The 271,022-nt window shown below is 44.8% G+C and overlaps 21 protein-coding genes and 1 long non-coding RNA gene across 40 annotated transcripts; 12 read left to right on the plus strand and 10 right to left on the minus strand.

The window, feature by feature from the left end:
- Positions 1-3,391: 3,391 nt before the first annotated feature.
- Positions 3,392-12,607, minus strand: LOC108157328. Of its 3 annotated transcripts, none has more exons than XR_004471900.1 (7): positions 12,241-12,581; positions 12,098-12,179; positions 10,547-12,038; positions 9,236-10,488; positions 9,087-9,157; positions 4,146-9,025; positions 3,404-4,090 (listed from the first exon to the last, which is right to left on the minus strand). It is a non-coding gene; the product is annotated as an uncharacterized LOC108157328 (long non-coding RNA). The 3 variants fall into 3 exon arrangements; XR_001775173.2 differs by having other exon boundaries at positions 10,551-12,038; positions 12,241-12,579; XR_004471901.1 differs by lacking the exon at positions 10,547-12,038 and having other exon boundaries at positions 3,392-4,090; positions 9,236-9,452; positions 12,241-12,607.
- Positions 12,608-14,415: 1,808 nt separating this feature from the next.
- On the plus strand, positions 14,416-17,288 carry LOC108157319. The gene is made up of 3 exons (XM_017289334.2): positions 14,416-15,299; positions 15,514-15,802; positions 16,072-17,288. The coding sequence occupies exon 3, from the start codon at positions 16,329-16,331 to the stop codon at positions 16,878-16,880; it is 552 nt and encodes a 183-aa protein (XP_017144823.1). The 5' UTR covers positions 14,416-15,299; positions 15,514-15,802; positions 16,072-16,328; the 3' UTR covers positions 16,881-17,288.
- A 2,249-nt stretch (positions 17,289-19,537) lies between these two features.
- On the plus strand, positions 19,538-20,314 carry LOC108153935. The gene has a single exon (XM_017284032.1). It carries the CDS (start codon positions 19,538-19,540, stop codon positions 20,312-20,314), a length of 777 nt encoding a protein of 258 aa, XP_017139521.1.
- A 2,951-nt stretch (positions 20,315-23,265) lies between these two features.
- On the minus strand, positions 23,266-28,523 carry LOC108156702 (beta-arrestin-1). Its single transcript, XM_017288350.2, has 2 exons — positions 27,560-28,523; positions 23,266-25,556 (listed from the first exon to the last, which is right to left on the minus strand). The coding sequence occupies exons 1-2, from the start codon at positions 28,185-28,187 to the stop codon at positions 24,706-24,708; spliced, it is 1,479 nt and encodes a 492-aa protein (XP_017143839.1). The 5' UTR covers positions 28,188-28,523; the 3' UTR covers positions 23,266-24,705.
- A 416-nt stretch (positions 28,524-28,939) lies between these two features.
- Positions 28,940-31,254, plus strand: LOC108156963 (DNA-binding protein modulo). Its single transcript, XM_017288742.1, has 4 exons — positions 28,940-29,312; positions 29,388-29,730; positions 29,830-30,567; positions 30,639-31,254. Exons 1-4 carry the CDS (start codon positions 29,067-29,069, stop codon positions 31,001-31,003), a joined length of 1,692 nt encoding a protein of 563 aa, XP_017144231.1. The 5' UTR covers positions 28,940-29,066; the 3' UTR covers positions 31,004-31,254.
- Positions 31,255-33,028: 1,774 nt separating this feature from the next.
- LOC108156276 (205 kDa microtubule-associated protein) lies at positions 33,029-54,278 on the minus strand. Its single transcript, XM_033388651.1, has 3 exons — positions 53,820-54,278; positions 51,820-53,730; positions 33,029-36,332 (listed from the first exon to the last, which is right to left on the minus strand). Exons 2-3 carry the CDS (start codon positions 53,704-53,706, stop codon positions 34,338-34,340), a joined length of 3,882 nt encoding a protein of 1,293 aa, XP_033244542.1. The 5' UTR covers positions 53,707-53,730; positions 53,820-54,278; the 3' UTR covers positions 33,029-34,337.
- A 1,462-nt stretch (positions 54,279-55,740) lies between these two features.
- On the plus strand, positions 55,741-57,275 carry LOC108155388 (thioredoxin domain-containing protein 9). Its single transcript, XM_017286168.2, has 3 exons — positions 55,741-55,849; positions 56,048-56,297; positions 56,370-57,275. The coding sequence occupies exons 2-3, from the start codon at positions 56,121-56,123 to the stop codon at positions 56,841-56,843; spliced, it is 651 nt and encodes a 216-aa protein (XP_017141657.1). The 5' UTR covers positions 55,741-55,849; positions 56,048-56,120; the 3' UTR covers positions 56,844-57,275.
- A 369-nt stretch (positions 57,276-57,644) lies between these two features.
- LOC108155387 lies at positions 57,645-58,636 on the plus strand. Its single transcript, XM_017286167.2, has one exon. It carries the CDS (start codon positions 57,818-57,820, stop codon positions 58,559-58,561), a length of 744 nt encoding a protein of 247 aa, XP_017141656.1. The 5' UTR covers positions 57,645-57,817; the 3' UTR covers positions 58,562-58,636.
- Positions 58,637-58,732: 96 nt separating this feature from the next.
- On the plus strand, positions 58,733-71,139 carry LOC108155386 (oxysterol-binding protein-related protein 8). 9 transcript variants are annotated; one of them, XM_033388653.1, is made up of 10 exons: positions 58,733-58,825; positions 59,327-60,056; positions 63,519-63,620; positions 67,048-67,097; positions 67,618-67,996; positions 68,062-68,745; positions 69,089-69,252; positions 69,308-69,486; positions 69,556-70,731; positions 70,799-71,139. In XM_033388653.1, the coding sequence occupies exons 2-10, from the start codon at positions 59,627-59,629 to the stop codon at positions 71,028-71,030; spliced, it is 3,396 nt and encodes a 1,131-aa protein (XP_033244544.1). In that variant the 5' UTR covers positions 58,733-58,825; positions 59,327-59,626; the 3' UTR covers positions 71,031-71,139. The 9 variants fall into 9 exon arrangements, with proteins under 9 accessions (XP_033244544.1, XP_033244543.1, XP_033244545.1 ...); XM_033388652.1 differs by lacking the exon at positions 58,733-58,825 and adding an exon at positions 58,859-59,188; XM_017286161.2 differs by lacking the exon at positions 58,733-58,825 and having other exon boundaries at positions 58,863-60,056; positions 68,062-68,298.
- A 1,423-nt stretch (positions 71,140-72,562) lies between these two features.
- On the minus strand, positions 72,563-76,063 carry LOC108155383 (zinc finger protein 501). Of its 2 annotated transcripts, none has more exons than XM_017286158.2 (3): positions 74,975-76,061; positions 74,383-74,883; positions 72,563-74,177 (listed from the first exon to the last, which is right to left on the minus strand). In XM_017286158.2, exons 1-3 carry the CDS (start codon positions 75,612-75,614, stop codon positions 73,624-73,626), a joined length of 1,695 nt encoding a protein of 564 aa, XP_017141647.1. In that variant the 5' UTR covers positions 75,615-76,061; the 3' UTR covers positions 72,563-73,623. The 2 variants fall into 2 exon arrangements, with proteins under 2 accessions (XP_017141647.1, XP_017141648.1); XM_017286159.2 differs by lacking the exon at positions 72,563-74,177 and adding an exon at positions 74,203-74,295 and having other exon boundaries at positions 74,975-76,063.
- A 148-nt stretch (positions 76,064-76,211) lies between these two features.
- LOC108155385 (NAD-dependent protein deacetylase Sirt2) lies at positions 76,212-77,765 on the plus strand. The gene is made up of 4 exons (XM_017286160.2): positions 76,212-76,415; positions 76,483-76,565; positions 76,623-76,719; positions 76,778-77,765. The coding sequence occupies exons 1-4, from the start codon at positions 76,331-76,333 to the stop codon at positions 77,641-77,643; spliced, it is 1,131 nt and encodes a 376-aa protein (XP_017141649.1). The 5' UTR covers positions 76,212-76,330; the 3' UTR covers positions 77,644-77,765.
- A 10,903-nt stretch (positions 77,766-88,668) lies between these two features.
- On the plus strand, positions 88,669-95,110 carry LOC108153934. Its single transcript, XM_017284031.2, has 11 exons — positions 88,669-88,720; positions 88,778-88,995; positions 89,055-89,208; positions 90,430-90,567; positions 90,619-90,857; positions 92,482-92,614; positions 92,678-92,858; positions 92,919-93,146; positions 93,214-93,586; positions 93,645-93,776; positions 93,828-95,110. The coding sequence occupies exons 1-11, from the start codon at positions 88,669-88,671 to the stop codon at positions 94,026-94,028; spliced, it is 2,049 nt and encodes a 682-aa protein (XP_017139520.1). The 3' UTR covers positions 94,029-95,110.
- A 14,729-nt stretch (positions 95,111-109,839) lies between these two features.
- Positions 109,840-110,182, plus strand: LOC108154502 (metallothionein-3). The gene is made up of 2 exons (XM_017284801.2): positions 109,840-109,949; positions 110,009-110,182. Exons 1-2 carry the CDS (start codon positions 109,925-109,927, stop codon positions 110,119-110,121), a joined length of 138 nt encoding a protein of 45 aa, XP_017140290.1. The 5' UTR covers positions 109,840-109,924; the 3' UTR covers positions 110,122-110,182.
- An 8,237-nt stretch (positions 110,183-118,419) lies between these two features.
- On the plus strand, positions 118,420-118,999 carry LOC108154533 (endothelial differentiation-related factor 1 homolog). Its single transcript, XM_033389621.1, has 2 exons — positions 118,420-118,533; positions 118,607-118,999. Exon 2 carries the CDS (start codon positions 118,640-118,642, stop codon positions 118,922-118,924), a length of 285 nt encoding a protein of 94 aa, XP_033245512.1. The 5' UTR covers positions 118,420-118,533; positions 118,607-118,639; the 3' UTR covers positions 118,925-118,999.
- A 10,839-nt stretch (positions 119,000-129,838) lies between these two features.
- On the minus strand, positions 129,839-200,532 carry LOC108157065. Of its 7 annotated transcripts, XM_033389188.1 has the most exons (20): positions 200,362-200,532; positions 188,734-189,282; positions 161,735-161,857; positions 153,108-153,278; positions 152,902-153,049; positions 151,609-151,736; positions 149,480-150,131; positions 148,452-148,552; positions 143,780-144,151; positions 140,712-140,767; positions 140,388-140,572; positions 140,095-140,286; positions 137,498-137,703; positions 137,068-137,294; positions 135,908-136,289; positions 134,012-134,076; positions 133,260-133,482; positions 132,707-132,834; positions 132,496-132,606; positions 129,839-132,379 (listed from the first exon to the last, which is right to left on the minus strand). In XM_033389188.1, the coding sequence occupies exons 2-20, from the start codon at positions 188,978-188,980 to the stop codon at positions 132,104-132,106; spliced, it is 3,993 nt and encodes a 1,330-aa protein (XP_033245079.1). In that variant the 5' UTR covers positions 188,981-189,282; positions 200,362-200,532; the 3' UTR covers positions 129,839-132,103. The 7 variants fall into 7 exon arrangements, with proteins under 7 accessions (XP_033245079.1, XP_033245073.1, XP_033245072.1 ...); XM_033389182.1 differs by lacking the exon at positions 143,780-144,151 and having other exon boundaries at positions 200,362-200,531; XM_033389181.1 differs by lacking the exon at positions 143,780-144,151 and having other exon boundaries at positions 135,908-136,292; positions 200,362-200,531.
- On the minus strand, positions 156,540-157,836 carry LOC108157067 (trimethyllysine dioxygenase, mitochondrial). Its single transcript, XM_017288902.2, has 2 exons — positions 157,594-157,836; positions 156,540-157,541 (listed from the first exon to the last, which is right to left on the minus strand). The coding sequence occupies exons 1-2, from the start codon at positions 157,826-157,828 to the stop codon at positions 156,634-156,636; spliced, it is 1,143 nt and encodes a 380-aa protein (XP_017144391.1). The 5' UTR covers positions 157,829-157,836; the 3' UTR covers positions 156,540-156,633.
- On the plus strand, positions 158,621-159,876 carry LOC108157069 (eukaryotic translation initiation factor 3 subunit G-2). Its single transcript, XM_017288904.2, has 2 exons — positions 158,621-158,721; positions 158,892-159,876. The coding sequence occupies exon 2, from the start codon at positions 158,900-158,902 to the stop codon at positions 159,722-159,724; it is 825 nt and encodes a 274-aa protein (XP_017144393.1). The 5' UTR covers positions 158,621-158,721; positions 158,892-158,899; the 3' UTR covers positions 159,725-159,876.
- LOC108157066 (serine/threonine-protein phosphatase 2A regulatory subunit B'' subunit gamma-like) lies at positions 161,908-163,698 on the plus strand. The gene is made up of 3 exons (XM_017288901.2): positions 161,908-162,983; positions 163,040-163,257; positions 163,325-163,698. The coding sequence occupies exons 1-3, from the start codon at positions 161,973-161,975 to the stop codon at positions 163,404-163,406; spliced, it is 1,311 nt and encodes a 436-aa protein (XP_017144390.1). The 5' UTR covers positions 161,908-161,972; the 3' UTR covers positions 163,407-163,698.
- A 29,274-nt stretch (positions 200,533-229,806) lies between the features above and the next one.
- On the minus strand, positions 229,807-249,081 carry LOC108157801. 2 transcript variants are annotated; one of them, XM_033389868.1, is made up of 3 exons: positions 248,939-249,081; positions 248,665-248,876; positions 229,807-229,900 (listed from the first exon to the last, which is right to left on the minus strand). In XM_033389868.1, exons 1-3 carry the CDS (start codon positions 248,991-248,993, stop codon positions 229,892-229,894), a joined length of 276 nt encoding a protein of 91 aa, XP_033245759.1. In that variant the 5' UTR covers positions 248,994-249,081; the 3' UTR covers positions 229,807-229,891. The 2 variants fall into 2 exon arrangements, with proteins under 2 accessions (XP_033245759.1, XP_017145482.1); XM_017289993.2 differs by lacking the exon at positions 229,807-229,900 and adding an exon at positions 248,207-248,601 and having other exon boundaries at positions 248,939-249,077.
- On the minus strand, positions 247,023-248,112 carry LOC108157799 (mitochondrial dicarboxylate carrier). The gene is made up of 2 exons (XM_017289992.2): positions 247,641-248,112; positions 247,023-247,580 (listed from the first exon to the last, which is right to left on the minus strand). Exons 1-2 carry the CDS (start codon positions 248,066-248,068, stop codon positions 247,109-247,111), a joined length of 900 nt encoding a protein of 299 aa, XP_017145481.1. The 5' UTR covers positions 248,069-248,112; the 3' UTR covers positions 247,023-247,108.
- A 1,094-nt stretch (positions 249,082-250,175) lies between the features above and the next one.
- On the minus strand, positions 250,176-250,526 carry LOC108154577 (metallothionein-2). The gene is made up of 2 exons (XM_017284879.2): positions 250,415-250,526; positions 250,176-250,356 (listed from the first exon to the last, which is right to left on the minus strand). The coding sequence occupies exons 1-2, from the start codon at positions 250,437-250,439 to the stop codon at positions 250,250-250,252; spliced, it is 132 nt and encodes a 43-aa protein (XP_017140368.1). The 5' UTR covers positions 250,440-250,526; the 3' UTR covers positions 250,176-250,249.
- A 1,352-nt stretch (positions 250,527-251,878) lies between these two features.
- Positions 251,879-256,201, minus strand: LOC108157632 (vesicular glutamate transporter 1). The gene is made up of 6 exons (XM_017289772.2): positions 256,055-256,201; positions 254,124-254,204; positions 253,452-253,755; positions 252,849-253,389; positions 252,513-252,789; positions 251,879-252,452 (listed from the first exon to the last, which is right to left on the minus strand). Exons 2-6 carry the CDS (start codon positions 254,180-254,182, stop codon positions 252,122-252,124), a joined length of 1,512 nt encoding a protein of 503 aa, XP_017145261.1. The 5' UTR covers positions 254,183-254,204; positions 256,055-256,201; the 3' UTR covers positions 251,879-252,121.
- Between the last annotated feature and the right edge of the window lie 14,821 nt (positions 256,202-271,022).

The raw sequence follows: 271,022 nt of genomic DNA on the forward strand, positions 1-271,022 counted from the left end.
GGCACCGCCGCCAACAATTCGGCAACCAAAATGATAAAGTCAATTTGCAATTAGCTAATGCACGGCAAGGGCGGCGCTGCATCAAACATTTTTGGCATGTAAATTAATTTAGCCGCCTCTAATTAATTTGTGAAAACATTTTAGTCAATTATGTTTACGGTGGCGAGTGGCACGACGGCTTTTCAGGTCCCAGTCTCTTTCCAAACTCAATTTCTCTGATAATGTAATTTGGTGTCACACGCGGAATGAGAGGACTGAGAGGCAATGGCGAAAGGAAAACTCCATCAAGTTTTCCTCACAACGATTCGCATGCCCTGCACAATTTATCAGGTCATCAAAAAGTCCCAATTAAGCGATGAAATATGATTTATTTGTTTGCAAAGATATGTCTTATAGTTAATGCATTTGTCATATATTGAATATTCCTTATGGCTAATTTTATATATATTGCTGAATTCTATATATTTTTATTTTATTTTGTACTTTCTTCTAAACACAATATTTGAATCAAAAATAATTTATATTATTTTAATTTTGATTTTAATTATGGTTTTTAAGAGGTAGCATTAGTTCCGTTTTAGATTTTAATGCATCTGAGTCTGAATTTGGTTGGGTTGATAACCGATTTTATCTAAACTTGGAAAAGATATGATAAGATATTAACCAACGCTGGAGTATGTATTTTTATAAGGGAGCTGATATATTTCTTATCTTACCCATTGAAAGATAATGGAATATTAATGTGTCCGATTTTCCCCACTAAAAAATATTGGATATTTTATTTAAAAGTCAAAAGAGACTCATTCAAGCTTTTGGTGACACAGTTCTTATGCTGCGATAATAGTTTTGAATATTAAGACTGAGGGACTGATGAGCACAACTATAGCTTTATCGAATAAAGTGATCTGAAATGTTTGTACGGATCAAAGGAATGGCTGCTTGCTCCCTTGAAAACAGCAGAGTCCTATAGACTCCGATTTGACAGCCACCCGAAATTGGCTAGCAAAAACAATGCAACGCTAACTGTCAGCTAGCAGCCCAGTCTCAACTCCATTCCGTTTGTGGGCCGGCCTGGGGCCAAAATCCTGCTCTGCGCCCTTTTTTCTGTCATGGTTTCATTTTTGGCTTTTGGTTTGCATTATGTTTTTGTGTGGAATACTGCTCTTGGCAGCTGGACAAATTGCCTGTCCATGTAACGAAAATAATCAGCTTTGTGTTATTTTTTGGAAATTTTATAATCGAAATCGTTGACGCTGACGCTGACTGGCCGCCGACCGACATGTTGCAAATTGTTTGGGGGCTAATGCATAATGCATGTGATTTGGAATCAATATTCTGTTATCTTTTGCTGAGGTTTTCATGCCGGGATTTTTTAATAATGCCGGAACCCCACACCCACATCCCCACCCACTTCACGATCCGTTCGGCTACTTAGATTTAATAATGCGCACTCAGGCGTGCAGACATATGTGTGTGTGTGTGGGGGGGACTGTGTGTCCTCCCTGCCACCCTATTACTTGTGCTTCACTGACCCACAGGCCAAATCAAAGGCCCTGGGGTCGCTCTTTTTTTCGTAATGTTGCCCTACACACACACAAGGAGTGGGGGGGGGGGGAAGCTTAAAAATTAATAATTCAAAGGTTTATGGTCCAAGGGCTGAGGCTGACCGGAGCTGCTTGACCCGTGGGGTTTTTGTCCTTTAAACTGGAAATCAAATTTCATTGATTTCCTTGCTTGACTTGAATTTCAAAATTCCTGGCTATATCTGGGAAATGAATTTAATTAGTTTGTTGCATTCAATTAAATTCAATTTGCACAAAGGTATCCACACATCCACACCCATGGAGGCATCTGCCTAACAGTCATGAAAACTTTGACGTTTTGTCGAAACTTTCGACAAAGTCATTATTCATAAGTGTCAGAGAAGTGTGGGCTGGGAGTTGTGGGCTGCTTCTGATTCGGGGGCGGGTCTGTGTCTATCATCAACAAGCACGAAACATGTTAACTGCAATCATTACAAGGTAATTAGAAGTTTTCGACAGAAACTAACAAAAGCCGAGCCAGAGACCAGATTCCGATATGGAGCCTGGCAATTTTACAGCTTCTCTCGTGTATTTAGACGGAGCTTTAATTTAGTTATGCAACCGAGGCACATCAATCTTCTGGAGGCTTGGAAGGAGTATCAGCTCTCTCTTTCTTTTTTGGGATTATCTGTGTGTGCCGCCAGGTATTGGTGGGTGGTCTGTGTATGTGTGTGCTGCCGTAACATACGCTGCCATGGTTTGTTGAATTTGAGTTTAATGACGTGTAAAAATGTTTTCACGGCTTTTGATTATATTTTACCTTATGCGCCGCTAAAGTTTGGGGCAACCCACGACCACCCCCCACCCGGCATATGCTCCCTTCCGACACACACACACAGGCCAATGTATATATGAATATCCCTTCCGTTTGCCATTTGCAATGAATAATGTCAACGTCGCGCAACGTCTCTGTTTTGCATATGAATACCTTGTGGCATCATCGCTGATTAGCAACGGCGACTGACAATGGATGCTGGATGCTGTTTTTTGGGAGGCAGCGGAAACATTTTAATGACAATCATTGGCTCACACCCACCGCCTCGCAATAACATCCATTACCCTTCCCCTTTTAAGTGTCAGTTATCGTTTTCAGTCTACATATATGTATTGTATTTTTTGTTTTTGGGGAGGCCACGCAAGGTTTAGCAGACATAATGGCTGTGTATGACTTAATTAAAGTTTTGAGATTCGCGTTTTACATTAATTTTGATTGCTGCACATTGCAAAGTTATGCTGATGACAAACCAAACTTATTCAAGTTTTCCCAAGCGTAACGAAAGGGTCCCAAAATATGCAGGAAAACTTCTCTGGCACACAACCAGGTGAGGAATACTTAAGGAACCATCTTTTGCTTTATTTAGCATTAGATTTATATGAAATACTGATTCTCTATAAATAGAGAAAATCTATATTTTCCACTCAGAATTGTTCCATTTAAAGAATCTCCACTGTAGCATACTTTGCAACGTCCCATAGATCTGTGTACATTTCGTATTTACTCTTTTCAATTGCCATATCTTTTCCCCGCTCGAGTGGCATTGGCTAGGCGCCTCATCTAACGGGAATGGAAAGCACACAATGCTGGTTGTTGCGCCGAAATACCCTCCGCCATTCACATTGCTCAGCTGGCTAAGAAAATTATTTTTAATGCTTGTTGGCAGTGCCAAAGTTAAGCACAAAAGTTTCCATGTTGTAAACAAAACAATGCGCTCTGTTGACAATTGTTCCCAGGCAGCGAGCCATCCAGCAAGCCATCCAGCGGCAGGCCAGCAGCTGCTCATGCTCCTGGCCCCCCACTCCTCCATTCGCTCCTTCCCCGTATTTGTGTGAGTGTTTTGACTTATTTAATGCTCGAGTAAACCTCTAAAAGAATACAAATCAAAAAGAAAAGCCGAAGCTGTTGATACACTGGCAGATATCCATCATATCAAAGTCAGTTGACCAGCCGACAGATCGTTATAGTCCTTATAGTGTTCTAGGCGGTGTTCCGAATGTGCACTGTAGCATCCACATAGCTGCCTGCCGAAAATCCTAACACCCTGTGGAAGGGTGTGGAAAAAAACGCAAGCTACTGGAAAAAAATAAAAAATAAAAACAATGGCACAAAGTCATAGAAAATACTTAGTAGATGGTAAATACGTGCAGCTTTGTACTTGTTGCATTACCCTTGCTACTTGCTACTTGCCACTTGGCGCATGGCGCATGGCGCCCGGCGCCCGGCAGCTCCTGCAACCTCTTTCTTCCCCCGCAACAGACGCCGCATTGTTTCTGATGCTAAATGCAGTTTAGTGTTGTTGTGGGTTGTGGACAGGCGCAGGTGATATTATTGACCAAAGTTTAACAATTGCAAACAGTTACAAGTCACAAAACAATTGCTGCGACACTTTTTAGTTTTCCAACTCGCTGGCACTGGGGCCTGCCTTGTTGGGGCTTCTTGTTCTGCGTGTTTCTGCTTCTGTTTCTGTGTGCTTCTGTGGTGCTGTTTGCTGTGTCTGTGTGGCGTGTTCCTGTAATACCTTATCAAATATAAATAAAGACACTTTGTGCGGGCTTAGGGCTTACCTTTTTGGGGTTTTCCCTGTTGCTTATTCGGTGGCAAAAAGTTAATCAAACAAAGTTTATCCCAGGGAGCAAGTGCTCAGAGGACCATTGTGCACTTCTAATGCAGATGTGCACTGAAAATATACTACTATGTACTACTATACATGTTTTAAATTGTTTTCAAATGTATATTTAATAGTATAATGCAATAAAATCTCACTCTCTCTCTCTGTCTCTTCGCTTGCAGTTCAGAGTAGGTATATTAAAAAAAAGGGTAAAGCAATCCCCATCTCTGGTCTGTTTTTATTATGCATTGCTACAGTTGGTGCAATGTTCGTTACCAAATATCTTTCTTGTGGGTTCCACCCACTCAGTCATACACAGACAATGGCAGATTCCAAAACGTATTTGATGCACACAGAGAATGCAGTAGACAATGGAAGGCAGCTTAGGTGTGTTGGTTCATTAATTTCCACAAATGAAGCAACTGCAAATCCATTCGCCAGCTTCGGTAATAATCAACAAGCCATTCAACAGATAAAGGTAGCTTAAAATTTCCAATTTCCAGTTGCCATTCAGCACAGAAACACACAACACTCAGAGCCATGAGCGAGTGGACAGAACAGAACAGAACAGAACAGAACAACCTCATGGCCATGTGGGAGTGGACAGTCGTCTATACATGCTCGTAGTCTCATAGGTAATGGACGGTCGGTCCTTTTTTGCCGCTCCAACTGTGACCAACAACAACTTATTGCGGTTACGAATTGTGGCAAAAGCTATCAATGATATTATCAACGGACAGACAGACAAACAGACTGGCAGAACAGGAAAGAGTAGAGCAGAAACCTAAGCGGAACGGAGCCCAAACCAAATCGAAACGAACGTATGCAAGCCCAATTACATCCGGTTGCAGTTTCAATTTCAATTTGCCGTGGCCGACGAACAATGGCCAATGGGTTGGCTGTTGGCTGTTGGCTCTGCTGTCCTGTCTGGCGGCCCCAAAAAGGGCCAAAGGATATAAAGGCCGAAATGCCTCTGGCATGCACTGCCGCCACTGCTGATGCTTGGCATAATATTAATTTAAATTAGACAAAATACCATAGGCCCCAGGTATGACAGGCCCTCTGATGTGGTGAGGTGCGTATTTCAATAGCAGTGCGTGGTGCCTTCTGGCGTGACGTGACGTGGCGTGGCGTGGGTGTGGTGTGTGTAGTCTCCAAATGCAATTTTGGCATTTTGGTTGAGTGGCCTGGGTTGGACAGCAGCTAATAACGATGTGCCCTGCACTCAATGTGACCTGTGGGAGCATCAATTATCATTTACTAGTACTTTTACTTTGCTGCTTTCCATGGCATTCATTCACTGAGAGGAGGATTAATAATAATTCAGTATTTCAGAGAATGGGTACCATTTTAGTCGATTCATTAAAAGGCACAACTATTTGGCGTTTTGCCTGGCGTAGCGTGAAATTTGTAATTTGCCAATGCGATTCGAAACTTTGAATAAGGGCAACAACGCAACCGGAAATTCCGATTGCGACTGACCTGCCTAATTATCCAGAAAATGCAGTTAATACTTTTCGACCGAGAGGAAAATGAAACCTCGGGGACGGAGGGGAGTTGCGAGGAGAAAACTGCTTTTTGCGCATTTGTTTATTTGAAAATTTTGGATGCATCACTTAATTGCATTAATATACATCGATCTGGTATATGCAAATATATTTTTGGGAATTGTCACAGCTGCCCCACCCCCTCCCCCGATACCAGTGTTTGAATATTTTCCTGTGTTCTCCTCTATATTTGCCTGGATTTCCACGGTTTTTTTGACCGCCATGAAAATTAGCAAGGCAAATTGCTGCCATTGACGGGTCAGCATATTTTTCTTCTAATAATAGAGTTGTTGCCAATTAACACGCCGGCACGGCACAAACTCATACACAATCGGGCAAGTAGGGGGGTACGTCCACGCATGCAGAAGACCGAAACAGATTTCCGCTTCCGTTTTGCATTAGTCGCTTCATGGATCTACATATACATATACATATGTACATACATATATTCGTACATATTCGGGGTGACGCTGCTGCTGCTGTTGCTGCCGCACATAATTTATGGAAAATTGTTTGCATTTAATTGCATGGTTTAGCTTTAGCCCCATGTTGTTCTTGTTGCCCACATTGTTATGCATAATTCATTTGGGTGGTACAGACGGTCGTGTGAGGGGCGGGGATTGGGGAGTGGAGAGTGGGGAGTGGGTGTTGCAAGTGAGTGATGAATTCGCTCTAATTAACTGCAACTCATCAGCTCATTTATCCAATGGCCTGTCTGGTCGTCCAACGAGATATATGCATATGCATATATTTGTACCGTTAATGTCGCCTGGCTAGTGTGCACAGACTTTGGTTTGGTAAATAATGCAGTATTTGACTGACGGCTTTATTAAGATTGAAATGCGAATGCATTTTTCAATGTGAGTTTGTTCAAAGAAAACTCAAATACTCCAGGCATACCATAACGATATAAATTACTTATAGCCTGATGAAATTGGACTTTGGACAGCCTTATGGGAAAAGCTTGCAGTGAGAGCAAGAAAGTTATATGCGCCAGCTGCGGCAGAAATATTCGATAGCCACACTTTTAAGATTCAATTTCTGTCTCTCATAGTATCTCTCTCTAAAGTCTAGTGTCATACGGCTTTATTTAATTCCGCAATTTCGAGGACTTTAGTGCATTAATTAATATTCTTTTTATAACATTGTCACCCTCTGGTGTTTGAAACTAAATTACATTCATAACTTTTCCAACACTAGTAGTGACATCTCTCAATTAGTGAAAACAAAAATAGTCTGGCTTATAAAGCAATGCAATTTGATGTGGCTATAGAATCTGTTTACTCTCATTGTTTTAGTATGAGGCCAGTCTCCAATTTCTGTCTGGGCTAAACGCAACATCTGCTTGAAAGGTGCAAGATTTCTCGGCTTATAACCCAAACAAAGTGGTCAACAAAAATTGCACTGCACCGCAGAGAAAACAGACAGAAGGCCGACTTTCATATTGACAGAAAACAATTACCATTCTGCCACCGAAGAGACAGGTGACAGCCGCAGGGAAAATTAAAAGGAAAATTAAACAATTAAAGCAAACAAGATGAGCGATTCAGAAGTTGATATCGGGGAATTGGCCGAGGCCGAGTACATCTGTGGATGGATTTTGGACCTGTGCAACAAGGAGAACCGTCCTTTGGCCATGCTAGAGCTTTGCGAGCGTCGCCAAATAATCGTAAATCTCGGTCCCATGCTGTGGCAGTCGTTTGGCACTGTGGCCGGGCTATTGCAGGAGGTGACTGACGTCTATCCGGCGGTGTCGGCCAACAGTTTGGATGAACAGCAGTCGCAGCGCGTTTTCGCGGCCCTCAGCCTCTTCTTGTCCATGGCCAAGCATCCGGATACTGGAGTGCTGCTGATGCGCACCCACGTGTTCTACTATCTGATGCCACTGCTGAAGCTGACCCAGAAAACGCTTCCCATCGAGAAAGTGCGACTCTCGGTCCTGATCATCATCTGTGGCCTGCTGAAAAAGAACACAACGGAGATCATCTGCTACACAATAGCCGCCGAGATGATTCCTCAACTCCTGCGCCAGCTGGAGCACGGCTCGAGCATGAGCAAAACACTCTCTTCGTTTATTCTCTACCGCATCCTGGACAATGCGGTGGGCCTGAAGTTTGTCACCCGTCGTCTGTCCCGTCGAACCCATCTTATCAACACTCTGGGCCGCGTCATCCATCAACAGACGCTGGAGCCGGATCCTCGTATCCTGCAACATGTCTTGCACATCTACACGCGTCTGGCGGACAATCCCAAGTCCCTCGAGATGATCCAGGAACACTTGCCGATGCAGCTGCGCAATGGATTCTTTTGCATGGATAATGTGCTCAGTAATGACACCGTCAAGTCCGACCTGCTGACACTCAACGAGAAGGTGGCCCGTAAGCCCATTAAGTGTAAGTATTGGATGGCATTTGTTTCGGAATTCAAGCAGTTCATTCTTGATCTATTGCAGCGCATGCAGGGAAATCCATCTGTTCAATTAATTGACGCACACGGGCAGCTTACACCTCGACAAGTTTCCTTTTTCGTTTAACCTTTATGTAATTTTTCTTGAGAATATATATGTATGTAGCCTTGCAACCACTCGGGGGAGCCCTGGCATCAGCATGTAAATTGCGTTACCTTTTCTCATTTTTAGTTCGGGCTGGGGATTGAATTGGTTTGCCTGGAGGGGGCATCAAATTTGCGTAATGCAATAAACAGCTCGTAAATATTTTGATACCAATTTTCCAGCGTAATTGACTCAACGGTACTTTGAATGTCAAACAATAAATTCAATTACCAATCCATAGCCCCAAATGCAGACCCCACTCTGTACCACACACTCTCCAGACATGTCAGGGATGGAATGGGAATGGGAATGGGTAGCAGCAACGCTTAACCCTACCGTGCACGTGCTACGGCTCCGTTCTGACATGGATATGCCGAAAAATCCTCGAAGGATGAAAATGGGACCGGAACTGGGGCTGGGGCTGCTGTAAAACCAAAGCAAGCGGAAAATCAACGCACAAGTCGATAAACATTTGTATGAACAGCCAAAGAAAGCAGAGAGCAAACAGCCCGGCAAAAAGGAAACCAAAGAATCAGTTTTGTAGTTGTAATCAGAGAGCGGGGCAGACGCCGGGTTGATCGCTGCCACAGCGTAAAACAATTTCATATAAAAACAAATGATTCTTGGGTCGCACATAAACAAAGCGCATCACAATGCTGGGGTGAGTCAAGCCATATAGAAGAAGAGGGGAGTACAATTCGAGGCAGATCAAAGCTCTGGGGAAACGTCTGGCAAGACCTGAAAGGAAAAATAATATGTTAATCCTTTCATGAAATGGTGGGGATAGGAATATCTTTACCTTGGATCTCCGTAAGGCTCCGAGAATATCAGAAAAGCATAAGCCGTTTGGATAATTGACGTGTCCAAGGCCTGAGAAGAAAAAGAACAATACATTTCAATTGAAACCTATGAAGGTGACAAGGTATTCATATATGTTTGTAGCTTTACCTTGAATTTATAGATCCGCTATCCATGGCTGCAGGAGGAGTGTATGCAGACCTACCTACAACACCTAAAAATCCCAGTGCAGTCAAGCCTCTCAACCCGGAAAATACGAACAGAGAGCAAGTCCGAGCCAAGACTGAATATTTCCAATAAAATCCGGCATGACAACAATAGTCAGCCCACTTAATCTCCATTCTGTTATTTAGGCTGCGTATTTTACCTGTAATCGTATGGTGATACCTCTTGGTATGAAAGATCATCCCAAAAGGCAACAGTACTGTCCAGCTAGCCAACAAAGAGAATCGGGTGAGGGAATCCCGAAACCAATTCGGTGTTACGTTTATGATGCACAAATTGAAATTTATAATAATTTTCCACCCATGTAGAACCAGAGCTGCTTCGCTTTTATCGAGAACCACCATATACAAAAACAACAAAAAACAGAAAAACAACAGCCAACAGCCCGGCGATGAGGGCAACAACAATGACAGTCAAACAATGCAAAATCAATTTAAATTTTCATCTCTCACACACACTCTGGCTGGCAGGCGGGCCGGCAGGCCGGCAGCAGGAAGAGGGAGGAAACGAACGGTCGGGTAAAATGGGGCGAAAGCGCACACAAAATGGGTGAGAAAATCAGTAAAGCAACCGCAATCTCTTACCAAATTGTTTCGAGGGTGGCGTGCCCTCGATGTTTCCTCTTCTGCCGCCACGCAACTCAATCATAAGTAAATATCTCAGGCACACAGACGCACGTGGAAATAAATAAAAAAAAGAAAGGGAAAAAGAAAAGCAGAGGGACAGAGAGGCGGAGAGGTTTTCCTCTTCGAAAAAGTGGCAGGCAGAGGCAAGCTTATTATGCCCTCGGGTGAAATATAAGCGGGAAAATGGAGCAGAGGCTGGGCGAATGGGTAACGAAGTATCGGGTTGGCAGGCAAGACACGTTCTAATAGATTTTTCCAGCCTCTCGCCTTTTGACGCTGCCAGGCCATACAAGTTACACATGTTGCTTTTGTTTGGCTTCCTGTCACACACACACACACGCGCGGAGATCCTTGGTGGAGTCACAACACGCACACTCTGAGACACTGGCATTTGACGTGGCAAGTCGGCGGCTGTACCTCCAATTTAAGGCCCTAAATCCTTTATTCAATTTTTAGCCCGACGAGCATGCAGCGTGATAAGCGCGTCACTGGCAAAGCCAAACGGATTTCGAACATAAATAGGCATTGATTAGGGACCGGGATAAGCCATATCTAAAAGTAGAGTGGGAGGATTACATATAAATCACATATACCTACTATTCATACATACTTACATACATACATGCATACATCAAACTATGCAAATTGTTGGCAATTGACTGGCAAGCAAATATGAAAATTATGCCATTGGCGTCCAACCGGCAACAATGACGGGCGGGGCGGTGCGGGGCGAGGCTGTGCGTCGCCTGGCCTCCAACTGGCAATCGACTTGGCTCGACTCCGAATGGAAGCTGCTGCAATTGACAGGCTCAGACCGGGCGAAGATGAGCTGGATGTGCACAGGAAGAGCTGGAGCCGGAAGCTGGCACACAACTAATTGGACATCCGTTTTCCTTTGCGATTATCGGCTCGGAATAAGGGCAAGGGCAAGGTAAAGGTAACTCAAGTATTCTTTCCATCTGCACTTCCCTTGTAAATTTTGTGCCACGTTATTAACGCCAGATTGAGTGAATGGCCAGGACGGGGGAAGCGGCAGGAAGCGCTGCTAAAAGGTCGCCATGACTCCAACTCCAACTCCGACATTGGCTGGATTCTATTTAGCTGCAAGCTCCTTGTCCGTGCCCGTGGGGAGCACAAAAGCGAACGTTCAAATTGCCGGTGTCGTTTGGCTTGATTTAATTGAAGCCGATTACACAGCTGGATATGGCAGACCCGGCCAATCCCAGACACTGCCGCCAGCTGGCAGCCTCATTAGATCGATCCCTGTCCGTGTTCATGTCCATGTCAGCGTCCATCTCCGAGTCTAGTTAATAAACGCAGTCCCGCTGTGATGACAGCCAAGCAGTTGATGTTATTTCTTTTAGCGCTTAAGTCGCATGTGCTAAACTTTTAAGTTCCACGAGCGCAGAGTGCCCTAAGCCGCTTAGTCGGGGACTTACCAGAGTCCACAACAAAGACATGACAAGATCAATGGCCACAGCGTCCCCGACCAGGTCGGAGTCCCCTCTTTCAAGTCAAAAGTTTTCTCAATGGCAACCACTTCAAAAGCCGCCTTTCAAGTGCTGCAGTCACTGATTGTTTGTCACCTGTTCCTGAACTCGGGCGGTATTCATTAGCAGCCCGCATGCCACGTCCCGCCCGCTTGCCCTGCCCCCTTTACATTGAGCACTCTTAAGCTAAATTAAGTTTTGATAATTCCTAATAATCTATTCAAGTAAGTTTTCAGAAATGTTTGTTCACTTTGCCGTCGCATCGCATCGGGTGGTGTGGTTGCGGAAATGGCTGCTGATGATGAGAAGGGACAAAACCGAGGGAGTTTCTAGATGAGGTGGTCTTTTGTTGTTCACTCCCCCATCAACACAGCGACACAGCAACACCGCACCACAGTGCAAATTGAATTTTGAAATTTTCTTAGATTTGAATTGTTAGATAGCTGGCGACTTATTAGAATGGAATACACAAAACCACACGGAAAAGTTTTGCGGTGTGTCCGCCTAGGCTGCACTGAACGAAATGGGCTTTAGCCAAGATTATTCAAAGGGAAACGCTGTGTTGAGAATGCTGGCAGTGACTCATTTGACGGGCTGAAGCTTTTCATATGACTAATTTCACAAAAAAAGAAACAATTATGATTGGAAGTTCATTAAAAACATTTACTTACATGGGTAGTGTGTACCTGATATCTTAAGTTCAGCATTACTTGAAGCCAATGATTGATTACAGAATTCTTCATCCTATGTATTCTGAAATTTATGTACAAACACACATAAGAACTTGGTGATATAGTGAAAGTAAATCCAATACTCAAGTATTCCTCGCGGAACGCCAACTCCAGAAATTCACTCCGCCACGCGGGCCGTCATCTCGGGGCAGTGACGCGTTGGAAGTATCTCGATCGCTTTCGCACGCCCGTGCTTTGGCACCCGTGGACACACGAATAACATAGTCAGCAACGTGGCTTATTTCCGAAGAGTAATTCACTTTCACTGATACTATTCTCTTACAACTTATCCGCATATGACGCCAATAACATAAACAAAGGCAAACAAAAGCTGGAATATCGATAAACACAATCTGATCAGCTGACAATAATCGAATATCATTAAAGGCTCCAGGGCTGCCAGCTCGTTTGTTAACGAGCATGTTACAACATAATAAATTTTATTGTTTTGCATTTGTTTGATCCCGCGTGTGATTTCTCTCCGTGTAATGGCTTTGAAAAACTTTGCAGCAACTATTGTTGAAAAGTTTTCAATTGAGAATATTAATTTAGTCAATACATGTGGGTGCAGGGAAATCCGGGCACTGGCGGAGGCCAAACCAAAACAAACGGTAAAAGTTTTGTGGTTTCACAATGCCCAAAAGAGAGGCCAAAGCAGCTGAGCTCCGGTTCAGGCTGATGCTCAGGGGTCGGGCCGGCCCCACCTGAGGTAGGAATAAGAAGAACTTGAGGGCGACAACGCGCCGGCATAATGTGGTTTTGTGGCGCAATTCCTATTAAGCAAGCGGAAGTATAATCAAGAACACTCTTACTCCATCCACGCAAAACACAGGCATGGCACACTCTCGTACACCACCATCACCCAAGGTACACCGTCAGCTAGCAGCAGGAGGAGGAATAGTAGCAGGCGGAGGATGGGATGGCACACGCACTTTGGTCCAATTAGCCGTGTGTCCAACCAAATTGGCTGTGGGCCATGCTTTGTTGTGGCCGACAGCGTTGGGCCGCCGTCGTCGTGTGCCACAAATGAAGTGGAGCCCCATCATCGGCTCAGTTTTCGGCGAATATTCTGCATAGCCTTAATGCCTTAATGCGGTCAGTTGTCACTTTGATCTGCTCGAAACAGGAAAATAATGTGTACCAATCTTGTGTATATATAACAGAAATGGAATACAGATCTTGTTCAGCCGCCGGGCACGGTCCGTCTCCGGCTCGACCCGGCTATCCGCACATGTGCACCTGGAGGGAATTAGCATACAACCAGCCCATCCACCCGGACACAGTGGGAGGAGGGGGCAGGTTATGAACATTGCGCTCATCATCAATGGCTGCAGGGCAAACTGAAGCAGCGGCAAGCGGCAGACGGCAGCTGTTCGGCCAGGTCGCCCCTCCCCATCCACAGCACTGGCGAAATATGGCCAACGGTGGATCTGTGTCCAAAAAATGTTTTCACCGGCATTTGCATGGTAAAACGGCAACATGGACGTGGTCATCGTCAGCTCCGAGTGTTGTACTACACTCCAAGTCCATTCAATCACACACACATACTCCGCACCTCCGTCGCGGGGTGGGAGAATCAAAGGATGGAAGCAAAGCCGGAGTAGCAGAACCTAAAACCCAGTCCCTGGCCCTCGCCCTGGGTCGCTGCGGACATCTTTGCCCAGCGGTAACAAATGTCCAATGCAGAGGCTACTCAGCTCACATTTGCTTTGTTTCACTATCCATCCCGTTTGTCCAGGCGCATGCAGGGAGCATACCTACATATGTACCATTGTGCATGTCTGTGCGTGTCGCTCTCCATGTGGGAGCGGATGTTGGATAGGTGGATAGGAGTGGACCGAGCGTAGCTTGTTTCCGGTACGGCACGCAGTGCAATACAACACGAGAAAAGAAAGCAAACTGGCGCCTGCAGTAAATTGAAGTTTTGCATTTCAAGTGAATCGCTCCAACAAAGCTTCAATGGTCCCAGTCATCATCCCAAACAGCTAGCGCCAGAGCCAGAGCCATTTCCATCTCCCTGCGCGCTGGACCCTGCCAAACCAAATCAAAATGTTGAAACAAAGGCATCCCAATGTAATACGCACGAAAAACACAAGTTGGAACAGGAATCCGACTACCCAAATACCAAGGGAATGAACAAAAATGGAATCCTTTTCAAATTGAAGGTTCATTTGTTTGCCATAGCTAAAGTCAAATATCTCTGAAAAGAGATTCTTTGTGTGCACTTTTGCCATCTCAAATAATAGCTCAGAGAACACAAATGTTCTCCGTTCATCGGGTGTACCTTGAATATTAAGTCACTTTTTGCTCTATAAGAAAATGCTGCCACAATAATACCAACCATTCCAAATTGTAGTCCAACAAATATGATTAGATGAAGCAGGCCTCATAGATCCGCTCCTCTTCCGGTTTGCCGAGCTGCCATCAATCCGAGCATATTGTCAGCAAGTAACCCCAACATCAAGATGCATCCTCAGGGGCCAAGAATTCCCAAATTAAAAGGCTATCGTGAGGGTCCCAGCAGCAGACGATTCGCCGGCAATTCTGACAACAGCGATTCCTCAGTGTGTACATCTATTGCACCACTGAATAGTCAGCGCTTTATGTATTTGTCTGAGGCGAACGTGAACAAAATCCGCGACGATATAATTCGGCTCCAGACGATCATCGTGAGCCAAGAGATCCGCATTTGCGACTTGGAGAAGAAGTACAAGGCAATTAGTAATGGGAATAACACCGTACTTGTACGGGGTTCCTCGGCTGTAGCTGATCCCACTAGCAATACGAGATTTAGGACCAATGCTTCTCCGTCTAGTTCTCGTGCAGCAAAACATCGGCAAAGTAATGAGAATGACACCGTACTTGTACGTGGCCCGTCGGCAGTAGCTGATCCCACTAGCAATACGAGGTTTAGGACCAATGATTCTCCGTCTAGATCTCGTGCAATAAAACATCGCCAAAGTAATGAGAATGACTCCGTACTTGAACGTGGCTCCTCGGCTGTGGCTGATCCCACTAGCAAAACGAGATTTAGGATCAATGCTTCTCCGTCTAGTTCGCGTGTAGCAAAACATCGCTCAAGCCGACATATCTAGTAACGCAAAAAAAAAGGAAGAAAGTGGAGAAAAATATCTAAACTAATGTAAGTTGAGAAAAGCTAAAGCATGAAGCATAAAGCGTTCCAATCTAAAGTAAAAATAAACCTAAAAGGGACTAATCCATATTATTATTTTACTTCATATCGAAATGAAGTTCATGCCTTGGCTAATTCACCAATTCAAATCAATATTGACTTAAATTATTTGAATACATTACAAAACCCAGTTCAAACAAAAAGCTAATTTTTATTTCCACAGATTCCCATTCACCATCTAAAGAAAGTCGATTGTCGGCTGTTAATATTGCCAATAAGTCGCATAAAAGTCTACCACCAAAGGTTGAAGGCTTTTTAATGTCCTGCTCATTCGATCGATAGACACTACACGGATTGTGCGCTTGAGGCCACGAGAGGGAAGGAACATTTGCCAAAAACTAAAATGCAGCATCCACTAATATTTCAGACAGAAAGAGCAGCAGGAGCTGGAAGAGGAGAGGCACCATAGTCAGATTAAGTCTGTAGCCACGCAGCCACCGTCAATAGTGCAGGTAATGTTTCTCCAACGACCATGAAGCGGTTCAAAAAGCACTTACAACCGCCAAAATTAAAGCCTAATGGGTCCGTAAGAACAGCAGCGAATACCAATGTAATTCCGAGAAATGCTCAAATTTCGCGCACTGAAAAGAGGATGTATTTTGATGCATCCTGATGTTACCTTAATCAAGCAAACTAGAACTAAAATGGAGATTTCTACCGAATTCAGTATTCAACTGAATTTTAAATGTTTGCCAAACATGCTAATTGACTGTTTTTTCAGATAAGGCCATGGGAACCAGTCGCCTCGCCTCATCAGTATGAATATCAATACCGGGAATTCATTCCTTTATTGGAAACAAATTTACGCGGCTATTGGCATTATGCAGCCACTAACCAGACGATCGATCGTTTTGGGGAAAACGCGTGCTGAACTGTCAGGAAAACCCCCACAGGCACCCGAACCATTGAGTCTTGTGGAAAATTAAAATTAATGCGGCTTAGTGGCGATAAGGCAACTCAGTAAGCGATTCCATCGATATGCAATCAATCATAAGATTTGGAATCTCCCAACGAAAATATAACCAAGAGATACAAAATCGAGCTATAAAAGACACCCGGCGCGATCATAAACCATTCACAGTTCATTCACCAACCGAGTCAGCAATCGAAATGGCTTCCCAACTCTTCCTTGTTGCCCTCCTGGGCATCGCCCTGGTCAGCGCTACACCAGTCCCCCAGCAGGCTGCCAGTGCTAACTTCAGCTCGGCCATGACCCGGTACATACAGGCCTTCAAGAGTATCATGCCCTGCGGCTACGCCCCCGACATTCCCGTGCTTGCTCCCATTGTCAATCCCTTCTACGCCTTCGACTGCTCCAGCGACGACTACAATCTGAAGGGCAATGTGAGCCACATCCGGATCGAGGGCCTCAACAACTTCCAGATACTGAGCGCCAGCGATTATGGCACCACTGGCAGCTTACGACGTTATCTTCCCCAAGATCCAGATTCTGGGCTCTTCCGAGGTCGAGGGTTTCATCAACATTGCCGGAGTCCCTCTGCCCATCCGTCAGCGCGATCTGATCAATGAGGCCTTTGTGGATCTGCGCTTAGTGGGAAGCTACTCTTTACCAACAGCCTGACCAATTCCTCGGGTCTGCGCATCGTCGACTTCAGACTGGCCATCTACTTGGCCGACATTAAGCTGGACAACTGGAACACTCTGTGGAACATCTCCACCAACAACTTAGCGAACAGCTGGGGTAAGAAGCTCCTGTACTTCGGCCTGCAGGAGATCCAGCCAAAAATCACCGACTCCTTGTACCAGAACCTGCTCGTCCCGAAAATCAATAAGATGCTCGCCAACGTCAGTATGGAGGAATTGGTTAACTACTTCCAGTCGCAGGCACAGCTCTGGGAGAATGCCCATTGCCAGGCCTAGTGCTAGATGACTCTCCATGTTTCAATCATTAAAATATAGATAATAGCAAAGCAGCAATCCAACTGTGTTTCGGCTTTCAACACCAGTCCAACTACAACTGGTATTCTATATCCGTCATTTTGCGATAATTACACTAATGGGGCGACTGAAGGCCGTGTTTGGGCTTGGCTAACAATGCTTTGGTGGATGCAGGGGCCATAAATCTCAATTAATCGTCAACACCTTTGGTGTATTAAATCAGAAGTAGGTCACCCGACCAAATATCTTCCTATTCAAGAAAGAAGCCTTTAGAAACCATTTTTTCGAATTTACTATCTGGACGTTGCGTGGCCATCAAGTGGCCCGTGTGACACCAGCAAAAGGCTGTTACGAGCGGATCCCAACAAAAACACAGAACCGAGGGGCGATGCCGCATGATGCGCGGCGCGTTAACCGAACCGAACGCAGGAAAGATAGCTGCTAGACTAGTTTTCGAGGAAAATCAGAACTGAGTTGGTGACAGTTGCAGGTGCAGAGATAAAATGTTCTCAAACATTTTAGGGATAGCGGATGACTTAGATATACCTCTATTATTTGTTGCATACCTTTTTTTATGGAGAAGAATTATAAACAATTCCTTCCAGATCGTAAGGAAGCAAGAGTTATTAATGGACAGGGTGAATAGTTTAAGCAAGAGTCCACGTCAGAACCTCGGGGCAGTACCTGAGTACACAGCCTGGAGCCCCGGCCACCGGCTTATGAAGTAAAAAGCGTTTATTAAACAAATTAAAAGAAACAGAGCCAGGGAACAGGTTATAGAAAGAACTGAACAGGGTCTACTCTTCCACAATAACATTACACCATTTGCATCGGCAGCTTGGATATATTCACACGGATTCTTTTGAGTTTAAAGTTCAAAGTGAAAAGTATTTTTTATAATTATCATTCCCGCATTTCATCCAGACTACCTCATTATTTTCTCATAACAGATTAAACGAGTAAGTTTATGTGTTTACTCAGAAATCGTTGATAAGAAGGAACAGCTTTAGTATATTTCTCTTACGGAGAGAAAAACAAGTTTTCTTTCCATTTCTCGAGCAGTTGAACATCTGGAAGCACTTTAAGAAGTTGATTTTTTTTATTCTATTGCTTTTGGTACAACATTCAACATTAAAAAAAGTTCCATAGACCCAATAAAGGATTGCAAGACAAGAACACTCAAAAATCTTTTGAATATGTAATAGAAATTTAAGATCTGCTGAGCTATTAGAGTAACTCAATAAGGGAAAGCTAATAGAAGTTTGCCATCAGGGAGAAGGAATTCCAAGAAAACCACGATATGTGCAACTCGAAGAGGAGTAGGTCTGGAATCAAAGGCATACATTTAAAGCGGAATTCTTAGCAATTAAAGATGTTTGTTTTTTCAAAACAAACAAGAACAAAAGTTGCATATAATAGAAAACAAGATCTATTAATTTGAAAAGAAAATTGGGAATCCCAACTATCTGGTGGCACTGAAGGTCCACTAGATTGAAGATAGTACCTTTTATGTAAAGTTAAAGATGAAATCAATAATCCACTATTGATTACGATTATATCGATCTGAAAAGTATTGATGGCATTGAAAGAAGCTTTCAATCTCAAGAGCCTGGGTCGATATTCTGGAAATGCCGGGGTCCCATAAAAGACTGGGAGATTTTCCACCGCGGACTTAGACAAGAGTTCTAAACGCGACCGGAATTGTGGAAAGAGTTACGATACCATTTACAGTCTGCTTGCAGTTCTATAAATCTGAAAATATTTCAGAGGTTTAACACCTCAACACCTGCATATGCTGAGAACATGAATGTTTTTCTGATGTTCTGTTCAGCTCATCTATCATCTCCAGTAGTAGAAAAATTCAGTGGAACTGAATTAAAAAGTATTTAATAAAGCTGCTAGTTGGTTGCTTGTGGCTTCGGAAAAGGCCACTCTAACCAAGGCTCTCATCAATAAGAATATTCCGGGAACTCATTCCGATATCGAAACCAAATGAACACGGCTCTCGGTATTTGCAGACAATAAGTAGTCGATGGATCGTTTGACATCGTGTGAAACCCCTCGACAGGCGCACGAGCCAGTGAGTCATGTGGGAGCTGAAGATACGTAATGCGCCTTAGTGGCGATATGGGCACCCAATAAGCGATTCCATCGATCTTCAATCCATCATAAGACTTGAAAGCTTCCATTTAACATCGACTGAATAGATAAGAATCCCAACTATAAAAGACACACGGTGCCATCGTAAACCATTCACAGTTCATTCACCAACCGAGTCAGCAATCGAAATGGCTTCCCAACTCGTCATTGTGGCCCTCCTGGGCATCGCCCTGGTCAGCGCTACACCAGTCCCCCAGCAGGCTGCCAGTGCTAACTTCAGCTCGGCCATGACCCGGTACATCCAGGCCTTCAAGAGTATCATGCCCTGCGGCTACGCCCCCGACATTCCCGTGCTTGCTCCCATTGTCAATCCCTTCTACGCCTTCGACTGCTCCAGCGACGACTACAATCTGAAGGGCAATGTGAGCAACATCCGGATCGAGGGCCTCAACAACTTCCAGATACTGAGCGCCAGCGATTATGGCACCACTGGCAAGGCAGCTTACGACGTTATCTTCCCCAAGATCCAGATTCTGGGCTCTTCCGAGGTCGAGGGTTTCATCAACATTGCCGGAGTCCCTCTGCCCATCCGTCAGCGCGATCTGATCAATGAGGCCTTTGTGGATCTGCGCTTAGTGGGAAGCTACTCTTTTGCCAACAGCCTGACCAATTCCTCGGGTCTGCGCATCGTCGACTTCAAACTGGCCATCTACTTGGCCGACATTCAGCTGGACAACTGGAACACTCTGTGGAACATCTCCACCAACAACTTCTGGAACCGCTGGAGCAAGACTCTCATTTCTCTTGGTCTTCAGGAGATCCAGCCAAAGATCACCGACTCCTTGTACCAGAACCTGCTCGTCCCGAAAATCAATGAGATGCTCGCCAACGTCACTATGGAGGAATTGGTTAACTACTTCCAGTCGCAGGCACAGCTCTGGGAGAATGCCCATTGCCAGGCCTAGTGCTAGATGCCTCTCCCTGTTTCAATCATTCAAATATAAGTAATAGCAAAGCAGCAATACAACTGTGTTTCAGCTTTTAATGAAGTAGAGTTCGCCATAGGCAAGGTCCATCTACAACTGGTATTCTATATCCGTCATTTTGGCATAATTACGATAATGGGTTTGCCTAACAATGCACGGGTGGGTGGGTTAGGAAGGCCCAGTGGAGGTGCAGTGGCCATAAATCTCAATTAATATTCAACATATTTGGTAAATCAAAACAGGACCAGGACTGGAATCGGTCCTGTCGTCTACTTCATCATTTGCAGCAAGCCCCTGCTCCAACTGACTTCGTCATTCGCTGTTGCTCTTGTAATCCGCTTAAGTAACTCGAACAGCAGCGGAAACCGGAAATGAAAACCATACAGTACAAAGCGCGAGTAGAGGGCAAGGCAGGACAAGGTAAGGAACACGTAGAAGACTGAAGGCGACCCCGGAACGAGTTTTGGCTTGAGTGGTGTGGGTCTGTGTCTGGGTCTGGGTCAGGCAAGCAACTTCCGCTGCCATTGCCGTTGCCGTTGCTCGCTTTTTCCACAGCGCACAAAAAGAAAGGCTTTCCTCACACAGAGGGGAACCAGGAAGGAAGGAGTCGGGAAGGAATCATGGCTCTTAAGCTGCACCGGAAATGAAGAATTGCTGCTCGACTCCCAGCGACAGATTCGGTGGTCGTCACAGGTTGACTGACACATACCCAAGACACAACCGCACTGAATGGCCGTCCCCCGAAATGTTACAACATTCTGCTCTATGACCTGACTTCTCTGCTGCTCCTCGTCTGTTTTAAGTGCGCTAGTAATGTTGGGTGTGTGGGTGAGTGGAAATTTAGGAGGGGGAAGGCCAAACAGCAAATGGCTTTTTCACATTGCGGTTTTCCGCTCGTTGCTCGGGTTCGTTGGCCATCAGCCAGCGCCAGCGCCCGACATCTGTCTGTACATCCGTTCCACAGCGCAGCCTCTAAACCGCAGCGGCGCTGCCAAGTCCATTGTGCCATTATCAATTATTCAGTTTGCGCAAAATGTATAAATTATAATCCCAAGAAGTTCTGATGATCCCACAAGCAGGCTAACGCCCGCTCGCTGTCCATTCAGCTCCTGATTGTGGGTCAGCGCTGTGTTTCAGCAGCTTAATGTGCACGGATTATAAATGGGATCCCAGGGAACACTCAGGACGAATATAATACCCCTTTAATGTAATACAATTCACGCTAATTGTTGTGGAATAAAGGAACCTTCGACAAACGTATGACAACAGTTTCCACTTGTGTATTTTAATTACCCTCTGATTTTGATTATTCATATGGTACATTCATACTCGTATTATTCCACTGAGTTCTATCGTTTTATTGCATAATTATTCAGGAGTTTACATTATTAAACTGTTCAGGCAAACACAAAGCGAATATATTTCCCATTTTTTGCTGTTCAATCATCGCTGGACATCAAAAATATATCATAATTCATGAATTAATTATTCTCTAAATGGTGCAACAATAATGACAGCTTAAATCAAATGACAAAAAAATTTCGTTTACATTTAAAAATCTGTTGTTTTTCTTTGCCCTTCCAGTTCAGTATTTAATAGATTGTTTTATTTAGTTTTCGTTTTGTTTTTTTTTTTGCGTCGAGTAGATAGAACATTAATTATTTGATGGACACGTTGGATGATATTGAGAGACATAGCAGGGGGAATGGGATTCGGTATCGATATAACAAACTCAAATAAATGGTATATTTTTGTAATGCTCTCTCTATATATTTTTGTATATATTTGTTTAAAGCTTTTCGGACATTGTCTTTCACAGACACACACACACACTCTTTCGCTCATCCACACACACGCGCACACACACAACTCCAACGTGCCCCTTCCACTCTTCCAATAATTATGCTTTCCTTTATCGGTTCGGTACTCTATAACATTTAAACAAACAACATTCAATCTTTCCGTTATCCGTTTTAGGTTTTAGGTTTTCGTGTTTTTGGGTTCGATTAGTCATACGAGTACGAGTAGTAGGTAGGTTGTCTTGGATTTCGTGTTCCATTCGAATAGCTTTGCGCGAGGGCTAGGGTGGATAGATTATCAATCAATGTTCGATTTCGATTTCACATATTATATGTACACATATACTCGTATATATATATTTATATCGGTGTATAGTATATACTATGGGACTATGATACTATGTTAGTTCTGGTAGGTACTTGTAATACATACATTTCATATCTTATAGCATTTCAACTATCGTGGGTTCCTTCTCTGTGCGTGGGCTAGGCAAACAGCACATAATGCTCGGTATTTATTATACATATGTATATAATATATATAAATAACTATATATCCTATACCAATACCTATATCTGTATAATTAATTATTACACATTAAACATTTATCAAATTGAATGCATTTTGGTACTAGATAAAAAATGTACTTTAAAAAATAAAATTAATTTAATTTTCTCATCTGTTTTTTGCTTTTGTGCAGGCTACAAAAGGGTTCTCCTCCGCCTTATATGTGTATGTATGAAATATATAAAAAGGTATTATAAAAACTTTACAAATAATGTTGAAAATTTGATATATTCATCCGAGACTAATTTCTTAAGCAGATCTGCAGGATATTCATATTCATATTCATATTCGTGGGCACATGCTGAGGCTATGACTTAAATGCTTTACACTCGGTTCTGTTCTGTTTTGTTCGGCTCTGATGTATATTTACTATATTCACATATAAATATTTATTTTAATATTCCTTCTACATATACATTTAAATTGCTCTATATATTTTTGTTAAATTACTTGTTGTCATACGAGTATTGTATCCATTTTAACCAGTATTTGCTCCAGTTTCCATCATTCCCGTCGCGTTCTAAAAACATTCTAACAAACCCATACGATCGTACAGATATACGCGTTATAAAAATGCACTTTAAAATATGTTCATATGATATCTACATAGTATATCATGGTTTGTTTTGCTTCTGCTGTTTCTTTCGGTCTAAAAACAAATTCGAGCTAATGTTCGCATTTAAAAGCCTTAAATTAGGTTATTTTCATATTTTTTTTATCAATTTTGTTTGTCCTAAGCGTATCTAGAATTTTAATTATTTTTTAATATCATATAACTCATTCGTAGCAGGCGCCGCCCATAAATGAAAGGAACCAAATTCATACATTTCTCGCTTTCACAGCTTCTAAACTTATGCGTTTTTTACTTTTCATTGAAAAGGTCGTCATAAAAATATATATAGTGGAACCAATTCCAATTTGTGTGTGTTTCTAAAGTAATTTGCGTTACGTTTTCGTTTACTCAATTTCGATTCCGGACATAGCCAATTAGGAGCAGAACTCGTGCCAAAGGATTCAGTGCATACGATCCGTCTGAACGCTATAAAAATATTTCTGATGATTGATCTCATGTGAGTTATTTTGAATTAATTTTCAGCTACCAAGTTCCAAATTCGATTCGCAAATTTCGAAAATCATACATAACCTTTTGCTATTTTTAACAAAGTACATTTAACAAGTTTCCTTGCATTTTATTCCTTTTGCATTCCTTTTTACATTAAATTATTCTTTACACTTAGGCATTGATTGTAAGTATAATGCTCGGGCGTTTCATTCTGCTGCTGCTGCTGTTCTTTTTAAGGAAAAACATAGTTCGAATTAGCTGCATTTAAAGCTTTTAAAATATTGCCGTGCTCCGATGGGGCCACAATTACGACAAGTCCAACAACGTGGTGGGGTCATGCGGGGGTTTGTGTGCGCGTTTTTCAATCGTCAATCGTTGGGCATAAGTGAACAGATTTCGTGGTTCGAAGATAAATAAATATAATTTTTGTGCATTCTTTCAACTGTTGCAGGCGTGGGTGTTGGGTTGTAAATTACATGGCGTATCTGGTTCGCGTGTGTGGTTTGCTGTGCTGTGCTACGTTGCGTTGTGTGGGAGTGGGTGTGGGTGTGTCTGTGTATGGTTTGTGTATTTGTTAAACAATTTCACATTTTAAAATTCGTACACTGTCAGCTTAACTCTATAGATACTAGAACGTATGGCCTACACATATCAAATACTTTAGCTTACACCAAACTATTTACCGTGGCTATTGGCTACTGTATAAAACTTTACATTTAGGCGGCTGCGCGAATTTCTCATATATGATACAAAATGCCGAAAGGTGACCGTATTCAATAAGTTGGACAATCGAAGTGTGTTGTTGTGCGTGCACAATGTCATAACATATATCATCATATATCTAAAGACCGATCGAGACCGATCAAGAACTGCAAGAGCTCTGGGCTCGACAACAATGCGACCGAAAATCTAGGGGGACGGGAGACCAGCCATCAGCGACTTAGGCCTCCGTTTCGGCGCCCTTCAGACGCAGGCGGGCAAAGTCCTCGAAGATGATGTCATCGTCCTGCGCCTCTTCATCGTCCAGCTGGATCAGATTGGTGGTGGTGGGCACATCCTGTTGTCCCTGGTCGCCACCTGAACCCGATGCCCCGTCCTCATTCGCGTCGCCCAAGGTGAGCAGCGGCGCCGCCAGGCTGGCCCGCGGCGATCTCTCGCCCAGCAGCGGGGGCTCCTCCTCCTCGGGCTTGGGGTGCATTAGCGTGAACGGCAGCTCGGCAACCAAGTCGCCGTTCAGCAGCGGCGAGCTGATTAGCAGCTTAACCTTGACCTTGTAGTGCACCATTATGCCGAGACTCTCGCGCTGGGCGGGATTGGTGATCAGCGTACTGGACGCCAAATTTGTGTCCTCGTGCTTCAGCTGTCCGTCCAGGGCCAGTCCCCATTTGTCCTTGTTGTTGGCCAGCATAGGGCACAGCTCAAAGACCTTGGACAGGGTGAAGCCCGGTGCCACCTGGCAACCATCCTCCGACTCGATCTCGGCCACAACAGACTTGTACTGGGCCGTCGAGAAGAGGCAAATGTCCGCGAATTGCCGCACACAGACCTTGATCTTCTTGACCGTTCGATTGGAGTTGTTGGCCACATGCACATTGATCGATATCTTCTCGCCATGATGGTACAGCTCCTTGTCCAGGCTGGCCTCCAGATGGATCTTATTCGGCTTCATCATGAACTCCTTGCTCACCTCAATCGATGGCTGCTCCCCGACCTTGGACGGGGCATACATGACCTTCCGTATGGTTAGCCGCACCGAGTTCCGTTTGTGTGGCTTGTCCTCGACGTGCTCACCTAATGTAGGATACACATAATTAGTAAGGGCCTGGCTATCCACTTGACTGGAATAATATCATGTGACGTTTGCATATTTGGCTTAGAGGTGTGTCATATCTATCCCTAATGCGTGTGTGCTTCTCTTTGTGTGACTGGATGAATGAACGCTTAGTTATGTGCGTCATAGATGGTAGGCGGCGGGCATCGGCATCGGCACCGGCATTGTAACCAGATGAATCAGTTATCCCCTTCCCAACCATTGTATGTAGATCCCCACCAAATTCTGGGAATTCACATACAAGGGCATAGCGACAAGAGATGGTTTAGAGCCAGATACAGACAGCTCAATGCCAAGATTTTCTTGGTTGGTTTTCTGTATTGCCCCAATTGAACGAAATGCTTTCCAAATTGAAGATCGTAAATCGTGCCGCGTCAAGAGGGGCTGAGTTAATTGTTTATGCCAAAAACATGGAGGCAAAGCACATTAAATAAACAAATCAACATACGCCAAGTAAATAACAAGAAAGAGAGTCTATCGTTCAGACCCCGAAGCGTTTAATACTCTAGCAGATAGATGGGACTCCAAAGCGATCTTTTGTGGTCTAAATTAGACGAAATAATCAGATGAAAGTGATTTTTCTAAAGGATGTGGAGTGTGGTTGGTAGAGTGGTTTTGGGAACAAGGTGTTCATGCTGCTGGCAGCAAAGAGAAGGGTATGTACGAAGCTACAGCTTGGAGACCAGCTTTAATGCCGATCAGCAATGTGAGAGTAGGAAATACTCGGTCATCATTGATAGTCATAACACCCTCTGATCGGGTATAGGAAGCTGCCAGAGATCCAGAGTGGGTGTGACGTGCTGTGGAACGCTTCTGTGAATAATTATTTTGAAAATCTCACATTTTATTTAGGTATCATCTAGTGCAGTGCAACAGTAGGCTGTCTATCTATATGTACATATGGCAAGGCCCACCCAAATGCCAATTGGGGTGCCGCTGCCGCTGCCGCCGCCGCCGCTCCGCTCTTTCATTAATCTCTTTATGGCCGCACACAAATTGGCAGAGCCTCCGCAACCAGATAAGAATGAGCGCCAGAAGCGGACAAAAGGCAAGAGCGCGCCGCACACAAAACAGATAGCAATGTGTGCCAAGTGCAAGCGAGATGGCCTGCCGCACTGTCCCGTCCCGTTCCAGGATGGGGCTTGGGAGCGAGGAGCGTAGAAGATGTGCGACTGCCAGTGCGCGTGCGAAACGCAAATATGCGCGCGTAACTTCCATAAATCGCAGCTAATTTTTTCGCTGAACAAGCGGCGATCGTATATTGTTGTTAACCTATTATTATTACAAATAAGGAAAGGGGAGAACCGCTCTGCGCTTTAAGCTTTTGCAAGCAGAAAACAAAACCCCTGCCCCCCACCACTCTTCCAAAAATCAATTGAGTGTTTTTTGGGAGGAGCAGTGTGGAAAACGTCAGCAAAGTCAACGGGAGCGGCAGCGGCAGGGGCAGCGGCGCCTAATTAAAGCCAACAACAATACATATCTCGACTGTGATACAACCAGAGTCGAGAGCAGCGTTGGATTCCAATTAGAAGCGTCGAATTCCAATTAGGTGGGACGCTGCGTCATCAAACCTCCAATGACATTTTTGCGCAGTCCCCGCTGTCGCTCCATGTAGACGTAGCTGGATTAATTAACCCCGCGTGTCCGCGTGACACATGCGCCACATTATACACATCTATACTCCACTCCACATATAGTATGTATGTACATGGGTACGTACTGCGGAATGTGGAATGTGGAAATGTACATATTTATGCATGTATTGACAATGCCTGACTGCTGCCGCCACTGTTGCAGTCGCTGCTCATCAATGATTTTGACTTTGCCTGACCGGAGCAGAACTCTCATACACACGCACGCACACACGCACAGATGTAGACACATACATTAATAATGGCCAACGAGGCAGGCAAGCCCTCGGCTGCCTGCCTGCCTGACTGCCAGCCATATGCCAAAGACTCACCCACAAATGCTTTCAGCTCGTAATCCACACCACAAGACTTGCCCACATCTCCGGGGGCCGGCTGCAAGGACACCGAGGCGGGGCAGTAGGGTGGCACTTCAAAGTAGAACGGATGTGCATTGGGGCCCAGCTTTTTAATCAGCCGCTCCTGAAGACGGGTCATCGGGCGTTCCAGTTGCATGGGTGGGAAGATTTGCTCATGCGCTAAATACAGGTCCTTGCGGAATGTCAGACCCAGTACGTCCAGGTCCTCGCGACCATAGCGAAAGGCGGCCAGCACCTGGCCAAACACCTTGCGATCCTTGACATACTCGGGATCGATGAAGACCACCCCATCTATGGGATCTACGTGCGTCACATGGTCGACAAAGTCCCGTTTGCCCAGATACACGGTGATTTTGCCATTGGACGAACTCTTCTTGAAAACACGAGTCGCCTGCCGCCGTGAGCTGGCATCGCCGCCAGCCTCGTCGAGGCCACCGCCCCCGCCGCCATCGACGGCAGTGCCGGCCGCTGTGACATTTGTGCTGGAGCCGCTGCCATTGCCGTTGCCGTTGCCTGTCGTGGATATGGCCGTTGTGGAGCCACCGCTGGCTGCTCCGTTTGTGCTGGGGGTCAGTGTGTTCATTGTGTAGTCGTCGACGTTGTTCTAGCTGCTGCTGCTGCTCAGTTCCTTGCCCTGTGCTGCTGCTGCTGCGACTCCCTTGTTGCTGCGGCCCGTGGCTGGCTCTGGTTCCGGTCTGTCTGTATCTGCTCCAAAGTGTTTAGTCGCACTCACGCTCGTCGCTTCGCTCTTTGTTTTTGGCACTCCTCGCACTTCGAACAATAAATATGTGCGTTGGTGCTGGTGCTGCAATTTAATTTTTTATGTGTATACTTTATCGCTTATCGATAAGCATTGTACGAAATTTCTAGGGATGAGCGATACATCCGTGTCTGTTGCTGGTCACGACTACTCTCAGAAACAACCATTCGCAATAGGTAGTCCTACGGTGATAAGCGCTCGCCGCCAGTTTTTATGTTTCAACGACCTTTCGAACTAATAAATAATAGCTGGAGGTAATGACCCTCGTCCTTCAAGCTTATCGCTCATAGAATGGCAGATGAATATCGATATGGCGCCATCTATGGTAGTGCTGTAAGTGTCTGAAACTAATTTCACGACGTTGCCATATCATGTTGGGCTGTTGCATTTGTTTAAATTTCAAAATATATATTTTTGTGTGTTTTAATATTTGAAGGAATATCAAAAACGAAGAATATGTATAGAAATAGAAATTGAATTCGTCAGTATATTTGCGGTATATTTTTAAAATGAGACGGTATATTTTGGTATATTTCTGAGAGTCGGACGGTATATTTCCCCGATAAATCTGTTTCCCATCCCTATTACCACGTGCGTTTTATTCCGCTTAAACCACGCGTTGTTCACATTTCGGCGACAAATTTGCCCGAAAGTAATCTATTTTAAATAGCCTGACTGACTGAAAACATTTTAACTAGCAAAATGGCTCAAAAGAAACACGCTGTAGCCGCTGTAAAGAAGTCCGAGAATGGTGTTAAGAAGCCAGTCGGCAACAAGCGCGGGGCAAAGCCAAAGGCGGCGCAGATCGACGAGGAGGTTGTGGCCACCCAAACGCAGACAAGGCAGTCCAAAAGAAAGCTAGAGCAACAAGTGCAGCAAAGCGAGGATGAGTCCGATTCCGAGCAGGATCAGAGTGCCGTCAAATCTGAGGAAGGCAGCGAGTCCGAGGTAAGTTTCACAGACAGCACGCTTCACGAAGAGCCGTAAGAAAAACCGCGTGTTTTGTGTTTTTTGTATTTGTAGGAAGAACAAAAAGGTTCAGATTTAATTGATGGTGAAGCTGTTGAAGACGATGGCGATGAGGAGGATGATGATGATGACGATGAAGATGATGACGATGACGATGACGATTCTAGCGACGAACCTGGCCAGATTTCAAATGCAGGAAAACAACTGAGCGATTCCGAAGACGATGAACCTGTTGAGGCTCCCATAGCCAAGAAAAGCAAGGAAGCTGCCCCAGCAGCAGCAGCAGCTGCACCTGCGGCGTCACCCAAAAAGGGCGGCATTCCAAAAATAACTGTTGGCAAGATTCCAGCGGATGTTCCCAAGGATCAGGTTATTCACGTCTCCAACATACCAAATGGTAAGTTATTTAACGCCTTCTTCTTTAAAGTTAAATGATTTCTGGTGGTCGTTTTGCATTTGAGCTCACATTTGGATTTGGTTTAAACGTTTTTTCCAGAGTACAAACATCTCGATTTGGTTGCTCAGTTCACCAAATTCGGGCCCCTCATTGCAGTGAATCGTATTAAGGGAAAGAATGACGGCAACACTGTCTTCATTGCCTTCGAGACATCTGCAGCGGCCGAGGCCGCTCTGGAAGCCAAGGAGAAGGCCTTGACCTTCTACGGCAATGTTTTGGTCGTGGGTCGGCCATTCAACAAGGATGATCTGAATAATCGCACTGTTGCCGTGGGACTAGTTGGCCGCGATACCACCAAAGAGCAGTTGTCGACATTCTTCTCGAAGGTCGGTGATGTGGAGGCGGTCAACCTGTCCAACAACCGCAGCAACCCTACGGCTTTCGTGCGCTTCAAGTCTGTCGATTCCATGCCCAAGGCTCTCAAGCTGCACGGCACCGAGTTGAACTCTCGCTTCATTACCGTTCGCGAGCCCTCGTACAAGCTCAACTCGAAGAAGTCGCCCGAGCGTACGCTGATCGTCCAGAATGGTGCCAAGCACGAGTCCTTCAAGTCCGACGTTATTGAGAAGATCTTCAAGAAGTACGGCGACATTGTGGACATTGATGTTGTGTGCACCAACTATGTCCTAGCCTTTGTCACATTCAAGGAGCCAGAGCAGGCCGCCAAGGCGCTGCTGCAGCTCAATGGCAAGACTGTCAGCGACTTGGAGCTCAAGTTGGAGCAATACACCTTCAACACATCGCCACGAACCGTTCTGGTGACAAATCTTGCTGCAGGTGGGTTTTCCCCCCTCCCCATTTCCAGCACCTTTTCCATACTAATATTTTTGTTCTTTTACTATTTGTAGATGTGACTGAGAGCGACCTACAGGAATTGCTTGGTGAGAGCGGTCAGATCGATTCCGTCACACTGCTGACACACAAGGCTCTGGTCAAGTTCGCCACCAACGATGGCTTCTGCAAGTCCTTCCTGTGCAATGAGCGCGTCGTGAAGAACCAGCCCGTATTCCTAGAGCCCAACTCGATGCTGAAGCACAAGCTGCTCAAAAAGAAGTCGACCTTGCACCGCAACGGCGGCGGCAACCGCAAGCCAGCCCCAGGTGCCGCCGGCCCACCAAAGTTCAACAAATTCGGCAAGAAGCCCTTCAACAAACGGCCAGCCCAGGACAACGGTGCAAAGCCTGCTTGGAAGAAGGTCAAGCAGGAGGTCTAAACAGATTTTAGACTGGCTTAGTCTTAAGTTAATCCGTAATCCATAAACGCAAAACGCCCCTCCCTGCAACCCAATGCGAAATAGTGCGTTGAATTTAGTCATTAAGTCTGGCGGCGTCATCGGTGTTGGCGTCGCTTTTTCTTCTCCCCCCGTAAAAGATTTGTATATTACCCGATGTAAGGGCTGCTCTGCCGCCATTCACACCACCGAGCCGAAAGCTAAATAAAAAGAGTCGAGTAAATGCAAACAAACGCAAAACGTCTTTTGTCGTCTTGTCTGCCTACAAAGGCTGTGGGCCAATTTCATACAAAAAAACTGGTAAAAGTTGGTGCGAGAACAAATTGCAAATTACCAGCACGTACACACACACTCCGCGTATGGGTGTACCCTCTCTGCCCCCGAGACAAATGATTCATTACACTTTGCACACGATGTCGCCGGTCGAGTGATTCATGCAAGCCAGCCAGCCTGCACTCCACACGCAAACTTTTTGATGGCCCTGCTCTGCGGTGGCGCTCCCATTGGCCGGCAGACCACTCGTAAGTCTCGTCTTTGTTCATGTCTTCTTGGCCACAATGCAAATGAGCAGAGGCGGCCGGCAGGCGGGGGGCCCAAGCCCAGGTCAGTTGCATTAAGTGGAAGTGGGGGCTTGGCTAGGTCACTGGCCATAATGAGCCCGATTCACGACGCCCCCTTGGAGGACTCTGACTGATTGGGGAGCTCCTTGATGGCATCGACCATCAGCAACAGTTGGTAACGCAAGTAATTGCTCAGCGGTGGTGGTGTTTTCTTTTTTGTATATTTAACATTTATTAGTAATAAATTTTCTGTATTTTTGTGTAATATTTGTTAATTTCAGTTTTGTCACTACACAAATATGTTTGTTCTTGTTGACTGATATATATACTCGTATGTATTTATGTATGTATGCATGTATATGGTTTAGATAGATGTATATCGGCATATAGTATGTCTTGTATATTTTCCATTTGTTGTATATGTATATTTGATAAATTATGTGTAGGTATTAGTTAGTTTTTGTTGATCTCATTTAGTTGTGGTTTAGTTTTAGTATCTTCTGCCTTTCTCTTTAAATATATTTTGTTGTTTAAGTACTTGTTTAGGGTTCTTCCATGCATGCATGTGTAATATATGTATATGTGTATAAAAAAGGAAATAATCCCTGGTCCGAGAGCCAAGGTCTAAATGCAACGGAGAATAAATTTCCAGCCATCCAGCAACAGCAGGCCCCTGCTGAATCCGTACCGTTCCGAACCCCACGGGCATTATTGGTTATGAATCACTTAATCAGTCTCTCTTCGAACTAGACGATAATAGGCTGTTGGGTTGAGGGGTTGAAGGGGGGCTGGGCCCGGGGCCGGGTCCGTCTGGTTAATTCAAGCACAACTAATTGGAGCCGTGAAGGTCTTTGACTGGTCTGGATATCAGGGTTGGAAGGGGCCCGAGTCTCGTGCTTTCGACTCTTAAACTCTTTCAATAGATGTAATATAATAATTATCATAATTTAGCTTATGCTTTAGTTAGCAAATTACTAGTAATAAGGCAAATGAAAGTGAAGGGCACTGGGGGCGGGGCGGGGCTGGGCAAACCGAATAACGCAAATCAACCAACCAACTCTCTAAAAACATGGATAGGATCGATCGATCGTCGCATAGGCTTATCTAGGTAATACATACTTGTGTATTGTATTATTGCATGCATTGTATATTTGATTTATGTGTGTAAATAGAGGCAAAACTTTCAACTCTAGCAACTTAATATCTAAAAACTTATCCACATTTCCCCCCCGACAGGGCAGGGGACAGGTGACAGGGGAGGTGTTTACTTTCACAAAAGCAGGCAAAATTGGTTTTCTCAATACAATAAATTCGAGTCGTTGACGCTTTGGTATCTCTCATTCTATATAAATATATTGAAACGGGATCTGTATATACTAAAACCAAAGGAATAAATTAAAAAATGAAATACAAATAAAATAAAACAAATCAAAAGTTGTAATGTTTCCTTTTTAAGTATTTTTTTGTTCGTTTTTGTTTAATTTTTAATTGGTAATATCGTTTTAAACATACAGTATATGTATAGAGAGTGTGTGTGATTCGGGGATGGTGCTGTAGAGTTACATTAAATGTTCGTTCTGCCGATTGCTTGCTGATGTTTGTCTTTAACGAATTAAAAAATAATAATACAATTCAACCAGTTTCCTGGTGGCATAAAAAACTACTTTTCTAATGTGTTAAAACAGAAAACATTTCAAGATTTTTTTTTTTTCTGAAGTTAAAATGATACACTGGGTTAAAATTTAGATTGCTCTTCGGGTTTTCAAGCAAATTAAATTTTTGTAACTCTTTTCTTTTAAGTAAACTTGGAGGAACGTATACAAAACATTTTTAAATCAATAAAATATATGCGTGCGTGCTTGGAGGACAGTTAAAACACATCGATTCTTGCTTGAATCATTTAGTAATATTATAAGTTCTTTTTGTTTTCGTTTTTAAATGGTTAGCAGTCTAACATTTCAGCTGCGCAAATTTTGTTTGCTTTTCCTTCTTGTTCGATTAGTTTTGATTTTTTTATGGTTTTTCTTCTTCTTCTTCATATTAACTTGTTAGAACGCCGACTAATAGCTACAGTTATACTTTTTTTTGTTCTTCCTACACGATATTTTTTCATAGTTTTATTTGATTTTTGTTTTTTTTTTTTGCGTTTTCCCTTTTTGACAATGTTTTTTGTGTTTTTTTTGGGGGCTTCTTTCTTTTGCAATTGGGTTTTCTTTGCCTTTAAAAATGTTGCAAAAATGACAATTATTTTTTGTGGTTTTTAGCGATGCGCTTGGGTGCCGTCGTGCCGTTCGGAGCAAAACAAAAATTTCGCTTAGCACATGGGCGAAAGAAATAACAGAGCGTGTGAGGAACAATTACTAAAAAACTTAAATAAATGAGCGAGAAAAAACAGAGCACACCATATAGTATAATCATTTGCCACAGCGGTACAAAAAACCTTCACAAAATAGCACAAAACGTTGCTTTCGCTCTGGGGCTTCGTTTTAATAACATACATTTAATATATATATAAATATCTATAAAGAAATCGAAATCGTAGTCGATGTATAAATAGATCGGTTCGGTTCGATTGCATTGGAGCATCGGTATCGGGGCCCACAATTCACAATTCGGGTTCGATTTTCTGTCTTAAAGTTTTCCGTTTCTTCTGTTTTCCCCATCTTATTTTCCTCTCTTGATGTCCGCGCGCGCACAAAGTACTTTAGCTTAATATGTTTATAATATTAGTAAAGTAATTCTCGTGTTTTTTTGCCCTAGAAATCCAGCAGGGACACCTCTGCGGGTGGAGCTGCAGCTGGAGCTACAGCTGGTGCCTGTTCCTGATCCTGGGACACTGGGAACTCCTCTGCGACGACCTCTGCCTCGTGTGATCCGTTGCCGTTCTGGGTAATGGGTGGCTGCTGCTCCTCCTCGCCGTTGGTGGCCGGAGGAGCCGGCTCAGCCGGCACTGGTTTCCTAATGGGGGCCCCAGGGGCTGCACCCTTCATCGGGGTGGGCACCTTGCGCGCCTTTATAGCGGCCGGCGAGGCTTTGGAAGCGGCTGCTGTTTCTTTGGCTTTCGGTTTCAGCGGCGTGGTGGAGGCGCTTCCAGCTGACTTCAGAGGCGACGCCCTGAGCGTGTTGTTGCTGGTCTTCAGGGGCGAGGTCTTGCGCTGGGCCGCAGTCGTGGTCGAGCTCGAGGCCAGCAGGGAGCGTCGCGTGGTGGTGCTGCTGCTGCCGGTGGTTCCGCTGGCCGTCGAGTGCGTGAACTTGGGTGCCGGGCGGGCTGTGAAAGTCTTTGTGGTCGATGTGGTAGTAGTGCCAGTGCCTGTGCCATTGGCCGCTGTGGCCGACTTGACGCGAGTAGTGGTGGTGGTAGTAGTGCTGCTGCCTGCGGTGCTCTTGCCCAGTCCATGGGTCGTTGGCTTTGTGGGGCTACGAGCGCCCTGCGAGGATGCACTCGTTGTGGAAGCAGCAGTCGCCGCCTTGCGGGCTGTGCTGGCGCCAGTAGGGGCGGCGCTGCGAGGCGACGGCACCTTCGGCTTGGGTGCGGCAGTGCTGGTGGTGGTCGCCAAACGTGGCTTGGCCAGGCTGCCAGCACCGCTGCTGGCACCAGCTCCATTGGCCGTGGCCGAAGAGAGCGGCTTGCGTGCCGCCAGGCTGGCAGAGGCAGCGCTGCGAGCGGCTGTCGTTGTGCTGGCTGTTGTCTTGGTCAAAGTGCTGCCCAGGGGCTTGCTGGCCAACGGCTTGCTGGCGGGAGCCGTACGGCCGGCCGGAGCTGTCGCTGGCCGTGCACTGGCTGTGGTGGTGGTCCTGGGTGCCGGCTTGGCGGCAACAGTTCCCACCGAGCTGGTCAGCGGCTTGCGGGCAGTGGTGGCCGGCTTGCCAGCTGTCGACGACGATGCAGTCGTGGTCCTGGGAGCCACTGGTGCCGTCCGAGGGCGTGCTGCTGTTGTTGTGGGGCCTGTTGCGGGCTTCTTTGCCGCAGAAGGAGCTGCTGGCTTGGGCTTGGCAGCAGCCGTAGTGGTTGCAGGCTTTGCAGCCGGCTTCTTGGCATCAGTGGGAGTTGGTTTTCCCTTGGCCTTGGCAGCTGCGGCTGCGGCCACGGCAGTGCCGGCGACAGCGGCTGCAGCTGCAGCCACCACAGCAGCAGCGGCGACCACGGGGGGCTCCTCGGCAACGGGTTCGCTGGCGGCCACAGGGATGGGCTCTGCTTCAGCCACCGGAGTGTCGTCCAGGTCAAATGCATAAGAAACGGGTTTTACTGCTTCGGAAGTTGCTTCAGAGCTCACAGGCAGCTCGGGCTCTTGAAGAGCCGGAGCTGGTGCCTCCACAGCTGGCTCAGAGTAGAGCAGCACCGATGGCTCCGTAATCTCCTCCTGCTGGTGCACCGGCTCTGGGGTGGTATTGCTCTCGAAGCCATTGAAAAAGGGTGCAGCAGCCTCAGCTGGAACTGGAGCTGGAGCCTCAGCAGCAGCAGCAAAGTCGGGGAACACGTTGACGGGGGCGGGAGCGGGGGCGGGGGCGGCGGCTTCAGGCTCAGGGCTAATCTGGTACTCCTCCTCGATGAGTTCCTCCTGCAATTGCAGCTGGTTGAAGTTTTCCTGTATTTCCGGTTGCAGCTCTTGGGCCACGATGACTTCCTCGGCCAAGTGTGCGGGCGTGAATGGCGCAGCAAATGGATTGATTCCCGGTGACGGGGCGAGCTGCTCGATGGAGCGTTGAGCCTCATAGCCGGAAGCTGCATTGAAGGCAGCGTACTCCTCCACCTGCGGAAAAGGAAAAACAAGTGGGTAGAAAAGATTATTAAGTGACGTGGAAAAGATTCGGGGGATTCGGGGGAATTGGAAATGCTAGACACCACACCCCGAAGATGACTAAACTAAAATACAATTATCAACAACATCATCATCATCGCCATCGCCATCGCCATCGCCATCGCCGAAAGACAACAAAAAGAAGCATTTGGTAAGTGTCTGGCCCTCCATTGTCGCTGTCTTCCAGTCTCCCGTTTGTCTGGAATCCCCCTTCTCGAAGTTTTCAGTGCTGTTAAATCGATAAATGCAATAAGCCCCCGTCCATTGAAAGACATCTCCGTTTGTCTGGGGGCACAACGCACACAGCAAAATGGTGGCACAACAGTTTTCCCTCTGCGCGTTACTTATGGCATTATTGCTCGTGGCTCGTAAAAATATCTGACAGATGCAGCAACCAAAGTATTTTGTGCTCCAACGAAAATAAATCACACCACGAAGACAGACAGACAAATTTCCAGCTAAATAAATACGGAGGGAAAACAGGAATGAATATCATCTGGGCTGGCCTGGACTGTGGACTATGCTGTGTGCATGCCCCACATGCCCCACATACGCGTATATAAAAGCAAGTGGATGGAATATTTTTTATATCGGGACAGCGACCGCGCCCCAAAGCAGGCATATATACATTTTCCAGGAAGGATTTTTGACGAAAAGAAATCAACTAAAGTGCTTTTAAATGGTGCATGTTTTATGGGACAATCTTGCCACCCACATCCCATATCCCACATCCGTAGGTAACACTGTAAAATTAATCCCAAAATGTGGTACAAAGTGGCAGCCCTTTCAGGACGATGCACTCAACCCCCGGGTAACTGTAGATTTCGGAGTAAACTAAGGGGAGTGTTGTCTGCGCATTTGCCAGGGAGGGTCCAGGGTTGACACGCAGACACATTACTAATGCATACAAATTATGATAATGATGACATCAGCCCAGAGAAGAGCCCAGAGAACTTGTGAAAGTGAGAAAGCAGCGGCAGCGGGAGCAACAGGAACAGGAACAGCCCCCCCCGACAATGTCATGACAGTTGCTGGACAGTATTCTAGCCCCATGTCTCACTGTATTACCAACAACCAGACCGCAGGCACAGAGCCAAACCAGCGATGACATGGCCAGGGCATACATACAGAGCAACAACAAAAACCAAAGATAGAGAAAGAAAGAAGGAAAAAAAAAAATAGACAGTCAGATGACAGGAAACGTGTCAGTGACTTAGTAGTGTGACTCGGCGTTAGTTTTGGCGCAGGGGAAAATGTAGCGTTAACATTTTTTCCGGCACTTTTCTTCTGTGGCACGCAAAGACCAGACCAGGCCAGGCCACACCGCACCACCGCATCGTCGACCCACACCGCAGCACATCGCAGCACAGAGAGCGATCTGAAACTCGAAAATGTCATTGACCAGTAAATGCCACCAGCCGGGGCCCCGTTCGTTGCCAGGTCCCGGGTTGCCAGGTTTCCCAGTTCGGTTGCCCACTTTTAGCCCACTCGCCTCGCGCAATTGCCGGCTGGTCTGGTCGGACTTTCTTTTGCCTTGCTCTCCTCTCTCTCCACTGCTTTACACTGCTTGGACTGTTGCTCAAGCGTAATGGGGTTAAAAGTGAGCTGAAGCGAATAAGTCAAAAAAAAAAAAAAAACAACAACAACAAAAAGAAAGAAAGAAGCATGAAAGACAAACTCCAGCTTAGTCGGAGCTCTCTCGAGACTTAGTTCCTTGCCCCATGACTCATCGTCGCTGCTATTTGCTAATCAATCATGACTAGAAATGATGTAATACGCGTTTTCAAATAACTCTGCAAGCCATTCCACTCCACTGCCCCACTCCCTGTGTGCATTTTAATCGCCGCGATAATTGCTCGGTATTTTATCAGTGTGGAAGCTGATAGCCGCACAAGTTGGCAGCGCTCTCTGTAGCGGCGATTGCCGGCCGGCCTGCCCGGTGTGTTAATTGAGTGTTTTGCTTTTTGTTTTTGCACAAATAATCTATTTGGCCAACCAATACTCGTACTTTTGCACACACAAATGTGTACAGTGGGCACACACAATATCTAACAATTTGCACATTCAATTTGTGGTCCACTCAATGAAAGAGATTTCACTGTGTGCTAGAGTACCGCAAACCCTCTCTCCCTCTCCCCCTCCCTCTCTCTCTGTCTATTTACAAATCATTTTGGCACTCGAAGAAGCCGGCAGAAAAAATACATGCACAGAAAAAGAAATGGGAGCGAAGCTTTTGATACCCTGGTTGCCATGTCCATAAACTCGTATAAAATTTCATATCTGATTTAAACCCAATTTGGTTAAGCCTTACGGCTGATGCTTATCAGAAATATATAAATAAATATATGTATAAGCTTCTTTGCACGTAGTAAATACTTGAGCAAAATCATAATACTCTCTCTCAAAGAGTACAACAATGGGTCTCACTCTCTCACACACTCATTGATTTGCTCAACGAGGCGTCAACGGTCGCCGTCACCGGCTCTGCCGCTGTTGGTGGGTGGTTTTGTTGGTGTTGGGATGGTGTGTGTTTGTCCGTGCTTTTTGCCTCTTGCCAAAAGGCAAACAAAGAACGCAACGATGACATCAACAATTTCTAGCTGCGGCTCGGCTGGCTCTCATGTGAATTTTTGGCTTTGGATAATTGCAAAAAAGTGCGCAGCAAATGAAGAAATTGCACGAAAGTTGACGTCAACTTGTGCGATTCAGAGAGAAAGAGACAGCGAGTGAGAGAGTGCGACTGAGGGCAGGTAAAAGAGAGCAAAAGAAATCGAATTAAACACAAAAATCAAGTTCAACAGATGGCGTTGTATGTGGGCATTTGCATGAGCAGCAGGAGGAGTAGGAGGAGGAGAATGATCGCATAAGCAGGAGCGTAGCTGACTGTACGGTTGTTTTAGTATGAACAAATGGCCGGCTATAATTTTATACAGAGATCCGCACACAAGCGTACAAGACAATTTATAGAGTCGCAAATTTGTGCGCAAATACAACAAATCACTGGTATTGAGTCGTCCATGTCTTTGCCGGGCCTTCCTCCGCCTCTCCCCAACTGCTGCCGAGGCCGCTGCTGCTATGCGACATTCGACATTCAATGTTCGACGTTCGATGTACGCGACGTCCGACCGACCCAACGGTTGCCGTTTGCTGCCACACATGGCTCGTTAGACAGCCAAAACTGGGCACCGCGAGGCACACGGGGGAAATGAGGCACACTCTCTAAGGAGGACGGAGGACGGAGGAGAGGCGACCACAGTGGCCATTAGGTTTGTACAAAAATGGAATGCAATTGACAGTCGCTGCGCAGGGTCTCTATCGGTCCGAACTGTCAACCGTTTTTGGCCATGCACACGCATACACAAACTCATTCACTAACCATAAAAGTGTGTATATGTATGCACAAAATGATTATAATAATCAACCACAATAAAACAGCTTAATGTTCCACTGTCTTGGGCCGTTCCCTTTTCATACGCACAATTCGCATTCGCCGCCGGCTGTCGGATGATCCATGATGTTCCATGACGACGCTCTTGATGATCTGATCATGGCATGGGGGAGGGGGCATACGCATTCTCATCAAAGGAGAGAGAGAGAGAGAGAGAGAGAGGCACAAACTCTCCAAATACAATGCCAAATAAAGCGAAAAAGTTTGCTCTTTGCATTTTTATTTGACTTTTGCATGTGTTCCCTCCCTTATGCGAGTGTGTGTGTGTGTGTGCGTGCGTAATGAAGTGTGGCTGCTGCTGCTGTTTTTGCTTTTGCTTCTATTGGCTATGTAATTTCTATTTTTAAATATGCGAAAGAAAAATTAGTGACAATTCAAAAGGAAAAGGAGAACATCAAGAGTGCGGGCAGCAGCGACCCAACCGATGCCCTGTAAACTGTGACTCATCCAGAAATTGCCAAATCCTCTCATCTCTATTTCATTCTTGTTTGCCAGCGAGTGGGAGAGAGATCGAGGGAGACACTAATATGCCCTGCAGGCTGCAGCGCTTCACTCACTCTTCCTCTACCTCTACCTCTCTCTCTCTTTCGTTTTCTCTGCCTATACTGCTTGGTTAACTGTGCCGCGGCAATTATGATGAGCAATAAATGTTGAAACCGTGTGGCAAGCCAGCAAGCAGGCAACATGCAGTATGCCGCATGCAACTGGAGAGGAACACGCAACATGCAGCCAGCGCTGGGCGCATGAGCATATATTCTATTGTTTCCACCTTATTATTTTTTGTTTCTTTTTTGGTAGATGCAGCCGCGGCTCATGTGCTGCTGCTGCTGCTGCTGCTGCTGCACATCATTAATCTCCCAATGGTGATTAATGGAAAATGTTATATGTATGTATTTTCATCATTCTTACACATAAAGTTACTGCCGCTGCTGCTGTGACTGCGCTGCAGTTGCACTGAGGCATGAAGCAAATCCACCTTTTGTGAATTTTAATTAAGTTTTTTTGTGCTTTTTTACCCGTATTTGTGTACCCTTCTAATCAGAAGATCTGTTAGGAGCAAAGACAAACCCAGGGAACCCTGGACTTGCTTTGGGCGTTGGTCACTCTATTATTTCTATTTCTATTATCTTTGGTGGGGAGCGCCTTCCTCGCTCTCTCCTTCTGCACTCTCTACTCTCATATCAGTGCGGAAATGACTTAGGTCAAGAAAATGCACTGCGACATTTTCTCTTTTTGTGCTCTCATGTGTTTTCTTGTTGCTTTTCGTTTTCAGTTCACGGTTCATTATGGGTTTTGCGCTTAGTCAGCCACTCGCTCGAAAAATCTCAATGAGTCGGCGGCCTTGTGGGGCGTGGTCATTCTCTTAATATAATTTTGGGCAATTAACGATACACCGACTCAACGCCAACTCAGCCCCGGCTCGGACTCAATGAATTATGGCGGCGCTCTGGCATAAATAATACAAAAAATTAATAAACTACAATAAAAGAAAAAAGAACTAGATACAGCGCAAATTGTGTAGGAAAACCGGCAAACGGCCATGGCAACATTTTCGCAAGCCAGACGAAAAAAAAAAAGCACCAAAGATCTCAAGAAAAGAAATAAAGCAGGGCACAAACTGGCAAGAGTTGGACACAGACACAGACACAGCCATAGATACGGATACGGATACGTGAAGGGGGAGGGGGGGAGAGAAGAGGGATGGAGTCAAGACAACCGCCAACAAAAATTTGCGAAACCATGTTGCCACATGATAATCATAATGACGATGATGATGAGGTCGGTCTAGCTGGCTGGAGCGCTGTCTGAAGTGTTTTGCGGCTAGAGAGAAAGAGAAACAACAAAACGAATCATATCCAAAAGAATAGAAAGTTAATTATGTTTTATAATTTTTGCCTTTTGCTTTTGTACTTTGGAGAGTTCCCAAGTTCCAAAAGAAAAGCCCAACGCGATGCCGCCAAGAGGATGATGATGATGTTGGGGCATGTTCTCTCCTCCTCTGCGGTTGCTCTGTTGCCGATGGCATTTTCGCTCGGTTAAATATATTTTCGCTCCAAAATAAATATGAGAAAATCTGCCAATTTTTCCCCCCATTTTGTTTGTAATTTGTTTAGGAAACCACAAAAATGAAAATAACATAAAAATGTTCATGCAGAAAATTTATTAGATGGAACTTTTCTTTTTTTTCTTTCTTTGGATTTATGCAGAAAGTTTCGAGACTCGGCATTGGATTAGAAGGGAAAATGCGGAGGACCCCGAACCAGACCCAGACACAGGGCCCAAGATAAAATGAAACTTTGAAGAGGCAAAAGTTTCGTTCACGGGAAACAGGACTTAGAGAAATAGGGAGATTATTATCTGGTGGCTCGAAAACCCAGGCTCTCATAGGGGAAGCATTTCTGCACTTCTTGTAATTCCATTGATGTATCTATCGGATCCATAAAAAAAAAAATACCAAGTGCATTTTATTATTTCAATTAATTTTCTGTGAAGTTCGATGATAAATCAGTTCTCCCTCCAAATGGGATTGGGATTGGTAATGGGTTCTTGGCCAAGTGAAAGGCCAGATTGGTTTGCCCCAAAGACAGAGCCAGTGCACACTCCCCTCTCCATAAATCCATTCGGTAATGTGATAAAGATGCACAGCTAAAGATACAGCTACATTTGCCAGTACGAAACAAAAAGGAAAAACAAGACAAGAAAATGCAATGTGGAAAAGCGACGGACATGAAATAGATTTAACTGCGGCTTGTTTTTGTTTTTGTGTTGTTTTTGGTTCTTTTGTGAAAGTATTCAACGGATACAGAATGTACCGAAAAGATACAATTACAAGAAGAAAGAAAGAAACGAAACCACATTGCAGTCATCCGATAGATACATTAGAATGGAGCAGCAGCCGCAGCCGCAGCCGCAGCCATGAAATTGACTGGCTTTGTTGGCCAACAGTTGGACTCTCGGCCTGGCCATAAACCGAAAACGTTCCAAAGGAGGGTCCCTCTCCCCACCAATCAAAACGGTCTGCAGAGAGGAAGGGGGGGGAGGGTAGAGAGGGTATCTAGCAAATTCATAATAGTGCAAAATATGAGATACAAAAAGAGCATGAAACATGGGCCAAAAGAAATTGTTAATAGCACAAATGGTAATAAAACACCTGGCCAACAAACTTGGCTAGCACGAACATTGGTTTGGGGCTTCTGGGGCTCTTCTGCCATAGATACCCGTCGTACTTCTGCCACTTTTTATTTTATGAGTTCTTTAGCATTGGGGGCCCCCGAAGCTCTAGACAAAGGCAAGGCGAGGCAAGGCAAAAAGCCTTGTGGCTAATGGCCAATGCCTTGGCGTTGGCTTTGGCTTTGGATTCACACTCTCTTCGGCGAAGATGTGGCTGTGGCTGGGGCTGTGGCCGGGGGGAAGTGCAATCATCTCTGGACAATTTGAAAGTTGGAGCTCCACTAAACCATCCATAGAAGCAGGCCGAGGCGACTCCCCACCCATTCCATCCATTCCATCCAGACCGTTCCGTTCCGTTCTGTTCTGTCAATTCCTATAGATAGATGTTGGCGAGGGCCCCCCAAAGCAAATGGAAGTCTCTTCTGTTATTAAATTTGACGTTTTGTTTGTGTCTTGGCTGGTTTCTGTTTCTGTATCTGTTTTTATGATTAATTAAAGTAAATTGACCCGCAGGTTGAGCCGCAGACCGGTCGAAACATTTTCCTCTATTCTCGGAATTTATTTTGCGCAATTTTCTTTTATGACAAACATGATCCATGACTCCAGGGCTCAAACCCAGTCTAGAACTCCACATTTACTTTTATTTACGATCCATTTATCCACCCATATACCCGCCTCTCTCTCTATCTCTGCACGACTTGTGTGGCATTAGAAATGGAATCCAGGCAGAGATAACTCGAACTATAAATAGCAGTTGGCCTTTCCTTCTAGAAGAAGTTATTATCAGGGAATGTTCATGGGATTTGGAGTGTGATTAATTGCGGGGCAAGTGCTCTGCGATAACTGCGATAGGCGAAGGCCTGGCAGCGGCTAAAGGCAAAGGAACCAAAGCGATATCTAAACATTGCCAGCAGATGACCAAATATTTTATTATACAAATTATGCGGAACCACTCTAAAAGAAAAGGTCAGGCACCCTACTCTGCTAAGCTGCTCTGTGAGAGAGCGCGCCAGGGGGGTTCATATATGTATTTAGCAGTATTCGTAGGAATTATAAATTGTTGAAATACAAATTAAATTATGATTTTTAATGTTAAATAATTACAAAATATTTAAAACATAATTTGAATTATTTTTTCATTCTTTTGGTTTTCTTTCGACTTTGGAAAACAAAATACATGTCATGTGCATGACGGCCACAGACTAAATCTCAGTCATCGGCTACATCGGCCGAGCTGGAATGGCTTTTGAGTGAAGCCCATGCTAAAAATATCGTCTACCATAGAAAAGTATGGGCGTTACGCATCTTAATAAGACAGTCGAACTTCTCTATAACGAGCTTCAGTAGAACAAAGTTTTCTATATAGCGAATTTATTTCCAGAACACGGCAATTTTGTTAAATTTTCGAAGTTCGAAATCAGCGATGTTTCCCTATAGAGAGTATTTCTTTACTACGATTTTTTTTCTATGCCCGTAACTCGATCGCTTTCGATCTCCTTATAAAGAAATTATTTTTAAAATTTTTTTTGCGGTTTTCTACCAAAACAAGAGTGCAAATTTGTTTGGGAAAATCCCGAATTATTAAGGTGACATTAAAAATTGATCACCAACAGCTACGTTTCCATCAGTTCTCAGTTTTTAGGGGTAGAGGTTGGTATGGAGATTTAGTAGAGAGGGAGAGAGGATTATAGAGAGGCTTTCATGTCCGATTATATTGCAAATAGTCAGTCTTATAGATAGAGATAGAGAAGGCAAAAGAATTCGCTGTAGCATTGGGCTACTTGGAGTTTTGAGTATTTGCTTGACGCAAACAAATATTACGATATATTTTAAAGCAAAATAGGCTTACAAATATTTATTGTTACGGATATGATGAATTTTCCGTATAACGATTTGCTTTTTTTGTCCCCTTAAGATTCGCTATATGGATGTTCGACTCACGGTTCGCCTCCGATTCTATTCACGTCACGCCGATAAGGTTTGTTTTTGTCCTACGAATGACCTAATATTAGAGTACCGGTCAATAAATGCGTATATTTTCAATGATATTAGATAGTGATAGTGATTAGTCATAGTAGGAATGTAATTTGTAGGATTTGTGGCTCTAAAAAACCACATCCCCTAAATCACATCCAAATCAAGCAAATGAATGCTTTTATAAACAACATTTGATCTTTCAGATCTTTATGTGAGTTTCCTTTCCATGTTTTCAGGTTTTTTTTATAGCACTAAATGTGACAAAATTATTTTAATTTCCAACTAAATTTAACCAGTTTAATGGCTCTACCAAGACACGAGGCCACAGCAGACTTGGTTCTCAGGTTTTACTATCCCAATCCTCTCTCCCTCCGTCTCTCTCTCTCTCTCTCTCTCTGTTCCATCAAGATGTTATTGTCGCCGAAAGAAACTGTTATGTCTTGTTAGACATGCATTAAATCTCCATTCGAGAGCGGATGGGCAGCACTTGGAAGACAAATAGGTTCAGTTTAAGGCGGGTACCCAGCTCTGGCATGAAAACATCAATCTTGCGGATAGTTTTCCTCACCGAAAACATACGGAAGGGGCAGGGGCAGGGGCAGGGGCAGGTGCAGGTGCAGGGGCTGAGGCGGAAGACAGATGAATGCAGTGAGTGGATCGTCGTTGGGATGGCCTCTTTCTGGAATGTCTTTCAATTAACAGCACACACACAACACTCTTTCTTTTTCGCAACTGGATGGATGACACACCCCACTGGATACCAGCCCACTGCTTCAGCCTCGAAGCGATTAAATTCTATTTTTGTGCCGAGGGGAGACCTCTCTGGAGTTGGGGTCTGCCAGCTTGCCATCCTTGCCAGCCCAGCCAACCATCCGTCCATCCATCCATCCAATCCATCGCTGCAGGGGCCAAAAAACCAGGAACACAACTGAACAGAAACATGCACCCAGCGACATTTTGTCTCCCGTTTTGAATAATGATTTTTTCGTGTAAGTATCTCCTCTTACCCAGCTCCCTGCCCCCCCCTCCCTGTCCCCCTTCCTGTCTCTCTCTCTCGATCTTTGGGGTGTATGAAAAGCTATTGAACTTGGCACTTGGCAGAGGATTTTGCATTTTTATAAATACACTGACCAAGAAGAGGCAGGGGCAGCAGCAGCACCATCAGGAAGCACTGGCACTGAGTTCTATCTCAAAAGATGCAGCCAGCGAAAGTGCAGGGCGCTCATAAGTGTCGCCTCTCTCCGCGGAACGGGCAAAAGTACAGATATATATGAAATATATACATGTACATCGTGGATGGTGGATGGTACATGGGGAAAATGTAAATTTAGATAACACATACAAATGCAGCGGCAAAAAGGCCGCACGAGATACTGTATCTGCCAGATACAAGCAAAGACTCTGCCTCTGACTCTGGCTGCCCCTGCCGTCTCTGCTGCTGCAAGCATTTTCTTTTGAACTCGAAATGTAAAATGCTGCAATTAATCGTCAAGTCGTCTCCGTCTGCCTGAGTTGGCCTGGGCCTCCTGGCCTGGAGGATTGGCAGCGTCGTCAAGTGCTCCTCCAGCCGTGTGTGCCTGCTTTTTGGCAATCAACTCCACAGTCAACCCACACAGCAGTCGCAGTGGCAGTGGCAGCAGCAGCAATCATATTGCAGCAAGAGATTTCTTGTCTTGTCTTGCAATTGTTCTGCTTTTTGGCTTTTTGGGGACGAAACGAGTTTCGCACAGATACATGCAGACATCCCCAGACATGTGGAGTTTTGAGATACACACATCGGTATCTCTCTCTCTCTCTCTTTCTCTCCTTCTGGCTGTCACTTAAGCGGTGTATACTTTTTTTTGTCGTTTTCCTTTGGGCGTCTGTCGATAGGTGGGCAGCAGCAGCAGCAGTGGAGTCTGGGTCTATCTATCTATCTGTATCTCTAAGCACTTGTCCTGTGTGGGCAGACAAGGTTGGGTGCCATTGCGCCTTCTTCGCGTAGGTTTCAAAAGTACGAGAGAGCGAACAAAAATCAGACCAGACCAGACCAACCGTTGCTTGCCCCACCGTCAAGCGTCAGGCGTCACTCAATTGCAATCGCATTCCCATAGTCATGGAGTGGCGCCTCGGCAAAAGCCACGTTGCATGAGTATCTATCTATCTGTATGTGTGTGTGAACTAAATTACTATAGACAGAAAGAGAGTGAAGAAAGAAGCAAACTGCAATTTTAATTGAGCTAATAATCTTAATGGATTTTTCAATTTAATTACAGGCTAGGCTCTGTGGCTCTGTGGCTCCGGGGGCTGTTAAGCCGAAAATCATTTTGTAAGTCTGGGCCATAAATTGCTGCTAGGCCTCCCCCAAAAGCCCCCTCCCCCCTCAACCAGCCACGTGCTGGGGTCAGGCCTTGGACTGCACAAATAAAAAGTAGCAGGCATCAAAATCGTGTTAATGGTATTCCAGCATGTATCTACGATTGGACATGGCAACGGATCTATGCAAATTTTTAGTGAATTTTCTCCTTTCAAAGACAAGCAAAATGCCATATATCTGGCACCAGAGGCGCAGGCTCTACGGTTGCACTGTTATGTGATTGTTTGCTAACAAAAACAGTTAAATATTCAAATTTTTTGTATGAAAGCAAGCAGTATTCAATTATTTGTGGGTACTGTGGCGCTGGAGGACGACAAAGCACCGCAAAATTGGATATCTCCGTGCTTTCGGAACATTAAAATACAAATAAAATGTGAGCCGGGTATAAGATTAATAAAATGCATATGAGCGGCTTTCTAATGACTCTCTTAATTAGATCAAATTTTTGTCTTCATTATTGCATTTTTTCAGTCCGGCTATCCCTGGCTTGTCGTGTGTAAAACAATAAGGATACTTCTTGGCTATGCTTCGGCAAAAGCTAAGCTAAGCTAAAGGTACATCCTTCTTCTATAGACAGGGAACTTATCGTGGTGTCTTGGTATTTAAATTGCCAGATTAATTTTTTAGAAGGTTCATTAGATTAGACTTTCGTCTAGTGGTTGCCCTGTAGAAACGATTCAGTGTGGTTTACAAACCAAAAGCCAATCCAGGAATACCCCTAATCTAAGCAGCACTCCCCTTGCTCAATTTCTGGAATGTACCTACATTTTATTTGCTAAATAAATTCACTTTTGGAGGGTCACACATAAACACAATATATTGTACATATATATATGTTTTGCTCTGTTTTAAATTACGAGTGCGCTCAATTACAGTCGGGAAAAAAATAAAAATAATAATAATAATACTGTGTGGTGGCCTGACCAGACCAGAGCCGACCAGTTGTCATTCAAAGATTCAGTCTAAAACCCAATGATAATGCAGCAAATGGAAATGCAAATGTATGTAAATTGTATAAATTTTAATTGAACCGAAAAAAATGGTTCCAGACCAAATGTCATGCGAATTGTGTGAACTACAGCGTCGAAGCGATGCTCTAGGGAAAGTTTCTCTTCAAACAATACAAATTGTATTTTGTATTTTGTAATTGTAATTCTATGCGGCTTGCAATTGTAATTGTTTTTCTCCCATTGTGGGAATCGTAGACACCGACACAGACACCGGCGATAGGTCGGTAGGTAGACCTTTTTTCGAGCTGAGTCATAAGCCAGACGCGTGAACAATTTTGCGCATTTATCAGTTCGTTGTTTGTCTACTTTTTAAGTGCATCTTCTCTCTCTCTCTATCTCTCTATCTCTCCATCTTTCCATCTATCTATCTTTCTATGTGTACATATGTGTATCGCCTTTCTCAAGCTTTGATTTTATAAATAGATTTGCGTGATTAGAGCAGCAGGAGAGCAAAGTGCAATGAATGCTGTTTTGTATGTGCCTCAGATATTCAGTGCTCCCGAAAGCTCTAGCAATCGTATCGATTATTCTTTAAGTGTTAGATTAAGTTAGCCCGAACGGACCTCATAGGCCAGTAAGGCCGTTGGTTATCAGGATAGGGGGGTATGAACCGTCACGGGAGTGCTTATCAGGTTTTAAAGTCGTCGAGAATCGTGGTATTTTTAGCAAAGGCAAGTAGTTCCTTAGGCGTCCTCCTAGAGGCATCTTCTAGTGATGCCAGGACCAGGGCGACCAGGAAGTTTTCGGACAGTTGCAGATGAGATGTTCCCGGGTTTCGATTACCATTTCCTACAACTGTCTTGGTTGTAAGCATCACCATGCTTTGTTGCATGTGCCGCAGCCAGACAGTGACCTGCAGTCCTTCCGTGGTAGGGGCAGTAGGTAATGACTGAGTTTTTTCTTATTAAAGGTAACAGGTGGAATAGAAAGCTGAAAGCTTATTAACAATAAAAGAATATTCAAAATATTGAAAAATCTCAAAGATTTCCCATCGTTGGGGACAGCCCCCCGACCTTTTAATGTTAGATTAACACGATTGCCCCTGGCTGTTGGCCGCGGAGAGCACCTTCTGCTGCCAATTAACAGACAATCATCATGTTATCTGGCCATAAATCAATCAAAGAGCCCATTCACGAAACAACTTAATGACCACAAGTTGAAAACCACTTGAAAATTGTGTAGGGTCTCATTTTTCGTTGATTAAAAATCCCGCGCCCGGCGGCTAAATGGCTGCTGGTTTTTGTTTTGTTTTGTCTTTGTTTTTGTTTACAAGATCGGTGACAAACTGTCTGTTACGCTAATGTTGTTGTTATATGTGATTGCCGATAAATAAACAGTAATAATTGGCATGCGACACGGAACGGAATCGTATCAAAGCAAAGCAAAGCAGAAGGAAAGGGAAGACGTGGCGTGCGCCAAAGCAGAGTAATAATAAACAACAAATAGAAGGGCTGGCAAAGTGTCCGAAATTGTAGATACCCCTCGCTGCGTGTCAAACATCTGGTCAAAAACATCATGGCCCCTGCGCAGGACGAATTGGGTGGCAGGGAAAGGAGAAGAGCAGAATGGTAATAAATAACAAAAGAGAGACACAAAACGACACAAATCATTTTGATAAATATAGTAATATGCAAACAATGAAATGCATGCAGAAGGAGAATAAGAATAAGCAGAAGAGGGGGCAAAAGACAAGCGGCAGCCGCTTTCTTCAATCGTTTTGTCTGCAGGCGTAAGCTACACCCAAAGCACAACTCCCACAGGAAGTGGCCGATGCCGATAGCAGCAACAGCAACAACAACAACAACAACAACAATGCCCAAAGCAAGACAAAGAAGAAAACACACATAAAACAAATATAAAGAGAATCATAAAAATCGTATACACATGCAAGCGAAAACCGTATATGACCCAATTAAGTGAACCCAAAAGCTCGTCTCTCTCTCACTCCCCTTCTCGCTCTCTCGCGCCTACTCGTTGTCTAGCTATCTCTGTCCGTTTGTCTGTGTGCAGCTGTTTTTAGTGTTGTTGTAATTATGAAAGCGTGCATATGCATCGGTGCATGTGTGTGTGTGTGTGTGTGTGCATTGGAGCTGGAATTTGCAACGAAGCGAAAAGGTTGCCAGCTCTTGCAGAAGTTGGCAACGCCATTTACTGTTACGCTTTTTGTTGTTGCTGCTGGCCATGCAGATTGCAGCCAGCCAGCCAGCCAGTCTGAGAGCAGAGAGCAAACAGAGCAACGAAAGAGACAGAGAGAGAGAGAGCCAAAAGGTTCAGTGGAGTACATACAAGAATGCATTTGACCAAAATATTCCAATTGGAACGGAAATCCAACAAAAAGAGACATAAAAGGTGGAAGCCCCAAAAAATGGTGACAACAATATTTAAGTGCTTATTCGAGCCGGGTCAACAGCTTTAAGTGCTACACACACAGACACACAACAAAGGCAATAAAGAGAGGATGATGGCCAAAAGGCAAATGGCCAACAACCCCCTTGGGGCCTCCCTTAATTATTTCAAATCGGAATTTAAAGTATTAAAACACATTCGCACACATGCGCGCACTCAGAGACAAAGGGAAAACCCCACCCAAGAGCATGGCTCTAACCTTAACACCACCAAATATGTACTCGCTCCGCTCTCTGGCAGGGGCAGGGGGCAGGGGGAAGGGCGAAGGAAACACTTGCGTGTCCTGTTGAGTGTAAAAATTGAGTGGCAGTCGAGACCCGACCCGACCCGGGCCGGGCCGGGCCGGCGGCACGACTGCTGCAACCACTACAGGAGAGTGCAGAGCAATAGAAGGAGAGCGCATCAAGGAGAATGAGAACCAGAACGAGGGCGAGGACATGACCGAGCCAGCGGAAACATCGCAAGTGAGAGAGAGAGAGAGAGAGAGAGAGAGAGAGAGAAGGAGACGGAGACGTTGTTCGACGCGTGAGCGAGTTAACGGTACACACCCCAGGCTCGTAGAAGTGCAATAACGACAGTAAAGGCTCAATAAATGCAACCACTTTCTGTGAAAAATTTAATTATAAACAAATATTCGACAGCAAACACATTTCTATCACTCCCACTTTCCGCACCGCCACCCCCCCGACCGACAGCAATCTGCAACTGTTTCACTGTGCGACCAGACAAAGGGCAAATGGAGGGGTCACGGCACATGCACTGCCAGGAGCTGTACAGAGAGGACAAAGAAGTATACCAACAAATTTAATGATTTCTCTTTTAGGCGGGCCAGGTGAGGCGCGCAAAGGCAGGCAGGGCAGGAACGGAAGCAAGACAGGAAAAATTAACACACATACTGGTACTGGTACACACACACACACACACACACACACACACGCACAGATGTGTATATATATTTGTAAACAGGGTTGAGAAAACAAATGAAATGACAAACGAGTGCATAATAATGATGACTTTTTGGCACTTTTAATGAGTCATCTTCTTGTTTAAAGCCAGGTGCGGTCGGCTTACCTGTGGGGGAGCTCCGGCCTCGACAAGTGGCTCGAACAATAGAGTCTCCTGCTCGAATGTCTCCTTGGTGTCCTCGACGAGATGCTTCTCCTCGGTGGAGGAGAGCGGCGACGGCGTAATGTCCACAATATCGGCTTGCTGCGGCTCCAGCTCCAGCTTGGCCACGGGTGCATTTTCCTGGGGGCTGAACGGGGGGGCACTGGCGTCCAGTTTGGACACGGGCGCAATTTCCTCGGGGCTGAACGGGGGGGCACTGGCGTCCGGTTTGGACACGGGCGCAATTTCCTCGGGGCTGAACAGTGGGGCACTGGTGTCCAGCAGCAGGCTCTGGTCGTTGACGTTCTCGGCGAAGGGATCGGAAGAGTCGCCGGGCAGCTGGTCAAGATCCTCCTCTGGGCGCTGCTGCTCCTGCTGCTGCTGATGGGCCTCGCTGGAAGTGTGCTCCAGATAGAACGAGGCCTGCATTGGGTCCTCGGGGGCAGAGCCAAACAATTGCTGCTGATGCTGGATCTGCTGAATCTGAATCTGGTCTTGGTCGTCGTTGGCCTGGTACTGCAGCTCCTCCGTGGAGGGGGACTGCGAGACATGTTCCTTTTCCTCCACATTGAGCAGCTCCTTCTCGGCAGCTCCGAAATCCTCGCTCGACTGAGTCGGCAGCGGCTGCACCGAGTTGAGTATGTCCTCGATGGAGGTATTGAGCTCGCCGTAGAACGACTGCTTCATGATGTCGTTGCTGGCGGTGATCTGGTCCACGGTCAGATCCAAGTCAACGCTGGTTTCTGGGCCGTGGTCCAGGACATCCTCGAGGACCGGGGCAGCGCCCAGGACAAAGCCAGCGCCTGCTCCATTCAAGAGCTGTTGCTCCAGGTTGCCATCGGTAAAGACATCGTTTTCCTGCTCCAGTTCATGGGGTCGCTTGGCCGCCTCAATGTCAAACTCCCGCTCGTCGGGCACGGCAATGGCGTCCATGTTGTCCCTGGCCGAGCCCTTGCGGGGACTCTCCGCCACCATATCGTCGAGAGGACCACCAATTAGCTGGCGCGGATTCAGGCCCAGGACAGGCTCACCCTCCATGGGCAATGGGGATGACGGCTGGGAGCCAAAATTGGGCACAAATGCGACGGCATTGGGATTGAGTTGCGAGTGAGATTCTTCGGGGTCGACAACGGGATCGTTGTTCTCCTTGTTGTCAAAGGCTTCGAGCAGGTCCTGTGCCTGTTCCTGTTCCTCCTGCTGGCCACCCACCACCTCCTGATCCAGCGGCGTGGGATTGTTCTCGCTCAGGCTGCTGGTGCCATATGTGGTGGCCACCGAGCTGGCCTCATCCTCGTCCTCCTGCTGATGGAGCAGCTCCTGCTGCTGCTGCAGCAGATCTCGCTGTGGCTCCAGCAGCAGCTGCTGCTGATCGTGCCGCTCCAGGCCGGCCACCTCGCCGGTCGACGTTGTGGTGTTGGAGTTTGTCGAGAAGTCACCATCGTTCTTGATCACTTCAACGTCTTCGTCCTCGTAGACCAGGCTAAAGCCAGCGGCTGCACCGCCGCCATTGCCCAGCCCATTGCCGATCAGCAGCTCTGCCTCGTGGTGGCCAAACCCATTGCCGGTGCCGTTGCCGTTGCCATTTCCTGCCACGTTAGCGCCGAAGTCCTCCTCGCCGAAGCCGCCAAGATGCTGCTGTTGCTGCTGCTTTTCGCTCTGCTGCACTTCATGTCTGTACTTCCATTCCTCGTCGTCTTCGTGCTCGCCCGACTTGACGGAGGCGGCGCCGATGTTGGGCACCAGCTCGCCGGCAGCATCGACAGCATTGCCGGCACCGCCAGCGATTTGCTGAATATTCTCCGCGAAGCGGTTCATGTAATTATCGAACTGAGCGTTGTCCTCGTGCTCCATTTTGCTGTATCTCTCTATCTCTCTCTGGGGGATATCGGTGCTCCTTTAGCAATAAACAATTTCTTTTGGCTCTTGGGCTTGCCAAAAAAAATTATAATAATGATTCAGCTTACTCGTGATTCACACGCCACTGCGTTTTATTTCTCTTCTCGCTTCTTTTTCTGGCGTTTCTTTCTTGCTTCTTGCAAATTCTCCTTGTGCCCTCTCACATACACGCCGCACCACACAAACACACACACAGAGAGAGCGGCGAACGGGAGGGAGAAGCAAACAGAACAGCACAGCCGCCGAGTCACGAACAAATTTTTCGCTTGTCGTTTTCGCTGCTTCTTCACTCGGTCCTTCTTCCCTTTTTTCGCACTTTTGAGAAAATGTGAAAACGGAATAATAACGCACACGCTAGCACATTCAACTTTTAACAAACACCTGAACGTTTTGGTTTCGCCTTCTGTGCTTCTGTTTAACTCTCAAATAAGATTTTATTGGGCTCCTCAGTTACTTTTGAATTGTTCGCCTTCAAGCCGACCGACGCGCGCTGCAACCGCTCAGTTGAAATTAAAGTTTTGATATGAACAGTGTGGCTGCGGATATTCCGATGAAATATACCGTCTTGTCCCTTAGAAATATACCGAACACGTCACAAATTTCAAAATATACCGTAAATATACTGACGAATTATTTGTGTTAAATCTGGAACATATTCTATTCCTCGTTTTGGATATTCGGTTGAATATTACTAGCTAGCACAAACCCTCAGGTCTGACTTCATAATTTTAACCGATTATTAAGTCAATTTCCTACAATAATGGTCAGATTAATGTATTCTTTATTTCATTGCTTATAAAATAAGGTTTAAGTCAAAACGGTCAACAACAATTTCCACAAAATTAATTTCTTTACATGGTAACTACACGTTAACTCATTTGTGTGTGGCACATGGTCGCAAGAAAAATAACGAAATATACCGATAAGCGAAACGAACTTAGCCCACCTCTAATTAAGGCGGTGAACAACTTGAGTTAAGCCGCGAAAAAGAATACTGTTTGTAAATTGTTCTTGTAGATCCAACCTATCCTATCCCTTCTATTCTCGTTTACCAGAAAATCTTTTACCTGAGCATCGCTACATTCTTGAAGTTTCATAACATACCATACCAAACATATATGGGAAATGGAACAACAAGGTATGGACAACAGGAGAAAACGGCAAAAGGATATTACAAGGCTTGTACGACAATATGCTCTGAGGACTAGGACATTTTTTAACCCTCACAGCATATGATTTCGCAAAGGGGGCGAAAGATGATAAGATGATAGTTTTATATGAATTTGGAAGGATTGATTCGGATAATCATATCTAATGAATTAAACAAAACCATTTTTGTTCAATATACAGCGAAAATTAAATGCAAATTTTTGTTCTACTAATATGGATGCAGAAGGGGCAGCTGCCCCCCTGCCACACCCAGGGTACGCTATTGCCTCATACTTTGTTTTAATGATGTGATGAAATCTTTGCCATCGAGTCTCCAATGACTGCAATGACCGATTTTAAGAAATTTTTGTATTTTCAGTAGGTATGCAAAGAGAAATTTGTACTAAGCTGTTACAGACATTGAAAAAATGTATCGGGATGGAGATATATGCAGGAATATAATTAAATGCATGAATATGTGAAAAATATGTCAGCTCTGAAAACAGGATTTTAATATTAATGTATGGACTATAGGGTATACAAATGACCGTACTCCATAAGTACATATGTTGTTGACATGTAGCAAATGTGTAGTTACCATGTAAAAACTGGCACATTTTTGTTGACCTTTTTTGTTTAAACCTTATTTTATAAACATACAATAAAGATGAGTTCTTAAAATAAACCATTCTTATGTAAAATTGATTCGATTGTCAGATAAAAATATATGATCAGGGTTGAGGATCCAAGCTGACTAGTAATATCCAACCGAATCTCAAAATCGAGGAATATGATGGGACACACCGACAAATATTTTGTCGATGTATTTTAAAAATGAGACGGGACTGGACGGTGTATTTTGTAGATAAATCTACGGTCACACTGTCACAACACTACGCTAAAATAAACTTTAAACCATTAAAATCAATGAAATAGTCGAACTATCAATGTACGTACCATCTAAAAAGTTCATTTGTTGTTGCATTTGACGCAGCCCATTGCAAACTTCCACTAATATGGCCTACTTAACCGAATTTTCCACTAATCATGACGCATCTGCGGCTCCTATGGCTACGCCTTTCATTTGTGCCGGACACATACACAACCTCAACCTCGACCTCACCTCAACATGCCGCACCACACGCAGAGACCGAGCTAAACCAGAGGAAAATCTTCAGCGCAGGTTTGTTTGCTATCTGGACAGATAGAATACACCAGCCATGGCACACCTATTGGAAAATCAATTGTTCAATGCGGCCAAGACGATCGAGCAGCAGCTGGACCAGCAGCTCGACCGCCTGGATAACCTGGACTCTGACGACCTGAAGGTGTTGCGCGAGCAGCGCCTACGCGAACTGAAAGAGCTGAACAACAAGAAGCAAGAGTGGCTCAGAAATGTGAGTAATGCCCCCGTCGCTTTCGCACGGCTTCCGCCAAGAGCTGACCGATTTCTCGCCTCTTTCCCCCAGGGCCACGGCACCTACACGGAGCTGGCTGACGAGAAAGAGTTCTTCGAGGTGTCGAAAAAGTCACCCAACATCGTGTGCCACTTCTACAGAGACAGCGCCGAGCGGTGCCGCATCGTGGACATGCACCTGAAGACCCTGGCCGCTAAGCATGTGGAGGCCAAATTCTGCAAGGTGAACGCCGAGAAGTCCCCATTCCTGACGCAGCGTCTGCGTATCAAGGTGATACCCACGATTGCACTGGTGAAGGACAGCAAGACGAAGGACTTCATTGTAGGCTTCACCGACCTGGGCAATTGCGACGATTTCGCCACGGAGATGCTCGAGTGGCGCATCGCCCACTCGGGGGTGATTGAGTACAAGGGCGATCTCATGCAGCCGCCAGATGTGAAGCGCAAGCCGTACATGAACCGGGCGCAAAAGACAATACGTGGCGGCTATGATTCCGATGACTCTGACATCGAACTGGATGACTAACAACAGCCACCCATTCCGTAACCTTAAGCCCAAAAGTCCCAGCCACACACAAAACACACAACAAAACCCACACTCAAAGCTTGGCCTGAAACAAATCGAAAAAAACAAACAAACACACACACAAATCAAAAGCTAGCACATGGATCTAAACCAATTAGGCATACTTTTTAGAGTTATTTATTTAATATTACGTTTTCGAGCGTATTCCTGCTGCTGCGACCCTCCTCTCCCCCCTATCCACTCCGCACATTCAGTTCGTATAGCATTAGTATTCGGTTGCCTTTTACCCCCGTTTAAACACTCTAGCGAGCTTAAAAGTACCCTAATCTTAATTATATCTCATATGAAACGATGTTTATAAAGCCTCAATTATTATGCACGATTATGTAAACTCTTTAATACTGTTTTTTACAATAATTTCTAATATTTTTACCCACTTGCTTGTTATCCACTTGCTAGTAGTTTGCTCCCATCTTCGAGTCTGCCTCTGGGGCACAATCCGCACGTACTCAAGCTCGCTCTTAAATGGTGAATGTAAAAGAATGCACACAACAAACAAAAAAGACAAACAAAATATCATCTGGCATATATATATTTTCTAACAATTTGACAGAGATGTAATGCATTTCCTAATGTAGTGGTAACTAACACATATGTACAAGTTTTTTATATTTATTTTTGTAATTCTATAAAGCATCAGAAAGAAAACTATTAAATTGCATATTCTCAAAGAAAAACAGTGATTCGATTCGATTATTTGAAAAGTGCGCGCAACAGCAGGGCTGCATGCGATTAAGTTGGCAGCCAGGTTTGACAAACGGAAGCATCCGTCAAAAGCAAAAGGGACGCCTGTTCGCAAAAATTTACCTGACGCCAATTTAGCTTGTTCGCTATAAAACCTCGCAGTCTGCCCGGGACTATAAATCTCTTTTCCAAAACGTATCCATCAGAGACAGACAACAAGCTCTTCAATAATGGTTCTCGTACCTGCGGCGCGCGGCATAGTGCAGGTTCTGATGCGCACCAACACCTTCGAGGAAATAGCCCAGATTATGGATTGCGATGTGGAGAGTGTGGTCAGCTGCATCAAGGAGTGCCAGCTCGTCGAGGGAAACACCGCCACATTTAAACTCCCGACGAAGCCCGCGGCAGTGATCAAGACAGTGCGCCTCCCACACGAAATAGCGGATAATGTGGTTGTGCAGGTTCAAGATCATCCGATCGATGTGCAGCAGAAGCAGGTGCCCCAGCACGACATCGAGAGGAACTGTCGCACACTGCAGAGTGGCGTGGTCGATATCAAGGCAAAGCATATCCAAGTGGGGAACGTGGGGCTGAGTATGGACGTCAAGAAACGCCGCATGGCCTGGGCCACTGCACACCAGGACTGGACAGTGCGCGACTGGCGCAATGTCTTCAACATAGACGATCTCAAGTTGGTAGATGGCACGCCGCCGAAGGAGATATTCGTGGATACCCTGGTGGGTCCAGAGGGGACCAATCGCAGTGACCTGAGTCTCCTCGAACTGCTGATGGCTATCATCCAGCCCAAGATCCAGACGCAGGCTCCGAAAAATGCCCAAGAGCTCCGGGCCGTGCTCTACGACGCATGGCACAGCGACCAGGAAATGGTGGACAAGATCGAACAACTGTACGAGTCGATGCCGGTGCGTGTGCAGTTAGTTTTGCTCACCGGCGGTGGCGAAACCAACTTCTGACAGATCCCCGGTCCCCTGCAATTAATTCTCTTCCAAAGAGTGACGTAACGTAATAAAAAATCTGTTAAAATTAAATTCAAAATGTTGTGCCAGTGCAGCCCTGGCTGAGCTGTGTTGCGACTCTGCCCGAGCAGGGTTGCAGACTACGAGTGCATCAGCTGCTTGTAAGTCGTCCCCGAAAACAGCAAAAAGCTTGTTTAACTTTTGCAACGGGACGCTTTTGCACTTCCAGCGTCTTTGCCGCGTCATAAAATAATACCAGCCGTAAGTTCTATGATGGGGGGAGGGGGGTTTGCGTCTACCCATGCCTGGGCGGTGAGGTGATGTGGTGCGGCGGCATGGAATGGAATGGCTGCGGTGGATGAGCTCATACGAAAACGAAAAGAAACAAGTTTAGCTTTTTGGAATGATGATGGCTGGCTGGACGTTGGGGCAGCTTCATTCGAACGTGAATCGCGAACCACGCCGGATGAACGACAACGGCCCAACAATACAGATACGAAAAGCGTGTGACAAAGCCCGCATAAGTGTGTCCATTTCTCTCTCTGTGTGTGTGTGTGTGTGCGTGCGTAGAATTTTACTAGCAGCAGCAGCAGCAGCGTTTTTCTTTGCCATTGCTACTAATTGGTGGGTTTTAATGTTACGTGGCCATAACGCGGCATTAATCTGGATTAATTAACAATCGGCCTGCACTGAAATCAGCTGAGCTGGAGAAAACGTAGGCATCTCTCTCTCACACACTTTTAGCTTTTCGTTTGTTTTTAGGCAATGCTGCTTGTAAGCAATCGATAGAAGAAGAATCTAAATTCAAAACAAAACAGAACAAATTCAAAGTGCAAAAAAGAAGGGAAACTCTCTCTCGCGGCAACAACAAAAATCAATAATTGGCCCCGTGCCCGTGTGTTTGTGTGTCACTGTGTGTCAAGTTGTGTGTGTGTCCCTCTCTGTGAGTTGAGTGTGTATTGTGGCTGCCTGGACAACTGGAGCAATGCCTTATTGATCAGCCCCCTGGAACAGAACATTCAAGTGCAACCGAAAGAAATTGTATCCCAATCGAGAGTAACCATGCAGTCGCCCCAGCCAGCGCAACCGAGCGGCAGCGGCAGTCATACGCCCGTCAATTCCACGTCCAGCCTCTCCTTCGTAACAGGCACAGCAGCTGCCAGCACCAGTACGCCCATCAGGATCAACAGCGCTAAGCACTCTGGCGGCGGCGACTCCTTGCTGCCATCGCTGGGCCTGGCTGGCGGCAGTGGGACGGGTGCATCCACCTCCTCCCACTCGATGCCAGGCACCCCGCATCAGTCCAGTAGTGTACCGACGGGCAGCCATCTGCAGCTGCAGACTCCGAGCGCCACTGGCGGCGCCGTGACGCCATCCGGCCTCTCGATGGGGGCCTCGAATCAATCGCTGGGCGTGAGCGTCGGTGCGGCCAGCAGTGTCGGCGGCATCAGCATTACGCCACCGAACAGTGCTGGTCTCCGTCAGTCGACAGGTGAGTACAGCTGCCCCTCACCCCCTCCCCGTACCTGCTAGATGGCCTGGCCCCAATGGCTTTTTGATGTCTTTTTTTGCGTTTTTCTTTTCATTTCGTATTCTCTTTCTCCTCTTCCTTTGCCTCTGCCTCTTACGTCTTGTTTTCCTTTTTAATTCGATTCAATGTCAGCGGACCACATACTCCACCGCAACACTCTCTCTGTCTCTGTGTCTCTTTGCCTTTGTGTTCTCCATTTCGTTTAGTTTCGTTCCGTTATGTGTTCTTTCGATTCGATCATTCACAATCGAAACTAATCAAAATGATTAACATTGTAGGGGGGCACACACAAGCACACAAACACACACACAAACAGTTTTTGATATCAGTTTCGGTTTTGATTTGCTGTGGCTTCTCGCATTTCAAAATGCCCATCTAATGCCCATCCCGTTCGCTCATTCATTCATCCGTTGAGTGTCGGAGGCAAACCATCTCCCCGCCCCGCCACTGGCTCTCCCTGTGGCCCCGTTATCGCTTAACACTTTGCTTTGTTCGGCATTTAGCACACTTCCGCTGTGTCGGAACCATTCATCCAAGTCCCATGTCTGTCGTTCACTTTTCTTTTGATTGCTGTAGTTGTAGTTGTAGTTGTCGCTGTAGTTGTCGCTGTAGTCGTCGCTGTAGCTGGTGTTAATTGATTTACATACTAAGTAGTCGGGGGCTGTCTGACTGGTTGCCATGCTCTTGGCTCTCCACAAATTTCCCAAGGTTCGATTGTCATATCGGAATATTTTGCCATAGTCCGGTGTGGTTGTGTTTACAGTGTTGCCATGGCATCAGTGATACTAGGGATACGAGTCGAGTGTTCAAGGCAGATTCCTTGTGGAGATTTCCCCAGTAATTAATTGACTTATCCCCCCCCATCATGCGATTACCCTAAGCGGAAGAGATCTACTGTCTAAGTGGATTAGCTAAAGCAGTACAGCTGATGGAAATACAAAGTAGATTAGGAGGAAATGATTCGTTTCATATCAGAATATTCATCGCTAAGATCCTAGCCAAGAAGGACAGCCTCCTTTTGATAATATACGAGGATGAATATAGTTGTGTAAAGCCCATACATTTCTATGGTACTCTCGCCGCAGTCTTTGGAGCTTAATCGTATCCGATTTCTGTTCGCAAATCATGTGTCATTTTCGTTCTGTTTTCCCACAATTGTTTAGTACTTTTTATTTGCCCTAACGTATCACTTAACACCCGATAACGTATCTCGTTTCCACCCGCCGCCCAAGTTTTAGGTTCTACATTTCCATGCTCTCTCCCCCCCTCTTGCTTTTGTTCAGCTTACATTCTACACTGCAACATGGTTTCGCTTTTGTTTCTGTTTCTTGATTGTTTTTGCTTCTCGTTTTCCCCTTTTGTGCTGTTTATCGATTTGCATATGACTTTTGCTTTCCGCGGGACAGGTGGGTAACCAGGACAACATCACCAATCAATGCTCTGGCGGGAAAGGAATTTTGCACGCGCACCCTTTGACCCCAAAGTCCACAGAAATTTGTGTATATTTTTGCTGTTGCTCTTGATTATTATTGTGTGCTATTGTCGTTAAATTTTTTATTTCGCATGTTGTATTCTTTTATTGTTCAGATAGACACATACACATCCATCCATACACGTATGTATATCTATATGTATGTGTGTAGTGTACGTAATTAGCTGACACAAGCGCTCATACTCCAGGCTAAATGCGACTTTATAATTGCCCTTGTACGCCGTGCCTCGTCTTTTTTTTTTGCCCGCCCCTGGGCACAGTGGGCGCGAATAGAGCTCGCCGCCCGGTCCTGCATGAATGTGTGCAGAAACGCTTGGAAAGTTGTACACCTGTCAAAGAGATGCCCCCACTACCCACTACCCTTCCCCCCGACGGACCTGCTCGTAAATTTTGCAAAATGGGAAAATGCGTGAAAAATAAATACGAAAAAAATCGATGGATTGCGGCAGAGCCTCCCGAGGTCTTCCATGGTTGGGGTTTCTGGTAAAAGCTCTTGGGCTGCAATCCATAAATACTTCTAAATCAAGTCCTTGCTGCACAAGCGAATACTGTAAACTGCTTACATGTCGTGTACGCGTTTCGCTAAAGTCTTGAATTATCTTCCAAGGAAAGAGCATACATGTGTCGGCTATGGCTGCACTCTTTTTTCGCGAACATTTTAAGTGGAGCTTGTCGCGAACAGAGGCAGGCAGCAGAAGGGGCAGCAGAAGGGGCAGCAGAAGGGGCAATGGAGAGTGGGTCAACTGGTCACAGAATGTGGACTATAGACTTTGGGCCGGACCTCCTCTCGTGCTGATGAGCTCTATTTTTGCGTATGTTTCGGCTAAAAGATGGCTCCACGAAAAGGTCAACAGCGAGGGGGCGAGTGGGGGGGCACTGGGGCCGATTTGCATCTGCATTTGCATACTGAACGAGTTTTATCCTGCCCTGTGTGTGTGTCCCGATGAATATTTTATAGCATGCTTTTGGGCAAATTAAAGGAAAATAAATAAAACATGGCTAGAACGGGGTGGAGAGGGGGCTACCTGCCGTCCGTCCCCACGCCACATGTCACTCTTCATTGATCCCCGAAATGGAATTGTAATTGGATTACATCAAAAAAGAAGCACAACCAAGGACCCAGTGGGGGGTCATTTAGAGTGGCGCCATGTGACGTCACTGGGGAGGGAAATGGTGGGCGGTGGGCTGGTGTGAAAGTGCAGAGTGCACTTGCATCATTTGAGGGTCTGGGGAATGGCCAAACAGAGAGTGTGTGTCCATAATTCTCGCCGCATGACCGCATGCCTGAACTTTGAACTATTGCAGTATTTCAGTAGAGGCTTTGGGGCTGGTGAGGCGTGTTCTAATTGCGTAAATTGATTGCCTGCAAGGCGGGCGGGCACTCGGCCGCTCGAGCTCTTTATTTAAAATCAATCAAGGCATTGTATGCTATCTTCTGGTACGAGTCCTCTATCCCTATCGCCTATCTTAATTACCGCTAGGCAGGCAGGCAGGCAGGCGCCTCCTTGGCGCCCAACGTGACCATCTTAAGCGGGGGCGGTTGGGGGCTTGCAACGGGACTGCGTGCTGAGCTCCCATGTCTGATACGGAGACAATTGATGAGCTCACATAATTAAGCCCGTAATGGTAATGGATGGTCTCGGATGGTGCTGCCTTATGGCCTGACTGGATCAAGCTCCTCCTCCTCCTCCCACTCTAAACTGTATCCTTTTGTTCCTTCTGCGTGTAGTATGTGCTTTATTTTGTACTTAAAACGTGTCGATGTCGTCTATGTGTCGTGTGTGTACTATCTGTAACTAAAACTGTCTGTACCAGTGAACCTTCTCTATATATATCTATATATACCTATATATATCTATATCTATATACATATTGCTCGCTTTCTCTCTCTTTCTCCCTCCGCCCGTATATGTGTGTGCTGCTCTACTCAGTATTCGATTTCAAATTCAAACGGCGACCTTCGCTGAAAGTGCTCTTAACGAAACTGCCATCCAACGACAGTTTGAGCAACAGTCCGGCGCCATCATCGCCAGGTGAAGTTTCCTCCTAAAAACAAAACCACAAAAAACCACAACAACAACACTCTTTCGACTCAATCAATCAATCACCCAAAACATCACATTCGATTACATTTATTATCGATTAGCTATCACTGATCATCTCTGAAATTTCTTTGGTTGCTTTTGACTCGAAGGATCATCCACCATGGATCATGGTCTATAGAGAGGCTCTCTCGTGGTTGGGAGAACTTATGTTTCGTTTCCATCCATCACGATCATAATCAAGTGATCACCTGATCATCTGATCATCTCTGATCACCTGATTTTGCTGCCCAAAAACTACTTGGTGTCGCATTTGTATGCATCTCCCATCCGCCAGCTAATACTTATGTATATGCCCCACCCAACCTTAACCCAATCCCCCAACCGAAACCCCCCCCCCCTCCCCTTTCTCCCCCCTCCACCCCAAAAGTCAGCCAAGCATTCCATGACGCATTTCGATTGCCATTTTCGTGCCATTTCTGTGTAGAATTTCTGTGGAGCGACTGCGGCCGCTTTATCATCAAAAGATTTTGCGATTGTGTGCTGTGGAGAGTCGGGAATTATTATTAAATACTCGAGTGCTGTTCGGAATTTTCGCTTGGCAGAAAGAAACCTGGATAAATGCTTGTCCCTGCGGTCTGGTCGTACGATATCTTATCGTTATCGTTATCCCTTTGGCTGGGCGGTTATGGTTTTGATTTGAGTTTTACAACCTTAAAATGTTGCGAATCCGCGATAAGAAACCAATTAGGTGATAAATCTCCATGGAATCTATAGAGCGAAAGACTTTTACGATAGTTTCAGCCTAGGATTTCCCGCAAAAAGAGGTCCATTGAAAAGGTGAATCATCGTTTGAGGAATCGACAACAGCATTTTCCTTATCGCTGGCACTGATAAAGGTTCATGTTCTGATTTCTGTGATGAGTAATCCCCAGAAGCACACCTGTGCTTCGACAGGTGTCTGCGAGCTCCCTCCTTTCAGCCGTGACACACATAAAATGCTCAGGTGGTCTCCGATCGGGATTTTATCTTTGGGCAGACAATTATGCTACATTTCACAGGTGTTCCTTACCCATTTATCATGGACATTGGACTTGGGACACAATAATTGGAAGAAAAAATAGGTATTTTATGATTCAGTAGAGATACCAAGGAAGAAGCTGAGATTCTAGCTAATAAACCCATTGCTCAGGCCTAGGTCTGCAGTCGATTGTTCTGGATATCTGGCTATCTTTACAATGGCTTTGATTTCGATCTCTATTATGACACGAATAAATCCAGGCCGAGTACAACCCAACGTGCACGTGCACTGTAGTGCACAGATAACGATCCGCCCTGTCTCTAATCTTCCACTTGGGATAGGTTCGGGCTAAGGAGATCCCACCTGAGTCACAATCCACGAAAGCAGGCCATAATTGCGGGGTGTTGTGTTCTACAATATATAATTTCAGCACACACACTGTTCTGCTGTCCGGCCGGAGATATGGCAGCTCCTCTGCTGGGGCCCCATCGATAACGCCTCCCGAAAGGTTTGCGGCAGAGCAGCAGCCGCGAGGTCAGCGTTGTTATCGTTATCTGAACACCCCACACACATGTTGTCTATATCGTATATTCACGCGTTTGAACTGTCTGCTGGCTGCGGCAGAGCCAGCGGCGATCTTCTCTACTAGAAATATTGCCACACTACTCGTGCGCTACGAAATATACACTCTCCCGCTCGTGGCGATGAGTGTGTCAGGTGTCTGTTCGTGTCATTCGAAAGGTATGTGCCCGTTCGCTTATGGGACATTTTTGCATGTGCCCTAGGCTTAGGGGTACAGAATGTCCCCACTATTTAGTGGTTTCTGTCTGTGATGGCATTGGAGCTAGCTTTAGTTTAAATCCTTGCTGCCAACAGCTGCCCTTGCACAAGCGAGTGCAAAGAACAACATACATGTCGTGTGCATGACGCAAAAAATACTGCCCACCGCTGACCTAAATTAAGGCCAAAAGTGGACCGATTCTTGTTGATAATTTTCCAACCAAATATGGTCCAAATGCAGTGGAAAATCTTTGCCTAAAACTCAGGCAGGCTCAGTTTTTTTGATCATTGGCTTGTCATTCAATATCCGACACTGTAAAAGTATCAACACATTCGGCTCTTTCAAAAATAATGACGAGCGTGCTCCGAGTGCATAAACAGAGCGAGCCAGCGGGCAGCGACCAGACAGTTGTTGTGTCTGTGTTGGCCGACCGACGTTGTCGTCATCGCCGCTGGGCCCCAGCTCTCAGCGTGCTGACGGGTCTCTGCTCTGTTCTGCTGCTGCTGCTGCTCTACTCTGCTGTGCTGCTGCTTTCAGTTGTCATTTGCTGCTGCCGCCGCTTGTGCGCTTTTGGGCGGCATATATCTCAATCAGTCGGCGCGAGAGGCCGGCGGAACGGCAGAAAGCCAGAAAAAGAAGAAGAAACCAGAAAACAGAAAGAAGTCGAAAACACATTCAGCACGCAGTCGTCGGCGTCTTCGAAACGGTTCCCTCTCGCATAACGCATAACGCATACGCCATGTAGTGCCGTGCCGTGCTGTGTGCCGCCTTGTAAAACGTGTGAATGAGCAAAATAAAATGCAAATAAACTACTGCCTGTAAATATTGCACATACATACATATCTGTATGTGGATGTGCTCTTCGGAACGGAAACCAGTTGAGAGCCGGAGAACCGGAGTTATGTCCGATTGGTCATGAATCTTCTACAAAGCAAGTGGCAATTATTAATCCACCAACAAAAAGTCAACAAGAAATTATAAATTATGTGTGTCTGTGTGTGTTTGAACATTACGATTATATACTCTTTTTTGGTATCTATTTTTATACAAGCAATAAACGAAATTAATAATAATGTGGAATGAGCGCGAGGGCCGGACAGCAGTGCCGTAAAGTGCAAGTACGAGACACTTGACAATGCCACCCCACACGTGCCCCGCGCCCCGCGCCCCGCACCCCCAGGCCCCACGACAGACCTCCCATAAGACTCTCGCTCTCTCGGTGTACGGAATCTGTTTGTTTGTATATCTTGCGAAATAAATTAAAGCATATTCGTAAAATAAATAAAACGACTACCCCGGCAGCCCATCCGCGACCCATGGCCCCTCCCCTCCTCCGACCTGCGCTCACCTTTAGATATTGTTGATTTTTTATGCCGACCCAACCTGGTCCTAGTCTCTGGGCCTTTTCTTAGATTTTTTGTGTTTTTTTTTCGATCGTAAAACGTCGATGGAAAAGTTTTCCCCTTTTGCGATATATTTTTTGTTCATTTTTCGGATCGATTAAAACCATCTACGAAATCACACACCACACACGAATATCCCATCCAAGCTCCAAGCACCAAGCTCCTGATTAATGAAAAACAATCATTACGTAGAACATATTTTCCGTTTTACAGGAATCGCCAATTGGGCCTCAGATAATCGGGACGGCAATGTGACAGATAAGGCAAGTATTCCCGAACCGCGAATACCTACATAATTATTGTATAATTTTATTTAGTTTGAGTTTATCAAAAATTAGTTACCAGCAAACAGAAATGGGGTCATTATCTATATCTACAGGGAGGTGGGGCGGGCAAGAAGTTGCGATAAGAGTGGGGTCTGGTCTGGTCTGGTCTGATATTTATTGTAATCGATGGACTTGGAACATGCCACGTGCAACATGGAATGGATATGACACATTGTTCTTTCCACTTTCATTGGTATTATAAATGTTAATTAGATTAACACTTGAGTTTCGGGCTTCCTTGCTTCCAAAAAGAACTTTTGACAGCTCTGCCTTGAGTAATTTTCCGTAGACTCTTGACGTAAGAGCACCAAGCGCCTGAGACCCGCCTGAATCCATGAAAATATCCCAGTATTTGAACGTTTTCCATTGCAGTTTTGGGAAAAAGGTTTTAGTCTCACGAATTCCAGATGCCCGCATATGGTATGTCCTACTTATTTGATCTCTGTCATTCTTATAGTCCGCTGCCGATGCCGCCAAACTCAATCGCAAGGAGTCCTACAAGGCCCAGAGGAAGAACTACCGCAAAGAGAAGAAACGTGTGGCCAGCGAGCTGATGAATTCCCTGCAGGATCCAGCCGTGATTGTGCTGGCCGACTGGCTGAAGGTCCGCGGCACCCTCAAGTCCTGGACGAAGCTGTGGTGCGTGCTCAAGCCGGGACTGCTGTTGATCTACAAGAGCCAGAAGACCAAGAGCAGTCACTGGGTGGGCACCGTGATGCTGACCGCGTGCCAGGTGATCGAGCGGCCCAGCAAGAAGGATGGCTTCTGCTTCAAGCTCTTCCATCCCATGGAGCAGTCCATCTGGGCGCCACGCGGACCCGACAAGGAGACAATCGGTGAGTGGTGGCCAAGCGCCAAGCAACCTACGCCCGATGCGACCTCTAAACAATTGTTCTTGCAGGCGCCGTTGTCCAGCCATTACCAACCGCCTACCTGATCTTTCGAGCGCCCAGCCAGGCGGCTGGTAAATGCTGGATGGATGCCCTGGAACTGTCGCTGCGCTGCTCGGCTCTGTTGCTGCGCACCAACAGCAGCACAGCGCCGTCCAACACCTCCTACGTGGGGGAACCGCTGCTGCCCGTCTCCCACGAGACACAGTGGTCGGAGGCGGACTACGAGAAGCACTTCAACGATCACGGTAAGTGGGGCCAGTTCCTGGCACTGCCGCCCGACATGGAGTCCTCGCGCTCCGACACCAGCCTGCCCTCGCGGGCCCAGACTCCGCTGCTGCAGCAGCTCTACAGCAGCGCCGTCAGCAACTGGGAGCGCACCAAGCGGCTGCCACACTTTCGGCATCATTCGGAGCAACGAAAGAGCTCCCTCAGCGATGCCTCCAGCTGCGACTACGCCTTGGGTACCCAGCGCAAGCGTCGCCTCCTGAGCCCCGTCAGTAAGTCCCTGTCCCTGGGCGGAACAGGGGCCCTGGGCGGCAGCAGCTCCAGCGAAGAGAACGAGGATGACTATGGTGACACGAGCGCTGGCAGCCAGGCCCCGGCCCCGGCCCCGGCCCCTGGCCCTGATCCGCGGCCTGTGAGCGCTCCGCCCGATTGCCTGTTGCAGCCCCGGTTCCGCCTCAACGTGAAGGGTGATGCCGAACAAGTCGTTATAGCTAGATATTGTCGTGCTGTCGTTGTCGATGTCATTGTAGTTGTAGCTGGCTAGGATCAGGATCAGCGTAGACTTGGAAATTATTGTTCAAAATTATAGAGTATGTGCCGGGAAGGGCACCCTCTTTGACACCGTCAGAGCCCCTATTAATCATTAGTCTTTTCTGCTGTAAAACAAGAGCGCCTGCACCTGCCTTGTATTTCGCTAATGAGGCTGACAGCAGTCGAGAGCTTTGTTCTTAAGAGGCTGCTACAGCTAGAGAAACGTCTGTGGCAAATGCTAAACGTGTGTCTCATTTCAATGAATCTTAACCGTTTCAGATCTGGACGCGGACAGTCAGAATGAAGCACCCAACGCCGCCATGTCGGGCCTGGAGTCAGAATCGGAGTCGGATGCGGGCGAGGCAGTGCAAGATGATACCCTAGAACCAGCCGACTGCGTGGAGACCACCTATGTGCCCTTCACCGAAGAGGAATTTGGAGAGGTAACTAAACGGAAGTCATCTCCCTCCCGTAACATTTCACACGTTTCTTCTTCAGCAAGGGGAGCAGGTGGAGGAGTTGGCCGACGAGAACAAGAGCCTCATCTGGTGCATTATGAAGCAGGTGCGTCCTGGCATGGATCTGAGCAAGGTGGTGCTGCCCACGTTCATCCTGGAGCCACGTTCGTTTCTGGACAAGCTCTCGGACTCGTATTACCATGCGGATTTGCTCTCCAAGTAGGTCATCTCTTCCCCTAACGTGTGCTTCATTACTAACTAAGACTCTGACTCTGACTCTCTCTGTAGGGCCGTGCAGGAGGATGACGCATTTACGCGCATGAAGATCATCGTGCAATGGTACATGTCCAGCTTCTACAAGAAACCCAAGGGCCTCAAGAAGCCCTACAATCCGATATTGGGCGAGACGTTCCGTTGCTATTGGCAGCATCCCAGCGGCAGTCGGACATTCTATATTGCCGAGCAGGTCTCGCATCACCCGCCCGTGTCGGCCTTCTACGTGACGAATCGCGAGGATGGCTTCAGCATCACCTGCTCCATCTTGGCGAAATCGAAGTTCTACGGCAATAGCACCTCCGCCGTCCTTGAGGGGGCGGCCACGATGACGCTATTGCCGCGCGGTGAATGCTACATAGCGACCACGCCCTACGCCCACTGCAAAGGCATTCTGATGGGTACGCTGTCCATGGAGCTGGGCGGCAGGATAAACATCGAGTGCGAGAACACCGGTTACAGGACGGAGTTAGAGTTCAAGCTGAAGCCATTCCTCGGCGGATCAGAGTCCACCAATGTGGTTGTGGGCAAAATCAAGCTGGGCAAGGAGACGCTGGCCACCATCAATGGACACTGGGACAGAGAGTGCCGCATCAAGGACGCCAAGACGGGCGAGGAAACCCTTCTGTTCAAGGTGGATGCCGATCTGCGCGCTAAGCGGTTGCCTCGATACCTGGTCCCCGTCGAGGCGCAGGAGCCGCACGAGTCGCAGCGCCTGTGGGAGCGCGTCTCTGAGTCCATTGCACGCGAGGATCAGGTGGCTGCCACCGAGGAGAAGACCGTACTGGAGGAGAAGCAGCGGGCCGACGCCAAGGAGCGTTCGAGCATCGAGGCCCCATACGTGCCCAATCTCTTCGAGCTGGATAGCTACGGCCAGTGGATATACAAGTACGCCGACCTTCGGCCCTGGGACGTCCGGAACGATGTGCGGCAGTACGAGTGCCAGTACAAGGTGCTGACCCAGACGCGCCACAAGTCGGTGCCCATCGTCCACGGGGCCGAGCTTATGCATCCCCTGCGGAGCTCCCTCGAACCGGTGGCCCGCTCGCACAGACAATCGGGGGCTGCCTCCTCGAAGGCACCCAAGGCCAAGAACAAGAGCCTGGTTCTGGCGCCACGAGACACCAACTCGGACTCCAGCCAGTCGCCCCAGGGCGTGGTCAAGCGGAGCTCCTCCAGCTCGATTAGGCAGTAAGTGAAAGTGCATTGCCTCTCTCCTCGTGGAAAGTACTACAGTTTTGATTTTTCTACCTTTCAGAATTAACGCGGCCCTCGATCAGGTTAACCGGGTGCTGGAGGAGCACTCGAAGCAGCTGAACGACATAAGCCGGCGCCTAGAGCGTATGCAGTATGCTCCCCCGCCGCACCTGAGACATGGCGCACATAACATGCTGGGCGGCGGTGTGGCCCTGTCGACGGTGATCAAGTCGCTGATCTATGCTCTTATTGGGCTGACCTTTAGCGTGATCCTGCGCTGGCTGTTCAAGTAGATGCGGACGGGCAGGACAGGGCAGGGCAGTTGCGGGCGCAATTTGTTTATACTTAAGAATACATTTTGGTCAACCTTTAGATAACTTATAATACACCCTAGAAAACAGATTCAGACTGTACGACGCCTACTATTGTATTGTATACTGTATTGCCTTTGCCCGCTGCCAGAGATGTGCAGCTAGAAACTCTATTTGCGCGAGAATCCAATCACGAACTAAGTCATAAGTGTTTGCCGTATGTACTCGTAAGTCCCCTCCCCACCCTCCCACTATCCCGCAGTTGACGGCCAAGTGCAAGTCTCCTTCTAAACTCCGAAACACTTTTTGGGTAGGCTAGGATAGCGGATAGATAAATATATACACACACACACACATGCATATAGTATAGTTGCACCTGATTTCGTAAAAATTCCAATATCTTCGATACTACTGTTTGGCTAGTTCGCTTTTTCGTTTCGTTGTTGTCTCTCCCTTCTTTGAGTAATTATACGGATACGTACTCTTTTATTACCTTTTACCCAATTACCTTTTAGAGCGATTAACGAACGAACAATGCTCGAGAGGCTGTCTGCTCGACACCACCCGCACCCTAGAGATTTAATGCGAAAGTGCTTATAATATGTATCTAATTTTAGTACTACCTATATCTTATATACATGACCTCCTGTTTTCCCTTGTATTCCCCCAAGACCTGCAAGCATTTCACTTGAAGTGCATATTTAATAAACTATCTTTTTTTCAAATCAAATATAAAGAGGCTATTGCCCATCTTTAATTGACATTTAATGGGGATGCGAGTAGTCCCACAGGGATCCCAGCTGATGATAGTAATACTTGTGCGACGTACGTGGATGATACTTAAATACTATGGAAATTCCACTGGCTATCATCTTCAAGATTCAATGCTTTTGAATTTTTAAGTGAGTTAAATTCGTTCTTAAAGTTTCAGGGAATCCAAGAAAACTCAATGTTGTTTATCTCTGCTGGCGGCCACATTTGTGTATTCCTCTAGTATTCTAGTCAGTGGATATTCCTGTAAATGTCACCTGGTTTCATCCCATAGTTTCGATTGCAAATCTATACTTCGTTGGGATTAGACTATATCTAACCCTTTTCAAAGTGATCCTAAGCAACATGTATTTCCAATTGGATTTGTTTGTTTAATATTGTTCTGTTTGGAATTTCAGATACTGAATGATCGATTAAAGTATTATTGCAGTTTTCCTTTTCCAACTTGATCGTAAGCTCATCTTGCAGAAAGAGATCGCTATGACAATAAGTATTCCTTCACCTTAAATTAATAGGATTCTCCGTTTGACATATACAGGATTTATATTGAAACTCAAATCCTATTGGACTGAAATCAAATAATCTCAAATGAGCTCTATAATAGGTTGGGCAATCGTTCGGCAAATCTAACTAAATCGTTGAATGATTGGAAAATTTGATAGAATAGCACATCATATAAGATTCGTAGGAGACAACATCTCTGGGACTGCTGTTGATAAGGTCTGAATGTAAGATTAGTGGGGTACGTTGAATATGGGTAATATTTCTTGTTTTCCATGTTTTATTGTTGTTGTTTTTAGCTATTCGCTCGCTTACATTTACAAGTAGTTTATTTATATGTATATTTTGTATATATACTATATATTTTCTACAACATTTACGTTCATACTCTGTGTGTCTATGCAGTAAAAGCTGGTTTTACTTGGTTTTCGCTTAATATAGGGACTCTCGCGTCTCGTCTCTCCGTTTTCTAAGTTTTTGTTTGTTCTAGTATAAGCAACCCGGTTTGTTTTTAAACTTTTCTTTCATGAATAGTGTTATTATTTGATTATTTATGCGATCGCGCCGTCGTTCCGCTTGTAGTCATTTGAGTAAAAGATGCTGCTAAATATCCGCTAAGAGTACACTTATATAAATAGTTGCGTTTTTGTTTTGCGATGACAACTTATGTATGTATATGTTTAGAGCGGGCGGGGGGTTACACACAGTATAGCAATAACTAGTTTTACCATTATTTGTTTACTTTACTTTACTTTAGTTTGCTTTCGGGGCTTAACATTTAACACGACGAGAAAAGCTGGAGAGAAGCTAGACTTGACTCGGGGGGGGGAAACGGGAGAGGCTGGACCTGGGGCTGGGGCTGGGATTGGGTGACAACAGTTATGAGGCTAATAGTAGTAGTATTAGTAGTAGTGGGGGGATAGTATAGAGTTTTAGGCTTAAACACCCTGTATTATATGTGTACGTGTGTGCACGTCAGATGTACGACAGTACGATGTACGATGTACGGCTAGCCTTAATTTACAATTGGACATGCATGTGGATCAGCTCTCCTACTATATAGTTACATACAATTGCGCTCTGCACAGCAGGTAAATAACACTTTTGAGTATATCATTCAAATATAGTATTCATGTAATCATATTCTGTATACATATGCAACTCTATAACTGTATGCGGTTTATGTATGTGGCATGCATATTGCACTATTCCTCAATGGCTGGTTGACTGGCTCGCTGGCTGGGCTGGGCTGGGCTGCGCTGGCTGCGGACTGGTGGTTGGAGATTGGAGCGTCGCTTCTCGCCTAGCACGTGTGCACCCTTAGATGATTCTGCAGGGTGCTCTTCTGCCGGAACTGCTTGGGACAGTAGGAACAGTTGTAGGGCTTTTCACCAGTATGGATCTTCATGTGATTGTTGAGCGTGGCCACCTGTCGGAAGTTAACCTCACAGATCTTGCACTTGTACGGCTTCTCACCCGTATGCGTCTTGATGTGATTGACCAGGGTGCTCTGCTGGGAGAAGAACCGCTGGCAGACGCTGCACCCAAACGGGCGGTCCGGATTCTCGCCCTTCAGCATGTTGATGTTGCCCACCATGGTTATGCGACCGGGCGGCGAGGCGGCCTGGAAGTGTTCAGACTTGGTGTTGGTCTGGAAGTGCTCAGACTTGGCTGCCACAGCAGCCACATTACTGGCTACCACGGAGCTGACCGTGGTGCCGCTGTCCAGAAAATGCAGTAACGGATGATGCTCCAGCTGGATGATGTTGTGCGTTGCCCCGTGCAGATTGTTGGGCAGCAGTCCGCTCGTCAGTTGCTGCGTTCCCGGCGCAAGGGGCACTGGCATCGAGTGATCCACTGCAATTCGATGTGCGGATTGGTTCGGTTGATGTTGGAGGAGGGTTGATCGGTTGGTGGTTTGGTGGTCGGATCGTAACGAATCGGTGTTTGCATGCGTACAAAATTTAAATAAAAGCTTCGTTAGGGAAGAGCGTTAATGGTCAATGCACACAGTGATAACAGAAAGCGGCTCAGTTGTAGGGCGAACACACAAGCGGCTCACCTGTGGCTGTGACTGTGCCTCCTGGCTGCTGCTGTTGCTGTTGCTGCTGGGAGGCCAGATGCGTGTGCGTCTTCATGTGGTTGGTGAGGGTGCTCTGCTGTCGGAACTGCATGTGGCAGTAGGAACACGTGTATGGTTTATCTCCCGTATGGATCTTTTTGTGATTGGCCAGCGTGGCCAGTTGGCTGAAGGACTTGTCGCACGTCTCACACTTGTACGGCTTGGGATCGATGTGCGTCCGCTCGTGGTTGTGCAGCGTGCTCAGCTGCGGGAATCGCCGCTTGCACACGCTGCACTGGTACGGTTTCACCAGCTCCTCGGCCGCCGGCGAGCTGTAGCTGCCGGAGTATAGAGTCTTTGAGATTTGTACGCGCGGCATATGCTGCTGCTGCTGCTGGTAGGCGTTGTGCATCTGATTCGCCTGCGATTTCCTCATCTTCCCAGATGACTGCGGCTGGGGCTGATAGTTGAGTAGTGACGTCGGCGTGCTCGACTCTGCCGCTATGTGGGGGAGAGTGCGGAATGGGAAACAGTTGTTGGGATGTTCAGGGTCTGGCCGAAGGTGATTCCTCGGTCAAAGGCTTGCACTTACCCTTATGCGTCTTGATGTGATTGATCAGTGTGCTCTGCTGCCGGAAGTCCTTGGCGCAGATGTTGCAGGTGAACGGCTTCTCGCCAGTGTGGATCTTCACGTGGTTGGTCAGTGTCGAGATCTGGCGGAATGCCTTGTCGCAGTGCTTGCACTTGTAGGGCCGTTCATCGGTGTGTATTTTCATGTGGTTGCGTAACGTCGTGAGCTGCCGGAATTTGTTCTTACACACGTGGCACTGCTTCTTTTTGCGCGGGTCGTCCACCACGGACTCCTCCTCTTTGATGAAAGTCTGCACAATCTCCTGCTTCATGGGCGGTATGGGCGTGTGATTGCCCCCGCTATTCGTTGTGGTCGTCGATATATCTAGCAGGTGGACCAGTGGATGCTGCGGATGGAGCATGGTCTGGTGGGTGGGATGCTGGATGGCCTGCACAGCGGTCAGTTGGTGCAGCGCGAACTGACTCTGCTGCAGGCTGGCCAGGGTGGTCGACTGCTGCAAGGCGTTTCCTGCGCCACCGCCTCCTCCACCCCCGCCCCCACCACCACCGCCGCCGCCACCGTGCGTGGCCAGCTGGGCGGGCGCATAGTGCTGATAGTTGGCCATGGCAGCTGTCGCAGCAGTTGCATGATTCAGATGCATAGTAATGGGGTTTGCCTCACCGATCTGAGGTATTCGAAAAATCTTCAGCTCCAGCTAGTGACTTTTGGGTCGCTTATTGTCTGCACATGAAGGATGCGAGTGGGCGCGTTATACAATTTAATTGAAACCCCGCAGCCATTTGCCACCAGAGCCCCACCACACTGCGCCGTCGGTTTGTTATTTTAGCTGTCTGCTGCTGCTGCTGCTACCACGACCTGCCCTGGCACCTGGCACGTCGCTTCCACGTATGCGTTATCGCAAGCAATTTGACAAACACTCTGTCCTGCACAACATGCCACACAGTTTTCACAGTTTTCGCGAATCTGAAAGTTGCGTTTTATATGCTTAATGCAAAATTTTCAGGCCACGCTCTTTTTGTATCCGTATCCTTATCAAAACAAAAATGACTGGCGTGGTTTTCCAGGGCCTCGGCACGGGCAGAGCTGCATCGGCAGTGGTCGCTCGCCCACCGATAGTGCATATCGAATAGTCGTACCAGGGCTGCGCACCAAAAATGTGCCGAATTGCGCACTGCGCATATCGCGAATACTTTCGATAGCAACTATCGGCTGGAAAATATCGATTAGTCGAAAATTACGAAGGTAGCGTGCTTCGATAGTGGTTTATTAAAACCACAAAAACCAACGGCAGGTATTTTCCGAAAAATTCGAGACCCTCGATATTTCTACTATCAAAGGCTGAAAACCTGCTTAATTATGAGCCACAACGATCAGAATGACACTGCTGCAGTGGAGATCGCCCCGAAGGAAGAGGATTCCACCGAAAGTGACAATAGCGAAGGTCTGTTCGGACTGACAATAAACAATTGTCACGACTGTCATTTAGTAATATTTTGTGATAATTCCAGATAGTCTCGAAGTAGATGGTATGAGTCGGTTGCTCGCAAGCACCATGAATTTAGGTCCCTCATCGGCTAAGCAGAAGGAGAAGGTATGGTGGCCCACTCACTGATTGAATGAATGTTGATGCATTATTGATTTATTCCAGGTCATGGCGGACTTGACATTTAAGGGCCTTGGTGACCACTGGCGTGAAAATGGATTCAAGAAGATTATCACCATGGTTGGAGCCGGAATATCCACATGTAAGTCAACTGAGTTTACGGCTGGCCGCGCCTTTTACATTTGTTGTCGCTCGTTTAGCCGCTGGCATACCGGACTTTCGATCACCCGGCTCGGGACTGTACGACAACCTGGCTAAATACAAGCTACCCTACCCCACGGCCATATTTGAGTTGGCCTATTTTAAGAAGAAACCAGCTCCCTTCTTTGCCCTGGCCAAGGAGCTGTACCCCGGCTCGTTTAAGCCAACTATGGCACACTATTTTATTCGGCTACTGCATGAGAAGGGCCTGCTGCTGAGGCACTACACGCAGAACATTGACACGCTGGATCGCCTGGCAGGCATACCTGATGAAAAGTTAATCGAGGCACATGGCAGCTTCCATACAAACCATTGCATTGGCTGCAAGAAGGAGTACGACATGGCCTGGATGAAGAAGGAGATCTTCTCCGACCGTCTGCCTACCTGCACAAACTGCAAGAAAATCGTGAAGCCGGATATTGTCTTCTTTAGCGAAAATCTACCCGAAAAGTTCCACAAAAGTTTAGATGGAGACTTCAAGAAGTGTGACCTTCTGATCATCATGGGCACCACGCTGGAAGTGCATCCGTTTGCATCGCTGGCGCAGCTCCCTGGACCGCGCTGTGTGCGATTGCTGATTAATCGCGACGCCGTGGGACGTCCCAAATTCACCACCTGGATGGATGGGGACAACAACCATTTTCTGCTCTACAACAGGCCCAACAACACACGGGATGTGGCCTTCCTTGGTGACTGTGACGAGGGTGTGCTGGAACTGGCCAAACATCTGGGCTGGGAGGACGAGCTGCAGGAGCTCATCTCCACTGAGCGAAAACTGTTGACCAAGCAGAAATTGCAAAACATAAAACCGCACGCTGAGGAGGCTGCCTCTACCAGTAGCCCCGAGGAAACTGCACCGCAGTAAAGAACGGATTAGATAGTTAAATTAGTAGTTAAGTTTGGTTAAGAGTGCAATTTGTACACATGGCAGATGTATAAATGGACAAAGGAATGCGCAGCATTGCTTGTAAATCCAGTGCGTTTCAATTCATTTTGTTTCGGCTCGTTTGCGGCTTTCGATTTATCCTCTCTGTGTCCTCTCGAAGCCATGTAAAGGACGTGAACGAAGTCAGGATATCAGCTCTCGAGTTGTCGACTTTCGCGACCATAGACTATAGACCAATGAAAATATATAGGATTATAAGCTGATTTGTTATAAGCCACAAGATTGGTTATGCTGAAGTGCAGATCAGTCCGGAGCATCAGATCGGGGAGATCAAGTATTATACTTTATCGATTGCCAATGTGGAATTAGTTGGTTTTAACTCCGAGTTTGTTTAGAAGAGAACTTCAATTCTTTCAAAAAGAAAATCCCAAATAATCTTTAATTCCTCAATCCGGAATTACGTAACGATATAAAATATTTTAACTATCATTTACCTGCACACTGACTAATATTGGGTGACAATTCCATATTCCTTATCTTTTATGAAGAAGGTCTGCCTATGCGCTTCCTGAGCGGATTATCCACACACTTAACCAATCTAGAGCACTTCGACGTGGTGATGGAACAACAAGTCTGCCGTCGCTGGACATCGGAATACGTCAACGAACTACGGGCACGAAACAAGCAGGCTCGAGGCTCTCAGTGTAGGTCTCGGACTGCTGCTGCAGGAACAGGTTGAAGGTCCGCTAGATGAGCTGTCGAGAATTCCGCAGTGTGTTGATTATTTTGGCGTTCCGAGCCAACCAATAGAGAGTCCTTGATCACTCGAACAGACAATCTTGGAAGTCGGGCGATTGGAAAACCTTTGCGATCATAGTGTTCTCCTACTGAGAAGGCTGAAATGCATGTGGGACATCAGATGGAAGGCATACTTTAACTCCTCCTCCCACGCGTGCTTCAGACAGAGGAGGCAGGCGAAGTAGACTTCCTTCTTGCCATTCACGCATATCGTTTTCCAATGGTTTAATTAGGTATACCATCTCTTGGGCATCTAGCTCGAGGAGCTCCCGCAAGGCAGAAAGCACTTTTGGTCACGGAACAGCATCATGATCATCATTTCCTCGCATCGATGGACGCCTCGATTCCAGACGCCGCCGTCAGGGTTACTAAATACGGACCCGTACTGGTCGACCAGCCCAGGAATTGGCTGCCGGGCTGTGCCCCAGAATCAGATCAAGGTTCTGGTTCAGGCATGTGGCTGCAAGCCAACTACGGCGTTGTCGATACAATCAAATATAAGCCTTCAGGACCCTGGCCCAATGTACATGGAGCCGGAAGTCCCCTTTAGCGAAACATACCTACGGCATTTTCCATGCAGCGCGCCAGCACAGACTGCATCAGACTCATAAGCTCTGGACTCTGCTCCTATATTTGGGAGCAAACAAATTGCAGTTTTAAATAATAGCTTGAAATTAATAAATCAGACCTCGACAAACAATATTTTGTTGTACTTGCTGCTGACTGCACTGTCCACGTGTCTACATCTAAGGTAGAACGAGGGGGAACGTTGTGAGTTGCAGCGGACACCGCAACTCCACAGTTATACCCGATACTAAGTCAGTATGGGTCTCCTCCGGCAGACGCCGCTAATATTGAACGACACGACAAAGAGTGCGTGCGAGAGAGGCAGAAAATCAGTCTGAGCGTGACGTCGGGGGCTGCGTAGCCAGTGCAAATTGATTTGTTCCTATTGGCTATAAAAATGATCTTATCTGATCCAGATTCAGCAATCTGATAGATATGGTCATTATCTATGATTCTGCGTTTTTAGTTTTCTCGAATGTGCAATATTGTGGATGCAACAGATTTTCGTCTTTTGTGGGGGCGGAAGAGGGTGGGGCGAAATTTTGAGATATACGTTTTAAAGTGAGATCTAACAGGAGTGCGGATACTAAATTTGGTTACTCTAGCCTTAATAGTCTCTGAGATTTGTGAATATCCCCAGATTTTCATCCTTTGCGGGGGCGGAAGGGGGTGTGGCGAAATTTTGAAACAAACTCGTCTCGGTCCGATATATAAGGAGTGTGGATACCAAATTTGGTTGCTCTAGCTTTTATAGTCTCTGAGATCTAGGCGCTAATGTTTTACTCTAAGCAAAGTCGGCTATGCTACGTGTGTGTTAGAGAGAGACAGGGCGAGAAAAAATGAAATTGTTTTCTTGATGCTGGCTATAATAATAATACGATCCAATTCAGATTCCGCAGTCTTAAAGATATGGGCATTCTCTACAATTCTACGTTTTTGGTTTTCTCATATCTTTAAAATTGTGGATGCCACAGATTTTCGTCCTTTGTGGGGGCGGAAGTGGGCGGGGCGAAGTTTTGAAATATTTTTGTAGCAGTGACATATCACAGAAGTCTGGATCCAAAACATCGTTGCTCTAGCTCTTATAGTCTTTGAGCACTAGGCGCTGAAGGGGACGGACAGACGGACAGACAGACAAACAGACAGGGCCCAATCGACTCGGCTATTGATGCTGATCAAGAATATATATACTTTATGGGGTCGGAAACGATTCCTTCTGGACGTTACACACATCCACTTTTACCACAAATCTAATATACCCCAATACTCATTTTGAGTATCGGGTATAAAAAGGTCAATCAAGGGCACTAGAAATTTATCTCGTGCGTTGGAGTTGGATTGGCAATGAATACTGTAGAATATTCAATAAATTCAGAACACGAACCTGTCAAGACTGTATTGGCAGGTGCATGTGCACCATGCCCCCCATAAGAAAGTCATGATATTAGCCACATGCACAGAATTTCCACTACTAGAGATTGGTTACCTGTTGGGGATGGGCGGACAGTCTGCAGGAGCTCATCGCCATTGAGCGGAAACCGTTGTGGACTCGCATGAAGAGGAGACCAGCAGCTGCCGGAAGAGGGCTAGGCGGTATGGTAGGGTATCGTAGGGACTAGGGCTTGGTTTAGGGTGCAAATTGTACAGATGGGACATGTTTGAACGGACAAAGGAATGTGCATCATGGCTGGTAAATCCCGTGCGTTTCATTTCATTTGGCTCTGGCTCGTTTCCGGCTTTCAATTATTCAAGTGCCATTTGTGAGCCATTAGCGTTAGCCAGTGTCCGTCCAGCCGAAGTCGGGAGGCAGGGTGGCCGTGGACGAGGTCCCTTTTAGCCGTGCCACCGAAAACCGCAAAAACTGATTGAGTTGCTCTGCCGTTTCCGGCGCACAAAAAGCTGAAACCGCCAACAAAGGTTAACTCTCGACATGGTTCTGGTTCTGCTTCTGTTTCTGTTTCTGTGGCAGCATTTGCTGGCTCTGATCCTGCTTCTGGTTCTGATTCCGTTACAGCTGCCAACTGCCCCATTGCCGCGCCCCCAACGTCATCAACCGCCGTTGTGGGCGTTGTATGTGGCATCCTAACAGAATGTTTGTGTGGCATGCAGCTACATCCTGATGCTTGCTGCACCAACTTAATGACTCACAATCTGTCCCACAGATAAACACACACGCAAACAGATGGACAGAGAGAAAGAGAGATGGGGAGAGAGAGAGAGCGAGAGAGGGATCTGCCTCATACTCGTACGATTTGCTGGTAATGAAGCTTCTGCGGTGAATTGGCCAATAGAAAATACGTACGGGCTGCACTAATTAAAACCCAGCCCGAACCAGCACAGCGGGTAACCTCCTGTCGAAGGGGATGGGGGGAAGCAGAAACTGATATTGTTAATCGCTGGCAGGGAGGATGCGGATGCTGGAGGTGCACACTAGGAAATCAGATGCAGCAACGGAAATATTGATGGCCTCGCAATTTGTTGCAGTTGCCCCACAACTTGGGCAATTAAAGCTAATGGCCCCAAGAACTTGTCTATTTGCAATTTTCCAGAGTGTTTGGCTGTCTGTACTCTGTACTCTGTGTGTGTATCCTGTGTCTCACTCACTCAAAATTGACTCAAGTTGCCCCCAATATTAACTTGACTTGACTTGGGTGGAAGCCCTCTGCTCTCCGCTCCGCTCCTCCAATGTGGAAGGAACGCCATTAAGTGCACTCCATACACACGCACTTGATGATGCCGAAGGCGAAAGTGGTGCCGGAGGGAGGGACCAAAGGGCGGGGCCATATTTATGTGAACATGTTTCATATTTGTAATCAAAATGATGCCACCTCCGACCCTCGACCCCCGACCGCCGCCACCCGGGATCATCTAATCCCCACTCTGAGCCTGTTCATCAATGGCATTGAAACAAAAGACGAGTATTCCTTGTAGGGACATTCCTCGATGTCATCACCGACAGCTGTGCTCGCGCTCTGATATTGAATTCTTGACATGATTGTGCGGAGGAGCAGTACACAGCTTGCCATCGAATTGATTGCAAAGACACACCCCCCACCCCCCACCACACACCCACACCCACACCCACATGGAGAGGGTTTAAAAGCATTTGAAATCCCATAGCCGATACCCAAAACCACAAATAGCTCAAGCGGTCTCTAATAAAGCAAATCGAAGAGATCTTCATTGATTGTGTGGGCCCCAAAGAATAAAAAAAGACATCTTTGATGGGCGTTTATTCTAAAATATGCATTGTTATCGTAGCATAAACGGAATCTTTATGAATATTTTATTATGGCTTTAATAAAAAGAAAACCAGAAGGAGCCGCAGCACTCGGGCGACGGCTGCCAAATGCTGTTCTGAAAAAGCAATTTGTGTCAATAAATGTGCGGGAGTGTGTGTTTCTGTGTGTGGGGGGGGGGCATTGCATATGTGTGTGGGTGGGTACCCAATGTTCTTTTTCGCATAATATCCCATCCCTCCCAGCAGTCGACGGAGCAGCTCCAGCTCCGGCTCCAGCTCCCAGCATAATCGTCATAATCATTTTATGTGCATGTTGTATAGCTACTTTTGGGCGCATAAATTTTTATTTACGTCTTTGTCAACACAATGCTCCAAAAACGATTGAGTGTGCCGTGCCCCACCCGCATGCCACACTCTCTCCTACAAAATTAAAGTGCGATTTGAAATGATGCCCTGCCTGCCTGCCGCACTGATCCAAATTGGCGGTTTTCGTGGCACCAAATGAGCTGCGGTGGTATGTATAAAATATAGTACATTTCCGCTGTGGCTTTAGCCGTACACAGAGGAAAAAACCTGACCAAAATCATCACGACAGGTCAAAAATGCATTTATAACATATTTCATAGATTGTTTTCTCTATGACTCGTATGGTCTTTGAAATCAGGAAATATATGCCTTTTTTTCAGTGCACATAATACTGATGTGCATAAATATGATGGCCACTAACCAGAACATAACCAATTCGAATGGTGGCCAAATGAAATTATTCACAAGATCGGACATATCATATATTTCTTATAATCAAAATAAAATCAATAAACAACAAACAAAATTAAGGGATTGTCACTAGAGAAGTGTAACGAATTGAAAAACCAAATAATTCGCATTGATTTAGCTGGTTTCCTCCCCCTCGAAAGCGGAAACCCGTCCACTGGCAGTGGGGTGACCCCGACCGCATGCTGCATTGATTTGGACCAGGAAAAACCTCGTCAATGGCTGGGGTGCACGGTGCATGGTCAATTGATTGGGCCAAAGCCAATCTTCAATGAATAAATGAACGTCGGAGATGGGCATGGTCTGTGGGTATGGTGCTGTGTGCGTCCTGGGGTCCGTCAGGTGCATCATCGAGTGCATTTAATTGTGGCACAGGACGACCTGCGCACTCCAACAATCGGATTTTCGCTTTGTCCCCGGCTGCTGTCACTGCAGCAAAAACTCCTCAAAAATATAGAGAGAGAGAGGGGCACTCGTATGCGAGCAGTCGTCGTGGATGGGGGAGATGGGGAAATGATTTAGCCAAAATGGTTTGGCAGTGGACAACCTTTTTTTGGTTTTTGTTTCGTTTTCGTTTTGTTGTGTCCGGTTTTTGTGGTTAATTGAAATTTTTCATTTGGCTCGTTTGCCTGCGTCGGCTTTAAATTCATTTTGAATGGTTGGCTCTAAGCCCCTGGGCCATGGCCAATTCCCGCCGGAATTCAGAATGCAATAAATTTAGGAAAAAAACAACAGCAACATTACTCTGCGGCTCGACAACAAAGTGGATTATGTAATTGCATAGATAGATAGATATATTCGTATAGATAAATTCATATAAAGTTATGGGGCGCGGCGCTGAGCCAGCTGCCTGTGGAATCGATGTGGAAAAACAATTATCAATATTTAATTCGCTGGCGGTTTCTGTGGTCGCCAAATGCTAATGAAATGTGGAAATCTGTTTAGATAAATAGTTAAGTGCCTGGCCAAACCGAACGAAATTCTCCAGCAGCAAGCACTACGCTATCGGGGGATAAGTCAAGTCCTTGGAGAAATGCCCGAAATTAAATTCGTTTAATTAAAGTTATAATTTAGCAGAGAGAAACAGAGAGAAAGCGCAAAGGAAAACCCATTTAGAGCGTGAAAGAAACTGCATTTTGCGATACATTTCCTCAGCCTGTTTCCTTCGCTCAGGATGTGCCCGGGGCACCTTACCAGTTGGTACGTTGGTACCTTTCCTACCTCCTTATCGTCCTGGCCCTGTCCGACATTGGTAATTTAGAGAAAATGTTGGCCAAAAGAGGTAGAAACGGAGGGGTATAAGTATTTTGTACTCGTTACTTGTATTGCCTTTTCGATTTGCACTTTACACGCTTTCATTACACTTCGTTTCCGTAGCCGAAGGGAGGGAGATATGCCAAAATACAGAGTAGGGGAGATGTTGCCAAGGAGGGACAGGGGAAGAAATGGAAATACTTGACCCGAAACCGTTGCATTGTTAGCATTTAAACTGTTTCTTTGCCGTTGCGCTTCGCTCGGAGATTGCACACTCGAGACATAGATACAGAGAGTGAGAGATGGGCCGAGAAAAACAGTAGAGAGAGAATCTCACTCAGAAAAAGATACGCTATAAATGCAAGTTCAAAAATCATCTATTTGTACTACTATTTACTCTATAGGTTCTCAAGGGGCGGAACGTAAGAGAGGGATTAAGACGAAATTGGGATTAAGATCAATTCGATTTCCAAGAATGGTGATCATTTATGGCACTAAAAAAAGGACCATCAAGTGTTCCAAGCAACACCAATCGGTGTCTTTTCGTGAATATATAGGGTATTTGGTATACCTTAGTTTCTCTGAGTGTAGGATTCTATCTAAATGCCCAACAGGAACATTTCGTTGCAGCTGGATCTGGATCTGCAGCAGCCTCATAATCATCGACAGCCGGAATCAACGGAACGAGCACTCATCTTAACGTCACTGAAAATGATTGCTATCCCCCCCTCTTGCCTCCACACTCCCCCCTTCACACTATCCACTGCCCAATCCCCAACCCCCTGTATGGCTCCATCTTGGGGCTGGCAGCCATGCAACATGCTGCCTTGACACTTTAAGCTGCAATTTCGTTAAAATATTTCCAATCGATTTCGTTGGTTTATCGCCAAGTTTATTTCCACTTTCTTGTTGTTTGCCCGTTGTTCTTCCCCCCCTCCTAAAATCCTCACCCCCTCCCTCCACACCATATAGTAGTGTACTGCACATTTTCCGTTTCCACTCTGGCAGATCTTACGGAAATGAAATGTGTTTCTATTTTAGTTTCGCCATCTTCTCTTCTTTTTTGTGTGTGTGTGCATTTACACGCTCGAGTGTTTGCCTCAGACTTCAATGAAAAGAACCCACAAGGAGCAAAAAAAAAAGAGAATGAAACCGAGGAAGATATGCTAGGGGGTCGAAGTTTAGATGCCCTTTTGATGGAAGTTGTGTGATGCAAATGAAAAGGATTTTTCTGCAAAAATTTGGCAATACAAATCGTTCTAATAAGTGCAGGATTTGTGCACGGGCTTACACTGAAACAAACCCAGCGACATGATTTTTTCTCACGAAAAATCGAAAATGCGTTATTTTCTGCTTTGATACGATTTTTTTTCTAAAAAACAAGGGTATAAAAATCACCAGCTTCAACTCAAGTTTGTTTACAAACCATATGCAAAAATTGCAATACAGCCAGAAAAAAAAAAATTGCAAGAACAAATATCAGAAAAATACCAGAAGTCCGGGCAGTAAGGCCTCGACCAAATGGCAAATATTTACTGCAATACTCGAAGCCCTCTGCAGACCCACAAACCCCAGACCACCACTCAGCAATGCCAATCTGCATAATTGTGCAGCAACAAAATGTTCTGGGGAAATATGTATTTTCCACCTCACGCACTTGGCTGGCAAATGAGAATTCCAAGGACAGCGCCAATGACAGCAGACTGCCTCATGGATGCGAAGTGGCATGGATGTCGCAGCTAATTACCATGCAAATATTTACACATCCTATCCCAGAATTGATAGAAGAATCTCCCAGAGCCCCACTCAAACACATGCCATGCCGCCTGTCGGAGCCTGTCGGCATTCAGTTGTCACAGCAGCCCATCATCAAGTGCGGGTGGGCGAGGCAATCTGATGAGCTGTGCGTAATTGTTTCTGGCTTCTGCAATGAGGTCAATCATTCAAACAGACACAGACATAGATGAGGTGACCAATTCAGGTCACATAATTCGATGAAAACACAACACTTTGCGAATAAAATACTAGGAAAATCAAGAGAAAGCCCGAGATCTACTTAAATTGTTAGTCTTGTGATATCTATTCTGGATCATTCTGGTGTCGTGTTTGGTTTTGAAGACTTGAAGCCTCTTAAATCTGATGTACCCTTGAGCCCTGAATCGGAATATGACGATGTTCATTTTAGTTAGTATTCCGTATTGAATGGCCTGATTGTCAACCGCGTCTCGCTGAAAATGTGCTGGTGAAAGTGATGGAAAGGGAAAACTCATTTCCATGGTTCGTGTTGCCTCTGCAGGGCTCTGGCACATATTATGGAGTGGCATGATGTACTCTGAGTCCTTCATATTGCCATTGTTTAGCCTTAGTTGGCAAGGTCTTTCAAGGACTTCTGTTTTGTTTAGTATTCATTAATGCAGCTCTGAGCGTTGATTGCCGGGCTGCACTTGCTGTCGTGGCCGTGATTATTTGCATATGAATAGGGGCGAAAATGAGTATTAAAATTTGCCTTTAAACTTGTGGCAATTTAAAGTTCTTTAAGGCTTTTAATTTCTTGTGCGGCAACTACTTTCCATTAGCAATTCAAGTGCAATACTGGCTAGCAAATTGCCCACACCGCCGCACCATGCACCAGGCAACAGGCAGCAGATGAAAGCACAACAGAAACCCGGGAAAGAATTTGAAAAAACTTTAGCTAAAAATGCGCCACGCACTCTTTTGCTCACACACAGAAACACTCTCTCTTTTGGCCATACATATGTTGCTGTTCTGGCCACTGGTGCTTGTTGGCCACATTGTGGTCGGCTTGTTGGCCAGCCAGCCTGCGGTGGTGCTGCGCCAGGCACGGTCCGGCCCGGCTCCTGGCTGCTGGCTCCGGGAATGCTGCCCGATAGTTGCGTGTGCGAGGTGAGTAAATTCCATTTCTGCGGACAGACATGGAACCAGAAAAAGACCAAATAAAACACTCACTCACTGGTCTGCCATGTGTATCTTGATTAGTGCTGGTTGACTCAAGGCGCTGAGCATAGTTTTGAGTTTCCCATCTTTTGTCCAACAGACGATATTCTGGAACCTGCGAGGACGCTGTTACATACATATAAGTGGATTCGTATGAAGCTGTATTTCTTATATTTTAGTAACGTTGCAAAACTGAAATATGGAATGGATGGATTAAATATTATTCTGGTTTGATGCGCCCATTTCTCAGCTATTAACTTAGTAAACGCTTTATCTCGATCTTTATCTTTGATTGCTATCCAATGAATCATTTCAGAGAAGATAAACCGTTTCATGGATTTTTAATGCCATTGACTTTCGAATAACCCCGAATAGGGGGCATCGCAACCCAACTCTCACGCCTCCACAAAACGCCGCTTGAGTGTTTAATTGCCATTGGGGGCCCCGAGTGGATGTGGCCGTAGTTACAGCCATGTGTGGGTGTGCTGGCCTTTTTTTTGTTGTTGTTTTTTGGGGGGCAGGTCCTAGCAGGTTGTCGGGGCAATAAAATCGTCGCCTGCTGGGCACTCGAATGACCAGAGCCGGAGTCAGACTGCCGTCATTCCCCGCTCGTCGTGCCTGCTGGCTCTCTTTCTGTGTCTCCAGCTGGTTCCGGTCTGCCTTGCCAGGAGAGTAAATCCTTTAATCCGTCTTTCAATTTCAAATAACCCACTGGTTAAGCACTCCCTACACTCACACATTCCCGCAGAGAGAGGGAGAGAACAGCAGACGTTTGGGTCTGTCCGTTTATGTTCTCACATTGGCCACGACTGCGTTGTTCCATTGACTCCTGGCTTCCCCCACTCCTGGCCAGACCAATTGAATTGTTTCAATTGACACTTGGCCTGGTCTGCCTCAGTTCTGTGTCTACCATCCGCCGACTCTTTTCGGCTGGGGGCTTTGTTCGCATTCATAATGAAAGTCAGTCTTTTGGCAGTATTGTTGTCGCTAATTTGTGGCTTCGCTAATTGGCCCACAGCCAGAGGGAAGGCCGTTCAGGGTTGATTAAGGGATCGAATGCTGCAGTCACCTCACTTCGAAGGGTTTCGCTTGATTGGCAGTGGAGTTGTTCTACTTGACAAACTCCCATCCACCTCTGTTCGATTTTCCCCCGACCTGCAGAGGATTGTTTAGTGAATTATGCAAATATTGTAATGTCTTGTGTGCGTTTCATTAGGATAATGTCTGGGCAAACAATGCCCATTGGAAGTTTGTAATGATAGCCAGACCAGACCAGACCCAGGGCCGACCAGAGTGTTTTCAATTACAGTTCGAGCTCAAATCAATTTGTTCCTCAATCGATGCAGGGTCATTAAGTCGCAGTCCCTCCTATAAAGGCTGATTTTCCCTGCATTTGAGACCAATAGAGCGGCAAGATGTTGTTCCAGCCACTCGTGATGCAGCTGAGTCCATTGCTTCGGATTATAAGTAAGAAGGCAGTTTTTATACTTCTCATTTTACACCCTAATCTCTTCTTTCCCTCAGTTGGACAATATTTCGCTTCCTTTTCGTCCATTCTGATCGTTCACAACAATACCCGGACCACAACTCTCCTTCAACTGGAGTACCTGAGATCTCTGGAGCTTGTGCTTAAGGGCTTTGGTCAATCCATACTCCTGCAATGGATCAATGTCGGACAATTGAGTGACTTGGCGGAACTTGAGTGGCAGGTCATGAGTGCCGTCAACAGCAGCACCATAGAGGTAGGTTTAGAGAAGAGAATCGAGGCTGTTACCATGTTACCATACCTCCTCTTCTTAAGGGATTCATCACAATCCTGTCGCAGACGAATCTTTTTCTCCATGCCCGATACTATGCCACACGTAATGCCAATGTGCGCCTCAAGGACAAGCGATATCTGTTCTTGTGCGAGGATGAACATCCCCAGGAGTTGTTGGCCATGGACATTCTGCAGTGTAAGTGAAGTGGCGTTCATTGATCTCACATTTCAATTGAAATGCTCCCCTGGAACTCCGTCGCTTCCCATTCCCCCAACATCAATTTATTAGCTTAAGCGGTGACTTCTTGCCAGCCCCCTCTGGGGCATGTCTAAACAAATCCAACTGGAAAACTTTTTCCATGCTCTGACACTGTGCAACACAAATAGGAGCGGGCAACCACCGCAGGACATTCGTGGCCAGTTGATCAAACTTTAGCACTTGCCAATAATTTCAACGCTCGACGGCGTCTTGTTCAATTGTAAACTTTGGCTTTTTTCTGCTTGGGCTTTCTTTTCCGTTCCGTTCCGTCTTTTTCTTTATTTGTTGGCTTTCTTTTCACTGTTTTGCTTGCCACGACTTAATTTTGTTTCGATTTTTTTTATTTTCTTTTCACATACCCTGTATTTATTGAAGATAGAGGGTGGCTTGACAATGTGTGAGTGTATGTCGGAAGGTAGTAAAAAGTGTGAAATGCAGAGGTAATGGTATGAAGGAGACTTTGACGTTTGCAGATATTACACAAAAACACATACATACATATATGATATATTCTTTCCTGTATTTGACATAGCTTACGATTTTCTTTGGTTTCTTTTTCCTTAACTGTATTTATTGGATTTATTGGACGATTGGAGGTGTTCTGGATATGATATTCCATGAACATACTCCATAAAAAAAGTGCAAAGTGATAGCTCTGCCAAGACTTTAGTTCGCCACATTTTATAACTCTTTCGTACAAAATAATGCAATGAAATTACGTTTTGAAAAATTAGCCAATCTTATATAAAATTAATTGACTGAAAAGCTACCACTTAATTAACACTGTGCTATGACATCCGTATATATGTATTCTTTTATACATTCAATATTGAAACAAGAGTTTTTCTAAAGAAATTTCATTGAAAATAATGCTTGGGTTATCTCTTTATTTTCCACTTTCTAAATCTGTTTTCTTAGCACTTTAAACAAAATATTATTATGTTTTTTAGTTTATTTATTTTTTTAAAATGGTATTTCTGTACCATTTAATCATTATAAGTCAAAATAATATCCCGTAATACTGGATAGCTTGCAGTCGATCTGCGCAAAACTAATGCCAGCTTTCTCCGCCCATTTTTTTTTTGTTTTTCGCATGTCCCCTGCTTGTTTGTTGTTTCTGCTTGTCCAACAACGGGAAATCGTTGTAATGCGCTTTAGTCTACCCACACCATCTGATGGTGCGACCAGGAACAAGAGCCGTAACAGGACCAGAAAGAGGACCAGTAACAGTACCAGTACCAGCCCACAGGCATAAAGAGGGCACATCGGTAAACACGGAAAGCACGAGGGATGGGAGTCGACCCAGAGATGTGGATGTGGATGGGGATGTGGATGTGCGAGATGGAGATGGAGGAGCCGGAGCCACTTTGCCGTACCGCGACATCAATTTCGAGCTGTGGACACAAAAGTTTGTCGGAGCCTTTGGTAATTTGGATGCCGTGCGCCTGGGCGCATTCTTGCCGAACGAAACTTTTGCCGGGAACAGCCGGGTCGAACTTTATCCCAACAAGCTACTCGATCTGCAGCAGCGCACCCTGCGCTTGGGCTCCATTACTTATGTCCCATATACAATTACTAATTATGTGGTAAGTAATTGCCGGTTAAGTTTATATTTATCGTTTGTTGTTGTTGTTCCCCCAAACCCTGCGGCCTGCCCCCTGTGGCATGTCCCGGGAGCAGACTGGGCCACAAATGCCAGAGATTTGCACGCCAACATTAAGCAAAGCCAATTGGTTGTCCTCGCACTGGCACTCATCCTCTTCCTTATCCTCTCTGGCCCTGGTCCGTTCTGGGCCTCATCTTCATCTGGCCCCCATTCACATCGTTGTCTTTGCATTAGTCGGGGCTCAGTGTGTGTGGACTCATCATGAATAAATGTCCAGTGGTTGCCTCATTCTGTGGGTGGATGGGCTCTGTTCTGTGTGGGTGAGAGGTGCTTAGTTATTTGCCTTTGTTGTCGTTGTGGGCAACGATTTTGGGAACTAAAATGTAAGCACATGTTGTCCTGTGGTCCTGTGTCTATGGATGCGGAGGAGGTTGCAGATGCCAGAGCAGTTGTCAGGAGCCGTCTATATGATTGGTTTGGTTACACCACGCCACATAGTTTTGGACTTGGGGATAATAAAAAAAAAATAGACTTTGTCTTGCAGCCACCTAGAAAAATATCGCACTTCAAAAATTATTCTCCAAAATATCAGAAATGTTTCTATACTGTTCTGGTAATGCTCCTATACTATTTATATATGTAGCTATGTTATCTCTCGATTATATAGAAAAAGTATTGGGTAGTCGCCCTAGTTTATATGTATTTTTAAAACAATTAAAATATCCAATAAACTGTGTTTAGAATAATTTAATATGCTATTTAAAATTGTAGATTATTAAATCAACCTCTTTTTTCGGTTTTTCGTCGCCATGCTATAGATTTATTCTTCTTGAAGTGTTAGGGACTTAAAAAAATTATCAATATTATGTTAAAGATATCGTACAACATTCATTTTATATGAGTATTGAAGTTACAAATTTGAAAGTTTACCCGAAATGAATAGACAAATTTTCTTTCACAGTGTTCTGAGACCCAGTCTAAGCACAGTGTCTCGGATCAATCAGACAAGAAAAGGCATTAGAGATGTGTATACAAAATCCACTAGGATTTATCCTTTTCTTTTATTTTTGTACATTTTAGCCCCACTGTGCCAGTTGTAAAAAAGAAAGTTCTTTTGTTGTCATTTGGCAAAAGTTTTGTTCGCACTCAATTGTTTGCCTTAAGGACATTCGCACATTTGTAAGCACACACAGACACACACACACACACGGTCACGCCCACACAAACAGTAACACAAATACTACCTCCCATTCATAAACACACACACACACACACACACACACACACCCACACACACGCTGAAAGAGACAGAGGGCGAATACAGCCGCAAGCATGTGCATGTGGTTTTGTTTGGGGCTTAGCTTTGGCTCCGGCTCCAACATTGATTTAAATTACGTGTTTCCATTTAATTGCCACCCGACGAGGCAAGTGTCGATGTCCATTTGAATGCCCTCAACTTGCCCCAACACTGTGTGTGTTTTTGTGTGTGTGGGGCGTGGCCATAACAAGGCCATTAACGAAATTAGCCCAGACGCTTGATTGGCCAGCAATAGTTTACCATTAAGCAGTTCTCCCTTGATCATCTTACACGTACGGTACTGCAGCCAGCTGGCGAGGGCAATGAAGATCCCATTCACCCGCATGGGGCTAACCGTTCGATTGCGTACTACGGCGCCGAGGCCAATGTGATGAAGACCTTCTGTCAGGTGCACCATTGTCATTTGCGTGTGGAGGCGTGTAAGTTGTGCCAGGGGCACCGTTTGACTGGAGCCAAATCTTAAGGCGTTCTCCCTGTTCCAGACGGGGCCGACAACTGGGGCAGCATCTATGAGAATGAGTCGAGCGACGGCATGCTGGGGGACGTTTACAAACAGCGCGTGGAACTGGCCATTGGCTGCATCTACAACTGGTACGACGGCATCACGGAGACCTCGTATCACATTGCCCGCTCCTCGGTGACAATTCTGGGACCAGCACCGGCGTAATGGAATACCCTTAACCTCAGGTTCTCCTTTTCCAATTGAAGTTTTAATCTTTATAGACCCTTACCCAGTTGGCGCACCAATATTCTACCCTTCAATGGCGCCACGTGGCTGCTGCTCATCTCTACAATGGTGATCTGCGGCGTCTTTCTATATGTGATGAAGTTTGCAAGCTTTCGGCTGGGTTATTGCAGATATGAGCCAGAATTCCATCATGCGAGGAAGATCGAGCAGTCCCTGCTGGACACCTTTGCTCTGTTCATCCAGCAGCCATCGGCTCCACTCAGGTGTGTTCGAGTTGACATCATGCTTGGGTTTTAAACTCTATGTTTCCTTTTTCTGATTCCACTCTAGCTTTGATCGGTTTGCCACTCGCTTCTTTCTGGCTACGCTCTTGTGCGCCACCATCACGCTGGAGAACATCTACAGCGGACAGCTCAAGTCGCTGCTGACAGTCCCCTTCTACAGTGCTCCCGTGGACACCATCGAGAAGTGGGCACAAGCTGGCTGGAAATGGGCAGCCCCCTCCATTGTCTGGGTCCATACCGTGGAGAGCTCCGATCTGGGCATCGAGCAGATATTGGCCAGGAACTTTGAGGTGCGCGACCACAGCTTCTTGTCCAATGCCAGCTTCAGCCCCAATTATGGACTGGGGATCGAGCGTCTGGTCTCGGGGTCTCTTTCGGTTGGAAATTATGTGCCCGCGGATGCATTGGAGAACCGCATTGTAAGGGGAAATTTCTCACATCTCATGGGCTTGGTTTGTATAAAATATGTCGTGTTAGGTTCTGCACGATGATCTGTACTTTGATTGGACCCGGGCTGTGTCTATACGTGGCTGGACTTTGATGCCGGAGCTGGACAAGCATATTCTCACCTGCCAGGAGACGGGTCTCTATGTTCACTGGGAGCTGGAGGTAGTCTCCTATTTGTATGTCACTCTGACTAATTAATTAATTAATTTACAGTTTGTGGTCAAGTATATGGACAAGAAGGTACAGGAAATTCTGCTGGATATGGTCAACGGGCACAAGGCCAAGGGTGCACCGAAGCCCCTAAATGTCAGCAACATCACTGGGGCTCTATTTGTCCTGGCCTTTGGCTACACCTTCGCTTTCAGTGCCCTCTTGGTGGAGACTGCCATCTGTGGGCTAAAGAAAATCAAATAATTTGCCCATTTTCGTGCATCGTTCCTGCAATTCAGCTGAGTTCCCCGCCCCCCCTTTCATCCTGGACGACGACGACCATGAGCACGTGTCACAGCAAACATCAAAATCACACGCAAAAGCCACAAAACCCCGGCTTAGTCGAAGGAGGGGCGTAGCGTGAGGTGCCAGTTTCCCACGGCGCAAAATATGACAGCAGCTTGCCAGCAGGGAATCGACATCGACCGGCGGCATTGTTGGCCGGCATTGGTTAAGCGTCACGGCCGAATGGCCAAGTGAAAAGTGAGCTCATCTCCGTGAGCATTCGGTATCGTTTTCCGGCACTATCGGCTGCACTTGCCACGGACATGTGGCAAGAACTGGCTGGCGTTTTGGGGCTGCTTTTTGGGGAGGACTTACTGGTAGGACTGTGGATATGCAAGCGGAAAATGGCTTTTGCCCTGTGTTTCGTGGTAATTGGAAAAGCGTTTTAGTCCCAGACGAACTCAATTTCATCCCCGGCAACATTTTTAATGATGCCCTTAATTATCGCTGTGGGAAATTATTCATTATTACTAATTTGGCGCAGCTTTGGACGGGGCCCACGCCCACACATCCACTCACATGGTTCGGGCCACTCTTAGTGCAGATTGGAAAGTCTCTAGCGGCATCCTTCTTCTTGGTCCGCCGCTGCTGCTCCGCCACATTATACTCGAATCTCTCCTGCTACTCAAATCCCTCCAGCAACTGCTGCTCCTGCTGGAATCTCTACTGCTTCTAATGCTCCACCGTAGTCTCCGTAAATCTCACCTGCATATGCCGTCTACTCCGCTCGTTAACACCTCGTTTCAAAGCGACAAACAAACAAACCAAGAAACAAACAGCAACTTTAGCTACAGTCGGAGACAACGACAACAACAAGTTCACCAACATGGCGGCTGTGTCATTTCCGTTGTCGTTGCTCTCGTTCTCTCTCCTTGGATTTCCGTGCAGAGGGTATCGTGATTTTCTCAAGATGTATGCAACTTTCAAGAGTAGAAATATTTATAACCATGAAGTGAATGTATAATAGTTTTGTTAAATAGCCATATCCGGCTGTGCTTCTTTTGCACGGTTCATCTTTCTCGTAGCTTAGCAGTTGGTGTTGCATTTTGTGACTATGACTATTTATTATCAAATTATCAAATAAAGTATTATAAATTATTATAAAAGATTGTATTGCTCTGCTTTGAACTATTTATTGTGATGTAGGATTCATCTTAGTCTACAATTTTATAAGTCAACTATTGCTCCGATCGCATTAATTGAATGAGCGAATGGACTTCAGGAACTGGTTTGAATCTGGATCCGTGCCAATGAACATGTCCTTCAATGGTTGTGGTGGTGTCTCAATTCCTTTTAGTTTTAATTTTCCTGATGACTCAAGTTTAAATTTGAGTGCATGACTATGGGGACATTCTTTATCTTTAGCACTCTAGCACCATCGTGGTTAATTTCGTTCATCTCTTGCCTCTGGAAATTGAAATTCACGCTATTGGGACATGCTCACACTCACATTTTCGATATCTGCTATTTCGCATGCTTCCTGATTTATTCATTCGGCGGCCCAATGGAATTGCTCACAGTGCAAACCTTTCACAGTCGCAAAACACGTAACACACACACAAACATTTTGTTCATTCAAAAGTACTAAAATCCCGATTTAAAATTTGTGGGTAGTGGTAGAAAGGAAAATAATTTCTGGAGTTCATAACTTATGCATTTGCACTTTATTAAATTCGCATGACTAAAAAAAAGAAAAAAATTTGTATACAAATCGGTTTACGGTGACACGAGATTTTTAAATATTAGATAAATAAATAAATAATATATCAACCATTTAATACACGTTTTAGTTAACTATTCCTCTAGAATTGAATCAACGGCTATGGAAGAGCATTCCATCTTCGGCATTCAAAAATTCTTTGTTTCCTGGTTTTTGGGTTTGTTTGTTTGTTTGGTCCATTCCACCAGATTTTGCATATTTCCGTACTGTGTTTGGAATTTTTAAGTGAGTGCGCTCAACTTTGTCTGTTGCTGCTGTTGCTGATGTTGCTGCTGCTGCTGTGATTGTTGCTGATTTGTGGCTGCTAATGCAGCTGTTTGTTTCCGTTTGTTAGCCTTCACGGACTGATGTTGTTCCTGTTGGAAAAGTTGTACACGTCTATGGCCCCTCCGGGACAGTTCTGACAGCTATACGACAATTTTTTCGGGGTCGGCAAAAGTTTAAGCAGCGGATTTGCCCCCGAACAAAGCTCTTATCTCAGTCAAAGGGTTCAATAAACTTGCTCGAAAATCCACGACATAAAAAGGCGACCCCAAAACCCTCACTTCCTTCCACTACTTTTCTGGAGTTCATAACTTATGCATTTGCACTTAATTAAATGACTGGGAAAATGGAATATTTTTCACATGCAATCAACGCAACCTGCAACGTCTCAGATTTTAACTTAATTTATGGCCCACAGCCAACAGGCGATAATTGAAATTATATAAAAGGCGGCGGCGGCGGCAGTGGCAGCACCGGGGAAACGAGTTTGCTGTAAATAAAATAAATCTGTGCGAGGCGTTGTCGTCCCCTCTGAAAATTTACGCGCTCTGATAAAAGTCCTGGCCGACAGAGAGGGGGGACAGGGGAGACAGTAGGAGCTTTCGGGTAGATTGGCACGTGCAACTGCAGCCAGACGACAGGACCGATAAAATATGAGCTCGAAGAGGGGTCCAGGCATGCAAGTGGATTTGCCTGTTCCATCTGGGTTCGAAAGGCTGGGCCCAGAGGTTGAGGCCTTTAAATTGAATTAGCATCTGCAAAGCGAGGAGTCTTATGAATTTTTAATGTTCGCATCCTTTGGAAATCGCTTGGGCATGAGGAGCCGTGGAATTCGAATCGATCCAATTAGGAATTCGGTATATTTTTTGCTCTGCATAATTGCCTGTGTTTTGTCGCTGTCTGGCGGTAAGGTTGCCTCAACAACGGCGGCGTCTAAGGTTCTGCCTCATTATCAACTCAGGCATCGTAGCCTGTTTCTTCTGCTTTTTTCTCCTACCATTACCTCTGATCCTTCACCAGCTCCATCTCCCTGCCCCCGCAGCTTTTGCGACAATTTTTCCAAGACGCCGGCAAATTTATAGCTCATAATTATTTCATTTTACAGTCTGCTGAAGTTCTCAGGCAAACGACCTGGCCGAGACGCCCGTTCGCGGCGTGTCTTTGACGTCCTTTTAAATTTGCGCCATTTGTTTGTTCTTGTTCTCGTTTTTGCTTTTGTTGGAGCGCGCCCCCGCCCCATATCGAGGGGCTCTTTCATATTTTATGAGGTGTTTGGTATTGGCTTCTCCATCAAAGTTTTGGCTTAGTCTAATGCTGCTTAAAAGGCATTACACAAATGCACACTCTCCCTCCTCGACGCTGGCACAGTTTTCACATGTTGCAAGCCCTCATTGTTCTACAGCCCCAACCCCCTCTAAGCTGGGACTTCTCCTTCTATGCGTGTGTGTGGGTGTGTGTTTGTGAGAGGGAAGAGCGAAGAGGGGAGGGCGCCAATCAACACACTTGACTACGCGGCAGGTGGCGGGGGGTTGCCGTTACCCCAGCGCTGTGCTGCATTAGCATAATAAAACAACCGAGGGGAAAGTTTCAGTCAAAAGTTGCACTCTTTTCTTCCAACGACTGGCATACCCTGTAGCACAGAGAAACTCAATCTTAAAGTAAAGATGCGGGAGTGCAATAAATTATGGCAATATCTCAAGGAAAATTCGTATGAGCTAGTTTTATTAAAAAGTTAAGACAGTGATGCGTTTTCTTTCTACAACTGATATACATCCAACATAAATGTATGTCTTTTAAATGGATCGCATTCTTTGTTATAGTGCAGCAATTAATAAATCATTAAATACAAACATTATGCATGAAAACAAACATATGTTCGGCTTAAACTCTTTTAACTTTATTAAAAGTCTTAATATACAGGGATCATGGGATCATTATCATAATCCTTCTGGACGGTACAAAATACCTTTATATAGTCGTGCAACAATATTACTATATATAAAATTGAGGACTCAGTAGCTATGGTTCCAAACCATGTTAATTGTTAGTCATAATTATTTACTAGCATTATATAATAGATAATAATAATATAATAATACACATGAAACATAATAAGTAATAATAATACATAATACATACAAACATTTAATATTAAAACATATCCGGGTTAAGAATCCTATTATCTATCTATTAATTTTAAGGGATACCTTAATTAATTTTTTTACCCCTAAATCGAACTTCTTTCCTTCCCGAAAATAGGGGGACTCAAAACCCAATATGCTCCACCATTCTACTGGGTATTTCATAGAGAAAAAGCGAGACCCGCAAAAGTGCAGAGCTGCTTTGGCAGGCTTTACGTTGCACGGGGAAAATACATTCCAGCAGCAGCACCAACAACAAAGAGGTTCCGTGCGGCGGGGGAGTCGCCTCAAAGAGGCAATAGTCGGGGGAACAATTAAGCAAACATGTATGAACAATATACATACATGCATACATATGCAAGTTTTTGTGTGGTTTAGTGCGTGTGTGTGTGTGTGTGTGTGTGTTGGCTGTGTGCGAATTTGGGTAAATTGTTTTGCACTTAGCTAAAAAGTTGGCTACCAAATAAATACAGTTGCGAATCGGCTTAAACTGTTATCTCCCGTGTTGTTTCACTTAGATGCGTTTCTAGGTTGGCAAAACATCGAATCGGGAGCGGAGATCCATTAATCACCAGCTGGAAGCCGGGCGCCGGCTTACGGATGCGCTTGAAAACGTCGACAATTCGAGCAGTAGATTGAAAGGGGAAGCGGAGGGGTGGGGAGGAATCATAGGCGAGCAGCTATAGACACTTGTGTAATTGAGGAATTACACTTTGAATGGCAGGTTCTGTCTCTGGCTTAGGCCTGGCATCCACAGAAGGGTCTAAGTCGGACGAGTGACAACAGCCGCAGACAAAGTCAAAACATGCAGAAGAAGGAATGAAACGAATGTGTCCACAGATCCCCAATCTGGATGGAACTGGGACGGGTGGTATCTGGGGCTCAGACTGGAGGAGTAATAACAGAATTGTAAGTGGGCTCAGGCTCAGGCTCAGGCCATTGACTATCGGATTCATCTGCCTGGTACACAAGATAAATTGCACTTTGCCGGGGACCTATGACTTCAAAATGAAACAGGGGCTACTCCTTCCTCCTTCCTCACAATAGTCGCACCAAAAAAAGAGTTCGTGGAAGGTGGAATCGAAGAGAGAAGTAAATTTGAAAGAGAACCGAGCCAGAGACGAGCATAAAGGCAAGCCGTGTCGAGATGCTGCTGACGTTTCACATTCAAATGTTGCAGGAATAGAAAAAAATACTAAGGTAAATGCAAGTCGACTCTTTGTTTACTCTAAAAAAAACACATTGTCATTTTACGGTAATTAATTATTCCATTTTTGTTTATTTGTGCTTTAAATTTATCTATAAATACGGTTCGCTTGCTTTAATGTGGTTTAAATTTATGTAAATATACTTAAATTGTAATTCGTTTCGTTTTACTAGCTTTTCACAGGGGCAATGTATAATGTTTCATTACCAAAATTTGAATGTCACAGATCGTAAAAAATCATGATATGGAAATGTTTCTCCAGAGATGAATTTTTCGTTCTGAAATTTTAAATGGAAGTGGCGATTTTGACCTGGTCTTAACAGGCAGCCTATGTATTATTGCCAGCTCATTGATTCGTAATTTTTTTCCACCATTTACCCATCGGTCACTTACCGCGATCAATCGGCTCTTGGATATTCTTTGTGGCTCAGAAATGTATGGACCAGCAGGGAGGAACTCTACACTCGATTAAGTTGAATTGAATAATCAATTTTGATTGGTTTAACTAGAGTGTTAAGCCAGTGTTCGCCCTGTTATAATTGCTTTTAATACATATTAATTAATATCGATAATGGTTTTAATGGTTATTTTGTTGGTTGTTCGATATGGTTTTTCCTCATTTGGTCAATTAGCATGCCAAGCGCTGGAGAACGGCAGGCTCTCACTCAACTTCTATTAACCGTCTAGTGTACTTTTTGGGAAGTGAACGAAAAACGGAATATGGATTGTAAAGACAAGCAGGCGCAATGTGGCAAGAATGAGGAAGCAAGCAGGCAGGCACGGCACCGGATCTGCAGGGACCGTCTGTACAGGGGTTCGGCGAGTCAGTGAGATGGCATATAAATTTTGCGGTCTCTGGCAATAAATCAGCGTTTGGCTGTCACCCATTTTGCCAGTGTAAATCGCAGGCCGACAAAGTCCCAGTGCTCAGCTCTTCTTCTGTCCAAAGGTTGCTCTCTTTAACTGGTCATTAATTACAAATTATATGCTGCTACTGTTTCAGCTACACCTCCGGCTTCATCTCCCCCTGCCCCAGCCACTGCCTCTCCATCTCCCATCTTCAGCTTTGGTTTTCCTTCCGAGAGCTGTCAGCTGTCTTGCGAGTGTCGCCTGAACACAAATTAATGTTGACACCGTCGTCGCTCCTGGAGACTGCTGCTCGAGTGCGGCTTCGTTAGGCGTTGATGCTGAGATGCTGATGAGGAGAACGAGGATGATGATGGTGGTGGTGGAGCCTGGCCAAGTGGCCGACGCGTTGCACTTCAAAGACGCATTAATAATTAATAAGATTGTAGGTAAAAAAAGTTGCTCAGTGAAGGGCCTTGGGGTCAAATTACTTGCCACTTGGCAGTTGCAAAGGTTTGCCCTCGACCGCTTTAATGGCTCGACTCCGTCTTTGTGCACCCACCCCCCTTGCTCTTCCCTGCACTCTGACTCCCCGTCTGCGTATGCAAATATTTGGCCTCCTCCTCCCCGGGATACTTCGCACTTTGCCGCAACGCACTCACGAATTCCGTTTCAAATTCAGAAAAGTCATTAAATAATTTTCCACACTTGCACTTAACGCTAGGAGGAGGGGTAGGAGGAGGGTCTGCCTGCTTCTGGGGCTATTACACACACATAAACAGATACTCATGTGGGGGCAGGGTAATGAGTGGGAAGGCAATTTTATGTAAAAACAAAATTCTGTGTGAGTTTTCCCTCATTTCTCTTTTGCACACACAGTTTCACAGCCGCAGACTGGAAACTAAATATGAAATGAATATACAATATATGTGTGACTAAATGTACACTCAAGTCTGGAATCCACTCTGCCTGCTAAGTGGCCCAAAAAGGCTTACCAAGAGGCAGTCTTCAAGTTGGGCTTACGATCAACGCCTACGGTGTGTACTCTGTGGCTCTTTCAATCCATTCGAAGCCATTTTAATTGATTCGCATCTGATGTGTTTGCCATTAGCCAGAGTTATGTTGGTGGGGGGACACCAACAAAGGGCGTCAATAGTCTGGCAATGAAGCTAATGTAAAGTCACAAACTGCCAAACGAGAAGTGGCAGGCAATGCTTCGGGGGGCAGGGAGCGACTGCGGGCAAGGACACGACTCAGCCAACATTTCCGGCTCGATTGCGGCTTATTTGATTTTCATTAGGCATAACTCAATTTGAAGCAAATAAAATGCGCTCAGCCGCAGATGAGCTGCTTATACAATAACAGCAGTAACAGCAACAGCCACAGCCATGGAGCACGCTCCGGACCCGGACAAACCAATGCCGAGCAGAATAAAGCAAACGGAAACGGAGATGAGTTGAAAGATGGTAGGCAACTTGGCCCAAGGGGAGAGTGGCAAGGGGGTCCAAGACAAGTCTGAGGCTGAGGCAGAGGCATAGAGAAAGAGAGGGAAGCTAAGGAACTTCCCCGACCGCCCAGTGAAGATGATAAAGTTAAACTACAAGCCACACGAACAATGGAGGCTGGCCAAGGGGGTTCTTCGAGCTGCCTCTGAATTGAGAAAATCAAGTAAAAGCCAACCTTTTGATTTCACTTCCTGTTAATATTGTCCGGAATGAAGCAGCGCCGGAGGAGGACGATCTGGGGTAAGAGCTGTCGTTGTAGATGTGGGGCAGCATCCACAAGCAGCAGGCAGCTGGCAGCAAGCAATGGCAAGCATAAGTAACTGTGGCAGCCGATTAAGGTGAGATGCCAGGCAATGCTGCAGGAATCTCAATTCAGGACCTAATCAGCTCTGTCTGCGTGTAGGTTTGTTGGTGGCTGGGTCTTTGGAAGTGTGTGTGCATATGTGTGTGCTGCCCGACACCCTGGGGAGATCATTATATCGTCAGTTTAGCCTCAGTGAAAAGTTTTCTTACCTTTAGACTTCTTAGTCCTCTGCGCCTGATGAAGTATTTATGAGCCCACACATGGCGGCTCTGATTCCCCCCTTAAGTGTGCAGGCGACAAAAGGTAAGCGATCGAATTGGATAATGAAATTGAGAAAATATAGTGAAACTGGCTGGGAACAAAGATATCAAATGCGGCTGTAGATCGAAGAGAATCTTAAGATATCAATTCAATAAGCATCGACTGGGACTACTAATTCCTATATATGTAGGAATTTCTGTGAAAAAACACTGAGACAAACGGCATAGTAACAAGAATCACAACGGTATTTAAATAAATATTTGGTTTTTATATACCATGATTTAAACAAAATTGATTAAAAAGTATTTTTATTACAGCCCGTATTTAATTTAAATAAAAAACAAATTAAAATATATACAATTTATTAATTTGGGTACGAAATATAAATAATTTCAATATGAAATATATTTATATATATTTAATGTCAAAATATAAATAAAGGCACTTAAGATTTAAAAATCTCCACTTTCGGTGCAAATTAAATTGCATAAAAATGGAAAAAATAAGTGAAACTATTCGGATCTCATTGTATTTTTTCCTGGGTGTAGGTGGATATAAAAAGCACATATTTTTCAGTGTTTTCTTTAAAGTTTAGTGAGCTCACTCCGTAGGTAATTAAATCAGAGACAGTGCTTAAAGAAAACTAATGTTGAACAAATTTGGGAGTGTCGGCAAAAAGTGCGACTTATTATTCTTCGAATTGTGGTTCGAGATAGGAACAGATTTCAACTTTGGTCGCCTGATATTCACACGGACACATGTATACATATACAGATACATCCATTTGCATTCGTATTAGTTACTTTGAAAAGTCCTTATAGACTCTGCACTCACTGCGTTGGATTCGTTCAAATCCTACGGGCATGTGCCGTTTGTGAGTCCACAACTATTTCACACGCACGCAGTTTTCCTCCAATCCTTGCCTCTCTGGGACCAAGACCAGACCACTTTGGCTTGCCTTTTATTTCAGTTCTAGCTTCACCTATTCATCCACGTTCGGCATAAGCTCAGTTTTCAATTTCATTACTTTTGCCCATGCTGGTTCTGCTCCTTGTTGGTCTTGTTGTTCTCGCTGCCTTTGTTTGCGGTAAACAGTTATGTATTATTATTTTGTGATATTATCGGTAAATATTTTCCCATTTTATTAAACTTGAATGGGAGTGGGAGTGGGAGCGGGAGCGGGTGGAGGCAGATGGGCCACCGAAATCCTAAGCCAAATGCCAAAAGTGGTTGGGAAAAGTTTTTGCCGTCTGACTGCTGATGGCTAATACTCGTAGTAGTTTGTTTTGCATCTGATTTAATTTGAAATACACTTTCTAAGGCGAGTACACAGAGTATACAGGACTCAGTCATACTTACATAGGTGCCGCGAGAGGGATGGATAAGCAAGGGTATCGCATGCTTCGGCTCCAGAAGATACGCTTCCTTTTTGGTTTTATTTGGTTTGGCTTTGCATTGTTGGGTTTTTTGTTTGGTTGTGCGTGCCATTAATTAAATATGGAAAAGAAGCAAAAGTATCTTGAAGATAAATCTGTTAAGTGGGCGAGCAATTAAATCAAAACTAAATGCCGCCTTTCAACATGCCAAAGCCATTTATAAAAACCAACAGACAAAGAAGACACACAGCCCCAGTCTCCGGCCAGCCAGCCACCATGCTACACCAGTCAACCCACAGGCACTGGCACCCACAAAACCATAAAACAAAAGCCCGAACAAAAGCTAATTAAGTTTATGTCACCGGAAATTTGTTTCACCTCAAAAACCTCGAATTGTGTTGAGCGCAGGGGCCCACCAGGAGCAGCAGAAGAAGCAGGTGAAGCAGGAGAAGCAGGAGCAGCAGATAAAATGTACGTGGCCCCCACTTAGGATGCCACACGGAGCGGAACGGAGACGCAATGGAGCAGAGACAGATGGAGGAGGATGGCGGATAAGAGGAAGAGTTCTGAAAAACTTTCATCTCGAACTTGTACACACTCATTGGCAATTAATCTGGTAGCCAGCCAAAGACAAATGTAATGTGGAGCGAACATTTGTTCCTTCTGCGACTGCCATTGCAATTCTGGTCGTGCATTTCGAAGGAAACTTTAGGCTGGAACTGGGAGTAGGACAGGAGCCTGGGACTGTGGCACGCTGGCCACCGCACTAATGAATTGATTATCTTAATTTGCACCAGCTCTCCAGCTCAAGTTCATTGTGCATAACTTAGATGGTGTCAACAAGAATTATTAGCTGTGTGCCCCGATACGGACGGGGGATGTTGCTGTCCGGGTGGCTGTCAGCTCCGGAGTGGGCCTGCTGCGTGTTAAGTTGATTTACGAGCAGTTTGTGGCAAGCCAGCTTGACGCTTTATGGTCGATTTTTATGGCCTGTCCTCTGCAACTTTGCAAGTGCAAGTGCAGCGCCGCCTGAAACTTATGCGCCATATAACCCAAAAGCGAACGATTGCACTTTGAACTTTTGCCCTCTTGGCATAGCTCCGCTCGTACTCTTTTTGCTGCCCCCAGCTTCAGCTGCTGGTAACTTTTTGCACCTTGTGCACATTGTCATTTGGCCAATTACATGGTGGCTTCTCGTTGGCTTCCTTCTGATGTTCCTTTCCTTTGGTTTCCTTTTGCGGATGAGCCCTAAATGGGCGTGGACAAGCGCACACTTGACGCCGTATTGACGACGGTGCCAAGAGCTCCCTCTCAAGTGTGTACTTATGATTCCGCCTCCTAGTATTTTTAGGGATTTTTAGTTTGTGTTTCTTTGGCAAGTTCTGGCGCTGGTGTCGCCTTTTTCACACCTCGATGACTGTTGGCGGCTGTCGATGCTGTCGATGTCAACCGTGTGGCGCCGCCCCGCTCGCTGTCAACAACTCAAAATGCTTCCGTGCAATCGCTTTTTACAGCTTCCGAACAATTTGATTTGATTCCATTAAAAAAGTTGCTCTAGTGATTTCCGTCAAGTTCTCACCTCTTATCCCCTCTCTGGCATGCGGGAAGTTGGCAGCAGTTGCAACGGATACGACATCTTTTTTGGGCTCCCCACCCCACCATCGCCATCCTGCTGGTGGAGGGCTTTGCTTTGCTTTGATGGTATGGGGATGGGGATGGGTTCTCTAAATAATTGTGACATTGGCACGTCACCATCGTGCATGGCGGCGCCATGTGTTGCATGCTCTTAAGCGCCCCACTCATCGTCGGCGTCGATGCATGTCATTTGCTGGCAGATTGACAAACTTTTGTGCGTTCATCAGTATGGCTGCACTGAACACAAATACTAGCTAGAAACGACTCAATCTTAAATCAGAACTTAAACAATTTATAATTCAAATGATGAAGGTTGAATGGGATTAAGCATAAGCCAAGAGACCCATGTCTGACTGAGACCTCTTATATTTTTAAAACTACTATTTCGTTCTGTTTACCAGTATATATTGCATTTTCCCTCAGTGTGTGTGTGTGTGTGTGTGTGTGGGAGAACGGAAGTGTGATGTATATTGAGAACGTCAGCGCGTAATGAGAACTTCAGCTGATGCCAAGCAATTTCAATCGAGGACACGAACGATGGCAATTGCCAGCTTTAAAGGCACGTAAGGATAAGACCTACATAATGATAAAGCATTAGAGCTTCTGAAATTGTCATAAAAACGCTCTGGCATCGTGGCTGTCGTAAACCCCGAAGAACCCTGTGCCATCCCCGTCTTCGGTAATGAATGCAAGTGATGCTCGTAGTTATAATTGCAGAGTGGAAGTTGTTAAACTTCAAGTCGATAAAAAATGACAGGCCACAAAAGATAACGCAGGGATGGTTGGGTAAACGGATGGTTGACAGCTTAGGGAACTACTCGTATCTGGCATTTATGCAAATTCGAATTCGGGTTAACCATTGCAAAAGGGTAAGTATGAAATTTACTAGCCAAGCTGTTACCGATTGTCATCTGTCGGCAATGGAATTTAAGCTCCACAAATATGCATTTAACACACTTCCACACTTTCTGACAGCGGGGACAGGGGCCGGGTGGGCGTGTCGAGATGTTGCAACACTCTGCTGGGTATATGTATGTACATACATCTCAACGTATGTATAAATAAAAATCGCCAGCAGCTGTTGGACGGGATGGATGGTTGGATGGATAGATGGTTGGATGCTTGGGACTGTGGGACTGTGGGACAGACCGTTGCGGCATTTTGAGGAGCATATGAAAAGTTTGGCTCCCATGTTGTCGCATGGAATTTATGATGAATTTTCCAACTCGACGCATATTGCAGAACATTTTTGGGTCTGTTCGGCCGGCCTATGCCTCTTCCATGCCTCCCCCTCTGTGGGGCTCTGGCTGCCATGAACTGCAACCACAGCAGCCGCAACGTAGGCAGATCCAGAACCAGAACCAGGACAGCATTTGGTCCGATGCTTGTTGCAGGTTCCTTTTTTTCCCCCCGTCTTTTTCGTTTGGTGCGTCGAGTGTTATGTCGTTCCTGTCGCTGTTCCTCTGCCCGTTGCTCCGTTGTTCGGCCACATGTTCAGTTCTCGTAGTTCCCAGTCCCAGTCCCAGTCCCAGCTGAAGTCCAGTCCTCTCCCTTCACGGGCCCGTATTCTGGAATGGTTTTAATGCTGCGAATGCGATTTGAAGCGCAGCATTGGCTGCGGAAAGGCCAAGGGCGTGAATAATACTAACAAATTCTGTTAGAATGCATACCGCAGTTAGCTTTGAGTTGATTATAGGATCAGACATTTTTGACTTTAGCCTATTAACAACTCTGTTTACAGCATTTAGATGCGTGGAACGTCCGTTCTATGGGAGCTGGAATGCAATGCATAAATGTACTCTATTGTTTTCTCTTGAGTTTAAGAAAGAGACAATCAGCCCTTAGTTGTACTTTATATAGAATAGCGATTGTATATGTTCAGGATCACTTTACTAGGTTTTGAAATTCCCCTTGCGATAACCAGGCCTATTTTAAGACCCCAAAATAAAATATGATTGAAATTAGCATAATCAATAGTATAATGAACTTCTCATCTTGCTTATAATGATGCTTGCTTCTTGCTTCTATGACTTTAAGAGGCCCTTGTAAAAGGTTGGTTGGCCTTTGAAGTCCCTTGCCTGTCGCTCGGTATGACACCTCCCATCCCACTATTCGACTTTTCAGCTTTTTGGTGTCATCCATTGTGTATGGATTATGCTAATTGAGGCGCTCTTTGAGGTGCAGTTCCTGCTGACTGATAAAAAAGGGTGACAAGGAGTTGCTGAGGGATTCATGGCATGTGTTTGGCTTTCGTTCCCATGAACGATTTCCCCTATACCAGTTCAAAGTGACTTGTCAGGATGGTCATGTCAAGCTGATGGCCTGAATTAAGTTACATATGCCAGGGACCATCTGAGTCCTTCTTCGCTTGCTTAAATTTAAATTGCTTCGGAGGTTCTTAGGGTACAGACAATAAAGAGCTTTAAAACTAGGTGACCAGTCAACTAGGTTATTGGTAATAATATACTCATATACAATACATTTTAAATGGCCTTTTTAAAGGAGAGAAATGATATTAAAGCCTTGCCATAATCAAATCATTTAATTATTCACATTTTCCTCATATTTTCGGCATAATCCGCTTGATTATGCTGCTGCTCCTTCCTCGAACTCCGCAGATTATTATGCTATTTTGCCAGGCCATAATCATAATCATAGCATTTATCTAATATGCCAGCGAAATATTTGCTCGTTTAATAAGGGAGCGCAGCGCGCTGCCGACGGCTATTGACGGCGAACAAATCGAACCCAACCGCACAGGATCGACCCGAATGGGGCGGATCTGAAACGATGCCCGGCGCAAACAAGTCGCAAATTGAATTGATTGGCGGGTAAATAGAGCCCGGATCCCTATCTGTCCAGCCGCTCCCAAAAACCATAGCCATAGCCAGACCAACACAACCAGCAGCCACAGACCTTAATTGAGCGTGAACATAGAGAGCATAATGCCGGGCATCAGGCCCTGGCCTGGCCCTGGCCGTCCAGCTCAATGCTCACTTCAATTTTGATAAGAAGCTGAAAAGCACTGGCGCGGGGAAAATTTACAATTAGCCCCAACACAAAATGGCCAGGAAAATTGTCAAAGAGCAGCCAAAATTGTTTACAAACCAATTACAAGCATCAAGTTTCAGACAATGGCAACAGATTTCCAGCTTGCTGACCTTTGAACCCCATCTCTAGCCCCCAGCCCCCCAGCCCCCCAGCTCCTAACCGGAGGCAAAACCACGGAGGCAGCTGTTTGCAAGAAAGTAAAATTAAGCAGAGCGCCAAGAATTGCGTTATCTTAATGAGTTTAAACGTTAATCAGACAAAGAAAAGCCACCAAAGCTGGTCTGAGAAGAGAGATTCAAGAATGAGAGTAAAGCTCTATATTCGGACTATAGATTACCCGCTAAACAGACCTATTTTGAGAGGACGAAATATCCCAATAAAATTTGAATAAAAAAAAAATACTAGAAGAGATACATGATATCGGTTTTTATAGTCTTTTAATTTTGAATGTCCAATTGGGATGCTTTCCAGCATATCGGTAGATAATGGCTTATTATCAAACCATATCCTATAGGTTGGTGGTACGTTTACTTGAGTATTAAAGCGAATAATATCAATATTTAATACTATATTTTATAGTTTCTTGAATCTCATCAATCCTTTGCTCTTAATTAAAGAAATATAATGGTTATGCTGAGCAAGAATAGACTCACATGCGTTAATTCTGCCTATAACATCCAAATGCAATATACCCTCGAACCCAACGACTACTGGGTAGAAACAGTGAGTGGGAGCAGCGGAAATGGTGGCCATTTTGTGGCCATCCCGTGTCATAGGTCTTGAGTGGGCCAGTGGGCATCCAAACAGAATGTATAACCCACAAAATTGGTTGGTCGCGGGGCAAGTTGACGCTGCGGCAAACGGAAGTCCAAAAAGTCCGAGTCGGCACGGATGCATATTAAATTAATAATTTGACCTCATCCTGAAAATGCTGCGAGGCAGTAGCAGCAGCAGTAGAGGCAGGAGCAGAAGCAGGAGCAGAAGCAGGCGGACAGAAAAGCCTTGAGAGAGAGTGGGCTAATTTTTGCATCCGCTTGGAAAGATTTTTGTGTGCTGATTGCGACAAGGACAACATCGCAGTGGCGTGGCCATGTTGCGCTAATGTTTCGCCCGAGACCGAGATAAACAATTAAAAACTTTTGCAATTTGCGGTAATTCCACTCTGACCCCTTTAACTAGCCCCAATTGCGCATAGTAAGTAGCCAGTAACGTTTATCGGGGGCTTTGTAAGACTAACTGGGAGACAGCAATCTAAGGGGATTCGATCCCCTATCCCCTATCTTATCGCTGACTGATAAGAAGGGTTCCCCAACTCGTTTTCTGTTGACTGCTGACTGCAGTCGAGTATGTTCTGTTGATTTTGCACACGTTTTTCTTTATCAAACGAGCAGAGTGCAAAATATTTACACGCGGCCCTCAGCTGGTGGTCGAGCCTATAAATACTCAGGCACAAACCCGCACTGACCAACAACAAGTTGTAAAGTACAACCGATTCAATCTTCAAAATGGTTTGCAAGGGCTGTGGATCTAGTGAGTCGAAGGTGTAACCATTGTCTAGTCGCTCATTTTAAACAAATTATATTTTTCAGACTGCAAGTGCACGGCGACCAAGTGCGGCGATAATTGCGCCTGCGATCAGGACTGCAAGTGCGTCTGCAAGTCTGGTCCCAAGGATAAGTGCTGCACCACCAAGGCCAAGTGATCCGCCAGGGTATCCTTCCCCTGACAGAATGAGCAATAAAATAAAGTAAACTTTAAGCTATTGCATCGTTTATTACGTCGACTGTCGCTTACTGTCGCAAATGATATTCGCTTAATTAGAATTGCGTTTGCCGCAGCTAAATTCCAGCAAAACACATGTCGAGGACAAATATTTGCCCCTCGCTAGCGTCATAGCAGAGATGACGGGGCCATTCCAGTTTTTGCCTCTCGGGTCGGTTAAATCCTCGTTTGGCCTAGTGTCACATTTGGCCAGGGTCACATGGCCAAAACGCGCAGTTATTGCATTTGCGGCGCGTGGCGCGTGGCAGTCAGGCAGTCAGGCAAGCAGGCTGTACAATTTATGCGGTCTCATTTGGACCAGCGAGGACACTACTCGAAATTGTGACACTTGTAAGTGAGCGTGAAATAATTTCTCGCATTAAGTATACGCAACGGGGACCCCACAACAATGCGCGGTTGCTGTTAGAGTGCAATTGTTTAAGCAATTAATTAGCGCTGCTCCAGGACATCCATTGCCACCCAGTCCTACCACAGCGAAGATGTGACAAAGGGAAATCAAGTAAAACCAACTCAAGAACTCAAGAAAGCCAACTTCAGAACCGAAGTTATGATACTCTCATCATCATACTGTTTCTCGATCTCGCCCTCTTTTACTAAGTCTACCTACAGAAGAAAGAAGACTAGGTGCCTGGACTTGCCTTGCAAATGAATATAGTTTTTGATATTATGGAGTAATCCTGGCCAAGAATACATCAAGTTTGTTGAGTCGGAGGGGGCTGATTCTAAGTGTTGCAATCATATGACCAAAATGATAATACCCTCTTAAATATGAATTGGCGGCCACTTAGGGACTTCGCGCAGAGCGGCGGCTCTCAGATTGCTCAGCAAAAGCCTCTTGAAAGTGAGTCTGAGCCTCATGTTTAGTCTAACAATGAACCTCCTTGGTCTGGCGATGGGGCGTCGGGCTGGTATTGGGGACTGGCACAGAAATGTTAAAAATCCCAACCACAAATTGTGGAAATGCCTGTCTGGGCTGCTGTCCTGTCTGCCTGTCTAATTGTCTGTACATAATTTAGGCAAACATTTTTAATTAAGTGCACTGCTCAACTCATACACAGGCAGCCACATTACATGGCTTGGCTTGGTTTTTAATTCCATCATTAATCTTGCAGAGCCATGGGCGAGGTGTGCTCGAACAGTTGATTGCAATTAACAATCGGGGCAAGTCATAAGCAGCTTTTAGACTTTGGTGTTTGCCTCCTCGGCTCTCTGGGTCTGGGCCACAACAAGGCAAACAAAACCATCCGCAAACACAGTTGCCACACCAAATCCCAACACTTTTTGTTGGAGGCGACCAACGCACAACTTTATTTACTTGGCTGCGGTTTCTTGTTGTTTGCGGCTTGCCCGACATACCCTTTTGCTAATGGTTCTATTAACTTAATTATAGAGTTTGCCCAGTGCCGTCAGATGTCGGACATCTGGTCACCGCTGGGGTATTGTCTTTTAAGCGTTTAAAACTTGAGATTCCTTTCCATATGCACAATATACGAGAGTGCACAGAAACCGTAGTCTGTTAATTATGAAAATACTCGTATCTCTGGCTAAGAACTTGTTGAATTACTTTGGCAAGAGGATGAAAACTTCCACACTTTACGAAATCTTTTCTTCCACATCGTATCGTTTTAGTTGCTATACCCGGTAATCGCAGAGTTCAAAGGAATATTTTATTTCTGATACATGCAGCAGACAGACAACCACAATAGGTTATCGTAATGTCAGTCGCTGTGTGAAATGAAACGCACTTACCGCCTCTACTTAATTCTTTTTATTAAATGCTATTTCAGGTTATTGGTTCTTGAGTAGTGGGTATCTTTTAGTCGGATTATTGTCTTTAGCCTTCTGTCTTGTGTTGTGCTTGTTTTGCTTGTTCAGCCGCTGTCTGTGGCACTCGTAACTTGGCCGCAAAATTGCTTGTTTCCGCTTCCGCCCACTCAACCCTCGACAGCCCTTGCTCGGCCCTCGTCGCCCACTGATAGATGCCATTATGACCTACACTTTGGCATAAGTTTCCCCCTTCTTGGGCGACTTCGGGCGCTGACGACGGTGTTGGGGATGCTGGAAGCAATTAAAGCCAATTATTCTGAAATAATTGTTTTAAGCAGATTTCTTGTGAGCCTCCCCATCTTGGCCAGTTTATTGTGGTTTCGTTCTTTGTATTTTTTTGGTTGAGGATGTTATCTGTTAGCTGCTTGGGGCTTTATTCGGCTTTGTGCCTGACGTTTGAGTTTTCTTTATAACGATTTTTATTTTCAATTTGCATTGCGAAAAGCTCGTTAAAATAATTTGTCACAGTTTGCTGTTTAATTAAAAAGTTTCAAATGAATGTGCCATGCCATTAAATGGTTCTCTCTCGGGCTCTCTACCTTCCTCCTCCCTTTATATTGTATTGTGTGTTACTCTTTCCCTCTGTGTTTTTGCATGCCTAAAAACAATTAACCCGAATGCAATGCATTGCAATGGGATGCATATCCACATCCATTCGTACGAGTACGTTCATTTGTATACTCTTAGCATAGTGGAATTTAACATAGTGGCGAAATATGCCCTGTGAAAATGTACATCAGGGGTACTTTGGGTCTTCAATTTTGATGTTCATTCAATAGTTGCTATAATCAAATTATTAAGCCAGCTATTGACCAAACTTTTCTTCCCTCAGTCGGTTTAATTAGTAGGAATTAAGCACATTTTTCCTTTCTTAGAACTAATCCAAACAGTTCAAAAGGAGCCCAACCATCACGAAATACACCTTAAAAATAACTGGATATTAATAAGAAATCATCGAATATTTTAGACCAAGGCACCCTGTTAGTGCTTCAGCTTTCTTTACGGATCGGTTGGTTATCTGATGTACATATATATTTCTGCGTGTGTCGGAGTGGCTGTCTCTATGCATGTGCATTGCTCTACAATTTCATTTGCCAACCAAATAACAGGAGTACGAAAAAAGAGCGCCATACAAAATTCGCAACGAGAATTTTGTATATGCACAATAAAATTTATTGTTGTACTAGCAATTGTTGTAAGCTTTTGTATTTGTCTGTGTGTGTCTGTGAGTCGCCCACAATGTCCGTCAGGGGCTTCATTGTTCAGCCACATAATTAATTGTCGTAGTTTTTGGGTGTTAAATAATTAGAAAACAAGTTTTTCAGCTATTAATCACACGGAGTGTGGCGCAGGATAGCAGGGTGAACAAAGTAAGAGAACTTTTTATACGAAAACTAGCAAAAATGTGTTGTTAAATTTAATGGCCAGAGAGCAGCCATCACACCACATAAAAACTCGAATTAACCTCAACACCTTATCAATGGGAAGTGGTTCCTAATAGGCTCCCTAAGCTCCAATTGTAACCCATTCTAAATCACAACATAATCCCATAATTTACATAAAATTGAGCCAAATCGCCGCCACAAGCATACCAAGAAGCACCCACAAAAGAAACGCTCCTCAGACTCCTTCCCATCCTCGGGGCTAACACAATTTGCCCCACTTAAATATCATTATGTCATAAATTGAAGTGGAATCCTGGTTCATTTATGAAATTTTCCCATTCCCATTGAGGGTCCGGTGCGTGTGTGTATAGGAACTTCACAAATTCGATTTTCGTAAAAGTTCAATGGGGGAAAAGTGAAAAAGGAAGAGCAAGTGTGTGCACGAATTTAAGTTTTTATGAGTGCCATCATTGGTATCATCACGTCACCATCATCATCATCATCATCATAAGATTGACCTTTCTAATTGCCAGGACAACAACTTTAAAATGTGTGTTTGAGGATGGAAGTAGGGAGCATCAACTAAGGTGGACATTTGCATGGTAAATGTTCTTTAAACACAGGCAGAGATGGTGCTAATGAAACGTCAATTATGTGGGACCGTTTACAGGAAAAAAATACCAGCAGGAAGAAATAGTAGAAACGACTAAAGAATACCGTATGCTCAGACTGTGTTGTCCAATGGGATGGATCATTTTGATATTCAATGAATAATTAGATATTGTCTTTATGTTATACTCCAACAAAAATAAAATCTCCATATATTTTTCTAACTACGCACTATGAAACTCCTCTGTATTTGAGTTTGGAGTACAAGAGAAATGTGGGAATCGACTGAAGCTCGCTTTTCCTGTCATATAATATACCCTTGTGCCCTACGGGTAGCGGGTATAAAAATGAGCACGTGACCAACTTTGTCAACGCTTCAAGCATATCCAATTTAACCCTCAAATTGCTGTCATTATGACAGCCACCAGAGCAGAGAACAGAGGCAGCAGCATCAGCATCCGGAGTAGCATCGGTGGAGTCGCTGAGTTATTAGCGAAGCGTGATTGGCATAAATCAATGCAGAAGCAGCGCGTCAGAGGTGAGGTCAACGGAGGTGGAGACAACGACGACGACGACAACTGGAGACAACAGAGAAATGCACCTGCCCGAGACACTTTGCGAACTCACTGGCCGGCTCTTTGCCCTAATGGGATTCAAGCCAGTGAAAAATTTATGATTGCCATTCCTTACCTCCCACTCATCCGCCCACTTGTCGATGACATTGTTCCGCTGTGGGTTCCGCGTGTAATCCCTCTTATATCAAGACGGATGTCGTTGATGCGCCATTTATGCTGAAATCGAAAGCATATTGATTCGTCGATCGCATTAACATAAAAATATAGCTGCACCGGATTTGTGGGCGCCTTTGGCTTCCTTGGCGCATTGCAGATGGGGATACTCGTACTCTGATTTGCATAGAGCGCGGGGTTGTTAAGGAATGTAAATGCTATCTTGAATAACTTTTACCAAGCGATCTGTTTATACACCTCCCTCCCACTATCCCACTCTCCCAGCTCTCGTCCATTTCATGTACGAGTAATCCTATTTTTTTTTTTGACTTGCTTCTTTGTTTGACAAAATGTTGGACAAAGGATTTAATTAGTTTTTCTTTCATTTGCCATGGGAGCAGAGCAGCTCTCTAGTAATTGCATTTGAACAGATATCACGACACGCGAGAACGTTTCGTGCACGGAACGGGTGTAAAAGCCAAATTGAAAACAAGAAACGGATGGCTAGTTTCGTGGTCGAAACATTAGATACCTTTTCGAATCCCTTGTGCATAAAAGAGGTATATTAGAATACTCGTTTTTGTCCCATCCGTCCTTAGGGATCTCTATGAACTTGGCTTTGACTTGAGTTTCATTCAGAGGTTCTATGAGCTTCAATGAGAGAGTTCAATTTCCCGCATTGCAAACATTTACTTGAATTGATAAAGCCCCATTTCAAAGGGTAACAAATTAGGGGAAACACTACTGACGAGTGACCGACTGGCAGTTGGGGCTAGGAGGTTGCCGCCTTCCTTTCTCTCTAATGAAATACTTGTGTCGTGTGCCTGTCGACATTATTAACAGCTTCCGAACTTTTGAATCTACGAATTGCAAACTGCAAAGGGAGCGAAAATGGGAGCGAAAACTGCAATCGCCAGCATACACACAGAGCCATCACGGTATCAACAGCAAAGGGAAATGTGAAAAGTGTGCTAATTTCCATTAAGAGTGCAGGAGCAGCAAAGGCAACATTCACAGCAACATCATCCAGAGCAACACCATCAGCACAAAGGCAGCGCCAGAAAAGTGTTTAATTCAAATTGTGGCTCAAAAGCAGCCACTGTGGTGCCATTCTGCCATGACCATGGCCGGAAAAGCAGCTCCTCTTTGGTTGAGTCAAGTGCAGTGGCAGTCAGTTTATTTATTCCTCCAGCAAGAGTTGGGATTAGGTTTGGGCTTGGGTTCGGGTTGCAGTTCCAGCTCCAGTTCCGGGGTCGCATCGAATAAGTCGCTGCTGCCTTGGCGACAGAAAGCCAATTTATGTGCTTTGTGATTTTTTGTTTGAGTTTGCTATATTTTTTATTGGCAGCACAATTTATTCACAAATATGGTTGCACTTCTCCCCGTGCTGTGTATGCCTGTGAGCGATGTTTATTGTACAAAAGATATATGGTATTGCCAGAGAAACAAAGAGTAGTATTTTTTATATACATATATTCTCCGACCCCCGCTCAGCTTAGACGAGACTAGTTTGTTTGGCCAGATTTGATAAATGTGGGAAACATTTTGAGAAAACCAAAGTTCACTTTTGCACATTGAAATCATATAATAAAAATAAATATTAAAGGTATAAATATTTAAAGTGACTTTCACAGAAAGTAATGGCTAGGCAATGTGATGATGATACGAATATTGTTCGATTTGGATTTCAATTCAATTTAATTGAATATTTTCCTAATTTGTCTAATTTCCCCATCCTTCGCTTTTTATTCCTCCATATTTCATCGAATTCTTTTCGCATATGATAATTTTTATTTGGGACATCCATCTTTCAAGTATTTAATTATACTCGCATTAAAACTCTTCTTAAACTCTTGAAAACAGAGTAACAACAGTGTTTTCAAATTTGTCTCTTCCCCAAGAATATTTTTCAACGCGCCATGTGAGCAATTTCCGATTGTACTATACAGGCAACAAAAGGCCATGAAGCGGCTGCATAAATCCGATATACCGTATTAAAGAAGACCCATGCAGGGACAGCCCAACATGAGAGTATTGTACGTATACCTTTGGCATTTTCTGAAGTCAGCATACAATATTTGTCGTTACTTGGTGGCCCGATGGTGGTTGGCGGCTGGCCGTCGCCCTGCCTTTTGGCTTTGTTGTGGGCGAAGCTTTTAAAAGTTAATAAATCCTTTTAACTTATTCCATATTTCAATGCTGCTGCTTTTTGCCGTTACTGCTGCTGGTGCTCATGCTTTTGCTGCTGGTGTGGCGGGATTCGTTTAAATCGGGAAAAATGCCAACCAACAATGTGAATTTCCTTGTGTGATGCTGCCGTGCCCGTGCCCTGGTATGCCCTGGCGTGCTCTTGTGGACAGAATCAATGGGGAAACTGGCTGAATGAAAGCAATTCACTTTATTGAACAGCATTATTCAAATGGAGTTTCTCTGCTCTGGCAAAACGGTCTCTAGATTATGAAGCTGTATTGTATGTACGATTTGTACAGCTCATCGTCAGACATCATTCATATCAGTTTGAACATAGAACGGAACTATCATTAAACTTTTCATCTATTTCAATTTCTATTTTCATTTCAATTTCAATCTGTAGGCTCTGTGTCCCGTTCCGTCCAGAGACAGCGGAATTGAGTGACTGGCTCATCATATATCATGGCCTTTGTCATCCATTGTCTTCCATTTCCGACATACATCTCTTGAATATTGCGTTATTTTTCCGTTTCTTGCCATTGCGTTACACGTTGTTTTTTTTTGTTTTCTGATTTGTTGTGGCAACCAACATTTATATTCCTTTATAAGTATTCGAATATATATTTATATATAGTAGGTCTGTATGTCTGTGCTGTGTGGCCGTTGTGCGGCCTTTTAACGATTCATTTTTTATAAGAGAGAGCCGGCGCCGGCGAAGACTTACTATAAGCTCAGTTTCCATTCAGGACTGGCTCGGGTTTCCGTGCTGCCTTCGCCTCAATCGCCCTGTATTTTTATTATTTATTATCCGTTTTAAATCCCAGCTAAAGATCATTATACACATCAGTGCGTCCGATTGTGAGAATCGCAGCTACTTCTGATTTTCTGATTTCTTGTTTTCGACGTTTTCCCCCAGTCTCCAGCTCCAGCAAAAGCTGGAGTCCCCCAGCATTTGGTCTCCCCTCTGTCCCCGACACAGCTCTCAAGTTCTTGCAGAATCCCTGTGTTGGGGAAAGGACGCACAAGCGCCAAACGAAGGCAAGGAAAACGATTTAACTGAAAATTGAGGTTGAACTTAATCATAAATCAATGCTAATGATGCTAAAATGCTAGAAAATTTCTTACACAGCCCAGCCCGGGACGCGCCATTTCGAGTGGATATCACTTCCACGAAGGATGGAAATCTGTGGGAAGGAAATCCAGATTCAGGCAAGGATTTGCAGAGCTGGCATTTGCCAAGGCACCATTCACAACCCACACCCACACCCCCAATGCCCACGCCAGCGCCCACGCCCACCTCCAAGCCCACGCCCACGTCCTTGCCCATTTGGCAGATGTCTGACTGTCATTTATTACAATTGCTTTGACTTTTGTTAGTTTGTTGTCGCTGGCATTTTGTATTATGCATCTCATTGTGGATATCCCTGAACTCAGTTGGCCCTGAGATTTATAATCTGCTTTTCCGATATTGTCACTTTCACAATAGGCAGCATTGTAGAAACAGTTTCATCATTACAAGCAAAATAGTTTTAAGAGCGCACGGAAAAGATTTTTATTCTAAAAGATTTTTAGTAAAATTTCTCAACTTTTGTCGTACGTTTCTTGGGAATATTTTCAACCTTTTTGAAACGATTTCTGAACGCTTTCTTTTAACGGTTTTTTGCAGATTGCTGAACTTTCGTGGAACGCCGCTACGAAGATGAGCTCGACTAATTTGGATTACGAGACTATGTCTCAGCGTCGCGACAAGCTGCCGCAGGACGTGTGCCGTCTGATTATGCAGGGACGCCAGGCCAAGGGGCTAAGCCAGAAGGAACTTGCCAGCAAGATTTTCGAGAAGCCGCAAGTCATTGGTGACTACGAGGCCGGACGCGGAATACCCAAGGATCAAATTCTTGCCAAGATCGAGCGCATCATCGGCATCAAGCTGCTCGGCAAGAACCGCGGTATGCCACTTAAAAAAAAAGTGGGGAAAAAGAAGTAAAAAACCACCAGAATACCACCAACAGTATCTGTTTGACCACGCTATTGATTAAAGGCTTGCTTGGACTACCTGAAATGCTCTGCTTTTCCCTTCTGCCCTGATCATTGTCTAGTCAATTTCCGCCGGCCAATAGCCTCTTTCAAATGCCTTTTCTGCCAAAAACTGCTCGGGAGTGATAGCTCGTTAAAGTGACGCCATAAAAGTGGAGCATAATGTGACGCCCGAGAATTTCAAAATTCATGAAGGCAATGCAAGGGAAGTTTAGGTGCGATATATACTTTCCCTGTCACCTCAAAGTTTGTATACTCTTTCAGGGAAATTGTTAATTTTTGATATTAGACATTTGGTGGAAGAATTTATTTGACATTCGTATCTGAAATTTTTTGAAGGGAATTGCTTTGTTTTCTTAGTTCTTGTTTTCATAATTTTCTATTAGATATCATCAGAACTCATTTTAGTCATCAAAGGATGATTCTCTAAGGTATCTAAGGACTTTGTTATAGTAACTTGCTATTAAGAATTATTATAATACCAGGGTGCACGCACCCGGCTCACTCGTTTAGCTCGCAGACGCAGATATGAGTAAAATATCGGGCCACCTGCCAAAAGCGCTAAAGCTAACCAATCTTGTCATTTCAATTAACATTGTATTTAGAAATATAGAAAAAAATCCAACTTCTTCATCTGTTTCAATAAATAGTCAAACTATCCCCAGTACAGGGCATAACATACACATTATATATTCAAAGCACTTTAAGTCATTTATATTTCGATAAAAGTGTTTATGCAAATCTTGTAAAACGTAATCGTAAAGCGGACGAAGAACCGCCAACGATACCGAAGCCAATGTCGATGCCTGAAAGCGCATTACCAGAGCTGAAGGCAGTTCCTGGGGAAGGAGACAGAGCGAGCGAGAGAGAGAGAGAGAGAGAGAGAGAGAGAGATGGCATCCGAGTTGTAAAAATTGAAATAAATGTATGCTGGGACACGGAGACCTCCACACACAGACATATTGTATGCAAAACATGTGTGTGAGAGCGAATATACGGGTGTGCGTGAGTGTCTGTGGCATAAGTTATGCCTCGCTGGTGCCCAAATGGACAGAGGGTGGCACCTGACTGCTGCTCAACATACACACCCTCATGCACCCACCCAGCTCCAGCACCAGGCCCAAGCCACCTCCAGTTATTCTGACCTCAGACGCAGACCCAACCACAATGGAACAAACATTTTTGCAAATAGAAAATTGAGTTAGCGTCTCCCGTTCCCTGAAATCATGTGAAAGTCTTATAGTTGAGTCGAACTTATGTGACCCTATATACGATTCAGTGTTGGCAAGGAAAGAAGTATTGCAATGTCAGAAAGGTGCATGGCTATTGACACTTGTAGATTAGATTTGGTTAGCCAAATGAGCTTAGTATAGAGTCTGGAAGTGTTTGGAAGTGTGTTGTTAATTTCGTCTGAAAATAGAATTATATTTGCATGTCCTCCAAGAACATAGTACACCCCTGAGGTACCACAATTACAGGGTACACAAAAAAAAAAAAAAACAAATGCGTGAGAGCTGGGCCAGAGGTGGCTGAGGTGCGTTGAATTTGTGGAAATTGCCTTTTTACGAGCGTATTAGCATGCGTGTGTGGGTATTTGCATTCGAGCTGGGCCGCGTGTGTGGGGCCCGCGCCTAATGTGTCCCCAGTGAATGAGTGCGGACCCTCTCCCTCCAGCTCCAGGCCACCGACTTGCCTCCCCTTCTTGGGCCGCAGATAAATCAATTTACTCTCATTTTATTTGTATGCATAAATTTGTGCGTAATAAACAGTGCGTTGCGTCGCAGTAACCAGCGTTTTTTGAAATGATTTTCTAAAGCAGCTTCTCCCCTCCATAATCAATTTACGCACGCCTGCAGTCAGGCGCCGCTTCTTAGTTTTTTGTGAATCTTTTTGATTATTCTCGTTCTTAGAACTCAAAAGAGAAACCATTCCTTTTGTTTAGTTTAACTTTTTAGCCGATTTGGATTTGACCAGCTTACGAATTCTTTTCTGAATACTTATGAATTTTTTTCTTAATATATCGTATATTCAGTCGCAAACTCTATCGGCCACCTAAGGAATGTTATCCTGTGAAAAAATACTGTCACAGATAGAAATTGACTCTGCTGATGATCTTTTTCTGAATTGATGAAGGTAATGAAATAGCTACCAATTTTTTAAACACTCGTATGTGAATATAATTATTTAATTTGAAATTTGTGCTCTTAAGAAGGTCCTTGTAAAGGCACCTGCTGCCGTGTGTATGTGTGAGTAATGGGGGCAGCTAACATAACATTTTCCAATTCATTGAGTTTTACAGATGCCATCCATTGGCGTCATCAGTGATTTAGAATTGTTGTATTGTAACCTCCCCAAACGGAGAGGGATATCGATGGGGATAAGGACGAGTTGCTATCCCCTTTGTCACGTTCCCGAGCGTGTATTTGTGTGTTTGTGTGTGACGTCAACAAATGTCAACATGCGATTTGTCAAATTGTTGAAAAATCTATATATGTATAAGTATTGCAAACACACTGTGAGTCAGAGCCTAAACTCTGTCGGCTTTCTATGGATGGATCTGGTCGAGCGTTAAAATGAAATTAGATTGACGTTTGACACATTTCCTTTTTTTGGGGATGCCTAGAAGATGATTTTGCCTACAGCCTACAGACTACAGCCTATTGGCATTTGCTTTTCCAAAGCCCCACCTGCCAGACAGCAAGCCACCGCCATCCAGCCGGGCTGTCACTTTAAATCCGTGGTAGTCTGTCAGCAGAGAGAGCCCCACCTGGGGGAATTCTCGTGGCACACTTACAGGCGTATCAATATTCGGGAATTCGGGAAGTGCTCGACATGTTTTCGATTTCTGGGATAAACAAAGAGCACAACAAATCACCAAAGTGAAAAGTGTTCAACGAGAGGAAAAAAGAAAAGCGGGAAAAAACATGAAAAACAATTTACAATTGACAAGTAAATAAGCGTTGAAAGAGAGGAGCCTTGGAGGGGCTCTAGAAAGACCTGCGAATCTTCGGGTGGGGTGTTGCCTGGCAACACAGCTGCCAACAGAGTTTAGGTCTTTAGTTTTTCCTAGTACTTCGCCCACTGCAGTGGGCTAATTGAACGCTAAAAGCTGTCCCACAGCAGCAGAGCCTAATGAGCCTATCCTGGAGACTGCAACACGTTTTGCCACTCACATACATATTTATGCCCGTCTTTGAAGGCAGGATCGTAAAATATTTAAACACATCATCGTCCTGAACTTTGTGAACACTTTCACCGCGCATAAATTTGACCTTTACACCAGTTTTTGGGCTGGCTTCTCGCTTTGACGCCATCAATCTGAGTCTGGAGGCAATCTCCCCTGGAAATCCATCAGCAAAGTGCACACAGCCACACCACATTGGCAGCCTCCGGCCCCGGCCTGGCAGTTTGACAGTTTCTTGCCTGGAGCCTGTGCGGCAACACTGCGCGCTTCATTTTTCTTCATTTAGCTGCAAAACAGCTTGAGGGCAGGCGCCTCTGATTTATCTGCCAGCTAGCTTATAAATATTTCAAGTTCTTGCATTTTAGTGCACGTGTGCTGCATTATCATCAGTGGGCAGAGGCTCTTTCCGGGAGCGCATTTTAAATGCAACGAAATTTCACGGAGCTTGTTGAGATTTGACGCCATCTCCAAAGCTAAAATACTTGCCAGCCATTAAAGAACGTGATTCCTAAAGACACGGCAGCCAAATTCTGCACTTTATGGACCAGGGAGCAGTTTTGGTCAGAGTCAAACTGATGGAAAGATTGATGGTTTTGTGATTGGTTAATTATTTACAATTATACACAAACTCAGATAAAGATAAATACCGAATAAGAAATTAAACCTTATATCATTAATTATATAGAAGCTAATAGACAACACAAAGATTGAAATATGAAAGGAGGTGTCTGTGGTATGCGAATTATACAAATATTTTATGGCCAAAAATGTGAGTGTGAATACAATTTCTAAGCCTTACTATTTTACGGCCTGTGGGTATTTTGATAGTTTTCTGATTGACCTTTTATTTGCCTCTATCGCTTTCATTTTAAAGGTGATTTAAGCTAATTACAATATTTTACAAAACCGAAAGACAACATCTTTAAAATGCCATCAACAACATATTGCTGGGGCTAAACGTGCTTCCATCTCCATATGTGTGCGTATGGGTTTGCAAGTTTACTTTATGGTTGAGGTAATTTAAAGCCACATATAGACACAGACACTGACACACCATCGTGTGTAATATTAACTAACGCACACACGTACAAACTAAATGAAATTCATGGCATATGTGCGTGCGTTCCATGCGTGTGTCCGTGTTTCTGTGTATCTGTGTGTGGTGCTTTTCCTGCTGGTGTATGCGTGCATCTCTGCTGGTGTGAAGCGACATGCATGGCATGGCGATAGTATCTGGCTAGCTGGCGCTGCCTCTAACAGCCACACTTGTGTCTTACAGTAACCGAGCCAGCGTCCCAGAAAGTGGTCTTCTTTTAGTACCCTTGGAGAGGGTATTACAACTTTGACCAGAATTCTGAAACGGAGCAGTTTCTAATTGGAGCAGTTCGCGCTAGATAGATTACGTGAAAAGAACCATATAGAGTTATTAGTTGAGTCAATGTCCAATAGCTATGTCGACCTCTTTCGGTGGGCAAACGTATATGATACTAAATATAATTTACCAAACAGTTGCTTGTCTCTATCATATATGTAAGTATCAGTTTGGAAGTGTGTCTACGCCTCGGTCTTCGTTTTGCGTTTCGATATTTTTTGGTTCTTACTTTTAAGAAATTCCTCTGCCGCTGCAGGCCAAATGAGATTTAAAGAGGGGATATGGTGGCAAGGAAGCGAGAGAGAGAGGGAAAGAGACACACAATTATGGCACTTTCTGCAGTAAGTTCTGGCCACACACTTGCCCCTGTTTCATCTTTTTCTGGGTTTTTTTTTTTTCGTGGCTGGTCTGACTTTTTAGCATATTTTCCCTTAGCATATTTTTATTTGTAGCATTTATAAGTGAATAAATGCGCGCATTTAAATGCCACTTCCTGGTCGCCCCATCTCCCGCGTCCGTTCGGCTTGGGGCATGGCCTGGTCTGGTCTGGGACGGTCCTGGACTGGTCTGGTCTGGTCTGGGAATCGTATTCGCTCTGAGGCTCATTATGTATGCAGTGGAACAGTTTTTTCTACTGCTGCTCAGCATTTTATGCACGTCTTGCCAATTTATAAATCATTTTTGTTTGTCTGTTTGCATTTAGCTTGTTTGCTGCCGGATCTCAGGCTGTAACTGGGAGAGAGGAGAGTGTGTGTTTGAGGCTGGACGTGGCCGGCTACGTGGCGTATACGTAATGTCTGCACTTGCATATGTTCGCTTAGCTTCTCTTCTTTATCCCTCTCCTCCTTAGGATCACTCTCTTTCTATACATTATGATTTATTTTAATCATTATGCTAAATGATTTTTTCGGAGCCTCATCTTTCACTTTTACGACCTCGACTTCAAGCTCTGACAAAATTATTTTCTTGTAACTGTCCGGGTTTGAAATATCAATAAAACTGAGGCGCTGATAAATCATAATTCTTACCTATATGGCAGAAAGTTCCCAACTTCATTAGAAACAAAGAAACTTGAAGACACTCACATTCGTAGATACACAGCTTGTCGAAGGAAGCAGGAGCTTGGAGGATTTTTCATCGTTGCCCGGTTTATATTTCGACGAATTTTGGCCTGGCTAAAAGCATTTCCGTGTCTCAGTATTAGATTTTCGTGTTGCTTTATTGAATTGTTTTTCGTTTCTTTTGTACACCAGAGCCAGAGCCTGGTAGCAAAATTCTGCAAAGAGATACATATCTTTGGCTACGAAAATCTCTCAAATATGATGTCGTCGCACAGCAAATGACCCGCATATGTCTCCGTGGACCTGGTCATCAGGTCGGAGAGCCAGATGGACAGAGAGCCTGAACGATACAGGGCACTCTTGAAGGACATTGAATAACACGCAACACTTGAGCGGAGCGAACACATCTGACTAGATTTCAATCTTGTGTGAATATGGATGCGTTGGGCACAATCCAGGAACAGCTGTCAGACATGGTAAGAGAGAATGGTGCTGGAGTGGTTTGGTGTGGAGCGTAGCAGTGTGGCAGGGTGGTGGGGGTGGGTGGTGGTGCCACAAGTGCGCTTGTTGTCCGCTTGTTGCGCACTGAATTATTTATTAGGCATGTGTTCTCCTGTTTTGCACTAAGTGTCATTTTGTTGGCCAACAGAATTTGCCTTGTACCGTTTTTGGGTTTTGTCTGCCCCTCAACCGAAGTCCGAACCACTCTCTACTCTGTACATTCGCCAGATCAGACAACCAAAGTGTGTCAAAGTGTCTGAATATTTTATGGGGATGCTCAAATGAAGCGCACAAATAAAATAAAAAGCAGAGAACCGAATAGAAAAAGCGGTAGACAGAGGAGAAAATTGATTTAAAGTTGAGCTGTGCTTTTCCTAATTAAACTTGAGATTTGCATAATTTGGTTTTCGCTGAAGTGGGAATGGGAGTGGCAGTGGGAGCTGCAGCTGCACGACCCTCCAAGTGGGTCGCGGAATGTAATAAACTTGCACTTTGGATATGTACGAGTATGTATGTGGGGGGTCTTTGACTTTTGTTTTGGCAATTGGAAGAAGCATTCCCAAAGTTGCCAGAAAAAATGTGCAAAATTTGCACTCCTCGAAGATTTCATATTTGAGCTTCTCCTCTTCTCCTCGACCTTCTCCTGGCTTCTGGCTCGGCACAGGAATGCAATCAATTTGCAAATTTTCGCTACTTTGCCGCGTTTGCAAATGCTCGAGTATTTGGCTGCTTAGCAGTTTTTTTCCCCCATAGTATACACATATATTTTTGTATTTTTTAGTCTTCTTTTGCCTCTTGCATTGCCATCTATTTTGTGTTATTTCTGCACTTGGCTGCTTGTCTGGAGCGCATCGAACGCTGAGACTATGCCGGAGCCGGAGCCGGAGCCTGAGCCGTCTATCTGTCTTCGATATTCTCTTGAATTCCACTCCTCTTCGGCTTTGTTCTTCTCTGGGAAGCAGCGAGTTATGCAAATGCAGCTCCTGAGGGTCCTGGCCATGTTTTGTTGAGCCAAAGGTGGTCGGGCCTGGGCCTGGGCTTGGGCCTGGCCTGTGTTGGCCTGGCTTTTTGGCAAATGGCGTAAAAATAGTTTGCGACTGCAGGCCATCAAAAAATGTTCACTGATCATTGGCCACCGTAGCGCTCTAATGAAAGCTAGAATCGGGACTTTGCACTTGCCTGGAATACCTATGTACATACCATACCTATACTTTATGCATAGATGACTTCCTCCTTCTTTTTCATTTCTACATTTTCCTATGTGCCATGTGTAAAATCGACAAATAATGGATGCCTCTCCCTCTCTGTGTGCTGGCAGTGCGCATTTGAATATCAATTCAATTGAATTCTTTGTGCTGCTGCGGCGCCTCCTGCTGAGGATTCTGTGGCGGTGGCTATGGCCACGGCTTCTTTCTCAGGCATTCAGCACTCAGCCTGACTGCCTGGCAATATACATTCCCCACAGCGTTATGCAAAGGAATTCGTAATGTGTAAATGCGCCAGCCAAGTAGGGACTCTTCTGTACGAGTGTACGAGTATTCGCAATAAATTGCAGCGGAAAATGTTGCATCTTTGCATGGCCATGTCGACACGAGTTTCAGCTCGACTTTAACTGCGTTTTTTCCCTATCGAAGTCGGTTGGCAATTAATAAAGTTTTCCACCTTAAAGCAGCTATTAAACGTAAATCCGTTGTTATAGAGCAAGCCCTTGTAAATGTACGTAGAAAAAAATATGTTCTGTATGAATGCTGAAAGGATCTTAAACAATTGCGAGACGATAAACCGATTTAAATACTTGGATCTGGCCATTAATTACCTCAACTCAAATCAACTGACAGCCAGCACACTTGCCTTTTCGCATTAGTCCAGGCTCTATACATACATACATACATATATGGTTTTATTTATGTTCGAAATAAATTATTCTACTCACTCATCAGCATTATGCGCTGTTATAAACACGTTTTTAATTAAAATTGCAAAAACAGGCAAAACATAGAAGCGGCAATAAAAGCAAACAGCACGAGGATATGTGGGCTATGCTTGTGGGGGAGGGGAAAAGAAAAAAAATGTATATGTATATATGATGGCAGCAACTTCAATTAGCGCAAAATAAAAGGCAATTCCAAGTAGAACAAAGCCAGCAGCAGCAGCAGCCACAGAAACAGCAACACCAACAGAGTCACAAACAGACAGAGAGACAGAGAGACAGAGACAGAGACCCACTTACCCCAGCAGCTCAGCAGCGCTGGGGAGAGGGTATGGACGGAGAGTTGTAGGCGCAACAGTTTTAGCCATAAAATGGGAAACACGTAATCATCGCAGCCTGATAAATGTGCGTGCAACAACAGCAAAACGGCCACGCACTCTCTGGAACACTAGATACGAGTACGAGTATCAACGAGTATGAAAGAATTAGAGATGGGCGAAGACTGTTTCATTTTCAAAATCAAAATCACGAATAAAGATATACCTAGATTTCGGAAGAAATAAATTTAGCTTAAATGTTTTCTTTTCGTTCCATTCGGGTTGGTAAGACTTGCAGAAGAGAAGAGAAAACACGGCCCAGATGCACATCTCTAGTGCGTCCATCCTTACGCTGTATCTGTGTACTATAGGCCCCACATCATCGACCTTCAGCATTTGTGCCATTTTAATGAACTGGCAAGCCCGCATACACTCACTCAGTGCCTCCCCGCATTCATTACGGTTCATTTTCAGTTTTGCTATTCAGCCATCGTTCTGCCCCTGTGAATGATATTAAATGTGAACAAATATATGTATCTATGTGAAGCTGATTATTTATGTAAGTGTATAGATAATGTATGAAAACTTTGCCACTTAGCCGCGGCAGGTACAAGTATAACAAATTGAATACAAGCGAACAAAGAGAACACAAACAATTGTTTACAATCTTCCTTTCCTTGCTGTCAAATCAAACCAAATACCTTTCGAATTTATGTATATGAGTCACACACCCATATGTGATTGTTTTCCTCTCTTTCTCTTTGTGTGTGTGTTCCCACACTTCCCTCCCTCTCTCAGGCGTTGTGAGATTGTGTGGAAATTCGTAACATTTTAACCCCTCACGTGCCAGAAATGAATTGGCTCCCAGTCAAAGTATGTGGCCCCCAGGCCAAGACATCGAAATTGTCCTCACGTCTAGACATAATTTCTTCAATCATTTATTACCTAATTAAGTGGAAGTATAAATGCCGAACTCAGCCACCCGGTATGCACATAATGGGCGTGGCAGGTCAGGGGGCACAGAGGCAGAGCAGGAACTCTTGCCTCGTGCTATTTTCATTCTCTTCTGGGCCAGCGCCTTTTGTATGCGAATTAACTGGCAAAATTCCAATGATTGACCTTACTCTTTGTTGCTCTCTGGCTCTCCGGCTCTCTGGCGCTCTGGCTCTCTGGATGGGTGTGTTTGTGTCGTCGAGTGCGGCGCAGTGGAGTGGTTCCTGGGAACTTGAGTTTAAGCCATGAAACGGCGTGGCGTTGCCTTGAGCAAGTGTCTTTGTCTTCTGCTCATCTTTTGTTCCTTGCAAAAATACAAAAGCATTGTGTGGCTTTTTCTTTTTATTTTTTTTCCATTTTCTTTATTCTTTTCTTGTTATACCCTGGCAGAGGGTATTCGAATTTTATCCAGTATTTCCGACACTATTTGATGTATATAGCCTTGATCATAATCAAACAATTAAGATACATCTGTTTGTGGGTTGCTGTGTAGCTAGTCATTTAATTTCCGCTTCCCTAAAATATGTATAAGTTCACATAGCACAGTCGATATGTATCTGAACCGAGCGTCCTATATCATATAGTTGTCAGAGTAACGATGGATCTGTAAGGGTATGCAAAGTTTCGGTCACCAAACATGTTCTTCTTTTCTGGCTCGTTTTGCTGTAGCCTTGTTTATGGATATGTTTGCTCCTGAAGCAGGTCTTTTTTCCAGCTGTCTTTGTTGCATACGTATTCTCCGCCTTGTACGTATACTTTCCATTGTAGTCCTGGCTTTGTTCGACTCAATAGTGTCACATACTTAGTTGCCGATCGCTGTGGGGCTTTTGGGGGTCAATAATGAAGTGCACATCGAGAGCCGCACGTGGCCCACAAAAGTGAACGGTTTTACTTACCAGAAAACAGTTTCCATTAGCTTTAAAATCCAGATCAGAACAGAATAGAACCCCAGCCTAGAACCCAGAAAACTTTAAAAGTCGATTGTTTAATTTTACTTTCTATATTTTGTTGTTTTTTGTTTCTCTTACAATGTTTTATTACAAATATCGCTTGGTTTCTCATTTATGTTTCGCTTTATTTCATAATTTATATTTAACTTTATCCATGTACTTCAGTTGGTTGTATACGCTAACATAAAGCCCACAAATGTATTCCTAACATATCGTATAGATCCTATTTACTGTTTACTGTTTAGGTTTCCACTTAAGGTTTTTCTCATGCAAGTATGCTCGATGCACAATTGCCAGAGTTATGCTCTGCTTTAAGTTCATGCTACTTTTTATGCATCCATACTAGGGATTCGTATTTGTGTGCTAGTTGTTATTTCTTTCATTTTCTTTGCTTTTTACATTAATGCGTATATTTTGTAATTTCCTTACGTTTTCCTTTCTATTTTTATCATTTATTTTCTTCAACGGTACTTTACATTGTAGCTACGCTTTGTCTTGTGCCGCACCCCGAGTGACGGGCTGAAACAATACACTCGAGTGGACTCCGATATACCCCCAACTGATAACGATATAGTAGCCATTAAAACGATATGCAGTTGCCCAGCAAATGAACAACAGCTCCACTTATTATTCCCATAATCCTAACGATACAGTTTCCCCTCCTCTGCTTCATCTTTGTCACGCCTATGACTGCGGCTGTTATTGGGGCTGGCCTGGCTGGTTAGATTTAAATTCGTCTAATATTTAGCTATAATATAGTATGCCTTAAGCAGGTTCTCAATAAACTTTACACACTTTTTGCTAGATGTATTTTTTTATTTTAAGGTTAAAGCGTTGCTTTTTCTCTAGAGACTATTAAAGTAGTTGCCAATGCTCTCTAACGTTTATAACTTTACTCGTACTGTATGTATATTTTGTATATATTAATATGTATAATTAGTTAGGGGTATATTTGCTTAGATATGCTGGGATTAGTTCATAGTTTTATGTCAACAGTGGTATAATTTGCAAGGATATTTGATAATGATATGGTTTAGCCCCTTGCTATATATGCACTATATAATCGTATATTACATTATCATTTTCCTAACTGAAGCGCAGGCTATGGTCTTGCCAGAAATTGTATATTGTATAGGTATATATATACTATATATATATATTTATATGTATATAAACATAATACATACCGCCATGTATATGCATTAAGGAAGACATTTTTTCATGATTGTGACCATTTTCGTTATGCGCACATTTCCACATTGCTCTCCGCCACAAAGTATGTGACAAAAAGATACTCGTACTGCTGTCTCTTTGTCAAATGGTCAAGCTTAGGCTTAGAGTGTGTTTGTGTGTTAGTGTGAGTGTGTTTGAGTGTGTGTCTGTGTGTCGAACACTCAATTAATATTCATAGAATTTTCATTCACCCAGGTGTTGTTCTTCTCCTTATACTTCTGCTACTTTCCCCCCATACTATTTACAATAGTTGTATTCTTTACATATTTCATTTAAGGCTCAACTGAAGTTTCAATCGATATACAGTTCAATTTATCTGATGGTTTCATATCCATAACTGTTGTATATTTATCGTATGTTATATTATGTATATCGTTGTATATTGTTATAAAGAACTATATACAAAAGATTCGAGCAGGGGCATTGTAAGAACTTGGTTTTGTGTGTAAACTTTGTTTAGGTGTTCATATTGATATGTACTGTTAGTATTTAATTACGTTAATTGAGTTTTTTAAGTTGTCGGTTGTACGTTATATACAGAAAAACGGAAATGCTAATCGGGATTGTGGGATAGCAATGAAACCTGTTGAAACGAGGCGCGAATATGGCTGTTGGCCGGAGATCTTCCTGCGGCTTTGCGACAGAGCTGTGTGTGTGAGTTTGTGGAAACAATTGAAATGCAGAACGCATAATGGATAATGAAACCGTAATTGTTTTCGCGCCTCCAAACGAAACGGAAAACGGTGAAATAAATTAACAATAATATTTCGCTTGGGAGTGTTAAATGAGTTCATTCGCTTGGCCGTTGGTGTTGGCTGTGGAAAAGGCCTGCGCCTGACCGACCGGTTCCGACCGTTCGCACACATTAAAATGTAATTAAAAATCAAAAGAGAGGAAAGGAGTATGCATGAGAAATAAACATTGTTAAGGCGGTTAATAATTCTTTTTAATGGAGGCGGCCAAGAACTTTATAGAGCTTAAATAGCAACAAAAAGTAGCAATGGAATATTGCCTGCAGTGAGTATGATAATGATGAATGACTGACAGAGTGTATATATATATTGTTTACCGTATAAAACACTAGCTACGGGTAGTACCATATTTTAAACCCATTCTATGTACAGGCCACATCAAATCCAACTCTCGAGTGTCTGTTTTTGTTATTAGCTAAGAATATTATTATGTAGACAGCAGTTTTACTTTTCACGTTAAAGTATAGATAAATCTAGGTTGAGTTCTATATTGTATATACTCGTATGTACTCTATCGTAATGCTTCACATACGTATCAAAACAGACATCGGCAACATCGTCAGGGTTCAACAACAAAGCATTACAAAAATCGCAGCTAAACACAGAACTAGCCCCTAAATGTATACAACATATATTCATATCATACGCTACGCTATATAAGATACGTTTTACCACTCGACTCCCCGATCCCCGATGCCTGTCATGGCATATATTAAGTTATAGCTATCATTACACACGATCCGTATATCGTATATAGTTGCACCACTCCCGCCCTTACAGATATCTACTACGTACAGTTATCCAATTGCAATCCTCAGCCCTTAGCTATGCGGCTGTCATGTCGCTAGCCCTAGCCGGCCCTTTCTGCTCGCATCGCTCATACGCAGCGTGGTCGTGGAGAGATAGGCCAGCGAGAGGAGGAGCGCGAGGTGAAGCAGCCGGTGGCAGCCACGCGCCTGCCCATGCCCACTCTGGGCGGCACTCGTGCTCTCCGGCCAGATGACCTCGACTTCGGACATTTTGAAAATGCTCAGCAGTCGGTGGGATTGTAGCTCATTGTGCTCGGTATTGATTTGATGACTGATGGTCTTCAGAATCGCGGTGCACTCGTCCTGCAAGCAGCCAGATAAGCCATAAATGTTGGGTTATTGGGTAAATGGATTATTAGGGAAAAGGAAATAGATTTGCTGGAGTCTGTCTCTGTGTGGCCTCTGGCATTTTGACCCACCTTCTCTTTCCGCAGCAGCTCAATATCTTTGAGCTTACCATCGTGCGGCAGGCGTGCAGCAATGATGATGTTCTCCTCGGTCATATTGAAGAGCGTCAGCGTGCACTGGGTCTGCGCCAGGTCAAAGTAGAGTGGAAAGTGGAGTGGAAAGCATCAGCGAAATGCAATTAATATACGTACATTGTTGGCCATAGTTCTTTCGCTGGCTTACCTGATTATCGATGTATGTGGTTACGTACTGTTGCAGGGCACGAACGGCATCCTGCACCCCCAGATTGGTGTGTGGTCGCAGCAGTGCCTCATCTGCAGCACTGTAGCCCAGCAGCAAGAAGACGCCACCTGGTAAAAGAAGGAAATAAATAGGGGGGAGAATGCAACATCAATTGCAGCAAACGTAATTTACTGGTGGCCATCGCACGGAGAAAAACGCACGCAAGTGGCATGTGGCAAGCATGGACAAGAACCACGCAACATTTAACCCTGCACCCTGCACCCTGCACCCACAAGGGGTTTTTGTGTCAAATGTGGCCTGAAGTGCTCTACAGAGTGAAGAAGATGAAGCCCCCGACAAAGGTTTTTCAACTAGAATAGAGATGCGTTGGTGCCGTGAAAAGGGAGTAGGAGGAGCCGCAAAAATGCTGCGTACTTGACAGCCCTGCATCGTCATCGCCTGTCGCCGGCGATAATCGTTAAGTGCTCAACCCGTGGCGGACCCCCGACACGTTCCATAATGGGGCAGTGACGTAGCCAAAGTCGCGACTCACCTGGCAGGATGTACTCCCCGAGCGGCGGCTTCATGCAGATGAAGCGACCCGAGTAGCAGAGGCAGCGACCGCGGAACGCTTGGTAGGCGGGCGAGGCGTGGCTGTAGAACGCCAGGGCCGTGCGGCAGGGGGCGAATGGCACGCAGAGGGCGTGGCAGGTCAGGGTGAGGGACTCCCCGCAGCTGCACAGCTCGCTGCACTCGGCGTCGTCCAAAGAGTAGATCTGAAAATAAATCCCCCCAGAATACAGGAAAAGAAACGGTGAATAAGGGCTCCGATTAAGGCTAATATTACGCGGACGTCATGTATAATAATAATTTAAGTCCCTCGTAGTCGAAAGTGAAATTAATTTCTTATTATCATTTCTTGCTCCCATTCTAGTTATATTTTTGTTTTATTTGCTGCTTTACCACGTGCTGACACGTATGTAAGCTGTAAATGCAGCTTTTCCACATAAATATTTTCCACTTTCCGCTGCCATTCCGTTTGGCTTTTCACGTTTCGTTGCTGTTTGCCGTTGGCTTAACTTTTAGTTATGTAAATGCGCCAAAAAAGCGCTTTCTCAACTCCAACAGAAAAAGCCCCAACAAATATGTAATCCAAAACGACACACAAAATTAAATACATAAATTTTGCACTGACTTGCAAGTGCCATTCAAATTAAATAATACTTTAATAGCTGTTAATTGATCACGACTGCACAATTATTTTTGGGGGAAAGTGTGTGTGGAATATGATGGATCCAAACTCACCCGTTTGCTGCTGCCTTCTCGAATCAGCTGATCCGATTGGTAAGGACGTTGAACCACACAGTTTCCTAAAGGGGGTAAAAAGAATATTAAATTTATTTTACAGAAAGCTGATTTGTCTCTATTCTATATTTTCACGATACAGCTTATTTTTTGTTAATCCCGAAAATATTCACTATTTAATGTCTTAAGAAAAACTAACTCAAATCATTCATTTTGAAGTATAATTCAATTTTCACTACTTTGCTACATTTAACATTCAATTAAATGCAATTTTCACTTCTAACTAAGCTTGTGGTGTGGCCATGTCTGTGTGGGCCATAGTCTTGCCTTGTGTAGCTGCAGCCATGGCACACACAGACACAAACAAAACCAAGCATGCACACACACACAGACAGTCGAGTCCTTTAAATTTTTTTTGGTTGGTGGCAGGCAGCGTACACAATGCGACCCTGCCACTCATTCTCAAATAACGGATGTCCGCCACTCATGTGGAGTATTCATCATGTCATCAACGCCATTACGAGTTTTTCCAGGCTGAAGTTTATGGCTGGAGAGGGTGCAAATGTGTGTTTATGTAACACACATTTTCACATTCGAGACTTGAGTTGGAGCGGAGACCTTTCGACTTCCTTCCACTTAATTACGGACAATGGGCCGGGCTTTGCAATCTTAAATTCTGACTAACTGTCAGTCTAACTGGCACCCTGGGCTTTCACTAATCAAATCCATTTTGCCAAAAACTTTACCAATAAAGCCGCTGCGAAATGTGCATAAATAATTGAGCTCTACAATAGTTAAATATAGTTTTAAAATTTCCGCCTCACTGCCAACGAAAATCAATTATAGATGAGACACAAACAGGCTCTATCTGCCGCCGGGGTACAGCAACATTTCATGCAAAATTCAAAGCCAAATGTCCCAAGTGTCTAAATAATAACAACAGGCGAGTTGACCACACAGACTGACAGACTGTCTGACAGCCCAACTGGGGCCTGGCACACGTTTTGGGCTCTCGGACACACCGTTTGATGGGCGGACTGATGGACTGGATGGCAAACAAACAAACTCATTTACATTTTTAATGATGTTGGCAAACACGTTTTGCCCTCACCCCCTTTCTCACTCTCCTTTCGCTGGATCTCCGTTGGAGTTTGTTTGATAAATGAATGGACAATAAACGATGTCCTCTGTCGGAGATTTTAACTAACGGAAGTATTATCACAATGCAGTCGAGTGATATGTTTGATGGGTATCCCCACTCTACGTGTGTGCGTTTGGACACACAATGTAACATACTCGTGTATAGTCGCATAATCGGATTTGAAATGTACCTAGGATCGCAAGACACATTCTGGCCGAACTTTTCACTAGAGAGAAGGCCGCACATAATTGCCACATCATCCGAAAGCAAACTCATTTCCGGCCACAGACACACACAAAGACACAAACACACACGAATAGTCGTACAAATATGCAAGCGGATATGGGGGTAACCAATGTGGATACTGAATTTTAAATGATTTTTGCACAAAATATTAAAATAATAATGATGGTCCGGCGCTGAGTTATGCTTTCAATTAGCCAAACAACCGCAGCCACCGCATCAATTATGTGGAGGACTTTCAAAACGGAAACGAATCCCAAACACGAGGATGACTGATTGGTGGGAAAACCCTACCTCCCTATACAAGGTGTGTGAGGAGGGGCCCATAATTGGTATTAAGCTGGTAAAAACTTTAAATTAGGCATGAGAGAGTCGTGCCATGTTTGTTTAAAATATAAACTTTTCTTATATAAGCGAACACGTGTGCATACATCAAGGAAGAGGAGGTCCCAACTGGACTCCAGCGACTCTGTCACCCAGTTCCAATTTATAACCCACTTGCATTTACTTACTTGGCGGCTGCGTTGTTGTTGTGGTTGCCATTGTTGTGGTTGTGGTCAGCGGCTCTGTGATGCTGATGCCCACAAACTCTGTTGTTTCCCTTGGGTCAACGAAAATTACTGGATCATCGAAATCTACACTGCCGGCACTGCCACGTCCCTTTCCGCCATTTTTACGTCGGCTGCCATTGCCATTGCCGCTACCGTTGCTGTTGCTGTTGCCATTGCCGTGGCCATTGCCATTGCCATTTCCGTGTCCATTGGCATTGCCGTTGTGATAATCGTCATTTCCGCCATTTCCGCCGCTCTCGACGTTTACGCTGGGTAACGGTATCGAATCGGGCGGATCGAGATAATTGTGTTCTACCGATGCTGGCTCTGATTTCTCTTTTGGCTGCTGTTTCCATCCGTTCGTCCGCGATTTCCCCCATTTTTTTTTGTTGTTTTTTGTTTGGTTTTGCGTTTCGTGGTTTTTCAATTTTGTTGTGCAGTGTACGTTGATTTTTTTTGTTTTTGTTTTCGTACATTTTTATTTATTTATTTGCATTTTTTGTGGTTTTCGTTGCGGTTCATTGTTGCAATTGTTCGCAGTTATTGTTATAGTTGTTGTTGTTGTTGCCACATGAAAGGGAAGGACGAAAAGATGTTAAAGAGTTTGAATGCGAATATTTTGTGTATGGGGCTTAATCTTTTTGCTGCTGTTGCTGCTTCTGGTGCAGCTGCAGGTCAGGAATTGATTGCTTTGTCGGTTTGCCAACCGGAGGAACTGGGCCAAAAGCAGAACCAGAACCAGCAACAGACCCTGGCTTGGGCCCTGGCTCTGCACCAGAATCGAAGCGAAGCGAGGCGGAGTGGAGCTGGATGTGGACTTTGGTCTGGTTGGTATGTTGTGGCATATTGTACCCGCCGCCGCCGTCTCCCCTATAGAGCCACTGATTGAGTGCTGATTGGAAAACAGAAACCGGACCGACAAACTATATGGATTGATAGTCGCAGTCCCAGAAAGGAGAATGGGGTGCGAGAGGGAGAATTGGACAGGTAACTGTTGTTGATGCTTGTTAAAATCGGGTAGCGCTGAATGGACGGCCACTAGTTGACCGCAGTGGGGCAATTAGGATTCAAACATGCCCCGCCTGGACCTGGACCTGTACCTGGACCTGGACCCTACTTACCGCATTGAAGTCCTTGAAGATGTGCGTGGCCGGCTTCCGGGCCGTTTGCTTCGGCTGCAGGCTCGTCGTCGTCGTCGTTGTTGTGCTGGTCGGTGGTGGCGGTGGGGGTGGTGGTGCCCGGGTTGTTGTCGTTGTTGTTGTCGTCGTGGTCGTCGTCGTTGTTGTGGTGGTGGTAAGGAAACCCAGCTCAGCCAATCGCTTCATATGGAAATCTTTTTGAGCCTCAACTGTCAAAGAGCGGAAAATTGTCGGTTAGTGAGGATGCAGGAAATGTATACAGTAAGCTGTCACTAAGATAAAGGGACATATAAAGTAAAGTTAACTTCCAGTAGGAGGATTCTGCACTGAATTGATGTGTATATTTAAAAAAAAAAGTATTAAAAGTATCGAGGAATGACTCCAGGAGGTACAGTGGATAGAGATCACTTACCCACACACGGATTCATCCACAACAGACGCCGCCAGCCCACACACTGGTACAGATGCTGGGGATCGGTGCCCTGGCAGGCACAGGTGGTCCGCAGCATAGTGCCCAGGATGCCAATCATTGCCGTTCGACAGCCGCTGGGTCGCCCGGCACACTTCTTAGTGACGCTGTCCACGGCGCAGGCCTGCTCGTAGTACTCCAGCTTGAGCCTGCCCCAAGAAGTGAGAGAAACACGAAGTTTAGATAATGCTAAACAGAATAAAAAAACCCGAGTGTAAGCTGCTCAAAGGCAATGCCCATCCCCATGCCCATGCAGGAAATGTCTCTGTTTATGTCTTCAGGTTTGCTGTCATGCGCAAGTTAGCTCCAGTTGCATGCCTCGTCCCCTCTACATGTGATGTCTGTGAATGAGTGCCAGTTACCGTTACCTGCACTGCAGTCGTCGGTGGCACATTCTCTCAGCACCCTGGCCTGAGATTGATGTCGTCCAATTTATGCTGAAATTACTCTCGGCATTCTACTGCATTTCATAGTCTTGGGCAAATGCTTCTTCCGCTACAAAATTTACGAGGCTCCTGGTTTCTGGAATCTGGGTGAGATTTTGTCAAGTGCCATGCGACGTATGCGTAATATTTCACTTGCGGATTATCGACTGAGGCTCATAGCTGAGTCGTTAGCATTCCAATCAGATTGGTTGCAGCCTAATTGGGGTTCAATGCATCGGATGCATCGCTGTAAAGCAGATTGTATTTCCCCTAAGCTTAAGTCTCCAGGGGCATCGTTTCAAAAAGGAAAAAAAGAAATATTTCCATGGGAAAAAACTCATAATTGCTTTGAGGAATTTTCTATGGCGAAGCTGCCTTGAATACTCTTTCTGAGCCCACCTTTTTTTATGCAATCTTCGCAACTTTTTTCCCCCATTAGCCTCGCTGAAACTTTGCCCACTTACAAGATGAATATTTCTCCGAGTCAGCGTCAGCGTCGGCCCAATCAACCGCTGACGCAATCGTTGGGAGATTGTAAGCCTGGACTGGTAGTACACTGCGTGCTGTCGCTTGTGCAACGAAAAGTTGCAGCACGCAGCCGGCCAAGTGCAGTTTAAGACATCGGAGCAGCTTCAATGAAACGGCAGCCAAACAAATGGGCATTCAGTTGGAACACAGCTCCCTCTCCTGGGTTCTCGGCAGGCGCAGGCACGTGTTGGCGCACAACCCGTCGTATACGTAATAAGTCAACATAAGCACTCGACACAGAGAGAGCGTGAGCGTGAGGGAGGGGCACACGTTGCATAGAAGTTCTCAAGCATGGGGCAGACACCCACCACCAGCTCCACCTCCACCTCCACCTTCTCCTGCTCACTGCCTGTCCCTGTCTCTCTGCAGCATACAAAATGAGCGTCATTAGTCCAATTTAGTTGTTTGCCAAAGCAAGTGCGATTCACTTAAAAGGCAATTAATTTCCAGAGCCACAGCTACGACCACGTACTTTGCGGTCGTTCAGCCGTAACATGGCAACAAACAAACACCCAAACACTCTTGTGCCCCCAGAGCTATGCAAACACACACTCGCACTCTCACACTCCCTCCCTCTCTCTCTGGAGATGGTGTTGTTGTTGCATGTGGGTGTTGCATCCTATTTATAACTTAACTTTGTGTTTGACACATTCGCGCGGTCTGGCCCAGCCTAGCTGGAGAGGTTCTTAGTTTGGCTGTCAACTCTTTGCCGCAGCCTGCAACTTGGCCTGCTTAAATGGCAGCCTGGTTTAATGAAGAGCATGGTCTGGCGAGCGGAGTCTGACAGTCTCCCGGCCAACTGCCAACAGCCAACTGGTAATTTTATGCCCCGCTTGCTTGCAACTGCTAAATTTGAGAGAAAATCCAGCCGTAGCACCTCTCCTGGCCACTCCTGTCGGTTGTTGGCTGTGGGTCCTGTTCCTGTTGCCGTTGTCAATTTAACGAGTTTAGCAAAGTGCCATCAAAGTTGCGGCTTTCGCCGACTTTGCCGTGGCTAAACGCTTCTAATTCAATATGAACGCGAGCGTGTGACTAAGTCTATTAAATGCAATTTGCCTTAATTGAATTGAAAACGAATAGGGAACCAGAAACTGCACTAGTAAGGAAGTTTGGGCCGACTATCGGATTCCCGTTGCTCAAATTAATTTGATATTTTATTACGTGAAATTCTGATAACCCTCTCTCAATGGATTTAGGAATGGCAATACTTCAAGAGATTATTTTCGTTTGCCTTCCTTTCATTTATTTTTCATTTACTGATTTTATTAGTTATCCGAGAAGAATGATATTTTTATTGGGTAAATAACAGATAAAAAATCGCGCAAAACCAAAATGGGATGGAAAAATTGGGAAGAAGAGACAACACGTCTATTTATCGAGGGATCAGGCTGAATATCCTAAGGCGCTACCTGACGCAAACGTTTTCAAGGATTCGATATACCCTTCCACTCTCTCGTTACGTGGTACTAAAAGAGATAACCGCCATGTACTTGTGTATCGTTTTCATGGCGAGAAATTTACATTGCGCTGCGCATATTTCCGCTTCCGCTTAACGGTAAATTTTTGATATATGGCCTTTGTACCCACCTGCACTCGCGATCCTCCTTGCAGCTCTCGGCCACTACATGACAGGCGGGCGGTGGATGGTAGTAAATGCCATTGGAGCTGGCCGGATTACTGTTATCGGGCGGCCGCTGTGCACAGACGGGATGCAGTTTTTCCTGTGCAATCATGCACATGTCGTGCCGATTGCTGTTCTGCTGCATGCTGCTGGTTTTTCTGCGACGAACAATGAGAGAATTGTTGGCGATTGTTGGTGGTGCGTGGTGGTGCTGCTGGTGGTTTTTGGGGAATTGCTGCTGGACTGTCCAGCCACTTACTTGCATAGACAAAAGGCAATGTCTAGATTGAGGTCCTCGTGCGGCCCCTTATAAAAGGCCTGCAGCGATGTCATGCACGCGTTGCGATTGCACCGATGCAGTTCACAATGCATCAGCATTGGCTGCAGGGACGACGAGCAGGACGGATCTTCCCGGCAGGTGTCCAATGCTGTGTGACAGGTACTCTAAGGAGGGTTGTTTTGGGAGTGGGATGTGAACAGAGAAAAGGGAAAAAGTAATAAGCGCTCAAAATTGTGTACTGCTGCAGCAGCACTTGGAATTGTCCTGCGTGCCTCGATTTGGGCTTTTCTTTGCGGCACTCACCTGAAAGTGTTGCTTGATTATTTCCGTTGAGAGGTCAACTTCCACATCCTGACCACCTGCATCGGCAAACGGACCGAAACGTGCCCAAGTGTGGCAGTGGCAATGGGATTTGCATTTCCATTTCCATTTGCATTTGCATCGAGCAAATGTTACCCAGGAGAGTCGGAGTCGAATCGTTGGACAGAGAGTTTAGTGACCACAGCGGGGCAGGGCAGGCGTGGAGAAAATGTTTGAAATAGTTCATTAGTTTTCAATTTACCCAACCGTTCTCAACATATTCGATTCGGGTTCGGATTTTTCGACTTATCCGCTGTACCCACACCCACACCCGCATCTGCATCTGCATCTGTACCCGAACCCGAACCCCATATACACACACCCTTCCATCTGTCGACCCCAACCTGGTGAAACTGCATTAGCCGGGTAAATGATTTGGTTTGGCTCTGGTTCTGGTTAAAGCCCTCTCCAATCCACATCCAATTGTACGTGAAATCCTTGATTACGCCAATTGAGAGAACTTTGGGACTAATTAAAATGTTAAATAAATGCGAGCTCTGGCTCTGCCTTTGTTTGTGCATATTTGCCGCTCTATGCTCTTAATTAATTTCATTTATTTGTTTTAATTTCGCTCTCAATTGGCTTATTTATTTATTCCATTCACATATAATTTACACATGGAACTGTATTTAATGTTTAACTGTTATGATTATAGGCGCTTAGGGCCTAACACACAACTCAATTACGTTTTGGGGAGGATGGGGGAACAATGCCCATTTATATTTCCATAACCAAATCAAATCGAATGTTCATATGAGAATATCAATCACAGAGGCCGCCAGCAAAGCAGATAGCCACCAGGTTGTCGCGGGTGACAGCTATCGATTGCTTTTTAATTAACCAACTTTTTGTTCGCTCTTCCCCTCGCCGCAGCTCAACACAAAAAAATGATCAAAATTATTGAATAAAAACCAACAAAAATGTACATAAATAACGTAAATTAAATGCAAATATTCCACAAATTTTGTTTATTGCCTATGGCTGTAATCCAGGGGGGAGAATGGAGATTCGGAGAGTAGAAAGTGAGAGTCAATAAGGGGATTTATGGGGTATTACTTGGTGGTCTGAGGGGGGGCGTAATCGTAGGGTCGCAGGGCTGGCAAAACACAACTAGGTTCTAGAGATATATTTATTTATTATTAAATATAAAGGTATTTATTTAAGTTATTTGTTCGACTTTAAAAACTACCAAAACCTACTGATAAAAAGATTCTTTTTAAGGGGATCGGCAACGATATGTTCTAACTCCTGTGTGTGTTTGTGTGTGTGTGTGTGGGTGGGTGTATGTTTCTGTGGGTGAATGGCTGTCTGTATGGGTACACCTCAAAAGTAGGCATCACTTTGTGCCCGGCTCAGGCATCCATAGCTCTCATGATTCTATGCAAATTTTATTCCGATTGAACGAGTGTTTCTTTGGCACACTTTATTGGTTTTCTGAATGAATACTCTTTGTGTGTGTGTGTATGTGTGTTCATTGAAACGAACATAACAACTCGTTGCAGACTCGGCAGAAATGAAATGAATACGTATTCAAAAAAAAACCAACAAATGTACACGCAAATAATTAAATTTTAAACGGAAAACGGAATAAGCCAAACACAAATTCGAGTAGCAGCAGCAAAGCCAACAAAAAATGTCTTAACACAATCAATTTGTATTCGTATACTCGTTTTTTTCTGTTTGAGGGGATTTCTTTATTGCTTTCTGCTCTTTTCTGTTTTTTTTTTTCCAAATTTAACCTCAGGGCAAGTAGTTTTTGTCTGCATGGAAAGTTCCTAGGCGCTGTCTTTGAAGTACAAAGAAATCAGATGCTTTTGTGTTTTTTTTTGTATGAAACAATGAATTTGATGTCTAGTGTAATACTTCCATGTAGATTGTTGTATGACACAAATGGTACAAATATATTTTTGCATTTGAAGGGTATGGTACGAGTATAATGACTTGGAGCCAAAAAAATGAAACGCTTTGTCGTTGGGTTATTTGTTGTTTGGTTTGGTTTGGATTCAAAAAACTTTTAGTGCGTTGGAAAAAATTTGAAAAAAGTGTGCTTGAATTGAGTTGTAACAAAATTGGGTATTGGTTCTTTGGTTTTTGTATTGGTCTTTCTTTTTGGTTTTAGTTTGAATATATATTTTAGGAAAGAAATTAAATGAATTCTGTTTTAGTCTGGGTTTTGTTTAAGCTTTTCATTTTGCTCAATTAACGCTAAACGAAATAAATTTTTTTACAATTTTGAGTTTTTGTTTTAATTTTCAGTTAGTTAAACAAAATGACAAACAAAATTCATAGTAGAAAATATTGTTGTAACGCATTTGAAGCAAATTGTTTGGTTTTAGTATATTCTTGTAGGAACATTTTCAAAAACTCTCAAATCAAATGGCAAGCTACTTAAAAATGATGGAACACAAAAGAGAGTTAAAGTTGTATAAATATTTATATATTTATAAATAAGCTGTAATGTATATTTGTTTTTTTTTTATTTGAGCTGTAACTGTACTTTCACTGGTTTGATTTGTTTAATATTTAAAAGTTTATCAAATGCCAAAAATTATGCACAAAGCCACGAACCGCGCTCGGTTCACGCCATTTTGTGGTTCTGGATTCTGTATATGTTCTGTATATATTCACTTTCAACGCAAAAACGAAAACTGGAATGATTTGGATTTGGTTTTCCAACAAAATGTACCTACAACATGGAAGGGGAAGGGGGTGTACTTAGTTACAGGGGGGCGGGGACGGCACAAATGGAAATCATAAAAAATTCACAAAAATCTATCTAAAATGGTGAACGAACGAACGAATGAACAAACGAACTTTCTTTTTTTTTTGTTGCCTGTTAATTAGTTCTAGGAGATTGCACACACAAATACATGGATATGTATGTATATCTGGATATTTCATTTGGTATATACTTTTTGCAGCTTTTTTTGTATTTTTGTTTTCCTATGCAGTAGTAGTACGTGGATTCAGTTATTTATGGATTACGTTCATGCTATTACGTGTACACATACTTTGATAGTAAACACCGGAATTTCCGTTTCCGTTTCCGCCATAGCCGAGGCCCGTATCAATGATATCGAATGGCTCATTTTCGACGGCCGCCGCTGCCATGTGCCGCTGATGGAAGCCGCTTATATTGAACGGATAGCTGGGCACGCCGTGCATCGAGCCCGGATAGTTATAGTTATAGCCGCCCGAGAACCCAAACCCGGATCCGGAACTAGAGCCGGAGCCAGAGCCGAAGCCAGAGCCAGAGCCGGAACCGATGACGGTGCCAGAGCCGGAGCCCGGGCCGCCCATGGCAATCAAGGGCGTATCAATTACGGCCAAATTATCATTGAAGATTCTCTGATGCAGTCTCTCGTCCATGCCCAATATTCTTACTGCAATTTGGAATTAGCAAGAAGAGAGAGGGGTAGAATGGTTGTAGTTGTAGTTGTGGTTGTTGTTCTTGTTCAGTGCCTTCTATATAAGATTTGTTGTTGTAGTCTTAGTTGTTATTTTGTTTTAGTTGTTATTGTTATTGTTATTTGTGGTTGTTGCAGCTACGCAGCATTTGAGTTTTCCAATCAAATTCGCATTAATTTCTGTATCGATTTTTTGCTTGGTCATTGGCTTTCTTACAATCGACTTTTGATTAATTATTTGTTATGAAAATAAAATGATATATATGCCAAATATATTTGGCACATCATTTTTGCTACAAAAGAGTTTATTAAATCAAGAAAAAGTGAACCAAAACACAAGTCAGAGAGTGTTAACCAAAGTGAAGAGAAAAGTTGATTAAACATACGAGTACAGAGGAGAAAAAAATGTGCTCTTAATTATTACTGGTGTTATCCACAATTAGTGCTGGGAACAGAGACCAGTAAAACGTTTTGCATTGAATCGGCTTTGCTGGGGAACCACCAAGGGCTTAAGCGATTTCCATTTCAGTCCGGCCACGCTTCGATGGACATTTTCGGGGTTTTGGCCCCGTTGCTATCAATGGCCACACATAAACAGAATGTCTGTCAAATGTCATGCGCTGATAGAGCGCGCAAATGGCAAACGGTTCGACGACAGCCAGCTCCAGGTCTGAGGACAGACTCCCTGCTGCAGCCAGCCATTGCCATTGCTTATCTCGGCAAAAGCACGCCAAAGTGCGCTTCATTGGAGGTGCCTGGCTCAAAGTTCAAAAGGATGCCAACGAACGTCCCACCCAGAAGGCTCTCCTGCCACGGAGTGTGCTGGGACCTGGGAGCCAGCAGACATATCGCTGGAGGGTCAACTGCTGGCGCTAAATGGCTAAGGATTTGTCGGGAGACGTCTGTCTCGTGATTGATTGATTCGTATTTATGTTTGTCGTTCGCATTCCCTGGCAAATATTTGCCAAACAAGCACACTGAAGGGGGAGCTCAGGATGTCTTCTGGGGGAGCTTGAATGGGATTAGCTCCGTTTGTTGACTGCTATCGCGCTTGTAAACGGTTTGTCGTGGAGTGGATCAGGGCCATGTTATCTAATTGTTGCGTATACGCAATGTGGTCCCCGCTTGATTGTTTCAATACAAAACGAATTTACTGCATTTCGGTCATTTTGCTTGCCGTTTTACCACACACAAAAGCAAACAAAACAGTTCATGCTATGTTAACTGTGTAGAAAAGAGCATTAAAGGCGATTTACACAGATGCTCGCACATGAATCGCCACACACAGAAACATAAACGTGCACATAAACATTGAGACACAGATACGGTAATACGGGGATACGGAAAAGCAGAAGTGGGAGCGTGAACTAGAACGAAAGTAGAAACAGAAACATGAACAGTCAGAGTGCGCGAATTTTAAACAAACTCATAAACAACGCATATAAATTTCAGAATGTGCAATAATTCCAAAATTACTTTATGTGTCTGCGTGTGTGTGTGTGTTCGAGGGTGTGAATAGAAATTGGAGCAGGCTGCATCTGGCTGGGAATCGGGTTACGGCTGCCATATCAAATAGCCGAACGGCCATCCGTGGTTTTCATGCCCTAATTGGGCGCAGGAGCAGGAGCAGCCCTGCAAGCAGCTGCAACAAGCTCTCACATTCATGCATGACAGACATGCACAATACAAGCATGCTGCCAGAGGTGTTGGGAATGGTGCACTGAAATAGCGAGGGTGTGTGTTTGTGGTATCAACCCTGTGGCCCTCTGCTCTGCGCTGCTACTTCTAAGTGGATTGTACAATATTATGAAAATATTTATTACACGCAAACATCCACATCCTAACCCATACTGGTGTGTATATGTGTCTGTGAACGAGTATGTGCATGAGTGGGTTGGAGGTGGTACTGCTGGAGGTGACGTTGGGCTGGGTCAGTCGTGGAGTGCATGTTTGACTTGTTTTGTTATTGGCGCAATGCTGACAAATCGCTTTATTTGCTTTTTAGTTGTGCTTAATTAAATTTTCAAATTGAAAGCTCGGCTTGATTTTTAAACACCTAATACCCCTCACCTAAAAGGATACATAGGAACTCTATCAAACAGAAATGATTCATAACAGTGAAACTGATTACTGACGGACAAAAAGGAAGAAATTTTATAAACATAGTTTAAAAACAATCTATTGTCTACTATGCTATGAAATGTCTTATTTCATTTGGAATAGACAAATTTGTTATGTTCAAGACGAATTTTGTTCATCAAATAAAAGCACGTTAAAATATAAAGCATGGGCCTTGTCTTGTAATACATTCCGTATGAATTTATTTGAAGAACCATCTTTTAACTTTACACTTTTTCATGAACTAAGAAGACTATAAATTTAAATAATAATCTGGACGGGCTGTTTTAAATTGCTGAGCATCAAGTGCGTCCGAAGGCTTTTAGAACCCCGATCATATTTATTTATTTTCACGAGCTATTGTTGATGCTATTTGAAGCCCTCCAGGCCTTCCGCAATGTTTATGCTTTGCATTTGAGAAATTCCAATCAGCAACAAAAGCAATTCAATTTAAATTTTTGTAGTAAAATATAAAAAATATAGAAACTGCCTCGATACTATTATTTATGACTATCTATTGGTATTTCTGGCATGGAATGCCCCTAAACTGATTACCGCTGCTAGCTGTTGTTAATTTACTGGTCGCCATATATGTACGTAAATAAGGCAATACATGCACATACATATTGTATGGGGATCGCTGGGTCTGTGTGTGTGTGTGTGTGTTTGACGTGCATAAATAGTTTGCTAATACGAGTATCTACAACAACGGGCAGCCGCAGTCCCCCGGCTGGGAGGCTGCTGCTGCTGCTGCAACAATGGACAATGCAGAGGCAGATTGGGAATTGACAGCTTTGTCCAGCAGCTTTGTCCACAGTGAGGGCTGAAGCAAAACAACAACGTTGCAAACAAAACACCATCGATAGCATGATGGACGGCCAGCGTCAAATGCGAGTGAAGTTTGTGGCAATAAACAAAAATAGAAATGCACAACGAACAATTGAGGGCTATATATTGTACGAGTTCCAGAGTAACAGAGTACCAGAGGGGATGCATTGATTAGGCCATTAACAAATGCTGGAAAGATGATTGGAGTCTGGGTGAATGGCTGGCTGCTGCATGTAAAAATAGGGACAACAAAAAGATAACTATTCTATATAATATAGGGACTAAGAGTATAATAGTAGTACCAGTATACAAAGAGCCGCAGTGGAGTGCAGAGTAATTCGATGCTTCGATTTTGATATAGAGAACAAAATGCTTATTTATGGCACCTGTGCGCCTTCCACGAGTCTGGATGGGGATGTGTCTGTGCATGTTAGTATCTGTGTCTGTGCGTTTATTTAACTGCTGGTGATTTCTCTGGCAGATATGTAGCTAATGCCAAGAAGCAGGAGCTACAAGCAACAAAGGATGGCAGGCCCTATCCTTTAGATCCTTTGTCTAATAAGCTTGGAAGGACAGAGAAAGAGGGGTTGTGCGGTGTGTGCAAGTGAAAGGTGCTGAGCAAGTGAGAAAGAGAGAGAGAGAGAGAGAGAGAGAGAGAGAGCCAGGTGCTGAGAGATAAAGGATATGACTGCAGTGCTTCAGTGCTCAAATTCATCTAACCACGTTCTTGGCGATACTTACTTACACGCAAATTGTCTAATGTATGGTTTGACATGACCTTTCGCTCACTACGCATTTACAGTGCACGAATAACCGAACAGAATTATTCGTATTATAAGACGTATTATGAGGTCTAACATTAGATACCTTTCAATGGGACCCCAAAAAAAAAAAAAAATAAAAAAAAATAAAATTATAGGACTTCTTCTCGAAAGTTAAATATAGTTTTTTTTTAAATATTAAATATAGATTTCCGAATTAATTAGTCCTCATTGGAAATTATGAAGCTTTATGACCGAATATGATTGAGATTTTCTTGTAAAAGAACTTATATAATTTCGCTGTTTCAGTATAGCATAATTTTCACTTATAAAAAGTCTTTAAAATCCATAAAATTATAACTCAGTTTTAAACTTTCATCCAAGAAAGATTTAGAGCCGGTTAAACTTTTGATAAGTTTATGAACAAAATAGAAAAATTGAATAAATCTGTCAATTTGGCCTTAGATGTACATATCTCTAAAGCTTGTCCTTCCGAATAAAAAATTATTGAATTTCTATCCCCAAATGTTTGGTGGAACCAAGTGCAATTAGTTAAAGGTCTTACTTACCTCGCTCGTCCATGGAGGGGCCCGTGTAGGTGCGGTGGGTTATATCGCTGCCGGCGACTAAATCACCGAGAAGTGCTGTTTTGTGCAGTTTTGTGCCAGTGCTAAATAGATTGCAGAGTTATACAGATAATTAAGTGCAAATTACAAACAGGCCTGGTGAGATACAGGAAGTACAGTGAAATGTTGTGCTGTGAACGTGTGAGTCATGTGCGTGGTGCTTGGTTTATTTGCATAGTTGCATAAGTACTTGTATTTGGCAAATTACATAACTTTTGTTTGTTTGTTTCGGTAAGAAAATGGCTTTGAGTCAGCGTCGGGCATTAATCGGCTTAAAGCATTACAGATATTCCTGGAATAACAATGAGAGGGGTGATGGTGATACAATGGCCAATTACCACTATGAGGGGCGGAACAGAAGCAGGTTGGCTATCGGACCGGCAGACTGACTCCCTTGACTTCCGCTACAGGCATTACAAATTAATTGTACATGCCTCCCGGGGACCCCGCCTTCTCCCTGCCTGTCTGGGTTCGTTCCAGCTTAGAGGAACTGCTGTCCAAGTGCATGACTCATTTGAATATTTATTAAGATGAAATGCATTAAAATCAGATTATATAAGTGGTCTACAAGTGCCCAGGGATCAGAAAGCAAAGAGCACATAAATCGCCTGTTTATTTGTAGTCTGCTAGCAGTTGTTGGACTTATTCATTAGTTGGCTTTTTAACCGGAAATTGTGGCATACCCAAGTGAGTCAATTATTTTAAAAGCTTTCTGCATAAAGTTTTCAGCTGCCTCGGTGGTTAAGAGTCGAGTTAATGAAAGGCTTTATATGGGGGGTTGTGGGCGGGTCTGCTGTAGAAGGTTCGGATAGAGGCGCAATCACACATGTGCATGAGTATGGTAAAGTTTCGTGAAAAGTTTCCCCCCTCTCTTGATCCAAGATGCCACCAGCGTAAGCCCCAAGTGAGGAAAGTTTTCAGCTCGGCCACGCCGAACCCGAACCCAAGCCGCTTTTCAGCCCCACACATACTTAGGTGGGCTGGGAATCGTTGGCGCTGGCCCTGCCGATCCAATGGTCGAAGTGCCTGACTGCTCCCCGTGCGTATAGTAGGTGTGAGTATGCGGATGGGAATGCGAGTGCGCTCCGGCATCGACTACCACCACAACGTTATCCACTGAGCTGCGTTCCAAGTCATCCATATGGGAGTGGGTGGGGGGCTTCTTGTGGTGGTTCGTTGTGGCCACCTCTACGACGACATCGTCATCGTCCAGAGTGTGCGGACTGTGGGAGGCCAGCACCAGCGGATTGTTGATCCCCCACGACGGTGGATGCAGATAGTGTGGATAATTTGAATAAATTTCAGCCCGTATGCGGTCATCATAATCATCGTCGTCGGAGTCCTCCTCATCGCCGTCGACGTCGGCATCGCCATTAGCATCTGCGTTGTCGTCGTCCGTCTCGTTCTCCTCCTGGTTCCCATCCTCGGGATCCTCTCGTGCCTCATTGTTTGGCTCGTCGTGGTACTCTATGTTGTTGGACATGAGCTCGGTGGTGCCATTGAGGCTGTGCGAAGGATGTTTCTGCTTCGGTTTGGGCCTCGGTCTCGGCTTCGGTTTCGGTTTTGCTTTCGGTTTCGGTTGCTTCATTTTGGGCAGACCGTTGGGGAAAAATATTATTCTATCTGCAAAGAGCCGGCAAAAGGGGGTGCGGATTGGTGGTGATGCAAGGAAGGGCATGCGTGCGGTGCGGGGAACAGAAGAGACAAAAAAGAGAGAGAGAATCGTTTAGTGCCGCAGAGGTGCAAATTGTTGTAGCTGCTTCTCCATTAAAATAACAGTGTGCAACAGTGTGGGTTGTGGGTTTATTCGAAGTGTGCGAGTATTTAATTAGTGCAATTAGTGCGCGCTCTTATAATGTAATACAATATACAATATAATATTATCTGGCGGATCGCTCTACTCGTGGGTGCTCTTAATCCATTAGTGAGTGCAGTGCTCTAGAAGCGGGGACATGGTTGAAAATGAAATTATGTTTTGGCGTGATAAAATCAAAGCATTTAACTGACTGACAGGAGGATAGGAGAACAGGAGGATATAGAGGAAGGGGAGTCCTGTATGGAACTGTATGAAGCCCTGTGGTTCTTGAGAAAGTAGAGACTGTCTCTCTGTGGGTGTGGGTGGCTGTTAGTGTGTGGGTTAGATATAGTAGTAGTGTTAGTAGTAGTAGAGCTTTAGCTAGAGTTTGAGAGCGGTTAGATAGTTCTAGAAGTGTTCGAGTGCAATCAATCTAAAGCACAGACTCGGTTTGGTTTCGGTGGCAGTTTACTTAGCATGTGACTAAATATAGTTTATGGGCTGGCTTAGTGAGATCTTTTTTAAGACTTACTGCTACTACATACTTTGATGGTGACAGATACAGAAGGAGAGAGAGAGATATATAGAGAGAGAGATAGTTTACGGTGACTTCAAACACGGCAGCTTGGATTTACATTGATATATTGTAGGTATTTATGGCATATTGATATACATTCGTATACGTGATATTAACGATTACTGAGCATAGCTAATATTCATATTGTATATGGGGATATAAAGGCATATCGATTACAGTTTACTGATCGCAGAACATGGGTTTCTTTTGGTTGGGTTTTCTCTAGTTTGGTTTTTATTTTTTTTTTGTTGATGCAGAAGCGTGCGATAGTTTTAGTTTCTGGTATTTGTTTAGGTTACTTAAATGTTTAGGCTAGTTTCGGGTTTTGAGCGTTTCACAAAGGTACATAAAACCGAAAGGAAAATTCCGAAAAAAAACGAAACCAAATGAAATTAAAATCAGTTTCTTGGTACATAATAGTTTACGAGTACCATATGGATAAGAAAGGAACTCAAGAACTGTGTACCAGAGGTTGACAGATAGAAAATAGTTAGAGAGATATAGAGAGAGACACACACATAAGAACAGAGGATAATGAAAAGAAAAACAATATTGTTTTCCACGATTTCGAGGCAATTTTTCACTCTCTCTTTGCTGTTGACGCGTTGTGGGGTTTGTGTTGTTATTGCTTGTTGTTGTTGTTATTGTTATTGTAGTTGTATTTGTTGTTGTTGTTATAGTTGTGGTTGCAGTCGGTCAACAGTGGAACATCGGCAGACGAAACTTACCCACGCACGGATTGTGATTAACAATATTAAAGATACGATCACAGCGCTTTTTCATATGGTTGTTCGGACAGATGCACCCGAACATGGGCGAGAGACGGAGATTAGTCCAGGAATCGTGGCAGGCATCCCTGTAATGAATCAAGTTGGAAATAGTTTAACCATTTTCTCGTTTACCCTCGGATAACCGCAACCCCAACTCCCACCCCACAGCTAATTGAATTCATTTGGATTCCCCAAGCACCCCGAAAACCTCCAGAAACCAACACCGAAGCGACTTCCGCTTGGCGCAAGCAAAGTTTAAAATTGGCAATTACATCAAAAATGCATATACACACGGCACTGCAATTAATATTTTATCGCATAAGGTGGATCTCAGGCACCCGGGAGCCCCGACCCCGGAGAACCCCAGGTCCCCGAGCCAGACTGCTCGGCATGCGTGTCGAAAGTTTTAGGCGGCGCCGGGAGAGAGGACTTTAAGCCCAAGTTTCACAACTCCCAACAGGACTCCTCCCTCGTGCTCTCAACAGCCGCCGCAAAAAGTCATTTCGAGTTATTAAAACATTCAGAACGTTTGCATTCAAGTGTATCGAAGTCGGGCCAGGCCAGACTCAGACGCGGACCCGGACCCGGCCCGGCCAGGAGGAAGTCGTGTCAGTAAGGATATGTGATGGCTAAAGGAAGCAGCAAGATGCCGGCAAGCAGGAAGTTTCATTTCGCCTTCTGTTCGCTCAACTTGACTCCTGTATACGCTGCTGTCTGCGTGCTCTCCTTTCTTTCTGTGTGTGTGTGTCTGCAGTGTTTTTTGCCAATAAAATCGAATATCGAAATTGAATGTTCAAAGAAGAAGGAAAGGAGGACTCTGCCTCCATTGGAAGGCAGGTGGTACGAATACGAGTTCAGCACCCCCTCGACTCCATTTTTGCTGGCTGGCACTGCCAATGCAATTTGCATTTACCGTTAACCATTAAGCGTTATGGCCAAGTCACGCCGTGGCTGTGTGGCAAGAGGCAAATCAATTTTCTTATTAAGCCAAACATTCTTTAATTGAATTTTCATTATTTCAATTGGGATTATGGTGGGGTCTTGGCTGCCGTTTCTCTAATTTTATAATTTTTTCGTACTTACTATTTTTGTCTTCTTATAATACGGAATATCAATGTTTATAACTGCTCGGAAGAACTTTATGTAAATAACTATACAAGAATTTGTATAGACGACCTTTACGAACATTTTAAAATATCCAAAATATGAACAAGTTCTAATAATTTTGTGTTCGTTCAGTAGGACAATTACCTGTTTTCCATTTTGCACTTATTGTCGCGCACTTTGCAATGGGTTTTGAAGTCCTCGAAGAGCTTCAGGCATTTGCGCTCCTGCTGGCACACGGACAGTGCATGGTTGCACGTGGGCAATGCATCAATTGGATAGGGATCCTTTTCGGCTGTTCCGGGATGAACTAATTGGTAATCCAAAAAGACTAAGTCAAGCGGAAAACTTACCTTTCTTGAGGACAAATCCGCATGGATGATCGAAGAGAAAGTCCCGAAAGTGATTACAGTCGGGATCCATGCCGGGCTCCTTGCACAGGCAAGTGGGTCGAAAGAACTGAAAGGCCTGGAGGGTGCGCAGTGCGGCCTGGCACTTGGTGACAGTCACCGTGCTGCAGGACACTGCAAAAGAGAGAGTGAGAGGGTGAGAGGTGTGCCAAGTGAGTGACAGTGGAAATATTGGGAGTGGGCGGATGGAAGTATATGCTTAATGATCTATAAATGGCAGCCATGCTTAAACTTTGACATGCTCTTTCTTGTTGTTCATTTCGTTTCGCTTCGTTTCGAATCGAATCGTTTGCTGGCTGCCAATTTGGCAGGAGGGCTGCACATCGATTACCAAGTGGTGGCCCATGACAGTTGTTATAAATGGCAGCGTAGCCAGACAACTACCAACCAGATCCAGACACATGTCATAATAAGAGCTAAAACGGCAACAACAACAGAAACAGTATGAATAATTGAGTCTCCAAACAAAACGGTCGATTTAAGCGACCAATGAAGCGAGCCATGGACGTGGTCCGGATAATATTTTATAACATAATAAATTATGTTTCATATCACACAAGCACAAGAACGACATACGTATACGCAGGCACATGAGCATGTGACAGCTTATTGGAGCATATGACAACTACTACCAAACAAAAGGCAAACATCTGTTGGCCATCTATTGTCCTTTTGGCCATAAAACATAAGCCCTACTAATAAACTCGGCTACGCCAACACTTCACAAACATGACCAAGCACAGACACACCCTCCACCTATCCATACAGAGAGGGGAACAGACAGAAGGAGACCCGGACTCTCGTTTGGCTCGTCATAAGCCGTAAAATCGCCAAAAAGCAAAACAAGCAAACTGCCGGACAATGGGATCCGAGCATAATGGGAAGAGGAGAGTGGCCACGCCATGTGGTTCACGTCACTCATCCGACCCGTGCGCAACGCACACACACACACACATACCCCATACCCCATACCAATCCTCAACCTCAACTCTTGTGATTGCCCCACGACCCCACGACCATGGGGTCCAGTTCACTTCGGTCCGGTCCAGTCCAGACCAGTCCGGACATGATTATTTGCTAGTTGAACATAAAGTTGCTTCCGCCATGGGGGCCACATCGGAACATTGACATCGACTACGCAACAAGTGACATTTTTCACAGGCATCCATCATTTTTATGCCCCTGCCCTGATCCAACACTTTTTTGGGTGGTTTTTCGGGCCTTAGGTTTTCCACTGAGGGATAAATGAAATAATAGGAGTTAGGAAATAATATTATTTATTCCAGAAAGTATCCTTTAAAGGTGAGAGGATTTTAAACATTTTTCGCTTATGAAACTCTTGAAAGGATATTGGAAAACAATCGAAATTGTTGCTAATTATTATTCGTTCCTTCAAAAATAATCTTGTGAGTTTATTACTTTTGAGAACTGTGACAAGGTTGAAAGTCTAATCGATTTTAAAAAGCATTGCAATACTGAAAAATTGATTTTATAATGCCAATAATAATATAATATTTATTAATAAACACCACTTCAAAGTGGACAAACCGTTAATAAGTAACACACCTCCTTTCTGAATTTAAGATTATTCTATACCCAAATGTTTTTTTTCAGTGTGTTCAGTTTTTCACTCTCAGTGGCCTCAATTAATACTCATTGGCTCTCCAATAGCAGTAGCTTTTGGTTTGCCACAGAGCTCGCTCTCCTCAGAATTCCCATTCCCGACTTAAGTTCTTAGTGCATTTGATGGCTGGCTGGCTAACTAGTTCCAGCCAGCTCTTGACTACTGGGGCTCTGTGGCGGCTAGTGGCACCTTTGGCTTTGGTTTCGTTTGGTTTCGTCATTGCATGCTGGCCAGTCATAAAAAAATAAAGGCAAGGCGAGTGGTTTTTATGCTTCGTCGCCATCAACTGACGCCATTTGCTGTTTGTTGTTGCTGCTACTGCCACTGGTGTTTTTTTTTTGTTTTTTGTATGTTTTTGTATTTTTTTCATTGCCGTCGCCGTCGCCGTCGCAGTCGCAGTAGCCGCCGCCATTGCCATTGCCCTTGCCTTTTACTGTTATTGTTAAGTCCTCAATTCGTTTTTATTCGAAACGCGTTTCCGGTTGTTGAGTTGGTCGCTGAATTGGTTCAATGATTTCTTTGTTTGTTTGTAGTTGTGTTGGGCTTTTGTGAGTGCGAGTGTGAGAGCGCGAGTGTGACTTTGAGAGAGTGTATGTGCATGTGAGAGTGAGTGAATGGGTGAGTGTATGTGAGTGTATTTGATTTTTTTCCCCCCTGCTTTATTTGATTTTAGTTTGTTATTTGTTTTCCTTTTTGGTATTTTCTATTGCTTTTTCCTGGTTTTGGCTTTTTATTGCCCGGCTCTAGATGAAATTTATGAGTCATTTATTAAGTTTGGGGCATTCAAAGTCACATAAATTATTATTATCGAGCATATTAATTACGGTGAGACGCGTAAGGCAAATTGTGGACAGCTTGGCGTCTACCATCGATCCCCATTGGGGCTGTCAACGCCTTTTGTGGGTCTTTTGTGTTTGAGATATTTGTTCGTGCCCAGCGTTCCTGGGCATCCCACAGCCCGGCAGCCGGTGGCATTTCCTGAAGTCCTGGACTCCAAAATATGACGGCGCTGGGAACACATGTCCTTTGTGTCCATATTAAACAGGCGCAGAATGCACAATGTGCACTGCACGAGCTGCAGCATGTGCTGATTTTATTGAACCTTCGACAAGTACCCCCCATGGCTCAAAGTGAGTGCTGGGCTCTGGCAGTGGCAGTGGAATGCCGAAAAATATGCCATGCAAAGGCACGACTGCTGCAGCTTCCGGCGAAGAGGAGAAACTATCAAAATATATACGGATACATACATACATATATGCTCGTATTTATCGCCCAGCTGGGGCATTGAAGCTGCTTTTAAAGGCTTTTGACGGTCGTGCCGTAGCATATGAACAGCCAGCTCCGACGAGAGGAAAAACATAAAAAGGCGAAGAAAAAGAAAAACCTGCATGAAATGCAATTATCATAAATATTCAGACAGTGTTCTCGCGTGCTTTCGGCTGCTTTAAGTCTGGTCCTGTCCTATTGCTCTTGTTTTATCCCTGTCTCATATCCATATTTGGGGGACATTTAAAGGACAACGCGACAGCCATTAACCTGAAGCGGCAACAGCCAACAACAAAAAGTAATTTCACTTTTAAATGAAAAAGTTCAAAGTGCGTTTGTTTATGCTACACACAGACAGACACACACATGAGAGAGTGAGAGACCCTGGACATAAAAACAAATGCCAAATGATTTCTCCTGTTTTCCATTTGGCTTTTTGTGGAATCCTCCCTGCTCTTTTCTGATCAAAATTAGACGCTGGCCAGCAATTGTAATCGTAACTTTTTATTGCGGACATGATGCGTTTGCATTTGCATTTGCAATTGAAATTGAATGGATGGGGAAGGAGAGCTGCTGCTTCTATTCGATGATGCCGAGGACACGGGACTTGCTGAGGAAGTCCGTGCGCTGCACATATGCCCCGGACATGGTGCGACGACCCGTGTAGGCCTGGCGACCGTGCAACACCCGCCAGTTGTCAAAGAGTACGATGCTTCCCGGCAGCAGCTTAAGGCTCCACTGCTGCTGCTCCTCGCGGACAATTTGCATGAGCTGGCGGAGACTGTCATAGAAATCGGCCATCTCTGACTGAGGGACAGTATCGAATACGCCACGATCGTAGACATTGAGACGCAGCTGAACGAAATCCCCATTAAGCGGATCCACGCGGATAATGGGAGCCGTGAAACAATGGTGTTCTCCCTCTTCAATATACTCTCCAGGCACCTGGACACGACACAGGACTTCATAGGCGGGGGGAAAGCGACGGCGAAGCTCGTGGACCACATGCAGACCATCTACAAAGAAGTTCTCCCCACCTGTCCCGCCAGAATGTTCAATGCAGTGGAGGGCCTGCAGGCCAGCGGCATCGCAGAAGTACGTGTTGTCCGTGTGGGAGCCTAGATAGAGCTTTGTATAAGCCGTGTCGGCGTGATCTTGCTTATCGCTGAAGGTCCACATCTCGCCGAAGAAGGTCTTCATCAGGGGAAAGACGCAACGCAGAGCCAGCTCCGTCATTGTTGGTGTGGGCGCCACGTCATCGATGAACACAATGCCGTATCGAACCAAGGAGGCCACCAAAGACTTGACCACCTCGTCAGTTGCCACCAGCTGGGGCAGTGAGAAGCGCAGATGGCGCTCATTTTGCAAGACTATGCTGCGATTCCAGGGCGTCAGCGATGTGGACTTTGATCGACGCCTTATCACCCGCTCCAGCTGCGAATCGAAGATGAAGTCCAAGTCATAGTTTGACTGGTGGCCGTCGCTCCCTAAAAACCACAGATGTATTTCATCTTGATCTAGGCAGATCTTCTCACTTACACTGAACAAAGAACTTTTCCAATATATATTTGCTCTCCAGAGCCCGGACATCGACAGGTAGATCCAGTAGATCATAGCGCCGCTGATTTGTCTCCAAATTGAGACACTCCCCACAACGACAGTGATCCCGCAGCCAGAACTCGTTGATCTCTAGGCTTTCACCGGTCTTCGGGTGGTTTAATAGCAACATCTTGACATCAAGACAACATCCGACTGTTTCAGAGAGCAACAGCATACTAAAGTACGCTGATGAGAGCTGACTTGAGAGCCGATCTAACAGAAGCTTATCAGTGGAAGATTTTCCGGGTTTCTGCCATGACAGCGATAACCAAACAATTGATGGCAATCTGCCTGATTACACTACGAAACAATGCTTTCTATCAATGATTATATTTAGAATGTATTATTAAACAAATTAAACAATTAATGACCAACGTCACGTGCGTTTACCATGTGCTGACAGTATCTTTTCTTTGAGAGTTCATTCTGAAGCTATAATGAATATTCGATACGCCCTAAAAATCTATACTAATTTGAGAGAAATGAAGAACACACAAATCGATGCTCGATTCTAGACATACCAAAATTATACTCGGAGCATATGCAAAACAAGTACATACCTCTTATATAAATTGGCAGTAATAATATTTCCTACAACTTAGCGATAAATCAGTTTTAAGTGTTATTTTTAGAGAACCATAATACTCGGCAAATGTGTAAATAACTGTGAGGATATTACGAGTTTTCTGATATCTGATCTTTATTCTTTCTCCTCTGGATGGATGCGCCATTTAGAATTATTAGTATTATTCTCATGTGGGATTCCACAGTAGGGTGCATCCGTATTGGATGATACAGGTTAATATTAGGTTAGGTTACCCCAAATGTTAGGGGGTATACTTTTTGCAATTAAATCATTAACAAAAAGTGCTATATTTCCAATGGTTCAAATGCAGAAAAATGTATTCTTCAATGAAATATTTGTTTCATCTTGACAGCAGAAGCATAGGAACACTTTCACTTTGATATGAGTAATCGCAGTAGGCATAAAGATAACACTCTGAATATCCAGGAATAAATTTCCATTCAATCATTTGGAATTTTTGAGCAGTCGCAATACAATTTTGGGTAAGAAAAAAAGTGAAAAATTAAACACTAGCTAAAGAAAACATTTTTGTTTGTTCAAAATCCGTAGCACTCGTTTTCCGTTCAATCATTTCGAATTGTTACAGCTTACAAGGAATCTGATTTGAAATTTGTAGTAGCCAAGGAGAAATTAAAATCAGTTTTTTTTATAGAAATAAAAATGAAGCCCATAAAGACTTCCTGGGCCGATGAGGTGGAGGCGGATTACATGGATGGCCTGCCACCTTCAAAGGAGTACACTCAGGGCAACTTGAAATTTGTGACCGAGTACAAGTACAACGAGGACGGCAAGAAGGTGAAGGTAGTCCGTACCTATAAAATTGAGAAGCAGACCGTGCCCAAGGTCGTGGCGCGCCGTCGCAACTGGTCGAAGTTTGGGGACTCCCTTCTGGACAAGCCGGGTCCCTGCTCGCAGACCACAATGGTCGCCGAGGAGGTTCACATGGTCTTCATAAGTTCCAAGGAGCTCGAGCAGGCCCAGGACCAAGAACCTCAGATGGAGCCGGGAAAGAAAATCGCAAGGTGCCGCATCTGCAATGGCGAGCACTGGTCCGTGAACTGCCCCTACAAGGGCACATCCATGGATAGTAAGACTTTGATGGAGAGCAAGGCCACAGCGGCGGCTGACGCTGCCGTCAGCGATGCTTCAAAAACGGGAAAGTATGTGTCGCCGTTCCTCAAGGAGGGCGGATGCGCGATCGGTGGCGGTATCGGGGCCAAGCCCTGGGTCCGAGAGCGCTCGGCTGTGCGCATCTCCAACCTGTCCGAGTCGATGACCGAGGCCGATCTGGAGGAGCTGGTGAAGAAGATCGGACCCCACACCAAGTTGTATCTGGCACGCGAGAAGAACACTGGTCTTTGCAAGGGATTCGCCTACGTGCACTTCAAGTTCCGCCAGGATGCCGCTGCTGCCATCGAGATTCTCAACGGCCATGGCTACGATCACTTGATCCTCTGCGTGGAGTGGTCCAAGCCACAGCCCTAAAGGGAATCGCCATTAACTTTAATTTAATTTTCATACATTTTCCTTGTCTCCGTTGAGTCGAGCTGCGGCCACACCGCAAAAGAAATCGAAATAAAATATATGTATGGTCCAGAGAGCTCATTTCGTGCATGAGCCCAGACTAAAGCCGTTAATACTTCGTTTTAAATGCGATTTTTTTTCGCTGTATTTCCCGCAACCGCACAAAGGTGAAAGCCACTTAAATGGAAGCCAAGGTAGTGGGGGCTGCGACAGGGATTGGGGAAAGGAAAAGCTGAGAAATGCCGCAAGACGTTGGCTGGACTGAATGAACATTAATAATTAAATATAAGAGCAGACTTATGCTCACGAAACTACAGGGCCATGACGATGGGGAGGGGGAGGCATACTCGTAGTCGTAGATGGGAATAGTTCGCGGAAAGTCTGTCTTAGATACACATTTTGAATGAGGGGCGGATCAAAGAGAGGCACAAAAGAAATTTATTCCTGCCGTTGCATTGTTGTTGCTTTTGCTGTTGTTTATCCTATGGTATGGAGGTGGAACCCGGCTAAAGCAAAGTCTAAAACAAATTACTGAATAATTTATAAATTAAGTTTTTCTTTGGACCGAGCTCATTCGTTCGTCCTTGTTCGTCGCTGGCCATTGTTGGCCACGAATCGAGTGGATGGCCAGCGGGGTAGTTGCTGGAGCAGGAGCACGGGGCAAGCCGCCGGCTACGCGTCTTTCGTTTCTTTTTATTTTGCACCTTTGGGTCATATGCGAGGAACACACAATAATGCTATAGTGAAATACCGACTACAGGATACCACCTGCTACTCAGATTTACGTATGTATGCTTCTTAAATGTTGAGGATGTCATGAGGATAGTCCAATTATGACGATTTTTGATAGTTCAGAATATATAGTTATTGCTATGTTATATGGTGGATTCTTTCAAATAGGAGACACATATTGCTAGAACTGTGGGTAACATAGGTGCTTTCCATTTTCGAAGTACGGATATGGCCGGAACCATTTGCAGCAGTATTGTGAGCTGTGTATTTCTGTTACTTCGAACGAGGACTACAGGAACAAGTTAAAATATGAATCCGTGCCAATGAGCAAGTCGTGCACTTTTCGCGATGAAGAATATGAAAATGGCGACGTTCCTTATCTATATCATTAATCAGCACTTTCGGATGAGCGGAATATTCAATGTTTGGCTCCTACTCGTGAGTGTTCGCTAGTCTACACGAAGTGAGTGTTCGCAATGTACTTGATGATTAAATCCTGATCTAAAAATGTTGGACGGTGATAGGAAGGTGAGAAATACTTTACGACCTATCTTCCTTCTAAATATATGTACATATCAAATTTCAGACAAATCGGTCGAAGCGTTTTAGGAGCTCAACCACAAACACCGTGAAACGATATTTTTATATATTATATATACATAAACATATATGATCATGATCGGGAGCTCTAAATTCTTCAAGAATACAATATACCCTTGTACTCTATGAGCACGGGATATAAAACCATGCCATCGACTCGAGGGGCGGCGTCATTCTCTCTCTCTAGGGCATTTGAATATTCAAATGCTTTTTCTTGACTTCTCCGTCTCCTCTCATTTTGTTCCTGTCTCGCTGACTTCTTTTTCTTGTTCCTCGTCTCTGCGCTTTAAGTATATACCGTTATTTACTGTTTTACTGCACGCGCGCGCCTGCTCACGGAACACACAAAAATTGTTGAAATAATTATACAGTTGTCGGAACAACCTCTCACACCACAAACACACACACACATTTACACGTTTTCCAGGTAAACAACAACAAAAAAAAAGAGGAAGAAAAAGTAAATAAAATGAATTCTCAAATGACCAAAGGCCTGGCACATAATCAGCGTTGATGGTGCCACAAAATGCTCAAGAGCTCTGCCAACACTTGCCACACAAAACTTTTGGATTTGTGTGTAAACATATCATCAGAGGGGGGAATAAAATATATATCGATTTGATTTGAATTGCGTTTTACCTGGAATGGGCCCGCAGACTCGGGGTATAATTTCCAGAATGGCCGAACATGAGGGATCTTCGAAGCACAGTTGACGTGCCAGAATGCAGTTCAGAATGGCCACAACACCTTTGATGGTAGAACCTGAAAAAAATTACAAAATAATTGAAATCAATAGTTCATTTTATTTTATTTTATTTTTTAATTTAAGTGCTATTGTATCGGTTTGAGAATTGAAATTGAAAGAAACTCGATAAGAATGGAGCTGGATCCGGATTTAATAGAGCAATTTTCAAATCTGATGGTCTCCACGCGCCCCATTAGTGCCGAGGAGTTGGCCAGATTTGACGAGAACGCACCGCTGCGTCAACGCAATGAGATCGATCACCCCTCATACAAGACGATACCGAAGTTCTTTGAAGCGCCGCTACCCCCAGGGGACACCATCCGACAGAACCTGCGCAAAGAGGCGCATTCGTTGTATCTGCAGCAAAGGTCGCAGGAGCTGCTGGACAGCAACGAGCTGGACGAGCTGTGGAGCATGCTGGTGAAGCACGTCACCCAGATGACGGCAACGGGTCAGCAGCTGATCGACTTCGATGCTTATCTTCAGTTGCAGGGCGCGGTGAATGCCAAGATCCGAAATTATCTGACGGCCCGACTCTTTGGCAATCTGCTTGTCCTTTCGAGAGACCCTGGTGGAATGGTGGACATTGTGTCCGTGTTTAACTACATCATGCGAAAGGTTTGGCTGAAGCAGGCAAGGATTGGTCTCTCTTTCTACGACGAGATGGGTCGGGGCTATCTGCGAGAGATCGACATGGAGAGCTACATAATCGACCTCATACCCAATATGGCACAGATACGCGACTGCATGCAGCCCTCTTTCCAGAGCTTCTACGTCTGTACCGTGATCAAGAGGTTCTTCTTCTTTCTGGACGCACAGCACAGAGGACGCATTCCTATCCGGGCTATGCTGGAATCGGGAATGGTCACAGATCTGCTGGAACTGCGCGAAGAGGGCGATCCAGAGGATCCGCAGGACAAAAACTGTTTCTCAATGCCGGCTGTCCTCGCGGTGTATAGGAACTATCTGAGCCTGGACAAGGACCACAATGGAATGCTCAGCCAGAAGGAACTGGCTGACTATGGTTCTGGCACCCTTACCACCATCTTTCTGGAACGCGTTTTCGAGGAGTGTCGCACCTACCAGGGTGAAATGGACTACAAGACCTACCTCGATTTTGATATGGCTATGAATAATCGTGGAGTAAGGAGGCTACACTATCTGTATTTAATTTATTTCTGAAAAAATACTACCCCAAGTCGCCTCAAGCACTTCAATATCTATTCCGCATCTTGGATGTGGACCACAAGGGCTACTTAACAGTCCAGACATTGCACTTATTCTTCAAGGGCATTCAAGAGGCGTTCAAATCACATAATGAGAATCCCGTCAATTTTGAGGACATCAATAATGAGATATTCGACATGGTCAAGCCAAAGGATCCCTGCAAGATTACCCTGCAGGACCTGATCAAGAGGTGAGTTAGGCACGGAATCACAATTCCATATTCTCGTACGACTAGCATTGCTTCCTTCTCGCCGCAGCGGAAAGGCCGAGACTGTGGTGTCCATACTAATTGAATTTCATAAATTCTGGGCATACGAGAACCGTGAAGAGAATGTTTAATAACAGCATTCCACCCGGCAAGGCGCAGCACAAGTGCGGTAATAGCATTAAGCGAAATTTAATTAAATCCCCCGACTGGCCGGCCAGCCCGAGTCCTCGGGTAATACACTGCCATACTGCAGCCTGCAGGCTGCAGACTGCTGGCATTCTAGGATTTAACCCTGTTCGCTTTTTTCCGTGTCATACTTACATGCAAATTCGTTGTGAAAAGATTCGCAAATATTTCTGGCCCATTTGTATATGCGAGTGTTTTATTTTAATTGCAAATTGCTCATAAATATTTATTCGCGTACTTTAATTATGTTAATTGAGCGTGCCCAATATGTAAGGGTTTAAGGAATTTGCAATAATTTGTATTGAAAATCAGGTACGAAAAACAGGAGGGCTCTTGGTTTTTATCATAATTTTATGTTCGACAAATGCAGAAAGAGGGATCACAGAGCAAGAGCTAGGGAGAGACAGGAGCTGGCAGTTTATAAAACATTCATTTCAATTTCATTTCATTACGTAAAATAAACCAAGTCATCCGGACGGACAGCAATGCTACAACTGCAGAGGGAGAGTCATCCAGGACCCGCCACTGCTGCTGCTGTCTATCTAAGCAGTCAAGTTTATACTCGACTCGCGGCAGAGGCAGTGCCTACCCGGTCATGGGCCATGATTCACTCTGCCACTGGCACTGCATCTGCCCCACTCTTTCTGGCACTCCTTCTGCCACTCTACTCATCCGCCGGATGCCCAGTAAAAGTTGTAGTCTTCCACTGCTTCCACTGCTTCCACTCCTCCTTCCCTCCTGCTGCTCATTAACGAAATGACCGTTTGCATATTGCAAGCAAGGTCGGTAGCTGGAGTGGGACTGGATCCGGACTCGGAATAACAAAAGAAGTGCCTTCAAAAATTCACGAATTGCATGCGGACGCAGCTGGAGTTGCTCCGCTCCGCCGCAAATGCAGGATCTGCAGGAAGTGGCCTACTGGCCGGTAACAAGTACGGGTAACAGCAGTGGCCGTAACAGTAACAGCCGGTCGTGCCGTAAAAGTTTCGTGGCACCGCCACTCGAATTCTTTGCGGAAATAAAAATAAACAAAAGTCAGGAGAGAAAATTCCACCGACACGAAACAACAACCAAGTGACGATTGAGAGCCGGACTCGGTTCTCGGCTCGTTTCGGTTGGACCTTAAAGTGTTTTATGGTTATTGGGTGCTTAGAATTGCATTGAGATATGCAGCGCGCGTCTGTCCCGATGACAGTCGAAGAAATTATCAGCTGCAGCTGGCCCCAAACACAAATTGCCAGGCAGTAGTCGGCCAGGAGGGGTTTGAACTGCGTCTCCCACCATTTAGCCGGGTGCGAGTCCAAGCCGGCCCCCTGCGACCCATTTGGAATCACTTAAAACACACAAATCAAGCAAAAGTTGAAAACACAATAACAATTGTTTTGGGACACACCATAAATTTGCATGCCAAGAAGAGTAATGCTCTCCGCCTCCGCCAGCCCCCGGCACAAGGAAAAAACGCGAAATAGGCACATAAATATGCGACCGACCGCTGCCGAGGCGCCACCTTCAGTTCCACACCCATCTCCTGCCCACCAGCTACTGGGACGCCGACGACAACCAGAACAATTCGTTTGTGTCACAATCAGATTCGGCACAGGCACAGCGCACAGGCACAAAAATGTTCGCTTTTCGCGTTTCGCGTTTCGCGTTGTTCGCTATGTTTCATGAATTATTTTTCTCAAACCCCAAAAAGTTTTCCCCCAAAAACTTTGACTGCAAAAAGTATGCCAGCCAAAAAAAGCATAGTGAGCGGGGGTGGGGCAAGAAATTGACTGGGAACTGGCCAGTGTTGCAGCCAGCTCATCCTGGGGAGCAGCTCCAGCACCATTACCAGTACCAGCACCAGCCACGGCTTGTTTGCGTTGATTCGTGCGGCGAACATTTCGATTACCATTTTGCCTGGTTCACCAGCCGCCCCAGCCGCACCAGCCGATCCCCAGAGGAAGAGGTCGTGTGGGGGATTCCTCCAGTGTTTCGCATTTTCTGCAACTTCCATTCTGCTCGCTGCCCTTTGGTCTCGTGGCTCTGGTTCTCCTGGTGTTCCAGTTCCTACTCCAGCTCCTGCTGGTTCTGCTTAAATTTCAATTGTGTGCCAGGGGCACTGGCCCGACTCTGGAGCACTCTGGTGCAGGCTTTAATAAATTATGGCCAACGTTGGGGGTGGCTGTTGCTGCTGCTGCTGCTGCTGCTGCTACTGCCGGCCCTGCATGCCACTTGGAAAAAGTTAATACAACAAATGCGCTACCCAACGGCAACAACAATTGCAATAACAATGACCGCATTACGAGGCCGCGAATCGTTGTTGTTGCTGTTGCCTCGAAAGCCAAGTCTTCAACGATGGCGGCGGCACTGGCAACATCAACAACATGGCCGAGAAATGGCAGCTTTACAACTTCCGGCAAGCAAGGACTACAGGCGGAGGTCTGTTCCTCGTCCTCGTAACTGTGAAATGTTCGTTGTGGTTGGTTTTCCTTTTTTTCTGTGGGTTTTCCTGTGCTCTTGCTATTGCTGTTGCTGCTACTGCTGCTTGGTGGCCATCCTTATGTCATTCGGGATTATTTTGTGGGTTAAAAACTAATTTTCGGTCATGAAGTGGATTTGGCTGTGCATGTTGCCGACATTCGGCGGCCCATAAATATGCAGCCAGCAGTGGCAGCCAAACTGGAAACTAACGGGCAGCAAACGGCACAGAGCCACACGATTTTGGCTGGTTCATTTGCATGGAAAGCAAATGGAGCTGGCTAGACCAGAAGCCCTACACATTAAAGAGTGTTATACGCATTGATGGCTTAGATCAATGGGAGCACTCAACTTAGCTTGAAGATGAGGAAGGTTCATGGAGTATAAGTTACTGAAAAATATACCCGCAGCAGATGTGACAAATCATTAGTGAACGCTTAAACAGGAAGATTAATTTCTGCCTGATTTAATGCCTGCTTGATCCTTAGCTTGAAATGGAGGATGTTTTTCAGAAAATATAAATATATGTATATATGAGCATTAACCGGATCAATGGCAAAACGTTGCAGCTCGAAGAGAATGTTGCTCATGGAGCAGAAAAGGCCTATCCTTACTCGGATATCTCCAGCAAATGTCAACAGTAGAAAGAGCGTGACCGAAATTATTTCATTTCATTTTATTTAATTTATGGTCCAGGCTCGCGCAGAGGTCCTTGGCTGCTGTGGCGGCTGGCATTTAAATTTAACTGCAGACAGACAATGTGAACAGGGCTCAGTGGAACAACAGCCACAGCAACCAGCAACGACTCTTCCCCACGAGCACGAGTAGCAGCAGCAGTGGCAGTGGCAACAGCAACAACCACTCTGCCCCATCAAAAGCAGCAACAACAAGGCAAGGGGCGACAACAACGGCAACATAAAATGTCGCCTGCGGCCATTTTCATGGGCAACCAACCGAATTGGGTGTTGAAGCAACAACAGCAGCAATAATAGCGGAAAGGAAAAAAATCTGTTATTCGTGGGGCGGTGGAGGGAGGCCGGGATGGGGATGCTTCTGGGGATTATGGTCAATTATGTGTAAATACAATTATTGTTATTGTTGTCGCTGTTGTTGCTGTTGGTCATGATGCTGTTGTTGCCCCTGGGTGTTGGCCATGTTGCTGGTTGTTTTTATACCCTCCTAGAGGGTATTTTGGTTGCAACGCAAAGAAGGAATCATTTTGGACTATATTTCAGAGCTATCTGGCTGATAAGGTTAATATTAACCTTAATCTTCACTCTAAACTTGTTTTTTTTTTGTAAATTAGTCGCATGGGTTTCTTGGTATCTATTACCAAATGGAATCAATTCGCACTAGCTTATCATAAATAGCTACCATAACAACGATCTACCTGCAAAGGGTATCAACAGTTGCCACATCCAAGGACAGCTCTCGCTTTTTGTTGCTGAATTTTGTTTCGGTTATTGTTGTTGCTCTTGCACTGTTAGCTGTTATTGCCATTGTCATTTATGTTTTTCCATAATTGTAGTTACTGTTGCTGTCGTTGTTGCGGCCGATGTTGCTGTTGTCCATATTCGAACCGATACATTCCATAAATATTGTTGTTTTTTATTGCACGCCAGGCTGATCTTCCAGACCTTTAAAAGCAAAAATGCCACCAGCAGGAGACCTTTCCCCACTCCCTTGGGAACATCCTCCTGTTGCTGGCTGGCTGTTTCGTTGCTTTGCACGTTTTGCCGTGATTTAAGTACATTCCCAGTCCGTCGCCAAGTCAGCAGAAAATACAAATAAAATGTAAGTAAAAGTAAGGAAACATTTGCAGAGACGCTGCAGCAAATGCCTTGCCAGCTCTGGCTGCTCTTTCCAATAGCGACTTAGTCACGTCACCAATGCTGCACTTGGCTGGGGTCGAGATTGAAAGGGGTTACAGGGATTTTCTACGCTCAAATATTTGTATTCTATTTTTATTTAAGTTTATGTTTCTATCGAACGTTTCAGCATGGAATTGAGTATAAATGAACAATTGGAAATTAAAACTACACAGTCCACTTTTCATAATCCTTTCTTTAGTACGCCATCACGTTTAGATAAGGGACTTGTGTCGTAAAGTACAAATTTTAAAGGTTATCCCTTTACGTTTGTCATAATAGATTCACATGTTTTTATTTGCACAGATATTACGATCCTATGTAATCCCCCAAGGATCCCTATCAGCAATCATTATTAGCTTGTTAACTTCAACACTCAATAGGAGTCAAAGCATTCCCCCAAATGTATTCAATTCCACTTTCTAAATGTTATTCGCCGTCTGGCCTGCCCTGCCAAGAGCCAAGAGGCATTGCCAGCGGAAAACCAAAACAAAATAAACACATCAATAAACAGAGTTGACAAAGATTTGATTGCATTATTATAAAACAATTTGCATTCGATAAAAGTCAAAAGCAGGCGACCAGAGTCATAAAAGTCGCGCAATGAAAATTGAGGCGGCTGCCAGAATGGGACCGTGGAAAAGCTGCTGAATCAGAATCAGAATCAGAAGCGGAGCGGAGGCAAAGTCACTTTTGTTGGCTTTGAAATGAAGAGGAAAAGAAATATGCAAAATGCGCATAAATCTAAAGGCTCGACGCAGACGGAAATCACGACGGAGGCAGGACCCGGATGAGTCCTCTTCCACTACGGCTTCCATTTCCATTTCCCTCCCCTGTGCGAAATCGAATCCCCCAGCCGGCACGGGCCATGGCACCCAGGCTCCCAGGCTCCCGATGCGTCCACGTTCGCGCATGCAGAATAAATGATTTTCTATTTGTTAAGTCAAAGTGAAATTGTCTATGGGCGGGCGTCTGTGCGTGAGCTCTGTACGGGCCTGCCTCTCTGGGTGTCTGTGTGTGTGTGTTGACATTTCTTTGAGCCGCCATCACTCACTGGCTTTGAGAGAAAATCGTGAGTCAAAGAATGGTGGAGTACACTGGGAGAAGAATATAATTTTATAATTTTAAATTAAAAGTCCTGTAAATTTTAAGACCACGTACATGTCGTACATGTTTGATACAGTAGTGTTCGTAAGTATATTATTTTAATATAATAATAATTGAATTACAGGTTTGCTTCGGGCTAGAAAGTACTGGTACATTTACATTTCTAATAGTTGCAATAGCTGCTATTTTCACTTTTCACTTCCCTGTTTTTTCCAGTTCGATGTCTTTCAGCTAAGAGCTTTCTTTTTTTTTGCTCAGCGTAGTCTCCGCGTTTGTGAGTGCGTATGAGGTAAGGACAACATTCTGAGCATTTACATTTAATTTTTTGTCGTTCGTCAAATGTTTAGGCCGCCTTGTCGTCTCATTTACAAGATGCCCTCCGCCACTTCACATGGCTCTCATCAAGAGAAAGAGGTCAAAGGGCGGCACATACATATGTCAAGTGTTGCGCTCGGGTCGAAAGCAGCACAGAAGAAGAAAGCGATAGTGGGCGTTGGAAAGAGACAAAAGAAGAGAAAGAGAGCTGTGTCTGTGTGTCTTTGGGCCAGCATCTCTGGGCCATGCTAAAAAAATGTATATATATGTAGGTATATATACTCGTACATTTTTATTCTTATCTTCCTGTTCGTTTTTCCACCGTTTTTTACTTTTCCGCTCTCACTTTTGTCCTGTGCGGGAGCTTTTTTTGCGAGCCTGGCTACGTCTGCTGCATTATCCTTTTTCCTTTTTACGTGTGTTCCATTGTTTTAAATTATTTATGCCTGTGTAAAATATTCAAAGCCTTGCCAAATGCAGAAAGGCAGAGGCGATGGCGGTGGCAGCACTGACGTAAAATTCGAACGCACCATAACAAAACAACAACGAATTTGTAGCTTTGCGGACAGAGGCTACAGATACCCTCGCAGTTCCATATCTTTGCCATCTGACCTGTACCCACCTTATCTAAGATATTTTTTAACGATTGATACTGTGAAAAGCTTCATTTAAATGATTTTGTTATCCGATCTTGGACCTGGACGATATTTGGCAGGCCTTAAAATTCGAAAGTCCTTCCCTGAGTCCTTTGCGAACATCAGCTCGAAATCATAGTACTCTCTGCCAGGGTATAAAGCGAACTACAGGAGCAGCCATAGAGACGGGAAGTGGAGGCGAGGCGAGGCGTCAGTCAGTCAGGCCGGTCGGTCCAAGTTATTATTCATAACACAGCAGCATCAAAGTGTAAAGGAGTCTGCGACAATTCCCACTGCCATTTGGAAGCCCCCTACTTTCCTCCGCATTGCAAACCTTCAAGTTTACATAAATTATTTACGACCTTCAGAGGCAAAAATATAAATACAAAAAAAAAACGAAGCGAAAGCAAAAGCGAGAGAAAATGGCATTTCGACAATAATTCCAGGGAACCATCTAATTTCGTGCTTTGTTTGCCATTTCGATTTCACCCTGCCTCCCGCTTTTGCCCTTCGCCTGTCTCTCTACCACGATTTTCCTTTTGCCCAAAAAAGGGATTCACCGGCGCACTGATTTCCCACTGCTTTTTTCCCGCTGTGTTTACTTTTTGCCAAGTTCCGAAATGATATTTTAATTAATTTAAGTGCTTTTCCTGGCTTATTTTCACTTGGCAATTCGAAATTACGTCAGCGAATTTATTGAATTTAAGTTTCGAGTCCTTATCGGGCTGTCAGACCTGACCTTGTGTTCGGCCTTAAAGTGCTCAAAAGTCTTAAGCATCTTAATTGGAAGGAGAAAGGGGTTGGAGCACGAGCTCCTCTGTCGCTCTAATGCCGCCCATAATACCAGTCGAAGCAGGTCATTAGAGCAACAAACTGAAACTGAAACTGAAACTGAAACTAAGACGGAACTAAAGCAATTGAAAAATCCAACACCAAGGGAGCGAGCGCAGGATCAAAAGTTGGGAAGTCGACGCCAGAGTCAAGGCGTTGCATTAAGTTAAGGTTTTGACATCCCACACCTTGCAACTGCAAGTGCAGCGTGCCACTGCGGCTGTAGCGGTGGCAGGAACGGCGCCCGAGCTCAAGTGTGGCCAGCCCTTTGGCTGGTCTTAAGAAGCACTTGGTTTTAGGTTATCAGCCAACCGAAGCCTCTAAGAGCAGGACCTATTTCGCACTGAGCCAAAAGGTTCACTCAGAAAAGAACAACGAATTTTATAGGAGATCGAAAAAGAGAAAAAAAAATAAGCTCGCATATTAACACAGATAATATGGATAGAATTCTTTATATATTATCTGACAATTATTAACTTTACATGCCTAAAACTCGTATAGTCCCATGAAAATTTTCAATCTTTGATCGTTGATAGTGTTTTTCTGGTAGATATTCTCTTTATGATAAGTAGTGTAGTAGTATTTCGCCTTGGCTTTATAGTGTGCTATTTCACAATTTCCCACAGTACATTCTTCAACCACTTAGTTTTGGCACAGTGTAGCCGCCAGCTAGTGTTCTTTGTGAAATGTTCTCGTTTTGTTTTACAGCCAAAAAGTGGACCACCTCCTGACCCACGACATCCTCTTTGCGACATCTCAGTTGAAGGTGTGTTGCAACTTCAAGTGGAAGGGCATGCGGATTGGGTGGTGGCTGGGATTTGCCGCACACAAAAATATTGTCGCGCATTTGTTCGCAGCTTACGGAAACATTTTTCTTAACACGCTCGGCAATTTTTTGCACGCTCCTTGCCACAACTTTTGTTTTGCTTTGTTTGGCTCCGTTTCGCCAAGTTTTGTTTCCGTTCCATGGCCCGCCATCAGTTTTTCCAGCTCAACTTCAATTTGGAGCAGAGAAAAGCAGAGTTTTTTTCAGCTCAACTTCAATTCGGAGCGGAGCCAAATACAGAGCAGAGCAGAGCGGAGAAGAAGCAGAAGCAGAGGGCACAATTTAAAGCGTTTACGAGCGCAATTTGTCTGCTGCCTGCTCAGGGCCAAAGTGGCAGAAGACCGCAGTCAAGTTGCAGTTGGATTCCTTACTACCCGATGTTTTTTTTTTTTAGTTTTTTTAGGAGACAGGTGCGGGCAGGTTGGCTGCCCGCAGATGCTGGGTTCTGACATTTTTCATGGCGTAAATCTGGAAGCAACTTTGGTGCAGCTTTTTGCAGCTCATTGAATTCCGTGCGCTTTTGTCTGCCACTGCCAATGCCATAAAAATGGATGCACCTCTGTCCCTCGTTCCGCTCGGAGCGTCCTTCCTTTGCCAGGCCTCAGGCAAGTTCGCAACAAACTAAACCTATTTGAAAGCATCATAGCAGTGTGCGGGCTTTATCTCCGGGGAATGTGAAGTAAAAGTACAACTACTATAAGAGTACGAGTACGAGTAAGAGTAGGAGTATGTGCATATGCACTCTCAACTTGGCAGTTTCCCCCCTAGCTGTACCCATACCCCCATACCCTCATCCAGCTGCAGCTCCTCTGCATATTCCATATTGGAAAGAAACTCTTCTGTCGTCGTTTATTGTCAATACGAAAGTTTTATGCATTTGCGAAAACTTTTTTTCCAGCGTTAAATTGTGTAAACGGATTTTTACAGCAGATCCAAGCCCGACTGCGACTGCAACTGCGGCTTCGGCTGAGGATGCGGGATCGCTGGGAGAATGGCTTTGGAGAGACTTTCAAGTTGTTCACCGCACACACACAGATACGCACTCAGCCACCAGGCACGGCACTTGTGAACAAGTTAACAAAACGTTTTCGCTGTTGGCAAACTTTTATTGTGTGAATCCCAGGCAGACAGACACTGGCAATGGCTTTAATGTTCTGTCCTGCTCACAGAAAGCCATGTTTTATTCATAAGGCAACACTCACGCCATAAGTCTGACCCTGCTTTCGTTTCCGTTCTGTGTATGCAGCGATAATCGTAGGTCAATTTCATAAGCAAATAGCGGGACAGCTATCTGTGAACCCATCAGGAGTGCGATTGAGCCCACTGCAGGATAACCATAATGAAGCCATTCCGTTCAGGCAGCAGACACACTCGTATGTGCGCATGTCTGGTAGGTGTCGACCATTGTCTGCGTGTCGGAGGCTAATTCATGCCCCTCGCACTCTCAGGCCTGCCCCACATTTGACACCATAATTTATAACGATTTGTACGCCCGTGCAATCCACTGACACGCTGCAAAAATGTGAACCGCCGCAATTAATTGTAGAGATTCTGTTCAGTTAATTGCTGCAGGATCTGCAAGTGGAATGCAGCTCAAATTAAATTTGGGCCCATGAAGAGAGAGATTGCTGACGACATCGACAAGGGTCGGGTCCTGGCTGCATTTATCCATTTTATTGACGCTCTAATTAAAGTGTTGGCATCATCAATATGCCGAAGGTGAAGCCGCCTTGCCATGTCTATGTGGCAAGGACAGCAGTGGTGTGTCTCTGGTTGGGGACTTGGCAGTTTTGTTGCAACGGACGACACGACACGACACCGATACAAGGTGAAGCACTGGCTTCAACTAAGCTCCAACCGAACACGAACCGGTGGCAGCAGTAACTGTGGTAGTAGCCGTAACAGTAACTGTAACTGTAACAGTTTTATCGCCAGCGACAACGCAAAGGTAGAAGCCAAAGTCGTAATAACAACGACCAGAGTAAGTGACTGAAATTGCCTAGAAACAAAGACCTGCCTCACCTGCTCTCTCCGGTGTGTGTGGACTTTTGGAATTCATGACTAGGTGGAAACCGCAGGGAAACAACATTGCGGTGCAACGCAAAAGAACAAAAGGCCAGAAAAAAAGGAGAAGCCAAAAGGGAAAGGAAAGGCTCCGGCCCAGGCTCAGGCCCCCACAATGGAGGCAACAAAGTTGATGACGTACCGTGACGACTACGTTACTCATACGCAGCGTATGCCTTGATGAGTTTTTAGCCAGGTTAGCAAGGCACGAGTCCTGGCACTCTCTTAAGCCCTCTTGACGTATTTCCGATGAGCTTCTCAACCGCTTTTTGTTCAGCTTTCATCTCTCCCTCTCTCTCTCTCTCTCTCTCTCTACAATTCTGACTAGGTTTTTGTGCTGTAAGCTGTGGATATGCAGCTGCAGATATCTCAAACGGAATGGCTGATAAATCAATATTGTCCCCGTTCTCAGTCATGGCCATCAGCATTCATAATTCCCTAATAGCCGTACGAGAAATGCGATATCTGGCATTCAATCACCGCAATGCCGCAAAGGTCAATTGCCACCGAGTAAACAATTAAACGAGGGCCCAGACACAAACCACAGGACAGTCGACAATTTTCCGTCGAGGCCCTCAAGCAAGCAATGAATTTTTGTCGTACTCAATAACGGAGCGAGACAGCTAAAATGGCAATAAAAACAGCAATTGATAAGCAGCAAGAGCCACGCCAAATAGGCAAACAAACCAACAGACCAACCAACCAGGCTGGCAAGGAGGCCCAAAGGAGGCTAAAATGAAGGGCAAGGCGAGCAAACAATCAAACGATAAACGGATGCCAAAAAGAGGAGAGAGGAAGCGACGGCAGGCCACAGGCGGAGGCAGTCGCAGTGGCAGTGGCAGTGGCAGAGCTTTTCAACCTCAATTTGGCAAATTCTATTACGATAATAAGAGTGCGGCAGGGGGTCCCAGAAAATAGCCGGAAAATGCTTTATGTGGAGGCAGCAACAACAACAACAGCAGCAGGCAGTTAAAAGCAAAACAAAGCCAAAACGGAAAAGGAGGCTGGGATGGGATGGGAAGTGTATTGAGAGAATGAGCCAGATCCAATTTCAGTTCGATTCTTATCCAATTGCCGAGCAAATAAGTGAAAATGTTTTCATTTTCATGCCTTTGAGCAATGGATTTTCCACCCTATACACAAACACTCCCTTCTGTCTGGATGTGTATGCGTGGAGCGTGTCAATAATTTGTCTCGAGCTTCTTGGCCTGGCCCAAAGTGTGAATAAGAGCCAAGTGGAAATGGAATTAGAAATGAGCAAGTATCGACAGGGCAAATAAGTGAAAGATTTTCTAGAAAAGGGGTTCTGTTTGGTTCGGTTCGGTTCGGTTCGGAACTTAAGCGGCTTTACAGCCCCAACCACAAAGTTCTACCCTGTTCTGTCATCAAAAATTGATGTGCAACTCAGTTTGGACAAAAGTTCTTTTAAATTATTTGATTCCTTGTTTTCCCAATGCTGAAAATCTTTGATTTTAAGCCCGATTAACAGCATTAAAGCTGAGCTTATCCGAGCATAAAAGGAAGTGTTTCTGGGGGAAGCAGCGGAAACATAAAATGCAAATCTGAGATTTGGTTTGTTGAACATTTGCTTAACCACAAAAATGAAAGAGAAAATCCAACCCGAAAGCGAGTCAAGCCGAAGTGTCGCAACGGGGGAAAATGATGAGAAAGTAAAAGGAAAAACAAGGCGGAAGGACTCAAAATAAACTCAAAGACATAGATGGAGATGGAGACGGAGACAACAACAGCGTCACCACGTGGCACGAGTCGAGCTGCCAAATATGCCACATTATGAGGCAAGGAGAAGGCAACATATGCTCAGCCCCAAAACCATGGCAGGAACAATGCGGCAAATATGCGTGGTGAAATGAGCTGGCTGGCCAAGAGGAGGCCAAGGAGGAGGAAAACGAAGAGATCACGAGAGCAGACAAAGCAAATAAGGGGAAATTACGTTAAATAGAAAAGAAAAACTTTTCCACTTTTTAACTTTGGGCGGGGAGTGGCGTGGGCGTGCACAGCGCTGTGCGGTTGTTGAACATTTTACAAACAATTTAAGAGCCGCATTAAATTATTGTTACGCTCGCAGCTTAAACTTTAAGACAGCTCCGACGGGCACGGCACGGCACAACGCGGCACGGCTCGACTTGAGTCCAACTGTTTTTCATTTGCCTGCCACCGTTTTGGCCTTATTTTTATGGGCAACACCAACCACCCACCCACCTTGTGCTGTTAGTCCTCTCCATCCCTCTAGAGGGGCGATAAGAGTGAAAAATGGTAAATTAAGCAAAGGCGGCAGCGGAATCTTCACTGAGGGTAGGAGAAAACAAGTTAAGGGGCCTGTAGTCAATGACTGCGACTACAAGATACCCAGCACTATCGAAAATTATATGACTTGCCGTTTATTGGCTGAGAGAAAGATAAACCAAGCTAGAGGCATATATATGAAGGATACCTGGTGGGGCAATATACGGAGATTTTTTCTATTTCTATGATTGTAACAAATACGCAAGAGCGTAATGAATAATTAAGGCTACAGTCGAGGATTCGATATTCTTCCAATAAACCTTCTTACGCTGCTTAAGGAAGGAGGTATCTTTCACGTTTTTCTGGCTGTAATTGAATTCCGACTTTCAGATTTTCATAGATCTTTTCACTAAAAAATCTTCCTTTTTTCTCCTGTTTCATTCACCACTTGATACTTGATGCATACAACACTCGTACACCCTTGGGCTTTACGCTTACAGGGTATAGAAATAAAGAAAAGAAAGCCGCGATTGCCGCTTGTTATGAGTGTTGTTCTCGTTTTGGCCAACGCGCGTCAGACTAAATTAGAGCAAAAAACTTAATTTGCCTTTTTTTTGGATTGAGCCAGAAAGTCGGCAACGAAATGTGGCCAGAAAGGAAAATCAAAAGAGGAAAAGGCGCAAAATAACAATTATGTTTTGAGGCAATTGTTTTGGTTTTTCTTTTCGTTTGCCTTCTACTTTTACTTCTGTTCTTGATTTTCCTTTTTCCTCTTACAATTAGCGTTGTTTTTTCTCTTGTTTGTTCTTGTGCTTGTAATTGAGAATGAAATAAGGTTAATTAGTGTAACGGCCACTTTGCCGCTTTGGCTCAGTCGCTCCGCTCCGACTGTGGCAAAGATGTTACCATTCCGGTCAAGGCTGATTGACACTGTGTCGGTCCGGGTGGGATACGCATGCAAAGTGACCGGATCGTCTCCTGCGATGGCACCACGAGTAAATTTAAGTAGTTAATTTATTTATGACTCAACCTCAACCAACCCTCAACCATTCAAGGCTAGGCCAGTTTTAGTGTGCCCAACTGTGATAGTAAACTTGCCGAAAACTAAACCAACACGTGCTCCAACTCCGGTCATTTCCAATACTCGTACCTCATACCTCATACCTCGTACTCCTCTCGAAAATCTCGCACCACGGCCCAGGCACACCACGTAGTTTGGCGAAAACACTTTTGAAATATTAAACACTTGAACCCATTTACTTTATTTGGTACCCCCAGAACCTGTCAGAGCCAGAAGAGGCGAAGTGCTTCCCTGACAGCGGGCAACGGCCATAGACCTGTCCTCTGTCAGGGTCCCTTTCCCGCCTCCTCTGGTGTGTGTGTGTATGTGTTTGTATGGACTTGATACGGGGGTAGATGTTAAATGACTTTTAATTGGTGTTAGCTCACGTTGTCTTCTCGACCGCTCATGCTGTTGTTCGTGTCATGCGATAGTCCTATACCATGAAAATTCTACCAAAACTTTGCGCACATAAGTTTTACTCAATTTCTTCTTTTTTTTTTGGTACGAATACGTTTTACATATGTAGCTACAAGGAGATATAGAGAGCTAGACAGACTTTTCGACCATGCCGCAAAAGTTTCCTATACAATAATAATCACTTTGTAAAAGTTCTGCCTTGGCCAAAAACCATTGCAGTTAACGAATTTGCTGGTGACGCTACTAGCACACACGCACCCACACACATAGAGAGATTGGGCCAACCGCTCAAATCTGGTAAAAGCCAAACTGAGGGCCAAAAACTTGTCCCTTCTTCGTTCGGTTATCTCATGCTACACAAATTGAGAGTTACAGAGTTGGTCAGGGTGGTGGGTGGTGGGTGGTGGGGAGAGAGTGTTTGTAAATGGTGCCACTAGCCTGGCCAATTAATATGTCGACGTGATATGCACATACGCAAGGAAAATGCTGTCAAATGATGACATTTATTATGTCATAGAGAGCGATATTCTGACGGGTTCTCTGGCATCTCGTGCCACATAAATGGTCATATGAATGATTAAATCGCGCGTTCTGTTGTGCGAGTATATTTTTCGCAAATGCTTAATAAATTACATTTTTTACTACGCCACACAACTTCCTTTTTTTTTGCTGCTGCTGTTGCTGTTTCGTTCTGGCTCTGACTCAGTCGCTTTAAAAATTTATGCATGAATTTGATGTGCAAATTCAAATTAAATTTTTGCTGGTGTTGTTGCGTGTCCTCGCACACACAAACACATATTTTTTACAGCATGACTTTGCGACACACAGACATGTGCAAAAGAAAGTCAGCTATATATTTCATGCCAGACGGAAATTCACAAAAACAGGCAACAAAAAACCGAGTCAAAAAGGGTTGCCAGAGCACAGGAGTCACAAAAACAAGGACAACAAGAGAAAGCTATGTATTTTCAGCGTCGAAGCTTTAGATACCTTGCAGGTTCGTTTCTCTATGATAGGTGGTGTTTTTGTGTACAATTTTTCTTTACTTGATTGCGAAAGCCATGCATTCTGCAATAATTTTTCGAGCGTTCAAACCCTTCTGGGATGAAAAGACCATCTGTTTTGACCCTCACGTGGTCCAGCTACAAATGTCCTCGAGATAGGGACTATGTTTTGCAAAGAAGCGTAATGATATAAGTCCAAACGTCTCTTGATTCTATTCAAGAATGTGTAGACTTTACAACATATGAAAAATGCCTCCTCCTTTGCGTTGCAAAAACCTCTCTGAAAATCGAATAACCCTCCACGAGGGTATTACGACACGTTGATGATGATGTGTAGGCCTATACAGGCAACACAGAAATCCTACACGCAATTTTTGTTGTTTTTGACGTTTCATTTTGAACATTTTGCGTTTTTTGACCTTTTTTTTGACACACATACAGGCTGGCATGCTCATTACCCATACACACGCACTCACTCTTACACACACACACACATACATACACACTCAAAGTGCACTCAATCATAAATGAATGCACACACTCACGAAAACGAACGGGCCATGTGAGTGTGAGTGGCATATGAGCGGAACGGAACGGGTTAGCATTTGTACTCGTACGAAAGGAAGTTGTTACTTTGGCTTCCGGTTTAGCTGAATTGTTATTATTTATAAGCGCTCACGTACCAGTCATTCAATGCTACATTCAATATCCATCAGAATCCTTTTTACCTCCCTCTTTGGCTCTTTGGCTCTGACTCTGACCCTCTCTCTCTCTGTATGGTCCATGACCAATGCAGAATTGGAGCTTTGACTTGGGTCAACGGGGTAAAGGTCAACAGCGGAGGATTGCAAACTGCCTACTCATCATAGTGGGATGGGGGCTCGGACGAGGGGATCATTAATCAATTAGGCCAGCTTCACTGAGTTGCAAATAATCGGTGGAGCTGTGTGCTCTGCCCCTGCATGCGCGCCATTCGCCGGCCTGCATTTCTAACTCTACCCAATGGCCAACAACTTGATCTGCTCCAGGTCCAGGTCCAGGACTCGACCGACCGTCCTTTGGCTGACTGCCCAAATGCAATTGGCTTCATGCAAAATGCAGGAGCTTAATTTGTTTGTCCTTGCCGGCCATTTGTTGGCTTTGCATTTCGTTCGGGCTTTCCCGGAGTGAAGTTCGAGTTTCAGTTGCATTTTCAGTTGCAGTTGCCGGTGCTGCTCCTGCTGCTGCTGACATTTATTAGCTTGTAAACATAATGCGGAAGCTTTTATGAAGCTTACCAGAGATTTGGCCGACTTTGCAGCTGCATAATTGTCGGGACAGCAACAGAAAGTGCTTCAATTATTTATACGAGTATATACTATTTACTCGCATTTATATTTCAATTTGGCCAATTGACAGTGGGACGGACAGACGTGCAGACGGACGGATTTGATGCTTAAATTGTTTTACTTGCATGACCATTAATTTATGCATACTCGTATATATAATGTGGCCGCTTTTGATTCCCTGCCCTGCCTGACTGTCTGCACTTTTTATTCCATTTTAATTAAATCACATAAATGTCAATAAATTCAGGCAGCACTCAAAAGTACGCTTCAATTAACAGCGCGCTCGAAAGTGACCGCAGAAATTATGAATTATGCATATTATATCCAAAATTGTTATTACAAAAGCTCCTGGCATTCAGAGTGTCATGCATCCATGCAAGTACACAAAGACACAACCCACAGATGAGCCCACGTACCATGGGGTGGCAGTGGACTAGTTTGGCCTTACACATACACAAACTAGCATACACTCGTACATTACATGTCTGTCAGTCGAAAAGCGACAGCTACACAACGGGTTAAGGCGATAATTGGGGCAATTTCGAGAGCGGAGCCCAACTATAAGGAACCAGCCATTGGAATAGAATTGATAGGCATATTGTTTGAATTGTCATTACTTAAGAGGGTGGATTCAGAAACGATTACCGCTGGAAGCCTTTCTCAGTGCGTATCTGTATTTAAGTCAGTATCATTGGGAAAATACGTATTCACCAGGCAAGAGCAAATCTGCCGATATATTTCATTGAATAAACTACACCTTTTTCTTTTCTTTGAATATGCATATCTCAAAGTGCAATCAGAAGCCCAATTCGCCTTCTCTTGAGCTTCGCTTTCAAACCGAGCATATAAACAATCGCCTAAAATTTCATTTATAACTAGCTCAAAGCCAGCAGCAGCAACAACCAGAGACAGATATTCACGTAGTAAAACCATTTATATGTTCCCGCGAATAGAGACAGAGATCCTGCATGGAATATAAATAAATGCACGGCGGCAGCGGCAGCCCCACCTAGATTATTTTCGGCCTGTCAACAAAATGCATACAAAATGTGAAAATGCCAGGAGAATAGCAGGAAAAAGTACACAACAGACACAAAAAAATCACGGCAAAATGTTTTTCAATCTACAAAGACACGCGACAGTCGTCGCAGGTCGCCAAGAGAGCGACAGGGGTTGCCACACCGTACCAGGGGGGTTGGAACAGGGAAAAACATTTGAAAAATGCAAAGCAGCTGCGGTGATTGTGCAGCAGCTAAGCCAAACCAAACGGAAGGCAGCAGGCGAACAAGATGTCGACGAAAATCATCGACTGGCAGCGCGGAAATGGAGTCAGAAACGGGGCAAAGTGAAGCAATCGCAGGGGTAAGAGGAGTACAACGGATAAGGGGATCCTGGAGAAGAAAAATTCAGAGAATATGAACTCGTAAAAAGGCTCCGCGAATGGTAACTCTGGGGTTGGGAGCTCCGAGAAGAGAGATTTTAAGAATGGCAACACGGAGAAGGGTAACTCCGAGTCGGAGAAGGTGATTTAACATTACCCAACCATCCAGCGAAGTGTTTAGTGAAAGTGTTTGCCTAGCCGCGAGGTGCGCACTGAAGAGGGGGAGGCATATTCCTGGCCAAAGACTGTCGACGGTTCGTTAGAGTCTACGTCTACCTCTCCAGGTTTGAGCAACAACAAGAGCAACACTAACAAGAAAAGCTACAATAGCAGCCCCTACAATGGAAAAGCGCGTAAGTGTTGGCTCCTTAAACGCATTGTGCTCGTCTGGGGTGTTGTTGTTGGGGCTGCTTTTGTCATTATACTCCATGCAGTGTCTGCATACACGAGGTTGCAGTGGCAAGGAGTATACGAAACCCCCACAGAGACAGATCACACATGGAGACACATACTCGTACACACACTCGTACTCAGGCATATCGCCGTTGCTTATATAAAGTTGGCGCGCACGAAACACTTCCGCAGGCGAAAAGCTTTCCGCTTCCGGTGCGCTGCTGTTGCTCCTGTTGTTGCTGCTGCTTCCCCTTGCCACTGCTGCAACTTTAAATATTAACAGTTAAGTAGCGTGTGCCTCGAGTGTGTGGGTGTGTGCGCTACCTCGATTTTTCTTCCCCTTATCGCTGCCGCCATCGACTGCGTGCAACTTGAACCGAACTCGACTCGACCCCACTCCTGACCCTGCCTATCCAGGTAACCGCACCCCAAGCTCTCTGGCTCTCTGGCTCCCTGGCTCCCTGGCCCGGCCTGGCCCGCTCCTGTCAAAGTGTCATTTAGATCGTAATGGTTTGATACGGAGCCCGCGCTCAAACACATTACAAGCGGCATGGGGCAACATCGTGCGGCAACATCGATATTCGGCCTCGTGTAAGCCACTTACGGGCTGATTGCCCGCCATTTGTTGTTGCCTTGTTTCGGATCGGCATCGACTCTTTTCCAATTTCCAATTTATTTATGAGCTCTTGCTCTAACTGCAACCAGCTCAAATGCCTGGCAATTAATTGAAATCAATAAAGTTACATTGCGGCATATGACGCATACGCGGCTTCCATAATGGATCAGCCATTACAAACATACCTGAAACGAAGCAGAAGAGCGGAAACCAAGAACAAATTAGTAAAATTGCATTGACTCAGACCATAATTTGGTTATGATTAGGCATTCCTATATTAACATTCATAAAATTCACATGAGAAACAAAAAATTTCCAAGCAGGGGCACATTTTTTGCGGGTTTTTAATTTTATGCCCCACGACTTTCGACCTGTGGGAACTGTGGGAAGTCAAAAGTGACTTTCTAATTAGTTTGGTTTGTCAAGCGAGGCGGGAAAGACATATTCTGCTCCAGGTCTCACTTCTTCGTCCGGTCTCCGGGCTCCGGGCTCTCCCTCAACTGCCTTTCCCACCATCGACATCAGGCGTCGCACTTGACTCAATTTGTGGCACAGAGGAGGGGAGCGGGAATCGGCCTACAAAGGGGAAGCTGCAACCACTTCGACGGTATCAAAACTCATATCTGCCTTGGAATTCCGAGAATGTTTCGGAGACCCACGGAGAGCAAACGAGTATCCGACACGACACGACACGAAAACGTATGAAAGCAGAAAAATGTAAGGCCATAAAATATGTTACAATGCTTGGTTGCCTTATGAAAGAAATTATAAAGGCAACGCAAGCTCAAGAATCTTTCGTGGGGATATGTTTTTGGGGAGTGGGATGTGGGGGCGAAGCCACAATTTCCGCAATTAAATAAAAACGAAAACTTAAGCCGCTGGCAGTGGGCGAGTGTCGGTTTGGTTTGCCTGAAATATTTGCATATACTCGTACTCGGCCCCAGCCCAGCCGTGCCTTCTAGCCAACATGGTGATGAAGTGGCCTACCCACTCATCATCCGAGAGATGGGGGGCACAGTCTGAGGCACGCAACGCGTTAATGTATTTTGATTTCACCTAACATCCAAAGCTGATGGTGGTTCTGCCACTGATGGTGGGTGGTTATGGTGTTGCTGTCGTTGGCACTGGCACTGGCACTGGCACTGATGGCGGTTGTGTGAGTTCATTTTTAATTTCACAGACATGCAAAGACTGGCAAAGACTGGCAAAGACACACGCGTGTTAATATTTCCACCATTTGCCTGATTTTCCTGGTGTATGTATGACTTTTCTTTGTGTGCTTTCATTTGAACTTAACTTTCTGCCGTTTGTTTTGGGGCTAAAAAAAGAAGGCTGGAGAAACGAAGAGGAAACAGCCAGAAGGCTGGCTCTTTTCGTTTTGTGTCTCGTGCAAATCAAATAAAAGTAAAACTTTGCTCATTTGTAGGCCGATGAATTTTGCGGTGCGTATTTATATAAATGTCCCTCTTCTTCTTCCACTCTCTCCCTCCCTACTCTCTCTCTCTCCCTCTCTGTGTTTATCTGAGTATCTTTGAAGTTGTCGAGTTGGAAGAGTTACAAATTACGAGTATTTGCCATAAAAATATCAACACATGACTCGCGACAGCACACAGTTGAGCGAGCGCCTAAAAATATGCTTTTAATTTTATATGCATAACAAATTTATGCAAAGTACACGGGCGCTTCGCCAGGTGTCCCCTGTACCTGTGTCTAAATGTGGGTATGCGTGTGTGTAGGTGTTTCGTCTGTCGACAGACTCATGAAATTGTATAAAGATGCTTACTAGGTCGTTGATATGCCTTCAACTCAGGGCTCGTCATAGCCTCGGACCCCGCCCCTGATATTTTATATTAAAATTGAGTCTACGTGCGGGTTAAATGTGTGGCATTCAGACGCAGAGACAGACATCCAGGCAGAAGAGGAGTCTATATGAAAAGTGAATTTTGATAGATGATGAGTGTAGGGGCGCTTGCCCGTGATATATGTATCTTCGGGGTTCTATTTCAAAATGGGGGAAAATGTGATTTATTCTTCCAGCTGTGTCGGTGGATTTTGTAGCACATTAAAGTGTCATTAATGAAATGCCAAAAAATGGGAAGAATGGCCGTCTATTTATGAATATGAATGTTGAAAATGGCCCAATTAAATGAGTTCCACTCGGGAGTGGGGCAATACCACAATACTAGTTCATGCTTTGTTAAGATTCCCTCGCATTCAGCCAAAGGGTAATCCCTCAAAAATTGATGTTAAGCTCTGAGGCTTAGAGCATGATCCAGATCCCACACACAGACAAAGACACCGAGAGCAACTCTTAATGTATGAGGCAGAGGCGCAGAGGGAATCACGAGAGTAAATCCCAGCTTGAGCCCGAGCTGTAACTGGAACTGAAGCTGACAGAGTCTTATATGTATATGCTGTATGTGTTTAACCCCTTCAAAAAAAAAAAAAAACACTTAATTAGCAGCCTTGACTTTCAACTTTCACCCCAAACCTATGTTTATAGATGGCTTTAAAAGGCAGTAGACACCATCAGCAACCCAACGGAGGACTGAGCACTGTGGGTCTGGAGTATCCTGAACAAAGTGCAGAGGCAGCATATTTTGCTCTTTGCTTTGCTGGAATTCTGTGCAAATAAACACACAATTTTAATTTACTTTTTGCTGGCTTTCCACCATCCTCTGCGGCCCTTGTGGCAGCGGGGAGCATTTTTTCTCATTTGAAGTGAAATCGAGACAGGTCGAGACCAGGGCCAGAACAACCTTTGCCATCGCTCTGAGGTCGTCGTCGTCGTCGCCTCTGCTGCTTCTACTACTGCTACTTTTTGTCTTGTGCTGAATTTTTAATTTGCCTGGCAAACAGTGCGCTGAAGAAAGCTGGCGAAAGAGAGTGAGTGAGTGCTGCTACTGCTACCTTTCGTTGATTTGATGAAGGTCGTATTCATACAGCGCCAGCAGACACCAAAACACCACCATCACCATCAGCATCAACATCAGTACCTCAAGACGAGCCTGTACTCGTACCAGGAAGGAAGGTTAAGTGCAGAAAGCTTTTTCTTGGGGTTACGTTTTGTTTTTTGTCGGCCGAGTGTGCTACAAATTGAAATATTTGCATGCTGTCCCTGTTGTCATACCGTGTAATCGTATGCAAGGATATATTTCATTTTTACAGATTAGTCTAAAAGGTGATAGAGTCACTTCAACTAAGGATCAAATGAAGATCTACCGATGAAGCCCAGAAATAATCAGTACCTAGAATTTGAAAGATATTTGTCTCCTCTTTTCTGAAAGTCTCTTTAAAGCAAAATAGTGATCCAAACTGATATATTACTTATTGTTCATTAATTTTCTTTGTATATCGCAGCCTGTCAAAGTCTTTCATATCCTATAAAAACATAAAATACACATTTAAACATCATGACGATATAAAACGAATATAAAACCCTCGGAGTAGCGGGCATTCCTTAGTCCAAACACTCGAAAATTCCGCTCTTGCTTGGCTGTTGCTGTTTTTTCCTCTCCTTCTGTTGCATTTCATTGTGGCATGCTCTCTGTGGCAGCTGGCTGACACGCATACATAATAATTTGCATTACTTATGTGAGAGTGTGTGTTGAATTTAATTACAATTTTAACTGCTGTAAATGTACAATACAATGAATGCATGGCACAATGCACGAGGCAGAGACTATTGATAATGCCGTCTGCTCATGGCCAACGGCACGTATACGCAATAACATTAAATTGGCATTGGCGGCATTCTAAAAATATGGCCACACTCAATGCAACAGCAAGAGCACCAATAGCAGCAGCAGCAGCAGCTGTGAATGAAGCACAGACTCGAACTGAAACTGAAACAGAAGCGGAGTGGAGGGCAGTGCAGGGCAGTGGAGCCGGGCCATGGTAGCCGTTGCAGCGGGAAAAGAAGAACTGCTGGCTGACCCAGTTTGACTTTGGCTTCATAACTAATTCACGCACACACATACGGTGCTCGCTTCCCCTATCCCTCCCGCGACACGTCCCGTGCAGCATGGCCAGTACATAAAACATTGTGTTACATGGACCTTCAGGCACCTGGGCGCGTTGTGTGCACGCCGCACGCCGTACGGCTTCGAATTGGGTCGGAATGGGTCGAGCATCGCATTGCATCGCATCGGGTTGGTTCGAGTCGACTCGGGGTGTTGCAATATAATTAAGGTGGAATAACTTACGAGTGTTTGTGTGTGGAGTGAAGTGTCTGCTGTGTTTAAAATTGAAGCGTAAGCGTGTTAGCCAGGAAAATGTGGCTGAAACACAATTTGAGATCCGCTTTAAGGCTTTAAGGTGAAAGGCTCGGACTTGTGCAAGCGCTTCCAGCCAAATATTAAATATGAAATTCCATTTTACAACTGACCAATTTCTTCTTTTTTTCATACATATGTCAAGGATAAGGAGAGCAAGCAATCGAAGGAATAACGAAAATTTTATGCTGATTAAAATCTTATGTCATGGCTCAGCCCAACGACAGTACAGACAGACACACAGACAGACAGATCCACATTTCAAGGAGGCACATCCGTCGTAGAGAAGGACATCGTCATCCTCGATGGCCACTAAAGGAAATTTCCCATTCAAATGCGAATTCGAATTCGAACAACTTGTGTACATTCGTGCAAACTCAATCTAAAAGCTATATACATAAACTGCAAGATGTTCTCAGCGTACTCCACACGTTTGTCTGTGTCTGTGTCCATGTCCGTGGCTAGGTCTGCGTCCGGGTGCTCGTGTCGCAGGACGAAAGGACCATAGACTGGGCCAAGCATATGTATATGTAACATTGTTAGGAGAATGGAAAAAAAGGGGCAAGCAGCTTACATAGAACGGAAATTTTTATGTCCCTCAACGTCAAACTCATTGCAGCAAGGACTATGTCCTTTTTGCAGTTCGTCTCTGCCTTTTTCACCGTACCCTTACACCGTTCGTCTTTCGTCTTTTGCTTTCTTAAGGTCCAATCGATTCTGTAGTGTTCTCCCGACCTGCGTTTCGTTTCACTCAAAGCGTCTGGCATATTGAGAGCATCGTTTAATGACTAATTTTCCCTGTCTGTCCCGGGCCCAGTCAGCCAGTCAATCACGCTTGTTGCATAATCCACTTCTCTTTTTGAGCATTTTGCATTTTGCATTTGTGATGCACAATTTCCCGTTATTATACGAATACTACTCCCTCCCCACCACCAGTGCCCAGCTCCATTGAAGTCGAGTGCCAGGTGGGGCGGAATCGAACCCAATCGATATCGGTGATTATTTAATAAACTCAATTACGAGGCATGGCCCACAGGCTATTCCGCTACCTTAACCAGCCGGTGCGTATATTGATTCGATTCGTCCTGCCTCATTTCAGTGCAGTTGTGGGTTAATGCACTCGGCTTTTTCTTTGAACCAATTGAATGTCCGTCATAGTTATTTTATTCAGTGGAGAGAGACCGTTCAACTTTTTTCCACTGACATTTGTAATTTGTTGCTAACTTGACATTTACGGATAAATACAACCAGAATTTTAAGCCAGAATTTGGCTGCCCAAAAAACTTTTCCGCACTCCTGGAGTGGACAAACTTTTTACAGCTACAGTCCTGTTGGCAGTGCCAGCGGCTGTGCGCCGTGAAAAGTGCAATTAAATGGTCTGCATTGGTTTTGGCCAAAAGCCAAAGGCCTAAGGGCATTGGGAAGTTATTTGTAGATCCTATTTTTATGCATTTCAATAAAATATCAATTTCGTTCTGTACTTGACAGTGATTTTCCCAGACAGTTCTTGGAATTCCGTCGATTGGAAGTGCGTCAAGTGCACAGGAACATCTTTTGCCTATAGCACACGTGTCCCAAGGCGCCAGATAACAAAACATATTTTATAAATATTTTATATTACAATTGCAAAATCCCAATCGGAAGATTAGTTTACTAGTTGTACTCTTCAGACGTTATAATATTTGTAGACCAGAATCCCGACTCCATTCTATGAAGACTCCATTTTCTATTTAACCACCCCCAACTATCGTACAACTGCAACATAATCAATCGAAAACTGCACTTTTTAAGGGTAAGTAGATCTTCGGTTTGGTTTTCCCCTTTTACTGGTTGTTTCTGGGTGCTGCTGCTGTTTAAAGCACGTAGCAATGCTCAGTAAACATTTAATACGAGGGGTGCCACCAGAAACTGAGACGTACACACATAAAGTACATACCCCTTTCGCACCGCATCTCTTTCTGTCCGTCTGTGGCAGAGTGTTGCCCCCACCGATGTCGCACAATAAAATGCGAAACAAAACCTCAATCCAAAGTGAATATAAATTGTTTTACAGCTGACATTTGCTTTGAATTTCAAATTTTTGCCACACGTCGCCAGACGCCCGCTGGTTAGAGGCGCTCCAACCGCAACCTCAGCCCCATCCATTGCATTTGACACTGTTGCAGAAGCCTCTGCGACATCGATGCTGCCTCAAAAGGTCATTGTGTTAATTGGAGCGTAAGTTCCGATGCCTTTTACTATCTGTCTATTAACAGCCCTCTGGCTGTTGTTCCTTTCTTGTCGTGCCCACTGAGGCGTTAAATATCGTTTGGCAATTAGACATCGGCCACTTGAGGCAGCCATTTTTAGTGGCACTATGAATAGTAATGCGGTCTCCCCAGTCCCCAGTCCCCATCACACTTGTGGCACTATGAATAGTGCCTGTCTCCGTTGTGAAACTTACCCGATCGTCCGATGGCCAGATCCGATTCCAAGGCCGTTGTGGCCGATGACAGGGATTTGTCGGTGGGCATCGCTGCTGGCGGCATGGGCAGCGGACCCACTGTGGACGTGGTGGTTAGGTCGCAGCACTCCCGCTCGGGGAACTCGCTGCAGCGGGCCAGGTGCAGGGCGCCTCCAAAGAGCGTCACCCACACGCTGAGCCAGCAGCAGGAGAGGATTTTCAGGTTCTTGATACGAAAGCGGGTCATGTTGTGGCTGTTGGGTCCACCTCCTTCTCCTCCTTCTCAGCTTGCTGATGGTTCTGGTGGATTTCCCTTTGCTGATTATTACTGACTATGTTGCCAATTTAAATCGGTGTCGCTGGCTTGATTTAAGGTTTAAACACTCTGTTTTTGTTGCCGTTTTTGGTTACAGTTTTTCGAGATGCATGCATTTTATGCAGCGTCGCCATTACTGCCACTGATATTTCCGGTTTGTTCCGACATTTCCGCTCTGTATTTACAGTTCTCTTTTTCCAAGGCTTGTATTTGTTTATTTTATTTTAAACTCACTAAAATAAATTCAGGAATTTAAAACCAGACACACTTTTTCCTCTTCCTGGTTGACTTTAAATATAAGTATCTGTGTTTGCCTTGGAAAAACGGAGGAAAACTGGGCAGCTGGAAACTGTTGAAGTGAGTGCAAGGGCAAATATTGACAACCACAGAACCACAAAAGAGCGGGGACGGGAGTCAGGGGAGTCACTGGATTCAGAGGAGTTGTGGGGGGGGGAGCGCCCAAGGAGAGTCGACAGTCAAACTATGAACAGCATTTACAATTACTTTCGACAAAAATGTACGAGTATATAGACAACAATAGACATAATGCAGCAATAACGACAGATACAGGCAACAGAAACACCAACAGCAACCGCCAAACGGAAAGAACGAGACAGGCAGCTACGGAGAGAAAGAGACAGGGGCGAGGGGTCGCAGCAGCGGCGGATCCGCCCACTGCAAACACTGAATAACATAAAAACTTTTTCATTTACAATTTGCTCAGTGGGTCTATGGCTAAAAAGGAAGGGGACCAACAACAAAAACCCCCAACAGAAACAACAGCAACAACAGCAGCAACAACCGAGTAACAAGAAAATGTGCAAAAGTTTTGGGTAAATGCGAAAAGTTGTTGCTGCTGCTTCTGTCGCAAGTGCTGCGGTTTTTGGGCCGCTGTGCCGCTGTGCCTGTGCCGCTATCTAAATCCGGCTTGTCGCTGGCGTATGCGCAGTATGCTAAATGCAAGCTGCAAAACGCAAGTCTCTCTCTTTCTCGCTGGCTGGCTGGCTGCTCAAATTAATTCACTTTGCTACTTTAGCCAAGCTTTTATCGAGCAAATCGCGCTGAAATGTTTGCCGAATCAATAAAAATATAATTTGCTGCGATTTGGCTCAAAGGAAAAGGCAAACAGCACTCGAGTGTTCTGGTAGAGGCAGAGAGTGGAAAAAGGAGGACTGGGACTGGCAAACACTCCTGTGCACAATCATGTAAACATACTGGAGGCGACAGACGACACTCGACAGGCAAATGCAACACGCATCTTTCGGGCGGAGGCAAGTGACGCCCGGGGCCAGCGAATAAACTCGGGGAAAATTATTACCAAACAGCGGCAGGAAGCAGACATGTTGCACTGCACAGTCAATCACTGGAGGAGCGAAGGGAATGGCTGCGAAGCGGTGTGGAAGCAGTGGCAAGGACGAAGGCCGAGGCGACGAAAGTTGCCAGCCAACGGAGCGAATGCAGGCAAACAGAGACGACAAACGCAGGAGAAAGCGGGGACTGGCGCCAAGGCGTTCTCTGCATTTCCCTTGTTGTTTCTGCTTGAAATGATTTTTTCACCATGCCCACAGTTGCCCCAGCCCGTGCCCCTGCCCATTTCCCCTATTTTTTGCCCTAGTGGAATATAACGAGAAGATGCAATGCATTTTTTTTTTTATATTTTTTCCACGCTTCTCGGCCGCCGCCGCCGTTTGAGATGTGTTCGCATCGCCATAGCCATAGCCATTGCCGTCGCTGTAGCCGTCGCCATGGCTGTCGTTTGCTTTTGAGCCAAAGTGTTGCCATAACGAGCGTAAAATGGCGGCAAAAAGACGACGCTCAGAGACAACATGAGGCTCGGAAGCAACGGCTTCCAATCTAAAAACAAACAGCAGGCAGGCACTGCCAGCATTTCCTCTTTTGTGAGCGAGTGTGTAAAAAAATAACGAAGCGAAAATTGAAACTAAAATAAAGCCATGTTTACCTCACAAATTGTTACCTGTGCCCCGACCCCCGACCCCCGACCCGGACTCTGGCCCCACCCCCCACTGCCCAGTTTCCGACTCAAAGTTTATTTATTTAAAGTTTCAACTTTTTGCATAAGTTATCGTTACGGTTGAGGTCCTTAGCAAGTCCCGGCAGGCGGCGGCAGCTGGTAACCGTTTGGGCCATGTGTAGCAGCCAGCAATTTGGATTGTAATGTGTAATAAATAAAGCAAATTAAAGAACATAGACTCGACCACACACAGGGGTCCATTTCGAAGTCAGACCAGAACCAAAATCCCCCCTGAGCGGTCTCAGTCCAGCAGCTGTGCAAATATGTGTGTCAATGGCCCTGGCTTTGAGGCAGTCACCGTCAGCCAGCTTAACATTTAAATATCATTTTACCCTTTGCTAGTACTCGTACTCCTGCCCTACTCTGCTTTGTCTGACCAAACAAGCCAATAAATGTACCACAAATTTGTATGTCAACCAGTGAGGCACTGCATTGACACACTTGACCGGCTTGGCTCCGGTTTGGAAAATAGAGAAATGCCACATGCCTTTCACATGCCAAGCCGAAAATTCGATTTAAATTGGAATTCTTTGGGTCTTAAGTCCATCTTTTGGACACTGAGTCTGGCTGAGACTGGGACTGAGAGAGACATTCCTTTGCGAGGAATAGGAATGCCAAGTATGCAGGGGCCAGGGCCAGACCAAGTGCATTGAATAGGGCGATAGAATCTAATTAGCCGCCTGTCAGTGTCACCATCATCAGCATCTGCATGAGGATCTCATAAAAGTTACTTCTGACTGAGTGACTGACTGGCAGTCAACAAAATTGCCGGCGAAACTTTTGCGGGCCTGATGTAATTATGTGCCCCATTACAAGCTGATACTGCCGCTCCTCTGGGTACTCTGGTGTAAGAACACTATGCGGTTGCACCTTGACGTCATCGCCCAGATGCAGTGTCGAGTGACAGTTGTTGTCTTCATCGTGCTGTCTGTGCATGACAAATGCAATTTGAGCGGCCCAAGCCAGACCCAAAGCTAGAGCTTGCAAAGGGAATTGCACGCAGACATAGATATCATCCTAACACAACGAGAAAATATAAACGTTGAGTCGAGTTCTTAGGCACCCTTGCATAGCAAACGAATGGATAAAGGTTGGCCTGCCCTCACAAATGAAGGAACGATCCCCCCAAAAATATATACATAGAAAGCAGAAATCTTTCCTTGTGTGTTTAAATATTTTGGGACACAATACAGAGGAAAATTCATCGCAATTGGGTCTAATGGACTTTGAATTTTGGGAAATCAGCTAATTTTTTATGTGACTTTTATTCGAGTTTGATTTGAATCTCTTTCTCTGTCTCGTTTATAGAAAAAGTTGTTGGCATTCGGGATGGCTGCTCCTGCTGATGTTGCATCTGGTCAAGTGGTGGACCACACTGTCCACGACTCCACTCATAATTACATTCCAGGGCAGATCTGCAATGAATGTGTAATAGTCTCGCTGGGCTATGTGGCAGACAATGTACTCGGTAATGAGTCTGAAAATGTTTGCCTTCAAATGCAAAACTTATTTTCCCCTTTTGTTCTGGAAATCAGTCACGAATTTAGCGAACTTATTTTGCGGCCTGTCTGTCTGTCTGTCAAGCGTTTGCAACACGGTCTCATGTATTATGTAAGGCGATTTTTATTGTTTTTGAAAGTTTAAATGGGGCTTGCAGGTCGCTGATGCGGCTGCTGTCTACCCGACTTGGCCGACCTGTTATTCCCAAAATGCCCTTCGGATTCCCTCTAATTCAATTTGAAATACATCTGATAATTATATAGAAGACCCAAGCTGGTTGTGGTTGAGTCTAAATTTGGTCAACTTTGATTTGTTTCGGGGGCTGAAAATCCTTGGACTGGCTTTAAACTTTGTCCTTTCTGGTACCTCACTTTTGGGAAAGTTCAGCCATAAAATGTCATCCAATAATCGAGGTTTTCGATTGATTTTTTCCCGTGCAGACAGGCAGCACTTGAAAATTCGTGTCTGGCCTCTTTTTGCCCGGCTATTTATATTTATGCTTGCCATTTTATGACTTTAATTTATGAGTATTGATTTCAGAGCTCCTTCCCCACCGCCAACGTCCTGTCGTGTGTGACTGTCTGAGAATCGAAGCAGGTGCAGGGCATCGGAGACACACGAATGTGCGGAGCGTTCATGAGGGTATATGGCCGGGAATGGGTTAGAAAATTGAATCAAACATTTAAATTATACGTATGACTGGGGTATTGGTATTGGGTGTTCTCGTGTTGGCTATTGGGGAGTGTGTAAGTGTAACCCCACTAATTGCCCTCATTTGAAGTGACGCACACGAACGTAGCCAAAGACAGCTTTGACCTTTTCGATTTTACAATTTTTGAACTATCGATCGAGTATGTCCGTCTGTCCGACTGTCTTTTTGTGGGATTGTTGAAAGGGCACAGAGACATGGCCAATTAATACGATTACGTACAAATCGTTTTTGGCTCCAGCTCTCACAGCACCGTGGAAGTAGGCAAAAATAAAATTCCAGTCGCATCATTAATAAAAGTCGCTGCAAAACTCGAGCGTACGCGTACGAGTGTACGCAGGTTAAAGGCATAATCCAATCTACCAGGAAAGCATATGTGTGTGTGGCACACACACACACACAGAGGGTCGGTCAGACCCGGGGGACTTGGGCATGGACCTGGCATTAGGATAATGGATGATTACTGGGAAACGTGTGGCCTGGCCTGGCCTGGACTGGCCTGGCTTTCCTTGGCGTGCGGCATGGTGCCATTTACATGCGGCAGCAACGTTAGTCAAAGTCATGTTTCGGTCTAAGGTTTCACTGAACGCACACAGGGAGACGAGACCTCTATGGGAGTATGCATATATGTGTATGGCCCCTACATAAAGTCAATTTCGTGTACAATTTTATTTGCATACAAGAAGTGCAAGGCAGAAGGTACCGACCTGGAGCTGGCAGGACCAGCTAGACAAGCCAGAGACACACTTAGACACACATTTGGCTCGTCCTCGTCTTATTGCATGTCTTGCAATTTATTTGTCTGCCCTTCCAGGAACCCCCTTCCAGAAACCCCAAGCCCTAGCCCGAGACTGCAATGCCCTCACTCATGGAAGAAAAATAGCTGCAAAAGTCATTGAATGAATTTTATGCATTGACATTCGTCCCCATTCCGTCCGCCTCGCCTCTTCTTCTCCCGTTGCCAAATATTGCAGGACGAAAGAGATGGATATAGTGTGGAGGAAAGAGATGGACAGAGAGAGGCAGCCCGTCAGGGTTTGCTGCGACAACGACATGTCAAACTGACCCAGTTATGCATTGTTTTCCATAGTATGCTCTTGTGCTCGTTTTTTGCGGTATGTTTGCCTGAAAATTTGGTCAATAATTTTAAGGCCCCGCTGCCAAGGGTGTCCTCCCATTCCTCCCACCATCGAAAATTCAGTCCTGTCCATCACATCATTCATATTTGCTGCCATTGTTGTTTGTCATTGTCGTGTTGCTGTTTAATGTTTGCACTCGCATTGATTTTCCGTTTTTCCGTTTTCATTGTGCATTTACTAGTATTTGAATTCACACAAAAAAAAAAACTCCACAGAGGTATTTGAATTTGTTTGCTTTGGCGCCCCACATTCGAATTAATTTGTGGATGGGATTTTTTAGATTTAAACTGCATATACAGCAAGCCAAATAGGTTCCGGTCCCGTTGCTATACCCCACATAAGCCGTGTGCCAGGCCTGTCCCTGTCCCGACATTAATTATTCAAATTGTGCATAGATATGGGCAGTGGATTGTCTTGGGCCAGGTGCTTAACCTTTGACAGTTAATTGGGTCAGTCAGCAAACTGCAGCCGAATCACTTGAGTCGACAGTCTATAATTTAAACATGAGTGCAGTGCTCCCACACAGAGAGGGATGAACACACCACACATGAGAGGGCTGCCCGGAACACAGGCAATTAGTTCTGGCATGCAGGCAGTCAGCCAGTCAGGCGGACACTTGAGCCCACAGACAAGGCTCTTAAAAATATTAAAAACCAAAATACCAACAAGCCACGTCTGGCCAAAGTGACCGCATCAAAGCGTACGACGATGCGTATGAGCAATGTATGATAGAGCACTGCCAGGATACGATCCAGGGCCGCTGGAGAGCGGTGTTCTGGGGTGGTATGCTGTGTGAAAGCACTTCACCAAATGCCGAATATATGTAGTTCCTTTTTTGTTTTATTCGAAATGTTTTCTTTTCCCGCATGATATAGGAAACTTTGTCGTTAGTTTTATTTTATTTTTGTGCTGCATGTGGCAGCAGTAGCCACGTGCACACACCAGAATGGACAGTATAGACAGACAGACATTCATACATACAAACATGTAGCTGCCATAAAGTAATTCAGTGTTGTTCCAATAAAGTGCTTCATAAATATTTATTGGATTATCGAACGCATCGGATATACAGACATACAGACAGCCACAGGAGCAAGAGCGGCAGCAGGAGCGGCTCTTGTCTGAAGAGCAGAACGCACATTGCTCCCATTGCCATAATGAATATGAAGCAATGAGCATTGCAATAAGCGCACGTATGAATAAATGCGAGCACACCAGAGAAGCAGTGTATAGAGAAAGAGAAAAAGTAGAGGCGAAGAAGGGAGAGGGAGAGCAGAGAAAGCATCGGAGAGAAAGAGTAATGGAGCCTTGCCATCTCTGAATGGGAATGAATGGATGGAATGCTTACGGCAAATAAACTAATAGTTCAAGTACTTTCAAGTGCAGGTTTTTGTTCTCATAATTTAATCAACGTCTCTTGATCTCTCTTTCTCTGCTTTGCTCTTTTCCCTGGATTGGTTAGCACTTATGGGATATTCCATATAGTAGATATATACATATATATATATATACATATATATAGCCATCTACCTATTGATTGATAAATAAATGAAAAAAATATATTTATCGACGCTTAATTAACTAACTTTCCGGGACGATCATCATTGGCGTTAATTGCATAATCAATTAACACATTTTATGCTTTAATTATAATCAACTGAAGGCATTGGCCCTGCCTGTAATTAAACGAGGATTAAATCCATAATCAATTACATTAAAGGCTCGTTAAAACCTGGCTATTTAAGGCATGGAATATAAGGCGGCTTCTGAAAATTGCTATTTATTATTTATTTTGACATTTACATCAACAATCGGGAAATCAGGCGAGCAAATAACCTAAAAGCCGAACAAGAGCTGGAAACAAGAGCCAAAACAGAACCCAGCCCAAAGACAGGAGCCACCAGCACCTCTAGGCCTGGCTCTGCAGGTATTTAGGGTGCTTGCATATTTCATGGCCTGTCATTGTTTATATTGCTCAAATCTTTGGCCTTTGAGGAGTGCCTCACACATGTGTGTGTGCACGAGTATGTATGTCATTCTGTCCGTCTGCCTGGGAATCTCTTATTGTGACTTCATTTGCACATTTTACAAAAACATTGAGGCGTGTAATTCAAAAAAGGGGAAAGGCTGCACTCCTGCGGCCCCACCACAGACGAAAAAGTCAACTGAAAAACTGTTGAAAGTGCTGGGGGTTCGAGCTCGAGTATCGTAATGTATTCATAGAAAATGACAACTGACAAGAGAATCAGACAAATGGAAAATCTGACTTGCCATGCTCGTATCTCAGAGGGTTACAGACACTACAGACACTGAGGCACTGAGACAGTTAGACAGGATGGGAGGACGGGTGTACGGCAGGATGAGAGCAGGAGATGGAAGGAGGGCCAACACTAATCACACATAAATCAAAAAATTGACAGAAAGTGTAAGAACAACAGCAGCTGGTGGTGATCTTGCTGTCAGACATATGGCATAGGGCAAACTGCCGACATGATACACGAAATCAAAACGAATTGAATCGAATGGAAATCGAATGGAAATGTGAGGGAAAATGGTAGAAAATCGGATTGCATGGCACGGAGGAACATGGCTATAGACATATGGGATAGGGAAAATCTCAGCCATGAGGCAGCTGCTGGCGGCATGCAGCTCATGTAATATTAATTACAAATTACAAGCAAGTACATTAAACATGCATTGTCATCTCCCCCGGGCCATGGCAAACACGGTCGGCCCCCTTCAATTATGTGCCCCGCCGCTGCTCCATTGTGAGCGATGCATGGGGGCGATAAAAAACATGGAAAAAGCCAGCCAGCGCCAGCCCTATCGAGTGCCTCTAACAGAATGCCATTGTAATATCGATTACAAAGCCCTCGAATGCCATATTAGCCTACGCTTGCTGGCTGAACTGCGTATACGTTATACGTATTAATAAATCTATGTGTGTGCCTTGTGCCGTATGCCGTGCGCCGTATCCCGGGGCATGGGTGGACGTCGGCCCGACCTCGCATAATTGCTGTCATGAAACTCGTTATAATACACCTTTTCCGGGTGGTGGTGGTTCATTTTGTCAGCTTATTCAGGCACCTCCCCTCACCTTACACACTTGCTCCACTCCACTTCACTCGATTTCACTCCCATCTCCCCCGCAGCATGGCCGCAACGCATTGATTGATTCTTTTCACTGGCCATTGAGTAATTGTTGTTGATTTAATAATTTATTGCGGTGGCAATTATTTAAACTGCCCGGAGATGGACAAGCCATGACATCAGCCCGCCTTAAATAGGAACTGTAAACATTTTGATCAAATACGAAATGGGAATGGAGTGGAGTGGACAAAATGTAGTCAAGCTCGAGGACGAGTACGAGTACGAGTACGAGTGCGAGGACGGGAATGAATGGGGCAAATGGTAAATCCATGGCAGAGCGACACATTTGCATAAGCAAATCTGATGCTACTTGCAAAAAGTAGAAAGTAGAAAGTAGAAGCTAGAAAGAAGCACTCACACTAGCAGAGTATGTCAAAGCGAATGAGTTGAAAAGCTGCATTAAACAACACTTAGAAGTACCCGGAATGGATTGGAGAGTGGTGAGCGGAGTACGGAGTACGGAGAGTGGGTGCAGCAAAAATGATTCATGATTTGTATGCGGACAGCGACGAGTGCAAAGTGAAAGGAGGAACAAAAGGAGTGGATCGCTGAGCTCAAGCTGGAGCGGTAGCAAGAGGTCGGATTGTGTGTGGTAGAAAAACAAATATTGTTAAAAGTGTTGTACATGAGGTGTGTGGGAAGCGGTGGCGCCAGCTGCTATTGAGGTGCCTTCTGGGGCAGGTAACAAGCCAAACAAAGAGCACACTAGAAAAGCTGCACTAGAAAAACTGCATAAAATGTCAAGGTAAACTAACGAACTGGCTTAGACCTGGGACTGGTACATTGGTTAAGCGGAAACGGAAATGCCAGCGAACGTTTAAAGCGCCCCCAACTTTATACTGGGGTTGCATTTAAAGGACCCTTCCCCGGCACTACTGATAAACAGATAGAAAAGGATAACACAACAGGAGACCCTGAATGGGCCGCGTAATGAGAGTGTAAACGAGCGACAGGACAGGCAGGCGCAAAGTTCAAATCGCTGCTCAAAAGTAATTAAAAAGTTGCAAATAAAAAGCAAAGAATAAGGCCAAATTACGCGATTGCGAAAAAAGTTTGCGACAGGCTCTAGACCATCCCATTCCCCTATTCCTCCCTATTTATCTATCTCTCTCGGAAGACCCCGCACTAAACTCTTTAAAATCCGGTTTAACTGTGGAATGAATGCACTCACTCCCACTGCCTGGGACTGCGAACAATTGCAGCAGCAATTCCAACTCCAACTCATTGAACAGCACTTGAAAAGTACGCCAGCAATTTTACGCCTCGGCCTAAGCCAGGAATTTCCCTCACCGAGACTACCAGACCAGTTCCCAAAACGAGGCTCGCAAATTCAGTTGAATGCATTGCAACTATTTTAGGGGCACTCATTTTTCAGTTGAGCGGTTGGATGGTTGGGGCCTGCCTCTGGCTTCTGGCTCCGGTTAGATTTGGGTTGTGTCGGGTTTGGGATGGATGTATTTAGGTGTAGTTTATGCGCAAGTACCTGCCAGCAAGCCAGCCACCAAAACATTTTAGCTGGAAAATTGAGAAGGAAAGGCAACGACAAGGACATGTGCATGGATCTGCCTCCCAGTGTGCCTGGGTAGCAGCCTGTTCCTGTGCCTGTGCCTGTGCCTCTGTTGGTGTGTCAGGTAATCACGTCATTATCACGTGAAATTTCGGCATTAACGTGAATTTACGATTTGCACATGAGCACGAGCCAAGAAAAACGAGTCGAGCCGCACTAAAAGAGGCAACAAAAACAAAAACAAAAAAATAACTACCAAATAGTTGGTGCGCCCAGGCAGAGGCAGAGGCAGGGGCAGGGACACATGCAGAGGGTCCGTGGCAGTCAAGGTAGCGACGCACATAAACCCACATTAAATGCGATTGCCAATTTATTTACTAAGTGAACGCCACTGAGGCGCAGCAACTAGGAGCAGGCCCTCTTCCACGGAGCACGGTACGAGGGTACGAGCGAGCACAGCTGGCAACGGCAACGGCAACGGCTACAGCAACAGCACTGGCACTGGCACTGGCAACTTGGCTCAAATTTTAGAGCGGAAATAGTGTGGCAGGCAGGGCATGGGGCTGGCTGGGGCTGTAATTGAACCAGCCACCCAAAAGTTGTTGTAACATAAGGCCACAACAGCGAAAAACCTGAGCCAAAAACACACACACACACCATACACGCAGAGCGAGAGCGAGAGCGGAGAATGTTGGCAACTTTTTTGCATACAATTAACGAAAGTGGCGCACCTAGGTAAATAACATGAAATATATGTATTTTCCGAGAGGAGAGGGTTACGGAGCGGATCGGGAAGCGAGTGCTCAGCCGCATTAACCCATTACGAGCATAAGCAGTAAGCAGTAAGCCGTAGAGGGGCTCTCGCAACAATCACTGGAGCACGACCAGAAGTAGAACCAGAAGTAGAACCAGAATCAGAACTTCAAGCAGAGGCAGCTGCTCCACTGATTCTCTACGAGTTGTTCACTTGCTTCCCACTTGCCATACAATTTTCCAACACATTTGCCAAATTAAATTATATGCCAAATCTGTGGTACTCATTCGCCTGATGATTTCCGTTTCGTTCTGGTTCCGAATATATGCAAAAAACGCACACTCGAGTGGCTTTCTGGTTTGCTGACACTTTATGATTTACGGATTTACTGGCAGGCAAGCCAGGCTTTGTTTTGATTTCACTTGGCCACGTTCGATGCTTGAGGATCGCTGGCACGGCACGGCACGCACACATGTCAGTCCATTGCCAATCAGTTTTCGTGGGACTGGGACTGCACTCACACATGCGATGGCGATGATGATGGAGCCCGGCAACTACACTCGTAATTCTGGTCGAGCACTCGCCATCGAGCGACTGAATGCGATTTGAATGGATCTCAGGCTTGTTGTTCGCGCTGCCTGTCTGCCATTGGCCACGCGTCCGTTCATCACGAGTCTCAGTCGCAAACTGTTTCGCCTTGTGCACGCCAAAGGATGGCAATGACTTCGTGTCCTGCCACGCACGAAGTCGCACTCGGCTGTAAGCGCTGTTCGGCTGGCAATCGTCCAACCTCCCCAGTCGTGTGCCAGAGAGTGGGAGTACCCGAGAGAATACGAGAGCGCTGGTTTCTGTAGAGACATTTGGCGCCAATTTTGTGTAGAGTGTGACTCTCAAACTGTACGCCGCAAGTGGCCCCACGAAATGTCTTGCCAATTAAATGCTTTGTATTTAATCATCATCCCTGCCACCGAATCGCCGTGAACTGTTCATTCGATTCCCGCCTTTAATTTAATTTCAATTTGACCGACTTTTGGAATTTTTGCGATCCGGCGGAATGAGCATTAATTGCGGTAATTACATTATGGCCAACTCAATTGAGATGATGGCTGCTTTGAATGTGTGTCAAGTAGAAACAAACGCAGCAGCATTTCCCACACTCAACCACATGCACACACACACAGTCACCCATAGAGACACAAAGACAGGTGGCCGGAGTGGAGACATTGCAGATCCACCAGCTGGCGGAGAATGAGCGGCAGAGACACACAAACACGCACAGAGAGAGAGAGAGAGAGAGAGAGACAAAGATAGTGGGGATGGAGAGAGTGCGGCATTTCAGGTGGCCATGCAATTATCGGTTTTTGTTTTGGTAGCTCATTCGCTGAGCCAAAGCTCTCTACCGTGTGTTGGCCTAGGACTTTTGTTGACTGCTCTGCTGCGTACGAGCAAAAGCTCACGATTTGACACACAAACGGCGGCGAGACGAAGGCAATGGACGCCGACGAGGACGAGGACGACGACGACAGACGATGTATGACGACGCGTGGAAGTGTCCAATAAAAATTACGTATACGCAGCGAGTGCCCGAAGCGGTATTTCTGTCCTCACGAAGCTTGCGGTAATTGGCAGCAAAAAAAAGAGCTCGTCGAGTGGTGTCGCAGTTCATACCCCTTAAAACCGTGCAGTCTCTCCCCCGCAGACATTTTTTTGCCCAGCTCGACCCATAAAACAAGGAGCACGAAAACAAACGGCAAGAGGATTGGCCGTGTCTCAAGAAATTGGCCCCACAATCGACTAGGGCCCTGGCGCAGCATGTCAACATGTCGCCGACGCCATAAATCCGTAAAGGCTGGCAGAAACGCTGAACGCTCCAGCGAGTTGGATAGGCCAGCGTGCCGGGCCGGCTTCCCTTTTCCCTTTTCTGCATAGCTGCACGAAACCACCGGAGTATTCGTATTTCTATGGAGGGCACGTTGTAATTATCGCTTGAAATCAAAGCGCCGGCCCCTCTGAAACAATGGGGCCAAAGCCAGTGGCAGTGGCATGGCAACCCAGTCCCAGGCCAAGTCGAGGATTCTCTGCTCCTTTGTGAAGTCCGACTTTTATGTTTGCCCACAGCCAAGTTAAGCTGATTATTTCATTTCCATTGTACTCGCCCCGGCATAACTTAATTTTTATGGCACTTATGATATTTTAATCTAATGAAAATATAATTACATTGCCATTGCTAATTTATACTCACTGCGAATGCGAATGAGAATGCGCGAGTAGTAGCCCGAGCCCGTGACTTACCTGCAAGTGAAATAAAGCAAAAGAAATATTCATATAGTATTATTATTTGTGCGGTTGGTGGTATGCCTGGCGGGAAGTGCCAGAAACGGCTTCCGTGTTGCGAGGCCAACATCAAAGACAAGTGCTCCCACATTTAGTGAAATAAGCAAACTTCAATCGATTGGAGGCAGGGGAATAAAGCAAATTGTTGAACAAGAAAAATATGAGCGCTATACTGGCCATTTCGACTTTAAGATACCCGCTACTCAGATTACAAAACAGAAAAAAACATAATAATTTATACAATTTCACAATCAGTCTCAAAGACGTTTTAATTCTCCATATAAATAGATATATAAGGACATATAGTTGTGCCAAAGTGGTATGCTGTATTTTCTGTACACCAGATCTTGGAGATACGCTACTCAATATACCCTACGAATACTGTGTATAAAAACGAAAACAATGTGGAAAAGAAACAATACTGAACGCGAAAGAAAAGAGGAGACACACAGTTCTGTGAAGGCTCTGAGGTGTGCTGTAGAAGCACAGGATCTGGCTTTGGTGGAGATGACACACACTTACAGTTGCAAATTGACTTGCTTTTGAAGTACAAAGCGTTTGCTGTGGCTGCCACCTGCCGCCCGTTGGCTAAACAACAGCAAGACACGAGCTGGAATTGAATTCACAGCAAAAAAAAAAACACCACAGGCCAACGCCACAGACACACAGAACCGCACAGCCAGAGCCACATCTACATCCACACGAGGCAGCCACAAGGACAAAGACGTGAGAATTGCTTATTTTGTGAAAATTAGAAAATATCACAAAGCGCACCAAACATACGTACATTCATACATTCATACAGGCACACACAGGGAAATGTTGGGGGCACCGGCAGTAGAAATCTCAACTTGTGTGACAGTTGCAAGCTACTTCAGCGGCTCTTTGGCTCGTGTCTCCATCTCCAGAGCTCCACATCTAACTCTGGCTATGTGTCAACATCAGCTTGGTTTGTTGGCCCGCAGTCTATGCATAATTAGTAGCAGAAATACTAACAGTAACAGCCAGCGCTAGCCAGGCACTTGAGAGCCGCAGCAGAAGCAGGAGCATGAGCGGCAGAAGGAGTAACGCGGAAGCAGCGCCAACAATCCTTATCCATGTCAGCCAGGACAATTGCAGCCGTCACTCTAAAAGTTGAGTGGAGGGGAGTGGACTGAACGTTAGAGTTGTGACATCCCGTATAGACCTTCTCCAAACAATTGTCGCCTTTTTCTGGGTGTAACCTTTTCTCAGCCTGCCAATGCATCAAAATCCCATTGACAAAATGTTAATCTTTAGACCCAAAGAAGAAGGTAACTTTCCGAAAGCAAATTGTGTACATAAGCCCTCCCTGAGAGGTGTGGGGAGAGCAGTAAGGATCCTTCCAAATCGAGCCATTTTCAATAAAGGCCAACGCAAGGCAGCCAGGCCGAAAGGTAACATGGGCCAATGCCCCTTTGAAAACTATACACATACGGGTATTAGCTTCGGTTACGGTCAAAGGACACATATAATAGATTGCCAGTTAGTTGGCTCCGAAAGGGAACAAATAAACTTCAACATGGGCCGGAAGGTGACGAAAAATAAATTCTTAGAAAATTTAAATAGCCTATTGAACCCGGCGAAAAATAAGCTGCTTATTGAGAGTTTTCGTGTATCCTTTTCTCAGGCTTCATTCAAGTGTTAGCAGACGTTTTCAATTAGCCAAAAGTTGCCGCTCTCTTTAGGAAATACGCGTTGTAGTGGCGCCTTAAGTGAGTGAGTGAGTGAGTAGTATTCAAAGGGACAACCCCATATGGAAATGGGGAACCGCTCTTGGGGTAGATTACTTGACAGAGCGAATGAATTCCAAAACGTTGCCCACCAGCAAATGGCTCCACTTGCAAGCCAGACCAGAACCAACACCCACCCATCCAGGCATTCACATTCTGACGCGTTGTTAGGAAGGTGTCTGGCTGTCTGTCTGGCTGTCTGTCTGTCTGTCTGTCTGTCTGTCTGTCTGTCTATCTGGTCGCATTGTCTAGGCAAGTGTGACGAAGTGCTGTCTGTGACTGTGTGGGTGTATCATCGTGTATCTGTGAGCTGTGTCTTGACTTCCGCTCATAACTCGACTCGACTTTAGCCACCTCAAGAGCCGACTTGACGGACGTGGCTTATTGTTTCATTTTGCTGCTGCTGCATTTTGCTTATGAGTGAAACAGCATATAAAAGCAATTTATCAGGACCTAATTGTACGTACGAACATTGGTGTGTGTGTCAGGGAAACCTGGATCTAGTTTGTTGTACTCTCAAGTTGTCTCTGTGCAACCCCAGGCCGGCCCATTTTCTTGTGGCTGACAATTGATGAACTTGAATGCGGGTTATGCACCCACAACGTGGGACGGAACAGGGCGCAAGAAGTTAACCCCAAAAGAGAGAAAAAAACTCGGATTGACACTTTCCATATTCCTTCCAAGCTGAACTCTGCTCTGCTCTGTTTTATTCCACATTTCGGAGGCATATTTCATGCACGAGAATAAAAAGCTATTAGGACCCCCACACAGAGGAGAGACTGAGGAGAAAAAAGACAGAGCAGAGCAAACGACAGCTGTCTTCAGCTGCAGCCCAAGTGCATAAATCTTGCGCTGAAATGTCAGCCAGGACGACAGGACGGAGGACCGGGCAAAAACGCGCCCAGCCCTGTGATAAAATGGCGCGGCGTGCAGCTTTTATGTTCCACTGTTACTGGAGCTACTTGCTCCATTCCGCTGCACTCCGCTACAGTCTGGGGTTTCTTAAGCTCGCAGATTAACTCAATGGCAGAGGGCTCTCCTCCTGCTTCTGGTAGCTGTCGACAGGCAACAGAACTGCGCGGTTTTTGGCCTCCCTTTAGGACCCACTTCCCACATCAGTCGCAGAGCCAGAGCCAAGTCAAATTGCAAATTGCATATTCAAATGCGGCGGCTTTTTCCAGTCTGCGGCTGTCGCTTGTACAAATACTAAAGATTTGCTCATGCAGCGCAAAAATAACTGGCTCTGGCTGTGGCTATGACTATGGATAGTATCCTCGAATATACTATAGTCCCCATTTGACTGGCAGACAGCGTGAAATGAACGGCGCAATATTTTGGCCCCAGATTGAAAATTAAATTCTTCCCTAGGACACAGCCCAACGAAAGAGTTGCACAATCGCATGCCTCATATCTGACCTGACCTGAAACGTAGAGCCCGCCCAGGCATGCTGAATGTCTCTCAAGAAAAGAAATGTCCCCAAAAAGATGCAGCCCCGGGCAGACAGGCGACATCAGACGCTAATGCTGATATGGCTTCATTCTCGAAAAAGGCAAAGTGCATCCAGCAGCGGCTGCAGCCCCGGGGGGTGCATGCAGCGATTGCGCAATATGTGTGGATGTGGGTGTGGGTGTAAGGATGAATAAGGATGCCACTACCTCTCCCTGTATCCCCGTATCCCTGTATCCCTGGCTCTCTACGCTAATGATTCAACTCATTTTGTTGGTCTTACTCAATTTGATATTCCTCCATGCCCCATGCCCCATGCCACAACAACAATGGGAAGGAATGGCAATGGCGAAAGGAACCGCGACACAGACAGGATAAGATGCCACCAAGTCAGAGCAGAGCAAGAGGCAGTCAGCCTGCCAAGATAGTTGGCCCAATCGCCGTCCCAGTCGACTAGACTCGACGCGACTCGACTGCTCCTCGACTCGACTGCGCCTGGACTACTGCTCCTGGCCTGCCAGTTTCCATCCACTGATGACAACTTAAGAATGTCATTAAATTCTCATACAGCGCACAAAAGCTGCATGTGCTTCATGGCGAAAGAATTGCCACGAGGATTTTAGGGACAATTTAAGTAGCACGGATTTAGTGAACAACAGCAGTAGCAGTAGGACCAGTGCTGCAGCAGCAGCACGAGCAGGGGCAGGAGCTGGGGCAGGGGCAGATGCTGCCACGCTGACAACATGAGGAAACATGAAGATGGGCCCACAAACATCGCAACAACAAATACAGCGGTTGCATGTGGAATAGCAAGCAGTCGTTGTCCTTTCCATTCCCCCCGAAGCCACCTTCGCGAAGAGAGGGCACAAAAAAAACGTTCAGCAAAGTAAAAGAAAAGTGAGAGAAACTAGAAAGATAGAATAGATGAGAAAGCCGAAGATTCAGATACTCCTACAGGTCCAGGGATGTAGACAACAAATCTGCAGCTTTTTGGTTGAATTATAAAAACATAAATGATTTTCCAGTGATAGTTCCTTTGATCGAGAATATGAATATTTGATAGCATTAAATTGAGCAACGAAGAGAAGCCATTACAAACCTCCAGCCAGAACGATATTACTTCCAAGCAAAGGGTATAATAAAAACCTGGCCGTATTGCTGTGGGATTTCGTCTTCATTCCTTCTTTCTTATTTCCTTTCTCCTGCTACTTTCCTTTCCTTTCCTTTATTTTTTTTGCTTGGTTTTTCTTCCTATTTCTAAGCGCCTCCCATCTGACATGTGCAACGCATTCGCATTCGCATTCAAAAAGTCTATTTCCCGTGCAATTGCAACAATGAATGTGTGCGTGTGGCTGTGGGTGTTTTGTGTGTATGCATGTGTGTTAGTGTTTTGGTATGTGGTCTATGTAATTGCATGAGCATTTGTGGCTGTTTGTTACAGTCTGTGTGCATAAGTGTGTGTTTGCGGGTGTCTTCTTGTGCCCTGCCTCTGGGCCCCCAAAAGAAAACAAATGAGTAGCGGCTGACGACTGCAAATGTAAAATGCATGAGGCCATAGAGGAGGAGAAGCTGGAGCTATGCACGGCACAGAGAGAGAGAGAGGGGCAAGTGCCACAGCAGAAGTTGAGGCGGTGGCCAGATGGAGATGCGGATAGTGGCAGCCAGCGGCTCATTTAGTATGCAAGTTTGTAGGCGACATCAACTAACCAAAATTGCACACACATGAGCGTAAAAATTTAAGTTCTTCCAACAATTTAATGTATCAGCCATTGCCAGGGCATGGCATTCAGGACTTCCATCTCTCTCTGGCTCCGATCCGGCAATTTAAATATAACTCCTGGGAAAGCTGCTTACAGAACAAACATTGAAATGATGGGATTTGGTCAAGTCATCCGGCTGCAATATCTATTTGCTTATGCGGCAGGCATCAGCCCAGACAGGGCTTCTTCATCGAAGGGCCAATACCAGAGCAGCGGGCATTTATATTAAACATTAACATAACACACGGCGAAACGGAGGGAAACGGAGGGAAACGGAGGCAAATTGAGGAAATGTGGAAATGTGGAAATGCGAAGACAAGCCATTTGGTATGCTCAACATGTTTGCCAGAGGGCTCTGATGGCTCTGATGGTTCTGGCTTTGCTGTCATTGTTGATTGCTTGTAAAAATATTTATAAAATGCAGATTGCATAAATACAATATGCAGCTGCCATCGTCCCATCATCCTCTCTAATACGATAATCTGTGGACGCCCTGATGAGACAGATGACGACAATCTATTTGTGCATTTCTATTTGTAAACGTTTATTTATTCACATTGATTCGTTGTTATTTTTTTTCGTTTCCATTCCAGTTAGAAGTTTCCCTTTAGGCCATGGCTGTAACCACAACAATTGCCATTGTAATTGAAAACACACACGTATATAAAGACGAATGCCTGAAGGCCCCTGGGAATGGGCCGGGGACGGGGAGTAGCCGAACACTTTGCTGATGTGTTTTCTCAGTGTTTTTCCTGTTCGCAACGCGATTTTCATTTTATTTCGCACATTTTTTCCCATTTCACACATGATTTCTGATTGCCAAGCCTAATGCGCTGTGCTCTGCTGTGCTTCGTGCCTGAAAACGTTGAACAGACCCAGATAAACGAAAGTGAAGACGGCGCAAAAAATTGCATGTAATGAATAAATTTCGAGCCGAGTGGCAGAGGCAGCAGGAGAGGGCGAGGGCCGAAACGCGGTGAAAATGAGCCTGGAAAACGTAATGGAATTGCTGTTGCGTTAAATTTTTCAATTTCATTCAATTTACACGAGGCCCACCGCAGACGCACGCAGGAAATATTTTGAAAGTACTCGAAGGAGCAGGGTCTGAAGCAGAGAAGAGCAGAGAACCTTCCTCTAACGCCTTGAAGTTTGGCGGAAATGTAGCAATTTGTATGCTGCGCCTAAACGAATTTTAACGATATGTGAAATGATATTCGAGGCTGATCAAAAATGCCAAGCCACGCCTTTTTCCGTGGCAGAGTAAGTGTAGGGGTGTCTTCTTCACCTTTCGGCAAATTACCGTGTTCATTAAAAAGTCAACGCCTGGTCGTAAAGTTGTATGTGGCATGGGCATGGCATGGAAATAGGAGACAGACCCTCAAAGAGGGCCGCCACACACTCACGCAATATGCATACTTGAAAAGTAGGAGAACACACACAGACAACACGTGAACCGAATCACATCACGCAGTCTGGCAACGCTATCGAAGGACGAAGCAGACTGGCAGCCCCCCAAAGGCGAAAGCAGAAGCAGGACAGGACGAATCCTGTGGCGGCATGCGGCATGCGGCATGTTGGCCATGGCCACAAGCAACTTTTGCCCCTCCGCTTTGAGCCGATGTGAGTTGAGTTGTTGCCACAAACTGCAAAAGTGTCAACAACTTGTAATCACCAAGGCAGCCCAGCAGCCCAGCAGGGCAGAGCAGGGAGTAGGCGTGCCAAAAGCCAGCCAGCACTTGGTCACATTTTAACACCTGCTCGTTATCAACTTTTGCTGGCAACACAGAAAAATGCGGGACGGGGAGCGAGAAGCGAGGAGCTAGGAGCGAGAATATTGCAGCGCCGACCGACACCCACAAACTTTCATATTTTTTGGCCAGCCTGGCAGCCCTGCCCTGAATTATGTCAAAGTTGTGGGCAAAAAACACAAAAAACAGAAAATATTTCCGAGCTAAGGAAGGTGAAAACTGCATAGAACAAATGCCATAAAGTTGCTTGGGCAAAGTCAAGGAAGAGCTGTGGAGGAGGTGGAGGTGGAGGCGCCGCCCATTGCTCGTTCATTAGTGTTGTCAGCTTTGGTGTCACAGCCTGCGGCAGGACCCGCCGCTTGCTGTTGACACTTTTTCATGCAAAACAAGTTGGCCAAAATACACACGCCCCCGCCACCAGCATGATGGCCCACTCTCTGCATCAAACGGATCTTAAATTTATGGCGCAAGCAATTGTAAATTCAAGCATGAAATAATTACCACCAAAGAATGCCTGACCCCATAGATAAATTTAAAAAATACCAATATACACATAGCGGAATAAAAAAAGGGGACCAAATTTATCTGCTTTATCTGCTTAACATATTCGAGACGGCGGAACGACGGCTAAGGGCGGGCCAGGCGAAGGAACGCAGAAAACAATTTAGATCGAATGGAAGGGATACTCGCATTCAAAGGGATCCACGGCCATAAATGGGTACATTTTCCCCAGCAATACTACTGATTAAATGCCATTGAAGGAATAAATTCCGTTTGGAATGTGTGTGCACTTTGACCTTAATTTGAATACAAATTAAGCGGCACTTTCGCTAGTCTTCCCCACAGGAAGCACCCCCGAGTCAAATGCCAACGCATTTCCATGGCGATTTCCCCGTCTCAAACTTTCGCGTTACGCCACTAATTACTTGGCAAACACAGAAGAAAAACTAAAACAAAACTAAACAAAAAAATTAAACATACGCCGCCGCGTGTGTGGTGGTTCAGAGTGCTGCTCTGCCATCGACACGAAATGTCTTCATAATAATAGAAAATGCAAACGACTGTTCGCCGAAACAAAACAAACCACGCCCATCCAGATCCAAAAGTCGCCTTCCTCCACAATGGGCCACATCTCTTGTCCGACTTGATTAATGGACGCCCCCTTCAGGTCCAAGAGTTGATCCTCTTTGACTCTACTCCTGAGCCCCTGTCTGCAATCGGGCGAAAGTGTCGAAAAGTGAGCAATCACTGCAAAATGTGACGAGCTCTGGGAACAATCACGCAATCTACTTATTACCCATTAAGGCCGCCCACTGTGGGGTGGTTGCCGCTGCCTCTTTCTTGGGCTGTGGCTATGGGAGGGAAGTCATCGTGTTTGGTAATCGATCAAGGCACCGGCCATGAGGTGAAACCACAAAAGCCGACATGCCATGTACGCTGTAGGTTGACTCCCCTCTCACAGACACTCATCTGTCAGGCCATTTTCATTTCCCTGCCTCCTCTTGCCTGGGGTGTCCCGTGAAGTGACAAATCATATTGCTGACAATAAAGTCAACAATGGAGGAGCCAAGGACACGGCGAGTGCAGAGATCGAAAGCAACGCCTTCACATGTCACTTGTCACCCCCTGACTATGGTGGAGCCTCCTAACATCCTTTTAAATGGCTTTAAGCACAGAGGTAGACCTCAGGATTTCGTTCGGCTAGGAATTGGTCATGCACACGCCAATATAATTAAGCATTGGTCGGAGTCCGAGTGTTCCCGAGGCGCACGCACGAAAAATGAAAACTCAACACGCCAATCCGCCTGCTCTTTCCGTGCCACTTCAGCCCGCTGGCGGCGACTTCCGGCCACAGCGACGACAACTCCCAAAACGACAACGACTGGACGGGAGCTAAACCTGGCTGCGGTGCTGGGCTGCTGGGGTGCTGGGGTGCTGTTGTGGGTGCTCGCTTGAGTTTGTGCGTGGCCTGTTTGTGTTTCTCATGTGGGGTTTAAGTGGATTCTCGAATACTTCACCGCTGGCAATTGAGGCCCAGACTTGGACGACAGTTGCGTGCCGGCTGCGAGCCATCGAAGCTCAATTAAAAATTTTGCAGAGCCTGCTGATATGAAAGCTAGCACTGGGACTCGTGTTTTAAGTCCGAGTCACCGGCAATAAAATCCTTTTGGCATGACATCCAGCCGACTATGGCCAGTCAGCCTCGATGAAAAGTCCAAACAAAGCGACACTGTGTCCACACACTCCCGGGATAATGGAAAACCTACTTCAGAAAGAAGGTGCAAAGGAACTGATGGTCGAGTTCATTGAACTTTTCCGCGTCTACGGCGACGGCAGTTAAAAGGAATTAAGAATTATATACACTTTACAGGAAGCAAAATCTTGCTTTTCATTATATTTTATGAAATATCCCGACACGCCAAGTGTTACGAAGAGGGGAATGAGAGCAACCCCCAACGCACTGTAGGCTTTAAGGGCCCAGAACAGATACACGGCTATGGAAAAAAGCCACAAAGTTTAAGTTCCTATAGGCCCGAACATCCCTCCTGAACGAGGGCTCACGAGTTTAAGCAAATTGCCATAATGAACCCTTTTTTTCTTGCCTGTTTGACGCCTTGCCAATTTCATGTAGTCGTGTCTGCCAAGGGAAAGCCAGCCAAAAGTCAGAAGTAGCACAATCCGGGAGGCAGAGCAGGAGCAGGAGCAGGAGCAGGTCTGCCATCGGTTAAGTTTCCATGCGTTTGCCTTTTTCGGTGTTAAAATGAAATCTATAAAAATAAGTGTGGCATGTTCTGTGCCATTCTGCTTTTTTTTCTGTTTTTTTTGTGGGTTGCTTTTTTCTCTTGCCTACCATTTCTGTGTTGTCTGTGTGCGTACATGTTGGGGTCTGTGTCTGTGTGCATGGAGAGGGTACGGAGCCCGCATCGCTCGGCATTTAACCAGCTCACTTTTGGGTTATTAAATGATGAAGCAGTTTGCCGTTAATGACTGCCAAAATGGCGACGCTTGCCGTCAGTCGTGGGGGGATACTCGCAGGGCCCGCGCTGAGACAAACACAGTTGAGTCGGGCAGTCCTTTGAGTTTATTGAGCTCTCTAAAACGTTAGCAGGCATCGTCCTGACGGGCCCGGGGCCGGGACCGAGCTACATCCCTCGGCTGGGGCTGCCAGCAGGCGCCTGTTCTGGCCTGGTCTGGTCCGTCCTGGTCTGGCTTGGTCCCGGCATGTCAGTTTGTTTAATGAGGGTAAAATTAGCGCTGTCTCAAGCTTATTAGCCCCACTTGGGAGTTTGGTTAATGCCAGTCACTTTATGGCCTCAACTTCGACTCAGTCAATTTAAAGCGACTTAATTATTTTGATTTATCGGCTCCATTGAATGCGCCCACTGCGGACACTAGAACTATCGACAAACGGCCCTAAAAGAGAAATTGATTTTCGCCCGACTTTTGATTAGCATAAATGAGTCCGGGGCTAGCTAAACAAAAGCTAAAGTTGATTGCAAACTAAGCACTTGACTTCCACTTGGAGTTGGAAATTTGCATGGCTTATGTAATCCACTGAAAGTATGGGCGGGTCTGGGACTGGGACTGGGACTGCGACCGGTGGGACAAGTCCCGCCCCGCCACGGGAGGGCAGCAACAAATCAAGGTAATGACGTGCATTTTTATTTTGCGTGTGTCGTCCGGTCCGTCTTTGGCTACAAACTTCAGGCTTTTAGTTTGCAATGCGCATACGCCGGTTGGGCCCAGTGACCAGGACAGCCGAACAGCCCCACGGCACGCAAATGAAAATGACCAATGTGCTTAATTTCTTAGCATACTTTTCGGCGCTGCAAGGCGCAAGAAGTCAAGAACAAAAGGCTGTGCTGTGGAAGCAGCAATTGTTATGGCTGCCCCATGTCGCATTAGAGACGCGTGCTGCTCCACCTCCTCCGCTCTCACATTGTTCATCATACGTTTTATATGCAAATAGAGCTGAGGACGAGGAGGAGCATGAGTAGGAGTAGGAGGACAGAGGAGTAGAAGGCGAACAAGGGCGCCACTTGGTGGTGACCACTCGGGCACTTTCTGGCTTTCTGGTCGTTTGGACGAGTCGTGCTGTGATTGCTCACGCGACCACAGGAGGTGGAGTGAGTGGAGAGACGTCAAGAGGACTGGAGGCCGAGCCGCCTGCATGTAATAATAATTCCTTAGGGGGTTCGCTGGAGCCCCGCCGCCAACCATAAACATGGCAAATTGTTGCTGACTTTGTTGCCGGTTAATAAGAAACTTACGTCACGCAATATAATTAAGATAAACATAATTATAGTTTGCTGTTATGTGTTGGTTTTCTCCCTTGCCTTTGTGGCCTTCTGATGGCTAGGGACGGTGGAGAAGCGTCTGCCGATTGAAGTTTTATTAAAGTTAATATTGTAAAAGGTTTTCAATATTAAAGGCAGTTAATAGGGAATTTTCTCTTCCCTAGCATTCAAGTTGTAGCCAAAAGATGGCGACTTGTACACTTAAAGACTGCTCCACACGGAACATACAGAAATTGTATTTCATGGGTTAAATTCTTCACTAAATATGATTCTTTTTTAGATCCATGCTCAAAAGCTCAAAAGTTTACATGAGCTTTTAGACAAGTTCTAAAATTCAAATGTCCTGAAGCTTCTAACTTTTTAGCGCTCAAAGTTCAACTTTGAAGCTTTATAATGATGAAAGCTATCCATCCTTTCGTTACAAAATAAACTTGCTTTAAAGCTTTACAGCTTTCTACAATTTCAAGTCACCGAGGTCAAAGCAAGCAGTCCAAATAAAATAGCAGGGATAAGCACTCGGACATACAGTTTTACCGCCACTGATAAATATCACAGAATGCATCTGAAACTGTGAAAGCTTCCTGCTCGTACTGCATTTCGAGTTGTTCCACTCACTTAAAATCACTCAATGGAGAAAGTCAATTTTTTCCGTGAGCATCAAACTATCATCAAAAATGCATTTGCAAATAGTATGTAATCCAATCAGATCGAATCGACTAGAGTCGACTCTAACGGAACAAAATGAAATTGAATCTCGACTTAATGAGCAAAAACATTTTGAACACAAATCGTTTACCGGCGAAATGTGATTAATTAACGCTCGTCCGCTCGCATATTTCGCATGTCGAGATTCAATTCAACGATTGTAATTAATAATACACACGGTCCGCTTGATCCGGATAGGAAACTCGTGGATAAAAGCGACTCACCTAAATAAAAAATTCCAATAATCACGGCCAACGGTTTCAGCATGTTGTCATCGGTTTAAGCACAAATGAAATCCAGATACAAGAGGATGTCGACTGTTTAACTGCAACAGAGAGAGAAATAAAATGAGAGAGTGAGAGAGAGCAAGGGAAATTTGTTTAATTAATTATTGAAATTGAAGCGAACAGCTTTATAATTGCCAAAGGAAAATAATGTAAACTCTGACACGAGAACTATATTTACCATTTCCGATGGTCAAGGGACTGGGTTGCATTACGGCGGACAAGTGCCCCGCTCCATCTTGACAAATGTAAATGTAAATGCAAATAGCAAAATACAAATTATGCACATTTTGATTTGGCAAACTCAGCAGGAAACACTTAAAATTCATTTGTCAAACAACTCTAGCGTAAATAAAATTTTGATACTGATTTAAAAAAACAAAATCAGAAAAACAGATTGCGGATACCCCTTGAAAACAAATTCGTTAACTACAAATTCGTATTACTGACAGAAACAGAAAACAAATAATCAACAAATTAAAATATAAGGATAAAGCTTAGTATCGAAAGAGGCTTTGACAAAGGAAAGATACAAAAAAGTAAAAATTATATAAAATAAATTTATTCAATATTATTTACATTATTTGTATAAATGCAGTAGCAAAGACCGCGGTTTTTTTAATCGATAATTTCTTGTTACTGCACTTTGATATTTATATATGTAAATCCATTCGTTTAAATACATATAAAAAACTTAAAAATAAATACAATTTATTAAAATATATTTATATAAAATATATTTAGAAGAATTATTTGCATATTAATGTCAAAATGTAAGCGAAAACTTTAATGTTTCCAATATCGGGGAAAATATAATGCTATCAATATTTAAATCTAAGTGAAACTATTCGGCGCTCAAGCCATTTATCTCTGTATGTAAGTCTAAATTGGAAATTACTGAAATGTTTACTACCTTCCTTCGATACACAGCATTTAATTTGCCGGAATTGACTGAACTAGATCACTATACACATTATATATCTATCTAAGATCTTTAAAGGATATACATCTACATATGTGAGGTGTCTTGTCACTCCAGCTTATTCAGGTAATGATAAATTTATTTATGGGTACAAGCCAACAGATTATGCTAGCCCCGGGCCTATACGAATGTTAATCGACTGGTCCCTGCAATTTTAATCTGCATAATGTGCGACTGCCACTTCGATTTCACACATTAATTATTCGCAGTTTTGAATATAGCCCAGGGGATTTATTAATGTCGCGTGACTGCATTGTTGTTGTTGTTTCTGTATTATGTTCCTGTATCTGTTCCTGTAATAATTAATGTGGCACTTTATTGATTTTACAACGTCAATTTCTATTATCAGTGCGAATGCTAATGAGCCCAGTGACAATTGTTCCACAAAAGTGCAGAATTGAAACTGCAAAAAAAGGCACGGCAGTAGTATACAATATAATTGTGATTAATGGATTCTCAGAATTAGCATGCCATAAATAATGAATATACATTTGTAGCGCCCCGGAGCAAAAGGTGAATTTAATGAAGGAATTTTCCCGGGGGTTTTCTGCATCTTTAAGATTGGCCTCATTAAACCGAACCGGCTCTTGGCCCAGTTAGGGCCCTATTTGAGTAAACAGCAACTGAAGTTGGAAATAATAATAGTTGGCAATTCATCTTGCTTCTTAGCACATTTACAGCATGTTCCAGCAGGTCCGCCCACTTTTTATTTAGTTTTGACCAAGCTCTTTGCACCGACAGCTGCTTTCGGGTCCGGCATTAAAAGGGGCATTTAAGTTAATGAGAAGGGAGAGGAGAGCATTCCAGTGTTTAAAGTTTCACAGCAGCTGTCGTAATATTGGGCAGCAACCACCAAGTCAACAATTGGCCAAGGGGTTCCAGTTGAGATTCCTGTGGCTTTTGCTCGGGACAACAACAAATAACTACGTTTTGCATAAATCTTGTTGCCAGGACAACAGCCAGGGCCAGAGCCAGAGAAGTGGCAATATAAACAGTCGCATGCCACACAACTAAGATCCAGGGCAAAGTCAAGTGGCGGGCACAAAAACAAAGCAGGCAAAGGACAATTATCGTCCCGCCTTCTGCGGTTTGTCCTTCCCTGTGACAGTGTGCGCAGCCAGGCGACTGAGCTCAAGCCCTTTGAGGCAGGTGAAAGCCTTAGGCAGCCAACTATTCATCCCCATTTCTGATCGGAGCAGATCCAAAAAGGATTCATGGTGCCGGCTGACAGCATCGCGTGTGAATTGTGAATGCCGACGGACGCGTTCGACCCCAGTGCATTAACACGCTCCGGTGGACTTTTTCCGCCACTTAGTTTCTGCTCAAATTGAAGTGAGTGGCAATTGATTTCGAATTGGCCCCAACAAATGTTCCCCCCTGCGGCACATGTGTGGGGTTTTATGTGCATTCATTCGTCACATCATTTAAGCGTTCAAATCGAATGGAATGGAAATCTAATTAGGCCCGAATGCATAAAATGTTTTTGATGGCTGAAATTTGGGCCAGCAAACAGTTGCAGTGGCAGTCGCATGGGGCATCTGGCCCCACAATGCAGGCGATCGAAACCATTTTTCTTGAATATGTCTCTAGTTGGCAATTGGCAGGCGGGACAGCTTCCGCCTTCGCTCTAGACTGGTTCAATTTGCGGTTCCATTACCGGCAGCATATTGGCACATCCTCAGCGTCCACACCCACACCCACACTCACAACCCCCTGGCCTCTGGCTCCTGGCAGGCCCCCTCTTAGTTGTCAAAGGGAGAGACATTGGCACAGTTGATCCCGGAGCTGGCCACAGCTAGGCGGCCCCACGCTCACGTCTCGTCATCTGTGTGCTTCGCCGGTGTGGCAATTTTGGGGCTCGGCTCGGACGATAAACTCGAACATGACGCATTACGTACACACACACATACATATATGTATGTATGTAATTATATGCTCGTAGGAGGCCACTCAGCTGCTATCTACGTGCTACGTAGAGTAGAGTAGGGTACAGTACAGTACTGCTACGCCGGCACAGCCACACACACACATACAAACACAACCGAGAGCTGTTGGGGAAAAACTATCTACGTCGCAGAAAAAGTTTCCTTTTTGCACCACGTCCCCGTTCCCATGAGTAACTTGTACACGTTGCGGTTGTGGCATCCAGCTGAAATGTGAATCATCCTGCAGAATGGCCAGGAATCGAGCTGAACTAATGCTGCTCCTGATCCCAGTGCCTGTCAGTATATGGCATATCGTCTCAAGCATTTAAATTCGACATTAATTGGATTATGTCTGTAGTTTGTTTACTCGGGTGTGCCACTCATCTCACTCATGTGCAAATGATGCCATGACGACGACGACTCCAATGGTTGAGGTAGCGCACAGAAGTTTCATCCGCATCATCGTAGTCAAATAATTTTTAATTTATTTACTTTGCATAATTGCAGCCATGCTTATTAAATCACAAATTAAATCGCCCAGCGCAGACATCAGCCTCTATGAATGGCGTTCATCATCAGCTTCTGGTTGACATTTGTTTACGAGGCAACCAGTAGAAATAATTGAAACCCAGAGCAAGGCGGGATTGAATTCAATGGCTTTTCAATTAAAATTCAATGTGGGATGTATCAATTCGACTAATGGCATTCTGGCCCCCTATTCCCCTGCTACCCGATTCGATCGGAGATGGTCTGCACATCCGCAGAGATGTGCGCTTCCTGTTTAAGCTCTGCTTTTGGTAGAATTCCAGTTTTATTTAGACAACTTCACTTTTGTCCTAATAGCAATATCGAGTCTTATGTGCATGTATACGACGAAGGAATCAAATCATAGTCGGACAGGCCAATCGAATGGATATCACTTTCATTTACTCATTGGATTTGGGCTCCCAGGAAGCCGAAAATCATTTCATTTTGCAACGGATGCCTGCCAAATAGAACCTGACTGCTGAAAATGGGGAAAACAAGCAAACAACTTTTATATTGTTGCGTAAATTAGCTTGTTAGAATGGAAATAGGGAAGCAGCACCAGCTTCCCCTTGTGTATGTGTACGAGCCACCCGAAACCACAACCACATGAACTCTCAATCCAACTGCCAACAAGTTTATAACTTTTCTTTTTTTTCGGCACGCTCTGCCTCCGGATTGATTCGATTAAAACGTCAACCAGTAGGAGCGACAACAACAAGCCAAGGAAAAACAATTCACCAACTTATGAGCTTGTGTTAGTGCATGTATATGCCACACATGTGTGTGTGCCTGTGTCCATGTGTCCATGTGGGGGTGAGTGCGTGAGATGCCATTTCCGTTGGCCTCGTCATATCCATCTCGAACTGGCTGCCTGCAGAATTTTCACACCAAATTTTAGCTTTACTTTTATTTTGTCATCTTTGGCCCTCTGTTTGCTGTTTTACACTGACGAAGGGTATCATGATTTCGACTGGAATTTTGCTATCAAAAACAGCCATGAGATATATTCATGTCCACTTCTCCGCTTGCTTCTGTAAAAAGTAGTCCCATCGTCGTAAGGCTGCTGCCAAGCACTTTTGCAAATCCAAATCGAAGATAATCCAAACAAACTTTAAAAATTACAGATTTAGGGTATCTAAAGGATCGGTACCACGCTTCTCTTGTTTTCTTCTTGCTTTTGCCATCATGTCGCACATTTAGGACTCAGCCTTCGACCCACTCAAACGGCAGCCCTTTTGACATCTTGCTTCAGCCGAAGGCCGTGGTAGCGATGGCAGTATGGGTCTTAGCCTGTCATGTCGTTTGATCTTTTATTGTGTTTGTTTTACGAGGCGCCGTAAATCCCTTTCAAATTGCAAATTCTTTATGTTCGAATTTTTTGGGCACTCGCGTAAACACCCCTCTACCACCCATATGAATAATATACATATACGAGTATATGTATGTGTATGCTTCGATTTGTATTTATTTGTGAATTTCATTCGCAATTTTATGATTATTATTTTTCGCCTCTGTTTCCGCATCTTTATGCGTACATACATATTTTTTTGGGACTTTTCCCGGCCACGCAGGATAAGTGAAAGTGAGTGTGCCCTGCCATGTGATGTCGCCAGCGGCATTGTCACTCCTATATTTTACACCTCATGGAACCACGCCCACTGGAACCACTGGCCATGTCACTTTTCACTTTGACGGGGCTTGCGCCGCGGCACGTGGCCGGGCGCGCTACCCTGGTGAGTGATAAAAATTTATTGAATCGAAAACAATAAATATTTGATTTGATTCATTTCGTCGAGCATCGCTTGAATGTGTCTGTGCCAGTCTGCGCAGTTTGCAGCTCATCATTCACTTGCGATTGATTTCGCGACGTGTCCACTTGGTTAATTGAAATAGCAAATTTTTTATAGGCACTAAATTGCTGGGATGGGACGACACCGAATGGATGATGGTCCATTAACAAAAATGAAAGGAAAAGTGCCAGATATGAAAAGAAAGTTGCCTTAAATTTTTGGGTCAAAGTGTAATTAACTTTTGGGGCACGCCCTCATTTGCAGCCCATCAAGAAGATGAAGGAACGAATTAGGAGAAATCCCCATAACATGAAGAACAAAACCAGCAAGGAAACGGTGGAATAAAAGGCCAAAATCCCAACCATTTCAACGCCTATTACAACTGCAAATGAACCCATAAACCCATTTAAGCAATGCCCGGAACACGGAACACGAAAACTTTTGCAAGACGACGACTAGCATGGGGCCCCCGACCAGTCCAGCCTTTCTGATTATTGCTCAACACTTGAAAAGTTTTTTGTGCGAGGCCGGCTTACGACCGACCTGGGCTTACTGGCACCCACATGCGCCGAGGTACGAGTGTATCGCATCCGAGACAGCGGCAAGGCCAGCACTTTGAATAGAAGATAAAAATGTTACGTGCCCGTGTCGGGCGCTGAATGAAGAAATATTTCTGTTATCGCAGTGAAAAGATGTTTCGTGCTCTTCGTGTTTACCTTGGCCATTGTTGGTCCTACTCCTGATTCGCCATATCCATGCCCATGCCCATGCCCATGCCCATGGAACAAAGTCACAGCCTTACCAATTTCTTCAGCTTTAGCATTTAAATGAGCAAACTGCTCAAAGGCAAGTCGAAAAATGCTCCTTTGTGTTGGAAACGATAGGGACAGCCCAGCCCTGCGCTAAGCATATGCAATAGAAATACCGGAGATTGAAAACTGAGCCAGAATAGACAACAGATGCCCAGACTAGGAAGACGACGAGTTGTGGTGGCACAAGCGTCCACCAGAGTCACTCAAGTTACAACAAAAGGAATCCAGGATGAGCGTGTCCCTACCCGGATTTCTATTCGCATACATTTTTTCTTCGTTGTCCCGTTCTTGCTGGCCTTCTCCTTCTCTCAGCCTTTGTGCAACATCATCAACAAATCGTCAATAACACTTGACACTCGTTCTGGATCCTCGACCCTTTTGGCCCGAACCAGGCCAGCCAGTTGTGAACTTTTTTAAGAAATTACTTTTTCGGCTCTCCGATAAACGGTGACGGAGATGCCTGCGCCTAGAACTCCCCCGTCGTCCCTGTCTGTTGGTGGCTGCTAAGAATTTGCCACACATTGAGGCAGCCATCGAGTCATTGGAGCCGTTGTCAAAGGCAGTCAGACGAGGCAGACGAACCAACAAACAAAAAAGAAAAGTTTCGGCATCCCGGAACCTAAACTTACCGCCGAAACCATGGCAATGGGGGCATAGCAGAGTACCATCAACGTTTTGACCTTGATGAATTTTCCACGACCTGACTGATAAGTATTTCTGACCTTGCCTGACCCGGCCGCCAAATCAACGTGAAATGAATAAGAACCAAAGTCAAATAATTCAATCAGACGAATCTTAAATACTCTAAGATTGCGGGTTTCTTGTTACCACAAATAAATATTAAAACATCAGCTTTTTCTTAATTTTATACATGTGAATGTTAATAAGCTTTCGGTTATGGTGAGTTTTGTAAGTTTATGTGAAACCATTTTAATATCCGGTTTGGATGAATGATAACTCGTAAGCATATAACAATAATTTGCTAAACTGATCCTCTGTTGAACCAAACTCTACCATCCAATAAACATATGTACATACAAAATGATGTTACCTCCGGGAAGGGTACCAAAAAATGTGCATAAATAAAGTAAGAGAAGTGATGGAGGAAACTTTTTACTTTAATTATTTGTCTCCTTTTGTTGTGTTTGAATTTTTTGTGCTGGGCTCTTGTCCTTCCTCTTCTGTTTGCCTTGCTGATTCCACTAGATGTTTGGTTTCCTGTCGTTGGCAGCATTTCCATTCCATTCCGTGCCGTACTCGTACGCCTCATGCTTAGTTTCTACTGATTGCGAGAGAGAGGGGTAGCCGTGACGGCGGATATGCAACATGTTTGAAATTCTACGAGCGTTGCTCACGTCCTTTTTCACTTTTATTAGTGTATATCTGTTGGGGCTCCCTGTACAGAGTGTGGGTGTATGTGTGTGCTTCGTAGGGGAGCTAAATTGAATGTCTTCCCTGGCTGGTTCTGTATCGAAGGTCTATCTCAGGCGCTGTCTCTTTCTCTGCCATTTGACAATGGTTCTCTATTTCAACCAGCACGTTAATGTCTCGCCCCGGCCTTTGCCCTCGTCTTCTGATAGTGACACTCATATCCGTGAAATGCAAATGTATGCGTGCCTCTTGAACATTATGAATAATTCCGGTTAAGATTCCTTTTCTGCCATTTTCCGTGCCGTTTTTGCCCATTCTCATTCTCATTCGCTTTTGCATTCGCATTGTGCTCTCTTTGCCGTGGTGCTCCACCTGAGCATAAGTAGTTGTTGCTTGTTAAGCGACTTGTTTTGTTCTTGCTGCTCATTCTCATTCTGGTTCCCACTGCCATTGTAGTTCATTCTCGTTCGTTCGTTGTCGTGAGCTGTGACATTTATTATGCAAAGCGGAAAGCAAAGTAGCAGACGAGCAGACAGGCAGACGGCAGCCCGGGCAATCGGCAGCCGCCTAGGAAGCGAAGCTCTGGAAAAACGTTGTGGTTTGACACCCGGCCCGGGAGCGATGATTAAACCAACTGGCCCCCCCAGCCCGGATCCGATAAACGAGGCGACAGCAGCAGGCGGCAGCCGGAATGAATCCTATCCGATCCGATCCGGTTGCCCATGCATTTCTCTTTATTTCCGCTACATTTACCGACTTTTGAATTTTGATTAACGAAAGGTGATAAAAAGGTCTTTCGAGCTGTGGAGCTCCAATTTAATTTGGGTGAAAGGCCTCTGCCTTTGCCATCAGACACGTTTTCAATTCGAAACGAAGATGGGCCGCCCGAAGTGAATGTGGGCTCTACGTTTCTGGCTCCGTCCCTTGTGGCCTGTTGTGGCCTAATTCGAAGGCGTCAAATTGATGGTCTGCCATTAAATCACACATTCTCACACACTCAGGACGGGGGGGGGAAAGCCACAGTCTTGTCACCCACTGCGGTTTCCGCTGGGTCAGGGTCAATCAGTGGCAGTGTGGAGACGGAGACGCAGACGGAGGAATGAATTATGCCAGCGGCTGAAAAACTATGACAACTCTCGAATTGGTATTGGTATTGGTATTTGTCTTTGTGATTAATATATGCACATCATTACGCTCATCAAAAATAATTTACTTTCGTCCATTGTAAAGCAACGGGGATTGTGAATTACTTTCCATCAAATTCCGCTCAATTATACTAAGTGACACCAGAGGGGCGACACCAACAATGGTGGCTCTACTATTAATAATAATAGAGTACGCGCTGGCACTCTCCCTATCCGTGCCCCACCCAATTAGCTCAAGTATAATGGAGTGTATTTGTGTGTGAGTATATCTGGGTGTGTGTTTGCGGCAAATGTCGCCGGGATAATTGAAAATTAATTATGTTGACATATTTGGAAAGTGATTGTTGAGATGGCGACTCGTTGATGTTGATGCCCGCGCCATATAATTTCCCAGCCGGCCAGGAGCGCAGACAACCGGCCAGAAGCGACTGACTACTGGCCACAGGCCTTGTGGCAAATTAGCCATCCCCAGCGGGGTATGGCATACTGCTGTCCTGGCCCTAATAGAAGCCTGTCAGGTGGCTATTCATTTGGTGATGGTGCGCCGAAGCTTTGTCGCTCGATTCAGGGCCACTTGATGACTGGGACTGACGCGATGGGCGGTTTACTTTTTATACCTGGCACATTGTCTTTTTGTTTGTTGAGCTTATAGATTTATCAGCATGAACAACGGAGTTGAAGTGGCCATATATTTTGGTAGGTTTATCCTTAAGAATGATAAATAATAGTTTTTTTTCTCACAATCGAATGTAGAGTTCCATAAAACCGCTCTAAGTGAGGGCATACCATAGTCTGTATAGCGATTACACTATTCTACCGTGTTCATTTGTTATTTCCCCTTTACACGACACAAGGTATTTGGCTTTAATTGATGAAAGCAGGTAAAGGCTTTAACCATGGCTTTGACATTTCGGCTTATTATGACTTAAAGCGTTGCACAGCGCGCGGCTCTCTGCGGTTTGGGACAAAGGATGTAGCATGAATGGCAGGGCAGAAGACGAGTCGGAAGGAACCAAGGCAACTGCTCCTCCGACCGTTCATTATGCGTCTGGGCTTCCGTGTGCCGCTTGTGTGTGCTCCGTGTATGTGTGTGTGCTGCCTTGTCAGTGACTGAGTTTTTATCAGTGTGTGTGAGCAAACATAAAGACGGAAATGCAAACCAACTGGCAACAGCAAGAGAAACAACGAGCGAACAACGGCCACGGGAAAAAGGCAAATGTGAAAAGAGCGAAATAATAATTTCTAAAGAGCAGAAGTTAGGTTTGCATAAATAACGACAGTTTTGTTCCCATTTTGTTTGCATACTAAATGCAGTTGCTGCTTTCAAGACAAACACCACTCACCCGCACCACTCACATTAAAGCTAACCACTGGACCGGGACCGGGTGCGGAAACAGCCCTAAGGTTTTGCCCCAGGGACTAAGAGATTAAAGAGCTGCCCTTATTTCAGCGCCAAGTGGTCAGTACTGTTTAGAGAAGACTGAAACATGTAGTCGGCACTCCCGCTATAGAATTCCCTGAACTCAACAGGCGAAAGGAAAATCAAAGTACTGCACATTCAAAAGTGTGGATCCAATGGGATGTTTCATGACCATTAAATACCGAGGAAGACTGCACTAAATAACTAAATAACTCCTTAATTGTCTGATCTAACCTGATGTCATAAAAGTATGCCGATGGAGCATTTAGTCGCTGCGCTCAAAAAACAGGGCATTGTATGTTATAAAGAAAAACACCCATATTTAAATCAAATATTTGGATTTTAGGTAGAAATAGTAAAATTAAATACAATTTACTCTGAACTTAACAAAGAAGTATTCTTACTGCGGCCCATATTTAATTTAAATATGTAAATATTTAATTTAAATATGAAATATATATATTTTCATATTATTCTCAAGTCTAATTTATCTTATTTATAAGTGTGCATATTTTTAATCTTAGGTTTTTTACTATGGTTGTACGTCGTAGTATTTATTTTCATCCTAGATTCTGCAAAATATTGTATTCCGTTTTCTTCCTGTTATTTTCTGTCAGATTTTTACCATTTGTATTTCTGAATTGAGTAATAGAAAATATGAAGGCTTGCAGTTGCTTGAGACTTAATTTAGATGAAATTTGGGTGTTGTTCCGAACAACTCTGAGCCAAGATTAACAAATCCGATTTGGTAAGCAACAGCTGCACATAGATCTAAGTAAGTACATTAAAAAATTAAACTAAATTTGTATATATATTACACAAATTGCTCTGCAAAGATAGCCCACATTTTCCGCTGGTCTATTTATACGCGGGCATATTACAATGTTGGCATGTGCCCCACTCCATCTTTTAGATGGAAAACAGACAAACAACTAATAAACCTTTGCAAAAAGACAAAAAAAAAACTACCCAAAGCGATCTGAATGTGGCATTTCCTTGCTGTCCCCGACCATCAAAACAAACGCATTTCGAGACTAACGCGCAAATGTCACGCAAGCCCTGTTTTATTTGAGCAATGCACTGTGCCTGCTCTGTCGTGGAATGCGAGCCACACGCCCCCCATACCTCCTGAGGGCACATTGCCACACGTACCAACAGTCCACCCCCTTTACCCACTCGATACGGATCCGGAACCATGACGCTATCAGGCGGAAGTGGCACATGCAGCCGACCGCGCACTGTTCACCACTCAATCGCAAATCGTGAAATACCAAAAATAGGACGAAAAGAATTCGAGTCCAGCGATGCGTTGCTCGGCAATTATGGGTCTGAATAGGCGCCACTACGGGGTTGGCCAAATATCGAAGCAATTAGTAGTCGCGATTATAAGACAGGAGGAAGTTTTATATTTAACAATACCTATGTTACAGTGCCAGTACCCCAAACATTCGCTGCAATTATCGACTCGAACTTTACACATTATTTCCCAAGCCCTACGTCCGCTTTAACCTTTCAGTACAGTAATTATTATGTGGGTTAAACGCTTCTACAACCCTACACCCAACACCCAGCACCCAACACCCAGAGAAACACAGCCACCCATTGGCAGAGGAGTGATGTGTGCGCTTCGAGAGGTGGACAGACAACGACACACATTCAGCCAGTGTGGCAGTGTCTTTTTATACCCGGTACTCATAGAGCAAAAGGGTATGTTGTGCTACGTCTAATGTATGCAATAGGTCGATGGAAGGTATGTCCGATCCTATAGGGTATGTATACTCGTATACCTCCTCACAATTCCCTGAGGCCGGTACGCATATGTTGTGCAAACTTCTGTGATTTTCGCTTTTATGGCATGATATGGAACAAAGCTTCGCGTAGGTATAGATGTACAGGATATCTCGTAGTCGGAATGCTGACTATAGCGATGGTTCATGTTTTTAAAGAATTATTTCAATGGACGGAGCGCTTCTGCCTCTTGGGCAGGCACTGAGCCAAACCGTAGCCTCCGCATGGCCTGTCAGTGAACCAGTCACTCGTTCAGTCAGTCGGGCAGTCAGTCAGTCAGGGAGCCAGGCAGTCAGCCAGTCCGTCAGTTTATCAGTCAGTCAGGCAACCGCTTGGCGATGTGCCTCGGCAGTGCCGACTATCTGACGTCATCTGCAGATTGCGTGGCCGATTCAATAAAAGGGTTAAGTGTCTTTTGCTTTTTATGTTCACTTTTCATTAGTAAATAAAAATCGATATTTAAGCGAGTGGGCCCCGTCTTTGTCTTATTGGAAGCCGAGGCGCCTTGGAACCATCGTTTCTCACGGTCGTTCCCGGCCTTGTGCAAAGGCGAGAGATCATCTTTAGCTCGGACCTGGGCCTGAGCCGGAGCACACACAAAAGTGTGTACTTTGTTGCCAGGCTTTATGATTGTCGGTTCTTATGCTGCGAATGCTGCTGGCAAATCATTATGAGACGCCTCGAACAAACATTGACAACAAACTTGACAAACATTTCAATCAAAAGGAGACCCAAAGTTCCTCCTGTCAGCGGCAGACATAAATTTAAAGCCACGCGGCGTATGCGCAATGTCAACGCACAAAGGCAAACATTAATATTTACTTAGCCGCACCGTCAGCGGCAGACAGCGGCGGCAGGTGCACAATTAAACAACATTTTCACTCACAAAAACATTAATTAATTATGTTTTTTTTGGTTGGCAAAAACCGAGAGACGCAAAACAACGAAACAGCAAAACACCGGAAAACCCAAGGCAAACACTTGAAGTGACTCCGGCTTCATCAAAGACGTGACGGGGGCATTGGCATGGGCATGGGCATGGGGACTGCTGGGAGGACGAGCAGAATGCAACCAAATAGCCATGTCCAACCATGGCCACGCCCACGACTGGAGCTGGCGCTGGGGCAAACATTTCCGCATTTCTTTCGCGACTGCGTTTTCCCTTTTTCTGGTCGGGACTGAAAGGGACTTGAGGGAATTTCATCGCGCATAATGTGCCGCATTGCGGTTTTTCCTTAGCCGTGGCAAGAGTTGCTGCTTGCTCAACGCCGCAGGACAACACACACACACAGACAGACAGAAACTGGTGGAAGCCAAGTTACTTACTAAACTGTCTGTGAGTGCGAGTGTGAGAGTCGCGATGTGTGAGGAGAGTTGAGCTGAATTTTGAGCATAAACGGCATAAAATATGTGAGCAATAAAACAGACGATTGAAATGCTCAAGTCGGAAACTTTTGCGAAAATGCCTTTAAGCGCCATCGGCTGCAGCATTGGAAGGCTGCTCCCGCACGAGTCTGTATCTGTACGAGAGTGGCCTCCATGGGCTTGATTTATGCCACATCCACACACATACATACATATGCCGATGCCGATGTCGATGCCACACATTTCCCGTGTGTGTGTGTGTTTAAGCCGGTGAATGGGCGCCATTGAAGCCAAGCTGGCAGCCCGTCTGCCTATGAATTGCCTGTTTTAGGCTGAGCTCCTGGCTCTTGGCTCCTGCTTCTTGCTAGACACATCACTCGAGCTTGGGCTTGGGCTTGGGCTTCCATTCACATTTATTTCACCGACTTTTCAAAGGCCGCCTGCCAACAAACAACTACGAATTTATGCATGTGTGTGCTAGTCTATGGCTTTGGCAAAAGTGTTTGAATTCAGGGAATTAGATGACTTGCCGAAGCTGTCTTGCCAAGATTTTGCTTTCAACTATTCCATCTATTTGTTTGGCTGTCCAATTTTCGGCAAACAAAATGCCAGGCAAACTCTCCTCTCCACACAATTCTATGAAGAACAGACCTTGCGGCTGCCTCTACACCTCACTTCATTTTGTCTTCTCTGCCCTTGTGCATGCATCAGAAATTATTTTCGGTGTTGTATTTTTAGTACACAAGCTGCCATAACAATAATAACAGTAGCAGTAGCAGCAGCTAAACCCACAAGAGCAACAAAACTCCGTCCGCCTTTCCGCGTCTCGGTCTATCTCTTTATAATTTCGTTCGCATTTTTGATGAGCGATGAAAAGTATGCTCCCATTTCGGACGCTACCCCACAGGCAAGTGTCTGTAATCTAATTTTAAAACGAAATTACATGAATAAAATGTGGAAAATTTTGCCAAAAATTGTTTGATTGCCGGTTGCAAGAGCATAAAGGATAAGAATTTAAAATAGGTTTAATGAAGGGTTTTGAATACAACAAATTTGAATGAATTGTTCACATAATTTGCCAAAATTGTGGCAAAGAGCTATTTTACAGAACCTAAGCCATAGTCTTTTATGCTGCTATCCAGAGAGCTTATACAGCTTTAAGAGAAAAAATCCTTAGAGAAATCAAAAACATAATAAATATATTGGAAACTACTAATATATTTGTATCCAATATCTACATTAGTGTTTAAAAGAAATCGAGAAGTTCACTCCAAGCTTCTACCATTTCCAATCTTTTTTTCTCCCCGACTACTCATTTCCCGAACGCCTCTAGCCACTCTTCCAAGCTTGTTTCGTTTTAAAACTGTGATGATTACGAGAAATTAACGCGTTGGTTGGCTCCCCACCGATCTGGAGCGGCTAACTGGCACACTCGCTCGTAAAGCGTCAAAGTGGTATCGTTAAAAAAGAAGCGTAAAAGAGCAGAGCTCATCAACTTACTTGGAATTAATCAGCGACATTGGACGCAGCAGAGCTGCATGCATTTTTCATGGGTTTGCTTATGCTCGTAAATGTCTCTATCTGTGTCTCTATGTGGGTCGTCCTGGACGCGTTGCCGGTCGCCGGTATCAGAGGCCCTGTTTGTCTCTGGCTGTGGGGCTTGAGAGAGCGCGTGCATCGTTAACAGCTTAATTGCTGGCCCATTCACACACAGTTGACGTCATCCCAGGCGTCGAGGCAGGATGGATGTGATGGGGTCTAAATCCCAGCTTCCCGCTGGGCTTCGCTATGCCTTTATTCCCCTACTTTGTTTCCTTCTATTTGTGTTTCTATATGTTTCGAGGAGCGCTTTTAACGTTGTGCAGCTAATCCGTTGTCGTGTGGAGCGCGATGGAATTCTTAGGCCTCGACTTGGTGGTACTCCTGGGGCTCCCTTCACCTTATTGCGAGGTATGGCATAGCCATGCGTGCTTTCACTTATGCATACAAAATCCACAGCAGAGCAGAACCGAGCCGAGCAGCTGCTTTCGCTTATCGCTTAAGCACTTGATCCGCCGAGAGGCATAAAGACATTACATGACAAAGCGATTTGACGCGACTCTCACGGAACTCCGCAACTCTCGGGCACACTTTTCTCCATAGGTATACGAAAATGAATATATGTATGTCAGTTCGTGTGTGTGTGTGCGTTCTTTTGTAGGAGACGGAAACTCGCGTGATTCGTTATTTCCGTTCAATTACAATGCCACCGACTAGACACACTCAATTTAATAAACGAAACACTTCTTGATGGATGTTTATTTAAAAATATTTCTGTATTTTTTTTTTAATTCTATAATATTTTCACTTGAAGATACTTTGGATTGCTTGATAAATTTAGCACTTGAAAAACTTTGAAATGAATTTTTAGATTGTAATTCTAAGAATGCATTTATTTATTTCTATTATTAGTAAACTATTATATTAGTAAAATAAAATCAGACTGGATTTGATATGTATCGTTAGAGCTATGTTTTTAATTAAATTTTTCCTTTAAATTAAACTCATTGTTCTTGTCTTTTTATTTAATTCTTCCTTTTTTTATTGGAATTGTTGGATTTAATTTCCCTGAAAAGAGAAAGAGAAATAAGAAGATTACAAAAATATTCAATACATTTATTCATTAAATAATTATTTAGAAAATAATTTGTGGCTAACTAGCATAATTCCATACAATTGACAGCCTAATTAGGCACAAGCAATGCCATTCAACCCAACCGTATTGGCCATTGCCATTCCATTAGCCCATTATCTGGCGGCGTCTGCACAGTTCCACCTGTCTCGTACGTAACTGAAACAACTAGGATTAGGACCGTTATGGGGCAGGAGCTTCCAAGCTTTTACACGTGGGGTTGTAATTACATCAGAGCCGAGATTTTTCTTTGCACCTCAAAAACAGCAACCCGCCAGCTTACAAAAACACAACCATATGGGGTATAATTAGAGCATAATTACAGCCCGACTAATACTCGAGTATCAGGCAGAAGGCAGCAGGCAGCAGGAGAAAAGAAAAATTAGCAGTCTGAGAAAAAGAGAGCGAGAGCTCCTACAGTCGGTCATCTATTAAGTATAATCAACGCCACGGCAAGCGGAAATAGACAGATTTCCGGCTATTAAACGCCCAACAGAGCGGCAAAGACGCTCACGGCCGGCTCTCAGCTGACTGCACTGAGAAAAAAACACTTTTAGGTAATTCTCCCAAAGCAAACTGAAGGTTTATTTACACATCATGATTTGTTGGTGGTACAAATCAAATTCAATCATGCTTACATAATCTTTTTTAGAACTTAAAGCATATATGGTTTAAAATTTAAATTAATTTTGTTTTACTCTAGTATCAGCAGTATATACATACATATATGTGTACAGTGTACCTACTTATAAATAAAAATAGCGAATATGTAACTGAGAAATGAACAATGTTTATTTTATGAAGTCCATAAAAACTAAAAAAAAGTACACTGACTTGTTAAAAAAATTCAGTGAAAATTTTAATTGAAATATTAATTATTTTGGCTTTAAATTTCCATTAAATTCCTAATATGTAAATGGTTTTAGTTGAATTATTAAATTTTGTTTAAAAAATAGGTGTTTTGTTCAGTGTAATGTGAACAAGAAATACGTTTAAAAATGTACTCGAAAATAATAATGAACAATTAAAGTCTGGAAAACATTTGAAATATCAGTTGGCTTTGTTCAGTGTAAGAGTTTTGGAAATTCAAAAATATTTATATTTTAAAATGTTTGTATGCACAAACTGAACATCAATGGTTTTCCGCTAAGTGTAGTCATAGAGAAACCCTACGAAATATGTGTGGAATAAATTGAAAAAAAAAAGAAATGTTAATTAGGCGTAATTTGCTTGCAGCACGACCAGGAAGGCAAGTAGAGAAGGTGGCATTGAGCCAAAATGCGTAGGTTCCTCTTGACATTGACACACACTACTGTAACACCGACTCCCGACACACTCACACACACACCAACACAGCAGGTGTTGCCTTAATGATGTAATGCTCCCCCCTTTGGGGAGCCCTGCCAGCCAGTCCCGTGCCCATATCCATCCACATCCGCCTTGTACCTCACATTACTGAGTGGCCTGGCCTGGCCCTGCTCCTCCGGTACGACTATACCCATAAACCGGTGAGCTCATTTATTAACATAAACAGTTCATTTGTATTAAACTGACAGTCGCAACATGAGAACATGGGAGCAACATCAGAGGAGTGGGAGTGGGACTGGGATAGGTAGTTGATAGGCGATAGCCGGATACAATAGTTGAGACCGGGCGTGGCTTGCCTAGATACTATCTGGAGAGCTTGCGGGCATATTCAAACTGTCTTTGGCTTACATGAATGCAAAACATAAACTTCGATTAGCAGGGAACAACATCAAGCAGCAAACAACAAACAACAAACAACAAATAGCTAATGGCGACCATCAAAATAGCAGTGCCAGAAAATGAAAGGAAAATACTGGGATGATTGTATCATTCTGAAACTAAATATGCCCTTTGTGTGTGTCACTATCGAGCTCCTTGTTGTCCAAACAGTTCACACACTTGGAATGCTCTTTGGGGGCGCTCTCCGGTTGGCAACATGAAACGCGAATTCATTGTTCAACTCGCAGCAATTTCATTTTCGTTACATTCATTTGCTGAATTTTTTGTATTATTTATTTTTTGCCATGTTTCGCCTGAGCACGCGATATGGCAATTGATAAAACACCGGGTATTCGATATTTCCCCCCACTCCCAACGGCAGGCTGGCTCAGTCATCGTTAAGGTATTCATTCCCTATAAACCGGATTCGCATTTGCCTTGTTTCATATTTTATTATTATGTGCAATATATATGTTTGTGTGTGTGCCAACGTTTGTTTCTTTTATTTGAACTAAATCATTAATAATGTCATGTTATTTGCATTTTACTAATTTTGAGCAACGAGAGAACAGTGATTTATTACGATTTGGGGTAGAAGCCAAATAATGACCTATATTTATGGCCCGTACACGTTAAGCTTGAAAAAAGAAGCACATCAATTGGAACATGTACACTTTCTGAACAGGGTAGAAATCTTTAAACAAAAATTTAAAACTCTTGGATATGGTTGCATCTGGTCGCTGGTTTTTATTTTTTCAAACTGCCGTTCAGCAGAACTGCAATGTCCCGCATCATTTTGCGATATTCAAAACCTCTGCCATAAGATCAATAAGATTTCCTATCTGTACACACACCCATTTTGGATTCCTTTAAAATATGATGATGCATAGCCCTTACATACAATAAATCATGCTCCTTTCGGTACGTCCTAATGGAGTTCGACTTTAGTTTTTCCGAATTTTTCAACACAAAAAAGGGACACATTGACGGACCGAAAAAAAATATGGCCCGCGGCCGCATCTCGATTTCGACATGGTTTTGTTTTCATTGAACACGTGGAACCCAGGAGCAGCGATGGGTACAATGGGACGACACGGTGTGTAAAAGGAGTAGGACGAAGAGTTATGGCTGTATGACGGCAGTGGCAGCAGCAACTGCGGTGTAGTGTGGCAACTGCTGCTGCTGTTTCTGCTGCAAGTGTGTCGTAAATTTTGATAAAATTGTCTGAAATTTAATTACGGCCGGGCCTATCTCGAGGCTGCAGTTGATGCAGCTGCATTTCAATTCAAAAACATGGCAGAAGCCTCAGACCCGAGGCATTCTATCAGGTAATTTATTGTGGTAGTACGTCAAGAGCAGGAGTGCTGATGCAGTAGCAAAAGCAGACCGCAATTCAGTTCTAAAAATCCAACCCATATAGCATTACACAGATATCACTTACATGGCCAGCAATGGCGATGGCGATGGCGTCGAGGAGAAGCAGCTGCATTTTGTTGGTTAGCGACACGTCCCGCGGATACACCGACACGGCCAGAATGCAGAATACACCCCCGGATATGTGTATGGAGATAATAGGGCAGCTAAACCGACATTTTTGGCTGCCAGCTCAACGAACCGCGACGCGAACACGGATACGGGATCGGGTACGGCTACGGGTATGGATACGGCTACGGGAACGGACACGGGGCGGACGAATTCGAATGGTGGTGGTGGGGGGATAGATGTAGCGACAGCGTAGGTGTCAGTGTTTTAGTTGCGGCAGGGGCACGTTGCAAGTGGCACGTTGTGAATTTGCAACTAGCCGTTGGATTTGCGGCTTTAGCACAAACTCAATCTGCGTGGACCGAGTCCGAGGTGGTGCCACAATGGCGGAAGTAATGCCAGCCAGCGGTTGCACTCGCTCTGGTCATGTTGATGCCACACACAAACACTCATACACTGGGACACACACTAGGACACACAGTGGCACTCTTAAAAACTCTATCTCGGAGCGGGTGTCCGGTGTATATTGTAAAACTGTAAATGAATTCCGTGCGTACGTATAGCCTGTGGCTGTAAGGAAGGATCTCACAGAGGTTCACTTCTGGCCACGATATCGTTATCCTTTCGGGCTAGTATTCTCTCGGGGCTGTGGCAACCGCGCGATGCGTGTTCATTGCTTGACTGCGGCAAACTGACAGGCGAGAAAGCGCGCCGTTTGCCTTGCCATTGCCGTGCCTTTACCGTTGCCTAGGTCGTGTTTCGGGGGCCCGAGCACGGACTCCGAGCCGGATAAAAGCGAATGAAGAGAAAGTTACGGCTAAGAGAGCCGTGGTCCTCTCTTTGTTGGAGCTTCAGCTTGGGCCAGACCGAAACTTCGCTTAAAGTCAATGTTGGCACTGCAATTAAGGCCTTTCGGACTGGCCCTATTTTAGGTACTACTACGGATTGCGCTTCAAATTCAATTTGGCCACTCTCACGATGGCTGCTGCAATTTTCGGGCTGCACTCAAAGACCGGCACGGCACCCACTCGGACTCCCACTCCCCCACTCCCCCACTTCTACAGCAGCGCCCACACAAACACCTCAGCACATGCAAAGTATGGCCGAACAATTGGGTCAATTGGTCATGGCTGTCAAGGTCTTAAACTTTCGTATTTATGGCATGCCAGGCATTGCAATTTTTACTTTAATTTGTTTAAAAAAAATGGGGAAGAAAAAACGTCTCATTTCAGCCCGGAATGCTGCTGATGGCATCTCGATGACGCTGGGGCTGCTAGGGTGAGAGGTGGAATCAGTGGGTGGCAGAGTGCCAAGTGGCTGGCTGCGTGCGTTGCATGTGCTGCAATTTCCGCCATAGTCGCGTGCTTCCGTTTACAAGCCTGACCTCGGCACGCCGCAACGTGGGCCAACGGCAGGAATTTGGCAGGAGACCCGCCTGGACAGCACTTAAGTATCTGTTGCCAACAAAGTGACACCCTCCAGATAATATCCGCAACTTGCGGTCGCCATTCGAGACTCACACATATTTAGCTTCCCCCAAGGGGTGCGTGGATGGCTAGTGGCAGGCAGCTAAATAACGGTATTGATAATAACTAGTTGCACGGGCTGACAGTAGGGGACCACGCCAAGAAGCATCAGCAACATCAGCAAGTGGATGGTGAGCAAGGGAGTGGACCTGAATAAGCGATATCCATAATACCGATAAAAATATATAAAAATAGTATAGCATGGGTTTGACACTATAATATAGATTATAAAAAACTTTTTCATACCATCACCTGCTTTAATTTGTTGGAATAAATGGATTTATTCCTCATATAGCTCGTACGCACACATACATAGATCGAATACCCCAGACAAACTCGTAAATGTTATATATAAAAGTTAATAATAAATCCTTTAGGGATCTGCTGCCGCTTGTCGAATCGATAATTAGGATTTGTCTCTTACTTTTTTTGTATTCTGTTTTTATGGGAGCTGCCGCCGCTGTTCCCGTTGATGGTGCTAAATGTTATTTATTAGAAAACTTTTGGAGCTGCAACTTTTTTGCCGGCTACAAATTATGTCTGTCAATAAGGCGACTAAAAACTCGTCTGACTCTTCTTCGCCTGTTATTGTGGATGCTGCTGCTGTCGGTGTAGGTGTTGGTGTCGGCGATGGTTGTTGGTGAACATAAATGGCCGACAGTAAATTAATTTACGTACATCACAAGTGTGCTTAATGGCGTGGTGCATGGGGCGTGGTCGGGTTTCTCGCTCATCACTCCAGTTAGTCGCCTGACAGTTTACGAATCCAGCAGCTATGCAGTCCAGTATACAGTCCTAGAGTCCAGAGTCCTTTTTGGAATGGCAAATGCGTGTTTGGAGTGTCCCGAGGGTAGAATAGTGCCCCGGACCCCCATTTGGAGCTCTTTGGCATCGCATGTTAGCCAGCAATTTTTCCCTGCAACCGGCTGCAGCCCCCACGTCTGCAGCGCTGACATTTTAATTGCATTCGGACAAGGCTGCAACTGCAACTGCGACGATGCTGACATGGACACAGAACAGGAACGGGTACGAACCGTGTTCAGATACGGTATCCACTACTGTCGATGTCGCTGGCTCAAACCGAGACTCTGATGCTGCTGGGGCCACTGACTTTTTGATTTGCTTAATCCCGGACCGTTCGAAAGAGGGCCAACAGACGGGCCGTGCCGGACTGGACAGGGTTGGAAAAGAAATCCTTTTAAATATTTCAATAGGCGAAAGGAGACTCGGCAAATGCGCTCCGCTTCTGCACCCAATGGCAGCTCCATTTGGCCCGGCAATGACCATTAAGCGTACAATTTCCTTTTTGACGTTGCGCTTTTGCCTCATATCTTTTGTCTGCAGACCAACCCCCTGCCTAAGCAGCAGTTTCCTCCAGAGACCGCTCCTCCGGTATCTCCGTCGGATCCTACACACTCTCCTCTGCCAGCCAGAGCCAGACAATGTATCTAAATGTTTAATGAGCGCAAGTGCAGCGTGGTAGCGGGGGCCAGAAAGGAGCATCGGTTTAGGCAGGCAAACAAGGAAGCGGCTGCCGGCTAGAAAATGAGAACAACAGAATCGAAAGACAACATTTGGCCGTATAAATAAATAAAACCCGGCTAAGACTACGAAAACGAATTGAAAAAGAAATGGGGCCAAGTGTCTGCCCCATCTGCCACCTGCCACCTGCCACATAGATGCCGCAGATACATATGTATTTATGGTTCACTGAACTGTTTGCCACTAGCTGCACAAGCCGCTCCTCATGCCTTGTGTTGTGTTTTGATGTGCAATGAAGCAAAAACCAAACAGCATTCCCTCGAATTTTATCAGTATTTTTTATTGTATTCTCAGGTGCCCTTGCATGGAGCATTATCCATTTTCTTGCACTTCAATCAAAATTCTGCTCAATATTCCTGCCATAACTAGAAACAGATTTTTTAATAAATATAAAATTATCTAATAATTACTAGGATCCCTTTGCTAGAGTCTGACCATATCAATATCTAATGGAGACTCCCCAAAGGATCTGAACTTCCTGGGATCTGGGAGTTCATTGAACCCTCTGCAAGTCCAGGGATTATGTGCTACATGGAACGGCAAAGTTACTGCAGCTGCTGTTGTTTCATACGAGACTCATATGAAATTGTGTCACGTAGTTTATTTCGTCAGATGTGCGCCATAGGGCAGGCATTCGGAGAGTTCTGACGCTGCCGTCAAAGTTTTCTGCTACCAACTACAGTCGAAGTTTCTAATTTAATTGTAAACTCGAAGTGTGCAGGGCAGAAAATAAATCCCACGTATATGTAATTTGATTTCCCACCTAGACGGTCGGGCGAATAGCTTCCAGTCCAGTGCTTGACCTATGACAAACTCAACCTTTGGGGTTCGCTGGACCCAAATGATGGAGTCCCTTGACCAGTCAACGGATGACTGACCTGGCCACAAGGATATCGTTGGATCATTGGGTATTTTTAGGTCGTTAGCGATTTTAATGAAATTAAGCTGAGTCAGTGAGCCATGAAAACGGGATCCGACTGGCTCGGTTGCTAGCACATTAGTTACTATTTTTACCGCTGAATGGCGTTGCACTTAAAAGCGGAATTTAATTATCCCCGTGGATAGTCCAGGCACAAGGGGTTGTGGCAGGTGCCACATTACCGCAACGACTTAACCCTTCAAGCTGCTGGTTATTTGTCAAGGGCCTACAACACACACACACATAATGCCCCACTACTTGACCCCATTCCGGCCGTGTCGTTCCATTCTCATGTGACTTCCTTTTGGCGGTCTGCAATTTAACCCAATCCCATTGTTGTTTGGGGTCGGTCTTAACTGCCAAAAGCGAAAGTTCATAATGGATATCGTTTGGCCGGAAAGGCGTGGGTGCTCGGCTCGAATGCAACTTTGACAGCGTCCAACACACTTGGAAGGGGTCTTGCCGAAATTAGTTGACAATGGAGTCTGGATGCTAGTTGAGAGCTGGGAGCTGGGGAGATTGCTGCTGGCAGTTCCCCAACGTAGGAGAACTGAAATTGGAATGTTTTCCTTTAGCCTGCGACTTTGCCAGCTCCTGTGCTGTATTCCGGACACAGCCTGTGTGCCACGCTGTTTTTGCTATTTCCGTTGTCAGCGCTGGCTCTGGCTTCGGTTGGGGCTGGGGCTGGGGCTGCCTGAATGTACCCTTCCGCCTAGTCATCGCCCGAGGGCGTTTCAATTGACATTTTAATTGCTACTCGGCAGCGTTGCGTTGCCGTCACCCCAGGAGCCTGCAGCTCCTGACACTCCTTCCCTAGCGCCGACTGCTGTTGCTCTTGTGCCTGCTCCTATTCCTACTCCTGTTTCCCTGCCATCTGGCTGTGGGCTGTTGGCTGTTGGCCGTAGTCTGTCTAAGAACCACTTCAATTGTGCGGGCTGCGGGGTCCCTCAGTGCATAATTTAATGTGGCTTAATGTTGGTTTATCTGCGCCAATTATTTAGCATCAACAGCCAACGCTCTGAGTCTGGGCCCAGCGAGCGGGTCATTGACTTGACTGATGGCAGAGACAAAAAGGGTAATTGCTATGTCAGATAGTTCCGATAGGTGGGTGCGACACGCATTTGGGAATAGGTTGCCGCATGGACCAATTAATTTTCCAGAAACGCAAATACCGCTCCGTTAATGACAAGTTCAACTCAAGGCCCAGATCATTGCGCTGCATAATTGCCTCTCGATTATGCCTGACAATGCTCGTGAAAGGCGGGAAAGTGTGCTGTCAGGTTGTCTGAATGTCACAACTTGGGAAGCTTTAAAAGGTGCCCCCAGCGAAGCCCCTGCTGTGCCCTTAGCCATCTTAGCCAAAGCTTATTCGCGTCTTATGCCGCCCAGGCGTTCCACATGGCGTATGCGGAATGTCATCAGCGTGCCCCATCAATAGCAAATTAAACACCTGCTGCATTCGATTTTTGTAAACTTTCATTCAATTGCCAGTCGAAACTTGAAAAGCCGCTCCAGAAATTGGCCTCCTGCTGGGATTGGTTGGGATGGGAAACAGTTACTCGTATCATGCATGGCAGACACTTGAAGCGCTGCGAAACTGGAAATCAGAAATCAGACTGACTGTCTCCCTTTTGGGCTTTTGCTATTCAAATAGTTCCCTTTCGAATCCAGGTTGCCAAGGGTCTAACGGAATATGAAATGTGCCGGTTCGTCTGATGGCCGTCGGCGGATGTTGGTGCTGCGATTTCGAGTAAGTGAAATGCGCGTAAAAACTTTAATTAAAATGGAAACCTTACAATTGCATTGTGGCCACAGGGACAGTAGGCAGTGGGCCGTCTACCGTCAACCGTCTACATTCGCAGTCGCCGTCGCCATCGCTATCGCTGGTCCCCAGCCACGTTTTAATTAAATTAAAAAATTCCCAGTTGTCGTTCTGGGCGGTCTCAAGATGCGCCAGACGGCTGGGCCCAACTTAAAGCCTGCCAAACATTTCAATTGAGTTGGTCAGGAGACGTGGGCCGTAATTAAATCAGCGCAACATGGGTTCCATGAAGCCGAGACCGATACCAAGACCGGCCCATTGAGTAGCGATTTCAAAGGAAATCAAATACACAATAATCGTACCCTTTGGGGGAGGGAGAAAGTGAGGCAACAAAAACCAGCTGAAACTGTCGCTCGAAGACGAAGAACCATGTAATCGAAGACGGGGAAAGACACTAATGAAAATCAATAATTCAGGCAAACAAAGGCCAACTATAGTTGGTCTGTGGAGCAGGCTTTAAAAGCCACTTTCATGCCGGCTCCGCTCCCAACAATAAGAGCATAAATACGAGCACAGCCGGAGTACGTTGTGGCATGGGGCAATGAGGCACCTTGTGTTGCTTAAGCTGTGCGGCTGTCGGCTTTTATTCTTTGTTTTTCTTGTTTCTGTTGCTGCTGTTGTTCTCGTTACTGTTTCTTTGTGGCTGCCCACGACAGGGATAGGGGCAGGGACAGGGACAGGGATAGGGATTGAGGCAGCCGATGGGTAAATGGGGCAGAAAGTTGGCCCAGGCAAAGCAGCTGCAATCGATGGCGTGTCTATGACAGACAACAAGCGGTTCAAAGGCTATATAGCCAGCATTATAATTGCTCCGCTGCCTCCCAAAGCACTGACTCTTACTTAAAGCCATTCGAGCAGGAAAAATTTAACTCTGTAGCTGAAACCGAAGCTGAACCTGAAGCTCTATCCAAAACTGGCTCTGATACTGTAATTCGTCTTGTGTATTAAATAATTGAGCATATGAAAATGTAGCTGAGTGAATTCCTTGGTGCATTAGCCCGTAACACATACTCGTACGCACCCGCCCACACACACACCCATTTTTCTGACACGGACATGTTCGCATAGCATCGGAATCCGTAGCACACTTTCCAGCATGAAGCAAAACTTTTCAGCATGTTATAAACTACATTACATTCTGGGGATAAGCAAAACAAATCTGCCCCGAAAAAGTAGCGAAACCCCCAGCCGGGACCCAACAGTAGCAGTAGTGGAAGAGTGGAAGCAATGCCCAGAGTACTGCATTCTAATAGTAAAAACAAGCGAATGGGGAAGAGCAGTGGTAGTCGTATGTCCTGACAGTGCAAATAATTTTCTATTTTTGAGACAGACTGACTCGTTGTTTCACACCTTGTGGCCTACAAAAAAATAGAACCAAAATAATAGCAATAATAAGGAAACCCAGGTTCCCAATGAAGTGCGGCTTGAATGACATGCAAACTTTTGAGCCATCGCAGCCCGTTTCTTACGCTGGGAACATGCATACCACTTGGAGCTCTTGTTAGAGTCTTCTATATATATTCTATATATACATATGACGAGTAACCAATAAAATGTCTTTGAATGGAGTAAATTGACTTTGGCATGACAAACAGTTCCTAGAATACAGAGCCTGTATGCAGGGTTCAGGCATGAAAATATTTTGTCCGCATGACTCGGCTATCTATTATGAAAAAAAAGTTAACAGAAGGATGTATGTGGGGCATGTGTGTGTCTGTCTTCAAGTTAGTTACTTTGTGGGGAATTTATGGGCTCATATTAGGTTCCTTTTGACGGTAAAGTTCTTCGAAAGAGTTCGTTAAGCTCCTCACTTCGTGTGCTTCCATTTATTACATACCTAATAAATGATGTGGTTTAATAGACGTTTAAATGTTTATAGAGTATAGAGTATTCGGTTGACTAGTTATTCATGAAAATAGCTTTTCTATTTTCCCTTTCTGTGCTTTACTTTTTAATGGGCAAATAAAACGCTTCTCAGAGCCATAATATATATTTGCTCTTCCAGAGCTAATGAATTTTTTGACGTTTAAGCGATTCACTCGGTAATGAAAATGATTCGGCAGTCTTGAGGATATAGGCAATAAATTAGTAATTGATCTGGCCACATACCATGCCATCCTCCAAGCAGCTTGTTTAAACAGCCTCGAGTCGAACAAATATTGTATGCAACTATAATTATTTACTCGAAGTACATTCCGAACAACACCAATCTCATTCGGTACTTGATTTTGATATATATAAACTCGTATATGTATATACAATTTATGTGTACATACATGTGTCCGTGTCGTATCTGTGATTAATGGTTGGCCATATTTGTACACTGCCCGCAATTAGTGCAAACGAAATCAAATCTGAGAAGCCTGGCACTAAAACCAAAAATAACTTTGGGTAATTCACTGGGAAGTGAATACGGCAGGAGCAGGGTCCTAGTCCAAGTCCAACCAGCAGCAGGCAGTCCTCAAATAAAACTCGCTAGGCATATATCTTTACATATATATATTTACTTAATAATAGTGTTTAAGTGGCAAAGTAGGAAAGTGGGAAAGCAAGGCCGTGGCTCGTGGCTCGCGACTCGTGGCTGGTTGGCTGCATAGTTGCCATTTTATTTATGACACTTGCCGGCAACGCCTACCAGCAAAAGATAATAACGATGCGATACACATACTCAGACGGCCAGGAAACCCGACATTACTCTCTCTCTCTCTCTTTCTTCCTCTCGACCAACTAGTCTCCAGGGCACAACTCGCCAACAGCCAACACCAAACAGCACAGCAACAGCGTCAGTCAAGGGGCATAAAGCGGCGAAACATGGAAGTGAAAGTGAGAGTGTACTCGTAAGTGGAAATGGAATTGGCCGACTGGCCAAATAATTATCTCAGTGCACAATCTTGGCAGGAACCAGCAGCCAGGCCAGGCCAGGCCAGACCACGATCTTGGCTCAAATCAGTGCCAGGCCTCTCCAAGTCAAGTATCTATGTGTCTGTGGACCTCTGCCTTTGTTTTGTATCAGCATAAGAATTATGCTGATTATGAGGCTGCTCCATCAGGGGCCAAGAGGGCGTTTCGGTGTAAAGAAACGCCTTGCTCTGAGGCCAGCACATGTCGCAGCTTTAGTGCTCCTTAGAGATCCATTGCGACACCCAGGGAAAGTGTCAAGGTCCCTGGAAAAGCGACCGACTACTCGACTGCTGCCATTAGCAGGCGTAATTTGCTTAATTAACTGATGGAAAGCGTGCTTCAATTGCTCGCAGCTGGGTGATTCTTCAGGCAGGCTCCAGGCTCCAAGCTCCTGGCTACTGGCAGCTCTCTCCAAATGCACTCGACTGAAGCGCCACTCTAGGGGAGCGCTAAATTGGCACACACGCATTAAAAGCAGTTTCAGCACATTGCTCATACGCCACGTCAGCCAAGCGCAAACATACACAAACCGAAAAAGGCTTAAAGAGCCATCCATATCAATTTCTTTTCAGTTCACATTCACAGATAAAACGATATACAACACCAAAATAGTAGGCGCAATAAATCCTAAACGTAAACTACATAAATTAGAAATTTTTGTATTTATGTGAACGCTGTTGGGGGATCATTGGAAATGCGAGTCACGTAGCCGACTTTATAACCGCAACTAGGAGAAACCTTTTGCTGATTAGGACGTGACCAGACGGGATATATGTATAAGTCTTTGAAAGTGTGTGTGTGTGTGTGTGTGTTGTTTCTTCTCATAAAATTATTTTAAATTATTTTTGATAATTGAATGAAGCACAGGAAAATGATTTAATGCTGGGTCTTATGGATTCTCTTTCCGGTTTATCCGCGCATGCGCCAAAACCACATCTCTCTGAGAGCTGGGACCACTGACAGAGCACGGAGGAGCTAGCGGAGATACCGCATCGGGCATGTGTACTTTGTTTACACAAAGTAATGAAATTTCAAGAACAAGCAGCTACGAAATTGGCATGTTTGCTATGTCGACTATGCCGACTATGTGTGGCTATGTGTACGACCTGCGACCTAGGGAGTGCCGGGGCCACAACCGAAATTGCGCATAAATGCGGCTAATTGCATTAGGCAACAATGTAGCCAATAAGCATTTGACAGACATCAAAGCATCTGCCAAGTTCTATCATTGTAACTTAATGCATATTGATTAGCTGCGATAAGCGGGCCAATCTGAATGCTAAAAGGGATAGTTGCCCCGGAAATGGCACAGAAATCGCTTCTTTTTATGGCCCGACAGATGACCTCGGTTTTCGGTTCAGTTCAGCAGTGGTATCTTTATGCATTTCATTCATCTAAATCCCAGCGTCCTTGGCTGTTCAACACAACGGTACCGTACCTCGTGCCATTTTATGAATATAAGCTGGGAGTTGGTTTGCTTCGTGGCAGCATAAATTATACCGCATACATTTATTTCGGATGAATTTTCGTCCTTTTTTTTCAGTTCTGTGAAATGTGCAACCTTGAGTGCAGAAAATGTAAAATACACCATGTCGAAACAAAAAGGCATCTGCAGCTTCAACCAGAAGGAAAATGGAAAAAGAGCAAGCTCAAAGATGCAGCAGCTTTGCGGCAAGGTCACTTTTGCAGAGAACTTTACTTTAAGAGAACTTTAAGTAGTCGAAATGTGCGTGTTAAATTCAAATTAAATATAAATTTACGGGAATGAAAAACCTGTCCTAGTCACATGGCCAAAAACTTTCAAGGATGTGTTGTCCTAACAAAATACCAACAAAATACTTGTAATCCCAATTTACATAAATATTCATGCTGATGGCGCCTAAATTGCTCGCCTCCCCACACCATTTGTGTTAATGCGTCTTAATCTTTAATGAGCCAAGTTTCACGATTCGCGCAGTTCGGTTTCTAGCATTAGGTCCCCGGGTCTGTGTTCGGTTATGGGTTCAGTCTTTCGCCGGTGTCGGTGACTTGTACGTGTAGCCAGCCAGCATGACCCCATGACAATCACAACGGAATTGGCAGTGACTGCTGCCATTGTAAACTACTTTGGCAAACAACTGAGTGCGAGCTGCCAGATACAGATACAGTCGATGAGATCTAATTATAAAGATAAACTGTCATGCTTTCTGCTGGGCCGGGCTATGCGCGTGCAGCATTCAAATATGCCAAGAAATCCAAGATATACAGATGCTTAGATGTAGAATTTAGAATCGAAGTAGAAGAAAGTTTGATTTTGTGAGCCGAACTTTTGGATGACCTAACAAAGGCATCGTTCCATGGTATCTTTTTGATGAACTGTTTCCAATTCTTATATAAATATATGATGTAGTAACTTCAAGACTCTGGCATATGTTATATGCAGCCAAAAGACGGAAAGATATGCACAGCCAGAAGCGAGTTGGAAACATTCCATTTTCTTTGCAAAAATCCGATCAAAATATTGTCCTTTGTACAATATATAATAAGGTCTTGCGATGAAATATTGAGAAAGTAATTACCTTAAAATAGCAGGCGAAATCCCCTTTTCTATTAATAAATTCTTGCATGGTTATGTGGGTTATCTGGGCTTCATAATCCCATGTATTTAAGCTACCTCTGCCTCAACCTCTCACTTCATTACACACTTAGCCACGCTGCGAACTTTGCTGCCGGCAAAATCCACACAAAAGATAGCAGAACAAGCCCCCAACCCACGCAAAGGCAACGCCTTCTTCTTTCCAGAGCTACTTCGCGCTACTTCTTTTAATTGCTCAACATTTTTCAGAAACTTTTTATACATAGCCTCCCCCCCACATACTCGTGTAAGGACTACATAGGAGCAAACGAGTATATATCGAGTGCTTTTAGAGGCATTCGCAGATCGCAGTTTAATCGACTGATTTAGAAGTTTATTGCAGTCCGGCATCTTCTACTGTATAGGTGGAAATGGAGCCGGACACGAAGGTATTTAACAGTTCTGCGTGCTCTGTCCAACTCCATTGTGGCTCCAGTGTGCTACTTTATTTGTGTGTCTCCGCCGGACACCGCACTCCGGACTCTGAAACGACAGCAATATAAATGGACTTCCGTGCATAAAGCGGATAATGCTAGGCTGGGTCGGGTCAGGGGTCGGAGTCGGAGTCGGCGGGTCTCTGGCAAAATGAGCGCCCCAAGACAAAGCGCCACTTCAAAAGTGTGCTTGAATTTATTGGCCTGCATTTAAATGACCGGCAATTGCGAATGCCTTATGCTGTCTCGCTGCGGACTCAATTCTGTCATAAATATGGGAGTTATTTCAACACAACCTCCAACGCAAAATGTGGCCCGCAAATGTGCGGCAACTGGTAGCTGTCGTTGTCCTGCTGCTGTTGCTCCTGCTCGTGCTGGGGCTGTGGCCACATTGTCCTTGACCATCGCATGAATAATTATGCAGGGGCAGGACTGGACGATGTCCTTGCGACAATGCGTATAATTAAGCAAAACCGCAAAAATCGCACAATTTATGCAGCAGGCGCAGCATATTAATGGCTGCTTATTGAGACGGCAGCACGGAATGTAACGAAATTTGCATTAAAACTGATTTATGCATTTGTCGTTGTGGTCGTTATTCCTGCTGATGTTTATGTACTGGTTGTTGGCCTTGTTTTCAGCATGTTGTTTGCTGCTAATGCCGTGCTCTACTGCTCGTTGATGCTGCCTGATGCTGCGGCGGCACATGAGAAATTTGCATAAATTTTGCGCAACCAAATGGCAGTTTTATTATGTACTTGAGCCTCGGCATCACATCAAAGCATTGTCATAAAGTTTTCCACTCAACTGACGGAAGCACTCGCATTTTCAACAGCATAAAGTGGAAATTGTTGAAGTGGTTTAATATGTGGACGTATCTAAGTCTTGCTTAAGACAAAAGTATTTAACAAACCAAAGACTTCATCGGAATTATAAAAGACTCTGAGCAGAATCAGCCACTGTACAATTTCGGAATCAGTTGCTTGCCTTTATAATAGTTCCATCGAGTTGAATTCAATATTCAATTCGCAAGGAATTTTGGGATAGTACGTTCAAAAGAAAGCACTTCGATTAGCCTTGAAACTGACACTAAAACTTGGATGTACCCTAATATCCATTCTTCAATTTGATACATTTTGTTCGTCTTCAATTTTTAAATGCCAAGGTCAACTGAAATATTTATTTGCTTTATTGGCTACGCACTTTGTGTTCATTGCTCGGTGAAATTAAATTCTTTCTCATAATTATTTATTATAATTTACATGGGAGACTCAGATGAGTAAGTCGATTCTGAGAACATTTTGGGTTTCATTAATCTTTAATGCACATTTAATGTAATTAACTTCTGAGCACAAATGGTCACGGCCAAATGGATAAAAGGAGCTTCAAGAGTAAGACCACCCCTGCTTTTATTTTTTTTTTTTGAGCTTAAACGCGGTTTAGGACATTGGAAACCCATTGGCCGGTATCAATATTGCATGGGCAGCTAAACAGTTGAATGGCAGCTCACAATGGCATCGATAAAGGCAATGACATCGGGATGAGATGGGGAGCTCAAGGAGAAAACTACCCACATCATTCCATAACAAGCTGACCGTGTTACGCCATTCTCATCTAGGCCAACACACGGGGCGTATGATTGTTTTTTCATGTCAACGGAACTTGGCTCTCTATATTGTCCGTTGCTCTTTGGCTCACACATCCTCTTTACTCTACGCTCTCCTGCTTCCCCTAGTCTGCAGCCGAGTCTGTTAATGGCTTTAATGCGATTACACGACATCAGCCATACGACTGCCAGGTGCTGAGTGCTCGCATTATGATTTCTCGGGTAAAATGCGAGATACCATAGCCACATCACACAGATTCATTAGGTTTAAAGCACATTAAAACATTCATCTGGGTAATGGCCGCCACCTCATAAAGCATTCATTGAATATGGGAGGCCAAATAAAATGGTAAGCCGACTGCTCACTGGGGTAAAATCGAAATGGAACGAAACGGAACGAAAAAGTTCCACCAAAGAAAATGCAAATTGCAAATTCGAAATGTAATTTCATTTACAAACAGGCAAACACACTGAAAATTTGATTCGTATTTGCACAATACACACAATCACGGCAAAATTTCGATCATTAAATTACATGATTAGTTTTCAATTTTACTTGGCCGGCGGTGTGGTAGACGGCTTCGGTTCGGGCAGATAGCCAAAATTAATGCGCAGGAACTCGAGCGTCAAGAAGAGCAGCACCGTGTGCGGCATGAGGCGGGCAAAGGCCGGTGTGTAGCCCTTGAAGAAGGCCATTGGACCCTCCAGCGTTGTCTTCACGAAGATGTCCGTGAGACCGGAGTACTCCCCGGGCCGGGCGTTCATGCGACGCGTCTTCACCACATCGATGGGCTGGGTGAGAGTTGTGGCAGCTGCTGCCGATATGAGGGAGGCCGTGATGTACGTTGATGTGCTCTGCGGCATTCCCAGACCCACCAGCACATCCTTGCTCTGTTCATAGAAGGCGATTTGGCCCACGGTCATGAGCATGCCTCGCAGGGCCGTCATGCTGGCGCCATTGAACATGCTGCGCCATCCCTCCTCCCTAGTGATGCGGATCAGACCGTCAATGGCCTGTTTGTAGCTGCAATGGCACGGGGTGGGTGTCGGTGTAAGGCCCTTGGGATCGGTAATACACTCTTACTTGCGTCTCTGTTCCGGCGGCAGCTTCACGTCGTTCTGGAGTCGAACGTTGACCAGATCCGCAGGGGCTCCCACGAAGCCTCCAATACCACCGGCAACGGCTGCCAAGAAAGTCTTTCGCGCCATCGTGCTCGTGTCCATTACTCCGCTGCCCATTTGGTAGATACCGAAGCGAGCCAGGGTGTAGGTGTACTGGCGCAACAGCGAGGCAGAAATGCCATTGTAAAGGGCCAGCACGCCCTGCTCGCGCACTATCTTCTTGAAGGTGGACCCCACGGACAGCTTCTCCGCTTGCGTCTGCATCAGAACCTTCATCAGGTCGAGCGGGTGCGTGACCATGGCGGCCATCGAGCTGGCCACGCCTCCGAAGTACCAGCGTGCCACATTACGCTTGTCGTAGGACAACAAAACAGTACGTCTGGCCGACATCGCAATTGTAATATATGACTATGACTAATCAAATTTCGATTTATCGAGCAACAATAATATACTATAACACTTAAACAATGTTGGTTTTTGAAAACAAAAATAAATGCTTAAACACGGGGAACAAATAAAACAACTGTACGAGTTTCAAGTTGGGGTTTAATTGTGGTTCTGTATTTTGTGAGTGTAGCATTTTGGAATGACAGAAAACTGTGCGGCATCCTGAGTTGACGTCAGTTGAGAAACGTGTTCTGTACGGTAATAGTAGTTCGAGTAGTAGGTTCTTGCACTTATCAATTATGAATTTGGCATGCCGTGTGCGAGGACTTGCGTGACACTGCCACTTAATGCAATACAATTCATGTCGCCGCTCAAAAGAAAGCTATAATTAAATTAGTTGAGACCCAAGGTGAGGGAGAGTGCCCCCATAGCGGCAGAAAGAAACGGTTTATAGAGTTGATTGTGTTAAGGGAACGTGCCACGGAATCGGCAGCGACCTAAATATAATAGAAATTGGGATTGTCCTTGGACAGGTCCTGTTGGACATAGCCCATGTCAGTGGTGACGCAGATATATATTGGCCGAAATTCTCTACTTACGCCCATCTGATACAGAACCACGAAGAGAGCGATGGCTCCGACACAGTAGACCCCATTTAGAACTTTCTGCTGGTCCTTTCCAGAGTTGCTTTGAGTATACAAATAGAAACCAATGATGGCCGCAATCAGGGTCAGATTGAACAGAATCAGTATGAACACGTTCATCACTATGCGGTGGGCGGAGACTCTGGGCGGAGGTACCTCCTCGTCATCTGAAAAGGAAAAGCTGAAGAAATAAACATACATACACCTTTGATGGCATATCCACACTCACCTTGGACAAGTTTGGCCCCGGCCTCGAAAGCTTCCAAATCTTGGAAAGACGCCATGCTGTGTTTCCGTTACGATTTCTTTGCACTAAGGACTAAATTTTTAAGGTGACTTCGAACGTCTGACGTCCAGGTCGAAGCACAGTATGACTAAGCGTTTAAGTGTCACATTATTCACACCTGATTAGGCAAAAAACTGCGACTAACTTCCTGCCCAGCACCATCATCCATGGCAAAGCAAAACGAAACAAAATGAATCTGGCACGCAACGAGAGGAGAAGCAGAAGAGAAACGCCTCAATCACGCACATTTGATTATGCTAATGACTCCGTCCTTTGTTGTTGCATAAATATTTTGACAGCCCGAGCACCGGAAGCGGAAGGCGCAAAATTGCCCAGCAGAGAGCCACAAGTGCTTCCATTTTAATTGGTCATTTGGTTCTGAAACCCGATATCACAGGCAAACTCTACTCCGCTCTCTAAACAGATTTCTACAAAAATATCCAGGGAGTGGGACAAAAAGTGGGAGTGACAAAAGGGGGCATGGGGCATGCTGTCAAATAAATAAATGCGAATAGGAAAATTATTATTTGACTAGAGTAAAACACACATAAATTCCGATGGCAGGTCATAAAATAAAAGCTAACGATGGAGATATTCGTTCTCCGCTGGATTGCACGAGTTTGTTTTGCGAAAAGCAACAAAATAGTCAAATTTGTCCTCGTTCATCTATAGCTTTGAGAATTTGCTGTGAATAGCAGAAAATATACATTTTATGGCCTGAACAAGATGAGTAATTTGGCTAACAGTAAAATGCATTTGGCATATACATTGAACCTGATTCCAACCCGAGATTAAAGGCAGAAACATTATTGTATAAAGTTTCGGCACATAGGCCAGAGAGGCAGTGCATTTTATTTGGATTTATTTGCAGTTTAAGCAACACTTGAACAAAGCTTCGATGTGAATATTCATTTCGAATTCGATCCAAATTGGCTGGAAAATTGTAATTGATGGATGGATTTTCAGGTGTGCTGTGCACAAATATTTGCAATTTTAGCCAAATTGTCGCAATGCGTTTGACATGTGTTTGTTTTGCCTGTAATTCTATTTTGCGGTTTGTTTACCCGAAATTGCAGGCCACGAATATTATTTTGGCATAATTCCATTTTCGTTGACCGGCAGCGGATGAAAATTATCTGTCAGCTGCAAATGCGAATGAAACAAAGTTAAATACCAAAACTTTTAAATGCACAAAATTGTTATAAACTTTATTAGTTACAACTTGGATGGAGTTAAACTCCAGTTACAATTGATTTATTTGTTGCTGCAGCATTGGTTCTTGGGTCCAGTCTTGCAGACACAGTTGCAGTCCTTGTTGCAGGAACAGTTGTCTCCGCATCTCTGGGCCGAGCACTGGCAGTCTAACAGTTTGAAATGAGTTAATTATTATTAATTAAATATTTATTCCATATCACTTACTGGTTCCGCATCCTTTGCACACCATTTTGAGGATATCTTTGATTTTGACTTGGTTTAAGCAAACACAACTTGACGTTTTCTGGTTAGTTTCTCAACTGATGACCCATCTCCCACGAGTCAATCCTATTTATACCGATTCAGACAGCCAAACTGAGTGCAAAATTGCACAGAACCCACACGCAATTGCTTTTCCGACCCGTCTTATCAGTTCGTGTGCAGCAGGCCTACAGCACACGGTTCTCCGTATATCCAGCGATGGGCCAAATAATTTTTTGCGCACGCATTCGCTCTTTATTGTCTTATCAGCCTATCAGCTGATAAGCACACATCGAAAAAAGGTGCTATTAAATATGTATGTTATCAGAGAATACTAGAAGAATAGATAAATAGTTCCTTATATAACGATGTTTTTCTATGGGAAATTACCCCTTATTTTTAAAATAATATTTGGGATATTTACATGCGTACCAATCTTCGCAAGAGATCTGATTTCATATTAACTCAATATTTGAGTCATCAGGAAACTGTGGTGTGTGTGTGTGTGCATAAGTAACAATGTTAAAATATAACGAAAACAATTTATAATTTTATTTGGTTTTCTATTAAAAGTGAAACTATGAAACTATAAATTGTTATCAAATATTTTGTTAAATCATGTTTTCCATGGAAAGAAGAAACATTTCCTGGAATACATTCTTATGAATTAGCATCAACAGCCGCATATGAATGTTCTTATCCCCTCTATATGTAGAAAATGCATTTCCTAACAAATATCCTTTTGAAATATACTCTTGCTGCAGGGTGTAATAAAGTTATATCTGAAATTATTTAAGGCAAACTTTAAAAGTTAAATATGAACATGAACAAAACCCAACTGCCGCTCACTTCACACGCAATAAAGTCCCCTTGAAGGAGGCCAGTAGAGCTAAACGACACCGATAAACGATTTATGAACGGTTCCAACCGTTCGTCGCGTCGAACCCAAATCTATTACCACAAGTGGTATGTGGTAACAAGGATGAGCGATCGCACAAGTGCCGCACATCTGTACTTTCATAGTATTGGTCTTTGTTTTAATTACGATATACATACATAGTTCCCTATAAATAATGCATACGTTTTGAAAATAAAATCTTTCGAATTTACAGCTAGGTATATTAATTTTTTGATTACCAAGCTTTTGGCACCTGTTGATGGCATTTCCTTCTGGTTTTTCTTATACTTCTATATTTGGGAATGCATTAAGCAAGTTGAGCATAACCAAAAACCACTCTGACACATCAAATGAATAAATGAAGAGCGTAACCAAAGTGCCACTCAAAGACACTGAAGGCTTAACATGAAATGTTAAATGTTACGAGTACAATTTAATTGTTGGCATACTTCTGGGCTGGCAAGGGAAACACATCCAACATGGGTTTCTATATAGCCTACTACGGGGCGGAACAGAGATAGCGGAAAACGCTTGTTATAAAATGCTTCGTTTATTCGCAGACACTCTCACAGACACAGCGAGTGCTCTGAAACACTAAATGGATTAACATACATAAATATAGGCACAATGGGGCGCACATTGCTAGCATCACACAAACGTAACAAAGAACAAATACTTGGGCACAAAATTCTTCATGTGGTGCTCTCTAAATGCGTAGGATATAGATGCCACACTGAAAGCATTCACTCAGTGGACACTTGGAGCCCGTCGGACTAGTCCTTCAGCTCGGCTGCCGCGTTTACAAACCCTCCTCCGGTTTGCGTTAACTGCAGCTGCGCCTTCTCCTCGGCCTCCTGGGCCTTCTGCTCGGGCGTCTTCGCCCACTCCTGCAGCTCGCCGGAGCAGTAGAACCAGTAGATGACACAGCCGATTAGATATATGCCCGCCGAAATAAAGAAGATTATACGCCACTCATCGCTGGTCTGTTCGACAACCACGTAGCCTGTTAGCAGCGGACTGACAATTCCCGGAATAGTTGCGAACGTGTTGCCAATGCCCATCAGGACGCTGGCATGCTGCGGAGCAATGTCCAAGTGATTAACCCTTGAAGAGAACAATAAAATTAGCAACACTTCTTAGGGAAATTCTCGTTGAAATACTTACGCAAAGCCGGACCAAGCAAAGGCACCCAGTCCCACAGCAATAGTGAGACTCACCACCGACCAGGTGGGATCCAGGAGATATGCTGTGAGCATCATGAACACGGTCTGAGCCAGGAAGGCGCCACAATTGAAGTTGCGGCGCACCTGAGTTGTCGTCCAAATGCCCTTCACCTGCAGCCAATCGGCCAGATAGCCGGAAACGGCAAGGAGAATCCCCATGGCCAGGTATGGGACAGCCGAGAGAAGGCCCGTCTTGCCCAGGTCAAAGTTGAGCGTATCTAAAGAGGATATCGTATCATCGTATCAGCCAATAGATGGGATTATTTTCAAATCGTACCCTTTAGGAAGCTGGGCAATTGGGTGAGCAGCGTGTAGAAGCCCCAGTTCTCCGAGAAGTGCGAAGCCATGATGGCATAGAACGCCATCGACGTGAAGATCGACTTCCATGGATGCTTGATGTTCCTGTTGCCTGTATAGCCAATTGTCTTCTGGATATAGTCGCACTCCTCCTTCGAACAGAACCGATCCAGCTCCGGTCCAGCGCGCACGAAAATCAGCCAGACAATGTACCAGATAAGGCCGATAGTGCCGAACACATAGAACACACTCTCCCAGCCGCATCGAGTGGCCAGTATCCCTGAACAGGGCATCGCGACCACAGTGCCCGCATAGTTACCCGCAAAAGCAATGGAGGCCATGCGCGATCGCTCCAGAGGCGGCGACCAGCGGGCCCACACGGCATGAATGCCCGGGAAGGTGACGCCCTCGAAAAAGCCCTCAATGATGCGCACTGCCAGGAACATCTCCAAACTGTGCTTGGCAGCCAGCGGCGTGAGCAGTGTGAGGATCGCAGTACTGCCAATGCCAGTGCCAAAGACCTGGCAAGGTCAAGCATAATGATTAGCTTAGAATTAAGGTAGGAAAATTGTTAAGTACTTACAATGTTGCCACCAATCTTGGTGCCAATGTAGCCGCCCAAGAACTGCGTCAGAATGTAGCCATAGAAGAACGAGCTAAGAATAAGGCCCTTCTGTTTCGAGTCCCAGGGAAAGTCCTGCTCATATGACACGTTCCCATCGCCGTCTACAACCGTGCGGTTCTCGGTCATGGCCACAATGGCCACCGAGAGATTCACCCGAAGCGAGTACACATTGAAGAAGCCAAAGAAAGCCAAGAGCACCACAATGTAGCGTTGCTTGCGCCAAAACCGCCATGTAAGGGGCTCGCTCTCCGTGATATCATTGCTGGAAAGTACGGAAAAAAAAATACAATTTAGCTGAAATCGTTGTGGATTCTTGGATAGCTCTCTAGCTGCCCGACTGTCTGTGATCCATGCAAATGAGTGGCTAGCGGTATTACTTTCCCTTTCGAATAGTGAATTATTGCTGCTGGGGAGTCTTGGTCGTTTTTTTTTGTGGCTAGCCCGCGGTGAAACCAGTTTTCAAGCTTCTGCTGTGATACCGACTGGTTTGCTCTCAGCTCATTCGGGCGCAGGGCCTTTGTACTTTACCTGTTTCACTGGACATACACTTGGCTTACATTTACTTTGGGCTCCTTTGTGCAATGCGGAAGAATTTAGCACTGGTAATATCTAGGTAGTAAACATACGTACTTGTTGTGGTGCACCAGACCATGGTGTTTTCCGTTTTTTGTAGACTCCAAATCAGTCATTGTGCTTTCGATTAACCAAAACCTGCAATCAAATAATTATTTGTTTATACAATACTCGTATCACAATTGTACTGGCAACTCGTATGCGTGCTGTCGATTCATTAAACTCGTATTTAAGCGGAGTGTGGACCCAACAGCAGTCCCATCCTAACTCTCTCTCCGCTTCAGTGGGATGATACAAAAAAAAGCGTGTTATAATTAAGTGATTTGTTGGCGCCCAGCCACGAATATACAAAGATTCTGTAACGTGTCGGTCGCGGAATTGCCCCTGTGGACAAAGAGCAAACATTTTCGTAAGCAATTTGTGGGTTTCTAATGCGGATACATAATACTCGTGCGCTATATGGATGATTTGAGCGTAACATTTTGAGAGAAAGATTGAGCTGAGCATCCGCCACGAGAACGCATCTTAACTCAATTATCTATTTAACTTATTAAGCAAATGGTTCGCAAATTGTGGCATCTGCCGAGGCACGCAAAATCTAATACAGAACAGAACACACACACAGATACTGGATGGATGTCATAATCAAATAATTGTGAGGCAGACCTGGCTGGCTTGATTCGCTTTGATTTGCAAATTGCACGAATTTTTGGCAGTCCTGAGTGTCGCTTTTTGAATGTCATTTCAAATTGAAGCAATTTCACAGCACGCACGTGTTAGATATTCTCTCTCTCACACAATCAGTGAAAGTACACATGTACATATGCATGTGTACTATATGTACCGACATGTGCGGGGTATCTAAAAATACAGCCACTGGAGTGCTGCTTATCGCTATGGGTTTATGACAACTACCGCACAATTGATTGCACTCGGCTGTCATAAACCGAATAAACCAAAGAAAAGCGCTGCCCACGAAAGTTTTCCATGCTATCTACTATTGCCATTGCTTGCTGATAGCCATCAAAGTGCCCCATAAAACATTTCGGTTCCTCGCAATGTGAGTATTTATGTGGCCACAGCTAATTATTATTTAATGGATTCGGATTGATTCATTCATTTATAATTGGATCCTTTGTATAGACTTCCAGCTCAAGAACGTACTTGTAGAGTGATATACATATATAAATTAAACTTGTGCTTTTATTACCATATGTCGCTTATCAGGGGTTTGTTTTTGGAACAGCAGGAAAACCACCTGAGATTTTTGTTTTATGAAGTGCCATTTGAGATATAATAAATTCCACCTTCGCCGCCTGAGCATTTGTTTTCGACAGCTCTCTGATAAAACCGCTTGCCCCCGATAAGTGGCTGCACAAAGAGAAAAGTATTTCTCATTTTCTCGAGTGGAAGATGCAAAGTGCTTGAAAAATGGTTGCACATTTGAGCAAAGATTATTTAAAGGCAAATCTCAGGAAACGGATTTATGAAAAGAGTACGAACAAAGCTGATATTAAGAGCTATTCAACTTCCTTTAAAATGTTTACGTAAAACTCCAAAATGTAAAAAATATGTATAAATTTCCTCTTACGAGTATGAAAGATATAAAGTGCTTTCCACAGAACTTCGTCTGAAATATGTATCTGTTATGCACTCGAAAATATACTCGAATTCCAATAAACTTTCCAACCTAATTGGCTACAAATATATGGATTTCAAGCAGTTGACAGCCCTTGTTGTCATAACACCCAAATGAAGTCATGCAATCCAGAAAACACTTGTGAAAGTGAGTCGTTACACAGCTTCAGGTACAGCTGCATTCCAAACGGCAGCCGCCAAAAGCAAAGTCTTTAATTACAACTTCTTTAAAGACAGTTAGACAAACAGTACGTTCAATAAGCACCTCCCACACACACACACACACACATATGCGTACACAGAATTCAAAATATTTAACTTATGCACAAACTTTGTGATGTTTTACGCACCGAAGAAAGTTTGGAAACGCGTCTTTAAACTTATCAACTTCTTGCTCTCGACTTCTGATAAAGCCGTTCAATTGCACTGCTTGCCACTGAGGTAATGGCGTGGGCAGGTGTGTGGTCGCCGGTTGTTCACAGCGGACTGAATATGCCAGTCTCTCTCAGCCAGCAGCTTAACTCAACAGCAGCACCAGCAGCAGTCCCAAGCTAATGCCGAGGCATGCTAATGCCCGATCGGCTCAGCCGCTCTGGGATTGGGTGGATCGGTGGAGCGCGTGTGTAGGAAATGCTGCCACATTAAGTTAACTTCAATTGAGGCACTCAATAATGCCACAGCCACAGCGTTACCCAGAGCCCGAGGAAGAGCAAGAGCCAGAGCAAGAGCAAGAAGAACCTTGACAGTGATTAGAACTGATATGGATCGGCATAAAGCTTATCGTTTGATTAGGCGGAATATGTGGCGCTTGTAAAGATAAATTAAGGCATTCAACAGATACCAAAATAGTCGTATGTTTCGGTTACTAAATTAAATTTGCGTGATTTGTGGTCAATTTTTGGTATCAATTTTTGGTATCTCCACGCACGCCCTACCACAAAAATTAACAGTTAGCCGAAAACACGACAGCTCTGAGGCCGTGGTGCAGCAAAAAATGTACTCGGTTCGCAATATAAGGTGCAAATTGCTTGTGAAATGTGTGAATAGTATTGTAAAAATAATAAAATTGCATAAATATCCAGATCAAAGTGGATTTTGATTTTATTTTAGGCAATTTTTTGATCCAATTCTCATGCATTTATTAATTTATCGAGCTGAGTATTTTTAGCTTCGCTGGCTGTCATGCGTCCATGTGCGTACTGCTGTTAACTGCTTGAGCTTAACAGTAGCAAGCAGTTCGGCTTCACAGAGGCAAGCAGTGGAACTAAGCAGTGGTGTGCATGCTTGCGTTAAGTATACGCATCGCCAGCCTAGAATTATTAGGCTTTTAGGAACTTATCACACCGATCAAAGCACAGAAAAGTAACTATATTAATAGCAAAAATAGCAAAGTTTTCATTTCAGGGCATCTATGCAGATCATTCCGTTGCAGCCCTGTTTCCATTATTTGTACACCACGTTGGCCCATGATAATTGCCGCCGTTTGTTAACAATACTTAAGCAGATATTTCCTTTTTTTAAATCACTATTTACATATTCAAAAAAAATAAATATTAAATATCAAACAATCAATTCCAGTTGCAATATTAAAAAAAATATATATATATCCACTGCTTTTATGCTTTTTTTTGGGTCACGGCCATATCATAAACAATTTTCGCAGTCACACGTGCTGAAAAACAAACAAACAAAGTGTTGCAACTCAATTTACATTCTCCAGCAGCTGGGCTGGATGCATTGGCAGCAGCTGCAGCACGTGACAAAAACATTGGAACATCCCGGTTTGAAAATTGGCCAAAAAGCAACCAAACCAAAAAAGAACAAAATTGATTGGGTTAAATGGCAAATGCTGCTGTTGTCGGCAGCTCTTGAAGCCCGCCGGAAAAAATTTGTTTGCAATTAATTGATTTTTGGGTCAGAAGGGGCCACGGCAGTTTGACGAATAAGCACTCCGGGACGGCATTTCTCGCCTCATTGCCAAACAACAGAAGCAGCAGCAGTGAATTCGTCAACTCGGCAATTGTCGGCCATTATCCAGCTGATGATGTTTGTCATAAAGGGAAGCAGTTATGCGGTCGCTTTGTAAATTATACACAAGAGACCAGACCGAGGAGAACTGCGAGGAGCATTTCAGTTGCATTCCAAATCCCCATTAAATGCGCCATTAGTTCGGGGCACTCAACGGGATTTCCAGGCGAATTATTTGTTCATGCCCATTGGAGCAGGTGTCGAAATTCCTCCTGAGAAGAGGGTTTTTCATTTGGCTTAGCTTTGGGGTTCATTGTTTGTGCCTTTGTGTCCCCCATCTCCTCTTCCAAATTGCATTTTAATTGTGCGCTCAAAGCAAACGCAGCTAAGTGCAAACAATTTCGACTGAATGCACGACAAACAAAGCCGTTAAATGGAAAATCTTAAAAAATTTGAGAACTGAATAACTGCAAATTGCACGGCGTGCTTAAAGGGAATTTTCATGCGGATGCTTTGCACCTTTAAGCCGAAAAAGTAGAACGGACCAAAGCGAAAATGGGAAAAAGAAGAACTGTACCAATGCAAATTTGTCTTTTGACTTTGACTACGTGAGCCTTTAATGGTTTTCTGCTAGTAACTTTAGCAGAAAACTCGAAACTTTTCAGTTTCCTGGGCCGTCCCCTTTGATTTCAAGTTGACAAAAGTTCCAGCGACTGGAGCGCATATTACAAAAGCCCACTGCTCCGCTTGCCGGACAAGAAGGAGTCGTAGAGTCATGGAGTCTAGGGAGGGGCTTGTGCTTGTGCTTTTACCAGTCTGCCTTCTCATTCTTACCTACTTGAAATGCAGCAGCAGCAGCAGCATCGGCAGCAGTAACAGAAGTCTTAAACATTTCGATCCCCAGTCGCCTTTTCCGTTCCATTTGGACACACGTAAGTCCCCGAAGGTTAACGCAACGCAACTTGGACGAAGCTGTTTTAGCTCGAATGCAAATGCAGCTAACTTTTCCTAATTGCCGGGTAGATAGCGCCGGAAAGTGCACCCGGATACGACCGGAAAAGAGGTCAAAAGTCAAATCTTTCTCCCCGCCAATCTGCAGCTGCTTCAATCATCTAACCAGCACGCGTGGCATGCACTCGCATTTGCAGCCGCTTAAGGCCAGAGGTCAAACTAATTTGGATCCGTGCATTTGCACACATGTTTTAATGTCATTTGATATGTCCACGAGCTGAAAGCTTTTTAATGACCATAATTTAGCTACTGTTGCCACTGTCGCTGTCGCTGCCGGTGCACACAGCACGCATCCTGGGTCAAGGATGCACACGAGGCATCGAGTTCGAGTACGAGTACGAGTGCGAGCACGAGTATGTGCCAGCACTTGGAGTGGTGTGGCTTGGCTGGAGCAAAGACAGGCTAACCTTGCGCATAATTAAGCTTCGAGCACGCAGCAACCGCAGGAGCAGCAGGACCAGTGGCTACAGCAGCAGCGGCATCTGCATGGTTAATCATACTCCACGATGGTTTTGAAGACTTTGAAAAATGTATTCAGCAGAACAGAAGCCCAAAAAGCCTTTCAGCACTAACAAAGACAAATATTGTGACAATAGCAAAGCGAAAACAAGAGCTGGAGACAAGGCACGACCGGCGCTTGTGTAAATATAGAATTTTATAATAACAAAGCACGTCGCAGGTGCAATTAGTGTGCAAATAAGCGTTTATTTGCCTTAGCAGACGAGGCAGGACACGACAGGACAAAGTTAGAGCCAGATAGGGAAGGGAATAACTGACCTCGTTAGCCCCCCCTTTTAGTTTAATTGTACTCCAGTTGCCGTCTTGTAAAATTAGAATTCAATTCGATTCTGCCCAGAAGTCACTGGGGTGCCATATTCAAGATAATTGCCCAAGATTATGTCAAGTGAAATTTCCTTGGCTTGGTCATAAATCAACTCAAACTCCTACTCTGCTTCAGCATCGAAGCCAAATCACATGGCTGCAAAGCAACATTACTCAAGGCACCAACTTGCAACTTGGAAGTTGCAACACAAGCTATGGGCAGCCCAAGGATATGGCCAACAAGAAAACTAACCCCATAACCAGTTGGGGACTTACTATCTGCTCACATCACATGTAAAGTGCAGTGACACCAGCACACAACTACACAGCTTCTGGCAGCTCAGCAGACCCAACTGAATGCGAGCTGGCAGCAGCATTTCTCAGCTTTCCACCTCTGGTATTTTCACAGAGAGATCGCCAGGGGCCACAACCTGTTCCGTGTCTCGCCCACGCCCACCTGTGTGACAGTTGGCAGCTGCCTAAAAATGCCGAGAAAATTCCAGCGCCCTGGGATTTGATGGCAATCGCTGCAATTTGGCCAGCCTGGTATTCTGACCAAATGGAAATTAAAATGTTTTTAACTTGTCTGTGTGTGAAATTGATTGCGGAGCCTGGCCAAGCGCCCACTGACCAGCCCTCCAGCTCAATTCTGTATGCTGATTTGTATGCTCTCTGGCTCTGGCTTGCCCTGCCCTTTTATGCGGTTGATCATATTTGCATGCACGGACAAAAAGTTCTCGGCAAACTGTGCTAAAATGTTATTAGCGCTTAATTAGTGTGCAACTTTTACCAACGCCACTTGCACCACACTCGCACCACACTCGCACTCAACCACAAAGGCGAGGTGCGCGCTAGCTAGCTGAACTTTCGCTCAGCTTTGTGGTGGAAAAGTTTTTAATAATGTTCAACTAAAATGAATTAATGCGTCTTACTACCAGACTGACGGATGGCTGAAAGCGGAAGGCTAACGGCAATGCAAGGCGTAGCCAAGAGCAGCGATGAGCCGGCTAAGAAAAGATGAGAGTGGCTTATAGAAAGCACAAACAGCTAAGAAATATCCCACTTTTGTACAACAGTAAATGTACAAAAAAAGAAAGAAAAAACCCAGTGCCATAGGCCAACTCGAAACAAATGCATTAAATATTCACTTCGTTCTGGGACAGAAGGGAGAAAAGGGTCAACAAACCAAACTGACAGTTAGACAGAACGGTTTTGACGGAAGTTTATGCATTTCTCATTTGACTGTTGACTGTTGAAGAGCTTCGAAGGAGCCAATGAACGCCTGTCTTTAACGTTGTGGCCACTAAAATAGGTCTCCTTTAATCTTCAAAAAGAAATAAATAAGGAGCGTATGCCATATTAATAAGCACTTTTAACGCTCCCAAGAAAGAAATGACAGCATTTGCTCATTTAATTAAAAAATATCAACGTCTGGCATACGCTTGCATGTTAATTGAACGGCCTCGAAATGTGCTTTGCTGTCATACGCGCATATAAAAATTGGCGGTTCCTTCATCAAGTTATCGCCCGTGCAGATGGGGCTATCAAACAAAATTTAATAGACTTCCTGCCACCCGGGCAACATATGGTATGACAGGCCTTTACGAGCGCATTACATGGGTTTATTACGAAGGAAGGCACCGCGTGGCATGGCAGTGCAGCGGGAAACAAATACATCAAATGTCAGCCACAATAGGAGCTACACAATGACATCTATCGATGGAAACAACTCACTTTGCCTCCTGCTCGGAGTGAAGTGCAACATTCAGCGCAGCATTAGTCACTTAATTGAAATTGAAATTTAGTTTGATAAGTGAATGGATTCGAATTCAATGTTCAATGCCCCAAAATTTATGCACATTCGATGGGAATGGGGTTTATTTACAGCTCAACCCCGTCCACTCCCGATTGCCACACACCTACGGTTACCATACATCTAATTTATGGCCAGATTCGGCCTAAACTGGCTATGAGCCCCCCTACTAGCCACAGAAGGGGCCAGAAAAGCCGAGCTATAAATGGAAGCAAGCCAGACATCGGAGACCAGCATCCTGTTTGGATGCAAACACACAAACATACTCGCAAATAAACACACACAGAGCCACCCCACCTCCTATGAGGTCCTGTGTGCTATTTAAAATGGATATATATTGCATCTGCCTTTACGCCTCGATAAGTTTTCAATGAACACTTTGTAACTATTTTTACAGCGTTTAACGTTAACATTTGTGGTGATCAATGTGGGCCCGTACTTAAGCCATTGACAACCGCGATTGATAGCTGTCAGGTTATTCAAAGCCATGTAAACACGATTCCCAAATGATGGCAACAATATTTTCGCTGCCAAATGGTAGGCCCACATGGGGCGTAAGTCGCCAGAAATCTTTTAAATGTGCCCTAATCAAGAAGCATAAACATTGCGTATACGCCGCAGTGTCCTTCCGGCTCTCTTTATCCGCTTGAGGTTTGACTCTCTTCGAAGGCGAATATTTGCTCCATTATCCGTTCATGCGCATTTGAGGCACACACTCTCCTCTGTGGATAGCTTTGTGGCACGTGTTTTTGTTTACCTTCTGCATTGTTGTTCTGTCCAGAGCTTCCGCATGAGCGTCACCAAAGCCATTCTCCCGGTAGTAACCCACTTTTTGGTGCGTATGTCGAGGTGCTGATGCTGATGCAGCCTCTGCAACTGCAACGACTACCGCTGCTCAGGATGGGGCATAAGAATGGTAGTGTGGATTCAAGTGGCTCGTTCTGTTTGTCGTTTTGCTTTATTTCGGATGCTTGCGGTGCGCGTGAAGAGAACTCATGCCAACCCATGATTGTGCAGTTCGTTTTGACATTTTCGGTAAGAACCCTCGAGCTGTTTCAACTCTTGGGCGGGGAGAGACTCAATATCTCACATGCTGACACTGGCACTCTGTGTGAGCCAGCTGCAGCTCCCAGGCGAGTGGAGCTCGGGATAAGTAATGCATGTGTATCGCACGAGGATCCACACGAAGAATGGAGTGACATAACTCGTTTTTGATTTGTTCACTGACCAAACTGTTCACAAATGCAGCAGGGTCCATCCTAAGTTTGAGAAACTGAATTTAGAGAAACTTCTGTGTTCTCCAATAGCTCTAGGCCTATTCCACGAACATTCTCCTACATAACTCTCTAGCATCGATTAAAAGTCTGCTAAAAATATAACCAACTTTTCATCTGTCAGGCCAATATCTAAGAAACCGACAGCTCTTCATGCCAAAAGATGGAAGGATGGCAATAGCCAATTCCGAATAAGATTTTACACATTTTCAGTGGCATAAATATAGAAGAGGCTCTTCGGCGCTTGAAAACTTAATTATCTACGAACGACCACAAATGTTTTTACTGCCTGCTGATGCTCCTTCTCCACCTCCTCCTCTGGCGCTTCTGCACAGAAAACATAAAATTTATTGGTTGTGAAATTTCGAAAGAAGACCAAAAAAAAATATAAAGAAAACGATTTCGGCAAGGAAAAATTATTGCAAGTTTGCATGCATTATGGCCTCTCGAGGGTTTCGCCTGCTGCAGTCCTTGTCTGTGGCTGTCCTGTAGTCCTGGTATTCTGGCATCCTGCTGGGACGGCCAGTGGGTTTATGTTTATGCATAATCCGCACCTGCTACTGGGGCTCCTTCAGCACTGCCGCTTCGTGTTGCAAATACATATTCATTCCATGCAATTTGGCCACATGTTTTCCCAGTTCCCCGTTGAGGAAAAGTTTCGTTCCAGTTCTGTTGACACAATTCAATTTCTGCACTCCGGCTCTATAATTACCGAAGCGGTCAGCAAATTCTGCCGCAAGTCTATTCATTTTATTCCACATTCATAAAAAAAAAAAAGTAAAGCCAAAACCAGAAATCAACGCTTTTGACCGAAAATATCCTAAACCTGGCAAATAGAACAGAATTTACGGCGGCAAGCGGACAGGGACTTCTGTGGCTCCGATTTGCATTTAACTTTTGCTATGGAAAATTTAATGAATGAACCTGCTTAATTATTCCATTTCAGGCGAGTTTATTTTCTACACGCGCGTTTTTACGCGGCAATTGAAATTTTTAATAGGAAAATGCGTGGGCGCGTCCACAATCCGCACTCGACTGTGCCGCGCGAGATGAGCTCTCCTGGGGCACGGAACGGGTCCCGGACCACGAGCACCGTCTCACCGATGTGCGATGTGCGACTCGTCGTCAACTGGCTGGCGTCGGTTTGTGGCATTTTAATTACAAGCTTCAACCGGGGCAGGGCGGCAGAACAGAGTGGAGTGGAGGCTAATGAAATTAAAAAAGTCCCACAAATAGAATTATAATAAAATAGAGTTCTGCAGAGAGAGAGATGAGCAGCCCCTAGGACGGGTGCCATAGGAACCACAGCGCCGGATGGGTCCCTGGATGGATGACCTCAGCGTTAGCAACCATCAAACATCGGGCAGCCGTTGGGCAGCCATTGGGCAACCACCGGGCAGCCATCGAAAACCCATTGATGTTTTCGCCTAATTAATTGCCATTTGCGGTCGGCTTTGAATGCAATTAGTTACCTTTAATTGTAATTAGTTTGCTTTCACTATTTAGATTATTTAGCTGCGGTAACCGCAATGATTTACTAATTAACAATTATTTGTTGCGTTAATTAAGTATGCCAAGAACATAATCAATGTACGTTTTTCATACGTTTTCCCTTTTTCGTACATAAAATGATAAGAGCGAAGGTCACATGAGTTTGGTAGGACCAACGACCATACACCACGTCCACATGAATGCCATGCCCCAATTTAATGAGTCCCATTTCTGTCAATCCAGTAAAAGTCAATTAATCCTGCTAATCGAGTTGAAGGGCATTTCAATTTTGGGCAGAAATCAATTCCCATGCAAAACGCAACATTTCACATTTCAACATTTCACATTTTTGTAATTAAATAAAACCCTTGCCCGGAATGTCACAGAATTTCGAATGTGATCTGCAAACAGACGAAATTTAATTTCAATTTGTCAAAGCCACATGGCCAAACATACACGCGCACTCGTGTACCTATGTATGACCCCACCGTCAGGGCATTAGAATTTATCGCATGAAATATAACTCGTTCAAGTAAAATGCTTCTACATTTCATCCTGAATGGGCAAACGGGAGTACGGGGGCAGGCCATTCTCACGGGATCGTTGAGAGTGTTATGTGGCCGAGAACCATTTATAAAATATGCATGAGGCATGGGGCATAGATTTGTATTGTATGCGACGATTATAATGCAAATGCAAAACATTTTTGACAGCACTCCAAAAATGTTTTCCAGCCGCCCCCAAAGCAGTTCCCCAACAAAAAACCGCACAGAAATGAAATATTTATGTGTTAAATCCTTTTGCATCGCCCTGCCATGCCCATCCTCTGTGGACCGACGCAGAACAATAAATAATAAAATCACTAACTGGTTGCCCTATGAGTGTGTCTGGTGCGGTCGGTGTCCAAGTCGCATCAGCATCAACATCCATATACACAGCCACCATCCATACATCGACATCGGTGGCGTCTCCCAGGACGCTTACCTAAATCATAGTCGAGCGAAAAGCTTTTGCCATAAACCCCAACCCCAAGCCTATTGACAGACTCTCGCACTCGCTTTGATAACTCCACGGGAGACGGGAGAGAGTAGTGGATTGGGGGCGGCGGCGGGATAAGAGTGAAGGTGGTGCTGCTTGGGGAAATCAGCGCCGGCGACAAAGTGAATGGGGCACACGCAGCGCAGCGCAGCGCAGAACACACATATCGATATACCCATAGATAGAAGTACGTATAACATGCTGTGAACCGGAACGTGTCTATTGGTTCTATGATATTTCCCAATATTTTCCTGCACTCGAAGAAACTTAAGCGTACTTCAAGTATATTAAGCAGAGACCATACAATTTTAGACTCTATATTCAATTATTGCAAATGTAAAAAGATAGAAAAAAGGTTAAAAATGATTCTTCTATTTACTTAGAAATAGAGTTATATGTTAGGGTGAGTTAGTTATTCAGCAAAAAAAAATACAATAATCGAATGTTTGATTTTTAGATATAAACCAAAATATTACCTGACAAAAGTGATTTTTAAGATTTGGCTATAAAATTACAAAATTCTGTCAATCGGCTGGGACTTTCTGTATAACACTTTTTTTACTAATAAATAAAATATTTAATCTTAATTTTTTATGTCATTAAATGTAAAAATCTTTCATGTTTTTCGGTATTAGAGACACTTGTTAGAAGAACTTTTATCGAGAATCATCTACCTTATAGAAGATAGTATGTTGTTTGGTGTACTGGTTGAATATTAAATTGACGTATCCTTTGATATCTTGCAATTGCAAGACTCACCGTTTTCTCACCGTGTGACCAGTAATCACAAAAAAAATTTACCGCCAAAGTGCAAACTCCGACCATGTCAAACAATGCACAAATTTAATTAAATTTCCGAACCACTACGAATCAGTTCGACAACGACAACGACAAAGTTTTATTCACCTGCAGGCCTCTAGCTCGTACATTTATTACGCATACGCCGCTTGCCGTTTCAGTGTCGACAGATTTTTACTGGGGCCAGGACTTTCGCGACTGCCATGGCTGCCAGTATCGCCCCGCGGGGTAACTATTAATAATTCACGGGAGAGAGAGAAAGAGAGAGAGAGCGGCAGAAAAAAAACTCGCCTAAGCAAAGCCAACACATAAAACGTCATTTATTTGCGCTCTAATTGCGAAGTTCTTTATTTTTTTGGGGCCGACATCTTGGGGGGTCGCGTTGAGGTGGTGGTGCAGCGCAGCGGGGCAGTGGAGCAAACGGCGGTGCAGTAAAGCTGCCACGGGACGAATGGAAAACAAATTGAAAAGTGCCCGTTTTGCAATTAAAGTCGCTGCCATTTGCGCAATCCCATGGATACACCTACATATAGTATAGTTCTATTAAAGTTTTTTGCCTTCGCTTGGCTTTCAGTTGAGCTGAGAATTTGCTGCTGAAGCAGAGCAACGCGCGCCAAAACTTTTGATAATAGTAGCACAGCAGCTGAGCGGTAGTCGATTGCCCATGTGAGTGTGTATCAGTGTGGGTGTGTATCTAAGCAATCTGTGTATCTGTATTTGTGTGGGTGTATATCTAAGCAATGTGTAGCAGTGTTACAGTAAGGGGGAATCAAGTCAATGAAGCCAAAACAAATATAGGGAAAAGTTTTCCAATTTTCGATTGCCAATTGTGGAGAATTTTTTTTTCTCGTTCGTTCGTGCAACTTGCTGGGGGAATACGAGAAAGTTTCTGTGCCATTTCGATACGAGTATGTATGTATGTATGCGTGGGTTCACATATCACCCCCGGCCATGGCTCTGGCCGTCTTTATTTCTGTGTATCGGTCAGAGCCAGCGTTTACCTGGTCCACCAGTCCAGGTGTCACCTGTCCAGTAAATGCAAAATTTGAGTAATTTGCAAATCATTTTCTTAATTTTCCTAAGTGAACCTTTTCAGTTGAGGACCCCAACGACATGTCTGCTCAAGTAAATGCCGGGAATTATTTTATTTCGATATATATTGAAGTTGTTTTGCTTCAGCAGCTGCAGTGCCCAGGCTTTAACTTTCGCTTTGACGGCAAACTTTTGCTTTTTATTCGAGGTTGTACTACAACTAGCGTCGAAAGTTTGTTCCTAACGCAATGCACCAAAGTTTTTCCACTTCAAGTGCAAGCGACCCGGGATGCAACTGGGCTCTAACAGTGCTTTCCCGCCCACCTTCCTTCCTTCCCCGCCTCTCACTGACAATACAAAACTTGTACAAGTTTTCACTTGCCACACAGAACGGAAGAGCGGTACAGATGGAGACTACATGGAGACTAGTCGACTAAGTTGGTGTCTTGATGTCCATTTTATTTGCCAGCAACTGTGCAATTATTTATGTGGCAGTCAGATGCTTATGGCTCGAATAGTACGGCTATAGTGTGCCTTATACATGCATACGTATTTTTCTTCGTGCAGAAGTATGCTTCCTGCCACATTGCAGCAACATTGAAACATTTCTCATGCAACGACAGCGGCGACGGCACTTTAAACTTGCCATAAGTGTTTGTAATGCGCTCGTTACATTTATTATTGAGTGGCTTTGTCGCCTCGCAGACAGTCGAACAATGCACTCAGTGGCAGGCAGGAAAGACCCCCCACCATTTCTCTCCCCCTCACTGTCCTAACTGTTACCCTGACTGTGACTCCATTTGAATGCAAGGGCGCTGTTGGTAGAGCATTTTTGGCGCAATTCCCCATCACGTGGCCCGTGGCATACTTATCCGGGCAAAGGCAGCATCCCCAGGCTCTGAACAGTGGGGGGTGTTGTAAATGCATATTTTATATTTTCATTTCATTGAAACCAGCACGTAGCCCGTCTAAAAATTTGAATTGAACCCCCCAGCCACACCCCACCCCAGGAGCAAATAATTGATATGTCTTTTAATTAAGTTTCTGTTTCTGAGTGCTGCCTAGCGTTGGACTCCTTGAATCTGAATCTGAATCAGAATCACTTCCACTCTCGGCTGGAGCCCAACAACTTTTGGAAGAGCATTTCCATGTTTAACCCCTCCGTACCAACACACACACACACACTTGTATAGAGCAGTAAATGTACGAACACCTGGCTTACTAGAGCCACTTAAGTCGGCACTCATATGCATACATTTTTCATCAGTCAGAAACCACAGAACAGCATTTTCAGCGGTCTGCCAGAAGGAGATTGCAGACAACAACAAAATATCAGCTGCATTATTTAGCGGCATGCAAATGAATGAACAGCATTTTCCTCCACAAAGCAATAAACTTCAAATGACGGCCTATCAAACCTGCCAGAACTTTGCCATGGATTTGGAAATGTACAGCCATCGGCAGGATGGTCGCCAAATAAAAGGCTGAGAGTCTGCAGCATAAGTTAAAATTTACGCTTGGCTTGTCGCGGGTATATTGCACTTTATAAATCATCCGGGGAAAGGCTCAAGCCTTATCCCCAGCCTCAGGCCCAGCACCAGGCACGTAAAAGTAGACAAAAAATGTGCCCCAAGAGCCGAACAGGGAGAGCCTGGGCCGAAACAAATATCCTCATAAAAACAAAGAGCTCTCTAAATAATGCCGCTGGCAGCTTCAATGGAATCTCTCAGTTTAAAAACAAACTCGTTCGAGTTCCTTTTCAGAGTGGTTCCGGATGAAGAATCATCTAATCAACCAAGAGGCTACACCATGAAGTCATCCAATTCTTTTGCCGCTTCCTGCTGCTTATGGGCATTGTGTTTGTGCCAGTGTTTGGGTTTCGTCGCAAAAGTGCCTCGAATCGGGTCTGATTTCTATTTGGTTGATCTACTTGTACCACCCGCTGCTCCTTTTGCTATTCTGTGGCTCTGTGGCTTTGTAGCTCTGTGGCTGATTCGCTTTTTACTGACATTCGGGAACTATTTGGTTTGGTTGGGTTTTTGGCCGCTCCCATTACCATTGTTGTGGATAGAGGCCAAATTGCAACGATTTCGGCTTTGGCTTTCAATGCTCACTGCATCCTGTATATGGTCCTGCTCCTGAGCGAACGGAACGTGATGCTCCTGAACCCTGATTAGAGTGAAGAGTCCGGGAGTAAAAAGAGTTCAATTTGCCATCGTCGAGCGTCGAGCGTCGAGCAGAGCAATCGAGTCACACAAATGAGGCCACCTTTCATTGCATGCAAATGGACTTCGTGGCCGGGATTTGTATGCGCTGCAGAGGACACTGCTACAGCAGCTCCTCCTTTTGTGTTCCGTGGTCTCTGTCTGTTGACACAGCGACCCGTTTGTTTGGCTGGCAATTAAATAAATCCACACTCACTCACAAACACACAAAACCGTGTCACAAGTGGCTGCTGAATCTGCTTCTTATTTCCTTAGGCCTCGACTGCTTTACTATTTACCCAGGCTTTGGGTTTGGGCGTCGGCTGGGCTTGATTAATTTATGACATTATTATCTGGCATTGGGCAGGCAAGTCACGTGATTGTTTCCAACCACATTAGTCTAGCTCTCAGTGATTTGATTTCCGCTTTGACTGTCCTCGAGAGTCACTTACAATTACAGCCAGGATTACGTGCAAACGGGTACTCAATCCCTGATAGAGAGAGAGATTAAGTGTCATTCAATAGGCCTGAATCAGGCAGGAAATAGTTCAAGAGTCAGTGGTGAAAAAAACCAAAAAAGTTCAACCCTAATTGGCCTTTAATTAGGGAGGGAAAAGTCAAAAGTTTCGGGTCTCCAAAAAGTTTGCATTGAATTTCCACCGAAAAGCCAGATGATGATGGAGGAGTAGGAGTCTCTAAGCCTTGCCAAGACACTTGCCACATTTGCGCTGCATTAAAAATGCATTTTCATCTACGTCCTCAGCACTTCCTCCTCAAGTGTGTTTAATAGTCTATGCAACAATGTGTGTGTGTGTGCTGGGCGAGGGTGTGGGTGTTAGGTGTGTGGGTAATGCTGATGGCAGCCATATAATTTGAACATCATGAAGTGCACTTATCAGAGCGGTTGCCAGAGCACATCCATAGGATAAGCATCAGCTGAGTGTGTGCCAGAGAGGTTCAGGGAAAAAACTGCATTACACTCTACTAACCGAAGATGCAGCCATCCTGGAAGCAAAGCATTCCATATTCCATTCTCATGGCATCCTCCTGCATTGCTTATTAAAACATTCCCCTGAAATCCCTGTGGTTAGAGCTGCAGCTCCAAGAACATTTGACTTTGATTGCCATTTGGACAACGCGTCGTATGATTGTTTTTGGCATTGCTAGGGGAAGAAGTCCAGGACGTGGAGTCCCAAATTGATTTGAGGACGTGCCCAGTTAGCTAATGAGGACTGGAGTTAGAGAGTGGCCAATGCTCCGGAGGTTGGCCCTGGCATACTGAGCGAAATTCTTTACAATTGTCGCTGACATTTTGCATTTTTTTCCCCTTCCCCGCCCAGTTTGTTGCAGCTGACAGCAATGGGGACGGGGGACATGCAACTGGGCGACAGGATACATGCCGGACAGCTGCCAAGTCATCTGTGCTGGCCATGTTCACTTAATTAACAGCATTACAGCATTAACACACACACACACACACCCTAGAGGACAGTGGAATGGCAGAAGGGGACTGAGGCTGGGACTGAGACTGGGGGTAGGGGTGTTAGATGGGCATCCGCTCTGGAACTGCATTAAAGTTTTATAATAAATCTAATGGCCAACCAGGACAAAACTGTAATTTTGTTTGTTTGCTCGAAGGACTGACAGGCGGACAAGAAGCCTGAATGCCGTGATACGGGGCGTTGGTCTAGGTCCTTCCTTGCCTTTGTCTTTGCTATGTGTGACATCGTCTAATGGTGCATTCGTGCATATGAAATGGCTGTCAACAAAGGGATGGTCCAAGAGCGGATAGTCCAGGGTCCGAGCAGGAAGCACTTCCGCCTCGCCACAATCGCAGGATGTGCTGCCTAATGTGTTTGTCAGCGAT

Source organism: Drosophila miranda, chromosome 2 (assembly GCF_003369915.1).
Source record: "Drosophila miranda strain MSH22 chromosome 2, D.miranda_PacBio2.1, whole genome shotgun sequence".
Taxonomy (NCBI): domain Eukaryota; kingdom Metazoa; phylum Arthropoda; class Insecta; order Diptera; family Drosophilidae; genus Drosophila; species Drosophila miranda.

What these genes read in the sequence shown, in the direction of transcription:
- LOC108157319 (XM_017289334.2), top strand. Translation starts at nt 16,329, where the DNA reads ATGCAATCAATCATAAGATTTGGAATCTCCCAACGAAAATATAACCAA.
- LOC108153935 (XM_017284032.1), top strand. Translation starts at nt 19,538, where the DNA reads ATGGCTTCCCAACTCGTCATTGTGGCCCTCCTGGGCATCGCCCTGGTC.
- LOC108156702 (XM_017288350.2), bottom strand. Translation starts at nt 28,187, where the DNA reads ATGAACACACTGACCCCCAGCACAAACGGAGCAGCCAGCGGTGGCTCC. An exon ending in CGAGCTGAAAGCATTTGTGG is followed by an intron (nt 25,557 to 27,559) that starts GTGAGTCTTTGG and finishes ATCCTACATTAG; the next exon opens with GTGAGCACGTCGAGGACAAG.
- LOC108156963 (XM_017288742.1), top strand. Translation starts at nt 29,067, where the DNA reads ATGGCTCAAAAGAAACACGCTGTAGCCGCTGTAAAGAAGTCCGAGAAT. An exon ending in AGGAAGGCAGCGAGTCCGAG is followed by an intron (nt 29,313 to 29,387) that starts GTAAGTTTCACA and finishes TTGTATTTGTAG; the next exon opens with GAAGAACAAAAAGGTTCAGA. An exon ending in CGTCTCCAACATACCAAATG is followed by an intron (nt 29,731 to 29,829) that starts GTAAGTTATTTA and finishes CGTTTTTTCCAG; the next exon opens with AGTACAAACATCTCGATTTG.
- LOC108156276 (XM_033388651.1), bottom strand. Translation starts at nt 53,706, where the DNA reads ATGGAGCACGAGGACAACGCTCAGTTCGATAATTACATGAACCGCTTC. An exon ending in AGGCCGGAGCTCCCCCACAG is followed by an intron (nt 36,333 to 51,819) that starts GTAAGCCGACCG and finishes CCTTTTCCGCAG; the next exon opens with GTGGAGGAGTACGCTGCCTT.
- LOC108155388 (XM_017286168.2), top strand. Translation starts at nt 56,121, where the DNA reads ATGGCACACCTATTGGAAAATCAATTGTTCAATGCGGCCAAGACGATC. An exon ending in AGCAAGAGTGGCTCAGAAAT is followed by an intron (nt 56,298 to 56,369) that starts GTGAGTAATGCC and finishes TCTTTCCCCCAG; the next exon opens with GGCCACGGCACCTACACGGA.
- LOC108155387 (XM_017286167.2), top strand. Translation starts at nt 57,818, where the DNA reads ATGGTTCTCGTACCTGCGGCGCGCGGCATAGTGCAGGTTCTGATGCGC.
- LOC108155386 (XM_033388653.1), top strand. Translation starts at nt 59,627, where the DNA reads ATGCAGTCGCCCCAGCCAGCGCAACCGAGCGGCAGCGGCAGTCATACG. An exon ending in CCGAAGAGGAATTTGGAGAG is followed by an intron (nt 69,253 to 69,307) that starts GTAACTAAACGG and finishes TTTCTTCTTCAG; the next exon opens with CAAGGGGAGCAGGTGGAGGA. An exon ending in TCCTCCAGCTCGATTAGGCA is followed by an intron (nt 70,732 to 70,798) that starts GTAAGTGAAAGT and finishes TCTACCTTTCAG; the next exon opens with AATTAACGCGGCCCTCGATC.
- LOC108155383 (XM_017286158.2), bottom strand. Translation starts at nt 75,614, where the DNA reads ATGCATCTGAATCATGCAACTGCTGCGACAGCTGCCATGGCCAACTAT. An exon ending in TCACATCAAGACGCATAAGG is followed by an intron (nt 74,884 to 74,974) that starts GTAAGTGCAAGC and finishes TCCCCCACATAG; the next exon opens with CGGCAGAGTCGAGCACGCCG. An exon ending in AGGCACAGTCACAGCCACAG is followed by an intron (nt 74,178 to 74,382) that starts GTGAGCCGCTTG and finishes ATCGAATTGCAG; the next exon opens with TGGATCACTCGATGCCAGTG.
- LOC108155385 (XM_017286160.2), top strand. Translation starts at nt 76,331, where the DNA reads ATGAGCCACAACGATCAGAATGACACTGCTGCAGTGGAGATCGCCCCG. An exon ending in CGGCTAAGCAGAAGGAGAAG is followed by an intron (nt 76,566 to 76,622) that starts GTATGGTGGCCC and finishes GATTTATTCCAG; the next exon opens with GTCATGGCGGACTTGACATT. An exon ending in TGGAGCCGGAATATCCACAT is followed by an intron (nt 76,720 to 76,777) that starts GTAAGTCAACTG and finishes TCGCTCGTTTAG; the next exon opens with CCGCTGGCATACCGGACTTT.
- LOC108153934 (XM_017284031.2), top strand. Translation starts at nt 88,669, where the DNA reads ATGTTGTTCCAGCCACTCGTGATGCAGCTGAGTCCATTGCTTCGGATT. An exon ending in ATACAATTACTAATTATGTG is followed by an intron (nt 90,858 to 92,481) that starts GTAAGTAATTGC and finishes ACGGTACTGCAG; the next exon opens with CCAGCTGGCGAGGGCAATGA. An exon ending in CAGCCATCGGCTCCACTCAG is followed by an intron (nt 93,147 to 93,213) that starts GTGTGTTCGAGT and finishes ATTCCACTCTAG; the next exon opens with CTTTGATCGGTTTGCCACTC.
- LOC108154502 (XM_017284801.2), top strand. Translation starts at nt 109,925, where the DNA reads ATGGTTTGCAAGGGCTGTGGATCTA. An exon ending in TTGCAAGGGCTGTGGATCTA is followed by an intron (nt 109,950 to 110,008) that starts GTGAGTCGAAGG and finishes TATATTTTTCAG; the next exon opens with ACTGCAAGTGCACGGCGACC.
- LOC108154533 (XM_033389621.1), top strand. Translation starts at nt 118,640, where the DNA reads ATGAGCTCGACTAATTTGGATTACGAGACTATGTCTCAGCGTCGCGAC.
- LOC108157067 (XM_017288902.2), bottom strand. Translation starts at nt 157,828, where the DNA reads ATGCTGTTGCTCTCTGAAACAGTCGGATGTTGTCTTGATGTCAAGATG. An exon ending in GGAAAAGTTCTTTGTTCAGT is followed by an intron (nt 157,542 to 157,593) that starts GTAAGTGAGAAG and finishes TGTGGTTTTTAG; the next exon opens with GGAGCGACGGCCACCAGTCA.
- LOC108157069 (XM_017288904.2), top strand. Translation starts at nt 158,900, where the DNA reads ATGAAGCCCATAAAGACTTCCTGGGCCGATGAGGTGGAGGCGGATTAC.
- LOC108157066 (XM_017288901.2), top strand. Translation starts at nt 161,973, where the DNA reads ATGGAGCTGGATCCGGATTTAATAGAGCAATTTTCAAATCTGATGGTC. An exon ending in TGGCTATGAATAATCGTGGA is followed by an intron (nt 162,984 to 163,039) that starts GTAAGGAGGCTA and finishes TACTACCCCAAG; the next exon opens with TCGCCTCAAGCACTTCAATA. An exon ending in CTGCAGGACCTGATCAAGAG is followed by an intron (nt 163,258 to 163,324) that starts GTGAGTTAGGCA and finishes TTCTCGCCGCAG; the next exon opens with CGGAAAGGCCGAGACTGTGG.
- LOC108157065 (XM_033389188.1), bottom strand. Translation starts at nt 188,980, where the DNA reads ATGACCCGCTTTCGTATCAAGAACCTGAAAATCCTCTCCTGCTGCTGG. An exon ending in AAGTGCAAAATGGAAAACAG is followed by an intron (nt 151,737 to 152,901) that starts GTAATTGTCCTA and finishes GATTCATTACAG; the next exon opens with GGATGCCTGCCACGATTCCT. An exon ending in TCTTCAAGGACTTCAATGCG is followed by an intron (nt 136,290 to 137,067) that starts GTAAGTAGGGTC and finishes TGGAAACAGCAG; the next exon opens with CCAAAAGAGAAATCAGAGCC.
- LOC108157799 (XM_017289992.2), bottom strand. Translation starts at nt 248,068, where the DNA reads ATGTCGGCCAGACGTACTGTTTTGTTGTCCTACGACAAGCGTAATGTG. An exon ending in CCGCCGGAACAGAGACGCAA is followed by an intron (nt 247,581 to 247,640) that starts GTAAGAGTGTAT and finishes GTGCCATTGCAG; the next exon opens with CTACAAACAGGCCATTGACG.
- LOC108157801 (XM_017289993.2), bottom strand. Translation starts at nt 248,993, where the DNA reads ATGGCGTCTTTCCAAGATTTGGAAGCTTTCGAGGCCGGGGCCAAACTT. An exon ending in CGGGGCCAAACTTGTCCAAG is followed by an intron (nt 248,877 to 248,938) that starts GTGAGTGTGGAT and finishes TTTCCTTTTCAG; the next exon opens with ATGACGAGGAGGTACCTCCG. An exon ending in TGGTTCTGTATCAGATGGGC is followed by an intron (nt 248,602 to 248,664) that starts GTAAGTAGAGAA and finishes TATGTCCAACAG; the next exon opens with GACCTGTCCAAGGACAATCC.
- LOC108154577 (XM_017284879.2), bottom strand. Translation starts at nt 250,439, where the DNA reads ATGGTGTGCAAAGGATGCGGAACCA. An exon ending in GTGCAAAGGATGCGGAACCA is followed by an intron (nt 250,357 to 250,414) that starts GTAAGTGATATG and finishes TCAAACTGTTAG; the next exon opens with ACTGCCAGTGCTCGGCCCAG.
- LOC108157632 (XM_017289772.2), bottom strand. Translation starts at nt 254,182, where the DNA reads ATGACTGATTTGGAGTCTACAAAAAACGGAAAACACCATGGTCTGGTG. An exon ending in GGTCTGGTGCACCACAACAA is followed by an intron (nt 253,756 to 254,123) that starts GTACGTATGTTT and finishes CGTACTTTCCAG; the next exon opens with CAATGATATCACGGAGAGCG. An exon ending in ATTGCCCAGCTTCCTAAAGG is followed by an intron (nt 252,790 to 252,848) that starts GTACGATTTGAA and finishes TATCCTCTTTAG; the next exon opens with ATACGCTCAACTTTGACCTG.